Source organism: Haematobia irritans, chromosome 5 (assembly GCF_050003625.1).
Source record: "Haematobia irritans isolate KBUSLIRL chromosome 5, ASM5000362v1, whole genome shotgun sequence".
NCBI classification, from domain to species: Eukaryota; Metazoa; Arthropoda; class Insecta; order Diptera; family Muscidae; genus Haematobia; species Haematobia irritans.
The window spans coordinates 166,311,207-166,595,019 of NC_134401.1; the positions used below are offsets into that span (position 1 = coordinate 166,311,207).

At 32.4% G+C, this 283,813-nt stretch overlaps 2 protein-coding genes across 2 annotated transcripts; one reads left to right on the top strand and one right to left on the bottom strand.

Annotated features, from left to right (window-relative positions):
• Positions 1–1,602: 1,602 nt before the first annotated feature.
• Act57B (Actin 57B) lies at positions 1,603–5,011 on the top strand. The gene is made up of 2 exons (XM_075312795.1): positions 1,603–1,762; positions 3,376–5,011. Exons 1-2 carry the CDS (start codon positions 1,723–1,725, stop codon positions 4,464–4,466), a joined length of 1,131 nt encoding a protein of 376 aa, XP_075168910.1. The 5' UTR covers positions 1,603–1,722; the 3' UTR covers positions 4,467–5,011.
• A 16,367-nt stretch (positions 5,012–21,378) lies between these two features.
• Positions 21,379–126,388, bottom strand: Rx (Retinal homeobox domain-containing protein Rx). Its single transcript, XM_075313166.1, has 6 exons — positions 126,099–126,388; positions 115,890–116,009; positions 90,105–91,652; positions 85,217–85,383; positions 24,306–24,471; positions 21,379–24,238 (listed from the first exon to the last, which is right to left on the bottom strand). The coding sequence occupies exons 1-6, from the start codon at positions 126,358–126,360 to the stop codon at positions 23,469–23,471; spliced, it is 3,033 nt and encodes a 1,010-aa protein (XP_075169281.1). The 5' UTR covers positions 126,361–126,388; the 3' UTR covers positions 21,379–23,468.
• Between the last annotated feature and the right edge of the window lie 157,425 nt (positions 126,389–283,813).

The following is a 283,813-nucleotide window of genomic DNA, read 5'->3' on the forward strand; positions in this document are numbered from 1 at the left end:
TAAAATACCATTTCTATTTGACTTCTTTACCCTAAAAAGATTTTTACTAAAGCTAATAATAGCATTTCTTTTTGAATGTGATTTTATTTGAAATTTTTGAATAATAAAAAAAAAACTAAAAATGTCATAAGCTTAAATAATATTAACCGATAAAATACGACAATAGTTTACATAATATTTTCTTATATAAATTTTATTACATCAAATATTATTTTGGTAATGCCAACAAAATGGTATGCCATGTCCAATGAAACGTTGTGATGATAATACAGATCGATTGCCAATGGTGCAATAATCTTTTGCACTATTTTGAGAAATAGAATGAGATATTACGAAATCAAGAAATAACAAATGTTGAAAGAAAAAATCATTAATAAAAATGTGTAAACATTTATTTGTTGTTTTTTGAAAATTTTCTATTAACAAAAACAAAAAAACTAGAACGACCTAATTTTATGAACTTTTATTCCCAAGGTTCTCTCTTCTCTCTATGTCTCTTTCTTTGGTTTAGAGATAGAGAGGTGGAAAATAATTTTCATCCACAAAATTAACATATATTTTCCTTATTTTATTCTTTGGCCAAAGAAAATTTTTCACACCATAAAATGCAGGCGTTGCCATATACGGTACTTTTTTTGGACGGACCCCATTCATTGCCTTTGATTTTTTTTTTTAATTTGCTTAGCAATACTCTAAGATTTTTTTTGGGAGAGTAATGGTAGGAAGAGTGAAGATAAGAAAAATTCTTAATAACAAGAAAACAAGCTCATACAAATAACCGAAATGTTACTCTCTTCATTGAAATTTCTCTCCATTTGATTTTTGCAAAAGAAAAATTCTCCATCAAAAAACAGTCATTATGCTTCCTTTACCCCTACCTACCCCCCACTCACAATATCACTAGCAAGTGTTTTGCCGTTCTTTTCAAACACCCACAACCCCCCACACTCTCTCAGCTCGACCATCCAGCAATAAAACAACCTGAGCGTATAAGCAATGAAAATAGGCAAATAAACGATGCTCTAGTGATGGGTGTTGGATCGGTTATTTTTAGTCAACGATGATTATGACGAAGTCTCTTTTTTTTGAGAGAGATGATGCTGGGGGATGTTGTTTTCTATTGCATGCAGTGGTATTGGTGGTCGATGTGTTTATGAATACTGCTTGGCCGTTTGGTGTGTTGAAATGTTTAAAGGAATTTTTTTTGGATATTTCTTCGTCTAGCAGCACACACTAGCACATATCCACACATATGCGCCAAACAATCACACGCACACGTACTTTTAGCCTCCCACTTGGTTTATTTTCTTGGGCCTAGCCAGTCAACCAGCCAGCAACATGGATATGTATGAAGATGATCATAATGATGTTGATGACTACAAAAACGATCGATCTGTATGTAGTATTTGGCTTTGGTTGTGCCAGAGGTGGGAGTGGGGGAGGAGGTGTGGGTGTATGAGTATATTAATTTTCTATGAGTTTTTCTCAATTTCGTATTTACCAATTTTATTTTTATCTTTTTGGTGTTGGTGTATTCCTGTGTGATTTTTGTGATCGGTTTTTTGCCTGTGATTTCCGTGATTTTGTTTTATCACTTTTTTCGCGGTATAAAATCTGGTATCCGGTGCTCTGTATCTTCAGTCAGTCATTTGTGTTCCAAAGCGTACACACCGTATTCATTCTTTCTTTCTTTGCCGTTAACCAAAAACAAAAAAACTCAACATGTGTGACGATGATGTTGCTGCTTTGGTCGTTGATAATGGTGCGTTTGGATAAAAATTCAATCAACAAGAAAAAATAAAGTGGATTAAAACGGATACCTCACCGCATAACTCCACATCCTAACCAGCGAAAAGCCTATGGATTTAAAGTGTTTTGTGGATATTTAAACCAAAAAATCCTTTGAAGGATATAACCCTTAAAAGAAAAAAGTGCTAATGTGAAGAATATTTTTCTGAAATTATGCAAAAACAATTTTAGTGATAAAAATGGCGTGCATATACAAAAAATTGGACAATAGAAAAAATTAAATGTAAAAGTAAAAAAAAAAATATTTAAAAAAAAATATAGTATTGCAAAAACTATAATTTTTTTTTAACTTTTAAAAGTCACAGTTATTTGATAAATATTAAATTATAATAATTGGCTTATAACTTTTACAACAAAATTTTATTTTTTTGTAATATTTAAAAGAAAAAAAATATTCAAAGAATTATAGTTGGTCAATTCAAAACTTTTGTGGAAAATATTAAATTAAATTTCTATTTTTATAAAGTTCTTAAAATTCGATTTTTTTTCGAAGACGACAATTAATGTCAAATTATATTTATTGTGAAAATAAGTCCATTTCTACGTCATTTTTATGCAAAATAATTTCAATGAAAAAAAATCTTCAAAAGCACATACAAATTATACTCAATACCTGCGGCCAATCAGGAAAAATATGAATCCAAAAAATACTAAATACGGGTTGGATTCCTCGCGTTTTTTGTTCATTTTCAAAATTGCCTTACGTTAACAACATTTGCGCCATAAATGTATTTCCATATCCCCTATGGATTTTACGTTTCAAAAATTTCATAACGATGGTCTGTGACCAGCAAAAATTACGTCACTTTTGCTTGGCCAAATTGCGTATTGAAAACGTTATATAATATTTTGAAGAAAAAATAACGAATTATTTATGAAAATATTTTGGAACGATTCCAAAATATGAAGCAAAATACTTGGCATCACAAAAACGTCGCTCATTTGCAATGGCAATGGGAATATAAATAGGAGAGGATTTCAAGATCTCTGCTGGAGAAGAAACGAGAAAATATGATTTAAGGAGAAAACGCCACATTCTCCTCAGAAAATCGTTTTATTTTCAATTTTATTAAATTATACGTCGAAGATTTTCTATAAATTCTCTTAAGTTTTCAATGTTGTTGTTTCGGTAATTTCAAATTTTCAAATTTCGCCCAATTTTTGCTTTCCCAAAAAATTGGTTCTCAAATTTATTTAATCGTTTTAAGCTCGCGCTTAAATTTAAAAGAGAATTATTCTCTTATTCTTTAATTCTCAGAGAGAGATTTTTTTATAAAGAAACATTTAGGGCAGAGTATCTTTGCCAACTTATTCCTTAATTCTCAGAAAGAGATACATTTTTCTTCATGACTCTCAACCAATTTATTATTCGTTATTTCTCGGAAAGAGAAATTTTTGCTCATAGAGATAAAAAACAAATGAGAATGGACTTTTTTGCCGTTATTCTCTCTAAAAATCCCAACACTTTAAATCGTTGAGCTGAAACGCTAATGTAATCACACCGAAAATGTCGTTATACTTATGGTGCGTTTCTCTCTTCCTTGTTTCCTTAAAAAAACAATATAGGCTCCGGCATGTGCAAGGCTGGTTTCGCCGGTGATGATGCTCCCCGTGCCGTCTTCCCCTCCATTGTAGGTCGTCCCCGCCATCAAGGTGTCATGGTCGGTATGGGCCAAAAGGATTCCTATGTCGGTGATGAAGCCCAATCCAAGAGAGGTATCTTGACCCTCAAGTACCCCATTGAACACGGTATCATCACCAACTGGGATGATATGGAAAAGATCTGGCATCACACTTTCTACAATGAATTGCGTGTCGCCCCCGAGGAACACCCCGTCTTGTTGACTGAAGCTCCCTTGAACCCCAAGGCTAACCGTGAGAAGATGACCCAAATCATGTTCGAAACCTTCAACTCCCCCGCCATGTATGTTGCCATCCAAGCTGTCCTCTCCTTGTACGCTTCCGGTCGTACCACCGGTATCGTTTTGGATTCTGGTGATGGTGTCTCCCACACCGTTCCCATCTATGAAGGTTATGCCTTGCCCCATGCCATCCTCCGTTTGGATTTGGCTGGTCGCGATTTGACCGACTACTTGATGAAGATCTTGACTGAACGTGGCTACTCTTTCACCACCACCGCTGAACGTGAAATCGTTCGTGACATCAAGGAAAAATTGTGCTATGTTGCCTTGGACTTCGAACAAGAAATGGCCACCGCTGCTGCCTCCACCTCCTTGGAGAAGTCTTATGAACTTCCCGACGGTCAAGTCATCACCATCGGTAATGAACGTTTCCGTTGCCCAGAATCCCTCTTCCAACCCTCATTCTTGGGTATGGAATCTTGCGGTATCCACGAAACCGTCTACAACTCCATCATGAAGTGCGACGTCGATATCCGTAAGGACTTGTACGCCAACATTGTCATGTCTGGTGGTACCACCATGTACCCCGGTATTGCCGATCGTATGCAAAAGGAAATCACCGCCTTGGCCCCATCCACCATCAAGATCAAGATCATCGCTCCCCCAGAACGCAAATACTCCGTCTGGATCGGTGGTTCCATCTTGGCTTCCCTCTCCACTTTCCAACAGATGTGGATCTCCAAGGAAGAATACGACGAATCCGGCCCCGGCATTGTCCACCGCAAGTGCTTCTAAATTATTATTGTTGTTGTTTCTTACCATTCACCACCTCCACCATCACTACAACAATCAACCAAACAACATCTACAACAACACCATATCTCTACAGCTGCTATACTTGCGCTCAGTTGTCTGTTATCTCTGTGCTTGTATGGCTCTTCTCAGTCATACTATCACTAGGACAACTCTCAACTGTTAATTGCTGCTGCTGTTGCTGAGCATCTACCATCATATGCTCAGACTCGAAAGAGTACAAGAGAGAGAGATGCCCATCGTATTTGGTTCCAGATTATTTTTTTTACTGTATGACTGAATTTCTTACTTTAAATCCCCACCTGGTACATCGATCGACCTGATGCTATGCACTCTGTAGCAGCAGATACCTCTAACACCATCCGACATCCTGTAATAGTTTTCGTGTGTCCTTAATGTCTCATTTTGTGTCTTAACAAAAATTATTATTGTTATTGTTGTTCTGTCTGTCTCTGTGTATAGCGACATTATAATAAAAAATTCTATTAATTTTTTTTATAAGGGGTTTATTGCCACATGTAAAATAATCTAATGTTTTCTTATGTAATTTTTTTTAATCTAATGAAAAAAAACAAAACACAAAAAATACCAAACAAAAGAAGATTTTTTCTTTCTTATAATTATCACTGCACTCACACCAAACAAACAAAAAAAAACACAAATGCAACACACCACATACATACAACAATTAGCAATTTACTTAATTTTTAAAGTAATAATAATAAATTAATAGTTACAATTAATATTTTTTCTAAATAATAATCTTGGTAATCTATTCGTTGTGATCGATATTGATGATCCATAGTTCCTTGATTATCATAAGAGAGAAAGATAAGAGATAGAAAGAGAACAATAGGTAAAAACAATTGTATATGAGAAAAGGTGTATGAATGGTGAATATTGCTATAGACTCTAAATGTGAAGCTTAGAAAGAGAATTTTGGAGACAGAGAAAAAAAAGAATTTTAGGGGATTTTCATCAAAGAGGTTTAAGAGACTTTCTTGGGTTGAATAGTGTCTATTAATGTAGACTATACATGTGAAGATCATAAAGAGAATTTTAGGAGGGATAAAGAGCCATTTAGGGGATATCATCAAATAGGACTAGAAATTTATATAGAGACTTTCGTTGGGATCTCATCAATTCCTTAAACAAACTATATAAAAATAGAGAGAGAGAGAGAGAAAGAGCATATAAATTTCTTCTCATATGAATAAGAGATTAAGAGAATGTGAGATAGATATTAAATAGGCAGCAAATGTTGTAGCTAAATGACTTTACTCCCCATATTGGAAACCCACTAAACTATTTCCTTCATAGATCTCTTTGAATTGCTAGATTCGATTAATGATTGTTCAATATCCCATGCAAGATATTTTATCATACTATATGATAAAAATATTTTTTTTTAGATGAGTCATCCCCTACTCAGGATTCATTGACTCACTCACCTCTTGCTTATTTATGTTCTACGATCATATTGATGCTCTCAACAAATTTAAATTTCAACCACATGCATTTATTCTTACCACTCAATGAATGTGAATGTGTAGAGATTTTTCATATAGGAAAATGTGGAATGATGTTGAAATATTTTTCTGTTTGCTGGTCTATATTTATAGCATATTTAGTGGATGGAAAATCATTGTGGGAGATTTTATGGTCTATATGATCTCCTACCGTATATGGTCACGGGATTTGTGGCATGTAGCTAAACAATTTTGTGTGTACACAAAATTCTTTATTACGTTACCTCATTCAATTTACTTAACGTTTGGAATTTTGATGAAAATCTCTGACGTCAATCTATTCAATAGAATTGTGGGCAGTGAGGTGTAATATTAAATGATTTTTGTTTTTTTTTTTATTTATTTTTGTCAAGAATTTTAAAACATATTGCATGTGTATATTGAAATATTAAAGTGTCTTGACTTTATCTAGTTGGAAGAGAAAAATTCAAAATTTTTTAGATTTAAAAGTTGGAGTCCTTATATATAAGATCTTCAAACCCCACCACTGTGGATATTTGGATGGACCATGAGAAAAAGTGGGAACATTTTTGGAATAAATCTGACAGCTTACAAATTTATTTAAGTGACCGATCATATTATTGTTTACATGTTTACAAAAGCATTTTGATCTTTTGCACTCTGAATGGTTGGATTACTTTATATTTAGCTAGAAAACTACTAGAGGCTATCGCTAAAGCCCTCCAGCATATAAATGTGAATATTTTGTTTGTTTTTAGTATCAATGCTCGGTGTCGCGATATTGGCAGTTTTGCATTGCGTCCGAAAAGTGGACGAAAAAAACAGAAACAGCGCCAGAAAATTATCCTTAAAATTAAGGCTTAATTTGATCGATATCCACTCCGCAGCCGACTGGTAGAAAACTTCCTCGTGAGCTGAACATACCACGAGAACAAAGTTTGCAACATACATTGAAAAATCAGTTTGACCTAGGCAAATTAAATTCCAAAAATGTGTAAAAACTCACTGATACCTCAAAGAAAGAGCCAAAGAGTTGCCTCGCTTGCATGAAATTGGCCAGTTAACAAATTTGTTTTTCTCCGATAGAAGCCTTTACACATTGAGCAGTTTGTGAAAACCCAAAATGGTCGTTTTTACCTGCCAAAGAGGGAGTCACCGTGGTGCAATGGTTAGCATGCCCGCCTTGCATACACAAGTTCATGGATGCGATTCCCGTTTCGACCGTACTCCAAAAAGTTTTTCAGCGGTGGATTATCCCACCTCAATAATGCTGGTTACATTTCTGAGTGTTTCAAAGCTTCTCTAAGTGGTTGCACTGCAATGTGGAATGCCGTTCGGACTCTGCTATAAAAAGTAGGTCCCTTGTCATTGAGCTTAACATGGAATCGGACAGGACTCAGTGATAAGTGAGAGGTTCATCACTGTGGTATCACAATGGACTGAATAGATTAAGTGAGCCTGATACATTAGGCTGCCACCTAACCTACCTAGCTGCCAAAGAGATCACATGAATATTTCCTGCTTCGATAGACAATCAAAACTCAAGCCCTGCCAATGGTAGTGGTGTGCGATGCCGTTACGGCAGATGGTCACTCCCCGCTCGCATTCTAAAACATTTACATTGTGGTCAAATCAATGCGGATTGTTATGAGGCAAATGTCCTAAAGACAAACATTTCGGCCACAGAACATGGACATTCCAATAGGACCCAATAGCATCACCGCACCAGAGCTCAAGCGCTGCCAATGGTAATAGCATGGGCTTCCGTAACGGCTGATAGTCGCTCCAATGACAACCTTGGGGTCAAAATAAATGACGAATATTATAGGAAAATTGTCGTCGAAACAGTATTAAGACCCTGGGTAGGCAAAAATTTCGACCATAGACAATGAACTTCTGAACAGATTCAATGTACACAGCACGCTTCATTTCTGGTACACAATGGCTACCAAAATCTTTTGCACTCAATCCGTCGGCCTTTTGCGGCTGTCATAGAACGGATGTCCACCATTTCAACAGCCGTTGCAATGAATTTGTATCACTTTCTTTTGGTGTGATCCGAATTCAGGGTTTGGGATGTGAAATAAAAATTTTGGTGATATGTATGTTTTTATACCCTCCACCATAGGATGGGGGGCATATTAACTTTGTCATTCCGTTTGTAACACATCGAAATATTGTTCTAAGACCCCATAAAGTGTATATATTCTGGGTCGTGGTGAAATTCTGAGTCGATCTGAGCATGTCCGTCCGTCCATACTTTCGTAAAAGTTTCTACATTCTTTCGTAGAAGTTTCAACGCAATCCATGGTGGAGGGCACATAAGATTCGGCCTGGCCGAACTTACGGCCGTATATACTTGTTTTTTTTTATGATTTTTAATGCATTCTAACGCTTGTCGGAAACATTTCGTCTTAAATATTTTCAAAAATTCGAAACTTTTTTAAAATGGATTTAGCATTTTTTCGACAAAATTTTAATAATTTATATCGTTTTATTAAGTCCCAGCAAAAAAAGAGATTCAAAAAAAGTAGTTTGGGTCCCCAATTTCTGATCCGGCAGTAAAGCAAACTTGGTTCATCTCTAATGAATCTTACATGTGCATGTTAGAAGCACTCCATTTTTGGATCCTTTGCATTGCTTTAGAAGTTGTGCCTTGGAAGTTCATTTGGATGAAGAAATAAAAAAAAACTAAAAAACAATTTTTTTCCCTTCTTTCACTTTTTATTATACCCTGTGTCACACTGTGGAACAAGGTATTATAAGTTAGTGCATATGTTTGCAACACCCAGAAGGAGATGAGATAGACACATGGTGTCTTTGGCAAAAATGCTCAGGGTGGGCTCCTGAGTCGATATAGTCATGTCCGTCTGTCCGTGAACACATTTTTGTAATCAAAGTCTAGGTCGCAGTTTTAGTCCAATTGACTTCAAATTTGGCACAAGTATGTGTTTTGGCTCCGAATAGAACCCTATTGATTTTGGAAGAAATCGGTTCCGATTTAGATATAGCTCCCATATATATCTTTCGCCCGATATGGACTAATACGGTCCCAGAAGCCAGAGTTTTACCCCAATTTGGTTGAAATTTTGCACAGGGAGTAGAATTAGCATTGTAGCTATGCTTGCAAATTTTATTGAAATCGGTTCAGATTTAAAGGGTGATTTGTTAAGAGCTTGATAACTTTTTTTTAAAAAAAAAACGCCTAAAATTTGCAAAATCTCATCGGTTATTTATTTGAAACGTTAGATTGGTCCATGACATTTACTTTTTGAAGATAATTTCATTTAAATGTTGACCGCGGCTGCGTCTTAGGTGGTCCATTCGGAAAGTCCAATTTTGGGCAACTTTTTCGAGCATTTCGGCCGGAATAGCCCGAATTTCTTCGGAAATGTTGTCTTCCAAAGCTGGAATAGTTGCTGGCTTATTTCTGTAGACTTTAGACTTGACGTAGCCCCACAAAAAATAGTCTAAAGGCGTCAAATCGCATGATCTTGGTGGCCAACTTACCGGTCCATTTCTTGAGATGAATTGTTCTCCGAAGTTTTCCCTCAAAATGGCCATAGAATCGCGAGCTGTGTGGCATGTAGCGCCATCTTGTTGAAACCACATGTCAACCAAGTTCAGTTCTTCCATTTTTGGCAACAAAAAGTTTGTTAGCATCGAACGATAGCGATCGCCATTCACCGTAACGTTGCGTCCAACAGCATCTTTGAAAAAATACGGTCCAATGATTCCACCAGCGTACAAACCACACCAAACAGTGCATTTTTCGGGATGCATGGGCAGTTCTTGAACGGCTTCTGGTTGCTCTTCACTCCAAATGCGGCAATTTTGCTTATTTACGTAGCCATTCAACCAGAAATGAGCCTCATCGCTGAACAAAATTTGTCGATAAAAAAGCGGATTTTCTGCCAACTTTTCTAGGGCCCATTCACTGAAAATTCGACGTTGTGGCAGATCGTTCGGCTATTCATGATGAAATGTCAAAGCATACTGAGCATCTTTCTCTTTGACACCATGTCTGAAATCCCACGTGATCTGTCAAATACTAATGCATGAAAATCCTAACCTCAAAAGAATCACCCTTTAATTACACCATGTACCAAATTTCAGCCGGATCGGATGAAGTTTGCTTCCCTTAGAGGCTCCGCAAGCCAAATCTGGGGATCGGTTTATATGGTGGCTATATAAAGGGTGATTCTTTTGAGGCTACGTAAATAAGCAAAATTGCCGCATTTGGAGTGAAGAGCAACCAGAAGCCGTTCAAGAACAGCCCATGCATCCCGAAAAATGCACTGTTTGGTGTGGTTTGTACGCTGGTGGAATCATTGGACCGTATTTTTTCAAAGATGCTGTTGGACGCAACGTTACGGTGAATGGCGATCGCTATCGTTCGATGCTAACAAACTTTTTGTTGCCAAAAATGGAAGAACTGAACTTGGTTGACATGTGGTTTCAACAAGATGGCGCTACATGCCACACAGCTCGCGATTCTATGGCCATTTTGAGGGAAAACTTCGGAGAACAATTCATCTCAAGAAATGGACCGGTAAGTTGGCCACCAAGATCATGCGATTTGACGCCTTTAGACTATTTTTTGTGGGGCTACGTCAAGTCTAAAGTCTACAGAAATAAGCCAGCAACTATTCCAGCTTTGGAAGACAACATTTCCGAAGAAATTCGGGCTATTCCGGCCGAAATGCTCGAAAAAGTTGCCCAAAATTGGACTTTCCGAATGGACCACCTAAGACGCAGCCGCGGTCAACATTTAAATGAAATTATCTTCAAAAAGTAAATGTCATGGACCAATCTAACGTTTCAAATAAAGAACCGATGAGATTTTGCAAATTTTAGGCGTTTTTTTTTAAAAAAAAGTTATCAAGCTCTTAACAAATCACCCTTTACAATTATGGACCGATGTGGACCAATTTTTGCATGATTGTTAGAGACCATATACTAACACCATGTACCAAATTTCAGCCGGATCAGATGAAATTTGCTACTCTTAGAGGATTCGCAAGCCAAATTTGGCTTGCGAAAAAAAGTGGACCGATATGGCCCATTTGCAATACCATCCGACCTACATCAATAAAAACTACTTGTGCCAAGTTTCAAGTCGATAGCTTGTTCCGTTCGGAAGTTAGCGTGATTTCAACAGAAGGACGGACATGCTCAGATCGATTCAGAATTTCACCACGACCCAGAATATGTATGCTTTATGGGGTCATAGAGCAATATTTCGATGTGTTACAAACGGAATGACAAAGTTAATATACCCCCCATCCTATGGTGGAGGGTATAAAAAAAGTAGTTTGGGTCCCCAATTTCTGATCCGGAAGTAGTGCAAACTTGGATCATCTCCAAAGAATTTTACATGGGCATGTTGGAAGTACTCCATTTTTGGATCCTTTGCATTGCTTTAGAAGTTGTGCCTTGGAAGTTCATTTGGATGAAGAAATTAAAAAAAAAAACTAAAAAACAAAATTTTTTTTACAATTTCACTTTTTATTTTTATCAATATTTTTTGTTACACTTGTATTTTCTTATTATCTAATTTCTACAAATTGGGAAACTTCTTCGCTTCAACCGGGGATTGAACCTGGGTCTGTTGGCACTATAACACTATTCTTTTTTGCCAAATTTAATTGTCTAAAACTTAAAATTTCACTTAAAACGGCCTATTTCCGTTTTTTTCTAGGACTTGTTCAAAAGGACTGCATTGAAAGTGAAAAAAACAATCGATAGGGGATCCCGGGATGTTTGTGGACTTGTACAAAACGACTGCTTTAAAAGAATGCGCTTTAAAAGAAATGTTTGTGGAACAACTTCTAATTTTTCTGCTGGGGCCTTACTTAAAAAAAAAATCAAATTTTCTTTTAAATATATGAAAAAATGCGAGTTATAAAAACTGAATAAAAGGCACATCTTTCGGAGGACATTTGTGGAAGTGCTTTTAAAGGTTTCTTACCTATGCAATTAAGTTAAAATTTTCAATTTCAATATTTTTATAATGAAACTGATATTATTATTCCTTGTAAAAATGGCTACATCTTTTTATTTTTTTCAAATCAGTTGGTCCTGCGGTTGTTAGCTGAACAACTGCTGAGTTTAACTACTAGCAGCAAGATGTCGCTATTTCCTATTAATCGAGGACACAAACCGGTAGATACAATCTGCGCAGAATATAGATAAGCGCTCTAGATAAAAATCATGTCTAAAGTAGATGATTTATTCCATTATATATAAAGTCTTGGGTATAAATTATCTGATATGATTTGACAAATCCAAAGAGAATACCATTGAGTTTAATTTAAGAGAAACTACCCCACAGATAAAGTACATAGAGAAATTGTAAAGAGTGTTGTTATCTCACGAATACATGAGAATATGAGTTGATGCATTAGTAAAGGCTCTCACAACCTTTTACATGAATGCTGCATGTGTGACAAAGGACGTATACAAAACTTTTAGGGACACCCATTGTTAGGGGATATCGCAAGAATCGAATTTAGCAAAACCCAACAAAAGGGATGATAAAGCCACTCGCTGATTTCCTTTTGTATGAGATTGCAATGAAATTAAACTTTCATGTAAAAGGCATATTTGTTGTCTATAATTTTCACAGTTGGTGGTTGGCACACTGATTGAGTGGCTGACTCATGGGACTAGCTGGTTCATGGGCTAAAAGCATGCTGCCAATATGCCCAAATGACAAAATCACACATTCCGTAAATATTATGAAGACCAAGGATAACAACAACAATTGCAGTAGTGGCAGCAAATGTATCACAAACTAATCATCTCACTCCTCTACATGTTTTTGAAGTTACCCCTTAATATAATAAACGGATTCGTTATTTCTCACTGTGAGAACAGATTTCTGGTCTACGATAAGAGATAATTGCTCTTCAATTATGCGAAAGTACATTATTTTACATTTGTCATTGCCAAGTAGGGTGGCAGGGAGAACGAAGAGGTATATTCAAAAATTCCTGGATATTTTTTATAACGGTCGAGTGTTACCATAAGTAAGAGAACCCAAAATATAGAGTGTCTGCAATTATAGCTCAAGACAATTTGATAGAGAACACAGGTATAGGGAGATTTGAATAGGGTGATAAAGAGGTGGAAAATTTTTGTTTTATTTCATATGCTTTCATCATTCACTCTTCCCATTTATAATTAGAGCTGTAATCAATTTGTTGCAACTGGAGACATTCTTCAATAAAAGCCTCTAACACCTCTATCTCTTGTTTCTATTTTATTGACATAGTACTATTTAATTAGTTAGCATTTTAAAAATTGAATTAGTATTGAATTCATTTGTTTTTTCATTCTTTATCGAAGAAAGAATCAGATAATAATTAACCACGATTTATGTGATAGTATTTATAGGAGGGTTATCTTTTATACTTTGAGATTGGGCAATCCTAATGTTACAATCTGCTATCTGACAGGTCTATTGTCAAATTTTGAGAAAATTTTCTATAGAATTAAAATTTTGACACAATTTTCTATGGAAACAAAAAATTTTTTTTTTTGATTTCAGCTTAAAACCATGTATTGACTAAACTACAAGTGTAGCTTAACCAACAGAGGAAAAGAATGTTTGTCAAATTTATTTGGGCAAAGCCCTATAGACTGCAAGATGGTTGGATGGACGCACTTTTCGGAATAACCACATTCCGGCTATCATGTAAAACTTTTTTCGGAAGGTTCAAGTATGGTTCATTGTTGGGTTTAATGAACTGCCTGAATTTATTCTGATAATTGGTTGATAGTTTTGCTGCAAGTAGAGGATGCTGACGAGGAATGTGGTAATTCCGAAACGTGCGTCCATCCAACCATCTTGCAGTCTATAGGGCTTTGCCCAAATAAATTTGACAAACATTATTTTCCTCTGTTGGTTAAGCTACACTGTAGTTTAGTCAATGCAAGGTTTTAAGCTGAAATCAAAAAAACAACAACAATGATTAAAGAACAAAACCAACAATAACAAAACAAAACGAATGAAAAAAATAAAATTTTGACAAAATTTTTTATAGAAATAAAATTTTGGCAAAATTTTCTACGGAAATAAAATTTTGTAAAAATTTTCTACGGAAATAAAATTTTGTAAAAATTTTCTATAGAAATAATATTTTGAAAAAAAATTTCTATAGAAACAAAATTGTGGAAAAATTTTCTATGGAAATAAAATTTTGACAAAATTTTTTATGGAAATAAAATTTTGACAAAATTTTCTATAGAAATAAAATTTTGACAAAATTTTCTATGGAAATAATATTTTGACAAAATTTTCTATAGGGATTATATTTTGACAAAATTTTCTATAGAAATAAAATTTTGACAAATTTTGTTTTAGAAATAAAATTTTGGCAAAATTTTCTATAGAAATAAAATTTTGTAAAAAAAGTCTATAGAAATAAAATTTTGACAAAATTTTCTATAGAAATAAAATTTTGACAAAATTTTCTATAGAAATAAAATTTTGATGAAATTTTCTATAGAAATAAAATTTTGACAAAATTTTCTATAGAAATAATATTTTGACAAAATTTTCTATAGGGATTATATTTTGACAAAATTTTCTATAGGGATTATATTTTGACAAAATTTTCTATTGAAATAAAATTTTGACAAATTTTGTTTTAGAAATAAAATTTTGGCAAAATTTTCTATAGAAATAAAATTTTGTAAAAAAAGTCTATAGAAATAAAATTTTGACAAATTTTTCTATAGAAATAAAATTTTGACAAAATTTTCTATAGAAATAAAATTTTTACAAAATTTTCTATAGAAATTAAATTTGGCAAAATAGTGTGGAGAAATTTAATTTTAACAACATTCTCTACAGCAGAGCTTCCCAACCCAATTTGCTTCGAAATGTTCGAATGGTACTCGTATGTTCTTTTGTAGTATATTATTGTTGTTTTTGTTGAACTTAACAAATTGTTTTGTTTTAACAAATTTAATGATAAAAAACTTGCTCAACGAAAAATGACGCTGCGCCCCCCCCCCCCCCCCCATGTGGGAAGCTCTGCTCTACAGAAATTAAATTTTGACAAAATTTTCTATATAAAATACAATTTTGACAAAATTTTTTATTTTTTTTTTAGAAAATAATCGATACAATAAAATTTTCTATAGAAATACAATTTTGACAAAATTTTCTATATAAGTAACATATTGAAAACTAATTTTTTTTTTCTGTTTGGTAGATTGGTAGAATTTTTGATGCTTTGGTAGATTTTGTCAAATATTCCTCTCCAACTAAGAGGAGATACTACACAAATTTTTTATAGAACTAAAATTTTGACAATTTTTTTATATAAGTAAAATTTTGACAAAATTTTCAATGGACATAAAATTTTGAGAATGCAAGTTTTGGAGATAGCTCAATCAGAGTGGCAAAAGTTCTACGACATTTGGTTCAAACGCATGAAAAAGTCTTAATGGGGAATATTTTGATGTTTAAATATTTTCCAATGGTTACAAATTGTTTTTGTTCTCCAATTTCGAAATATAAAAGGCAATCCTCGTAATAGGCTCTAATACATGATATGCACCGAAAAAATATTGTAGAGAGAACAAAGATTTCTTATCCTTAAAATACGAATAGAATTTCTCAGATACAAAGTTTTTCTTTCCAGTGCGGATAATATGCTGCACGCAGAGAAGGAATATGATCACCTCAAACATGTTTCAAGAGTAAAATGTTATTTTTGTATGGTGACCATGTAACATGTTTGTCACTAAAATGTTATTTTCTCGTCAAATATAACCTGCTTGCCGAAATCAGATACATGATTTCCGAGGAAATAACATGATTGCGAAAACCATGTTACATGGTCACCACCCAAAAATAACATTTTGCTCTTAAAACATGTTTGAGGTGATCATATTCCTTCTCTGGGTGTGGACCTAATGATGCTCGATATTACGTCTGTTTTCTTTTAGTTTTCTAGGCATCTTTTGTATGAGCTATCCAGAACATCGTTTCACTGGTGTTATATCCATAACATCTTCTTAGTGCATTTCGCATCGGTGTTGCCAGATTGCATTTTGATAAAGCAGCGTTTTTTCGATTCACAATAGCAATTTATTGTGACTTATTTGTCGAATAACATGAAATTCGAAGTGCTGCAATGTCATAAATAATCACAGCATTAAATATTTGTTACTATATGAGCATTTCATATATTAAAAATGTAAGATTTCACTTTTTCTGTGATTCTTTTCAAACAGCTGATGACAATTTAAACTGCGAGTTGTACACGAAATCATTCGAATATGTGACAGTTGTGAAAGTATTGCTCCTTCATTAATTGGGTTTATAGGTGATTGCTACAACTTCGAACGTATGCCAATGTATTTCAGTTATATACATTTCCCATTCAATTTATATTATCTCTTCCTTGATCTTCTCTCAATTGTATTATTACAATTTAATTACTATTTATTGTTTAATTCCAAGTCGAAGAGTGATTTGTTTTAGTCATGAACATAATACAATTTCCCAATCTGCCTCCCCACTCACATATAATTCGGATATTACGTTGTAGAGACATTTGTGGTTAATGCTATGGATGACAGATAGCAGACAGGTCCTTTGCTTTGTTTACGAAGCATTTAATTGTTATAATTGTTCATTGGTTGATTTTAATTGTAGGTTGTCAACACTTTTCATTGTACTCCATTTGTATAGGCAAGGGTAAAATTTGGCTGGTGGTGAAGAGACAATGGGGTTGGAGGTAGCATGACAAGGAAAATCAAATAATAATTTAATATACATATGGGAGAAGAACAAAGCGTTGTAGGTTTTCGTATCAAATTAATTTTTTTCTATTTTTCTTGAAAAAAAAAAAAAATAGTTTACCCCCCAAAATATCTGTACTATGGGTTCAGTGCTGCGGTGAGTTGAAAGCTTTGCTAACTGTCTTCCATTCTCGCTCTCTTTCTCTTCGGGATCCACTGTCAATACAGTCTTCTCTTGTTGTTGATCACACAGTTGCGATAACAATGTAATTGATTAGTACATTAGGGCTGTCTTTCGACAAAAAGGATATTTATTGATGACGAAGTTGCTGTTTCAGAATAATTGTTATGATATTTAATTATTTCTCCTTACTTATTACATTATTATAATAATTATTCTTACTTATTAAAGAAAATACCAATAAGAAATAGCTTAATTTAAGTGCTACGGATAACGGATATAAACAAGTTTAAAAAAGCCACATCCTGTTTTCGTTTAGGCAATTGTTGATTATAAGAGAAAAGTTTCTTATAAGCAAATATCCATTAGTGAACACAGATGTGGGGAGCTTTCTAATTGGACGTCAACGGTGTTGCTTGTTGTGGGAAATAGTGGAGATGAGAGTGGGTATTGTTTGTCGGGACTTCCTCTACGGAGAGCTAGTGGAATGATATTTGCTTTCAACCTATTAGTTCTCTCCAAGAATGAGAAACATTGAGAACAAAAGACATTTGAATAAAACATGTGTTTTATTCAAAAAAAAAGGGATGCCCAAAAATTGCTTCGCTTACACGAAAGCGTTACCGAGTTTAGTTTTCCCCCGATGAGATTCGAAACTGAGAAGTTTGTGAACAAACAAAATAATCGGGCCAAAGAGGTGAGCTGAAAATTTACAGCTTCGATTGGCCACCAGAACTCAAGCGCCCTCGATGAGAATACGTGAGCCAGCGTAAGTGCTCACGTAAAGATTGGCTTAGAAAGGCAGTTCTTTGCTTTATTTCATTGAAGAAAATTTTACAAAAAAACTTATTTTGCAAATTTGTAAAATATTGTCAAAATGTTATTTCTATAGAAAATTTTGTTAAAATTTTGTTCTTATAGAAAATTTGGGTAAAATTTTATTTCTATAGAAAATTTGGTCAAAATTTTATTTCTATAGAAAATTTTGTCAACATTTTATTTCTATGGAAAATGTTGTCAAACTTTTAATTTTAAAGAAAATTTTGTCAAAAATTTATTTCAACAGAAAATTTTGTCAAATTTTTATTCCAATAGAATAAAATTTTGACGGTGGCAAAGAGATATATTTGTACGAATTTATTTCGGCATAAGCCGGCTATCATGTGAAACCTTTTTTCGGAAGGTTCAAGTGTGGTTCACTTTTGGGTTTAGTGAACTGCCTGATAATTGGTTGATAGTTTTGCTGCAAGTAGAGGATGCTGATGAAGAATGTGGAAATTCCGAAACGTGCGTCTGTCCAACCATCTTTCAGTCTATAGGGCTTTGCCCAAATAAATTTGACAAACTTTCTATTCCTCTGTTGGTTAAGTTACACTTGTAGTTTAGTCAATGCAAGGTTTTAGGCTGAAATAAAAAACGACAACAAAATTTTAAAATTTTGTCACAAATTTATTTCTACAGAAAATTTGGCCAAAATTTGATTTCTATAGAAAATTTTGTCAAAATTTTATTTACATCAAAAATTTAATCAAAATTTTATTTCTATAGAAACTTTTGTTAACATGTTATTTCTATAAAAAAAAATTGTCAAAATTTTATTTCTATAGAAAATTTTATTTCTATAGAAAATTTTGGTAAAATTTTATTTCTATAGAAAAATTTTTAAAAATTTTATTTCTATAGAAAATTTGGTCAAAATTTTATTTCTATAGAAAATTTTGTCAATATTTTATTTATATAGAAAATTTTGTCAAAATGTTATTTCTATAAAAAATTTTGTCAAAATTTTATTCTTATAGAAAATTTGGTCAAAATTGTATTTCTATAGAAAATTTGGCCAAAATTTTATTTCTATAGAAAATTTGGTCAATATTTTATTTATATAGAAAATTTTGTCTAAATTTTATTTCTATAGAAAATTTTGTTAAAATGTTATTCTTATAGAAAATTTGGGTAAAATTTGATTTCTATAGAAAATTTTGTCAAAATTTAATTTCTGTAGAAAATGTGGGTAAAATTTTATTCCCATCAAAAATTTGGTCAAAATTTTATTTCTTTAAAAAATTTTGTTAAAATTTTATTTCTATAGAAAATTTTGTCAATATTTTATTTATATAGAAAATTTTGTCAAAATGTTATTTCTATAGAAAATTTTATCAAAATTTTATTTCTATGGAAAATTTTGTCAAAATTTTATTTCTATAGAAAATTTGGTCAATATTTTATTTCTATTGAAAATTTTTTAAAAATTTTATTTCTATAGAAAATTTTGTCAAAATTTTATTTCTATAGAAAAGTTTGCCAAAATTTTATTTCTATAGAAAATTTGGTCAAAATTTTATTTCTTTAGAAAATGTGGTCAACATTTTATTTTTTTAGTCAAAATTGTCATAATTTTATTTCTATAGAAAATTTTTCTAAAATTTTATTCCTATAGACAATTTTGTCAAATTTTTTTTTTTCAATAGAAAATATTTGTATTTCTATAGAAAATTTTGTCAAAATTTTGGTAAAGTTTTATTATTCTATAGAAAAATTTGTAAAAAAGAAAATTTAGTCGAATTTTATTTCCATCAAAAATTTGGTCAAAATTTTATTTCTATAGAAAATCTTGTCAAAATTTTATTTCTATGGAAAATGTTGTCAAAATTTTATTTCTATAGAAAATTTGGTCAATATTTTATTTCTATAGAAAATTTTGTAAAAATTTTATTTCTATAGAAAATTTTGTCAAAATTTTATTTCTATAGAAATTTTTGTCAAAATTTTACTTCTTTAGAAAATGTGGTCAACATTTTATTTCTTTAGTCAAAATTGTCATAATTTTATTTCTATAGAAAATTTTGTCAAAATGTTATTTCTATAGAACATTTAGTCAAAATTTTATTTCTATAGAACATTTTGTCAAAATTTTATTTCTATGGAAAATTTTGTCAAAATTTTATTTCTATGGAAAATTTGATCAATATTTTATTTCTGTAGAAAATATTGTCAATATTTTATTTCTGCAGAAAATTTTGTCAACATTTTGTTTCTATAGAAAATTTTGTCAACATTTTATTTCTGTGGAAAATTTTGTCAAAATTTTATTTCTATAGAACATTTTGTCAAAATATTATTTCTATAGAAATTTTATCAACATTTTATTTCTATAGAAAATTTTATCAAAATTTAATTTCTATACAAAATTTTGTCAAAATTTTATTTCTAAAGAAAATTTTGTCAAAATTTTATTTCTATGGAAAATTTTGTCAAAATTTTATTTCTATGGAAAATTTGGTCAAAATTTTATTTCTATAGAAAATTTGGTCAAAATTTCATTTCCATAGAAAATTTGGTCAATGTTTTTTATATCTATAGAAAATTTTGTCAATATTTTTTATATCTATAGAACATTTTGTTAAAATTTTATTTCTTTAGAAAATGTTATCAAAATTTTATTTCTGTAGAAAATTTTGTTAAAATTTTATTCCTATAGACAATTTTGTCAAAATTTTATTTCTATAGAAAATGTTGTCAAAATTTTATTTCTATAGAAAATTTTGTCACAATTTTATTTCTATTGAAAATTCTGTCAAAATTTTATTTCTATAGAGGATTTTGTCAAAATTTTATTTCTATAGAGAACTTTGTCAAAGTTTTATTTCTATAGAAAATTTTTTAAAATTTTATATCTTTAGAAAATGTTGTAAAAATTGTATTTCTATAGATTGGTTTGTCAAAATTTTATTTCTATAGAAAATTTTGTCAAAATTTTTGACAAAAGTTGTGGAGTGTAATGTTGGCTCTAAAAAAATATCAAAGTGTCTATAATCTCAAGACGGCGCTTTGTTGGGAATGGGGAAAATTGCGAAGAGACACTATCGTGCAGCGTCTGAAGACTTTGTCGGTCGTTTAAAGGCTAATATTTAGTCAATAGGGTGGCTAATTCGAACGAATCTTTACTGATTCCAAAATTTGATGTTGTTACCGACCTTTTTTGCTTTTGAACAATAAGGTTAAAACCCAAAAATATAACGCTCTACTTTGTTGCATAACCTACACAGGAAAAAAAATTGTCGTGAGGCCAAAGATTTCTTGTCCGTAAAATACTATACTTCTCTTATAAAGAGTTTTTTCTTTGTTCAAATGTTGATAAACTTTTCGATGTAAACATAAAACTAATAATAATAAAACTATATAAAATAGAAAATATAAACTGAGTGGACCCCTAACAAGTAAAGAAACCCCCATGAAAAACTCTTCGAAATTGAATTTAAAAGTGAACTTTTATTGGTGTCTAATTCATATTCATATTCTCTTAAAATTGTATTATACATTAAAAACTACAAATTATTTCATAATATCGTATAACTACAAAAGTACATTAAATATTATAGGAATTTTAGAATACAGAAAAAAAAACAAAAATATTTGATCCCCAAATAAAATCGTGAATGATCGAAGGACCAAAAAAAATCAAACTATATTTTTAAAATAAGTAGCTGTAGTGATGAACTCTTTATTATCTATAAAATATTTTGATTTTTGATTGTTGATTACAAACTAATGGAATTACACATTACAAATAACTCTAGATATGTATGTATGATTGAGTCAAGTTCGGTCCATCCGTCTGTGCGTTTTTCAAAACCTCGATTTTTGTTCACAACTAAATTTTTCTTACATTCATACAAATGAGTTATTTTACCTTTATGCTAGGGGAGGGCTAAAATCTATTTGACTAAATTAATTTTTCTTGTTTTTTTAGAGGCTTAGGGAAATTCTATATATTTCTTTTTGTTATGTGGAATACTTATCTCTAATGCTTGTGGCAGGGGTGTGTGTGTAAGAAAGTGAGTGAGTGAGTGAGTAAGTTGGAGAGGGAGATCTTATATGATGGAGAGAATATGCTAAAGAGAATGTGTTTGATTTCGGAGAGGAATGTGGTGACATTCAAGCATAATACACAGAAAAAATACTTTCCTTTGGAATGAAAATTTAGGCGAATTATATTTTTTACCAAGTATTTCTTTTAGTTTGATTTATTTTCTTTTAAAGAAACTTTTTTACGGGCGAAACAGTGTTGCCAATTGGTTCTTTCTCGCTAGATCTAAAGCCTTTTAGGGGGGAAATCATTCCATGACCTTTTTTGCCGTTTTTATTTTCGCCATGATTCTATATGGAGAAACTTGTTGCCCGAATAACTTTGATCACATATTTCAAAGCTCAATCCAAACATTAACTTTTGCTATACCATATTTTTCTGACTTTTTGTAGGTGGTTTAGCTGTTTTTTGGGGGAAAACCTTATGGTTTTTAATGAAACAATGAAAGCTTTGCCTGCCTAAAATTTCTTTTCCGAGAAAAGAACTTTCTTATTTTAGTTTAATTGAGTCAATGTCATCGGATGGAATAAAAAAAATACTACAAAAGGCTCTCTTATTAAAAAGTGAATAATACATCTAACACTTCTCAGAATATTTCCGAAGATTGTATGCTCTTTGTTCTAATTTGGGATACTAGTATTAATAAGGATTATATAGGCTTCGATATCAAATTTTCCACTTGTGGTTAAAGGATGCTTTTTTTTTTGTAATGGGTAAATTGCCCCGACATATTGGCATACTTTTAGGCGTAAATTATGGTATAAAAATATTTAGCGTTTTTCAGGCTATTTTAGTCTTTTATTGGGGAAAAATGTTGCTTGTCTAAAATTTCTTTCCCGAGAAGAGAAGTCTTATTATTAGCCAATGATAGAATACAAAAAAAAAAAACAATAACAAAAAATACCACAAAGGGGAGACGCCCTTATTAAAAAATGAACAATGAATCTAACACTTCTCAGAATTATTGTATGCTCTTCGTTCTAATTTGGGATACTGGTATTAATAAGGCTTTGGTTGACTTCGGAATAATATTTCCCACATGTCGTTAAAGGATGTTTTTTTGTAATTAAGTAAATCTAAATTCCCACTTCAAAAAAGTTTCCCCGACATATTTGCATACTTTTAGGCGGTTCATGGAATTACAAAAGTATACAACTTGGTCTGGAAAAATGTTCTTGAACTTGTTCCATTAGCCAAAAAACACGTCTATTTTTGGAGTCTCGAATCGCAAATGAATGAAAAGTGTTAGAAAAAATGGAAAAATTGTGGCATTGAATGGCAAAGTAGAAAACTACCAAAAATGTGAAAAAAGTTATTGGATGGAGAATTTTACTATAAACACATACAGTGAAACCTCTCAAACTTGGACCATCTAAAAACCGGACCACTCACAAAAGTGGACAATTTTTGTGAGACGTTTGCTATATTATCACATTAACAGTGGAAACCTCCCAAGCGTGGACAACATTTAGGCGAACGTGAGTGTCCACTTCTGAGAGGTTATAGTGAAAACGTGTTTCTCACAACTATTTTTCTCTTTAACCAAGGATATTATTATAGGGAAAAATATCATGATTGTAGAAAAAATAATTTTTCTATTTTCGTCTATAAAAATGCCTCTTTCTCCTTATGTCTAATGTCTAGGGATGGAGTGAGTGTTCAAGTATTGCTCTGTATGCCTTAGCTTAGACCATAGTTAAACTCTTATTGATATTCTCCAAATGTTCCTTGGCTTTTATGCGTAATGTTGCTATTGAATTCGATCGAATATCGGTCGATTGTGGCTGGCTGGGAGAGCACGATGATGGTGAAACTGAGGTTGCCGCCGATGTTGTGGACGATGTTGAATTTGATGTTGTGCTATTGGAATTCGTTCCATTTGCCCCCGATGCTCCACTTGTTCCTGTGGCATTTGTCCCACTCGTATTTGTTGTTATCGATGGTATGGGACTATCACGACCCACATCGACCACCTCAATATTCACATTGGCCGATGTTGAACATTTGCTGGCATTCGTTTCCGTATCGCCATTTGTGGTGAGATTTTGTGGTGATATTGCTGACTGTGTTGCCCCACTTAATGTTGGTGGTGGTGGCAGCGAGGTCAGTGGCGAGTTTGTGGCCGAAGCAGATGAAGAGGTGGATGTTGAGGACATAGAGTTGGCCACAGTTATCTGTGGCTGCATTGAGGCCAATGTTTGTGGTGACATGCGTGACAAGTGTGGCGATAAGTGAGCTAAAGACATATGCGGATGACCAGTGTGCGAATTACTAGAACCCATTGGAGGTAAACCATGAGCTTGATGGCTACTGGGCGGAGGTGGGGGAGGACCATGCATACTGGGGCCATGATGACCCATGGCAGCTAAACTGCTCATGGCCAAATTTGAAGGAGCTAAGCTAAGAGGCGGCGTTAGATAACTGGGGTAGACATTTTGCGGATGTGAAAGAAATCCTGTAGAAGAAAATGATGAAATTAGCATGTGATAGTGAAAAATTGAGATTTTTGAGAAAATACTAACCTGGCAATGCTGAAAGCAATGGTGGCGATAACCAAGGATCTACAGGCAGTCCGGATGGTCCACAACCCAAACGATGTGGCAGCTGGGTAAAGTGTGTTAGGCCCAAGCGTAGACTTTCAGATTTTTCTTGACGTCTCCATTTGGCCCGGCGATTTTGAAACCATACCTGTAAAAAATAAAAACAAATTAAATTTAATTAAGATTGAAACAATTAAGTTTAATTAAGATTACTGTTGTTTGAGTCTTATGTTATATCTAAGTTGATTAAGATTTGCAAAAATGACTAAATGCATTGCAGACTGTTTATTTATTAAAATCTCAATGGTTATTTCATATTATGAAAAAAAAAAAAACAAATAAATAAATTTATTATGTTTCATTGAATTTAAATTAAACTTAAATAAAGTTAAATTAAATTAATGAAGTTTGAACTTTATTAAATTAAATAATTTAATTAAAATTTAATAATATCGAAATTAAAATAATTAAATTAAATTAATGAATTAAATTAAAAAATAAAATTAAAATACAAGTAAATTTTGAATTTAATAATATTTAAATTAAAATAAAATTTTAATTTATACAAATTTAATTTAATAGAAGTTGTAAATTATATACGAAAGAAATATATACTTTTTTAATAAAATAAATTAAACTTCGAGTTAAGTTAAATGAATTAATAGTGAGGTCCTCGGGTATAAAAAAACTATAAATTTAAGTAAATACTATCATTTAAATAAATTTTATAATTTATATAATTTATTTATATAAGGTTTAAGAAAAGAAAAATAAAACTAAATTAATGCAGTTTGACCTTAATTAAATAAAATTAAAATGAATTAATTTAAATTTAATCATTTTTATATTAAATTATTTATATTAAATTTATCACACTAATAAAATAAAATGAGTTAAAAGTAAATTTTGAATTTAAAAATATTTAAATTAAATTGAAATAAAATAAATTTAAACTTGATTAAATTAAATTATAAAATGGTGTAAAATTTTCTATATTTCTATTTATAAATATTTACACTTTTTTAATTAGTATACAATCTTTGGGTTTTAAATAATATATATTGAATTACGAGTTTGGTGAAATGAATTAATATTGAAGTCCATGGGTATAAGAAATTATAAATTTTATTAAATAATATATTAGGAAAAAAAACAAATAAATTAAATTAATCATTTCATTAAAATGTTTGTAATTAAATTTAAATTAATATAAAGTAAAATTAAATAAATGAAGTTTGAACTGAACTAAATAAACTAATTTAAATAAAACTAAAATTAATTAATTTAAATTTAATAATAGGGAAATTAAATTCAATCAAATTAAAAAATTAAATAAAATTTAAATTATTTAGATTTAAATCTAATTAAAAAATTAATATGTATTCTTTATTTTAAATAAAATAAATTAAATTTCGAGTTAAGTTAAATGGATGGATATTGAATTTTCCGGGGATAAAAAATTATAAACTTAGTTAAATAATATATCTCATAAAAAAATTAATAATTTTATTAAATTTTATTGCATTAAATATAAATTAATCTAAAGGAAAGTGAAACTAAAATATAAAATAATATGGAAATTACATCAAATAGTTGAATAAAATTAAAATGTAATTAAATTACAATTTTTCTTAATTTATATTCTTTTTTTTCAAATAAAATAAATTATTGAATTAAGTTAAATGAATGAATATTGAAGTCCGCTGTTACAAAAACATATAAATTTAATTAAATAATATAATTTAAAAAATTTTAGTAATTTCAATTAAATTATATGCAAATAAATAGTATAATTTAATTACATTAAGTTTAAGTGGATTAATTTACTTCAAATCGTAAATAGAGACTCCTCGATGAGGTTATAAATTAACTGTCCTACACTGACTGACTGATTCTCATTAGTTCTCAATTTTAAATAATTAAATCTCCATTTTGCTCTACCCACCAATTTTATTTCCCTAATCATTCCTAATAAATTTATACAAATTGCGTTTAATTAGTCTCAAGCGAGGCAACTGACAGTTATAAACCAAAATATGTAACTTACACAGCAACACTTTTAATACATCCAGATAAAGTAAATTTGGATTAGACACACATACTTATGCTCTCCCATATTCTCTCAAGGTTTTGTCATACTGCCAATATTTATCGTTTATCTATTTGTGTTCATACATTTCCCTTGTATTTAGCTTAATTAGTAACTCATTTAGTCTGACTGTCTTTACTCCTCATGCTGACGCTTTTCCCTGCTCTCACACTCTTTCCCACAACCTTATTTAATCACATCGTATAACTGTCATGGTTATTTGAGGCCAACTGCGTAGTGATAGATAGAGCAAATTTCTCCTATTCGTGATGGGAGCTTAATACTCTTAATTTGGCATTTTTATTTTCTTACTCATTCTCTGGCGCACAGCCCTTTTTCCGCTTTTTCTCTTCTCTCCCTTTGCTCTTTATAATATTTGTTAAGATAATTCTAATTACAGCTTGTTTGACTTAATTGAATTCTATCTTGTCCCTTGGCGGGATTCCCGTACTTTCCCTATTCCTCTGTCAGTTCTTTTAATCTCTTTCAATTTGTCTTTAGTGATGGCAATTGCTTGTTACTGCTGTGCTGTTCTTTCATTAGTCTATTATATTTGAATCAAAGAGAGGGAGAGTGGGAGGCCAAAGTGGAGAGCTTATAACTGTTACCTACATGTGAAAGGAAGGAAAATTGTGGGAGAATGGGTGGGGGTGTCTAACCGCCATTTTGTTTTTGGCTACCATTTATATACACTTCCTCTCAACTTCCTTTACTCTCTCGTGTTCCCCATAGACATATACACGCACAGAACTGTTCTATACCCATGCCACATTAACAAATGTATTTAGTGTGATAATTAAGCTCATTCATTTGCAATTATTTTTTATGGTTTTTCTATGTTAGCATACTTAGTGCAGGAGACAACCAGGAAGGGCAAAAAAAGTTTTGATTTCTAGTATGACTGGAAAACGTAAGACTTTAGTGTGCTCATTTCTTTTTCTTTCACTTCTTCTTTGTAGGATAACAATTTTGCTTGTTCTTATCACTGTCATGTTAATGACATTTAACTTAATGCCATTTAAGAATATTCACTATTCATATTCGTCACTGTGGTAACAGTTTTACTCTGAGTCTGTTTTTGTGGGAGAGCAAAAGGTAATACGATTATGCCTGGGTGTATGTGTGTGCGTGGGTGTGTAATTGCTTGTATATATAAGTAATTGCTTATTATACGTTGTACTTGTTTCTGTGTGTATGTTGGCTTCTGTCTTCATCTGCCGCTGTCGCCGTTGTTGCAAGTTTAATTAATTTTTTCGTTCGTTACACTAATTGTTGCTCCAGGTTATAATCGGTAAAGCAGTAAATGTCAAAAGCTCTCAATTGGAAATCATAATTAGTTTAGTGGCAATTCGCTGTTATTTAATTCTCAATAAAGTTCAATTTGCAGATTATCTTAATGAGTATTTACATAGATAACTACAACGATCTTTACAATTAATATTTGAATTGGGGATTTTATATGCAAATGAGTGAATACATAGATGAAGAAATTAAAGAAGATGGAGATTGGAAATCGATAATGTCATATAGAAATAATCAGAATTATTTTTATTGATAGGTCTAATTTTATTGCGAACTCAAAATTGTGTGATTGAAATTCCTTACTTATATGTAGAGATGCATTAATTTTGCTATATTTCTTAGTGATTAAGCCAAAAATAGAGTCTTTACGAGCATTCGTATTTGGAGAGCATGATCAGAGAATAAAGAATCTAATCATGTGAGAGAATACTTTATATATACTCCTATTATTGTCATTATTTTAACTAACTCTCTTTCTGACAGTCTCTTTAAAACTATGCTCTCATAAGCAAAGCCCAGATGTAAAGGAAACATAGGCCGATAGGTTTAGGTGCTAGTACTTAATGTTGATTTTGTTTATTTTTATTTAAATGTAATTATAATAAATCTGTAAATAAATAAATAAAATAAAGAACACAAAAACCAACCGTTTTTATTGCAAGTTGTATATATTAAAATATTATTATTGCCTTTGCTTTATCCCACTCTCTTGTTCTCACACTTACTCTCAATTTAGACAATCTGGATTGAAGTCAAATAAAAACGAATCGAAATGTTAAATCACAATTTTAATAAGCAATATTAAATAAATAAATTGAATATGCCTATTTTCTGATCATATTTAAAAACCTCTCTAATGATTTAAATTAAACAGACTCGGATAAGTAGGTTGGAAGTTGTATATAAAATTGGGATAAGTGCATTTTTATCTATATCCATTTTTACATAAAGCTATAAGTAATCGAAGGGAACCAATTTCTCTGTCCAATCCTAGTTTATTACATCATTCATCAAATCTAGCCCAAAACACTTCCTTTTTTGCATTTCCATTATTTGTTAAAATCTCTAACGAAATCGTAATAAAAAAATATTTCCACACATATTTCCGTATCCGTGTTTTTTTCTCCATACATATGCAAGTTCATTGAATTGTGTATATATATATATACGTGTGAGTATGAGTGTTTATGTTAAAAGTCAATTTTCCAATTTGCAAACTGTCAGAAACATACTCGAAAGTAATTTGGTGCCATACTTTTTTTGTGTGTTATTCTTAACCTCTTCCACTTTAATTCATCTAGTCCTGCTCAGCATCTGTAACATTTTCCCAGCAAACAGAGCTCCCCCCAAAGGATAGTAATAGCAAACATTGTGTACGGCATGTGGTATTAAGAAGAGGGAGTTGATGACATAAAATGCTGCCCACCAATATGCTCTCACAGTTGCACAAAGAGAAAATATGTATTGGCGTGAATGTAACAAGATGGTTTGAAAACACAATACATACACAGCCATACACCCACAACAATGTTTTTTTGATGGAGCGAGGAATACCTATACAAGAACATATAGGGTTACCATGTCAGAAATTTAAGGGTTTATGGGTAATTTTAATTTGTTTGGAAAATTGAAAAATTAAGCCCAATATGATTAATTCTTATTTTCCTATGAATTCAAAGAAAGTATGGACGCTGAGTACATTGAATTTGCTACCTTAGTGGCTACTATAAAAAGTTAATTTAAGGAGTTTCAATATGGTGGCATGTACCGATTGCCTAGTATCTTGTGTTATCAGGCAATTGGTGGAATAAGCAAGAGGTAGTTAAGACAGCTGAAATTTGTAATATTTGTGTTGGCCGTTGTCTTCATCAAATTTCGGCCGTGAGAAAGCTGTCGGAACGATAGTTAGGTTAGATATAGTGGCAGACTATTCAGTCCATTTTGATACAAGTGGTGAACTGCTCTCTTATCAATGAGTGATATCCGTATTTATGTTAAGATCAATAAGAAGTGACCTGGGCTGCGAAATACTCAGAAATGTCACCACCATTACTGAAAGGGGAAAATCCACCGCTGAAAAACCTTTTTGGCATTTGGTCGAATGTAAGATTGAACCAATGACCCTTTGTATGCAAGACGAGCATGCCAACTATTGCACCACTGTGGCACGATGAGTGCTGAGATTGCCACTGCAGACAAGAAGCAGAACCGTGAGACCATATTAGAACAATATTGGACACTGATAAACGCAATTCGGGAATGTTTCCGCGACGAACCATGGATTATCATGGATTACCATGGAGACCAAAGACTGCCCGTTGAACGTATTCCGAGACCTGAAAGTTCACGGTTGCCGGTAAATAAATTAAAATGCTTAATAAGCCAAATAATTGCGTCGATTCGACTCCGAATTGAAGAAAACACACTCACATGGAGAAGAAATAAAGTTAAAAACTAAATCACCACTGTTTTTGTAGATATGTAAGTGAGTAAAATTTTATTTAAAATCCCCAAAACGGGGTAAGTTGTAATGCCTGGTAACTGTAGTGCTATATTGGAGTGTATGTTTGTGTGTGTGTTCTTTTGATTGCCCAATTGCTACCAGTTGAAGATGTTTAAGGCAAAAGAAAGTTTTCCAATAAAATTGCCATCATGATGTTTTCAAGTTGAACCCAAAGACCAATTTAGCATCCTCCTTGCTCTCTTCTCCCCCTTCCCCCTACTCGAAAACAATCATGAAAGTCTACTTCATTTTTGTCAGCATCTCCACCCACACAATTCACACTCACCTCCCCCCCAGAAAAGTTAAATTGTATAGAGTACAGTTAATATAACAATGTTTACTCACAGCAATGTTGTATAACGGACTGTATTGTTTCATATCAGCTAACGAAGAGAGTGAGGTAGGTAATGTAGTAGAGTGAGAATACAAGAGAATTTAATTCTCTGTGTGTGCGTGTGTATAAAGAGAGGTGTGGGTGGCAAAAGTTTATGAAAGAGATTAAAGATGAAAAGTGGTTGATGGCACTAACGAATATAAACTTTCTTTTGTATACACAACCCATTCCAATCTCAATAGTAAGGAGGAGGGAGTGAATGGAGATGGGAAATGTGATGGATATAAGGGTATATGAACAAAATGGTGATTCTTTGGTATATGGGGAAAGGTCGGTTGAATGATTTTTTTCTATTATCGTGGGGAAGGGAGGTTTGTGCATGGGTTGGATACAGCTTCATATATACAAACGCACACACAAATTGTATGTTTTCCACCCGGATCTAACAAGAAAGCTTAATTTGGAAAGCTTTTTTTTTTTGAGCCCACAAATGGGAGGCAAAGAATCGTATAAATTTTCCCCATTAGTGATTTTTTGCCCATCTCAACTTTGTATCACAAAGTTGGTGTTTGTGTTGTAGAGCTGAGATGTGGTTGGGTGTAAATAAATTGTACGATGGGATTTAGTGTGTATTTGTGTATGTCTATCCCGGTATGAGAAATTTAGTATGGAGTTTGTGTACTTGTGTTGGTTTTACTCTAGTTTGTGTGTGTTGTTTATTTTCATTATGGCGCGCCATGAATGGAAATTACAAAATTGATTTTTGATGATTTAATTAAAATGAAGAAGCACATTCTCTTCCTTCTTCTGCTTCTTCCGTCGCTAACATACATGCGAGGATAGGAAAGGAATATTTAATTAAAACCATCATCACACAAACGATAGCAGCATCATCATCACCACTAAAACATGGCAACCAACTTTGTTTAACAGTGTCAATTAACCATGGGCAAAGAGAATGGAATATTGATGCTTATTTAGTGACACTGAATTATTTAATTAAGAGATAATTTGAAAACATGAAGAGTTGTAGTAATATACCTATAGCTTGTAAAATATTAATATTTCATTACGTAGATTAAAAAGCATATAAGATCACAATTAAAGGCATAATATCGATAAGACTAAAAGTGTGAAGTAAAGAATACTCATACTCTTTGAGAGATTTATTTCCCTCTCTGGTGAGAGTCTCTTCTGACTCTCTTTTATTTCTATAGAAAATTTTGTCAACATTTTATTTTTATAGAAAATTTTGTTAAAATTTAATTTTTTGTGGAAAATTTTGTCAAAATTTTATTTCTAGAGAAAATTTTGTTAAAATTTTATTTTCTATAGAAAATTTTGTCAAAATTTTATTTATGTAGAAAATCGTATCAAAATTTTATTTCTATAGAAAATTTTGTTAAAAATTTTATTTCTATAGAAAATTTTGTTAAAAATGTTATTTCTATAGAAAATTTTGTCAAAATTGTATTTCTATGGAAAATTTTGTCAAAAATTTTATTTCTATAGAAAATTTTGTTAAAAATTTTATTTCTATAGAAAATTTTGTTAAAAATTTTATTTCTATAGAAAATTTTGTAAAAATTTTATTTTCAATAGAAAATTTTGTCAAAATTTTATTTTCAATAGAAAATTTTGTCAAAATTTTATTTTCTACAGAAAATTTTGTCAAAATTTTATTTATGTAGAAAATTTTGTCAAAATTTTATTTCTATAGAAAATTTATGAAGTACCTCTTTGCAAAATCTACCAAACATCAAGAATTCTATCAAACAATAACTTGTGAAAACTTTCTCAACGAGGCGACTGAACTGTTCACTAGTCATGAGTAAAAGAAAAGAACTGGAAAGGGGAGGGGTTTGCAATGCCGGGAACTTTTAAATTCACACTGTGTATGTGTAAAGGATGGAGCTTATAGACAAAGTCTCATTGCGGAATGTTGGCGTTGGATCGCACACAATTTGTCAATCGTTTAGAAAAGTCTCGTGTCAAACACATGCAAAAGTCTATAGATCCTAATGAGGAATATTTTAAAAACCAATAAAGCAATTTTCAATGAATAATATTTGTTTTTCTCTAGTCCCGAAATATAAAAGGCAACCCTCGTACACGATATTAAATTTCTCGCACTTTACCATTACATCAGGGCGGCTAAATATTTATCGGACCTTTCTGGTATTTAACTAACAAAATTCTCAGAGTACAGTTTTCGAACTTAAAAAAATTCTCAAACTTCAATTCTCTCAATTCACATATAGTCTACCACGTCTCATATTAATGTAATACCCTTAAATTCCCATCCAACAAATGTGAGACAATGATTTTTTTTATATCGAATCTCAAGTTAATACTTATCACGTGTCATGGCTCAATTCCACTTAACTTCATTAGCAGCAGTAAAGCATCTTCAACAGAGGCAATAAACACGACAACAACAACGCTAAACTAAACTTCGAAATGAGCAATATTTTGCTCAGAGTGAGGCAGTGAGAGGGAGAGAGAGTCTGTGAGAGTTCTAAGCTAATATGTGAGATATTTTAATGGACTCATATTACTTATTAAATATCTATACTGTGAAAATATATCTCCACAAGGAAAGGAGGAAGAGGAGTATACAAAGCTAAGAGAGAGAAAGGGCCTCAAAAGACCATAGGTAAATTGCCGTTTAGTATACCATTAAATTGCGTAGGGTTATTTCATTCATCCACAATTTCCAGCCTACATGAAATTGGATGCCGTTCATTGTCCTTTAATGAAGCCGACATTTAAATCAGCCCAACACAAAGCGAAATAATTGTCAGATAATGCCGCCTTCACTAACAACTACAAAATATATATGTTAAGTACACCAAATATCTTCAAATATTACGCGTTAAAGACATTTTGGAGCATTATCAACATACCAACGAGGTGGAGGGGATTTTTTTTCAGAGCTATATTCTCTTATTCTCCTTATCCTACACAGCATTTTTTTACAAATTAATTAATTAAGACACTTTACCTGGAAATTCTTTTCAATGCTGCTAATACAATTGACTTGAGGATCAAAGGAATTAAAATTGAAGAGAAAAAAAGTTCTTTGAGGATACAATTTACCGCCTAAGTAAAGCGGTGATATGAAAGCTTTCAAAACAATGGTCATCAACAAAACAAGAACATTGTTTGGCATGATCGATTACCAGGACATGGAGATAATGGAAAGATTGACCCAAAATTACTTTTGATTGTGTACAGGATTATAATCAGTGAGATATAAATAGAAATGGGAAAATTATGGTAATAAATACAAGAATGGAAATTCTGTAAATGATATCTATATCCTAATTAGAATTTTATAGAGTCTGGATTTAAAACTAAATAGCTCCCAAAAAAAGCATCATTGGTTCGGCATTAATACTAAAATCATTAAGGGAAGGTAAAAAATTTTTGGATTCAAATATTTTTTTTTTTTGAGTGTACACTAAAAAAATAATGACGTAATATGAAAGGCTATGAAACTCAAATTTAAGTACACGCAATCTACAAACATTAAGAACAAATTTCTTAAAAAAAATTAATAGAATGTTAATTTTTAAAAAAGGTTTTCTTTAAATTTGCCTGGATGGCTCTCTGAAATAAAGTAATAAAATATTTGAAAAATATTTTAAAGCAGCAGTATTTTTGGTTTGGAGTCAACGCCAAAATCCCAAGGGGAAAATCGAAATCTTTGGATTCAACCGAATTTTTGCTTTGAGTGTGCTTGCGCAAAACTGGCCTTCATCTTCACGATCATATTGTACTATAAATTGATATCCAATAATATATTTTATAAAATAAAGTTGCAAAATTAAATTAATCACTGATAAAATATTTTTGAAAATATTCAACAAATATCCTTTAAATCCAACTATCCTTTAAGACGTAATACAATTCAAACCCTTACGCTCACTATATCCACACTAGAAATAATTTACCCGCAATTCTTGTATGAAAATCAATATCCTTGTCGGCGTTTTAACTAATTAAAATATTTCCTTTTATTGTCAGCGATTTTATAGTCTTCAAAAGGAATTCCTCAACGGCAATTACGACGATGACGAATACAAATAAAACAGGATGCCAAGAGACATGAATCAACATCCCATAAACGGAACGACAAACAATTCGTATATAAGCAAAGTCTGAATGATGTGAATCCCATAAAAAAAGGACGAAATCAAGGCGAGTTCATGAAAAAAACACAAAGGCGGAACTAAAAAATTAACCTTCAAATCAAATCATACCTCTATTTTTTTGCCATGGATTTCATTCAAACAAAACATGTCATAATTTTTTAGATTCAATAAAACCGGAGACTTTTGTTGTCTGCATATTTGTTTGGTTTTTAATGAATATAGCAAAATGAAAAAAATTAAATTGGGAAGAGAATAAAATTAAAAATTTATGAAATTTGAGGAGCTACACATGTCACATAAAACTCGAAGGACAAATGATGAGCAAAGTTAATCAACTTAAACACAAAAAACAAAGTGATATAGTGTAGAGTATTGACCTAATGTGAAAGATTGTGCAACCTAAATTTTAAGACAAGTTAGACACTATATTAAGGACAAATTTCTTTAAAATTTAAATTTTATTTTTAAATTTGTTTTGAAATAAAGTCCACAATAGTTGCTATACAATTTTAAATTTAGGAAATGAATCTTTAAAAATGTACATCTCTCCATTAAAGCCGTATTTCTTTGTAGTAGCTTCTCTGTTGATGTATTCAGAATGTGCAACATCTCCAGTGTTAATCTCTTGTCGTAATTACTCTCGCACTTTAACACACGCTCTCTCTCTCTCCAAATCTGGGTGATGATGTTCTGCTGCACAGTGGGTTGATAATGTTGTTACAGTGTGAGAGTACTTATAACAAGAGACTAACGCTGGAGATGTTTCACATTTTCAATACACAAACAGATAAGCGAATATAAGACAAACACTGACAATTTGGCGTAAAGCTACAGAAATCTCATTAGAAAAAGCAAAGCCTAGCCAAATAAAAGTTGGTAATGCAACAGACACCGAGTCGTTAGCTATTTACTTTACAGTTGGTGTATTATTTTTGTTCTTTTCGTGAGTGTTTTTAATGTAACATGCAATTTGTACGTATTTATGTTAAATGTATTGTGTATATATTTTCTTTTCTCTTTGTATACACAGAAAAATATTCCCGATGAAGTCTTTCAATGAAAAGACGAAATATTGAATAAATAAAAATTAAAAACAAAGACCTCGAGCTCGTTTTTATTAACAATTATCAATTGGAAAAGTCTAAATACAGGTCGAATATAATAAAAACATCCATAATATAATAAAGACAAATTTTTATTAAGAAATAATTTTCAAATTAACAGAGATACAGAGTTTACGGCTTTAAATTTTGTGTCCCGCCTTTGTAGTAAGACTAGTGTTTCCTAATAAACGGATTTTTTTTTGTAAGAAATAATTTTAAAATTAACAGGGTACAGAGTTTGTGGTATTAAGAAAAATATATACATAAGACTTAATTGGAGGATTTCATATCTTTGGTTTTAAGATGTTTTCGGAAATAAAAAAACTAGATATTTTATTCAGGTTATAGAAACAGGATCTTTGGCTCTGAATCAATACAAAAGTTCTTCATATGAAGTCCAAGCCCTAATTCTTTTCCTTGAGTGTAGTCAAGTTAGGAAAACTTGACATAGTGTGGAATATTATTTAGCAGGACAATACTCTCAACCATTATAATCCATTAACCAGCAACCTTTGAAATTTCAAAAAAGTCTTTTTCAATCATAATCATAGTTTGAGTAATTAGCATCATATTGTTTATGATTTTTTGGGTATACATTTAATTGTAACAACAGGGAGTCCTTATTTTAAATCCTACTTTTATGGTAGGTTGCATATATCATTCTCATTTCATATTTTCATAGTGATTCCCTAAGCTAAGTTTTTATGTCGTTTTTTATTTGGTCCTGTGGTTGCATTCACCATCTTTATCCTTGCCACTGAGAAGCATATGCAATTTTCGCACCGGATATTTGTTTTGTCTGCAGTTTTTTTTTATTTCTTATGAAAGGGGTTCATATTAGGCGCCGCATATCAATTTCAGATTTTTGAGATGCATATTGTATTCATAGGGTTTTCGTTTTTTCAATGAGAGTAAACGCCTTGCAATGACCACCCGAGGCGTTGATAATATGGGATTTCATTTTTTTTTGTTAATATTAATTATAGTTATTGGCCATATATATATTTATAAATCCGCTCGAAAAAATTATCTGGATATGGAATAATAATAATTAGGTTTCCATTGACATAACTGATTGTACTGGAATAAGGCCACGAGACTCATTACAAAAATAATATCTACTGCAACAAGAATATTATATATCGGAGAGTTTTGTTTTTATAAATACTTTTCCATGGGAATTATCCGATTGCGCGATATGGCATCCCTATTTATTAGTCTAAATTATGTTAACGCTGATACATTCACAATTATCACTAAAAGTGTCATTTTAATAAAGAGAAGAGAGAGAGAGAGAGAGAGAGAGAGAGAATGTGATACACCAAAGTTTTCATTTAAATAAAGAGAAGAAAGTCAAAAGAGAAAAGAGAAGCACAGGAAACATAGACAAATTAGAAGAAAACGCAGTCTTGTCATAGCAAAACTGAAGCACCAAAGGACTCTGCCAACAAAATATCATGAAGTTTGCGTCGACGTGTCTCTAAAATGTATTTCCGTTTGCGTCGGAAGATATCACAACATTTGTGTTTTTCATAAATTTCTGAATTAAAAACTTCAAAAGCAATACCAGAACGATTATAGAAAATTAAAATAAAACGTATGTGTATGTATTCGCGTTAATATTTATTGTGGTTTTATGTGAATAAAGGGTGATACGGTCAAAATTTGGTCAATATAAACTTGACGTATTTCATTCAATGTTGCCCTCATTTTGAAGGTGTGTGTGTGTAGAATGTTGCTTCTATTTTGATTTTGGAATTCACTCTTCAGTTGTCAAAAATGCCGTCCAAGCAAGAAGAGCAGCGTATCAAAATTTTGCTCGCGCATCGCGAAAATCCGAGCTACTCGCACCCAAAGCTGGCAAAATCGCTAAAAGTTGCCAAATCAACCGTTACAAATGTAATTAAAGTGTTTAGGGAACGTTTGTCGACAGCCAGGAAGTCTGGATCGGGGGGAAATCGAAAACCGGAAGCCGCTGAGACGACAAAGAGAGTTGCCGGTAGTTTCAAGCGAAACCCTAACCTCTCTCTCCGAGATGCCGCAGATAAGCTGGGTGTATCGTCTACAACCGTGCATCGAGCCAAAAAACGAGCAGGACTATCGACTTACAAGAAGGTAGTGACTCCAAATCGCGATGATAAACAAAATACGACGGCCAAAGCGTGATCCCGGAGGCTGTACACGACGATGCTGACGAAGTTTGACTCCGTGGTAATGGACGCCGAAACCTACGTCCAAGCCGACTACAAGCAGCTTCCGGGATAGGAGTTTTATACGGCAAAAGGAAGGGGAAAGGTAGCAGATATTTTCAAGCACATAAAACTGTCAAAGTTCGCAAAGAAATATCTGGTTTGGCAAGCCATCTGTACCTGTGGCTTGAAAAGCAGCATTTTCATAGCTTCCGGGACTGTCAACCAAGAAATTTACGTGAAAGAGTGTTTGAATAAACGTCTGCTGCCTTTCCTGAAGAAACATGGTTGTTCCGTACTGTTTTGGCCGGATTTGGCATCTTGCCATTACGGTAAAAAGGCCATGGAGTGGTACGCCGCCAACAACGTGCAGTTGGTTCTCAAGGACAAGAACCCTCCCAACACGCCAGAGCTCCGCCCAATTGAGAAATACTGGGCTATTGTCAAGCGGAACCTAAAGAAGACCAAAAAAACTGCTACGGACGAGCAGCAGTTCAAGGCAAACTGGCTTTCTGCGGCGAAGAAGGTGGACAAGGTGGCTGTACAAAATCTGATGGCAGGTGTCAAGCATGAGGCCCGGCAATTCGGATTTGGAAAACCGAAAGCCTAACTGAATATTTTTCCTGAATTTTATACTAATTGAACTTGAAAAAGAAGTTTAATTTGATTTTTTAAGTAAACGATTTCACCGATTTACACGCATTTTCCCTTGACCAAATTTTGACCGTACCACCCTTTATTACTGTTTTCAATTATTTCTGGGCAGAGCTGTCTTGGAAAACATTGAGAATTTTTTTCTCATTGCCCTCTACACCTTTGTTTTCTCTTCCCAGCAAAAAATACTTCAGCAGTAAGAGTTTACTTGCTCTTTTTGGTATACAATAAAGTAGGCAATGCATCCATAGTGCATGTATCAATGGCAATAATGTATGCTAAACGAGTAATCAAACTAGTTTATGATCATTCGTTTACGTTGTTGCACCAAATTCCTGCATTATAGATGTATTAAAGACAGTGCTGTTTTCCTTCATACCAACAATGCTATAGAATAGGAAAATCACTTCTGAGCAATATTTCTATTAAAAAGAACAATTATATCAGCGCTATGTAGAAGCTGCTCTAAATCGGGACATCGCCCACAAAAATCAGCGCTGATTCGGTTGTTTTGTAAGCAGTTGGTACTGCCTCTCTCCCTTACAATCCTGCTGAAATAGTGCTCCATTATTTGTCGGGTTTATAAGAGCACAAGGCTTAATTTTATTATACTCAATTATCTTTGTAGGAAGTGGCACCAGGGTTGCCAGTATTTTTCGGGCTCTTGTCCCCAAAATAAGACGCTTTCATCCCCAAAAAGACCCAATTTAATTTAAAATTCCCTACAAAAATACAGTTTTTGGCAAGATTTTTGCAAAAAAGGAATAGGCTCTGCTGTAAAAAATCCGTCATAATCTAAAAATTGTAAAACTATGTTGTACCAGTTTGCGAGTTACAATAATATTAAGATTTCAAAATCCAAAAAATGAGACGGGTGCTCAAAATATTTTCTGATACAATCCCTCATCAGAATTAATTATTGATATGAAGAGTCATCGAATTTGTGACTTATGCAAATCATCATGCTCGAGAAATACAAATAGGAGTTCAACATTTATGAATCAAAACCTGGTTCTGAATAGCTAAGAAATAAAATTGGGTAATCGTTCAAAAGGCGTTGTTGCCCTGATATGAACTCTATTATATATGTTTGATGAGAGGTCAACACTTCGACCCAAGTCCTTACGAAATAATTTCACAATAGTAAACAATTTCTAAAGAAACAAAGTAAATTGTAAAGTATCTCTTGGAATAGATTTTTTTTCATATTTTGAATATTCTCTGTACTTCTTTAAGCTCCTTTTTAAGCATGTAGAAGAATTTCATATAAATCATAACTCAAAACCTGATTTGTTATACTGACCAGAATTCCCCACAAAAATCCCCGAATTTGTGGAAATCCCCCACCAAATCCCCACGAAAAAGTATCCCCGATTTGGGGAAAAATTCCCAATACTGGCAACACTGAGTGCCACACCAAAACGTTTTTCACTAGTAGTTTATCCCCTCTCCGTAATGCTGGTGATATTTCTGACTATTTCAAAGCATTTCTAAGTGGTTTCACCATAATGTTCAGTTCATTGCTTCCAATATTGGATACTGAACTAAACAAAATTTTGTCTCATGTCGATCCTTGGGAATGTACACCTGGTTGTTAAATTGAGGAAAAAACAGCAAAACTAATTGTTATCGATTTTTATTGAAGATCTTCAAGACCCATGGCCACATTAATTGCTTTGACACTTCATTTTTGATGATGCAAAACCATTTCATAATAAAGTGAAACAACGTTTATTAATTTTATGGCTTTACGGTAGATTATTATATAAATAATTATTTTTGTTGAAGTACAAAACAGGACCCTCGTAAACCACCCTTAAAAGAGTCATCTTAGTAAGCAAATAAATGTTGCAAATTACTATGTAATATCTGTGAAACAGAAAATCATTTCTCATCTCATGAGGTCTATGAAAATAAAACAAGGATGTGATGGAAAAAATTAGTTTTGGTTGATATCGCAAAAGGACGCCATTGCATTTACATGCTAAAGTGTGTCATTATTAAATGTTGACACTAAAACTAATCACAAGGCTGATAAAAGTGGTAGTAGGCACGTGGCTGAATCGATGTCTGACTCTGAGTATTTTGGTATTCTCCCCCTCTCAATTTGTCTCTTTCTCTTTAAAAGCTTGATAGTGCTACTGTGTGACATCATAATAACAGTCTTTATTTCACATGAAAATCATAATGTAATGCAATACGAAACATGTGACCACCGAACGTTCACCTCTCCTCATCGTTGTTGGAAATCTTTGTTGAAAACCAAAAATATTCTCAAAAATAAACGCCTAAGCCTTATGCCCATTGACACTGAGCTAATATCCATGCCATCCATGGTGAATGGTTACTTTTCATTTTGTGTCTGTTTGTCAAATGTCACATTAGCAGTTGAGAGCTTAGATGAAATCTCTGGTATTTACTTTTTTGGAAGTCACGTGCCTTCGTACATTTAATTAGTCTCCTTAGCCAACAACCATACAAGCTAAACATAGTCATCTCACCATCCAGCTATTGGATATTTCCTTACATCTTTTCATAAAAAAAAAGAGATTGCATATATGCAAGTGTATGTGTGTGTGTGCATGATTGTTCCTACAACAAAAGCCTTGTGTTAATGTCACACGGTGGATTTTCTGGTGGGGTGGATAATTGGGCGTTTTGTTGTTGCTGGTGTTTTTGTATCGACGGTTACTCTTCATTGTTGTCTTTGTTCATTCTTTCATTCTTGTGTTTGGCCAAAAGTTGTTTATGCGTATTTAATAAACAGTTAAATTGTAATTTTCTTTTTCTTCTCTCTGTTCTCTGTTCAACCTCCCAAACATGCCTCTCTGTGTGTGTATGGTCCTAGCCGGAAGGCAGCCAAAATAAACAATCCAGGGAATCTATAGCTTAGCTCCTTTGTCACAAATAAGCCAAAATGTAAATATTGCCCTAAAGGGGGTCTCATCACAAAAGAAATGAATGTTTCGTATTATGACTAAAATTGTATTGGATTTTTTCCAAGTGAGTGATTTCTTAGGGGAAAACCAAGAGAGTGAGAGAGAAAAAGAGAATAAATGATACATAACCACCATAAGGGTTTAGGAAGGTGTGAATAAATGTAAAAAACTTTAAATTATAAAATAAACCATTTAAAATTTTTTCGTTTAAAATTTAAAACATTAAACTTAAAAATTTTGAAATAAAAAAAGTAAAAAAATTTGAATTTAAAAAATTACAGTGAAAAAAGAGAAAACCCCAGGGCACTAAAGCCAATTTAAGTCTATTTTAATTCATGAAAATTATTATGTTTTGAGAAAGCTACTTAGAATTTAATATTAAACATTTAAAAAAATTAAATTTGTATTTCCCAGAAAATAGTTCAAATTTTTTTTAACATTTTAAGTTTGACCAAAATTGGGACAATCTTGGTCTTCATACGGCGCTTGGTCTCCAAACTTCGAAATTTCCCTCAACAAGAAAAAAAACTATTTTTGTTTTTGAATTTGTCGAATAATGAAAGTCCCAGGAATACTGAATGAAAGTAAAGGTTGAGTTACATATCATGCGTTAATCCGTGCGTTGATGGAAGGGTTGATATTTTTCTGTTTGAAGCACTCTAACAAAACTGTTGCTTTATAAGAGAGAATTCAACACTTCAATAAACGGTCGCATTAACGCATGGTATGTAACTCAACCTTAAGAAAGCGATCTGCAGCGCCGTGAGAATTCTGTCAGGTATATTGCCGGAATTTGAAAGAAGATCTGTTGAGAATACAATGGAGTACAAGGTACAGGTCTCGATAGTCCGGAAGTGGAACGGAACCTAATTACAAGAAGGATTGGAAGAATCAAAGGGTGTAAGCGGATGGAATAGAATTATACAAATAGAGTTTGGAAACTTTAGATGCAAGGGTCTCATTGGTGCATTTTTCCCAATTTTGTATCCCTAGGAATGCCACAAGACAACCCCAGTGAGGAAACGTTCACATATCGGTTCTTTAATATAGGATCACAATCGCGACATAAGTGAGCTTTTCGAAACCTTGAATCCTTTTAGTCCTCAGCACCTGGTGCAATTAGCAGTAACTGGCAGAATAATCCATTGGAAATTTGCGATATTTACGTTAGGTTAGGTATACTGAGAGTCCGTTATTGCAGGCTCCATAACGGGGTTTCACGAATGCGTTTCACATTGCAGTGAAAGCACTTAGAGGAGGTTTGTAACACTCAGTAAAGTCATCATATTTTTGGTATTTAGTCGAAACTGGGAGTGAACTAGAGGTGTGCACGTGACACGAAATTGTCGTGACTCACGAAAATTTTCGTGATTCGTGCGTGAGTCGTGAATCACGCTCATGACAACAGCGTGAGTGAGCGTGATTAACAAACCAAAATGTCGTGCGTGAGCGTGAGTTACGAAAATAATATCTTCGTGAGTGTGCATGAGTAACGAATTACACTCACGAAAATATTCCTGCTCACCAACATAAAACGCTTAAGAGTTAAATTCAATTACAATTTTAGTGACACCTGGAATGTTAAGAGTTTAATAACACTCTCGATTTTAATAATGCTCATGTTTTCAGACACTTCGGTAAGGTAAATTAATCATAAAATTATTCGTGAGTCACGATATTTTTCGTGAGTCACGGTATTTTTCGTGAGTCACGACGTTTTCGTGAGTACAAATGTTCTTTTCGTGAGTGTGCGTAAGCGTGAGTCCTACCAAAAAATATCGTGCGTGAGTATGATTTTTCAGTCGTGAGTGTGCGTGAGCGTGAGTAAACTATTACTCACTTGCACACCTCTAGAGTGAACCCATAAACCTTTGTATGCAAGGCGGGCATGCTAACCATAGCTTCCTGTCGATTTTCGCCTTTAATTAAATATTTTTTCTGTAATTGTCTTTGTCAACGAAGAGTTCCGCATTTTGTACGACGTACACTGAAAATAATATTGACTTAATATGAAAGACTATGCAACCTACATTTCAAGATACACAATATTAAAGATAAAATTCTTTGAAATAAGAAAATTTTAATTAAAAGAAAATTCATAATCTTAGCTTTAAGAATTGTTTTCCTTAAATTTAGGAGACGAATCTTTGAAATTTACATCCCTCAGTTAAAGTTGTATGACTTTGAAGTTAGGAAAAATTCCTTTAAATTAAAGAAAGAAATTTTTGATTTAAAGAAATGAGAATTAAATTAACTGCGATAGTTGGCTCCCTAAAAAATCTTTTTGTTTTTTAAGCACCAACATCTTTGGCTCCGAATCAATACCAAAATCCTTGGGAGAAGGTCAAAATCTTTGAATTCAAGTAAACTTTTTTTTTTAGTATAATTGTAGCCTATTGTGACGGATAGTTGCGAAGCCTTCCATGAGCTCAGGTTTTGTAGTAACCTTTCAATTTCAACGTAAGCATAAGATGTAGGGAACCACCGTGGTGCAATGGTTAGCATGCCCGCCTTGCATACACAAGGTCGTGGGTTCGATTCCTGCTTCGACCGAACACCAAAAAGTTTTTCAGCGGTGGATTATCCCACCTCAGTAATGCTGGTGACATTTCTGAGGGTTTTCAAAGCTTCTCTAAGTGGTTTCACTGCAATGTGGAACGCCGTTCGGACTCGGCTATAAAAAGGAGGTCCCTGGTCATTGAGCTTAACATGGAATGGGGCAGCACTCAGTGATAAGAGAGAAGTTCAGCAATGTGGTATCACAATGGACTGAATAGTCTAAGTGAGCCTGATACATCGGGCTACCACCTAACCTAACCTAAGATGTAGTGACAGCTTAAGGTTAAATTATATACCCGATGGTCTCACTTGCTGAATTTTAAGTTCGAAGGTCCCATTAGTTGAATTGCGATCCCAGCAGTAATCCACTTTTATGAGTTTTCCTAGAGGCAGCTACACAAATCCGTGTGGAAACCAGTCAACTCCCAATCAAGTGCTCATCAACTCCCAATCGCATCTCCGCGAATATCCAAATTTGATATCATCTATAATTTGGACAATTCTTTAGTTTGCAAATTTTTGCTTCCCTTAGGCCCTCACCACATTTTATAATTTCATGAAAATAATATGGACTTACAACAGTGATCGTGGTGGTCATTAGGTGATATTACTTTTCATTATTAACGGCATACATTTGCATTTAAAATGAAATAAACAGCCCATCGATTATTAAAAAAAAATACATTTTCTTTCAATAGCAAAATAACACCACTTATTGAAATACTCTTGATATAACTCAAATAGTTCTCATCAATAAAAGATCCTAATCGGTATTTCTCTTAAAAGGGACTTTTCTCTCTCTCTCTCTCCCTACCTCTCTTGTGTTTCTATTTAGGCAGAATTAGTGGGTTCATGCGGGAAAATTACTTTAGTCCACGCAAAAATACATTACAATACGTAAACGACTATTCCATTATAAATCTCTCGACATTTATATGAAAAGCTTTTTACTCGTAATTTTACATTTGCATACATATGTATATCGTTTAATTTATTGTGTGTTTCTATTTTCCAAAATAGAAAAAAAACCAACGAAAATAATCCATGATACTCGCCTACTAGCAAACAAACTCTCCCCCATTGGATTGATATGACCAACATTTAGTTCATAGAGGGTGTGGAACAATTAACACATTATTAGCCTCCTTTTATTTATAAACAATATTTACCAAAGGGATTCAAAGGCCTTTCATGGTAGCCAAGCATGAGAGGACAATTTCCATCCAAACCGGTGGGAAAAGAAAGAGAAGTCAAAACACTTGAAAATACACAATAGGCAAACATTAAGGACCTCCATTCACAAAAAAAACTGCTTCAAGTCATTCATACCCCTAAAAGAGGTCTTTAGTTTTTTTTTTCACTACCGTTGAAAGGTTGTCAGGGTAATTGTGCAATAATTTATGTGTGGTCTCATTTTATACAAAAAACAACAACAACAATAAAAGACTGATCACTCACATGAATACCTTGCTAACTCTTCTAAGAGAGGGAGGTTTATGGTAAAATTAACTAACAAGAAAAACAAATGAGTCTATAAAGGATTTTAATTTAGAGTAGTTTGAAGCTTTTTTTTGCTGCGTTCACCAGAGGTTTTAGTACGTATGTGTGTGTGTGTGGTTTGTAACATCGGAGGGTGTAGGAGTAAAACAACGTAGGTCTGCTTGGTCGTCTGTAATAAACATCTGCTCAGAAATGATTTTCTATTTATTTTTTGTGTTGTTGTTTATTTGGTTCTTCATACAAGAACGGAACATGAGCATAAATTTGTTCCTTTTGAATATGAAGCATATTTTTGATATGGTTAATAAATGTCAATGTCGTAAAAAGGTAAAATATGAGCTCAAACAAAGGCATTATGTGAGCAAATAAATTAAATGCAATGCCTTTGGGTGGGTGGATTAGGTTGGTTTCGTTTGGTTTGGTGTCATGCGTTAGTGATTTACCACCTTTCATCAAAGGGGGATTTCAATCAAATTTTTGATATTTTGATAAAGTGAAATATAAACGTTGTATGATAAAATTTTTAAATCAGAATTTCACTTCATTTCATTTTTCTAGATAAAACAAAAATTTAACGTGGACAAAATTAAATGAAGTTAAGTTAAATATCTCAAATTTATAATTTCACAAAAATATTTAATTAACAAAATTAATCAATTTGTTAATTTTTCAAATAATTTGATAATAAAAACAAGAATTAATTCCACATTTGATATTGTGTAATCCTTAAATCTGCTTAGTCGTATTTGTAATATTTTTTCGAATTGAAATAAATTTATTTTTAATAATTATAAAACTTGACTAATCAATTTAATCACCGTTTGGTTTTTTTCACTGTCAAATTCGGAAAGTCAACTTTGAACTTCAAAATCGCCTCATATAGGGATTGATCTTATGTCGCATATCTACCTTCAATGAAAGATCAGGGATGATAAATGATGTTGACGAAAAAGTACTATAAATGTATTAACAATGTACTTTTCGAAGCCAAAAGGTGTTAAAATTACATAATATCAAATTTCAAGACTACGTGTACTTTTACATACGTATATTTAAATCTAGACCGATTTGGACAATTTTCATATTTTCTAAAAGTAATTTTATTTTGCGAAATTATATTTCTATAAAAATTTTGTCAAAATTCTATTTCTATTGCAAATTTTTTGAAAATTTTATTTCTATAGAAAATTTTTTGAAAATTTTATTTTATAGAAAATTTTTTGAAAATTTTATTTCTATAGAAAATTTTGTCAACAATTTATTTCTATAGGAAATTTTGTCAAAATTTTATTCCCATAGAAAATTTTGTCAAAATTTTATTTCCGTAGAAAATTTTGTCAAAATTTTATTTCCATAGAAAATTTAGTCAAAATTTTATTTCCATAGGAAATTTTGTAAAAATTTTATTTCCATTGAAAATTTTGTCAAAACTTTATTACCATAGACAATTTTGTCAAAATTTTATTTCCATAGAAAATTTTGTCAAAATTTTATTTCCATACAAAAATTTTGTCAAAATTTTATTTCCATAGAAAATTTTGTCAAAATTTTATTTCCATACAAAAATTTTGTCAAAATTTTATTTCCATAGAAAATTTTGTAAAAAAATTATTTCCATAAAAAATTTTGTCCCATTTTTATTCTATAGGAAATTTTGTCAAAATTTTGTTTCTATGGGAAAAATTTTATTCTTATAGACAATTTTATCAACAATTTATTTTTATACAAAATTTTAGAAGATTTTGTCAAATTTTTGCTGCTAATGAAAGTTTTGTCAAAATTTTATTTCTACAGAAAATGTTATTTCTATAGAAAATTTTATTTCTATAGAAAATTTTGTCAAAATTTTATTTTGTCAACAATTTATTTCTATAGAAAATTTTTTGAAATTTTTATTTCTATAGAAAATTTTGTCAAAAAATTATTTCAATAGAAAACTTTGTCCAATTTTTATTCTATAGGAAAAATTTTATTCTTATAGAAAAATTTGTCAACAATTTATTTGTATAAAACTTTTGTCAAAATTTTATTACTATAGAAAATTTTGTCAAAATTTTATTTCTATAGAATATTGTGTCAAATTTGTATTTTTAAAGAAAATTTTGTCAAAATTTGATTTCCATAGAAGATTTTGTCTAAAAATTTTTTAGCTCCTGTAATAAAAACTAAAATATCCTCATTTTACATTTTATTTCTATAGAAAATTCCGTCAACAATTTATTTTTATAGAAAATTTTTGGAAATTTTTATTTCTATAGAAAATTTTGTCAAATTTTTGTTTCTATAGGAAAAATTGTATTCTTATAGAAAATTTTTTGAACAATTTATTTCTATACAAAATTTTGTTAAAATTTTATTTCCATAGAAGATTTTGTCAAAACTTTTTTTAGATCCTGCAATAAAATCTAAAACATCCTCATGGCTCGCGGTCGTGCCACGGTGCTTTTGGAAATCGAAATGTATCGAAAGAAGCACAAAAGTGTCCACTTTATCAACGGTGTGAGAGATAGAGATAGTGTTGATCGAAATCTTTTTTACCGCCGTCAAATTCAGCAAGACAACTTTGAACTTTAAAATATAACTTTAAAATATTTCCAATTAAAAAGTTGTTTGAAGTTGAACATTTTTTCAATTAATAAATTTATTGATACAATTAACTTTTTAATCATGATAGAAACATTAAGTTAATTAAGTCAGTGGTTGAAAATTTTAAAATTTTCAATTAAAAAATTAATTGATGCAATTAACTTTTTAATCAAATTCGGAAGACTAATTCAGTTAAAAAAGTGTAGATTTTTTTTTAAATTTTTACTTAAAAATGTATTTCAAACAATCATTTGTTAATCCAAATAAAAAGTCTAAGCCAATTCAGAAAGTAATTAAAACTAGTTTTGCAATCAACATCAATTAAATTTTTAATTGAATCAATTAAAAAATTAAATGAATATTGCTAAAAAATCAATTAATTTTTTCATCAAGAATTTTTCTATGTTCAATTAAAACTGTGATTGATACTATCATTTTCGTGATTGAAGACACTTCAATTAAAAAATTAATTGGATCAATTAATTTGGTGATTGAATGAAAAAAAAAAAAATTTTTTTGTGTGTATGGAAATGAGTGTAGAGTTGATCTTCTTATGTAGCATATCTCCCTACACAGAAAAAAATTTCACGAAAATTTTTCCAATTAAAATCTTAATTGAGTTTTAAAAAATATTCAATTAAAAATTTAATTGATTCAACAAATTTTTTAATTGAAATAAAAATCAATCACACAAATTAATAGTATCAATTAAATATTTAATTGGCTGTCAATTATTTTTTTAATTGATACTATCATTTCTGTGATTGAAGACATTTCAATTAAAAAATTAATTGGATCAATTAATTTCGTGATTGAATCAGAAAAAAAAATTTTTGTGTGTACGTAAGGAGAGTGAAAAAATAAAAAAAAATTGTATTTAAAAAATTCTCTTACTCCCATCTGCTTATGATTTTTATGATTCAAAAAAAGGAATCGTGTGGGTAACATACGAGGTGATCCCTTAAGTATTTAGCTTGATTGATTGAAGTATAGAGTTCGAGTAATTTACTTTGGTATTCACACACACCAAAATGTTTAATTGGATCTTTGATATAAAAAAATAATTTGAGGAAGCTATTAAAGTTAAACTCGATGTTGGCCGTTTTCTGGTCAAAAACTCTATTATTCTGAATTCCTCAGACTCATATATTTTATCGAGACAACAGACTTCCCATTAGTAACCCCTAAACTGAATTTCAAATTTCAATCATTTGCTATTTTAAATTGACCTTTCATTCCTACGTTTTTTTTTAACCTAGTAAAAGTCAATAAATTGCCAAAATGGCTACATCTACTTAACTCTAATATCAAAAGTCAAGTGTAGGTATGCCTCTAATCGTTTCTCATGTAGAAATCTAAAAAATCCAAAATAAACCTCTTGATAAGTGAATTAGGAGTAAATTGTTCATCAAATCAAAATACAATCACAAGGGGTGATACAACGTTTTTTTTTGGGAATGTGTTAGGGGTTCCATCCTTCTCTTTTTTTCTATGGAAAATAGATTTTGTTTTGTATACCCATCACATTATCTGAATATTATTATTGTAAATTTTTTTTCATTTTTACTTTTATGAAATTTTCTTTACGAGTTTGATTCAATTTGATCGCTTAAATGCTTTTTAATGAGTTGCACATCTGTTCACCTAAAAATTATATTCCATATTCAGGGTTCTATGGTGTGGCCGGAGATCTCTTGGCCTCATATGCTTGTCATGCCATAAGCTAAGGCAACCACCAAGTGTTGAATGCTTCAATTATTCACTGGCTCACACTCGAAGTGCCACTCAGTTCAGCCTTTGCTAAATGTGCCTTCCTGCCTATATGACTATCCAGAAAACACAACAACAACAACCACCCGCTTTTGCTATTTTCCACTGGCTTTCACTACCACCGCCCAAATGTAAATATTATGAAGTGTGCCATAAGTCACAAAAAATTGTTTTGTTTGGCAACAAATAAAACATAATTTCGTCCTTTCGTTGTTGGATGAGGGGGGTTTTTTGCCCTTTTCCTCTTCTTGCTTTTTGAAAGTAAATTTCATTATTATAATAGTCGATGATTTGCTTAGTTGTTGTATGAGTTTAGCTTCTTGCTTGTAATGCTGCTGTTGTTGTTGTCCTTCCTATAGAGAAGAGCTTTTTTTTCCAGAGAAGAGCAAAACTTTTTGTGTCAGATGTCAAGTGGTTTCATTTTTCTGGGTGAGATGAAGTAAATCGTTTTCACAATGAGGCCAGGGTGAATTGCATGTATGCGAGAGAATGAATGTGTGTGTGCGTTTGTGTGTGGGTGGGTTTGTGCGTAACTTTGTTTTTGTTGCTAAAGATGGCAATTTTATCTAAGAGTAAATGCCTTGGCGAGTGTCGTTGTGTTTTAAGAGTCGAAGATAAGGGACCAAATCTTATTTCATGTTTAAATGGCTACGAAATTGTTGCGCTGTTTTGAAGTCTTTGGATGATATTGAAAAAGGTTTTTATATAATAGAATTATATAATTTGAAACAAATTTCAGATTACAACAAGTTCCTAACTCCCACTTTCGCCCTCTCCTTTCCTCTATTAACAATTTGCTATTTATGTTGTTCGTGCTTTTTGTAGTTGGACCATTATTTCATTAGTGTTGAATCACTTTTTAATGGAGTTGAGATTTTATTTTGCTATTGGAACATAAATATTCTTAAGCTTGTTTAAAATAATGTGAGAACAATAAAAGTCATTATTATGGTAACCACTAAAACAGCATAGAGTTTGGGAGGACTTCATATCAGCTCCACCATTAATTTGGCAGAAAAAATTTACTGCTACAATTAACTTTTGAACCAAATTTAACCAGTTAAGATCATGAGTGAAAATTTTTAACATTTTGTTTTTAAAAAATTTCTTATTAAAAATATAATTAAAAATTTTTGTTTGGAAATACATAATTTGTTTCTTTAGACACACTATTCATTCGTTCATTTTAACTTAAATCCAACAATTACCTCAAACCTATTTGTAATCTCCATAAAATTCATAACAAATGTTTCTTTGTGGTTTTATGACTATAGTAAATTTCTTTGGTCTTTTCACTAGTTCTGGAAATTACTCAGAGTGTTTTTATTCATTTTTTGTAACGACAATAAATTAATTTTGATTAAGTGCTAATTAATCACTTCCAGGACGAAAATTGTTTCCAAAGGTTATGAAAAATATGAATAAAAAGGTATTTATATTAATTTTCTCCTTAGTTTCTCGTCATAATTTATTTATTCTTTCATAATTGGCATTTGTTTGGTATGCATAATGAGGTGATTTTCTTGTTGTCCCATGAAATTATAATTAAGTTGTAATAAGGTCTTCTTGGTCGAGGTTCTGCTTATTATTGTCGCCCCCCCCCCCTGCCATTTCTTTCGTTCACCTTCCATTATAGTAACCAAAACAGCCATTCACGCAAATTCTAATTAAGTTATCAAACTAAAAATGTCAAAATCAAAGGTAACAAGAAATTAATAAAGACCTCCACAATCTTGAAAAGCAAAAAACATAACCCCTTTCCTGTTTAGGGAATTTTCGTTTTTTTTACAACAAAGACTCTACAACCCTTGAGTCTTACGTTCTATATATTAACAGAAAATATTTTGAGGAAATTGTTATAATTTATGGAGAAAATATGTAAATATTGTTCTAATCAAAAGTCACAAGAAATTAAAGCGATAAATTATAAACAAAATGCATAAAATAAAGATTTGTTGAACAACCAAAAAAGGAGAAAGGCTTTAAGAAGACTTTTATTAACCCTTTCACTACACACAAAAAAAATTTCACGAAAATTTTTCCAATTAAAATTTTAATTGAGTTTTAAAAAATATTCAATTAAAAATTTAATTGATTCAAAAAATTTTTTAATTGAAACAAAAATCTATCACAAAAATAATAGTATCAATTAATTTTTTAATTGGATCAATTAACTTTTTAATTGACCTTCAATTAATTTTTTAATTGATACTATCATTTCTGTGATTGAAGACATTTCAATTAAAAATTAATTGGATCAACTAATTTCGTGACTGAATCAGAAAAAAATTTTTTGTGTGTACTGAATTTTTCATCTAACTCAATTATTAAAAATCTGCACACAATTTTTTTTTTTTTGATTCACGAATCACGAAATTAATTAATCCAATTAAGTTTTTGATTGAAATGTCTTCAATCACAAAAATGATAGTATCAATTAATAAATTAATTGAAAGTCATTTAAAAAATTAATTGAAAGTCAATTAAAAAATTAATTGATACTATTAATTTTTGCGATTGATTTTTGTTTCAATTAAACAATTTGTTGAATCAATTAAATTTTTTTAAATTGAAAAAGTTTTTATGAAATTTTTTTTCGGTGTATATGATTTTGTTGTGAAAACTTGAAAATGCTATTTGGCCTATAATATCTTTCAGAATGTGAAGAAAATATACAAAATGTTTGAAATGATCTCAGCTATAGTTTTTGTATGAACGTTCATTTACTAGAGACGTACAGTAGAAAAATGGTCTTAAAATTGCGTATTTTTCTATCATTGTTAAAGAAGTTTATAAAAATGCATTTTAGTGTCCACCAAAAAGGAAAATAATATAGAGAATGAAATTGTCCATTAATAATATGAAAGGTTTCTTTAATTAATAGAAAAATCGTAACATTTACGAAAAATTTCATTGTATTTATGAAATCGTTTCTTTAGCTCATTTTTAAGGAAAAATTTCGTTAATATAACGAAGATTTTTCTACCAGTGTAGATTATTTAAGACCCTGAAGTTCGCCTGTATTATTTTGATAACTTAAGACTTGTAAATACACTGAAAATAATATTGTCGTTAGGCCAAAGGTTTAATGTCCCTAAAATACAAAAATGCGAATTTTGTTTAGAATAGAAGACTCATTTCTCTCATATGAAGTTTGTTTCCATGTTGAAAAGTCACAAAAAAAAAATTGAAACCACAATGAAAGAAAAATTAGATTTATTGTAGAAAATGTAAACTAAAAGAGTATTCTAATTGTAGCATGTTAAATAAATAAGTTAATACTTTTTGTCAAATTGAAGAAATCTTTTATATATAAGAAAATTTCTTATGTTGAAGGAAAAAATTTGATTTAAAAATGATTAAATTTCTTTAGCGCTATATGAAGTTCAAGACAGGTACAATTTTAGTAAAATTTACTCAATTGAGAGACTCAATTTATACAAACTTTTGCAATTTTAGGAAAATTTTATTTCCATTGAAATTTTTTTCACAATTTTATTTCTATAGCAAATTTTCTCAAAAGTTTATTTCTATAGAAAATTTTCTTAAAATGTATTTCTATAGAATATTTTTTTTTCAAAATTTTATTTCTATAGAAAATTTTGTCAAAATTTTATTTCTATAGACAGTTTTGTCAAATTTTTATTTCTAGACAAAATTTTTTCAATATTTTATTTCAATTGAAAAATTTTGTCAAAATTTTGTTGCCGTAGAAAATTTTTTCAAAACTTTATTTCTACAGAAAATTTTGTCAAAATTTAATTTCTCTAAAAATTTTTGTCAAAATTTAATTTCTCTACAATTGTTTGTCAAAATTTCATTTCTATATAAAATTTTCTTAAAATTTATTTCACAGAAAAGTTTTCCAAAATTTTATTTCTATAGAAAAATTTTGTCAAAATTGTATTTCTATAAACGGTTTTATCAAATTTTTATTTCTATAGAAAATTTTTTCAAAATTTTATTTCTATAGAAAAATGCTGTTAAAATTTTATTGCTGTAGAAAATTTTTTCAAAATTTTATTTCTACAGAAAATTTTGTCAAAATTTAATTTCTTTAAAAATTTTTGTCAAAATTTCATTTTTATAAAAATTTTCTTAAAATTTATTTCACAGAAAAGTTTTTCAAAATTTTGTTTCTATAGAAAAATTTGTCAAAATTTTTTTCTATTGAAAATGTTCTGAACAACAATTTTTTGGAGAGGAATATTTTATAAAATCTACCACAACATCAAGAATTCTACCAAACAGTAAAATAATACCATTTTTGCTAGAATTCTACCATCTGTGGCAACCGTGTTCACAATACGAAATTTGCTAATACAACAGAAAAATTATTGGTTTTAACGAATTTTTTGTCAAAATTTCATTTCTATAGAAAATTTTGTCAAAATTTCATTTCTATAGAAAATTTTGTCAAAGTTTTATATCTATAGAAAATTTTCTCAAAATTTCATTTATATAGAAAATTTTCTCAAAATTTTGTCAAAATTGTATTTCTATAGACAATTTTGTCAAAATTTTATTTCTAAAAAAATTTGCCAAAAAAATTTCACTATACGAAATTTGCTTATACAACAGAACAATTATTGGTTTTAATAAATTTTCTTCATTTTTTTATTTCTGTACAAAATTTCGTCAAAATTTTATTTCTAGAAAAATTTATTTCAAAATTTTATTCCTATAGAAAATTTTGCCAACATTTCATTTCTACAGAAAAATTTTGTCAAAATTTTATTTCTATAGAAAAATTTTGTCAAAATGTTATTGCTCTAGAAAATTTTTCAAAATTTTATTTCTATAGAAAAATTTTGTCAAAATTTTATTTCTTTTGAAAATGTTCTGAACAAAAATTTTTTGGAGAGGAATAGTTTACAAAATCTACCACAGGATCAAGAATTCTACCAAACAGTAAAAAAATTGCTATTTTTGCTAGAATTCTACCATCTGTGACAACCGTGCTCACAATATGAAATTTGCTTATACAACAGAAAAATTATTGGTTTTAACGAATTTTTTGTCAAAATTTCATTTCTATCGAAATTTTGTCAAAATTTCATTTCTAGAAAATTTTGTCAAAGTTTTATTTTTATAGAAATTTTTCTCAAAATTTAATTTATATAGAAAATTTTCTCAAAATTTTGTCAAAATTGTATTTCTATAGACAATTTTGTCAAAATTTTATTTCTAAACAAAATTTGCCAAAAAAAAATTCACTATATGAAATTTGCTTATATAACAGAAAAATTATTGGTTTTAATCAATTTCCTTCAATTTTTTATTTCTGTGCATAAAATATAAAATTTTCTTAAAATTTATTTCATAGAAAAGTTTTTCAAAATTTTACTTCTATAGAAAAATTTTGTCAAAATTTTATTTCTATTGAAAATGTTCTGAAAAAAATTGTTTGGAGAGGAATATTTTACAAAATACACCACAACATCAAGAATTCTACCCAATAGTAAAAAAATTACCATTTTTGCTAGAATTCTACCATCTGTGGCAACCGTGTTCACAATACGAAATTTGCTTATACAACAGAAAAATTATTGGTTTTAACGAATGTTCTTCATTTTTTATTTCTATAAAAAAATTTGTCAAAATTTCATTTCTATAGAAAATTTTGTCAAAATTTTATTTCTATAGAAATTTTGTCAAAATTTTATTTCGATAGAAAATTTTCTCAAAAATTTATTTCTATAAAAAATTTTGTCAAAATTGTATTTCTACAGAAAGTTTTGTCAAAATTTCTAAAAAAAAATTTCACTATACGAAATTTGCTTATACAACAAAAAAATTATTGGTTTTAATGAATTTTCTTCAATTTTTTATTTCTATAGAAAATTTTGTCAAAATTTTATTTCTAGAAAAATTTATTTCAAAATTTTATTTCTATAGAAAATTTTGTCAAAATTGTATTTCTATAGAACATTTTTCCAAAATTTTTTTCTCATAGAAAATTTTAATTCTAGAGAAAAATTCGTAAAAATCTTATTTCTAGAAATTTTTGTTTCAAAATTTTATTTCTATAGAAAATTTATGAAGTAGCTCTTAGTTGGAGAGGAATATTTTTTTTCCTCCGTTGGTTAAGCTACACTTGTAGTTTAGTCAATTCATGGTTTTAAACTGAAATCAAAACAACAACAAAATTGTATTTCTATAGAAAATTTTGTCAAAATTTTATTGCTGTAGGCATTTTTGTCAAAATTTTATTTATATGGAAAATGTTGTCAAAATTGTATTTCTATAGAAAATTTTGCCAAAATTGTATTTCTATTGAAAATTTTGTCATTTTTGTTCTAGAAAAATTTATTTCAAAATTTTATTTCTAGAAAAATTTATTTAAAAATGTTATTTCTATAGAAAATGTTGTCAAAATTTTATTTCAAAAAAATATGTTGTCAAAATTTTATTTCTAGAAAAATTTATTTCAAAATTTTATTTCTATAGAAAATGTTGTCAAAATTTTATTTCTCTAGAAAATTTTGTCAAAATTTTATTTCTATAGAAAATGTTGTCAAAATTTTATTTCTAGAAAAATTTATTTCAACATTTTATTTTTAGAAAAAATTATTTCAAAATTTTATTTCTATAGAAAATGTTGTCAAAATTGTATTTCTATTGAAAATTTTGTCACTTTTGTTCTAAAAAATTTATTTCAAAATTTTATTTCTATAGAAAATGTTGTCAAAATTTTATTTCTAGAAAAATTTTGTCAAATTTTATTTCTAGAAAAATTTTGTCAAATTTTATTTCTAGAAAAATTTATTTCAAAATTTTATTTCTAAAGAAAATGTTGTCAAAATTTCATTTCTATAGAAAATTGTGTCAAAATTTTATTGCTGTAGAAATTTTTGTCAAAATTTTATTTCTATGGAAAATTTTGTCAAAATTTTATTTCTTTGAAAATTTTGCCAAAATTGTATTTCTATAGAACATTTTTCCAAATGTTTTTTTTTTCTCATAGAAAATTTTAGTTCTGGAGAAGAATTTGTCAAAAAAAAAAATTTTATTTCAAAATTTTATTTCTATAGAAAATTTATGAAGTAGCTCTTTGTTGGAGAGGAATATTTTGCAAAATCAAGAATTCTACCAATCTACTTTGGCTCGGAATCAATGTTTGTAACGGGACATGCTTTTTTCAGTGTAACATCCAATTAACATTTCGTTAATCATTTATTATTCCTCTTCCTTGTGGGCGACTGTTAAACATTTTTTTAATTTTATTTTTATTTTCGCATATGCAATCCTATGTCAAGAAATTTTACTAAGCGGCTTACTTACATGAAACTTATATCGAAATTAAGTATAGCTTAAAGGCAAAAGCATATACATAAATATTTTTTATTATTTTTTTTTGCATTTCCATAAGGGCTATTAAATGTATTCTGAGAATTATAATAATGATACAGGAAATCTTTCGAATTTGCTTATAACAAGTGACAGGTTATTTATAAAAAAATTCAGAAGAAGAAGAGAAAAACAAAATACTAAGCTTCCCTTATAAGTAACACATATCAAATCAATTTTGATATATGATATGGAATTTCTTTTTTTTAACATGGAAGTGTTTTTTTTTTTGGAAAGAAGCTTTGATTTTGGCATGTAAATTTAATACAGGACACGTGTCCTTAAGACATATGTGTTCTTATCTTTAACATATGGTCTTTTCTAACCCCCATAACAAGTTTTTTCTAAATACCTTAGACCCTTAGATACCCCCTCTACTCAGTTAACAAATCCTATTACTCGATTCATGGTTGTGGGTCAATAAAAACTTCTGGTCCCCTGGGCGAATTGTGAAAATTCCCCAAGTCCTGGAATTCCATCAGCTTAATAGAATTTTGTTAACAATAACAAAAAAATTACCTAAGTGAGCAATTTGAAAGAAAGCAAAAAAATAAAACAATTTTTGAATATAAATCATCAACCTAATCATTTACTAAATTGTGTGTTTCCATAAATTGGTCTATGTATAGAATTCTATAGAAAAAATATAACAAAAAAAAAAATATTATTAATATCTATCCAATGTTGTCAACAATGATAATCGTCACTGGCTGTCACTTGTTAGCTACAAATGACATCTCTGGGGATTAATTTGACAAACAGGGTTGTTAATACATCAGGTAACATTTTCCTATTGTTATTTCCAATTCTCTGGCTCTAGTATTCCCCTTCAGCCATTTAGTTTTTGGTCAATTTATGAAATATTTTTTTTCTGTATTAAATTAAATTGAAGGGATCAAAATTATTTTTTGTTTTAGTTTTTGGTCAATTTATGAAATATATTTTTTTCTGTATTAAATTAAATTGAAGGCATCAACATTATGGCTTACTCTTTGTACGAGTTTTTTTTTGTTACTCTGGGGAGTTTATAGTAAAATAAAAATTTATTTATATCTAATTTATGGTTTGTATAAATTCACATAAATTTAATTTCATTTTAGGAAGTGCTTATCACTTCAATTTCTATTATACTGATGTAGTTATAGAAAAACAAAATTATATAAATAAATATTAAATAAATTGATATAATTTTGATTCAATAACATAATGAATAATGAACAAATCAGTTTTTCGTTAATTTTGTTTGTACAGAATAGCTTCAGAAGAGGGAGCCATAAAGTAGACGACAATGCACCCACAAAAAAGGCGGTATTAAAGCCAAATAAAATATATGTTAGTTCATGGGATTTATTAAGTTTAAGTTAAAATAAGCCCATTATGAAAAAGTTTGCGTCACTTGAATAATTTTGTGGTTACTAAAAAAAGAGAAAAATTCGGAAAAAAATCAAAGGCCTAGAGGCGTGGAAGCCACCGTGGTACAATGGTTAGCATGCCCGCCTTGCATACACAAGGTCGTGGGTTCGATTCCTGCTTCGACCGAACACCAAAAAGTTTTTCAGCGGTGGATTATCCCACCTCAGTAATGCTGGTGACATTTCTGAGTGTTTCAAAGCTTCTCTAAAGGGTGATACGGTCAAAATTTGGTCAATATAAACTTGGCCACTTCGCGGAACTTTGAAATGCCTTCAATATTACTGATAAGAATATTGGAACACCCAAATCCAACCAAAACTAGAACAAACCCCCATTATCCTTTATAAGGAGGAGGTATGTAAACCATGGCCCCACAATTCTTCTCTTCCTTCCTTTCCTTTTTCCTTCCATTTTTTTACTAATTCAATTATTTTGCTGTCACGTTTCTGTCATCCCTCCAAGCCATAGTAAAAGAAAACAACATTAATCTTGAAATTATGCGGTGGATTATCATAATCCTCGTCTCAAAACAATTTGACACTTGGCAAATTACATGCCGCAATGACATAAATGCTACTACAAAAAACAAAAACCCCATTATAGCCACGACATTGCAGAAACATTCAACACCAAACCGGGCAAAAACAAAGAAATATCCTTAACTTAATTTGGTGTCAGACAAAGAATTACGATCATGTGAACGGAACCATATGTTTCCCAGAAAGGAGATTCCCATTCGTTTGTGTGGGGTTAAATTTTTTAGTAGTGAAAATAGTATCGTAGATTTTATGATATGGAGTTTATGAAAAAAAAAACAACACTGGCAACAATGTGGTAATAAATGACAATTATTTTATTGAGATTAAATTCACTAAAAAAGAGGTAGAGAATTTTTGTTAGGAAAAAGGAAAATAATTGTAGGAAAACTCCCTTTATGATGGAAGATCCCGAAAGACAAGGGTTAATAGGAAAAAATTGTGAAAATCTTGAAAAAATATCCAAGCCGGTTATAGCATTAAACACAAAAATTGTGCATTTGCTACCAATTTCATTTATTTTGCTAACAAGTGGAAAGAAGGCCATTTTTTTAGTGGGGTAATGGCAACACTCAGAAAAAATCAGATTACAGAAATTCAGATTTGGAAAAAATTATCAAAAAATGTATACCTCGAAATATGAAATGAAACACTTTTATAACACCATAAAACTTGGTTCTAAAATAAAATTTGGAGAAAAAATCCTACCCACCACAAAAAAAAAAATACTTTCTCCTAAACGAAATACTCCTTTACTTTGAGAGTAGGTAGGTTAGGTTGCAGTGCGATGTATCAGCCTCACTGTGGTGAACTTCTCTCTTATCACTGAGTGCTGCCCGGATTCCATTTTAAGTTCAATGACAAGGGACCACCTATTAATAGCCAAGTCCGAATGGCATTCTACATTGCAGTGAAACCACTTGGAGAAGCTTTGAAACATTCAAAAATGTCGCCAGCATTACTGAGGTGGGATAATCCACCGCTGAAAAACTTTTTGGTGTTCGCTCGAAGCAGGAATCGAACCCACGACCTTGTGTATGCAAGGCGGGCATGCTAACCATTGTACCACGGTGGCTCCCACTTTGAGAGTAAATAATTCCGTAATTGTTAATAGCACCTTTCGCTTAAAATTTTATTGTGGATAAAACCAACAATATCAATTTGATTAGGGAAAATCCCTTAAGACTGCAAGACGGATTTCCACTAAACTCATCAGTGTCCACCACTTGTAGCGACACTATTAACCTATCATCTATATAAATTTGAATAACTCAGTAAACCCATTGAGAACACAATACGAGTCTCCCGAAAAAGTATTTTTTTAATTGTGGCCTACATCAATCTTCACGAACATTTCTTCAATTTGAATGCAACTGTTAGCTCGCCCAATAGCGTAATCCTGGCCGAGCAGAAACCATGCTGATGTTCTGCCAACATTAAATTTTCTACGAAGCGAGGCAGCAAAATAGCTTCCTCAACCTTAATTTCAGTTTATAGTAATTGGCCGATACTATCTCTATGATGTGCCTGTTTTCCTGGTTTCAGAAACAGAGTAAACTTCCTTATTTTTCAGATCTGTTACTTCAAGTGTACTGAAGCAAAAATTTAATATTTTGGTCAAAAATATATCCCTATTCTCTCCAATGTGCTTCACCATCCTCATAACCAAACTGTCTGGCCCATTTCGATCACATGACGGCCCTTATTGTTCGTTATCACAATGAACTAAATAGTCTAAGTGAACCTGAAACTGCCACTTAAACCTAACCTAACCGTTTGCACTCCGTACTGGTGATCATAGAAGACTGTTTGGTCTGCGGGCGTGGAAGACTCGCTTCTGCCTTCTGCTTGCACAATCTCCAGTTTGGGGGCTCGAATCGTCTGCCGAAGGCATTAACCGTACTGGTATAATTCTTCGGAGTTTGACACACTAACGAAATGAAGATGGAGACAATATTCTGCGTGGAATTTCATCGGATGAAGTTCGCACTCCTGACTGGTGAACATAGGAGGCTGTTTGGTCTGAGGATTGGTTAGGTTAGGTTAGGTATAGTGGCAGCCCGATGTATCAGACTCACTTAGACTATTCAGTCCATTGTGATACCACATTGGTGAACTTCTCTCTTATCACTGAGTGCTGCCCGATTCCATGTTTAGCTCAATGACAAGGGACCTACTTTTTATAGTCGAGTCCGAACGGCGTTCCACATTGCCGTGAAACCACTTAGAGAAGCTTTGAAACCCTCAGAAATGTCACCAGCATTACTGAGGTGGGATAATCCACCGCTGAAAAATATTTTGGTGTTCGGTCGTAGCAGGAATCGAACCCACGACATTGTGTATGCAAGGCGGGCATACTAACCATTGCACCACGGTGGCTCCCCACAGTGGTCTGAGGATGTGAAAGACTCGCCTCTGTCTTCTTCTTGCACCATCTCCAGTTTGAGTGCTCGACAATTATCTGCCGAAGGCATTAACCATACTGTTATAATACTTGGGAGTTTGACACACTAACGAAATGAAGATGGACAACATTCTGCGTGAAATTTGAAACTATCTGGGCGAATAAGATCTCTTGGCGGTCTTTTTCATCTGAAGTTCACAATCCTGACTGATGATCGTAGGAGGCTGTTTGGCCTGAGGGCTCGGAAGACTCGTCTTTGCCTTCTGCTTGCACGATTTGTAGTCTCGGACTACTCGGCATATAATAAGTCGAAGGCATTTACTGTTCTGGTATAACCCTGCAGAGTTCCTTTGGGGCGATTCCGAATTGGGGAAATTCCGCTTTGAGCCGAGATCGAATTCTTCCAGATGCTTACGCCCCCTTTTTCTCTTACAAATGGCGATAAGCTTGTGGATCTCCTTGACGAGTTTTAGAATCTAAGATCGCCAGGATTTTCTCTCTAGATCTCATGACAAAAATAAATTCTGACGGATGTTTGGAATCAACACACCCCTAAGACACCCCTGAATATCTGTTCATTAATCTTCTGCTTGCACGATATTTAGTCTGACAGAAATCTGCAGAAGACATTCCACACGCCTGTTGTCACCATACGGCGCTGATGTTGTAATCTTTCCATGTGGAGTTTGAGAAATTCCAAACGAGAAATTCCACATTTCTCGTTTATGAGTGGCTACAAACTGCTTGGTGATACTTAGAATCTAGGATCGCCTGAATTTTCCTCCTAAAGGGTGATACGGTCAAAATTTGGTCAACATAAACTTGACGTATTTCTTTCAATTTTGCATTTAAAAAACCTGAACACCCCTCATTTTGAAGGGGTGTGTGTGTGTAGAATGTTACTCTTATTTTGATTTTGGAATTCACTCTTCAGTTGTCAAAATGCCGTCCAAGCAAGAAGAGCAGCGTATCAAAATTTTGCTCGCGCATCGCGAAAATCCGAGCTACTCGCACGCAAAGCTGGCAAAATCGCTAAAAGTTGCCAAATCAACCGTTACAAATGTAATTAAAGTGTTTGGGGAACGCTTGTCGACAGCCAGGAAGTCTGGATCGGGGGGAAATCGAAAACCGGAAGCCGCTGAGACGACAAAGAGAGTTGCCGGTAGTTTCAAGCGAAACCCTAACCTCTCTCTCCTAGATGCCGCAAATAAGCTGGGTGTATCGTCTACAACCGTGCATCGAGCCAAAAAACGAGCCGGACTATCGACTTACAAGAAGGTAGTGACTCCAAATCGAGATGATAAACAAAATACGACGGCCAAAGCGCGATCCCAGAGGCTGTACACGACGATGCTGACGAAGTTTGACTGCGTGGTAATGGACGACGAAACCTACGTAAAAGCCGACTACAAGCAGCTTCCGGGACAGGAGTTTTATACGGCAAAAGGAAGGGGAAAGGTAGCAGATATTTTGAAGCACATAAAACTGTCAAAGTTCGCACAGAATATCTGGTTTGGCAAGCCATCTGTACCTGTGGCTTGAAAAGCAGCATTTTCATAGCTTCCGGGACTGTCAACCAAGAAATTTACGTGAAAGAGTGTCTGCTGCCTTTCCTGAAGAAACACGGTAGTTCCGTACTGTTTTGGCCGGATTTGACATCTTGCCATTACGGTAAAAAGGCCATGGAGTGGTACGCCGCCAACAACGTGCAGGTGGTTCCCAAGGACAAGAACCCTCCCAACACGCCAGAGCTCCGCCCAATTGAGAAATACTGGGCTATTGTCAAGCGGAACCTAAAGAAGACCAAAAATACTGCTAAGCACGAGCAGCAGTTCAAGGCAAACTGGCTTTCTGCGGCGAAGAAGGTGGACAAGGTGGCTGTACAAAATCTGATGACAGGTGTCAAGCGTGAGGCCCGGCAATTCGGATTTGGAAACGCGAAAGCCTAACTGAATATTTTTTTCCTGAATTTTATACTAATTGAACTTGAAAAAGAAATTTAATTTGATTTTTTAAATAAACGATTTCACCGATTTACACGCGTTTTCCCTTGACCAAATTTTGACCGTATCAGCCTTTAGATCCCAAGCCATCTTTGATGCCTGCAAAGAGAAATTCTGACGGACGTCAGGAATCCAAACCAATACATCATATGAGCGCTTTTCTTTAAGACTCCCAAGAATATCTAGCAAACTAAATTGAGAGAGATATGTTCTTTTCTGGATTGGGGATGGATATAACTAATCGTGGCAATTATCTCGGTTATTTCCATGTGGGAGTCGGTCGTGGTCAGTGGCTTGGGCTCTTATTTCACCGAGTCCAGGAAAACGAAGGCTATCCCCGGAGTTTCGTTCTCTGCTCTGCCTTATTTAGAACAGAGTGGTACGACTGTTTCTGTTGGATTTCTGTAATTTACGTTGCCAAATTTCTTTATATAAAACCAACAAAACTCTGTGCCGGATATGCTATTAAATTTCGACGGTCTCGGAATCTTGGATGATGTCACCTCCCGAGAGTGCTGGCGGGATACCTGCAGTGTAATCTTCAACCTTCTTCAGTCCGGAGCAACGCGAGTATACCAGAGAGTAACCTCTGCGTTTAATTGGCCGCGAACAGGCTGCTCACACGTACTTCGCTGGTTCTGGCATAAAGGAGAAGGATTCTGAGCATACTTTCAGGCAGACGCGACCCAGGAAGAAATCGGGATGGACTTGGTGCCAATGCGGAGGGAAAATGCGGTAGGATTAAAATACGAACATTTGTATGGACTCGGGATGTTGGGTGATGTCACTTACCGAAGGTTCTGGCGGGACACTTATAGTATAATCTTCAACCTTCTTCAGTCCGAAGCATCGCAAGTATACCTCTTTGTTTAACTGGTCGAAAAATGACTGGACACATGTACTTCTATGATAAAGGGGAAGGATTTTGAGCAGACTGACCGACAACCTCGGCCCAGGGAGAAAGCGAAAGGATTAAGGTCCAACAGTATCCCGTGATGTTGTTACAGTCCTTGAACAAAGATAGATTCCTTGTATCGACCCGGGGTGTAAGGTCGACTGCAGTGATGAATATGGATCATCTATCTAACCTCCTTCAAGTCTAACGTGTGAGGTTGTTACAGTCCTTGCACAAAGATAGACTCCTTGTATCGACCCCGGGTGTAAGGTCGACGAATATGGATCGTCTATCTAACCGCCTTCAAGTCTAACGCGTTGTGCTCTAAGCAAACATATTATTTCTTCAGCAATGTACGTGAACTCACAAGAACATTTAATTTTCAAAGTGTATAGAAAACAAGCATAGAGCAACTACTACCAAGAATCCACATCCATCCATTCATCCAATAAACCAATGATTCTATAAAGTGTTGGAAAAATACCTAATCATATGGTGGATTAAGCACAATCATGGAAGAAAATTGCAATTACTGAACAGAAGAAAGAAAGAAAAAAAAAAACAGGACCCAGCACACAATCATCAAAGATCAACCATGAATTGTTAAGGTTGACTCTGAAAACATGAACACCAGGAGATTTTCTCAAGTGTTTCTATGGAAAGGATACAAGAGGAAAAAATAAAACAGGGATGATGAGGATATTGAGTGTGGTGAGTGTGTGTGTTAGTATTAGTCTGAATTATTTCAAAGGGCTTTTTTTCTCCTATAGACTTTGTTATAAAATAATCGTCTGGGAGTGTCCGTGTGGCCAAAGCTTAACTGTAGACAACCTAGGATGGATGGATGGAAGGTTGATGATGACGGTGGTTTGTTTATAGTAAAAAGGGTTAATTAAAATGTAATTTAGTGTAAAAGCATAGTAAATTGCTGAGAAAACTACAAAAGCAAAACACATTAACGACACAGCCTTAGCTAAGCTGAGCAGCCTTCGTCTGCTGTATTTGATGGAGGTACTTGAAGAAACTGTCTAATAAAAATTGATTAAGTTAAACGAATTTTTGATTGATTTGTATGAGGTTTTTTTTTGTTTTTTTTTCAGACGCCCTGAGGAAGTATAAAGGATAAATGTAGAAATTGGGGAAAAAGGGTTTAATTAATAATTTTATTGGGAAAGAGTTTGTGGAGATTAAATTTGAACAAGTGTGGACAATGTCCATTACTATAGCTATCTCAACAAAAGGAGACCTAATTCCTCTAGCAGAGCTGGACAAAAGGTGTGTCATATAATCCAGTTTTGGCACCGAGATTTCATATATAAAGTCTATCGTTTCTTTTCCAACACACCGAAATATAGTTTTCCAATCATATGCAGTTTATGTATTCTTCATCAGGATGGAATTCTACGACCATCTAGCGATGTCCGTCCGTGTGTCTGTTGTAATCACGCCTCAGACTGAAGTCTTAGATGATATAGTGTTGAAATATAGCATAGATCCGTTGTTATACACACCACCATAGGATGGGAGTATAATAAGGAGTTAATGCTCTTCAGTAGGGGAAGAAAAGCCATCGGGTACGAGGACCTACAGTTACAAGGAAAGAGATTGAGTATTTCAAAATCTACTAAGTACATGGGAGTTGTCTTAGACTCCAGACTTAACTGGCAAGAAAATACGACTGTTCTTCTACAGAAGAACTAAGCGGCTTTGTATGCGTGCCAAAAGTTGAGGTTGAGGTACGTGCGTGAATGAATTCCTTCCTCTTCAACTGGCTGTTTACAGCAGTTATAAGACTAGTAGCTACCTATGGAGGCCACGTCTGGTGGACCAATACTAATCATCAGAATAATATACAGAAATTCAACAGAATAAATAGGAGAGCTATTATTTATATGACTGGTGTAATGAGAACAACCGTAGTTTTGGAGTGGAGTCTGTCCACTTGATCTGCATATCAGGAAAACAGCTGAGGTGATACTCTTGAGACTGAAGAGCCAGGACTCGCTTGGAAGCGCGAATTGCAGGCACAGAGAACTCGTGATTCACATAACAGGTTGGCTGATAAGTCCCCGGTCTAACAAAGAAAAACACATTTTTTGTCAAAATTCGTTTGTATTATTCAACATAGTTCCCTTCAAGAGCGATACAACGATTATAACGACCTTCCAATTTTTTGATACCATTTTGGTACTACTCCTTCGGTTTTGTCTCAAACTAGGCCTCAGTTTCGGCGATCACCTCTTCATTGCAGCCAATGTTTTCCCTGCGAGCATCCTTTTGAGGTCTGAGAACAAGAAAAAGTCGCTGGGGGCCAGATCTGGAGAAGACGGTGGGTGGGGAAGCAATTCGAAGCCCAATTCATGAATTTTTGCCATCGCTCTCAATGATTTGTGGCACGGTGCGTTGTCTTGGTGGAACAAAACTTTTTTCTTCTTCATATGGGGCCGTTTTGCCGCAATTTCGACCTTCAAACGCTCCAATAACGCCATATAATACTCACTGTTGATGGTTTTTCCCTTCTCAAGATAATCGATAAAAATTATTCCATGCGCATCCCAAAAAACAGAGGTCCTTACTTTGCCAGCGGACTTTTGAGTCTTTCCACGCTTCGGAGACGGTTCACCGGTCGCTGTCCACGCAGCCGACTGGCGATTGGACTCAGGAGTGTAGTGATGGAGCCATGTTTCATCCATTGTCCCATATCGACGGAAAAACTAGGGTGTATTACGAGTTAACAGCTGCAAACACCGCTCAGAATCATCAACACGTTGTTGTTTTTGGTCAAATGTGGGCTCGCGCGGCACCCATTTTGCACAGAGCTTCCGCATATCCAAATATTGATGAATGATATGACCAACACGTTCCTTTGATATCTTTAAGGCATCTACTATCTCGATCAACTTCATTTTACGGTCATTCAAAATCATTTTGTGAATTTGTTTGATGTTTTCGTCGGTAACCACCTCTTTTGGGCTTCCACTGCGTTCACCGTCCTCCGGGCTCATTTCACCACGCTTGAATTTTGCATACCAATCAATTATTGTTGATTTCCCTGGGGCAGAGTCCGGAAACTCATTATCAAGCCAAGTTTTTGCTTCCACCGTATTTTTGCCCTTCAGAAAACAGTATTTTATCAAAACACGAAATTCCTTTTTTTCCATTTTTTTTTTCACAATAACAAAAGTTGCTTCACAAAAGACGCTCTATCTCACAAACTAATTGACTTACAGACGTCAAATTTTGACACGAATCATTTGAAGGCTGGTACTATATAAAAATAATATGCATTTAATACTAGCGACGCCATCTATGTGTCAGACCGGGGACTTATCAGCCAAACTGTTAGGAAAACGGTGAGGACATACAATATAGCGACTCGGCATGTATATGAGGAAAAGTTTAAAAGGATTATCCCATGTATAGAGGATTGGGAAGAAAGGCGTATAAATTTTGAGGATTTGAACATTTATACGGATGGATTGAAAATGTTTGAAGGTATCGGTGTTTACTGCGAAGAGTTGGGGATTAGCGAGTCATATAAGATGGCGCTGTCCATCTGTAGCATGTTTTCAGACGGAGGTATTTGTCATTGCAAAAGCTGCAGAACTACTGTTAATGAGGTCGATATTCAGAAGCGATTATGAGCTTATTCATCGAGAGTCGAGCAGCAATAAAGGATAATGCAAAAATAACGCCGCTGTTGTATAGAGCTTAGAACTCTTACTGAACATCATAATATTACTCGGTGCTGGGTACCTGGATATTGTGCAATGGAAGGAGGAGGCGGAAGTGTTGGCTAAAGAAGACGCACGCGGCATGTATAACATCGTTACGGATGTTTTTTCCCATCTCTCTTTATATATTTACAGAGTCAATGTCAAATACCAAGATTTCTGCAAAGGACCTTGGACTTCCTGTGGGAGCTACGAGCAAACTCTGGATTTCTAAAGGCGATTCATAGAGAGGATTTGAGACCATTAATATGCAGCGTCATAACAGGGAATAAAACACTCGGTAAACACATGGTACGGATTGGCTTAATGACTGATGATATATGTAAATGGTGTTTGGCCCGAAAGACCAGATTCCTACCCTGTTTCTGAAGAAACAAGATACTGGATTCTGGGTACCGATTGGTGAAATTGTAGTCTGAGGGGTATACGCGCATTCATCATAGCTTCTGGATGAAGGACCTAGGCAAACTTGAGGGGATGTTACACAAATATGATACGATTTACTTGGACTGGAATTAAACATTCATGAAGAGGAAGTGAAAAGGAGATTGAGAAACCGTAATGGACGAAAATACGAATCCAAGGATCTTCCACGAATCTTCCATAACCTAGCCTGTGGTTATACAGTGCACCTTGATAGGAAGACTGTGTCTGTATAAAAATTATCTAATTTTCGGAAATACAAGAATTTTACCAACTGTGACAGCCGGATAAAGTTTTTATGTATTCCTTCAATTCCTATTGCGAACCCCAAAAAAAAACAATTAGCCATATATGTTTTATATCGGTCCATGTTTCTATATAGCCCGTGTATAAACCAATGTCTGGATTTGTGTACAAAGAAATCGTTATTTCAATTTAAAATTGGGCTGAGATTTCATTATTTGTCCGCAAAAGGATGTACTAAATGTTATGATTTTTATACCCTCCACCATAGGATGGGGGGTATATTAACTTTGTCATTCCGTTTGTAACACATCGAAATATTGATCTAAGACCTCATAAAGTATATATATTCTGGGTCGTGGTGAAATTCTGAGTCGATCTGAGCATGTCCGTCCATCCGTCCGTCTGTTGAAATTACGCTAACTTCCGAACGAAACAAGCTATCGACTTGAAACTTGGCACAAGTAGTTGTTATTGATGTAGGTCAGATGGTATTGCAAATGGGCCATATCGGTCCACGTTTACGTATAGACCCCATATAAACGGACCCCCAAATTTGGATTGCGAAACCTCTAAGAGAAGCAAATTTCATCCGATCCGGCTGAAATTTGGTACATGGTGTTAGTATATGGTCTCTAACAACCATGCAAAAATTGGTCCACATCGGTCCATAATTATATATAGCCCCCATATAAACCGATCCCCAGATTTGGCTTGCGGAGCCTCTAAGAGAAGAAAATTTCATCCGATCCGGCTGAAATTTGGTACATTGGGTTAGTATATGGTCTCTCACAACTATGCAAAAATTGGTCTACATCGGTCAATAATTATATATAGCCCCCATATAAACCGATCTCTCTATTTGGCTTGCGGAGCCTCTAAGAGAAGCAAATTTCATCCGATCCGGCTAAAATTTGGTACATGGTGTTAATATATGGTCTCTAACAACAATGCAGAAATTGGTCCACATCGGTTCATAATTATATATAGCCCCCATATAAACCGATCTGGCTTTCGGAGCCTCTAAGAGAAGCAAATTTCATCCGATCCGGCTGAAATTTGGTACATTGTGTTAGTATATGGTCTTTAACAACCATGCAAAAATTGGTCCATATCGGTCCATAATTATATATAGCCCCCATATAAACCGATCCCCAGATTTGGCTTGCGGAGCCTCTAAGAGAAGCAAATTTAATCCTATCCGGCAGAAATTTGGTACATGGTGTTAGTATATGGTTTCTAATGACCATGCAAAAATTGGTCCATATCGGTGCATAATCATACATAGAGCCATATAAACCGATCGCCAGATTTGACCTCCGGAGCCCCTTGGAAGAGCAAAATTCATCGGATTCGGTTGAAATTTGGTACGTGATGTTGGTATATGGTATCCAACAACCATGCATGAATAGGTTCATATCAGTCCATAATTTTATATAGCCCCCATATAAAGCGATCACCAGATTTGACCTCCGGTGCCTTGTGGAGAAGCAAAATTCATCCGATCTGGTTGAAATTTGGTACAATTCTGGCTTCCTACGTACCGTGCAAAAGTCCATATCGATTCGTAATTATTTGTAGACTTACATACCTTTTTGTCTAATATATACCACGTGTGGACTAACTCACAATTTAGAAAACGATTTAAAATACCACAACCCAAGTAATTCGATTGTGTATAACAGTCTTTCGTAGAAGTTTCTACGCAATCCATGGTGGAGGGTACATAAGATTCGGTCTTGCCGAAATTACGGCCGTTTATACTTATTGTTTTTAATTATAGCATATCGCCTGATTTCAATCTAGTGCGCATTCTAGTAAATAAGTTAAATGGTCTAAGTAGATTTATACCGGATCTTAATATAGATCTCAATGCATGTGAAAGTTGAGAAATTTAAGATTCCTCTGAAAATGCTAAAAAAATTTTCATTATTTTGTTCGATATTTTAGAGTACCTTTCGATTGATATTTGTAATAGTCTCTGGTTTTTGCCTTTGAATGGAGTAATAAAAAATATTTATCTGCAATTTATTGTTATTTGATTTGAGTTTTTTTGTTTTGTTGATACAAATATTAAATGTTAACTTAAATTTGTATGTTTTATTTAATTTATGTGTACGCAAATATACAAATATCCTACTGAACATGACATAATAATATCACATAAACTTGAATTATTTGAAATATTTGCTGCCATTTTTATTTTCTATATGCAGATTGATGAATTTATTTAATTTCATAAAACCACAGACCTATATAAATAATAATGCATAATAAATTGTTAGTTTTTTCTCCAATAAAAATGAGAATTATTTATCCCACATATGGAATGTTCATACAAACATTCACACATGCACTCACACACACACACATTCACATAAATGCTCGATTTTTATGTAGGAATATAATTTATTTATTTGCTTTATAAACAATCATTTATTGTTTTCTTTATTACAAATTAATGGATAAAAATCAACAAAGAAATAATATATAGGGACAACAAAAGTAAAAAATTACAAAAACCAAAAAAAAAATGGCATACAGGTTGGGTTCTATGGAAATCTATACTCGTATAATACAAACATGTATATATGCCTCTCTTTATTAGCCAATTTACTCAACCATATTTACTCTTAATTGATATTCATATGAGCTAGAATATGTTGGAGTATGTTGCATGGTGCGTGTGTGTGTGAATGCTACTCATTCATATACATATCCATAAATAATAGATTTATCATAGCTCTCCCATTCCCCTTGGCAGTGGAGAGAGAGAGAGAGTGCAAGCGAATGAGTAATAAAATAACGGTTAATGGGAAATAAATTCCTTCCTATACAAAAACAATTCAAATTAAAAGTACTGATTAAATAAAGTTAAACTGTCAAACAATAATTTACGATAACAAATAATCATCATCATAGTTAAAGTCGTTATTTTCGTCGTTGTCGTCGTCGTCAAAAACAAAATGCAAACGATATAGGCAAAAGAAAACCAATACAAATGCTAATGATTACAGTTCCATTTAAATGGTAGAGAAACAGGAAGGATATTCTCCATGAAATTCCCTCTTATTACCCAATAACAGGGTTTTTTTGGTGGTGTGAGATATCGATAAACTTTGTTAGTATATTGAACTAAAATAAATATTCAGAGAATTCATGTTGGAGAACAGAAAGAAAAACAAAAGCAAAATACAGGTCTTTGAAACTAAAAAAAAAAACTAACATTAAACTAACAAATAAAATAGATTTTTATTAGTAGGCAATAGACATTCATTCGATTTGGTCGGCGGGAGGGGGGGTTCATTTTATTGGTTTCTCTGTATATGAATTCATTTCACCCTCAGGTGCCTGGTGTCAAAGGCCCAAAACACATACACACTCATATGAATTTCCTCCTACACACATATGAGAGTAGTGTGTAACACTTAACAAAGTTGTGCAGATAGTTGTCGTGTCAAAAACACCTAAATTCTATTCATTCAGTTGGTCTTATTCTCCTTGCCACACTGACTAAGGCATTATTTTATCCTGCTGCCAGTATGTTTGGCGATGGCTAAGTTCCCTTTCTTTCGATTCACCTGCTCATTTGAATTGCTTGGTTTATTTGTTTTCATTTAGTTTTTATTATATTATTTAGATTGGTTTTTATTCGTTATTTTCAATCGAGTTTGTGTATCCTCACAATTGTGTGTGTTTTTTTCCTTTCTCTCCTCGATCTCTATATAGATTTCTTGGGTCTCTTTGAGGATATGGATTGAGGGCAAGAGACTTTATTGAAATCCTATATAAATTGTCTATTCAAGTGGATTGTTTCGTATAAGAAATATCATGGTCTAACAATGATATGATTATGTCAAATGATAAACAATTGTCTCATTTTAAGTAATCCAATACCCTTGGGGGAGGCTAATATTAACATGGTTTATATCCTTCATTTGAGTTGAGAATAAATTATGAGAAAACCTTGTATTTATAATTTTTAATTTGTTTTATTATAACATTGACTTATTGAAATAACAATCATAAATCAATCATTAGAAATTGAAAGATGAGTGAATCGCAGAATTCAAATGGGAATACTTAATAAAGTAAAAAAATTATATGTTAACAGAAGAAAATTGAATAAAAATGCGGCTTCTAGATAGCCAAGATCTAAACATGAAATCTGGCAGCACACAGTGATAGGAGATAAGTTCACCACTGTAGCTTTACAATCGACTGCATGGTGAGCCTGAAATAATGGCCTGCCACTTTACCCAACTTAACCTAACCTAGCCCTATGGCTATCGGTATATTTATGATAATGTAACCAGTACTAAAGCTGGGAGTATAATAGGTGAATTTGTAATACATTCAGATAGTCAAGAAATATGATAAATCATACTCAAGAAGTCGCACCAGGTCTTTTTTAGAAAGCTATGACAATTAAGTAGCTTTGCTGGGCAGAGGTTTATACACCCTCTACATTTTGGTTCTTATTCTAGAATAATTTGATAAAATCAGGAAACCGGCCTATGCGAGGATTGCCTTTTATATTTCGGAATTAGAGAACTAAAGCAAATATTAAGCATCGAAAATCGCTTTATTGTTTATTAAAATATTCCCCACTAAGATCTATAATCTTTTGCAAGAGTTTGAACCAATTGTCGAAGCACTTTTGCCACTCTGATTGAGGTATCTCGAAAACATGCATTCTGAACGCATTAAACGCTTGTGGAGGTGTCGAAAGACGCTGATTTCTCATTTTATTTTTTACATACGAGAATAAAAAGAAGTCATTCGGTGTCTAGACTACACGGCGGATGAGCCATCACTGGCCCTTGACAAAGTTTCATCTCCAAAAATTTAATTAAGTTTAGCTACTTCGAAAATTATAAAAAATATAAATGGAAATATTCACGATTTAATTCCATTTTTGGGCGAAATTGTTGAATATTTTTTTTTTAATTTTATCAAAACTAAAAAGCTATCGGATATAATATCAAATATTAAAATCAGTTTAGATTCGTTCGTTTGGCTATTTTTGATACGAATTATGGCCTGCAAGCGGCCGACAAAGCCGTCACATGCTGCAAGAAAGTGGCTATGCGGTATTTTAGTCTATTTCCGTCTCATTCTTGATTGATACGTGCTGAGTGTAGCATAATGGTGCTGAGTTTTGTTGGAATGTCCATGGGCCAGAAGCCCTGGGAAGCTGATCTCTTTGGCAAATAAATGCGATAAATATTTATATAGAAAATTTTCCTCAAAATTTTATTTCTATAGAAAATATTGTTTTCAATATTTTATTTCTATAGAAAATTTTGTCAAAGTTTTATTTCTATAGAAAATTTTCTCAAAATTTTATTTTTATAGAAATTTTTTTTTTTAATTTTATTTCTATAGAAACTTTGTTAAAATTTTATTTCTATAGAAAATGTTTTTCAAAATTTCATTTCTATAGAAATTTTGTTAAAATTTTATTTCCATAGAAAATTTTCTCAAAATTCAATTTCAATAGAAATTTTTCTCAAAATTTTATTTGTCTAGAAAATTTTGTCAACATTTTATTTAAAATGTTATTTATATAGAAAATTTTGGCAAAATTTGTTTCAATAGAATATTTTGTAAAAATTTTATTTCTCTAGAAAATATTGTCAAAATTTTATTATTGTAGAAATTTTTGTCAAAATTTTATTTCTATAGAAAATTTTATAAAAATTTTATTTCTATAGAAAGTTTTGTGGAAGTTATATTTTTAATAAAATTTTTGTCAAAATTTTATTCCTGTAGAAAATTTTGTACAATTTTATTTCCAACGAAAATTTTGTCGAAATTTTATTTCTATAGAAAATTTTGTCAAAATTTTATTTCTATAGAAAATTTTTACAAAATGTTATTTCTATAGAAAATTTTGTCAAAAATTTTATTTCTATAGAAAATTTTCCTCAACATTGTATTTTTATAGAAAATTTTTACAAAATGTTATTTCTATAGAAAATTTTGTTAAAATTTTATTTTCTCAAAATTTTATTTCTAGAGAAAGTTTTTCGCAAAATTGTATTTCTATAGGAAATTTTGTCAAAATTGTATTTCTATAAAACCTTTTGTCGAAATTTTATTTCCATAGAAAATTTTGACAAAATGTTATTTCTATAGAAAATGTTGTTAAAATTCTATTTCTACAGAAAATTTTGTCAAAATTTTATTTCTTTGGAAAAATTTTCCTCAACATTGTATTTTTAAGAAAATTTTGGCAAAATTTTATTTCCATAGAAAATTTTGACAAAATGTTATTTTTATAGAAAATTTTGTTAAAATTTTATTTCTATAGAATATTTTGTCAAAATTGTATTTCTATATAATATTTTCTCAATATTTTATTTCTATAGCAAATTTTGTCAAAATTGTAATTTTATAGAAAATTTTGTCAAAATGTTATTTTTATAGAAAATTTTGTCAAAATTTTATTTCTATAGAAAAATATGTCAAATTTGTATGTTTATAGAAAATTTTTCTCAAAATTTTATTTCTAAGAATTTTTTTTCAAAATTTGTTTCTATAGAAAATTTTTCTCAAAATTTTATTTCTATAGAAAATTTTGTCAAAATTTTATTTCTATAAAAAAATTTTCTCTTGATTTTTATAGAAAATTTTGTCAACATTTTATTTCTATAGTAAATTTTGTCGAAATTTTATTTCAAAGATTATGTCTTTGTAGTAAAGTTATTGATTCTGAATATTTTGGAATGTATTCGTTTTTTTTCGTGGTTTTTCGTCATGTACCATCAAAGTCCTTTAAGAAGATCTTAACAACAACCTCGATTTCCAAATTAACTCTCGACTTCAAGTAGAAAGTTTTTAATAAAGTGTAGCTATCTCCTGTTTTGAATGCTTCTTATCTTTGTAGTGAAGACAAAAAACATCACCATCTTTGGTCCCAGGAAAATATTTTTTTTTTCAGTGCACTATCACACTTGAATTCCATCATGAATAATTTTATTTCTAAATGCAATAGATGAAAGTGTTTTAGTAAACTCATAAAAAAAAAATAATGAACTGTCACTGGAATAAAAAGGTGCCAGACGATAGATTTAGAAATAAGAACAACCTGAAGTTGGTTAAAAAACATATCAGCCTTGTTATAATAATGCATTGTGGCCTTCTCAAATAAATGCAATTTAGTTCAATTTTCTTAGAAGGTATTTAAATTTTCTCGGAAAACAATTTCCATTTTTCTGTGTATTTGGGGATCAATTTCATTTTTATGAAATATACATTTTATTATACCTCAAAAGAGCTGTTGTTACTGGTAACATAACAATTTCAATATTTAATAACGTTTTTCTAAGAATAAAATATATATAAAGAGATTTTTAAACAATTTTAAAGCAACAACATAAATTGAACTAAACTGAAAATTTCGTATTATTTTTTATTTTAAGAGTTAGCTTTTGCTATTGTCTACTAGCTACTCTTATTTATTACATGCTAATATTTTAAAATAATTGCCAATTATATACAAATAAATTCTCTTTTGTTAAAACTAACTAACTTTGGTAAATTATTACAAAAATATTAAAAAAATTGTTATAAAAAATCCTTCCATTCCTTTTAGAAATTCTATTAAAATGTAATTTTATTTGCCATTGTAGTTCTTTTAACAATAAAATTTTTTATTGCTCAATCTCACAATAAGCCCAAGTAAAACCAATCAAAACTTTTTAAACAAACATTTAACAAATCTATTTTATTGAAAGAGAAAAAGAGAACACAAAAAAAAACCAAAAACATAAATGTTCTATGGTAAAGGAAATAAAATAAAATATCTACAGTACAGAGTGATATTACTACAATTGAATAGAGAATAAGATAAAAAAATGAAACAAATCAATAAATACAACAAAACTATACGAAATTCGCATAAAAACAAATTAAAAAAAGGCATTTGTGGGCCCATGAGGAGGTTGAATACAATTTGCAGGAAAAAATTTTTGCCATTAGGTCTTTCTTTGCCTCGTTTTCGATATTTCCAAACCTCATCCCATACAAAATTTCCTTTATTTTGCTGCAAAACTTCCACATTATTTTGAATTTAGCGTCAATTTGACAAAGTGACATTTAAGAGCTGCACCCTTGTAATATTTTCTATATAAAATATAATGTAAACAAAAATTGCTCCAACTAAACTGAGAAAGAAATACGACGACAATAAAAAAAAAGAATAAATTTGTTAATATTCGGTTACAAGTGAAATAAAAACATTTTAAACATTTATGTGTAAATCTCGATATGTAACATAACAAAATTTTGATAAAAAATCATATTTTGATAAAATTTTCTATAGAAATACTATTTTGACAAAATTCTATAAAAATACAATTTTGATAAAATTTTCTATAGAAATACAATTTTCTCAACATTTTCTATATATAACCAAATTTTGACAACATTATCTATAGAAATAAAATTTTGACAAAATTTTCTATAGAAATAAAATTTTCACAAAACTTTCTATAGAAATAAAATTTTGACAAAATTTTCTATAGAAATAAAATTTTGACAAAATTGTCTATAAAAAAAAATTGACAAAATTTTCTATAGAAATAAAATGTTGACAAAATTTTCTATAGAAAATAAAATTTACAAAATTTTTTATAGAAAAAAATTTACAAAATTTTCTATAGAAAATAAAATTTACAAAATTTTCTATATAAATAAAAATTTGACAGATCTTTCTGACTAAATAAAAATTTGACAAATCTTTCTGACTAAATAAAATTTTGACAACATTTTCTATAGAAATAAAATTTTTCCAAAAAATTCTATAGAAAAAAATTGACAAAATTTTCTATAGAAATAAAGTTTTATAAAATTTTGAAAAACTGTTCTATGGAAATAAAATTTTGAAAAAATTTTCTGTGGAAATAAAATTTGGAAAAAATTTTCTATGGAAATAAAATTTTGAAAAAATTTTCTATGGAAATAAAATTTTGAAAAAATTTTCTATGCAAAATATATTGAAAAAATTCTATAGAAAAAAATTTAAAAAATTTTCTATAGAAATAAAATTTTGTCAAAAAAACAACATTTTCTATAGAAATAAAATTAAAAAAAAAATTATAGAAATAAAATTTTCATAAAACTTTCTATAGAAATAAAATTATGACAAAATTTTCTATAGAAATAAATTTTTGAAAAAATTTTATATTGAAAATAAAATTTACAAAATTTTCTATAGAAAAAAAATTTACAAAATTTTCTATAGAAAATAAAATTTACAAAAATTTCCATTGAAATAAACGTTTGACAAATCTTTCTGACTAAATAAAATGTTGACAAAATTTTCTATAGAAATAAAATTTTGCCAAAAAATTCTATAGAAAACCAAGTATATACGGCCGTAAGTTCGGCCAGGCCGAATCTTATGTACCCTCCACCATGGATTGCGTAGAAACTTCAACGGAAGACTGTCATCCACAATCGAATTACTTGGGTTGTGGTATCTTAAAACTTCTTAACATCGTTTTCTAAATTGTGAGTTAGTCCATACGTGGTATATATTATACAAAAAAGTTATGTATAGGTAAGTCTACAAATAGTTAAGATTTCAACCAGATCGGATGAATTTTGCTTCTCCAAAAGGCACAGGAGATCAAATCTGGGGACCTGTTTATATATAATTATGGACTGATATGAACTCATTCCTGCATGGTTGGTGGACCCAAATACTAACACCACGTACCAAATATCAACTGAATCAGATGAATTTTGGTCTTCCAAGAGGCTCCGGAGGTCAAATCTGGTGATCGGTTTATATGGGGGCTATATATAATTATGGACTGATGTGAACCAATTTTTGCGTGGTTGTTAGAGATCATAGACTAACACCATGTACCAAATTTCAGCCGGATCGGATGCAATTTACTTCTCTTAGAGCAATCGCAAGCCAAATTTGGGGTCCATTTATATGGGAGCTATACGTAAAAGTGGACCGATATAGCCCATTTGTAACACCATCCGACCTACATCAATAACAACTACTTGTGCCAAGTTTCAAGTCGATAGCTTGTTTCGTTCGGAAGTTAGCGTGATTTCAACAGACGGACGGACGGACATGCTCAGATCGACTCAGAATTTCATCACGACCCAGAACATATATACTTTATGGGGTCTTAGAGCAATATTTCGATGTGTTACAAACGGAATGACAAAGTTAATATACCCCCATCCTATGGTGGAGGGTATAAAAAAATTGACAACATTTTCTATAGCAACAAAATTGTATAAAATTTTGAAAAACTGTTCTATGGAAATAAAATTAAAAAAAAAATTTCTATGGAAATAAAATTTTGAAAAAAATTTTCTGTGGAAATAAAATTTTGAAAAAATTTTGTATGGATACAAAATTTTGCCAAAATTTTCTATGAAAAATATATTGAAAAATTTCTATAGAAAAAAAATTTAAAAAATTTTCTACAGAAATAAAATTTTGTCAAAAAACAACATTTTCTATAGAAATAAAATTTTGAAAAAATTTTTTATAGAAATAAAATTTTCACAAAACTTGCTATAGAAATAAAATTATGACAAAATTTTTTATAGAAATAAAATTTTGACAAAAATTTCTATAGAAAAAAATTTACAAAATTTTCTTTAGAAATAAAATTTTGACACAATTTTCTATAGAAAATAAAATTTACAAAATTTTCTATTGAAAATAAAATTTACAAAATTTACTATAGAAAATAAAATTTACAAAATTTTCTATAGAAAAAAAGTTTGACAAATCTTTCTGGCTACATAAAATTTTGACAAAATGTTCTATAGAAATAACATTTTGCCAAAAAATTCTATAGAAAAAAATTGACATAATTTTCTTTAGAAATAAAATTTTATAAAATTTTGAAAAACTGTTCTATGGAAATAAAATTTAAAAAAATTTTCTATGGAAATAAAATTTTGAAAAAATAGTCTATGGAAATAAAATTTTGAAAAAATTTTCTATCGATATAAAATTTTGCTAAAATTTTCTATACTTCACAAAATGTTGTCAAAATTTTCTATAGGAATAAAATTTGGTCAAAATTTTCTACAGAAATAAAATTTTGTCAAAATTTTCTATAGAAATAAAATTGTGACAAAATATTCTGTAGAAACAAAGTTTTGACAAAGTTTCCTATAGAAATAAATTTTTGTCAAAATTTTCTATAGGAATAAAATTTGGTCAAAATTTTCTACAGAAATAAAATTTTGTCAAAATTTTCTATAGAAATAAAATTGTGACAAAATTTTCTGTAGAAACCAAGTTTTGACAAAATTGTCTATAGAAATAAAATTTTGCCAATATTTTCTATAGAAATAAAATTTTGACAAAATTTTCTATAGAAATAAAATTTTGACAAAATTTTCTATAGAAATAAAATTTTAACAAAATTTTCTATAGAAATAAAATTTTGACAAAATTTTCAATAGAAATAAAATGTTAACAAAATTTTCCATAGAAATAAAGTTTTGACATTTTTTTTTTGTATAGAAATAAAATTTTGACGAAATTGTCTATAGAAATAAAATTTTGCAAAATTGGATTGTTTTTTGGTTGATAGGGTTTTGTTGGACTATTTTTGGCTCTAGTGGCATCCGTGGATATATGCCTGATCCGATACAGGAAGAGAGTATATTTTGTCTTAGAAAAGTTTTTTTGAACATTTTGTGAGTGGAATGCGTCGAAGATGAATAGGTATAGTACGTTTTTTTGTGCCTCTTCGACAGAGCCAACGCCAGAGTATATAACATATAGAACGTTGATGATCCTGATACGAACCACGAGTAACTTTAGTTTCTTCGATTCCGACAGCCGTGAGGCCCACGAATTTATTACCAAACAATTGGATTGCTTTTTTTACACCTAATGCTTAGTACTAAGTTCATTTCTGCGAAAAACGAATATATTCATCTATCTCCGTAAATAGGGTCTTAAACCCAGGGATGTTAACTTATTTCTGCGAAATAATATACCTGCTTATTTTTTCGTGCGAAAAATCCAGGAAAGGCTCAAAACAAAGATTTCGCATTTATTCCGCACTAACGTTTTTTATATGATGTACAACAGTTTTTCGTGTGAAAACGTGATCTTAGTACTAGGCTTAATATATATAATCTCCTATTTTCAGTCAAGCAATGATATATACTTAAAATTATAACAAGTTCATTTTTTTTTCTGAGTGTATAATGAAATTTCTATAACTCCTTTCTCCCCTTGCTGGGCCATCACAAAATATTTGCTATTTTTTTTTATTCTGCAGACAATAAAATGTAATATTCTGTGGCATTTAACCTCCCCCCCCCCCACACACACACACAGCATACAAATTTATTGTCATTGTATTTTGCCGGTAAAGCTTCAGGCTCCATGCATTCACTACTTGTCCAAAAAGGGTGGTTGTGGGTTGTATAGTAAAAAAAAATACAGAAAGGTTGAGCAAATCATTGCTAGCGAATATGGTATCCCCGTAGTTTTTGGTATTTTTTCCTATGCGAGGAGTATGGTATTGCATTGCCGTTTCTTTGGCATGATAATAATGTTTAGTCAATAAAAATGATTTGTCAAATCACGAAATTTGATCCAACAAAAACCGCGAAAACAAATTACGCCAGCACCACAGCACCGGGTATTGGTAAAAACAGTGAATGGTGCACCGTAAACAGTGATGGGCAATGGTAATGTAGTCATATATGAACACTCTCTAACTCTCTCTCTCACTCTCACTCTCACTCTCAGCCATCATCTCTCATGTAGCAATAAATGGCAAATTGGAGTTGAAGTGAAGTTGGAGTGAAGTGAAATTTAAAATTGAAATTGCAAGGGAGTATGAGTACAGATGATTGGGTATTGAATGAGCTATGGATGTGGGCATATGTGTGGGTATGAATCATTTCAGTTTGAGAGGAAATAAGATGGACTCTTTTGCTCTATTTGCTTTGTTATATGGTTGTGATAATTTACCCAAATTATATTCAAAGGTTTAAGTTTATATCAATTATTAAATATTTAATTCAATTTAAAATTATTACCATTTAACTTTATTTAATTGAATTGAATTACATTTAATTTCATTAATTATCAGATGTAGTAAAAAGAAATTTCGTTAGCTTAATGTGTAAAGGTGCTAAGTCAACCTTTTACAAAAAAAAAATGGATTAAGATGCAGATCGACAGATAAATCAAAAATACATAACAGGTTGGCTGATAAGTCCCCGGTCTAACAAAGAAAAACACATTTTTTTTGTCAAAATTCGTTTTTATTATTCAACATAGTTCCCTTCAAGAGCGATACAACGATTATAACGACCTTCCAATTTTTTGATACCATTTTGGTAGTACTCCTTCGGTTTTTCCTCAAAATAGGCCTCAGTTTCGGCGATCACCTCTTCAATGCAGCCGATTTTTTTCCCTGCGAGCATCCTTTTGAGGTCTGAGAACAAGAAAAAGTCGCTGGGGCCAGATCTGGAGAATACGGTGGGTGGGGAAGCAATTCGAAGCCCAATTCATGAATTTTTGCCATCGTTCTTAATGACTTGTGGCACGGTGCGTTGTCTTGGTGGAACAACACTTTTTTCTTCTTCATATGGGGCCGTTTTGCCGCGATTTCGACCTTAAAACGCTCCAATAACGCCATATAATAGTCACTGTTGATGGTTTTTCCCTTCTCAAGATAATCGATAAAAATTATTCCATGCGCATCCCAAAAAACAGAGGCCATTCCTTTGCCAGCGGACTTTTGAGTCTTTCCACGCTTCGGAGACGGTTCACCGGTCGCTGTCCACTCGGCCGACTGTCGATTGGACTCAGGAGTGTAGTGAAGGAGCCATTTTTCATCAATTGTCACATATCGACGGAAAAACTCGGGTGTATTACGAGTTAACAGCTGCAAACACCGCTCAGAATCATCAACACGTTGTTGTTTTTGGTCAAATGTGAGCTCGCGCGGCACCCATTTTGCACAGAGCTTCCGCATATCCAAATATTGATGAATGATATGACCAGCACGATCCTTTGATATCTTTAAGGCCTCTGCTATCCCGACCAACTTCATTTTACGGTCATTCAAAATCATTTTGTGGATTTTTTTGATGTTTTCGTTGGTAACCACCTCTTTCGGGCGTCCACTGCGTTCACCGTCCTCCGTGCTCATTTCACCACGCTTGAATTTTGCATACCAATCAATTATTGTTGATTTCCCTGGGACAGAGTCCGGAAACTCATTATCAAGCCAAGTTTTTGCTTCCACCGTATTTTTGCCCTTCAGAAAACAGTATTTTATCAAAACACGAAATTCCTTTTTTCCATTTTTTTTTCACAATAACAAAAGTTGCTTCACAAAAGACGCTCTATCGCACAAACTAATTGACTTACAGACGTCAAATTTTGACACGAATCATTTGAAGGTTGGTACTATATAAAAATAATATGCATTAACGACGACATCTATGTGTCAGACCAGGGACTTATCAGCCAACCTATTAGTTTACCATAAAAACTATATATTAAATATCTGCTTTTATCTCTGTTAAATAGCTGATGGCCTTAGCAGCCAATGCTACTTTCCCTTTTCTTTTTTATCATACATTTACTGTATGATTAAAATAAACAATAAATAAATAAATATCTCTGTTAAAATACATGTGCTACATCGAATTTTAGGTTGAGTAGGCTTTGCTACAAAAATTTTAATAGCAATTGTTTGTGTGCGATTTTGCGAAAAGTATACTGTTTGTATTGAAAGCATTTATGGTAACTACATTTACAATTTTTCGAAAATAGTTTTTTTTTCACAATTTATTAAGTTTTTGTCTCTCCTGTAAAATTTAAAAAAAAAATTGGCTTAGCACTTTTACACATTAAGCTAACGATCTGTTATTTTTGCATGAATTTAAAGGCTTTCAATATCATACACAGAAAAAATTATAAAAATAAAATTTTTTATTTATTTAAAATTTTTAACCCCAATTTTTTTTGTTGGTACAAAATGTTTATTATCAAAGTCAACTATGTTTATATCAAACTCTATATTTTATAACTCTAAGGAAAATATGCCTAACTTCAAAGACATGGATCTTTGTAGGGTATATTTTTAGAAACAATAAAGCTATTTTCGTTGATTAATGTTTGTTTTTTTTTTTCGCTAATCCCGAATTATAAAAGACAATCGTCGTATTTTAGTGGATTTAACTGATTTATGCTCGTTAGTTCTCCTTAAAATTTGATGTTGTTTACTATTGTCATGTCTTATTTAACATTTTTTACCTTTTCTCTAAATAAATAAATAAAAAAAACTTCCCCGTATAATAATTTTTAGTTTCATGCAAAATTTCTGCCTTAACAATTTATGAAGTTTTATCAGAAATTTGCCACTTTTTAAACCAAAACCTCCCCGCCAAAGGAAATACATAAATTTCCCAAAACATTCAAGCAAAATTTATGAAATCAAAAAATTTTTTTGTTTGCTAGAGTGTTTTTAAGGGTAGAAGTTTTTTTTTGTTGCGTACAAAACTTCCCTGCGGAAAATCAAGTTTCCAAAAGAAGGAAATGTGCTCACCATGAATGCTTCACTAAATTGAGACATAAATTTTGTGTGTAGCATATTTTTTTTTTTTTGGGGAATTTTCAACAGGAGAATGGGATGGAAAAGTTTGACAAAAACAAATTTCATAAATCATATAAACTTATTATGGTTGAAAATATTCGATGGAATTTTAAGTAAGCGTATAAATATTAAATCAGAAAATATGTAGGAAAATGTAAACAGGTTAAAAATACAAAAGACGACAGTTTACTTGCCGATTTTCTTTTGCCAAAAAGAATTCAGCGCATTCGTCGAAAACTCCAGAAAAAGAACTAAAAAAAAAACATTTTGCTTGTTTTTTTGTAGGAAACTAAATTTTAATGGTGTTTACGATGTCTAACTCCTTCTTCCAAAATAGAAATGTATTTATGCATTTATTCAACACCTAATTTAAACTGATTGAACTTAATTCCTTTGCGATAATAAATTGTTAACGGAAATTACTTCATTTCCTTGATGTTTTATTTCCCCTCACGGAATTTTTTTTTTCGCACAAAAGCATAGAAATTTACAAGACCACAATTTATGTAGTCTTTTTTTTCTTCAAACGGACATTACTCAATATAGGCATGGTTGAAATTGTTGTATGTGAAACTTACCTGTACTCGAACTTCTGGTAAATTTACTTTCATTGCTAATTCTTCTCTGGAATAGACATCGGGATAGTGGGATTTTTCAAAGGCTCTTTCCAATTCATGCAGTTGATATGTTGTAAAAGTAGTACGATTGCGACGATGTTTTTTCTTTGAACAATTATCATCTTGACCTGCAATGAGGAATGAGGAAGAGTTAAAGTATTATAAAAATATGTAACAACTATAAATCTTTTCTTTACAGTTTTCAAATATGCTTAAGGATATTTTCCCATCAAAGTCCAACAAAGTAAACCTGTTCAATTGCTCGTAGTTTAGTTGTTATCCTTGCCAGGGTTCTACGATTTCGTAAAATTGGAAGTTTCTCGCAGAAGTGTAGGTTAGGTTAGGTTAAAGTGGCAGCCCGATTAAGATTCAGGCTCACTTAGACTATTCAGTCCATTGTGATACCACATTAACTAAAAGTACAGAAGTGTAGCGTCCAACCGTTATGCTTGCACAGTTGGACGATGAATAGACATAGGATTTGGAAAAATCAGAAAATCGGAAGTCTGATTTAGTAGTTCTTGTACAGTCTACGGCTTTCGGTCCAAGCGACTGATAAACAAGGGTCTATCACCAGTAAATTGAAAATGATTAGCGGAACCCTAAACCTGTGAGGAAAGTGTACCCTTAACTTGTGAGGAACGTCAAGCTTCATACTGTGAAGAAAGCATACACCATTAATGAAGAATGTACTTATCTTTGTATAATATGCCGTTTGGAGAGTCTTAGAGGTGAACTAAGGTTCGTCAAGACACCGAATGTTTTGCAATAATAATGTACTTAGGTTCATGAATAACCAGTGCTTGTGAAACTTAGGTTCCAATAAATAAAAGAAGTTAGAGTTAGGAACTCTAGCAAATACCCCAAGTTGCTTCGACGATATACTCCCGACAATCCAAATTGAAACAGAGGTGATTTGTATCATTTACATTTTTTATGGTTGAGAGAAGTGATCGGTCTGACAGTCAAGCGGCAAGAAGAAAGAGGTTTCCTGTTTTACATGACAGGAACCTTCTCATAAAGTAAGAGCGGATTAAAAAGTATCAAGTATATACGGCCGTAAGTTCGGCCAGGCCGAATCTTATGTACCCTCCACCATGGATTACGTAGAAACTTCTACTACAGACTGTCATCCACAACCGAATTACTTGGGTTGCGGTAACACTTGCCGGTGGTAAGGAATCTTAAAACTTCGTAATACCGTCTTCTCAATTTTGCTCCTCCAAGAGCTCCGGTGGACAAATCTGGGGATCGGTTTAAATGGGGGCTATATATAATTATATACCGATGTGGACCACATACCAACACCATGTACCAAATTTCAGCCGGATCTGATGAAATTTGCTTCTCTTTGAGGCTCCGTAAGCCAAATCTGGGGATCGGTTTAAATGGGGGATATATATAATTATGGACCAATGTGGACCAATTTTTGCATGGTTGTTAGAGACCATATACCAACACCATGTACCAAATTTAAGACGGATCGGATGAAATTTGCTTCTGTTAGAGGCTCCACAAGCCAAATCTGTGGATCGGTTTATATTTTGGGGCTATATATAATTATGGACCGATGTTGACCAATGTTTGCATGGTTGTTAGATACCATATACCAACATCATGTACCAAATTTCAGTCGGATCTGATGAAATTTGCTTCTCTTTGAGGCTCCGCAAGCCAAATCTTGGGATCGGTTTATATGGGGGCTATATAATTATGGACCTATGTTGACCAATGTTTGCATGGTTGTTAGAGACCATATACCAACACCATGTACCAAATTTCAGCCCGATCGGATGAAATATGCTTCTGTTAGAGGCTCCACAAGTCAAATCTGAGGGTCCCTTTATATGGGGGCTATACGTAAAAGTGGACCGATATGGCCCATTTGCAATACTATCCGACCTACATCAATAACAACTACTTGTGCCAAGTTTCAAGTCGATAGCTTGTTTCGTTCGGAAGTTAGCGTGATTTCAACAGACGGACGGACGGGCATGCTTAGATCGACTCAGAATTTCACCACGACCCAGAATATATACACTTTATGGGGTCTTCGAGCAATATTTCGATGTGTTACAAACGGAATGACAAAGTTAATATACCACCATCCTATGGTGGAGGGTATAAAAAGGAAGTGCCACTCGTCATTACAAAAATCTTAATTCCGTGTTGTATTGTTCTTAATTCTTTGCTTTACAAACTATAATTAATTTTTATAGAAATATACAATTTCAGTTCAACACATTTCAATTCAACTCAAAACGATTCTATTCAATATATTTCAATTCGATACAACTCAGTGAAAAGTTTAATGTAATTGCGGTTCAAGATACATGAAGACCAAACTGCGTTCAACAATTAATTTGCGAAGAAGTTGTTCTGTGAATTCATGAGGAAAGTGTTCGCTAAACTTTCAAAGAACCTGTACAATCAATTTTTAATTGAAGTGCACTCTCTACCTCAGAGGAAAGTGTATATGAACTTAAGCGGACATACCCCATTTTATGGGGAAAGCATAACATCTAAGTATAGCCTCAAGAGCAAATTGCACCGTCAACTTGTGAGGAAAGCACTTCCTGAAGTTGTGGGGCAAGCGCACATAGAACTTGTAAGGAAAGTGAACCCTAAACATGTGAGGAACATAGTCCACAACTTGATGGGAATAGTTTTGTCAACTTCTATGGAAAGGATATACGCAACGTGAAAGGTATACACTATTAAAGCAACTTGAAACCAGTTCCGGTGTCCTCAGCTTGTAGAGAAAGTGTCTTCTTAACTTTTGAGGAACGTCAACCTTCGAATTGCGCGGAAATCACAAGAAATTGTACACTGAATTCGGTAGGAAAATGTTAATCTTCCGAAGAAACATGCGAGCAATTTGTGATTAAAGTGTCCCCTCAATCTGAGAGGAAAGTGTTTGTCAACATAGCCCATCTTATGATGAAAGCATAACATATTTGTGAAGAAAGCGTAGCCTGAACTTATGACAAAATTGCACCATCAACTTGTGAAGATAGAATAGCCTGAACTTGAGAGGTAAGCACATCTAAAACTTGTCTGCAAGTTCTGGGTTTCTCTCCACCCGTAAACCCAGAACTTGCAGACAAGTTCTGGGTTTACGGGTGAAAGTGTTCCTCAACTTGAGAGGAATGATTTTCCTCAAGTTCTAAGGAAAGTCTACCATCAACATGTATGGTATGCTTCCCTCACATTGTGAGGAAGACATACCGTCTACTTGTAAAAAATGTACCGTAAACTTATGAGGATTGCATACCAAGAACTTGTCAGCAAAGTATATCTTCTATTGGTGAGAAAATGTATCCTAAATTGAAGGAGAATATTCATCAACTTGAGAGGAATGTTTTCCCACAACTTCTGAGGAAAGTATATTCTGACTGAAGTTCCCCCAAGTTTGAGGAAAGGATTTCCTCAAAGTTGGAAAGAATGCGTGCCGTGTACTTGTGAGAAAGTGTACCCAAAACTTGTGAGGAAATTTTAGGAAAATAAGGAAAGCCTGAAGGAAAAGAAGGAAAGTCTGCTTGTGCGGAAACGTTTTAACAACGTATATCTACAGTTTCGGATGAATGTACCCTCAACTTGTGGGGAAACTCTGTCCTAAACTTGCGGCGAAAATGTTCCTCCAATTGTGAGGAATGTTTCCCGTATACTTGTGACGAATGTCTACCCTTAATTAGTAAGGAAAGTGTACCCTTAATTTTTGAAAAAAGTCTCAGAGAGGTCCTCGAATGGTGAGGTAAGCTTACACAGAACTTGTGAGCAAAACAGACTAGAGTTTGGTAGTTCTGTATGACACTAGTTCATTGAAACGAATCACTTTAAGAAACGTGCGGAATTGGCAAGGATAACGAATATGAAAAAAGGAGCTGCAGAACTGGGAAAAGGATCTATATCTTATTGAGGAATGGAACTAAAAGAAGATATTACCTAAAGTAATTTCTAACTTTTGAGCATACCTCTATTTCTGAGACAATTGAACCCTGAACTTTTAAGGAAAGAATACATTAAATTTGTGAGGAAAATGTCTTGCGAGGAAAGTACCTTCTCAACTTGTGAGGACGGTTACACCCTTTCGTTGCGAGGAAAGTACACGTCCAATTTGTGAGAAATACAAATTTTATAGGAAAGTGAGGTGTATTAAAAATGCTTCTTTTTAACTCAATACAATTGGCCCAGCGATGTTCTAGCATATTAAACCCGCCCGTAATATAAGAGTTCTCGAGGTAAGAAAAATTTGCTTGCGTTGTCGTAACTTGTTTAAGTCTGAAAACGAAAAAAGTAGAACAAGCCGGATGTAGGATGTAGGTTAGGTATAGTATCAATCCGATATTTCAGGCTCACTTAGACAATTCAGTCCATTGTTATTCCACAGTGGTGAACTTCTCTCTTATCATTTAGTGCTGTCCAATTCTATGTTTATCTCAATGAAAAGGGACGTCCCTTTTTATAGCTGAGGCCGAACGGAATTCTACATTGCGGTGAAACCACTTAGATAAACTTTAAAAATCTCAGGAATGTCATCAGCATTACTCAGAGGTGATAATCCACCGCAGAGAAACTTATTCGCTACTCAGATATCAAATGATTCTCGTTCAATATGAGTGATATGGGACTGTTTTCTTACAGTCACATTCAAATAAAGGACCATACTATATTTGGAATCACCTGCAGAGACGTTTTACAAGGTAGAAGTATTAAGAAATTTGGCCTGTATTGCAAGCAGAGAAAATGATTCTCTGTTTTATGAAACACTAGGAGTGTCAGTTTTTACACTTCGTTGCCTGGCAAAAATCTATAAAGAACATCTTCATCCAAACTCTTCTCTACTCACCTTCATCATCACTTCCCGATGTGATCTTCTCTCCTTGCTCACTAGAGTTCGTCTGATTGAGATCCTCACTTGAGGCACAACTACCATTCATTAAACTATCGTTGTCATTCAGCCTATCCGTTTGATCTCCATTTGTGCCATTAATACTCCCTGGCATATTTCCACTTGCTGGACCCATACGACCATAATCATCCATATGTTTCTGTTGTTGATGGTGTTGCTGTGATGTCATATGCGTTGATCCACTGGAATGTTGATCACCACCGTTATTGCCATTTATTCCAAAACTTTGCATATCTTCCAAAGATCGAGGTCGTACCACACCATCAAATTGAGATTTCATGGAATAGTTATCTCGACCCGTCGTTCCACCATCACAATTGCCATTCATCAGCGATGACTTGGAGAAATTATCATTATCATTGGTGCTGCTGTTGTTGTTGTTGTTGTTATTGTTGCTCAATGAGTTCATATCATCACAGTAGTTGGCTATCGAAGATTTTCTCTTCAATCCTGAACCATTGCCAAATGTATGCAACGCAAGATGTGAGGACTGAGGCGGGGAGGAGGTGACATCAATGTTATGACTATCATTGGGATCTTGTTGCTCCTCGTCATCCGTAATATCGGCATCAATTTCTCCACCATTCGATAATGAAGACATCGAACGTTCATCGTAATCATGAAGGGTCTGAGAGAGATGCGAAACAATGCCGCCATTGCCATTAGCACTGTAAAATGTGGAGGCTGCCGCCGCCGACATTTGATTAGCCATTGTTGAGGCAACCATTACAGCGGCTGCTGCTGTCGCGGAATTAACCGCAGCCGTCACCGCTGCCGATGCTCCAGATGATGACGACGATGATTTGGCAAATTTATGATCATGTTGGGCCTGGGCATGTGCCGCCAAAGCGGCCAAATGTTGTTGATGACTGTGGTGTGGTGTTGGATATAGGCCCGATGTCGAGCCTAATGATGGAGGCGTTGGTGGTGTTGTCTGTGGTGGCGTCATGGCATGCGAATTCAGATCACCCGGCTGTAATTGTGTCAAATTATTAGCTTCGACCATTTGATGCATGGAATTCAGATAGTCATTGCTAGACGATATAGAGGGACTAATGCGATTGCTTCCACCACTTGCAATGCCATTGAATTCATCTCTGGCCTCAGAGGGAGAACTATTGTGGTAGGAATTGCCGCCGACCAAAGCATGATGTGTATGATGATTGCCTGTAGCTGGAAAGTGTGACTGATGTTGGAAATTCATAAGACTATTGTGATAGCCAAGATGATGATGAGGATGTGAATGCATTGCAGCAGCATTATGATGTGGGTGATGTGGTGGGGGAGGACCCAAATGTAGGGTGGATGTTGAATTTTGATGTTGCCCATTTGGGCCACCATTAGGAGAGGGCAGGGAAAAGTTGTTACTGTTGTTATTACGTTGATGATGTTGTTGCATTAAGGTGGCCATATGATTGTCCATGCTACGCAATTGAGCCAATGCTTTATTGGTGCAACGTAAATCGGTGGCATCATCGGAATCGTCTGGAATAAAGGATAATAGTATGGAATTAGTATTGACATTTGAAGAAAGTGAAGCTACATAAGGAAGTATTCATCAAAAAGATACCATCCTTCACATACACAATTGAACTTGGTTGATATGGTTTTGTGATATTCTATTTTCTATATGCAATTTGAACACATAAGTGTCTGATTTTTAACATTTGGAATACAGTTCGGCGACTGACGCATTGGTCCAAGGTATCATCGTACCATAACACCCCCTACATAAACTATCTTCCGCTGTTTGAATTTGGCACAGATGTTCTCTTAACTGTAGGAGTTCTTCAAACCGGTCGATCGCTTAGACTTCTTACTGAAGTTAAATCCCTGAGTTTTGGGTTTGTAGTTCAAGAACTGATATCTCGATATACAGTCCAACATCTAAGATATAATTTAAGTACAGAGATTTCGAGTGGCAATTCAGTCATTAAGACATCGGTCTTCAGTTCGGTGACATAGAATCCGCATCATTGAGAGTTCGTTTTGCTGCTCAAGAACTGAAATTTTTGATCAGGTTTGGTCTACAGTTCAATTACTTAGACTCAACCATTACGATTTTCGCTTTACAATTTAATCACCAAAACATTCCGATAACAATTAAATCATCGCTACTTAGGTTTCTAAACATTGTGACCTTCCATTTATTGAGACTTTTCTGTGCAATTCAACCAATGCACCATAGGTTTCACTCAACCTCTGAGAATTCTGTCAGCGATTTCACTACAGAGATTTCGGGCTGTATGACAATCACATACAAATACATGCCTACACTGAGTTTAAAGGTAGTAATACAAGCATTGAAACTTCGATCTTCGCTTCGACCACTGCCACTTCACTCTATAGTTCAATCACTGAGACTTCAACTTGCATTTTGCTCTCTGAGACTTCAGAATGTATTGCAATCATTAAGATTTCGATCAGCATTTCAGCCATTGAAGACCAACATGACAAGGGCTCGAATTTAGGTAGGTATTTTAACCCGTTCACGCTGGGTACTTCCTTCAAATACTTCAATCACTGAGACCTCGGTTATCAGTTCAACTATTGAAACTATAGATCGTAGTTACTGAGGCTTTGGTTAGAAACTCCATCACTGGGACTTTAGCCTACAATCTTTGAGACTTCGGTCAGTAAATCAACCGATGGAACTTTGAAGTTCACTTACTAATAAACAGGCTACAATTTTAATGACTGAGATTTGGATCCGAACTTCAATCACTGAGATTTCAGTTTACAGTGGAACCACTGCGCCTTCATTAAGATTTCGAGTACAGTACAACGTCGGAGACCTCGATCTATACCTCAATCATTAACGGCAAGGGACCAAATTCAGTATCAGCTAGACATATTAACCAGTGCACTTCTTTTAACCCTTTTAAGGTTCAATCATTGAGACTTCGGTCATCAGTTGAACCACTGAATTTTAGCGATTGAAACTATAGAGCTTACACTTATAGAAAAATTGCGTTCCACAATCGTGAACGGACGGTGACAAAATGAAACAGAAACTTTTTAAAAAACTCGATTTCGTCCACGGGCGTTCACGATTTCATGAACGGCCTTCGTTTTTCTTTGGCCATACAAAGTCTTAAAATAATCGTTGCGGAGATCTTTTTTAGTTTTGTTTATAAATTCATAACCATAACGTTTTCAGATAATGAACGCTGGTTGTTGTCTTGACAACGCATGGTGTCATTTTAACATTGTCAGATTGACCCCGTCTGTTCTCAGTTTGACAACACATGTGTGTTGATGCACTTTCATGAACGAATCGTTTTGAAATAACCACGCCGTTCATGTTTTTTTTTCTACACCCATAGAAAAAATCATGAACGGCGTGGTCATTTTGAAACGATCTGTTCATGAAAGTAAATCAACACACATGTGTTGTCAAACTGAGAACAGATGGGGACAATCTGACAACGTAAAAATTACATCATACGTTTTCAAAACAACAACCAGCGTTCATGATCTGAAAACGTAATGGTTATGAATTTATAAACAAAATTAAAAAAAGATTTCCCCTACCGTGACTCGAACCTGTGTTGCCTGCACGATACACGTTAACAGTCGCCTTAGCATATTGCTCCAACGGCGGAGTTGCCATAACAACGTCTAACGATTATTTTAAGACTTTTCATGACCAAAGAAAAACGAATGCCGTTCATGAAATCGTGAACGCCCGTGGACGAAATCGTGAACATTCCGTTTTGATTTTTTGTGAACGTTTCCGTTTCATTTTGACAACGTCCGTTCACGATTGTGAAACGCAATTTTTTCTATTAGTGTATGGATGTAATCACTGAGACTTGGGTTAAAACCTCCACCACTGAGACTTCGATATATAGTTCAATCATTGAGACCTCGGTCAGTAAACCAACCGATGGAAGTCTGGACTTCACTTACTAAGAAATCGGTTGCAATCTGTATCCGAGCTTAAATCTCTGAGACTTTGATCTACAGTAATACCAGCCTGCGCCTTCATTAAGATTTCGATCTGTAATTCAACCATTGAAGACCAACATGAGCAGGGCTCGAATTCAATTCGACTTCGGCATATTAACCAATTCTTGCTGGGCACTTCCTTCAAATCAAATTCATACAATCACTGAGACTTCGGTTATCAATTCATCCAATGAAGAAACTATAGACCTTAGTTAGAAGATCTACCACTGAGACTACGATCTACGGCTCAATCATTTAGACCTCTGTCAGTAATTCAACCAATGGAACGTTGGACTTCAATAACTTAGAAATTGGTCGTTGTTAAAGTCACTAAGATTTCGATCCGAACTTCAATCACTTAGACTTCGGTCATCAGTTGAACCAATGAATTCCAACTATTGAAACTTTAGAGCTTAATTTCTGAAACTTGGGTTAAAACCTCTATCACTGAGACTTCGATATACAGTTCAGTCATTGTGACCTCGTTCAGCAAATCAGCGGTCAATGATTGGAGGTCAATCTTACTGAGAAATTGGTTGCAATCTAAACCATGGATCCGAATTTCAATCTCTGAGACTTCGGTCTGCAGTAGTACCAGTCTGCACCTTCATGAAGATTTCGATCTGTAATTCAACCAGGGAGACTTCAACCCTTGAAGACCTATATGAGCAGGGCTCGAATTAAATTTGAGTTTGGCATATTAATTAATTCTCTTCTGGGAACTTCTTTCAAATCAAATTCCTACTGAGACTTCAGCTATCAATTCAACCAGTGAAGTTCAACTATTGAAACTAGAGACCTTAGTTACTGAGGTTTCGGTTGGAAGATCTACCACTAAGACTACGATCTACGGTTCAATCATTGAGACCTTTGTCAGCAATTCAACCAATGAAACGTTGGACTTCAATAACTGAGAAATTGGACCTTAGTTACTGAGGTTTCGGTTAGCAGATCTACCACTGAGACTACGATCTACGGTTCAATCATTTAGACCTCTGTCAGTAATTCAACCAATGGAATGTTGGACTTCAATAACTGAGAAATTGGACCTTAGTTACTGAGGTTTCGGTTAGCAGATCTACCACTGAGACTACGATCTACGGTTCAATCATTGAGACCTCTGTCAGTAATTCAACCAATGGAACGTTGGACTTCAATAACTGAGAAATTGGTCGGAATTAAAGTCACTAAGATTTCGATCCGAACTTCGGTTTGAGGTACTACCAAAACACCTTCATGAAGATTTCGATCAGCAATTCAATCATGGAGAACTCGGTCTAGACTTCAATCATTGACGAGTAACATTGCGAGGACTGGAATTTAATTTCAGTAAACATCTTTATAGCTTTTAAAAGTTCAAGCCCTGAGACTTCAACTATCAGTTCAACCAATGGAGTTCATCAATTCAAACTTAATGACTGAGACTTCGATTAGAACATCTATCACTGAGACTTCGAGTTCAACGGTTCAATCATTGGGACTTCGCTAAGTAATCAATGGAACCTCTGAAATGTCGGTCCTAGCTAAGACTTCGGCCTATAGTATCATCAATGTGCATTCGCTTACAATTGAAATACTCTGAAATTTAATTGGCCATCAAAAATACTACAAATTACCATCTTGTTGTCTTAATGGCCGCCATATTTCCTTTCTCCTATCATCCCCCCTAAATCAATTTAGAACCTTTCCAACGTAATGTATAATTTGAAATCAATATGATTTCAATTAATTTCTCACCATTAGAACAATTATTTTTGCTTATGCAATGCGATCAACCTGTAATTCTCGTCTCCTTGTCATTCGACCACAAACATCCAAAAGTTGAACACCCACCCGTCAACCTTGCACCAGCCTTAAATTCAAGCAACAATATCATCATCAAAATGCAATTACTCAACACAACATAATTATAGGTTGTCTCAAAACTATTAATTGGATTCGAAGTTAAACAATGTAATTGCATACATGAGCTTAAAATGGATTGAAAGGAAGTAGAGGCCATAGCCAAACAGGCAGTCAAATCAAATGATTGGTGCTACAACACCAAATCCTAATGGGACTCAACCAAAGAGGATGATTGGAGAGGAAGAACTTACCTCACACAAATTGATTACAACTGGAAAAGTCAATTTGTTGTCGAGCTTAAACACCTAGAAGTGTTTTTTTGTTTTTGTTATTCGGTTGAAAACCTCATCCCACTCAAATAGGCTAACTACGAGAATAAACTTATCCATGGGAGATCATTAACACTGCCCAAACAACCCACAATGCTAGGGTCACCAATACCGCCACCGCAACCACCAACGCCATCGATTCTCCTCCCCCTGCTCTGGGTCTAGTCTTTTAACGCTTCTGCATAATTTGTAATTCTGACATTCGATTTGAACGAAGTCTAATGACTTTCTTGCATGTCACATGATACCTTCTCGAATCGGCCACAATGGGTCCTAGGATATGAGTCCTTGGCAAATAATAAAAGGCTTACCACACATTTCTACAACTCGAAGCAGCTCAATAACGTGAAATATATTTTCTCTGTGATTTTCTGGGTTGAGTAATTTTGGGTTTTTTGGTATTTGTGGCTTGTTTCGTCTAGGCTTTGGGCTTTCTCTTTCCCAGGCTCATTTTGTTTTATTGGCATTTTTTGTTTGTTGATAGTTGCAGTTAAGTTAATTTGTTATTTGGAGTAGAGTTTAAATTTCATTGAGGCAGGCGTTTTGAAAATTTTTATTATGCCACATTGTAAATATAAAACGGCGTCTAATTGAAAGTCATTTAGTTATTGGCTCTCAAGCGGGGAAAATAATTATAGATTGGGTTGGGTGAAGGAACATGAACACTACGATAATAATTCCTCTGAACGTCTGCTAAGGACAAGGAGGAGTTAGTACCAACTTTGTTCGTTTAATGATTGCACTTCGATTGAATTTTAATCTCAGCAATAATGAACCTCCTTCTTACTGCCGAGTCCGAACGGCATATAATGTTAGACACTACTTACAGAGAAGTTTTCAAAAATTCCAAATACTTTTCCCCCATAGAGGTTTAAGCTCACTCCAACGGAGTTTCGATGCAGTGGATCATGCACTTGGATACCTTGTTTGCCAGGAAAGGTGAAGATTATCATTTTATGGGGGAGCCACCGTGGTGCAATGGTTAGCATGCCCGCCTTGCATACACAAAGTCGTGGGTTCGATTCCTGCTTCCACCGAACACCTACAAGTTTGTCAGCGGTGGATTATCCCTCCTCAGAAATGCTGGTGACATTTCTGAGGGTTTGAAAACTACTCTAAGTGGTTTCACTGCAATGTGGAACGCCGTTCGGACTCGGCTATAAAAAGGAGGTCCCTTGTCATTGAGCTTAACATGGAATCGGGCAGCACTCAGTGATAAGAGAGAAGTTCACCAATGTGGTATCACAATGAACTGAATAGTCTAAGTGAGCCTGATACATCGGGATGCCACCTAACCTAACCTAACCTATCATTTTATGGGATTCATTTGGGCTATCCGGGTCAGGTTACGTTAGGTTGAAGAAAAGAGGATTCAGGTTACTCTGTCTCATGTCGGCTGGCATGCACTTCGTTGTGCGCTCTAATTTCTTCTTTCCTCGTACCCTTCCAAGAACTCTAAAGAATTCCCTAAATCTGGACCAGATTCCGTATCGCCTCTTCACCGTTAAGGTTAAATCTTTGTGTAGTAAAGGCAGGGCAGTGACAGAGGTAGCGTTCCAATATCTCATCATCCTAAAACTACGCCCTAACAAGTTGGCTGATAAGTCCCCGGTCTGACACATAGATGGCGTCGCTAGTATTCAATGCATATTATTTTATATAGTATTAGTTTATATAGTACCAACCTTCAAGTGATTCGTGTCAAAATTTGACGTCTTTAAGTCAATTAGTTTGTGAGATAGAGAGAAAAAAAAGGAGTTTCGTGTTTTGATAAAATACTGTTTTCTGAAGGGAAAAAATACGGTGGAAGCAAAAACTTGGCTTGATAATGAGTTTCCGGACTCTGCCCCAGGGAAATCAACAATAATTGATTGGTATGCAAAAGTCAAGCGTGGTGAAATGAGCACGGAGGACGGTGAACGCAGTGGACGCCCGAAAGAGGTGGTTACCGACGAAAGCATAAAAAAAATCCACAAAATGATTTTGAATGACCGTAAAATGAAGTTGATCGAGATAGCAGAGGCCTTAAAGATATCAAAGGAACGTGTTGGTCATATCATTCATCAATATTTGAATATGCGGAAGCTCTGTGCAAAATGGGTGCCACGCGAGCTCACATTTGACCACAAACAACAACGTGTTGATGATTCTGAGCGGTGTTTGCAGCTGTTAACTCGTAATACACCCGAGTTTTTCCGTCGATATGTGACAATGGATGAAACATGGCTCCATCACTACACTTCTGAGTCCAATCGACAGTCGGCTGAGTGGACAGCGACCGGTGAACCGTCTCCGAAGCGTGGAAAGACTCAAAAGTCCGCTGGCAAAGTAATGGCCTCTGTTTTTTGGGATGCGCATGGAATAATTTCTATCGATTATCTTGATATAGCGTTATTGGAGCGTTTGAAGGCCCCATATGAAGAAGAAAAAAGTTTTGTTCCACCAAGACAACGCACCGTGCCACAAGTCATTGAGAACGATGGCAAAAATTCATGAATTGCTTCCCCACCCACCGTATTCTCCAGATCTGGTCCCCAGCGACTTTTTCTTGTTCTCAAACCTCAAAAGGATGCTTGCAGGGAAAAAATTTGGCTGTAATGAAGAGGTGATCGCCGAAACTGAGGCCTATTTTGAGGCAAAACCGAAGCAGTACTACCAAAATGGTATCAAAAAATTGGAAGGTCGTTATAATCGTTGTATCGCTCTTGAAGGGAACTATGTTGAATAATAAAAACGAATTTTGATAAAAAATTTGTTTTTTTTTTGTTAGACCGGGAATTATCAGCCAAGCTGTTACATGTACCATCGTCTGCTGGTGCTATTCGGCACAGATGTACTTTCAATTCTAGGTTACCGGTCAATTTTTTTCCTGACTGTAGTCCTATTGTCCTTGGTTGTTTTCTTGTTTGGGTCACCCCCATAGTATTTTCGTCACCCTGTCGCTTTATACGTCTCCCCATGCGATTTCAATCATTGATACTCGGTCATTAACGCAATGAATGGAACTTTCAAGTTCAATTACTGATTATTTTAGACAACCGAGATTTCGATCCGAACTTCAATCTCTGAGACTTAGGTCTGCAGTACTACTATTGCGTCTTCTTTGAGACTTTGATCTGCATTTCAACCACGGAGACCTCGGTCGGACCTCAATCTCTGAGACTTAGGTCTGCAGTACTACTACTGCGTCTTCTTTGAGATTTTGATCTGCATTTCAACTACGGAGACCTCGGTCTAGACCTCAATTATTGATGACCAATATGACAAGAGCTTGAATTCAATTTCAGGCATATTAACTTGTGCACTTTTTTAAAACTTTTTAAAGTGTAATCTCTTAGTTTGGTCTGTAATTTAATCAATGGAACCGCAGAGACGTTTGTCCTAACTTCAATTACTGAGACTTTGGTCTGCAGTACAATCACTTTGACTTCGTTTACAGTTGATATGCTAAGACTTCGGTCTAAAGCTTAATTTACTTTGCCTAGTAAAACCAGGACCGTGGTAAGGTAGCGTTCCAAGGTCTCATCATCCCCAAAATACGCCCTACATGCACCATTTTCTGCTGCTTTCATTCGATATAGATTTACTATCAATCCTACATCCCCAGTCATTATTCCCACGGCTCTCCGGATTGTCGTCCCAAGTCGCGGCGCATGGCCTCTTTGGCTTTGCCTTTTCTAAGTTCACTTCCCTGTGTGATCTAGCTTTTACCGCCAGTTCATAGGTCTTTACGTTTCCTCTAATTCTGGCATGTCCCGGCACTCGTATAATGCGGATCCCCCCATATTCTGAGTATTCGTTGATCATGTATTGGAATTCGAATACTTTTTGCGGTCGAATCGCAAACTCTGATATTACCTTTATTGCCCTCTGGCAATCTGTGAACATGTTCACGTTTTGTGGACTCGTGTTATTTTAAAGCCATTGAACTCATTCCGTTAGGACAAACACGTCTGCTTGCAAGATTGTGCTCTGGACTGATATTGAGAATAGATTCTCGGTGTCTGGGACCTGCATATGTGCGCCAACTCCCACCCGCATATCTTCGATCCATCGGTGTAGCAGTTATTTCCCTCTGGTATCGGTTATGGGGTCCCATTCTACCATGACCTTCTCACTGTCGTGAATATGTCACATACGGCACACATGAATTGTTGTGGCATCTGCCATTAAAGGGTGATACGGTCAAAATTTGGTCAATATAAATTTGACGTATTTCTTTCAATTTTGCATTTAAAAAAACCTGAACACCCCTCTTTTTGAAGGTGTGTGTGTGTAGACTGTTTCTCCTATTTTGAATTTGGAATTCACTCTTCAGTTGTCAAAATGCCGTCCAAGCAAGAAGAGCAGCGTATCAAAATTTTGCTCGCGCATCGCGAAAATCCGAGCTACTCGCACGCAAAGCTGGCAAAATCGCTAAAAGTTGCCAAATCAACCGTTACAAATGTAATTAAAGTGTTTGGGGAACGTTTGTCGACAGCCAGGAAGTCTGGATCGAGGGGAAATCGAAAACCGGAGGCCGCTGAGACGACAAAGGGAGTTGCCGGTAGTTTCAAGCGAAACCCTAACCTCTCTCTCCGAGATGCCGCAAATAAGCTGGGTGTATCGTCTACAACCGTGCATCGAGCCAAAAAACGAGCCGGACTATCGACTTACAAGGAGGTAGTGACTCCAAATCGCGATGATAAACAAAATACGACGGCCAAAGCGCGATCCCGGAGGCTGTACACGACGATGGTGACGAAGTTTGACTGCGTGGTAATGGACGACGAAACCTACGTGAAAACCGACTACAAGCAGCTTCCGGGACAGGAGTTTTATACGGCAAAAGGAAGGGGAAAGGTAGCAGATATTTTGAAGCACATAAAACTGTCAAAGTTCGCAACGAAATATCTGGTTTGGCAAGCCATCTGTACCTGTGGATTGAAAAGCAGCATTTTCATAGCTTCCGGGACTGTCAACCAAGAAATTTACGTGAAAGAGTGTTTGAGTAAACGTCTGCTGCCTTTCCTGAAGAAACACGGTTGTTCCGTACTGTTTTGGCCGGATTTGGCATCTTGCCATTACGGTAAAAAGGCCATGGAGTGGTACGCCGCCAACAACGTGCAGGTGGTTCCCAAGGACAAGAACCCTCCCAACACGCCAGAGCTCCGCCCAATTGAGAAATGCTGGGCTATTGTCAAGCGGAACCTAAATAAGACCAAAAAACTGCTAAGGACGAGCAGCAGTTCAAGGCAAACTGGCTTTCTGCGGCGAAGAATGTGGACAAGGTGGTGGCTGTACAGAATCTGATGGCAGGTGTCAAGCGTGAGGCCCGGCAATTCGGATTTGGAAAAGCGAAAGTCTAACTGGATATTTTTCCTGAATTTTATACAAATTGAACTTGAAAAAGAAATTTAATTTGATTTTTTCAATAAACGATTTCACCGATTTACACGCGTTTTCCCTTGACCAAATTTTGACCGTATCACCCTTTACATCCACTGTCTTTCCTATTATCCTTTGATGGTTCGTCATTTCTAGTGACTCTGTCCATTCTCCCAACATTTCAATCTCATCGCAGCTATGGCGGCTTAGCTTTTTATCTGGAAATCTATAGGTCTTATGTCCAATATCGATCACACCGTTTTCTGTTCCACATTGTTTTATTGTTTCGATGTCGACCAATCCCGTCCTCTCACCCATCTTCGACACATTGGTGTAGCAGCTATTTCCCTTTCGTATCTGGCGTTAGATTATCACACTCGGCTATATACCCACCGTCTCTCCTGTTATGCTTTGATGGTTCATTTCCCGTCATTCTCGTGCTTCAGTCCATTCTCCCAAGATCTCAATTTCATCGAAGCTACGGCTTTTGATCTGAGCATTAAAGGCGTCAATTTCCATATCACCACCCAATACATATACTTGTGCCAAATTTAAAGACGATTTGATTTTGAGGGTGCATTTCCTGGGGTTCATTTTCATATCACCACCCAAAACACATACTTGTGCCAAATTAGAAGTCGATTGGATCCTGGTTTATTTGAGTTTTTGGGCCAAATTTGAATGGCATCCGCCATTACATCGACTGTCTTTCTTATTATCCTTTGATGGTTCCATTTAATGTATTTCCATCCATCCTGCTAAAATCTTCAATCTCATGGCAGCCTTGGCGGCTTTGGCTATGATATGAACCTCTATATGTGTGTAAGTCCAATATCAAGACTCTGGTTAACGTAGAAGGGTTAATCGATCAAAATTTTGGGCATTATTCATTTGATCTACATAAATATCCCATTTTGTTTTGCGATTTACTTCACACAATACTTTCTCCATTTGAGGTTTCCTCAAATTCAATGATTCATTCAATGTCCATTAATCTATCTCTTTAAACATGTTTTCATTTAGTTGTTTTTTATTTTATTATTAATGAATAAATAAACTTCAATTGGAATCATATAAACAGACTATCAGCACTCCGATAAAAAAACAACAACACAAGTGATTTGAACACCAGCTGATCTAAATAAATGGTCGCTGAACTCATGTGTGGGCTACTTTTGGCTTTGGTGATGGAGGATAATTCGTTACGCCTACTTGTCTGGAGCTTCCAGGTGAGCTACTTAATTTGTTTTACGCGATTTTTTATTATTATTTTTTTTTTTTTTTAATTTTTAACTGGCCAAGATTTCTTATTAGTTACGCTTGTGTAGAGTCTTGGGTCGAATGTTGTTTTGTTAAGAGAGCATCTTCAATTTTTTTTTATTTCTTTTAATTTCATTATTAACAAATTTGCTACTCACATTTCTAATCATAACATGCTGAGTTCAAAACAATAAAATAACGGATACACTTAGCAGTTGAAGAAGAAGCTAATAATCGATATCGAAACATTATCATTATATGAATGGTGCAAAAAAATTATTGTTCTTGTCTATTCTGGTTTATTTTATTATTTGGCTGCTCATAAGATGTGGAAAGAAGTAAACGTGCGAAAAATGAACTAAATTGTACTCCGCTATTAAAGATGTCTACAATGCTTTGCTAAGACAAGGAAAATGTAACGATCATTGGCTTTTATTAATACGTTTAGTTCATAAGGAAAATTATACTCTGACCCGAAATGGCGCTATGAATATGGGCACCATGGAAATGAGCCCCAAAACCTAAATGAAATAGGACCCCCAAAAATTATAGGGAAAACAACAACACCAAATTTTTATGTTTTTCATTATATCTTTGGGGCTCGTATGCATTAGGTAAATAAGCCCCAATATTAAAAAATAACCCCAATTTTCTTCTCTGGATTATCCCCAATTTTCTTCTCTGGATTTTTCATTGGGGCCTATTTTTCCTTGGTGGTAAATATAGAGGTATTCATTGTTCCGATTAGCATTGTATTTCATAAGATTTTTCTTTTGCAGTTTTCCTGCGGGGATTCAGTTTTTCTCCTATGGCGTCCAATGTGGGCTATCGAAAATGTAAAATGATGCCGATGTCGAGGTGTGAAACTTTTTCCTATGGATCGACCCAAAATATCTTTGGGTTATATCTTTGGGGCTCGTATGCATTAGGAAAATAAGCCCCAATATTATAAAAAAATATCCAATTTTCTTCTCTGGATTATCCCAAATTTTCTTCTCTGGATTTTTCATTGGGGCCTATTTTTCCTTGGTGGTAAATATAGAGGTATTCATTGTTCCGATTAGCATAGTATTTCATCAGATTTTTCTTTTGCAGTTTTCCTGTGGGGATTCAGATTTTCTCCTATGGCGTCCAATGTGGGCTATCGCAAATGTCAAATGATGCGGATATTGAGGTGTGAAACTTTTTCCTATGGATCGACCCAAAGTAGGCTAATGTCAACTCTAAACAATGAGGGTGAATGACCCTTAGCCGAATTTTAAAATTTTTTCCTATTAACAGTGTCCAAAGTCGACTATCACGATTGCTCTTATAGACAGAGTCTATAATAAGCTAACGCGAATCCAAAGTAACCGGTCTTCGTACGGAGTATACGACTTTCGCCTACGGAAAGAGTCCAAAGTGGTTTCGAAATGATATAAGCTGCCGTCGGCCTGGTTTTGAGATTTTTTCCTATGGGCAGAATCCAAAAGGAAGCGTTGCCCCACATTTAGGGTCCTACACACAAAAAAAAAAAATTCTGATTCAATCACGAAATTAATTGATCCAATTAATTTTTAATTGAAATGTCTTCAATCACAGAAATGATAGTATCAATTAAAAAATTAATTGAAGGTCAATTAAAAAGTTAATTGATCCAATTAAAAAATTAATTGATACTATTATTTTTGTGATTGATTTTTGTTTCAATTAAAAAATTTTTTGAATCAATTAAATTTTTATTTGTATATTTTTTAAAACTCTATTAAAATTTTAATTGGAAAAATTTTCGTGAAATTTTTTTGTGTGTTTGGTTAACTTTCATACCTCCACCCAAAGCACCTCTTGTGCCAAATTTGCCATTTGAGTTTTGGGCCATATATCATGGGGTCCATTTTCATACCTCCAGCCAAAACTCATACTTGTACCATATGTGAAGTCATTGGGCCCTGTTTCATTTGAGTTTGGGGTACATTTCCTGGGGTAAATTTTCAGTTGAGTTTTGGTGCGCATTTATTTGATTACAAAAATGAGCTCTCAGACAGCTGGTCCCCACAATTGGGGCCCTGTTTCATTTGAGTTTTGGGGCTTATTTTCTGGGGTCCATTTTCACACCACCAGCCAACATACATATTTGTGCCAAATTTAAAACGAATGGGGCCCAGATTCATTTGAGTTTTGTGGTACATTTCTTGGGGTCAATTTTCAGTTGAGTTTTGGTGCGCATTTATTTGAGTCAATTTTCATACCGCCACCCAATATACAGTGATCAAAAAGAAAGTTATACACCTATGTGACATAAATTGTGAAACGATATGGAAACTATGAAGTAAATATTTATTTATTATACCTTAAATTAAAGCTCGGATCTCAAGCCTTTTTGCTCACTATATAGTGGGTGGTGGTATGAAAATTGATTCAAATAAATGCGCCCCAAAACTCAACGGAAAATTGACCCCAGGAAATGTACCACACAACTCAAATGAATCTGGGTCCCATTGATTTCAAATTTGGCACAATTTTTTTGTGTGTTGGCTGGTGGTGTGAAAATCGACCCAAGGAAATAAGCCCCAAAACTCAAATGACACAGGGCCCCAGTTGCGCGGACCACTGTATATACTTGTGCCAAATTTCAAGCCGATGGGGCTGAGTTTCATTTGAGTTTTGGGATGTATTTCTTTGGTCATTTTTATTTGAGTTTTGGGGGCGAATTGCCAGGGGTTAATTTTAATACCACCACCCAAAAATACACATTTGTACCAAATTTGATTAAAAAATGTGTTCCCACACAGCAGGCCCCCACATTTCGGGGCCCCATTTCATTTGTGTTTTAGAGTTCATTTCCTGTGGCCCTTTTTCATACCCTTACCCAAAACACAAGGACGTGTTTTGCCAAATTTGAAGTCGACTGGGACCATGTTTCATTTGAGTTTTGGGACTCATTTTCTGAGTTTTGGGACTCATTTTCATATGGCCATCCAAAACACATACTTGTACTAAATTTGAAGTCGATTGGGGCTCTCTTTCATTTGAGTTATGGGGCTCATTTCCTCAAGCCTCCATTTTCGTACCTCCACCCAAAATATGAAGTCGATTGGTACCCTATTTTTTTGAGTTTTTTGCGCCCAATTCGATTTGATTAAAACCACAATTTAGACTTTGATTACAAAAATGGAGGATATCGCTAAATCGACTGAGGACATAGACCTGAGTACCATTGTAAAAGACACCATGAGTCTATCTCTGGGTCTTCTTGTGGGTTTTGCTCTAATTTGTAATGCCCTGTTGCTCGCACTGATTAACAGGTTCCGAATTTCCTAAAAATGAGTAAAATTTACAAAATAAATTATTTTGTTTAAAATTTTTGTTTTTTTAATCCTTTTTTGTATCTAATAGAAATCTATTACATTTGTTTTTCTTCAAAATACGAAATTCTTTTTAAACAAGAGAAAAACTTATATTTACTAAATTTTCTTAAATATATTGAAAAATGTTTTTATTTTTATCATATCGGCGTTTGTAGACTATTAATTAAATATTTCTAAAATTAACCCCCTTTATCTTCCTTGATGAGATTATCTTTTTAATGGATCTAGGTTAAATTAAGATATCCTCCGAAATGGGTTGGGTTTTTCGAAGTGGATTCTATGTCCGATTACATTGTTTATGTCGTAACCACATAATAACTCCACACTTTATAAAACATACAAATATCCCCCCCTGTATTTTAGGAGGATTTATCTCTTCTCTGACATCGATGCCAATGATGAAAGGAAATCTTCCGATAAATATCAATGGACATATGGTGTACGAAGAAATGCTCTATAATTTTCATGTCAAATCTTTAACTAACATTTTGTCTGATAGTCTCTCGTAGTTTCACAATTAGACCTCTTTGGATAATCAAACACTGTTGTTGTTGTGAAATGTTAACAACATTGTTTTCTCAAACGCCTTTTAATTTGACATTAATCGTGTCAAAATGATGATTTGACATAATCTTAAGATGCTCATTTCTCTCACCCCATTCCCAAAATACACTCTCTAAACAATTACAACAGCAAAAAGGCCAAAGAAACAAGTTGTTTCAGTTGTTTCAATATTCTCTATTTTCGTTTTTCTTTTATTTCCATTGTTAAAAAGTGACAGTAATCCTGATATCGGTCGTTCGGTTCGCTTTAGTCCCTGTGTTGCATTATCATTAGCCATAAGAAAAAAAAGGCTACAAATTCCCTACACTTTAAATGGTGTTGGTAAGATGTATGCATAGAGAGTGAGAGAGAGGCTAAGCCACCATCCATTGTTGTTGCACAAAAAAAACGGACTGTAAAAGTAAAGAAGGCGACCGGCTGGCAGCATTAATGGCGTTGGCGGCACACTTAATTGAAATGTTATTAGTTGGTACTACTTGATGGACCACAAAAAGGCCAAAGCCCCAATTTACAAAACATCTTCTTTTCAAGTCACTCTATAGAGTAGAGGATATGGGACAGATAGAGACGACGCTGAGATGAGATGATTGAAAATATGTTTAATCATGCTTTTATTAATGGTCCATATAATCATTGTGTACCATAATAGTCTTTATCCCTTGGAAATTCCATATCACAGTACTCTCATTCCGTTTTAAGCAATAACAACATTTTGACAGCTTCGGCTATTCCATTTGATATTCGAGATTGATTGGGCGTTGGATTGTAGCATTAGGCCTCTAAAGAAAATCATATTTAATTAAGGCATTTAGCCTTTTTGTTTATTGTCTTTAATCGTTATTCTCTTACATAGATTTTTGTCACTTTGAGACATTTGTCGGCCGTTTCTTTTTGAGAAATTTGTGACAGGTGTATATGTGAGTGTGTGAGTGGGTAGATGGTGAATTTAGTTGAGCTGATTTTAATGTACTTTTGAGCAAAATGTAAATTAGTGTTTTTCCTTATAAAAATTCATTCATAAAATTTTACAAAATTTATAAATTGAATAGAATAAAGGTATAAAAATCGTAATTTTAAATATTTTCGATTTAAAAATATAATATTTGTATGTTCGATTTCGAAAATCAAATTTTGATCTTTTGCCAAATAGATTCCAATCGAATTAACAGGAAAGCCAATATAAGCTAATCGGCTTGTTAGGCAGGTTAAATTCGAACGATTGACGATTTTATCAAAATTTCACTTCTATAGAACATCTTGTCAACATTCTCTTTTTATAGAAGATTTTGTCAAAATTTTATTCCTATAGAAAATTTTGCCAACATTTTAATTGTATAGAAAATTTTGCCAAAATTTCACTTCTATAGAAAATTCTGTCAAAATGTTATTTCTATAGAAAATTTTGCCAAAATTTTATTTCTATAGCAAATTTTGTCAAAATTTGACTTTTATAGATATTTCTTGTCACAACTTTTACTGCTATAGAAAATGTTGTCAAAATATTATTTTTATAGAAAATTTTGTCAAAATGTTATGTTTATAGAAAAATTTTTTCAAAACTTTATTTCTATAGAAAATTTTGTTAAAATTTTATTTCTATAGAAAGTTTTGTCAAAATTTTATTTCTATAGAAAATTTTGTCAAAATTTTATTTCTATGGAAATTTTGTCAAAATATTATTTTTATGGAAATTTTGTCAAAATTTTATTTCTATAGAAAATTTGGTCAATATTTTAATTCTATAGAAAATTTTGTCAAAATTTTATTTCTATAGAAAATTTTGCCAAAATTTTATTTCTATAGAAAATTTTATTTCTAAAGAAAATGTTGTGAAAATTTTATTTCTATAGAAGATTTTGTCAAAATTTTACTTGTATAGAACATGTAAAAATTTTATTTCTATAGAAAATTTTGTCAAAATTTTATTTACATAGAAGATTTTGTCAAAAGTTTATTTCTATACAAAATTTTGTTAAAATTTTATTTCTATAGAAAATGTCATGGAAATTTTATTTTTATTTTGTCACAATTTTATTTACATAGAAGATTTTGTCAAAATTTTATTTCTATAAAAAATTTTATTTCTATAGAAAATGTTGTGAAAATTATATTTCTATAGAAGATTTTGTCAAAAGTTTATTTCTATACAAAATTTTGTTAAAATTTTATTTATATACAAAATGTGAAAATTTTATTTCTATAAAAGATTTTATCAAAATTTTACTTGTATAGAAAATTTTGTTAAAATTTTACTTGTATAGAAAATTTTGCCAACATTTTATTTCTATAGAAAATTTCGTCAAAAATTTATTTCTTTAGAAAATGTTGTCAAAATGTTGTACAAACTTTCTGAAGTACCTCTTAGTTATAGGGAAATATTTTGCAAAATCTACCAAAACCTCAAGAATTCTATGGAAAATTTTGTCAACATTTCATTTCTATAGAAAATTCTGTGATAATGTTATTTCTATAGAAAAATTTCTCAAAATTGTATTTATATAGCAATTTGTCTTCAAAATTTTATTTTTAAAGATAATTTTCTCAAAATTTTATTTCTACAGGAAATTTAAGTACCTCTTAGTTGAATCCCATCACCAGTGAAAATCACCATTCTGGCCGATGTCTGGCTCCCATAATGTCAACAGCTTTCCTTGTTTAAATATTCAAAAATTGTATACTTTTGTCAGCCTAATTTTGACAGCAGCCGTTTTCATGATACTAAAAAATTAACCTACACTGAAAAAAATATTGTCGTGAGGTCAAAGATTTCATGTCTTTAAAATACGAATGCAAATTTAGCTTAGCATAGAAGACGCATTTCTCTAACATAATTTTTTGTCCCTTGTCCAGTCGATAAACTTTTCAATGAAGTCGTATTGTCCTTATAGTTAAGTGATTTCACTTGGAAATGGGTATCATAACATGAAAGAAAAAATTTTTGGGCTAAGGTCAACTTGTCTTTAGTAATTCAGAAAAATTCTTTAAATTTAATGAAATTGTCTTTAAATTTGTTGTCTTTTTGCGTCTTGACTACAAAGCAAAAATCGTTCAAATATAGGACATGTTTTTCAACAATTTATTTTAAAGACGTTTTTTACTGGAAACATAGCATAATTTCTACTGGAATTCGAGTCGGAATTTGGAAAAAAGTTGTCGTTAACTCGTTTTTAAAGGACTTTGATAGCGTATGAAGAAAAAAGCTGAAAAAACGAAAAATTAAAAGTTGCTTCCCAGAAGCAAGTAAACAAAACCCAAATTTAAAAGAGAATTGTATTATCCGCTTCTTTGGCTCGTAATCAATGCCAAAATTTTTAAAGTAAAGACAAAATCTTTGGAACCGGGCATGCTTTTCTTTCAGTGTACGTTTTCTTTCCGGGGGTTTCAGTTTGTTTTTTTTTTTCGAGCGTACAAGCTAAATTATCCACTTCCTAGAGACTTATTAATTACTTTGCTTTCTAGGTTTAATGGTGCAAATTGTATTCTCTCTCTTTCTCTTTTATTTTCTCAAATGGAAGTATAATCCCTGTAAAAAACTACGCCTCTGGTCAATGTTCAATTAATCTGCATTAATAACCACTTAAAACTTATTAAGTGCTTACAAATGTATGGATATTTAATAATATCAGAAAGGCAAACAAGCCTTATTAAACTGTCAATCAAATCGCTCGCTCATAAGGAAAGCAAAACAACAAAACATATTCGAATATTCTCTCTACTCTGCCCCTGATGATTTTTTTTGCTGTTTTCTTAGAGATCATTCACTCTCTGAATAAGACGAGTCAAATCATTCAATGAATCAGTTTCAATAATATTCCCCCTCTCCATCACCTTCATAACATTCAGTCAATGTTAAACCAAACGGAGAGTGAATGTAAAGCACACATTCATACTTACATATACTTTACATATAACCAACATTGAGCGAGTGTATTGAGTATTGAAACCAATTAGTAGAGCTCTGTTGTAGGCTTTAATGTTGTTTGGATGTTAATGCCCGTAATGAGTAAGAGAAATTCAGTGATATACTCACGCATACATATATACAAGCATGTTCCTATCTGAGATTTGTGTAAAAATGCATTTATCATGATGTTAACAATGCGTTAAGAACTGGCAACCGGTCGATCTGTCGGTCAATCAATCGAAAAAAAGACCCGATTTAGATGACCAAGGCAAATTCTTTGTCTCTCTGTGATATGTTGTGAACGATATTTTGTGAACGTCTTCGTTCAGAGACTACTTTGCAGATGATTCTAACAATGACTGGTGAGTGCCTACTACTAATGGACTCGTGGCTAGCAACCAACCTTAAGCTGTCAGTTTTGATCAAAAATACATTTTGACAGTCAATAAACCACAACAATGTCGATTTGTATGATGAGTGTGTTGTTAAACACCTATGCCCGTATAATAATGGATCGAACGAATCGAATTGTTGGTCGAATGAAAGGAAGTTCGATATGGAAGTGCCCATGTAGGTAAGTGAGTGTGTGTGCGTTTGGCTGACATTATGCGTCTGGTGCTATTTAATGACTTTTAATGAATTGGCAACATTTAAATGTTTTAGTGTTTTGTAAATTGATTGATAATATTTTTAATAAAGCACAAATAATTCAATTAAAATTATTATCATTGCTATTCAAATAATGAATTATAATTGCACGAAAAATCAATATTTGTGACATGCTTTTTATTTTAGATTATTTTAGGATTGAGAAAGTTTTAATACGTTTCTTTTACATTTAGAATTTTAATAAAAATTAAAAAAATATATGTTTTCTAAGCGCTTTTTCAAACTTTTTGCCATTCAAATAATGAATTATAATTGCTCGAAAAATCAATATTTGTGGCATGCTTCTTATTTTAGATTATTTTGGGATTGAGAAAGTTTTAATACGTTTCTTTTACATTTAAAAAAAAATATGTTTTCTAAGTGCTTTTTCAAACTTTATTTTCAAATGAGAGTCCTATGTTTTTCCAATCTATGCTCGAAAAAATCATAGAACTTTCATTTGAAAAATTAAAAAAGAGAAATATTTTGGACGAAAAACAATCCAAAATATTTCATCTAAAATCAAGAAAGAAATTTGCTATATAAACCCAGGCCATTGACAGTAAATCCTCTTTCAACTTTCTCGTCTTCAGTATTCGCAAATTTTGCAAAATCAAATTAATTTTCGACGCGTCAAAACTCATAAAGCACTTTTCGTAAACACCTTCGTTTATCAAATATTGTGAAGGCGTTTCGTAAAATAATCATTTTCAAAATCAAATCAAACTTTACCACAAAAACTCTTGCCAATGGCATTTTGGTTGAAGTTCTTCTATTTTCTTAGAAATTTCCTTTGAAACTCTCTTACTCCTTTGAAGTAAAAAAAAAACATAAAATCGAAGTCGTTAAGTTAAAAAAAGGGCTGACGTGACATCTCTCTATGGCACCAGACATATTTCTCTTCTCATTTTCTAAACAAGGCAAACAAATTTTGATTTTGTCTTCGTTTTTTTTGTTTGTTTCTCATGATAATTCGGTTAAACAATCATTTCATACCACCACCAGAAATAACTTAAATTGCAAATAAAATCCATAAAAACGCCCATTTCAAACACTTTTATATCGGCTTTTGTGATAAAGAAGGAGGTTTGGTTGTTATAGACACACAACCACCAAAATATAAACCACAAATGGAATCAATGGAAATGGATAATCCTAAGCTGATGTGGGATTTAGGCAAATTTGAAGGTAAATACATAAGCAGGTGTTTTGAAGCGAGCTTATCTTTTGGAATTTATCTTTGGGCCAAGCAAATGAATTTTTTCAAGTTTATTTTCTTTTTCACCAAAACACCTGTTTTAGCTTTCTTTCACCGAGCAAAGAAAATTTCTACTTAGAAATTTTATTTTAGCACCTTTATGTACATGTTGGCCATTCATAATTGTATGACCTTCGTTACTGTTGATTCCTTCGAAAAGAAAAAAAGTAGGAGGAATTCTCTTTGGCGCTAACTTGTTATTTTTTTCACCCGCTATTTCCAATTGCCATAGGACTTGTGGTTTTTTGCAACAACCCATATTTAAATTGTATTTTCCCTTATCGAATTTACAATCGTTGTAGCAAAAGACATGAACCTTATACGATTATGATTACGTGACATTTGTGATTTCGTTCACTTTCCTGTTTGTTCGATTTAGAGCAAGGGGAGACCTTTGATTTCCTTTGACTATCCAAGCAATTTAGTGAGCTTATTTTCACAAAAAAAAAAACAAAAAAAAATATGTAAGAAATTCCTTGTTGGACCCTTGTATATGCCTATAAAAATTCTATTCCATGTCGTTTGAATCCTTGTTTGTTTGGCATTTGTCATCGTTGAATTTATGGTGTAATGTCGAAATAATGATTTCTAATGAAAGGTTACAAAATGATTAAATCGTTGTAGTGTTTTCTTTTTTTTTTTTTTGTTAAATCAAGATATATTTTCGGTAAAAGTGATGGATTCAGTAAACAAGTCCAACTACAGTGTAATGCCTTTGTAGAATAATAAACTTAATTTCTAGACTTTATTCTAGCATTAAGTTTGTAAATAGCAAAAAACAAAAAAATCCATATAAAAAAATGTGGCTTTGGCAAACGTCAAATCCTTACACTAAAGGAGAGCTGCCTCTCTAGTCATGAGTATCCTTGATCCTCTGTCCTTGATTTTGAGGAGAGTGGGCTTTATAGTATTCAGTTTTCTTTGAAACGATTCACAGCCACGGTCACCACAGTTAGCAGAATTCTACCAAAAATTTTTAATTCTACCAAAAATTTTGACAAAATTTTCTATAAAAATAACATTTTGACAAAATTTTCTGTAGACTAAAATATTGACAAAATATTCCCTAAAAATAAAATTTTGAAAAAATTTTCTATAGAAATAAAATTTTGAGAAAATTTTCTATAGAAATAAAATGTTGATAATTTTTTCCGTAGAAATAAAATTTTGGCAAAATTCGTTATAGAATTAAATTTTGACAAATTTTTTTATAGTAATAAAATTTTGACAAATTTTTCTATAGAAATAAAATTTTGACAACATTTTCTATAGAAATAAAATTTTCTACAAAAATAAAATTTTGACAAAATTTTCTATACAAATAAAATTTTGGCAAAATTTTCTCTATAGAAATAAAAAATATTTGACAAAATTTTCTATAGAAGATTTATTTGTTTGGTAGAATGTTCTCCAAATTTTAGGTGAATATTTTTGACTCGAGTGGCAACCCTGTTCACTACCACTTACACTGATGTTAAGGGGTTTGTCCACTCATGAAATAAAATTTTGAAAAAAATTTCTATAGAAATACAAATTTAACAACATTTTCTATAGAAATAAAATTTTGACAAACTTTTCTATAGAAGCTTTAGTTGTTTGGTAGAATTTGGGTTCAAAATTTTGGTTGAATACTTTTGACTCGAATGGCAACCGTGTTCACAACCAGTTCACCTCCTTACCACCAGTGTAAGAGACTTTTGATTCTGCCTCTAACCACCCATGAGTCTTTTGATTCTGTCTCTAAAAAACCAAGAGTTTGCAGCGATTTTCCTCAACGATTACTCGATGCCTTTTGTAAAAATCCCCTCTTCTATATGATACTTTGTTCACTACAGGAAACCCTGCCGCAGATCCTGTCTTATATAAAAGACCATGTCAAATATAAAATACGCTGTCTTATACAAGAAACCCTGTCGTATATTAGCGACCCTGTCTTATATAAGAGACCCTGTCTTATATAAGCGACCCTGCCTTATATAAGCGTCCCTGTCGTATATAAGAGACCCTGTATTATATAAGAGACTTTGTCTTATATAAGAGACCCTGTTTTGTACAAGAGACCCTGTTTTATACAAGAGACCTTGTCTTATATAAGAGATCCTGTCTTATATAAGAGACCCTGTCTTATATAAGAGACCCTGTCTTATATAACAGACCCTGTCTTATATAAGAGACCCTGTCTTATATAACAGACCCTGTCTTATATAAGAGACCTTGTCTTATATAAGAGACCCTGTCTTATATAAGAGACCCTGTCTTATAAAGGGTGGCTAAATTGTAAGGGCCGATGTTGAATGTGAACCACACCTAAACGCCAAGTTTTTTTTCCGAATTTTATTTGACATTTCTCTATTTCAGACCTATTCAATTTGAACCATGGACGTCGTGAATGGGCAGAATGGTTCCAAGAAATGGCAACAGTGGATGATCAATTTTCGAAGAAAATCATCTTCAGTGATGAGGCACATTTTCACCTCAGTGGATTCGTCAATAAACAGAATTGCCGCATTTGGGCGAATCAGAATCCAAGAGTGATTGTCGAAAAACCAATGCACCCACAAAGAGTGACTGTTTGGTGCGGTTTATGGGCTGGCGGCATCATCGGGCCGTATTTTTTCCAAAATGAGGCCGGTCAGGCAGTTACTGTGAATGGTGTTCGCTATCGTGAGATGATAACGAACTTTTTATATCCCGAATTGGAAGATATGGATGTGGACGATATGTGGTTTCAGCAGGACGGTGCCACTTGCCACACAGCTAACGAAACAATGGCTCTTTTGGCAACAAATTCAATTCTAACGTAATGGCGATGTCAATTGGCAGCCAAGATCATGTGATTTGACACCGTTGGACTTTTTTCTTTGGGGTTATTTGAAAGAAAAGGTGTACGTCGATAAGCCAGCAACAATTCAAGAGCTAAAGGATGAGATAATTCGGCACATTAACGGCATAGAACCTCCATTATGCCTCGCCGTCATCGAAAATTTGGACCATCGGATGAAGGTGTGCCACCGAGGTCGCGGCGCCCATTTGGCCGATATTTTATTCCATACATATTTGAGTAATAGCAATATATCGTAATAAAATAAAATTTCAATAATATCCTAAATAGTTTGTGTTTTATTCAAAATCAACATCGGCCCCTGAAATTTTAACCACCCTTTATAAGAGACCCTGTCTTATATAAGAGACCCTGTCTTATATGGATATGAGTTCAAAAGGAAATGTTTCTTATGTAAAGGTACTTACTCTCACCGATATGTTGACGATTCTTTAAACCCAAGATGGCATCTATGGTATGACGAGGCGTTAGTGTCTGATTTGTGTTTCCATATTTACGGACGCTTTCTTTGTGGGATATATCGTCATCTGTTTAATAAAGGAAAAAAAATTCAATTATTATCTACGATAACAAAATATATAATTTATATATAAATTTATCAATTTATTATTAATTAATGTATAAAAAAAAACATATTTTATTTTTACTTAAAAACACAGTGTTAATACTAAGCATAAAATGATCACACCCAACATGGGAAAGATCTGGGAGAACATATTTTTCTTGTTTTTAATGCCCTAAGTAAATCTAGCTGAAAACAATGAAAGCGCTTTATAATAATTCATAATATTTCGTAAAATTGTTCTATTTTTTTTCTTTATGGTCATTTTAGTTCACTCAATTATTTGGGTCAACATCATCACGTGAGTTTTGTCGTCGAATAGAAAAATTAAAAATTATAATCACGTCTAGTCTTTGTAAGCAATAGTGCATAGTGCATTAAATATCATTTTAATTTGATGATTAGAATGGCAAAGGACATGCAAATCTCTGCTACTAGGCCAGTAGCAACAATGTAAACAAACTAACCACCTAAATTGGTTATAATGACCAAAAAGGACATTTCCATTAATGGTGCTACATAAGCTCTATAATTTTATAAAATGGTAGAATTTGTTAAAAAATTAAACTTTTATTTTGTAACAGTGAAAGAGGGGGGAGGGGGAGGTGGCTACAACGAACTATAATGCCCTCGTTTTTGAATGGAACACAAATGCACGATTTGTGACATGTAGTTTGCGTTTTTTATATACTCTACTATAGGTAGGGGCAGGGGGGTATACACTAACACTGTCACTGTGGGAAAAATGTGAACTTTTTTAATTTTTTGAAAAGTTGACTCATACAAAAAACAAAAATACAACATAATTTTTTATAGAAATGAAATTTTTACAAAATTAAAACTAAAATTTTGACAAAATTTTTCTTGGAAATGAAATTTTGGCAAAAGTTTCAATAGAAATAATATTTTTCTATAGAAAAAAATGTTGACAAAATGTTGTATAGAAATAACGTTTTAACAAAATTTTCTATAGAAATACAATTTTGACAACATATTCTATAGAAATGAAATCTTTACAAAATTTTCTATAGAAATGAAATTTTTACAAAATTTTCTATGGAACTAAAATTTTGACAACATTTTTCTTGGAAATGAAATTTTGACAAAATTTTTATTGGAAATGAAATTTTGACAAAATTTTCAAAAGAAATAAAATTTTTCTATAGAAAAAAATGTTGACAAAATTTTTTATAGAAATAGCGTTTCGACAAAATTTTCTATAGAAATAAAATTTTGACAAAATTTTCTATGGAATTAAAATTTTGACAAAATTTTTTATAGAAGTAAAATTTTCACAAAGAATATCTATAGAAATAAAATCTTGACGAAATTTTCTATAGAAATAAAATTTTGACAAAGATTTTCTTTATAAATGAAATTTTGACAATATTTTGTAAAAAAAATAAATTTTTGACAAAATTTTGTAAAGAAATAAAATTTTGACAAAATTTTCTATAGAAATAAAATTTGGACAAAATTTTCTATAGAAATAAAATTTTTATAGAAATGAAATTTTTACAAAACTAAAACTAAAATTTTTACAAAATTTTTCTTGGAAATGAAATTTTGACAAAATTTTCAATAGAAATAATATTTTTCTATAGAAAAAAATGTTGACAAAATTTTTTATAGAAATACAATTTTGACAAAATTTTCTATAGAAATGAAATTTTTGCAAAAATTTCTATGGAACTAAAATGTAGACATTTTTTATTGGAAATGAAATTTTGACAAAATTTTCAATAGAAATAAAATTTTTCTATAGAAAAAAAATGTTGACAAAATTTTTTATAGAAATAGCGCTTTGACAAGATTTTCTACAGAAGTAAAATTTTCACAAAGAATTTCTATAGAAATAAAATTTTGACGAAATTTCCTATAGAACTAAAATTTTGACAAAATTTTCTATAGAAGTAAAATTTTCACAAAAAATTTCTATAGAACTAAAATTTTGACAAAAAATTCTATAGATATAAGCTTTTGCCAAAATTTTCTATAAAAATAAAATTTTTACAAAATTTTCTTTGGAATAATATTTTGACAAATTTTTTTAAAGAAATAAAATTTTGTCAAAATTTTCTATAGAACAAAAATTTTGACGAAATTTTCTATAGAAATAAAATTTTGACAGAAATTTTCTTTACAAATAAAATTTTAACAAGATTTTCTATATAAATAAAATTTTGACAAAATTTTTTATAGAAATACAATTTTGAAAAAATTTTTTATACAACTTTTGACAAAATTTTCTATAGAAAATTTTATATTTGATAGAAAATTTTATATTTTATAGAAAATTTTATAGAAATTTTATAGAAATAAAATTTCAATATTCTATATAGAAATTTTATTTATAGAAAAAAAATTTTCTATATAGAAATAAAATTTTGACAAAATTTTCTATAAAAATGAAATTTTTACAAAATTTTCTATAGAACTAAAATTTTGACAAAATTTTTCTTGGAAATAAAATTTTGACAAAAATTTCAATAGAAATAAAATTTTTCTATAGAAAAAGATGTTGACAAATTTTTCTATAGAAATAACGTTTTTACAAAATTTTCTATAGAAATAAAATTTTGACAAAATTTTCTATGGAACTAAAATTTTCACAAAAAATTCTATAGAACTAAAATTTTGACAAAGTTTCCTATAGATATAAACTTTTGACAAAATTTTTTATAAAAATAAAATGTTTACAAAATTTTCTATAATAATAATATTTTGACAAAATTTTCTATAGAAATAATATTTTGACAAATTTTCTATAGAAATAAAGTTTTGACAAAATTTTGTAAAAAAATAATATGTTGACAAAATTTTCAATAGAAATAATAGTTTGACAAAATTTTCTATGGAACTAAAATTTTGACTAAATTTTCTATAGAACTAAAATTTTGACAAAATTTTCTGTAGATATAAAATTTTGACAAAATTTTCTATAAAAATAAATTTTTGAAAAAATTTTCTATAGAACTAAAATTTTGACAAAATTTTTTATAGAACTAAAATGTTGACAAAATTTTCTATAGAAATAAATTTTTTACAAAATTTTCTATAAAACTATAATTTTGACAAAATTTTCGATAGAACTAAAATTTTGACAAAATTTTTCTTGGAAATAAAATTTTGACAAAAATTTCAATAGAAATAAAATTTTTCTATAGAAAAAGATGTTGACAAATTTTTCTATAGAAATAACGTTTTTACAAAATTTTCTATAGAAATAAAATTTTGACAAAATTTTCTATGGAACTAAAATTTTGACAAAATTTTCTATAGAACTAAAATTTTGGCAAAATTTTCTATAGAAGTACAATTTTCACAAAAAATTTCTATAGAATTAAACTTTTGACAAAATTTTCTATAAAAATAAAATTGTTACAAATTTTTTTAAAGAAACAAAATTTTGACAAAATTTTCTATAGAAATGAAATTTTTACAAAATTTTCTATAAAACTAAAATTTTAACAACATTTTCTATAGAACTAAAATTTTGACAAAATTTTTCTTGGAAATGAAATTTTGACAAAATTTTCAATAGAAATAAAATTTTTCTATAGAAAAAAATGTAGACAAAATTTTCTATAGAAATAACGTTTTGACAAAATTTTCTATGAAATAACGTTTTAACAAAATTTTCTATAGAAATACAATTTTGACAAAATTTTCTATAGAAATGAAATTTTTACAAAATTTTCTATGGAACTAATTTTTTGACAAAATTTTTCTTGGAAATTTTGACAAAATTTTCAATATAAATAAATTTTTTCTATAGAAAAAAATGTTGACAAAATTTTCTATAGAAATAACGTTTTGAAAAAATTTTCTATAGAAATAAAATTTTGACAAAATTTTCTATAAAAATAAAATTTTTACAAAAATTTCTATAGAAATAAAATTTTGACGAAATTTTTTATAGAAATAAAATTTTGACAAAAATTTTCTTTATAAATGAAATTTTGACAAGATTTTCTATATAAATAAAATTTTGACAAAATTTTCTATAGAAATAAAATTTTGAAAAAATTTTCTATAGAAATAAAATTTTGACAAAATTTTCTATAGAAATAACGTTTTCAAAAAATTTTCTATAGAAATAAAATTTTGACAAAATTTTCTATAAAAATAAAATTTTTACAAAAATTTCTATAGAAATAAAATTTTGACAAAATTTTCTATAGAATAAAAAATTTTGACAAAATTTTCTATAGAAATAAAATTTCTACACAATTTTCTTTAGAAATAAAATTTTCCTTACAAATGAAATGTTGACAAAATTTTCTATATAAATAAAATGTTGACAAAATTTTCTATAGAAATAAAATTTTGAAAAAATTTTCTATAGAAATAAAATTTTGAAAAAATTTTCTATAGAAATAAAATTTTTACAAAATTTTCTAAAGAAATATTTGACAAAATTTTGTAAAAAAATAAATTTTTGACAAAATTTTGTAAAGAAATAAATTTTTGACAAAATTTTGTAAAAAAATAAATTTTTGACAAAATTTTGTAAAGAAATAAATTTGCCTACCGTGTTTACAATCCTTGGTGGAGTGTATATAAGATTCGGCCATTTGCATTTGTTTAATTTCAAATTTATTTACATTCTATAAGCAAAGTGCTACCCCATAGTATTTTTGGCATTTTGCAAATATTCATGTAGATTTTTAACGTTTTGTGTTGTTGCTGTTGCTGATGTTGTTGTAGCTATATGAAAATTACTCTATAATTACTTTTAATTTTCAAATGATTGCATTGTAAAATAATTTCTTTTACTAATTGTTCCAAAGGATATGTTTGGAAGTTGGCAAGGAAGTAATCAGCTATTTTGCATTCCTAGGGCTCTCTGTTATTAAACAATGTTGACAACATGTAAATGTATGCACGTGTTGCTTGTTTTACTCTGCCACAGGAAGAATATCGTTTGTGCTCAGTTACAGAGTCCTGGCCAGAGCAGTTTCTCTTGTTAGTCATTTCGTAGGGGTTTTGAAATTTAAATGCGTGTTTATATGCCATTTCACTTAATTAAATCACTTTAGAAATACTCTGTCAAAGGATATGAATGATAGCTTCTGGTGGTGGTCATTCACATGACCATTTGCTTTTAGACGACTTTTTGTAGAATTTTACAAAGATTTGCAGGATTCAGTTTTCTGTGGTGAATTTTTTTTTCCGGCAACTTTAATTTGATGTGATTAGCGTTAAAATGCATGGGCATGTAAAGTAGTCGCACTAATTGCTGCATGTTGCTTGACATGCAATTCTAATGTTCTATAAACAAATTAATAGAGGTTTTCTTTTTTTTTGCATTTTGTATGATCCGATAACTTGTATGGCTGGCTAAGTAATAATTATAAAAGCATTTTATAATGTTGATTTAAAAATGGTTAATTGCTAATACCTTTTTTAATGTTTAATTAATTTTATTAGAAAATATTATTAGCCTAATAGTGTAGCATGTTCGTAAGTAGCACAACCAAGAAACAAAGTGGTTTGATAATTTATAATATCTGATATACATATTTGGAAATGTCTGTCATTTCTGTTGAATATATAACCAGTTAGGTCATTGGTAAATGGAAAAATTATAATTTTATATAATATATATTATATACACATAAAATTATTTTAATATAAAAATTGCTTATAAATAAAAAAAATGTGTAAAGCTCAGGAACGTCCCATTTAAAACATCCTAGAAAAACTATTTAATTTGGAGCTCTCCATTTGTTAATACTTGAAATAATTTATAAATCCTAATTTTATCCTTAAATGCACAAGATCACCTATTCCTCCGAAAAATATATAATAAGAAAAATGGTAAAAAAGATAATTTGCGTACCACATTTAAAAAAAGAAAATTTGTTGGTTTTTTTTTTGAAAAAAAAAAAAATATTTAAAAAATCTTAAAAAGAATATCTAAGTTTTTATTTACAAATAAACAATTTGATTTGAGTAGAGAATAGAGATATTTTTACACTACACAGTTTTTCCCCAAAATTACTTTCATCGCTGGTAAATATTATATAACTTCCAATTTGTAGTTTTTTTTAATTTTTTGGACGATTTTCAGTTTTGACTGCAAATTACTCAGAAGTACTAAAAATTTGCAGGAAAAACATATTTTTAGAAATAGCGTTATAATGTTCTAAGTGCAAGAAACTTAATTTCATAGAATTTGTTCAAATGTTTAAGAAGTAGCCATTTTTGTCTGGTTGTGTCTTAAAATATACAGTGCGCATTTATGGGTTAATTTATTATCTCGACTTAATCTGGTTTTTGTTTAGTTTTTTGTTTAGTTTAATTTTGACCTACTTTTTTTACAAAGGCCTTGTAACATCTCACAACCAGTGATGCCAAGTTTTGGAAGATTTTCACAGTTGGATGAATTTTTAGGGGCTACATTTAATTGAAAGGATTTTAGGGGTAATAAATTATTTTAATATTTTAAGTAGAAAAATAAATAAATTCCTTTGGAATTTTTTTTTTTTATTTTCTTATGATTTTGGTATTGATTATGGGTTATACATTATAGCTTGTCATAAGCTCGAGTTATCTTTTATATGCACTGAAAAAATATTGTCGTGATACCAAAGAGTTCTTGTCCTTAAACTCCCAGCAAAAAAATTTGGAAGTTCTTCCAAAGGCACTACTTTAAAAGCACTTCCAGAAGATACACTCCCAATGATGTTCTTTATTTTAACTACCCAGGAAGTTCTTTTAATTCAATATTTTTTATCTTGGTTTTTCATACTTTTAATGGGTAATTTTAACTTTTTTTGTTTCAAATAGTTTAAAAACAGAGTAAGAATTCATAAAATGGTACAAATCATTTAAATTTTATTGAAAAAAAATGCTAAATCCAATCTGAAAAAATTGTGAATTTTTGAAAATATTTGAGGTCAAACGTTTCCCACAAGCGTTAGAACCATTAAAAATTTTAAAAAATTATAAAAATAATTTTTTGACAAAATATCACAGACTTTTTTAATTTACATCCAAAACATTGAATTCGGATCACACCTAAAGAAGTGATGCAAATTAAGTGCAACGGCTGTTGAAATGGAGGACTTCCATCCTATGACAAGCCCATGTTAAATTCATCGCTTCTGCGCCACTTCCGGATCCAAAAAGAACATTTTCATTACTTTTTTGGCGACGCTTTTTTTGCTGGGATGCAAATTCGAATTTTCCTTAGCATAGAAGATGCATTTCTCTGGTATTTTGCATGTCCAAACATCGATATTCTTTTCATTTTGTCCTCAGAGTTAGGTAATTCGTTTTAAAAATGTGGCCGCTATGAATATGACACCCATGAAAATTAACCCCAAAATCTAAATGAAGTAAGACCATAAAAATTAATATAGAAAAGAACAACACCAAATTTTTATGGTTTTTGGGGAGTAATTTCATTTTATTTTTGGGGACCCGTTTGTATTATGAAAATAAACTCCAATATTTCAAATGAAAATAAAACCCAAAATTTGGGATTGGGCTTCGTTTTCAAGTGGGGCCTATTTTTGCATTCTGGGATTGGAAACAGACCGTTTGAAGTCTTTTAAATCAAAAAATAAAATAAGCCAAAATTGTATTCTGAGTTCGATTTTCATGATTCATTTGCATTTTGTTGAGTCTCAAATTCATTATGAAGCGCAGTTATACTTCTATGGTCCTATTTAATTGGGGTTTTGGGGCTCATTTTCTTGGGACCCATTTTCATAACACCATGCATTTTCATAACATTCGCATGCAAGAAAATTTTCTTTGACTAAAGTGAACTTGGCTTCAATATTTTTAAAGAAATTCTTTAAAATTAATGAAATCGCCTTTAAATTTGTTGGATTTAGTATTTTGCTAAAAAGGCTTCAGAAATAGAAGATGTCTTTCAAGGCGCTATGAATACGGGCTTCATGAAAATTTGGCTGACGTCCTAAAAGAGTAGACACCAAAAAAATTTTTTTTTGTAAAATATTTTCGTTTTTGGTGTGTAACTTCATTTTATTTTGGGAGCCCGTTTACATTATGAAAATAACCCCCAACATTTCAAGAGACAATTAACCTAAATGTCCTTGGAAATGATAAGGGTGGAAGGCCCTTGGTGCACCCTAAAAAAAAAACATATACCCCAAACAAATTGTGTTTCAAGCATACATATTTTCAGGATGGGTCCAACAAAATATTGTTCGTATTGTTCAAACACATTATGTTTCATCTTAGGGCATACACAGGTAGAAAAAAATTTTAATGAAATTTTCTTTGTGTGGATATATGTTTAAGGCGCCAATTGGTTACTTCCACTATTTTACTTGCAGCATACTCTATAGGTCTCTCTTTCTAAACACATATATGTTTATAGGCTATTTCCAAATTAATATATGTTTGTATCTAAGAATATTATATTTACAAACATTTTATGTCCCAAACATAATATGTTCTAACATATTAACATATATGTCCCAAACATGTTATGCTAGTTTATGAGTATTGTATACTTGCACTCAAAAATATTGTTTTAAAAAATTTGAGTTCCAAACATAAAATTTTTACACCCAAACATATGAAAAACAGTCTTTTTCGTCCGTGTATGTATATGAGCTCCATGAAAATTTGCCTGACTTCCTAAAACAGAAGGACTCCAATAAATTTTTTGGAAAAAAATCCTAAAATATTTGCGTTTTTTGGAGTGTAACTTTATTTTAGTTTTGGGCTACGTTAACACTATGAAAATAACCCCCAACATTTCATATGAAAATTAACCTAAATGTCCTTTTTGATCGAACCAAAGTGGGCTAACGTGAACTTGAAATGATAAGGGTGGACGGCCCTTGGTGGAGTTTCATGGTTTTGCAAGTCCAAAGTAGACTAACATGATTGCAAATTAAGACTTTTGATTAATACTTTTTCCTAAGATCAGAGTTCAATGTGGGCTATCGCAAATCCAAGGTGATAAAGTGGCGGGAGTTCGACCGGGCTTTAAGACTTTCTTCCATGGACGGAATCCCAAGTAAGCTAACGTGATTTTAAAGTGGAATAAGTGGACGGCTTTAGGTGGGGGTTTAAGAATTTATTCTGTAGACAGAATCGAAGGAGTTAACTGCTAGTATCAATTGTTCCAAAACTCAAACTTAAAAGAGAAAGAAATAGAAAAATTATGGATCCTATATTCTCCGAAACGTAGTGGGCCTTAGGTTAGGTTAGGTGACAGCCTGATCAATCAGGCTCACTTAGACTATTCAGTCCATTGTGATACCACATTGGTGAACTTCTCTCCTATCACTGAGTGCTGCTCGATTCCATGTTAAGCTCAATGACGAGGGACCTCCTTTTTATAGCCGAGTCCGAACGGCGTTCCACATTGCAGTGAAACCACTTAGAGAAGCTTTGAAACCCTCAGAAATGTCACCAGCATTACTGAGGTGGGATAATCCACCGCTGAAAAATTTTTTTGTGTTCGGTCGAAGCAGGAATCGAACCCACGACCTTGTGTATGCAAGGCGGGCATGCTAACCATTGCTCCACGGTGGGCCTTACTTTCCAGATATTATGACACATTCGTTTGTATCAAATTTGTAATTGGCGTCCTCTGATTGGGTCCAAATTATTCAATGTAAAACCTTGGCCATTTTGGTTATGATTTCTATATAACTCCCATTTAGCAAATATATTAATACTAAGCTCATTAAATATTTTTAAAATATTTGTCTTTTGCTTAAATTTTTGGTCGTGTGCTACGCGAACAAACAAAAACAAAAAAAAAATAAGACCAAAATAAGATAGTTCCCGACGAGCTTTTTAGACTATAAGAAAATTTATGCAATTGTTTTCAAGTAATTTTTTACTGCAAAAATTTGGTTTTCCAAAATTCCCTTTCGGAAAAATCAATCTATGCATGTAAACATTTTGTTTATGTTCTGTTATTTCACCAACATTTTAATACACATAGAAAAAAATGAGTGATTTGATTAGTATTACACCCAACAAAACAAAAATCCGACGGCTTTACCAATCGTCAGTGTCATTTCCTTTTCCTTTCTCAAAATTATCCATTTACCTTCAATTACGACAGCATTTTTATTTCCATTTTGCAAAGCATGACTATCCAAATGTTCAAGATTTTTGAATTTCTCCACAATCATTTGAAGATTTTTCGGATCACGGACATTTTGCAAAAGATTACGAAAATATTCATATTGCTTGGGTGGAACCTTGGCAGAGCCGCCGCTATTGACAACCAATTTTTCGAAAATATGTTGAAAAGTTTGTTTCTGAACATCGCTTAAACCGCTTATGGAAGCAGCGACGGCCGAGGCCATTGGTGAAGGAGGTGTAGTGGGAGGTGAAGAAACACCAGGGACATTGTTGGCCGGTGCCGAAGCGGTTTGATTCGGTGGAGGAGTGGTTTTAATGTCCATTTTTATTTAGATTTTGTGTTAAAGATTAAAGAAAAATATTTTTTTTATTTTCTTTTTAAATTAATTTAATTTTTTTGAGATGATTTTAATTTTGTTTCATTTTTTTTTTAATATTTTTGAAAAAAAATATCACTAAACTTTTTTTTATAATTTCTTGGTTTTTTTCCACTAAAAGCTTTTTTAAGGTTGTTTTTTATTTTTTTCTTATAATTGGTATTTCCTTTTTATGGTATTGCTGTTGTTGTTAATTGTAATTAGTTAATCCACTTGTCATCTCAAGTTTTGCCAAATTTTAATAAATTAATCCAAGTCATATAAGGTCTACAACTACCGTAAGTTATTTCTTCGTTTCTGTTTTTTTTTGCTTTGCTTAGCTTAATAAATTGGCGATTAATTATTTGATTGTGCACACACAGAGACACACACTCACACGAACACTCTACACTGATCACAAGGAAAGGGAAATCCACAAACTTTCCACACCAAAAAAGTTCAAGCGCGTCGTTAAAAACCGTTTTCAAATCTAAGCGAAGCGCCAAAAAAAGCTACGTTACGTTCTGTCTTAAAGCAAAGGTAGCAATAAACACGGAACCCCATAAATTGTGGCACAGAAGCAACTTCAACATTCACTCTGGCCATAGGATGGACGGACATCTATCTACAGAGACGGTGTATTCAATGACTGAGTTTACAAAGTGGTTGTTGCTGCCTTTGCTGTTGGCTGATTTCCTTGCTGTTCATAATCATTCATATATATGGGCTCAAAGTAGGGGAAATTCAAATTGGAAACAAGTTTACCATGGTGGTTGTTGTTATTTTGGTGAGGTCAACAACAAAGAACTCTCACTCTCTCAATCTCTGTTTGAAAAATAAGGCGGAGTTTCGATTGATATCTCAATTCTAAAATCTCGATTGGGATTATGAAAAAAATCCTTTGTAATCAAATTCTTAGCAAGGGAGAGAGAGAGAGACTCAAATACAATGAACAAAGAGAGACATAAACAATGAGAACCAGAGTGAGAGAGAACCACAAAAATCCCATTTCCAATTGATGTCAACATCCCTAGGTGGTGGTAACGGACTGCTGTTTATCCAAAGAGCGCGTGCTGTAGCATTTGTTTGTCATCCATCCATCCATTATAGCTTGAATTGTATCCTTAGAGAGACTCTTGTGTTAAGCTGTTTTTATTTTCATCCTACCGAAAATTTGCGAAATAGTGTGAAAACCTTTTGGTTCTACAAGGCTTTGTGGTTTAATTCTCTTTATGTAGATGTGATAGTGATGTCATTAAAAAAAAGAGAGTCTTTTGTGAGTGAGTACATGCATGTGTGTGTGTTCATATGTTTACTGGCATTAATTCTACTTGACTTGCAGCCTCCATTGTTGTAATGGTAGCGGTAATAGACAAACAGATTACGGAGATTTGGATTGTGTTAACACACATTTCAACATCGTATATCGTTCTACATATCTGGGTTTTATCAACTATCTTAGTGGTTAATTGAGTTTTTGTTCAGCATCTTGTTCTAAAGAGCCGACATTAGGGAATTTGTTCGTTTCCAAAGGGGATGAGTACTAGGACTATGTCATTCTTTATTCTCACATTAGATAATTGAACTTACCAGAGTAGCGGCAAATCCAGGATCTAATTTTGAAGTGTCATCTGCCATGAAGTAAACAATTCGAGTTCACAGCTTTGCTGTAAAGGAAAATATTACAAGTTAATGGAGATCATTTGAGACGACAAAATGGATAATAGTTAGATAGAAGAAACTGTGAAAATTAATAACATTGGTATATATTAAGCCGAAATTTGTCTCATTAAATCTTCAGTAATCACACAAAAAAAAAAATTTAACCAATGGACTTTCGATTTTTCGAAAGTCGATGTTTTCACACTATGAGTTTTTATATGACACACTCACAAAAGGTTTATTTCAATTCAAAGATGTTGACCTTCCATTAAGAATTTTAGTATTGATTCCGAGTCAAAGAAGCTGCTTCTTAAAAACAAAGACATTTTTTGGGAAACCATAAATCGGTGAAATCGTTTATTTAAAAAATCAAATTAAATTTCTTTTTCAAGTTCAATTAGTATAAAATTCAGGAAAAATATTCACTTAGGCTTTCGCTTTTCCAAATCCGAATTGCCGGGCCTCACGCTTGACACCTGCCATCAGATTTTGTACAGCCACCTTGTCCACCTTCTTCGCCGCAGAAAGCCAGTTTGCCTTGAACTGCTGCTCGCCCTTAGCAGTTTTTTTGGTCTTCTTTAGGTTCCGCTTGACAATAGCCCAGTATTTCTCAATTGGGCGGAGCTCTGGCGTGTTGGTAGGGTTCTTGTCCATGGGAACCACATGCACGTTGTTGGCGGCGTACCACTCCATGGCCTTTTTACCGTAATGGCAAGATGCCAAATCTGGTTGACAGTCCCGGAAGCTATGAAAATGGTGCTTTTCAAGCCACAGGTACAGATGGTTTGCCAAACCAGATATTTCTTTGCGAACTTTGACAGTTTTATGTGCTTGAAAATATCTGCCACCTTTCCCCTTCCTTTTGTCGTATAAAACTCCTGTCCCGGAAGCTGCTGGTAGTCGGCTTTGACGTCCATTACCACGCAGTCAAACTTCGTCAGCATCTTCGTTTACAGCCTCCGGGATCGCGCTTTGGCCGTCGTATTTTGTTTATCATCTCGATTTGGAGTCACTACCTTCTTGTAAGTCGATAGTCCGGCTTGTGGTATCTTAAAACTTCTTAACATCGTTTTCTAAATTGTTAGTTAGTCTATACGTTGTATATATTAGACAAAAAAGGTATGTATACGTAAGTCTACAAATAATTACGAATCCATATGGACTTTTGCACGGTACGTAGAGAGCCAGAATTGAAATATGGGGGTGGCTTTTATGTGGGCTATATACAATTATGAACTGATATGGACCAATTTTTGTATGATTAGGGATCGATTTATCTGAGGGCTATATATAATTATACACCGATATGGACCTAGTTAGACATGGTTGTTAACGGCCATATAGTAGCACAATGTACCAAATTTCAACTGACTCGGATGAAATTTGCTCCTCCAAGTGGCTCCAAAACAAAATCTCGGAATCGGTTTATATGGGGGCTATATATGATTATGGACTGATATGGACCACTTTCGGCATGGTTGTTAAATATCATATACTACCACTATGTACCAAATTTCAACCAGATCGGATGAATTTTGCTTCTCCGAAAGGCACCGAAGGTAAAATCTGGGGATCGGTTTATATGGGGGCTATATATAATTATGGACTGATATGAACCAATTCCTGCATGGTTGTTGGATACCATATTCTAACATCACGTACCAAATTTCAACCGAATCGGATGAATTTTGCTCTTCCAAGGGGCTCCGGAGGTCAAATCGGGGATTGGTTTATATGGGGGCTATATATAATTATGGACCGATTTCGACCAATTTTTGCATTAGTTGTTGAGGCCATATATTAACACCATGTACCAAATTTCAGCCCGATCGGATGAAATTTGCTTCTCTTAGAGGCTCCGCAAGCCAAATCTGGGGATCGGTTTATATGGCTGCTATATATAATTATGGACCGATGTGGACCAATTTTTGCATGGTTGTTAGAGACCATATACCAACACCATGTACCAAATTTTAGCCGGATCGGATGAAATTTGCTTTTCTTAGGGGCTCCACAAGCCAAATCGGGGGATCGGTTTATATGGGGGCTATATATAATTATGAACCGATGTGGACCAATTTTTGCATGGTTGTTAGAGATCATATGCTGACACCATGTACCAAATTTCAACCAGATCGGATGAAATTTGCTTCTCTTAGAGGCTCCGTAAGCCAAATCTGGGGATCGGTTTATATGGCGGCTATATATAATTATGGACCGATATGGACCAATTTTTGCATAGTTGTTAGAGACCATATACCAACATCATGTACCAAATTTTAGCCAGATCGGATGAAATTTGCTTTTCTTAGAGGCCTCGCAAGCCAAATTTGGGGGTCCGTTTATATGGGGGCTATACGTAAAAGTGGACCGATTTGGCCCATTTGCAATGCCATCCGACCTACATCAATAACAACTATTTGTGCAAAGTTTCAAGTCGATAGCTTGTTTCGTTCGGAAGTTAGCGTGATTTAAACAGACGGACGGACGGACATGCTCAGATCGACTCAGAATTTCGCCACGACCCAGAATATATATACTTTATGGGGTCTTAGAGCAATATTTCGATGTGTTATAAACGGAATGACAAAGTTAATATACCCCCATCCTATGGTGGAGGATATAAAAATCTTGAAGCTCTACCAATTTCACTGTGTTGCTTTCACCAGATACACGCAAAAAGGAATATGATCACCCCAAATATGTTTCAAGAACATAATGTTACTTTTTCACGAGAAAAATTTAACACATTTCTTGCAACCATGTTATTTTCTCGCAAATTATGTTTGACATAAAAAGAATATTTTTGCGATAAAAATGTGAAATGTTTTTCGTAAAAAAGTAACAAAATGTGATCACATTTCTTCTCTGGGGGTTTACATGCCGCACAAATGTTATACGCCATGGATTAGGCTCAAAAAAGAATAGAAGGGTTGTGACAAATTATAAGAATTTCTTACGGTACTTTTAATATGGTCCGGCGAAATTTAGTTTTTATTCTGTTCTTTTTGTTATATCCCAGTAAAACAAGTGTCACCAAAAAATAACAGTGGAAATAGTATTTTAGGATCAGGAAGCGGTACTAGATTGGATCAGAGGCATCTTTCCTGGCCTTGTCATAGGGCAGAAGTCCTCTGTTTAAGCATTGATATTGATTATTAGTTTTTCAGTTGCGAAGCTATTTAATTTCAACAAATAAGAAACATCTTTAAAACGTTCATTATTTTTCTCGATTTCTACTAGCAAATATATTTTATAGCAACCTCTTGGCGGATGTGGAATTTTCAAATGTCAAATATTTAAACATTTTCTGGATTGTATGTGTACTAAAAAATATTGACCTAATATAAAAGATAATGCAACCTATTAGAACCAGTGATTATAATGAGGTCTGCACGCAAAAAAATAATTCTTTCCTCCCAAACGAAATTTTAGACAAACAAAGTTCGTTTCTCATTTGCTTTTCATTGAAAGGAAGTGTATTTGGAAGAAAAGTATATACTTTTTGTGATAAACGTTTATTCTTTTCCAGGATGTAAAAACAATTTCATAAAGACTAACTCAAAAAATTTTTTTTCTGGCTAATTGCATTTTCCCTCACATCTTTCTCACTTCCACGAAGTTTTTTAGTTCTTAGCACCTTTTTCTGTAATACCAACAATGTAGAAGAAATTATACGATTTTATAAATTTTTTAAAATTTTTTTACCTTTCGCCTGGACGGAGAATCGAACCGCGGACCATGCACTTTGTAAGCCAACACACTAACCACTGAGCTATGTACCTGTTATGGTCATCAATAGATAAATATCCATATAAGTTATATTTATATAGCATAGCTTGCGGCGCCCACGAACCGAATAAACAAAGTTTATTTAACAGAAACAAACATTTAGTTTGGCACCGTGGAGCAGTGGTAGCTACGTCCGACTCTCATGCCAAGGGTCGTGGGTTCGATCCCTGCTTCGGCCAAAGTTTTTTTTTTTGCTTTTGTTTTTTTTTACATATATTCCAGATATTTTCGGAAGATTCCGAAAAAATGTTCAACATTACATTGTAGTATATTAAATTTTGAACTGTAAACTGTGTCTTATTAAAGACCTAAAGTCGGAAAAGAACAGTGTTTGATATAAACGAAATGGACTGTGTTGTTGTTTCAAAAATAACTTTTTTTATTGAAAAAATAAAAATTTTGTAACAAACGAATTTTTTTGGTGATAAAAGTTTAAAATTTTCGAAGCAATTCAAAAAACTCTAACAAAAGAAAAACGTTTTCGGTACACGTTTTCCAAACGTTTTTTTTCTTTGCGTGTGGTTCCTAGTTTAATTTTAAAGTAACAGCATCTTTGGCTCGGATTCAATACAAAAATCCTTAAAGGAATGTGAAAATCTTTGGTTCCAAATAATTTTTTTTAGTGTGAGCTCGCTATTTTTATTTTCTGTGTAATGCGAACAATTTTAATTTATTACAATAATAATGCAAAACAAACGACACCAAATATTACCTCAAAAGAAATTCTTTAGAATTGCAAATTAAGCCTCTCTCTATCTCTAGAAGAAGATTGTTTGACTAGGTTTTAGAAGTTCATCATCAACCTACTCAGTGTTTTCTTTAAGTGTATGAAATCAGATTCAGCTTTCATAATTAATATGAGTTGTTATAATTTTGCATATCCTTTTTGATTCATTACCCACATCACCATTATTAAATAAACCGAAATGTCATTAAAAAGAGGCAAAAATCCTTTAAGCTCAAATAAAATCTAATCACTTGAAGAGAAGTTGCGTATACTAGCAGTATGAAAGAAGAGAGTAAAACCTGTCTCTTCTCTCTCTCTTAGCGCATATAAAAAGCTGGCTATTATTTTATAATAAGATACACCAATGCACTCATACTTAAATATTTGAAAGAAACACAAATACCGTTAGAGAACTAGTCCCCGTATGTGTTTGTATGAGTTAAAGTGTTCTCCAAGTGAGAATGTAGGAAGGAAGGTATATCTAATACGGATGATGGTGATGATGAGTATGATAGAGAGGCGTACCTTTATACCACTATACAACTATGTATAAATTGAGAGATATTAGAGTAAGAGTGTATGTTTGTGAGTATGGGCAATGACAGTTCAAAAGACACTTAATTTAGTTATTGTGCAATAAAGTCCAGGACAGCAGCAGAAGCAAGAATGGGGAAGGCAACATACAGAGAGAGCTAACAATTTACAAAGAACGGCTGCTCTGTTTGCATATGCATTCTGAGATTTGAGTGTGTCTCTATGTGTGTGTACAATCACATATGTTAAAATGATAATTGAGATATTTGCACACCGTTTAGATGCATATAAAAAAAAAGTTGCCACACATTTATATTAAAGGTGTCCTTTGTTTTTTTCCTTCTGTTCTCTTTTATTTTGTTTTGTATTCTTTTTTTTAAGGCTATCTCGCTAATGGATCTTCATTTAAAAAATAACACAGTCGTTTTGCTATATAGCAACGAGAAGGATACAATCACCCATCCATTTATCCATAGACATAAGGGAGGTGAGATTATGTGGTCTTTTTGTTTGTAAATGAGCAGAACTTAATAAACTCCTTTGCTATTATATTTAGATGATCTCCTCAAAAAAAGGGGTTGTTGATTTTCAATTTGTAAAGAATTTTTTTCTCTTCTTGTTTTTGTTTTCTTTTTTTCAATATCCTGGTGTTAGTGTTTCCTTCCCTTTGCGTATCTGTTACTGTTGCGGTCTGTTGTTTTATTATTTGATTGAAAAATTAAAACGCAATTCCAAAATGAAAAAAAAAACGAATCTCATCTCTTCATTTGCTTCCCTCCAAAGCTGACATCCTTATTCTCTTTGCCCATTGGATGAGTGTATATCTCTCGGTGTTTGTCTGTATGTGGGCTTGTAAAATGGTTTCCTTTTGATAAGCAGCCATATTGGTATTTTCCGGTATACGTATCCACAAAATATGATTTTGTATTTGTTTTTTCTGCTTTTTTCTCTAGGCTACAGCAAAAGTGTATAAGAAATTCAAGAAAAAAATTTAAGGAAATATCTATAGCTTCAAGTTAGTCGGAAGAGGATATTACTTAATAACAAATAAATAAGAAGGAATATAGAGGAAATCTAAGAAAAAAGTTCAAGGTCTTGTCGGAATAATTTTGTTTTTATTTGTGGGAAATATTTCTTTTATACTTAAGGCCTAACCATAGTTTTTCTATTAATGTAATAATACGCATTAAAAGAGATAATGTTAGCTAAGAGCTAAGTTCATTGTGGACGAAGCTCATCAAACACTTCAACAAGAATTTAATAGACTTTAGTGGTAACGGAAAAGTATAAATAATAAAAAATTTGAAGAGTTAGGTTATGGGTCTAAAACATGACCCATTTCATGAGCCTCAAATAAAAAGGGAAAATAAGGCCCAAAATGGCTCAACTAATTTTGGTGTTCTATTTCAAGTTTTGGGGAATAATTAATAAAAGGTTAATGTCAGGAAATAGATTTTTCGATACGAATTCAAAAAGTCTATTTTTCTAAATTCTTAAAAAGTTGAAATATAGAAAAAAGCGCTATGAATACAATCCCCATGAAATTTTGCCCCAATATATATTTTTTTAGACATATCAAATTAGATTTTTTCAATTTTTACACGAGAAGTTTCATTTTTAATGATGTCTACCAAATTGTTGTATATTTATTCACTACATAGAAAAAATTTTTGTCTAATGCAATCACTAAATTAATTGATCAAATTAATTGTTTAATTGAAATCAAACTTCAATCACGAAAATGATATTATCAATGACAAAATTAATTAGAAACAAAAAATATACTTGACTGAAAAATTAATTAATTGCTTCGGACTATTTCCATTAGGCTTAAATTTTGTATTTTTGTCAATTCAGACATTCAATTATTTATTGTTTATTTATTTATAATTATTTTTCCTTTAGATGAAATAATGTTCTGGTCATTAATTTCGTGTGAGTTTTCCGATTTAGAAATTGTATGAATCACTGAACAGTATATGATAAAAGTAATTATTCGGAATAAAATATTTTTTATTTCGAAATATTTTATTTAACTAAAATTTCAATAATTAATAAATATTTTAATTAAAATTTTAAAAATTATTTTTTTTTTTCATTGACTTCATTTTTTATTTGATTAACAAGTTAATTGTATAAATTGAATTGACTTTAATCCACTTTTTAATTGGAAATATTTTGGTGCTATATTTTTCTGTGTAGGTTTTATTTAGGGTATCAATCAGTCGGTTACATTTTCATATTAGCTCTCTTCTCATTTGATTTTATATTAAAGCGCCCACATTAAAGATTCACTTCACATAATGAGTTCTTAATGTTTTTTTACAATACATCCCTCGTAATTAGTTTTTTGATACATGCGTATGGCCATGTCGGCGATATATAATTAAATGTTTTTGGCCACATTAAGTGGATGACTTCAAATAGACTTAAGGCCAAAATAAATAACATACATTTGACCACATGTATGTAAGTATATAAGCAAATAGCTTGGGGAAAAAAACTAGAGTTTCATCCTCATTATAGGGAAAAAGATATATACAAATGTATTAATTAGGGCCTGTAAAAAGGAAAAGGAAGTCAGACATGGATGTACAGATAAGTCATTATATAATACAAAAAAAACATATTTTTGTGCAATTATAACATAAAAAAATATGTATTAAAAAATCTGAACATGTTTAAACTAATTTGCTTTAATTCACCTTGTGATGATCTACAGAAATTTTGAAAAAAATTTACCAAAACACTACCAAACAAAACAATTTTCTTTCAATAGAAAATGTTGTCAAAATTTTATTTCTTTAGAAGATTTTGTCAACATTTTAGTTCTATAGAAATTTTTGTTAAAATTTTATTTCTATAGACAATTTTGTCAAATTTTTATTTCTATAGAAAATTTTGTCAAAATTTTATTTCTATAGAAAATTTTGCGTCAAAATTTTATTTTTATTGAAAATTTTGTCAAAATTTTGTTTCTATAGAAAATTTTGTCAAACTTGTATTTCTATACCAAATTTTATCAAAATTTTATTTCTATAGAAATTTTTGTCAAAATTTTATTTCTATAGAAAATTTCGCCAAAAATTTATTTCTATAGAAAATGTTGTCAAAATTTTATATCTATAGAACATTTTGTGAAAAATTTATTTCTATAGAAAATTTTGTCAAAATAGTATTAAAGACTATTTTTGAGATTTTATCTATAAGATATTGCAACAAATAAATACTATATTTAAATTTTTGCTAACTTATTTAATATATTATACATTTACTGAATTAAATTAGATTTTGTAAGCAAAAGTGGGAAAACCCTTTATTTAAATTACAGAGAAGTGTTCAAGAATTAGCGTAAGATAAATTATTTTGAAAAGAAAAACAATTTATTATATATGATGTAGAAAAATGTTGTTAAAATTTTATTTCTATAGAAAATTTTGTCAAAATTCTATTTCTTAAAAGATTTTGCCAAAATTTTATTTCTATCGAAAATTTTTTCTAAATTGTATTTCTATACCAAATTTTATCAAAATTGTATTTCTATACCAAATTTTATCAAAATTTTATTTCTATAGAAAATTTTAAGTCAAAATTTTATTTCTATAGAAAATTTTAAGTCAAAATTTTATTTGTATAGAAAATTTTGCCAAAATTGTATTTCTATAATGCTTATTGTTTCTACAATTTTATTCTATAGAAATTTTTATTTCTATAGAAAATTTTGTCAAAATTTTATTTCTATAGAAAATTTTGCGTCAAAATTTTATTTCTATAAAAAAATTTGATCAAAATTGTATTTCTATATAAAACTGTTGTCAAAATCTTATTTTTATAGAAAATTTTGTCAAAATTCTATTTCTTTAGAAAATTTTGCCATTATTTCTATCAAAAATTTTTTCTAAATTGTATTTCTATACCAAATTTTATCAAAATTGTATTTCTATACCAAATTTTATCAAAATTTTATTTCTATAGAAAATTTTGAGTCAAAATTTTATTTGTATAGAAAATTTTGTCAAAATTTTATTTCTATTGAAAATTGCGACAAAATTTTATTTCTATAGAAAATTTTGTCAAAATTTTATTTCTATAGAGAATTTTGCGTCAAAATTTTATTTCTATCGAAAATTTTGTCAAAATTTTATTTCTATAGAAAAGTTTGCGTCAAAATTTTATTTCTATAGAAAATTTTGTCAAAATTGTATTTCTATAGAAAATTTTGTCAAAATTCTATTTCTTTAGAAAATTATGCCAAAATTTTATTTCTATCGAAATTTTTTTCTAAATTGTATTTCTATACCAAATTTTATCAAAATTGTATTTTTATACCTAATTTTATCAAAATTTTTTTTCTATAGAAAATTTTGAGTCAAAATTTTATTTGTTTAGAAAATTTCTGTATTTCTATAGAAAATTTTGTCAAAATTTTATTTCCATAGAAAATTTTGTCAAATTATATTTCTATAGAAAATTTTGTCAAAATTCTATTTCTTTAGAAAATTTTGCAAAAATTTTATTTCTATCGAAATTTTTTCTAAATAGTATTTCTATACCAAATGTTATCAAAATTGTATTTCTATACCAAATTTTATCAAAATGTTATTTCTATAGAAAATTTTGAGTCAAAATTTTATTTGTATAGAAAATTTTGTCAAAATTTTATTTCTATAGCAATTTTAATTAAAATTTTATTTCTATTGAAAGTTGCGACAAAATTTTATTTCTATAGCAATTTTATTAAAATGTTATTTCTATTGAAAATTGCGACAACTTTTTATTTCTATAGAAAATTTTGTCAAAATTTTATTTCTATGGAAAATTTTGTCAAAATTGTATTTCTGTAGAAAACTGTTGTCAAAATTTTATTTTTATAGAAAATTTTGTCAAAATTTTATTTCTATAGAAAATTTTGTCAAAATTTTATTTCTATAGAAAATTTTGTCAAAGTTTTATTTCTATAGAAAATTTTGTCAAAATTTTATTTCTATAGAAAATTTTGTCAAAATTTTATTTCTATAGAAAATTTTGTCAAAATTTCATTTCTATAGCAATTTTTATTAAAATTTTATTTCTATTGAAAATTGCGACAAAATTTTATTTCTATAGAAAATTCTAAAATTCTGAGTCGTTCTGAGTATGTCCGTCCGTCTGTTGAAATCACGCTAACTTCCGAACGAAACAAGCTATCGACTTGAAACTTGGCACAAGTAGTTGTTATTGATGTAGGCCGGATGGTATTGCAAATGGACCATATCGGTCTAAATTTGGCTTGCGATTGCTCTAAGAGAAGCAAATCCGATTCGGCCGAAATTTGGTATCCAACAGTCATGCAGGAATTGGTTCATATCAGTCCATAATTATATATAGCCCCTATATATACCGATCCCCAGGTTTGACCTCTGGTGCCTTTTGGAGAAGCAAAATTCATCCGATCTGGTTGAAATTTGGTACGTGGTGGCAGTATATGATATTTAACAACCATGCCAAAAGTGGTCCATATCAGTCCATAATCATATACAGCCCCCATATAAACCGATCCCGAGATTTGGTTTTGGAGCCTCTTGGAGGAGCAAATTTCATCCGAATCAGTTGAAATTTGGTACATTGTGCTACTATATGGCCGTTAACAACCATGTCTAACTAGGTCCATATCGGTCTATAGTTATATATAGCCCTCAGATAAATCGACCCCTAATCACACAAAAATTATTTGTAGACTTAACTATACATAACTTTTTTGTCTAATATATACCACGTATGGACTAACTAACAATTTAGAAAACGATGTTAAGAAGTTTTAAGATACCACAACCCAAGTAATTCGATTGTGGATGACAGTCTTTCGTAGAAGTTTCTACGCAATCCATGGTGGATGGTACATAAGATTCGGCCTGGCCGAACTTACGGCCGTATATACTTGTTTTAATTTTATCTCGTCACGTATTATTAAAAAGCTTCCAGGTTGACTAAATGCCCAATATTTCCCTTACAACGATAACCAATTTTTCATCAAATTCCATAAAAAATCGCAAAATCCTCAAAATAATTCTTAGCTTATATTTAAATTATTTTTTTAATTAATTTAAAAATGTTATTACTTTATGGAAAAGTTTCCTTAGTTAAAGGTCTTAAATTTAATGGAAAAAATTTTAAAGCAAAGATTATGAATTTTGTTTTAATTAAAATTTCATTATTTTAAAGAAATTTGTCCTTCATATAATAAGTCAATATTTTTTTTGGTAAAAAAATTAAAAATTTTCAAATACAGAAAGTCACCTCTTATTTTATTTTTAGTTTTGAAGAAAGTTCTCAATAAAACTGAAAATGTATAACAAATTTTAGAGGACAAATTGACCTTTTTATTTAAAGATACCAAATTTAAAGTCGATTCTCCTAACACTAGAGACCAGACGCAAACTTTATTATCTTACGGTAAAGTAAAAAGCTTTGTATGAGAGAAATTAATTTTTTATGCTAAGCAAAATACGAATTCGTATTTTAAGGAGAACTCATGGTTTTCCACACAAACAATGACAAGCCCAAACACATCTCCTGGTTATCTTCTCGTTTTTTTTTTAATAAATTTAACATTTCAAATAAATTTTAAAAAAATCATAACATTTATGAACGATTAATTTAAAAAAATATATATTAATTTTTTTTCTTCAAAATCCTTACATGAAAAAAATGACTTTCCATTTGTTTCAATAAAAATTCTTTGGATTTATGTTACTTACGATTACCGGACATTTTCCCAGTGTATTTATATGGATGCTTACTGAGTCGTTTATTGTAGCATATAATTATGTTTAAATTAATTTGTATTTAATTACGCCCATTATGTCCATCATGGTGCTTTGGGAGTTTTAATGATTATAGGACATAACTCAACTCAAGTAATGCAAGCTTCAGTAACAAATGTCATTAAAAACAATATCCAAAGTTGGTTAGTACAAACACAAATGGCAATGCCATTTACTCACCAATTACCTATAGAGTTTCCTGTCCACGAGTGGCCACATCAAACCAACCCAAGAGGGTTGTTTTCGGGGTATAGGGGTAGGGGGAAGAATTTATTTATTTATCTGACATTATGAAAAGTAATGGTATTGATTGATTTTTGATTATCACTGCTTTGGTCGGACCAATCTTATGGCACATTGACATTTGACGGACATTTTACTGGACATGCGACATGAACTGCCATAAACCTCCATCCCCTCCTCCTCCTCCTACGAAGAAACGTTGCATCGATCATGGGAAAAGTGTATGAAAATTCAATTGTGGCTATTTTAGGTGACATTTCTCATTTCCCTGTAGGAGACAAATGACTATCATTTTTGTGGGCGGCTGGACGGTATATCATAGTGGAATTAAAGCAACAGATTGATTTGTATGGTCCGTTTGTGGAGTTCTTACTCCCACTCACTTAGGCACTTGGCTTTGCGTACAATTGCTGCTGCTGCTGCTATTGCCTTGTCTTGTCTCTGTCGTCGGCCTTTACACGGAAAATGGATAATTGAAATTTAAACTTTGGGGTTAAAGTTATAATGAAATTACCTTCGAATTCTTGTGAGCAAAGTGTATGGGAAATTTCCCTTTATTCCCTAATGCCAGAAACCAACAAAAACACACAACATTTTTTATTGCACACACATTAACATAAAATCACAAACGCACAATATTTCCCCTTCACAAAAGCTTAGACTCGCTCACTCACGCATTATGGGGAGGAGTTAAAACGAGTCTCTAAAAAATGTAGTTGGGATCCATGTTTTATGGGTTTGGGGGGTTTGTCAGTGTAGTTTACTGAGAGAGAGAATGAGCAGAGTCAAATAACAAAGGGAGTTTGCGTATTAATTTCTTGCAACTCTCTTGTATTTAACTGGCTTTTATGTTTACTTAGCTGTTGTTGGCAAATTTACTGTTCTCTACCATGTGTGTGCGGGTGTGTGCGTTCTACTTCTCTCTGTTTTTCTCCATGTATATAGGTGAGTGCTTATCAATATTGTTGGTGTGGTCATCACCACACTTTTTCATTAAAGTTAATGCTCTCTCTTTACAGCTTTATTGGTTTTTAATGAGTATTTGAGTTGATGAAGAATTTAATTTATGATGTCCCACAGACCCAATCCAATCACATCGTCATGGCTGTACCATCATCACATATACTGAAACAGCCACCCACCCACTTACAACCCCCTTCTCTTGTTTTGCCCTTTACTATGACTCTCGTTTCCATTATCCACTCACTTACATTAACCCCAAGCACTTTAGTCATTGCAGCTGCAATGCATATCGTATGGATGGGAGGTTGGTTGGATGGATGGAAGGTTAGTTGGCTGGCTGGCTGGCTGGCTGGCTGGTCAGTCAATGCCAGTTGACCATGTTAAGGATGTGTTCAGCTTTTATTCAATTTTCAATGCAAAAAGGGAATGTTGGACATCGATAATGTATGCAGTGCTGACTCGATTGCATACAGCAATGATGTTGGTGGATATGATGCAACTTGCCCGGAAGCAGAGTCGGATTAGGGTTATGGGAGAATGTAGTAATAAAATGAACGAAGGCATTGGTGATGAAAATCAATTTTTTTGAATCATGCATTTTTGGCAACTAAAAATAGATGATCATATTACGCTAGAGTTTGAAACTACACACGCAGTGATGGTATATGAGGTGATAAAACGTGTTTCAGGAGCATAATGTCATTTTTTGGCTGACGAGCATATAACATGTTTGTCGCAACTCTATTCTCTCGGATGAGAAAACAATATTTTTGCAACAAAAATGTACCATTTTTCCCATGTAAATATACAATAATACTTATGAAACATGTATGAGGTGATTGTATTCCTTCTCTACATGTAGGGCATTTAATGTCATCGCTTTTTCTGTATGAATGAGGAGTTCATGAGTGGATCAACAATCGGAGAGACAAGAATGTTAACTAACAGAAATGGAGCAATGAAGAGAAAATGAGCATATCACCAGTGATGCAATGTCTGCACAGTGATACGGAGAAATGATACTGTAATAGAAATATAAGAAAATCGTTACAATGAGGTTGGAAAGTTCCTTCTAATTCGAAGTTTGTCGAAGTAGTCGAAATAATTTCAATGGAAGAAGAGAGAAAGGTCATATGTTGTTCAAAATTTCTATAGAAGTTTTTTTTAAGTTTATTTCTATAGAAAATTTTGTAAAAATTTTATGTCCATAGAAAAAAATTTTGTCGAAATTTTATTTCTATAGAAAATTTTGTCGAAGATTTACTCCTATAGACAATATTGTCAAAATTTTATTTTCTATAGAAATTCTACTTTATAGTAAATTTTGTCAAAATTTTATTTTCATAGAAAATTTTGTCAAAATTTTATTTCGATAGAAAATTTTGTTAAAATTTTATTTCTATGGAAAATTTTGTCAAAATTTATGTTTTTTACAAAACTTAGTTAACATTTTATTTCTACAAAAAATTTTGTCAAAATTTTGTTTCTATAGAAAATTTTGTCAAAATTTTTTGTTTATAAAAATTTTGTCAAAATGTTATTTTTATAGAAAATTTTTCAAAATTTTATTTTTATAGAAAATTTTGTCAAAATGTTATTTCTATAGAAAATTTTGTCAAAAAATTATTTCTATAGAAAATGTTGTTAATATTTTATTCCTATAGAAAATTTTGTCAACATTTTATTTCTATAGAGAAATTTGTCAAAACTTTATTTCCATAGAAAATTTTGTCAAAATTTTTCTTCTATACAAAATTTTGTCGAAATTTTATTTCTATAGAAAATTTTGTCGAAATTTTATTTCTATAGAAATTTTGTCAAAATTTTATTTCTACAGAAAATTTTGTCAAAATTTTGTTTCTATAGAAAATTTTGTAAAAATTTTATGTTTATAAAAATTTTGTCAAAATTTTATTTTTATAGAAAATTTTGTCAAAATTTGATTTTTATAGAAAATTTTGTCAAAATGTTATTTCTGTAGAAAATTTTGTCAAAACTTTATTTCTATAGAAAAGTTCTTCAAATTTTTATTTCTATAGTAAATTTTGTTAAATTTTATTTCTATAGAAAATTTTGTCAAAATTTTATGTCTATGGAAAACTTTGTCAACATTTTTCTTCTATAGAAAATTTTGTCGAAATTTTATTTCTATAGAAAATTTTGTCAAAATTTTATTTTTATAGAAAATTTTGTCAATTTTTTTTCTATAGAAAATTGTGTCAAAATTTTATGTCTATAGAAAATTTTGTCAAAATTTTATGTCTATAGAAAATTTTGTCAAAATTTTATTTCTATAGAAAATTTTGTCAAAATTTTATTTCTATAGAAATTTTGTCAAAATTTTATTTCTACAGAAAATTTTGTCAAAATTTTATGTTTATAAAAATTTTGTCAAAATTTTATTTTTTTAGAAAATTTTGTCAAAATTTTATTTTTATAGAAAATTTTGTCAAAATGTTATTTCTATAGAAAATTTTGTCAAAACTTTATTTCTATAGAAAAGTTCTTCAAATTTTTATTTCTAGAGAAAATTTTGTTAAATTTTGTTTCTACAGAAAATTTTGTCAAAATTTTATTTCTATAGAAAATTTTGTCAAAATTTTATGTCTATGGAAAACTTTGTCAACATTTGTCTTCTATAGAAAATTTTGTCGAAATTTTATTTCTATAGAAAATTTTGTCAAAATTTTATTTTCATAGAAAATTTTGTCAAAATTTTATGTCTATAGAAAATTTTGTCAAAATTTTATGTCTATAGAAAATTTTGTCAAAATTTTATGTCTATAGAAAATTTTGTCAAAATTTTATTTCTATAGAAAATTTTGTCAAAATTTTATTTTCATAGAAAATTTTGTCAAAATTTTATTTCGATAGAAAAATTTGTTAAAATTTTATTTCTATGGAAAATTTTGTAAACATTTTATGTCTACAGAAAATTTTGTCAAAATTTTATGTTTATAAAAATGTTGTCAAAATTTTATTTGTATAGAAAATTTTGTCAAAATATTATTTTTATAGAAAATTTTGCCAAATTTTATTTTTATAGAAAATTTTGTCAAAATGTTATTTCTATAGATAATTTTGTCGAAATTTTATTTCTATAGAAAATTTTGTCAAAATTTTATGTTTATAGAAAATTTTGTCAAAATGTTACTTCTATCGAAATTTTGTCAAAATTTTATTTGTATAGAAAATTTTGTCGAAATTTTATTTGTATAGAAAATGTTGTCAAAACTTTATTTCTATAGACAATTTTGTGGAAATTTTATTTCTATAGAAAATTTTGTTAAAATTTTATTTCTATAGAAAATTTTGTTAAAATTTTATTTCTATAGAAAATTTTGTTAAAATTTTATTTCTATAGAAAATTTTGTCTGAATTTTATTTCCATAGAAAATGTTGTCAAAATTTTATTTCTATGGAAAACATTGTCAAAAATTTTCTTCTACAGAAAATTTTCTCAAAATTTAATTTCTATAGAAAATTTTTTTAAAATTTAATGTTTATAAAAAATTTTGTCAAAATTTTATCTTTATAGGAAAATAAAATTCAGACAGAATTTTCTATAAACATAAAATTTTGTCAAAATTTTCTATAGAAATACAATTTTGACAAAATTTAAGATAGAAATAAAATTTTGTCAAAATTGTATTTCTATAGAAAATTTTGTCAAAATTTTATTTTTATAGGAAATTTTGTCTGAATTTTATTTCCATAGAAAATGTTGTCAAAATTTTATTTCTATAGAAATTTTGTCAAAATTTTATTTCTATAGAAAATTTTGTCAAAATTTTATTTCTATAGAAAATTGAAGTTCGTCATAGCTGGAGAGAAATATTTTGAAAAATCTACCAAAGCATCAAGAATTTTACCAAGCTACACTGAAAAAACAGTGAACCCACCAGGAAGAAAACTTTCGGATAATTTTAGAAAATTTTGAATATTTGTAGAAAATTTTAACTAAACAGTATTACAAACGTTGGCATCGCGCCGATGTCATAAAAATAAGTAAATATTTTTCGACAAATTCAAGAAAATTTATTAGACATAACTAAGTTTTTTCACTTGTTAAAAAAAATTTTGTAGTTTGAAGGAAAAACTTGGAGTTCAAAATTGCAAAAATGTCTTTAGTGACATACGAAGTTCATGATGGACGCATTTTTGGTAAAATTTACAAATTTAAAGAAATTCTGATCTATTTTGTGGAGGACACGAATTTAGTTAATCTTTATGCATCATTTGAGTATAGTTTCTTCCTCCGTTTTAGTTGATTTAACTAACGTACACAAAAAATTATTAGAGTAAAGGAAACTTTCTCCAAACATAATAATTCCATGAACTAAAATAAAGTTAAATTGGCTTCAGTGAAATAGAGAGTTCACTTTTTTTTGAGTGTACCAAACAATAAAAAATCTACCAATTTTGGTAGAATTCTACCAACCATGGCAACCGTGGTCAAGTGCCCTGTTGTACACCCTTCTCATTTGTATACCCTATATAACCATTTTTGATTAGAAAATTTGTATTATAAGTGTGACAAACTCTTTGTAAGGGGCCCTCTATTACGAAGGCCTTTGATGGATCCTTTTCGAAAATTTCCGTCACCCATTTTTGCCCCATATTAGTAGTCAATTTGCTGTGCTGTTGGAAGAACAAAAAAACTGGAAGAGAAGATCTTAATAAATTTGTACATAACTATTAAGAGGTGATTGTGCATGTGTATCCAAGATTTTTGGGAGGAAGGAAGAAATGAAAAATGAAAAAAACTCCATGGGATCTCTGGCAAGTGTACCAAAAATTGATTGTTAACTGCAGACTTCAAGCAGAATGGGAGATGGGGGAAGAGAAACAATACTGTAGTGCTCTGCAGATAAATATTCGAATCATCTTTCAGACCCAGTAATTATTCAGTCCATTCCATGCCATTCGTCATTTGACGCCCAATTGCCTCCCAGCCATTTTCCAGACTACCACCCACTTGTCAGAGAAAAAAAAAATAGCAAACTCTCCCACTTGGTAGCATCAGAACCATTTGCCTTTGGTCGCCACTTTCACCGACCGCTGCAGTCGTGTTTTGATGATTTAATTTTCTGGTCTTCTAATTTAATTTTATTATAGAAATACTCTCTATTAAGGATGTGTGCTGTGTGGTAGTAGTGGTGGTGGCAAAATCATCATCGTAAGGATGGACATGGACGTTTTTCTGGCTCCTCCCGTTACCTTTCCAATCTTCCTCTGATTTCCATTCTCAGCTAAATGTTGTGTGTTTTTCTGTCTGTCCCTTTGGTGATGTGCTATTTGTCTGTATGTCTGCTGAGTGAGTGAGTGAATGAATGAATGATGGTCTAACGTCATATCTTTTTGGTCCTGCGGACTTTTTACTGGCACATATGCAAATTCGTTTAATGGAAAATGGTGGTATTTAATTGGAAAAGGAAACGTGTTAAGGTGTTTTTATAAATGGAAATGGCACAAGCACACACACACACACAAATAAATACAACCAGAATAACAAGAGGAACAAGGCAGGTGAAATGGTAGATTGGTTTGTGTGTGTGAGGCGATGGATATGGATGTTGATTAAATTTTTGTAATGCCAAAGAGCGTTGTTTTTTTGTGGGGTCCTTTCTTATTTGGGTTTGTTTCATCCTTGTTAATTAATTTCCAAATTGAGGTGACTTTATTTGGTACCGGTGTATGTGTGTGTGTGTGGCTTGAAGAAATGGTCAGCTCTAAATTGAAATGAAAAATTGGTTTGGCAATGCAAATTGAAATAGCGTTGCTAAGGGGGGTATCTCTGTATTTCTTCTTTTGTATTGGAAATGTGAACATAATAAATGAATAATGAAATTTGTAAACAATTTATTTGTATTTCTAGTTTACAACTAAACTTCCATAAAAATATTTTTCTTGTATTGATTGATGGACTAAATAAAAATTTTGGGAAACAATTGAATTTTAGGATTTTTTTAAATTAAAGTCAAATAATGAAACATTCGTAAAATCAAACGGCGTTCATGATCTGAAAACGTAATGGTTACGAATTTATAAAAAAAAGTAAGTAAAGTCTTAAGTCGGGCGGGGCCGACTATATTATACCCTGCACCACTTTGTAGATCTAAATTTTCGATACCATATCACATCCGTCAAATGTGTTGGGGGCTATATATAAAGGTTTGTCCCAAATACATACATTTAAATATCACTCGATCTGGACAGAATTTGATAGACTTCTACAAAATCTATAGACTCAAAATTTAAGTCGGCTAATGCGCTAGGGTGGAACACAATGTTAGTAAAAAACAAGTAAGTAAAGTCTAAAGTCGGGCGAGGCCGACTATATTATACCCTTCACCACCATGTAGGCCAACATTTGTGTTACCATCTCAACTACTTCAAATTTGCTGGGAGCTATATAAAGGTTTGCATTACCAGATACAAATACTTATAATGGAGACAATTTTTTCTACTTCTACAAAATCTCCATAATTAAAATTGAAATCGGCTAACGCCCTGGTATGAAACACAATGTTAGTAAAAAATATGGGAAATATGAAGCGAGAGAAATTTTAATGCAATTGTACAAAGGCGCATTTATGATTTATCAGGTGATACATATGTATTCGAGATATAGGACAATTTTAGTAATATTTACAATTTTTGCTACTTATCAGTGGCGATTTTACAAGGATATTGGTTAGTTCTCGCCAAGATATGTGGTCAAGTGTGGGTTGTGATATATTATTTGGTCAAGTCGCCTTATTTAAAACTCAACCATTCTGTGGAAATTCTGGCATTACAGTGTGTGACTAAGATATGGGGAAATCATCACAGAATTTTGTGTAAAGTGTGGGAATTTGGCCATATTTGTATAAACCAGAAGAACGAATATATGGAGGATTTATCTAAAACTGAACCAAATTAGAACAAAATTGACACACTTAAATACACTTAAAATATTAAATATATTCTCTGTGTAAACTATCTAGTCAATTGGAGGAAAATCCCATTGAAAATGGGTCTAAAATATGAAACAGTCTACCATATTTCCCCAACTCTGGTGTACGTATATATGGGAGCTATATATAATCTGAACCGATTTTGACTAAATTTGAACTGCATAGTTAGTATAATAATTCTGCAATCTCTGCTAAATTTCACGTAAATGGGAGTATAACTTTAGCCCCCGTGGTCATATGAGTGTAAATCGGGCGAAAGATATATACTTACCGATACTGTTAAACGTACTCCTTGTGCAAAATTTGAACTAAATCACGGCAAAACGCTGGCTTTTGTGGACATAAAAGTTCAAATCGGTCGAAAGATATATATGGGAGCTTTATCTAAATTTGAACCGATTTCAACCAAATTTGGTACACTTACCCATACTATTAAACGGGCTCTTTGTGCAAAATTTGAACTAAATCACGGCAAAACTCTGGCTTTTGAGGCCATATAAGTGCAAATCGGACGAAAGATATATATGGGAGCTATATCTAAATGTGAACCGATATCAACCAAATTTAGTACACTTAGCGATACTGTTAAACGTACTCCTTGTGCAAAATTTGAACCAATTCACGGCAAAACTCTAGCTTTTGAGGCCATGTAAGTTCAAATCTGACGAAAGATATATATGGGAGCTATATTTAAATTTGAACCGATTTCAATCAAATTTACCAAGCATTGGTAGAATGTCAATTCAACTCCCTGTGCAAAATTTCACGTAAATCGGTAGTAAACTTTGGCCTCTGTTGCCATATGAGTCTAAATCGGACTAAAGATATATATGGGAGCTATATCTAAATCTGAACCGATTTGGCTGATATTTTGCAAGTTTTTCGAGACTCATAAAATATTCGGATGTACGGAATTTGAAGAACATCGGTTAATAAACACGCCAATTATGACCAGATCGAGGATAAATATATATGACAGCTATATCTAAATCTGAACCGATTTTTTCCAAAATCAAAAGCGATTGTCTTTGTTCCAAAAAACGACCCTATGCCAAATTTGAGGACGATCGGACTTAAACTGCGACCTGTACTTTGCGCACAAAAATACATGAACAGACAGACAGACGGACATCGCTAAATCGACTCAGAATTTAATACTAAGACGATCGGTATACTAAACGATGGGTCTCAGACTTCTCCTTCTTTGCGTTACATACAAATGCACAAACTTATTATAAAGGGTGATACGGTCAAAATTTGGTCAAGGGAAAACGCGTGTAAATCGGTGAAATCGTTTATTTAAAAAATCAAATTGAATTTATTTTTCAAGTTCAATTAGTATTAAATTCAGGAAAAATATTCAGTTATGCTTTCGCTTTTCCAAATCCGAATTGCCGGGCCTCACGCTTGACATCTGCCATCAGATTTTGTACAGACACCTTGTCCACTTTCTTCGCCGGAGAAAGCCATTTTGCCTTGAACTGCTGCTCGTCCTTAGCAGTTTTTTTGGTCTTCTTTAGGTTCCGCTTGACAATAGCCCAGTATTTCTCAATTGGGCGGAGCTCTGGAGTGTTGGGAGGGTTCTTGTCCTTGGGAACCACCTGCACGTTGTTGGCGGCGTACCACTCCATGGCCTTTTTACCGTAATGGCAAGATGCCAAATCCGGCCAAAACAGTACGGAACAACCGTGTTTCTTCAGGAAAGGCAGCAGACGTTTATTCAAACACTCTTTCACGTAAATTTCTTGGTTGACAGTCCCGGAAGCTATGAAAATGCTGCTTTTCAAGCCACAGGTACAGATGGCTTGCCAAACCAGATATTTCTTTGCGAACTTTGACAGTTTTATGTGCTTGAAAATATCTGCTACCTTTCCCCTTCCTTTTGCCGTATAAAACTCTTGTCCCGGAAGCTGCTTGTAATCGGCTTTGACGTAGGTTTCGTCGTCCATTACCACGCAGTCAAACTTCGTCAGCATCGTCGTGTACAGCCTCCGGGATCGCGCTTTGGCCGTCGTATTTTGTTTATCATCTCGATTTGGAGTCACTACCTTCTTGTAAGTCGATAGTCCGGCTCCGGTGCGGGCATCTTGATAATATATATAGGATTTAAGGGGGTTTGATGACAGATATTCTACCAAGCAGATCAATTCAACCAGTACACTTCCCGAAGATAAATTTAAAGATTCCACCTTGAATACTAGATCAGATTCTGGATTTATAAGAACCAATTTTGTTTGAATTTTAGAGAAATCATTAACATATCGTGTAAATGATGAAAAAAGCCTTGATTTGAAATCTTAAATTCGTAGATTTTTACCGCCATTATTTAATGATAACGAGGAGTAAAATCTGGAAATTTTACTTTTAGTTTCTAGCAATTTATATCATCAGTGCTCCTGCTATATCTTCAAGATGTGAAATCCGTCGATTGATCAATGTCTTACTTAATGGACCGGTAGAAATAAATGCAATACACATTTTTTAGGGTCTAAAATACCAAAAAAATGTAAATTTTCATTTTCAGGCAATGTGGATAAAAACTACAGATTCTAGCAGCCTAAGAAATAAATCCGGGAGGTAGGTCTATATGGGGGATATACCAAAACATGGACCAATACCCAAAATGTTCGACTCAAATACCTGTAGAATTCCAATTTCAGACAAATTGGGTAAAAACTACGAAATCTAAAATCGGGCGCTATAAGGGGGCTATACCAAAACATGGACCGATACGGACCATTTTAGACATACCTCTTTATGGTTCTAACATACCTCTAGATTAATAATTTCTGGCAAATTGGATAAAAACTACGGATTCTATAAGTCCAAGAAGTAAATTTGGGAAATCGGTCTATTGGGGGCTACAACGAAACATGGACCGATACACCCCAATTTCTGCACACCCATTTATGGTCCTAAAATACATCTCGATTTCCAATTGTAGGCAAATCGAATAAAAACTACGGTTTCTAGAAGCTCAAGTTCCCAAATCGGGTGATCGGTTTATATGGGAGATATATCAAAACTTCGACTGATACTTCCCATTCCTCGACACACCTATTTGTGGTCTTAAAATACCTCTAGATTTTCAATTTCAGGGCAAATCCGATAGAAAATACAGTTTCTAGACGCCCAAGAAATAATATCGGGAGATCGGTCTATATGTGGGCTATACCAAAACATGGACGGATACATCCCATTTTCGGCACACCTATTTCTGATCATAAAATACCTCTAGATTTCAAATTTCAGGCAAATCGGATAGTAAATACAGTTTCTAGAAGGCCAAGAAATAAAATCTGGAGATCGGTCTATATGGGGGCTGTATGAAAACATGGATCGATACGAACCATTTTCGATACACTCTTTATAGTCCTAAAATACATCTAGATTTCCAATTTCAGGCAAATTGTATAAAAAAAACAGTTTCTGGACGCCCAGCAAAACAAAATCCGGAAATCGGTCTGTATGGAAGCTATACCAAAACATGGACCGATAGGCACAATTTTCTACACACTCTTTGATGGTCCTAAAACTCCTCCAGATTTCCAATTTCAGGCTAATTGAATAAAAACTACGGGGTTTAAAAGCCCAAGACCCCAAATCGGGAGGTCGGTTTATATGGGGCCTATATCAAAACTTGGACCGATACTCACAATTTTTGGCACACGTATTTGTGGTCCTACAATACCTCTAGATTTCCAATTTCAGGTAAATTGAATAAAAACTGCGGTTTCTATAAGCCCAAGAAGTAAAATCGGGAGATCGGTCTATATGGGGCCTATACCAAAACATGGACCGATACTCACCATTTTTGGCACACGTATTTGTGGTCCTACAATAACTCTAGATTTCCAATTTCAGGTAAATTGAATAAAAACTGCGGTTTCTATAAGCCCAAGAAGTAAAATCGGGAGATCGGTCTATATGGGGGCTATACCAAAACATGGACCGATACTCACCATTTTCGGCACACCTCTTTATGATCCTAAAATACCTCTAGATTTCAAATTTCAGGCAAATTGGATAAAAACTACGATTTCTATAAGCCCAAGACCCCAAATCGGGAGGTCGGTTTATAAGGGGACTATATAAAAACCTGGACCGATATAGCCCATCTTCGAACTTGACCTGCCTGCAGATAAAAGACGAGTTTGTGCAAAATTTCAGCACGATTGCTTCATTATTGAAGACTGTAGCGTGATTACAACAGACAGACGGACGGACAGACGGACATCGTTATATCGTCTTAGAATTTCTCCCTGATCAAGAATATATATACTTTATATAGTCGGAAATCGATATTTCGATGTGTTACAAACGGAATGACAAACTTATTACACCCCCGTCACCATTCTATGGTGGTGGGTATAAAAATGGTAGACAAACCAAATGAAGAATGTTATTATCAAACAAATTATTAAATTCAAATGTAATTGAGAAAACTATAATTAAAACGATAATTATATCATAACACCATTCTCGACCACTAACCTATACGTGTATGTATTTGCAATACGAGTATGTGGCACTTTCATAGCTTTGGTTGATTTTATTTTTTTTATGTTTTTGTGCTTAACCCAATAATATCCGGTAATTGCTAACATTGCCATTTTTTAAATGAATGTCAGAATGTCATGAGCAAGCACACTGAGTTTCGCAGCCATTTTTAAATTTGTCATAATGAGTTAATTAATTTAATGACAAACGCTGCTTGCTCACAAAAACTCATACTACATTCGTGTTATAATTACACACACACACACAGACAGACACAAACACATACACACTCACTAATTACACACACACACATATTCATGGAACAAAGGATGTGTTTATTAACAACCATAGAAGCAATTTACATGATCACATATTCAAACACACAACAACAACTCATCCACACATATTTACATTTACACATACGAGTATGTATGTATATATACACACAAACACATACCTAGTGCAGATTTTGTATGTATGTGTATGCGTGGAGCTTGTGTATACACAATTATATTTTAATTAAAAATCATTCTGCTCGTGTATACACGTAGTGTGTGTGTGTGTGAATGCATGTTAATGTATGCGTAGACATCTATCTAGGGATCTGTCACTGACGGTCTATTGTTCCAGGCTTAATTGAAAAATAAGTAAATAATCATTTGGTTGATTATTAAAATACACTCATTTCATTAACCAGTTTTTGGATTATTTTTTATGGAAGAGGTTTTTGCGTGTGTGTATGTGTATTTGCCAATAATTGTATGTGTGTGTTTGTGGTGGGCGTTTTTTTTTTTTTTGTTATGAAATTAATTGCTTTAATTAGCAGAAATTATTCAATAATAAATTACATTATATACTCATGGACAAAAACAAAAGCCTGAATATAGAAATATTTATTACTATGGAAAACCACAAATCATTGACTTGCCCACACATTCTGATGGTCATTTATGGGTGTATTTGTACACACACACATTATGATAATGATAGAATAATTGAATAACCATTAAAGAAGTGTTCATTTGCATATTCCAAAATTCTCCGCGAAAAAAATGACCACAGTTAAATTAATATTAAATTTAACTTATTTTTATGAAAAAAAAAAAAAAATATTTTTTAGTGCAATTCTTAAAGTTTTAAGTATGTCTCAATAATTTTATGCTTAAGTAGGTCGCAATAATTTTATGATATTAAAATGGTTTTAAAAATCGACATTTTCAGTTTAAGAGCAAGTTTTAATCACACAAAAAGTAAGCAATTTTATGGGAAAAACTAACTACTAAATTGTATTAATTTTTAAAGACCTCCGCAATATGGTCCGACATACATATATTTCACACTCAAAGTATCCTCAAGGATTTTGTTCGATGTGTTTCAAACGGAATGACAAACTTACTATACCCCCGTCACAATTCTATGGTGGTGGGTATAAAAACGAATAAATTAAAATTTGCTACTTAGAATCAAGTATGCAAAACTTTTATTTAAAAGACAATTTTGTCTTAAAAGTACCCTTGCTTCATACTTTTAAGACAAAATTGTCTTTTAAATTTAAGTTTTGCATACTTGATTCTAAGTAACAAATTTTAATTTATTCGTTTTTATACCCACCACCATAGAATTGTGACGGGGGTATAATAAGTTTGTCATTCCGTTTGAAACACATCGAAATATCGATTTCCGACTATATAAAGTATATATATTCTTGATCAAGGAGAAATTCTAAGACGAAACAAGTATATACGGCCGTAAGTTCGGCCAGGCCGAAGCTTATGTACCCTCCATCATGGATTGCGTAGAAACTTCTTCTAAACACTGCCATCCACAATCGAATTATTAAGTTGCGGTAACGCTTGCCGATGGCAACGTATCTTAAAACCTCCTAACACCATCTTCTAAATTGTATGTAAGTCCATACGTGGTATGTATTAAATCAAAAAAGATCGATCCAATACGTATATAATTCAGTTTGACAAAGTAGACATAAAATTTTGACAAAATTTTCTACAGAAATAAAATTTTAACAAAATTTTCTATAGAAATAAAATTTTCACAAAATTTTCTATAGAAAGAAAATTTTGACAAAAATTTCTACAGAAATAAAATTTTAACAAAATTTTCTATAGAAATAAACTTTTGACAAAATTTTCTATAGAAATAAAATCTTGGTAGATTATTTGTGGCTCGAGTGGCAACCATGATTATGAACCGATATGGACCAATTTTTGTGTGATTGGACCAATTTTGGTATGGTTGTTAGCGACCATATACTAATACCACGTTCCTAATTTGAACCGGATCGGATGAATTTTGCTCCTCCAAGAGGCTCCGGAGGTCAAATCTGGAGAACGTTTTATATGGGGGCTATATATAATTATGGACCGATATGGACCAAATCTGGCACGGTTGTTAAAGATCATATACTAACACCATGTTCCAAATTACAACCGGCTTGGATGAAATTCGCTTCTCTTGGAGACTTCGCAAGCCAAATCTGGGGATCGGTTTATATGGGGGCTATATATAATTATGAAGCGATGTGGGCCAATTTTTGCATGGTTGTTAGAGACCATATACCAACACCATGTACAAAATTTCAGCCGGATCGGATGAAATTTTCTTCTCTTTGAGGCTCCGCAAGCCAAATCTGGGGATCGGTTTATATGGGGGCTATATATAATTATAGACCGATGTGGACCAATTTTTGCACGGTTGTTAGAGAACATATACCAACACCATGTACCAAATTTCAGCCGGATCGGATGAAATATGCTTCTGTTAGAGGCTCCACAAGCCAAATCTGAGGGTCCCTTTATATGGGGGCTATACGTAAAAGTGGACCGATATGGCCCATTTTCAATACCATCCGACCTACATCGATAACAACTACTTGTGCCAAGTTCCAAGTCGATAGCTTGTTTCGTTCGGAAGTTAGCGTGATTTCAACAGACGGACGGACGGACGGACGGACGGACATGCTTAGATCGACTCAGAATTTCACCACGACCCAGAATATATATACTTTATGGGGTCTTAGAGCAATATTTCGATGTGTTACAAACGGAATGACAAAGTTAATATACCCCCATCCTATGATGGAGGGTATAATAACGATGTCCGTCTGTCTGTCTGTCTGTTGTAATCACGCTACAGTCTTCAATAATGAAGCAATCGTGCTGAAATTTTGCACAGACTCATCTTTTGTCTGCAGGCAGGTCAAGTTCGAAGATGGGCTATATCGGTCCAGGTTTTGATATAGTCCCCATATAAACCGACCTCCCGATTTGGGGTCTTGGGTTTATAGAAATTGAAGTTTTAATCCAACTTGCCTGAAATTTGAAATCTAGAGGTATTTTATGACCATAAAGAGGTGTGCCAAAAATTGTGAATATCGGTCCATATTTTGGTATAGCCCCCATATAGACCGGTCACCCGATTTTACTTCTGGGGCTTATAGAAAACGCAGTTTTTATTCAATTTACCTGAAATTGGAAATCTAGAGGTATTGTAGGACCACAAATACGTGTGCCAATAATTGTGAATATCGGTCCATATATTGGTATAGCCCCCATATAGACCGATCTCCCGATTTTATTCTTGGGCTTATAGAAACCGCATTTTTTAGTCAATTTACCTGAAATTGGAAATCTACAGGTATTGTAGAACCACAAATACGTGTGCCAAAAATTGTGAGTATCGGTCCATGTTTTGGTATAGCCCCCATATAGACCGATCTCCCGATTTTACTTCTTGGGCTTATAGAAACCGTAGTTTTTATCCAATTTGTCTGAAATTGGAAATCTAGAGGTATTGTAGGACCACAAATACGTGTGCCAAAAATTGTGAATATCGGTCCATATTTTGGTATAGCTCCCATATAGACCGATTTCCCGATTTTGCTTCTTGGGCTTATAGAAACCGCAGTTTTTATTCAATTTACCTGAAATTGGAAATCTAGAGGTATTTTCAGTGTGCCGAAAACGGTGAGTATTGGTCCATATTTTAGTATAGCCCCCATAAGAACGATCTCCCGATTTAACTCCTTGGGTTTCTAGAAACCGTAGTTTTTATCTGATTTGCCTGAAATTGTAAATATTCTAGTATTTTAGGCTCACAAAAACGTGTATCGGATTAAGTTTTTATCGGTCCACTTGGTAATGCCTCCATATAGACCGACTTCACTTCTTGAGGGTATAGAAGGCGCACTGATCATGAAACTAGCTTGAAACTCAATGTAAAATTTCCAGATTTTACTTCTACAGATTTAAGATTTCAAATCAAGACGTTATTTTATAATTTTCTTGCACACTTACAAGAGCTGTTAATGATTCCTCTAAAACTCAAACAAAAATGGTTCTTATAAATCCAGAATCTGATATAGTCCTCATAGGTGAAATCTTTAAATTTATCTTCGGGAAGTGTCCTCAAGCCCTTCTGAAATTCCAAAGGAAACCCCACCCAGAGAAGGAATGTGATCACCTCAAACATGTTTTAAGAGCAAAATGTTATTTGTGGGTGGTGACCATGGTTTTCGCAACCATGTTATTTTCTCGGAAATCATGTATCTGATTTCGGCAAGCAGGTTATATTTGACGAGAAAATAACATTTTAGTGACAAACATGTTACATGGTCACCATACAAAAATAACATTTTGCTCTTGAAACATGTTTGAGGTGATCATATTCCTTCTCTGCGTGCCTAATATTTGGTTGATGGTGGTTGGTATTTAAGATTCGGCCCGGCCGAACTTAGTCCTGTATATACTCGTTTCTATTTTTTTTTTCTTCATATGCAATTAAAGTCCTTTAAAAACATGTTAACCACATCTTACATTTTCAAATTCAGACTCGATTTCAAGTAGAAATTATGCAGTGTTTCAAGTAAATATCGTCTTTAAGATCAGGTGTTGAAAAACATGTCCTATTTTGTAACGCTTTTTTGTTTTGTTATCAAGATGCAAAAAAGACAACAAATTAAAAAATTTTATGAATTTTTCACAATTATTAAAGACAAGTTGACCTTAGCCAAACCAAATTTTCTTTCATTTTAAGATACCCATTTTCAAGTCCACTTAATTATAAGGAAAAAGCGACTTTATAGAAAAGTTTATCGTTTTTTGGACAAGGGAAAAAACTTTATACAGGAGAAATGCGTCTTCTAAGCTAAATGCATTCGTATTTTAAGGACATGAAATCTTTGACCTCCCGACAATATTTTTTTCAATTTAAATTTCAAAATTGTACAAAACCATTCGTCCATCTAGACTTTATCATGGCCCTAAAGACTTTATAGAAATTTCGGGCTCCAAATTTCTATAATAAAAAAAATGAATTAAGTCCTATAAATTTTATTGAATTTGACGAAAACTTTTTACTTAGTTTTCTTATATTATCGTTAGTTTAGCTAAAAAATTCTCAAATTAGCCATTATGTTATTTTCTTTTCTGACTTTTTCTCACTTATTTTGTGAGTGTAGCTTTGTGCTCTGGAAAACCCCAGTGTTCATCTCATTGACTATGAATACACTTGTAACTAAATCAAAATTCAGTATAAAAGACATTCACTTAATTTCATCATTCGCTCATTTTGTCAATTATTCAATTGAAATGAAATTCAATTTTCTATTCAAGACACCGCCAGCATATCGTAGAACTAACCAAGGAAGTTAACCATAAATACACTCACACACATACACACACGCATCCAAGCAAAGACAGAGATCTAGAAACGTCAGCAATAAAGAGAATATGTACCACACACTCAAGCATTCAATCCTGAACTGAGATGTAAGCCTTGTCTGTAAGTAAAACGAGAATAACTCTGAGACCATAGATAGACATTAGCAAGAAATGACTTCTATAGCCAGTGTTGCCAGTGATTTTCTTGGCTCTAGTCCGCAATTTAAATTAAAATTCTCCACAAAAATCCCCAAAACATTTTGATCAAATTTCAAAATACGGTTGCCACAGTTGATAGAATTTGATAGATTGGTAGAATTCTTGATGTTTTGGTACATTTTGCAAAATATTCCTACCCTACTAAGAAGTACTTCACAAATATCCTCAATACACCCAGAGAAGGAATATGATCACCTCAAACATGATTTAAGAGCAAAATGTTATTTTTGGGTGGTGACCATGTAACATGGTTTTCGCAACCATGTTATTTGCTCGGAAATCATGTATCTGATTTCGGCAAGCAGGTTATATTTGACGAGAAAATAACATTTTAGTGACAAACATGTTACATGGTCACCATACAAAAATAACATTTTGCTCTTGAAACATGTTTGAGGTGATCATATTCCTTCTCTGCGTGTAAATAAAATGTTGACAAAATTTTCTTTAGAAATAAAATTTAGGCAAAAATTTCTAAGAAATAAATGTTTGACGCAAATTTTTCTATGGAAATAAAATTTTGACAAAATTTTCTATGGAAATAAAATGTTTACAAACTTTTTTATAGAAATAAAATTTTTACAAAATTTTCTATAGAAATAAAATTTTGACAAGATTTTCTATAAAAATAAAATTTTGACACAATTTTCTACAGAAATAAAATTTCGACAACATTTTCTACAGCTATAAAATTTTAATAAAATTATCTTTAAAAATGAAATTTTGACAAAATTTTCTGTAGAAATAAAATTTTGCGAAAATTTTTTTTGGAAATAAAACCTTGAGAAAATTTCCTATAGAAATAAAATGTTGACAAAATTTTTTATAGAAATAATATTTTCACACGATTTTCTATAGAAATAAATGTTTGACAAAGTTTTCTATAAAAATAAAGTTTTGACAAAATTTTCTATAGATAATAAAATAATCTTTAGAAATAAATTTTTGACAACATTTTCTGTAGAAATAAATTTTAAACAAAATTTTATATGCAAATAAATTTTCAACAAAATTTTCTATAGAAATAAAATTCTGACAAAATTTTCTATGGAAAAAAAGCTTTGACTAATTTTTCTATAGAGATTAAATTTTGGCAAAATTTTCAATAGAAATAAAATTTTGCCAAAAATTTCTATCGAATTTTAATTTTGGCAAAATTTTCTACAAAAATAATATTTTTAAAAAATGTTCTGCAAAAATAAAATTTTGACAAAATTTTCTCTAGACATACAATTTTTAAAAATTTTTCTATAGAAATAAAATTGGGACAAAATTTTCTATAGAAACAAAATTTGAAAAATTTTTTTTATAGAAATAAAATTTTAGCAAAAATTTCTATAAAAATAAAAGTGTTACAAAATTTTCTATGGAAATAATATTTTTGCTAAATTTTCTATAGAAATAAAATTTTTATAAAATTTTCTATAGAAATAAAATTTTGACAACATTTTCTGTAGAAATAAAATTTAGACAACATTTTCTATGGAAATAAAATTTCAACAAAATTATCTATAGAAATAAAATTCTGACAATATTTTGTATGGAAATAAAATTTTGACAAATTTTTCTATAGAAATAAAATTTAACAAAAATTTCTATAGAAATAAAATTTTTACAAAATTTTCTATGGAAATAATATTGTTGCAAAATATTCTATAAAAATTAAATGTTTACAAAATTATAACAAATAATATTTTTGCAAAATTTTATATAGAAATAAAATTTTGACAAAATTTTCTATGAAAATAATATTTTTTCAAATTTTCTATTGAAATAAAATGTTTACAAAATTTTTTATAGAAATAAAATTTTTACAAAATTTTCTATATAAATAAACATTTGACAACATTTTCTGTAGAAATAAAATTTAGACAAAATTTCCTATGGAAATAAAATTTCAACTCAATTTTCTATAAAAATAAAATTTTGAGAAAATTTTCTATAGAAATAAAATAAAAAAAAAATTATAGAAATAAAATTTTGGCAAAATTTTCTATAGAAATAAAATTTTAACAAAAATTTTAGTAGAAATAAAATTTTTACAGAATTTTCTATAGAAATAAAATTTTGAGAAATTTTTTTATAGAAATAAAATTTTGAGAAATTTTTTTATAGAAATAAAATTTTGACAAAAATGTCTATAGATATAAAATTTTAACTAAATTATGTTTAGAAATACAGTTTTGACAAAATTTTTCATAGAAATGCAATTTTGATAAAATTTTCCATAGAAATGAAATTTTTACAAAATTTTCTATAGAAATTTTGAAATTTGAAATTTTCTATAGAAAATTTTTTCTATAGAAATAAAATTTTCGGGAGGTTCAAGTGTAGTTGACTTTGGGTTGAGTGAATTACCCGAATTTATTCTGATAATTGGTTGATAGTTTTGCTGCAAGTAGAGGATGCTGATGAGGAATGTGGTAATTCCGAAACGTGCGTCCATCCAACCATCTTGCAGTCTATAGGGCTTTGCCCAAATAAATTTGACAAACATTCTTTTCCTCTGTTGGTTAAGCTACACTTGTAGTTTAGTCAATGCATGGCTTTACGCTGAGATCAAAAACAACAATAACGATTGAAGAGAAGCCAACAATAACAAACAAAACGAATTTTGAGAAAATTTATACAAAAATTAAATTTTGAGAAAATTTTCTATAGAAATAAAATTTTGGCAAAATTCTCTATAGAAATAAAATTTTAACAAAAATTTCTATAGAAATAAAATTTTTACAGAATTTTCAATAGAAATTAAATTTTGAGAAATTTTTTATAGAAATAAAATTTTGAGAATTTTTTTTATAGGAATAAAATTTTGACAAAATTATCTATAGATATAAAATTTTAATTAAATTACCTTTACAAATACAATGTTGACAAAATTTTCTACAAAAATAAAATTTGGAGAAAGTTTTCTATAGAAATAAAATTTTCACAAAAATTTTCGATAGAAATAACATTTTGACAAAATTTTCTATAGAAATACAATTTTGACAAAAGTGTCTTTAAATATATACCCAGGAACCAAGGAATTAGTCCTCCAAATGATCGAGAAATGAAAATGGGAGTTCGGTCAGCATATATATATGAACGAAACTTTACTTAAAAATTCTCAAGTAATAAAATTGGATGGTCCTTGATAAGCTGAGTAAAATTATAAATTAACACTTGAGCCTCCAAAATAAAATCCTCCGTCCATTCCTAATCCAAAAGGCCCATTTGCACCCTTTTGTATGTCGTGGAATACAGAAGGGCAAAGTTTAATTCTTGTTTTTGTTTTTACGATTCAAAAATGTACCACCAAATTCCCAATTCCAATTCACGAAAAAATATCCCCAATTTTGGGGCAAAATCCCCAGTACTGGCAATACTGTCTACAGTTAAGGCAGCGATTAAATGAAATTTTTGTTCAAGAAGAAAATTCCCAACTCAAAAATTTCGTCGCAATTCACGAAAAAATATCCCCAAATTTGGGGTAAAATCCCCAGTACTGACAACACTGTCTACAGTTAAGGCAGCAATTAAATGAAAGAAAATGTGTGTGAGAGTATAGATAGAGTTTGTCGTAAACTTTATTGAAAAGACTGCTGATGAACACTCCCACAAAGCTTCCTTGAAAAGGAGTAATTGTGTGTGTGTGAATATGTGTGTATCGTTAGTGCATGAGTTGGAATCTATTGTCATTGAAAGTTTTTGCGGTTAGATTAGTTAATTAATTTAGCAATTATTTCCTTTTGATGACACAATCCACCTGCATCAGACGACTTAACTAACTACAGTTGAATTTATTCACAGTCATAGCATAGTTTACAAAATTCTGCATCTGTTTTCAATGGGGGGGTGGGAATGTTGGTTTTTGTTTTGTTGGAAATTCCTTTATTATTTATTTATTGTTTTAATAATTTAAATATTTGTAGAAGCTTTTATTCGATTAGGCAATCATAACAACTATGCAATGGGGAATATAAAAATTTTAATTAAATTATATCAAATAATTATGTATGCAATTTATACAAATATTCAAATTTGTTGTGAATGTTATGAATTAACGATTTATTTGTTTTCTAGTATATATAGAGAGAAAATATGTGCGGTAGGGAAGCTATCTCACCAAACGTGTTTTTAGTCGCCCTATGTGAATAGGGTGGGTGATCAAAAGGACAGTTTTTTTACCTTTACTTTGAATGTTACTATATAAATCATCTTCGAAATATCAATGTTTGTTTCTAGAAGAACAACATAATCCAGTTTTTTGTTAAATTATTTAATTTGTCATTCAGACCACTGATATTTGGTCCTAACTCAATGAAGAGTAACAGGATGTACGAGAGCATACTTATGCCAATCCTTACATATGTGTCGATAGTCCGGTAGAAATAAAATTTTGACAAAATCTTCTATACAAATAAGATTTTAACACAATTTTTTATAGAAATAAAATTTAAAATTTTGTACAAAAATGCAGTTTTTACAAAATTTTCGATAAAAATAAAATCTTGACAAAATTTTCTTCAAAAAAAAAAAAAAAATATATAAAATCTTCTATAGAAATAAAATTTTAAAAAAATTTTCTATTGAAATAAAATTTTGACAAAATTTTTTATAGAAATAAAATTTTAACACAATTTTCTATAGAAATAAAATTTTTACAAAATTTTCTACAAAAATAAAAAATGCAGTTTTTACAAAATTTTCTAAAAAAAAAAAAATTATAAAATCTTCCATAGAAATAAAATTTTCAAAAAAATTTTGTATAAAAATAAAATGCTGGCAAAATTTTCTATAGAAATAAAATTTTAACAACATTTTCTATAGAAATAAAATGTTGAAAAATTTTCTATTGAAATAAAATTTTGACAAAATTTTCTATAGAAATAAAATTTTAGCACAGTTTTCTATAGAAATAAAAATTTTACAAAATTTCTATAGAAATACAATTTTGACAAAATTTTCTACAAAAATAAAATGTTTACAAAAGTTTCTATAGAAATAAAATGTTGACAAAATTTTCTATAGAAATACAATTTTGACAAAATGTTCTACAAAAATAAAATGATGACAGAATTTTCTATAGAAATAAAATGTTGACAAAATTTTCCATAGGAAAACATTTTGACAAAATTTTCCATAGAAATAATATTTTGACAAAATTTTCTGTAGAAATAAAATTTTGACAAAATTTTCTATAGAAATAAAATTTTGACAAAATTTTCTGTAGAAATAAAATTTTGGCAAAATTTTCTATAGATATAAAATCTTCTATAGAAATAAAATTTTGACAAAATATTCTATAGAAATAAAATATTGACAAAATTTTCCATAGAAATAAAATATTGACAAAATTTTCCATAAAAATAAAATTTTGATAAAATTTTCTATAGAAATAAAATGTTGACAAAATTTTCTATAGAATTAAACTATGACAAAATTTTCTATAGAAATAAAATTTTGACAAAATTTGAAAACTGATATTTGGTCCTAACTCAATGAAGAGTAACAGGATGTACGAGAGCATACTTATGCCAATCCTTACATATGTGTCGATAGTCCGGTAGAAATAAAATTTTGACAAAATCTTCTATAGAAATAAAATTTTTATACAAAAAAAAAATATAAAATCTTCTATAGAAATAAAATGTTGACAAAATTTTCTATAGAAATAAAATGTTGACAAAATTTTCCATAGAAATAAAATGTTGACAAAATTTTCCATAGAAATAAAATTTTGACAAAATATTCTACAAAAATACAATTTTTACAAAATTTGCGATAGAAATAAAAAATGCAGTTTTTACAAAATTTTCGATAAAAAAAAATTGACAAAATTTTCTACAAAAAAAATTATAAAATCTTCCATAGAAATAAAATTTGGAAAAATTTTGTATAGAAATAAAATGTTGACAAAATTTTCTATAGAAATAAAATTTCAACACAATTTTCTATAGAAATAAAATTTTTACAAAATTTTCTATAGAAATAAAATTTTGACAAAATTTTCTACAAAAATAAAATGTTTACAAAATTTTCTATAGAAATTAAATGTTGACAAAATTTTCTACAGAAATACAATTTTGACAATATGTTCTACAAAAATAAAATGATGGCAAAATTTTCTATAGAAATAAAATGTTGACAAAATTTTCTATAGAAATAAAATGTTGACAAAATTTTCCATAGAAATAAAATTTTGACAAAATATTCTACAAAAATACAATTTTTACAAAATTTGCGATAGAAACAAAAAATGCAGTTTTTACAAAATTTTCGATAAAAAAAAAATGACAAAATTTTCTACAAAAAAAATTATAAAATCTTCCATAGAAATAAAATTTTGAAAAAATTTTGTATAGAAATAAAATGTTGGCAAAATTTTCTATAGAAATAAAATTTTAACAAAATTTTCTATAGAAATAAAATGTTGAAAAAATTTTCTATTGAAATAAAATTTTGACAAAATTTTCCATAGAAATAAAATTTTGACAAAATTTTCTATAGAAATAACATTTTGACAAAATTTTCTATAGAAATAAAATTTTGACAAAATTTTCTGTAGAAATAAAATTTTGACAGAATTTTCTATAGAAATACAATTTTGACAAAATTTTCTATAGAAATAAAATTTTGACAAAATTTTCTACAAAAATAAAATGTTTACAAAATTTTCTATAGAAATAAAATGTTGACAAAATTTTCTACAGAAATACAATTTTGACAAAATGTTCTACAAAAATAAAATGATGACAAAATTTTCTATAGAAATAAAATGTTGACAAAATTTTCCATAGAAATAAAATTTTGACAAAATTTTCCATAGAAATAAAATTTGGACAAAATTTTCTGTAGAAATAAAATTTTGACAAAATTTTCTATAGAAATAAAATTTTGACAAAATTTTCTATAGAAATAAAATTTTGACAGAATTTTCTATAGAAATAACATTTTGACAAAATTTTCTATAGAAATAAAATTTTTACAAAATTTTCTATAGAAATAAAATTTTGACAAAATTTTCTATAGAAATAAAATTTTGACAAAATTTTCTATAGAAATAACATTTTTACAAAATCTTCTATAGAAATAAACTTTTGACAAAATTTTCTATAGAAATAAAATTTTGACCACATTTTCTGTAAATTCAATATTTAATAATTTTAATTTTCGTTGTTGGTCATACTATCAAAGTCCATTGTGAGTAATTTCTCCATTTTTAGGAGAAGTAACTTTCCCTTCTTGGTTCAAGCCAAAATCGTTAAAACATTTACTTTAAAACATTTAATTTAATTTAGTATTCGACACATTTACATTTCAAGGGATCTGTATACACCTAAAAAATTGTCGCTGATAGGAGAGACCATAATATATAGTTGCAATATTATACGGAAATAACTTTAAAAAATAAAATGAAAAAACATTTCTATCGAAGAAAAAACATTTCGTTTCAGAAAAACTAAAATAAAATTCACCAAAAATAAAATTGGGCTCTTGCAACATGTTTGAGGGTATCATATTTCTTCCCTGGGTGTATTCATAGATAAACGGAGCCATATTGAAATGCAAAAGTTTGACCAAATATTTCTTAGAATACGCCAGATTTTACCTGGACTTACCGTGATAAGAAGAAATGAACTGGCTCAAAGGTAAGTAAACTTAGGGAGAGCAAGACCCAAAGAGGTTATGTATGCGAAGAAGGCACAACACATATGATAGGGCCCCTAAATTTGAGGACAAATGTCTGTAGAATAGAAGAAATGGAAGATAGCGTATAAAGCATGTGTTTTGGGTCTAAAGAGAATTTGAAGTACTACCTAGTAAATCCAAAAACCATTGTGAAATTTCATAATTTTGCCTATTTTTTGTTTTATTTTTTTTTTGCTTATTCCGTAACCAGCTCAGATTTACTCCTTCAATTTGAACAGTTTCCTGATATTATAATGTACCATTCAAATTCTTGCAAATTTTCTTCTCTATACATTCCACACAAATTTGGTTAAAATAATTATTCCCCTTCTCCCTTTTGTACTTCCTTCTCACATCCTATGCGTACATTTAATGTTGGATGAAATTTGTTCAACTAACCACATGGAAAATCGTTGCAAATTATGTTATAATTAAACAATTTGAGAATTAATTAAAAACAAAACCCAACTAAACGCTGTCAGAAACTCTAATACATTCTCAAACAACCTCGCACACCCACACAAATACATGCTCTGTTAAGCTCGTTAAGAGAATATGCCACAGACATAACACATCCGTAGGGGACATAACAAGGACTAAAGAATTAGAAATGGTTGGGAAGTGGAGAGGTGGGAGGTGGGATAGGAATGGAAGACATAATTTAAATAAAATTACCAACACTCACAGCATAATAATGAAAAATTCATCTAAACACTCAGAAAATTGTGAAAACCCATAGATACGGTGAAATATTGCCATAATGCTCGGCAAATAAGAGGAAATGGATTAAGTCGTTTTTTAGGTGATAGCTTTTAGCCTAAACGAAACAATTTTCTAAGAAAAAAAAACATTTTTTCCTGGACTTTTGGACAAGGAAAAAAAACTTTGCATCAGAGAAATGTATCTTCTTTGCTAAGCAAAATTTGCATTAGTTTTTTTAAGGGCATGGAATCTTTGGCCTCACGATAATATTTTTTCAGTGTAGAATTCGCATTCTCCTGCAGGGATAAGCCTCAACGAAATAATTTTCTAAGAAAAAAAAAACATTTTTGACTTTTGGACAAGGAAAAAAACTTTGCATCAGAGAAATGCGACTTCTTTGCTAAGCAAAATTTGTATTCGTTTTTTTAATGGCATGAAATCTTTGGCCTCACGATACAATTTTTTTCAGTATAGAATTCTCATTCTCCTGCAGGGATAAGAAAAAAAAGTTGACTTTAAAATTTCCAACAGTTTAGAAAAATTGATTTAATCGATTCATTTAAAAGATCGATTTTTCGCCCATATTCCGACTTTTCCAAATTTCAAAAAGTTGATTTTTAAAATTTTAACTTGTTTATTTTTTTTTATTTAAATATTAAGAAAGTCGTTATTCCACTTTTGTGATTATTTAAAAGTCAACTTTTTACTTCGCGATTTTCGACCTTTTATTTCAGGACTTCTCAAATCTTTTCGGCCGAATATGGGATTGACTATTAACAACGTCATTTGGCTGAACTTTCCTCTTGTTGAACTCTAAACAAGAAATTATTTGGACCCAAAAATTTTGACCTTCATTTAAGGATTTTGGTAAAGGGTGATACGGTCAAAATTTGGTCAAGGGAAAACGCATGTAAATCGGTGAAATCGTTTATTTAAAAAATCAAATTAAATTTCTTTTTCAAGTTCAATTAGTATAAAATTCAGGAAAAATATTCAGTTAGGCTTTCGCTTTTCCAAATCCGAATTGCCGGGCCTCACGCTTGACACCTGCCATCAGATTTTGTACAGCCACCTTGTCCACCTTCTTCGCCGCAGAAAGCCAGTTTGCCTTGAACTGCTGCTCGTCCGTAGCAGTTTTTTTGGTCTTCTTCAGGTTCCGCTTGACAATAACCCAGTATTTCTCAATTGGGCGGAGCTCTGGCGTGTTGGGAGGGTTCTTGTCCTTGGGAACCACCTGCACGTTGTTGGCGACGTACCACTCCATGGCCTTTTTACCGTAATGGCAAGATGCCAAATCCGGCCAAAACAGTACGGAACAACCGTGTTTCTTCAGGAAAGGCAGCAGACGTTTATTCAAACACTCTTTCACGTAAATTTCTTGGTTGACAGTCCCGGAAGCTGTGAAAATGCTGCTTTTCAAGCCACAGCTACAGATGGCTTGCCAAACCAGATATTTCTTTGCGAACTTTGACAGTTTTATGTGCTTGAAAATATCTGCTACCTTTCTCCTTCCTTTTGCCGTATAAAACTCTTGTCCCGGAAGCTGCTTGTAGTCGGCTTTGACGTAAGTTTCGTCGTCCATTACCACGCAGTCAAACTTCGTCAGCATCGTCGTGTATAGCCTCCGGGATCGCGCTTTGGCCGTCGTATTTTGTTTATCATCGCGATTTGGAGTCACTACCTTCTTGTAAGTCGATAGTCCGGCTCGTTTTTTGGCTCGATGCACGGTTGTAGACGATACACCCAGCTTATTTGCGGCATCTCGGAGAGAGAGGTTAGGATTTCGCTTGAAACTACCGGCAACTCTCTTTGTCGTCTCAGCGGCTTCCGCATTTCGATTTCCCCCCGATCCAGACTTCCTGGCTGTCGACAAACGTTCCCCAAACACTTTAATTACATTTGTAACGGTTGATTTGGCAACTTTTAGCGATTTTGCCAGCTTTGCGTGCGAGTACCTCGGATTTTCGCGATGCGCGAGAAAAATTTTGACTCTTCAGTTGTCAAAATGCCGTCCAAGCAAGAAGAGCTTGGACGGCATTTTGACAACTGAAGAGTGAATTCCAAAATCAAAATAGGAGCAACATTCTACACACACACCTTCAAAATGAGGGGTGTTCAGGTTTTTTATATGCAAAATTGAAAGAAATACGTCAAGTTTATATTGACCAAATTTTGACCGTATCACCCTTTAGTGATTCCAAAGACGCGGCTATTTTTAAGAAAATCACTAACACTTTAGCCTAGACTCTATAAAATTGAAATAGGGAAACCTATACCTCATTTACTGACTTTTATATTTACTTTCTACGGTATACAGGGTGGCTGATATATAAAACGCAATAAAGTAAAGTGCTATAGTTTAGCATTATTATTATGGCCTTCAAATAACCGACAAAGCCATCTAACACGGCACGTAATGCTGATGACATTTCTGAGGGTTTCAAAGCTTCTCTAAGTGGTTTCACTGGAATGTGGAACGCCGTTCGGACTCGGCTATAAAAAGGAGGTCCCTTGTCATTGAGCTTAACATGGAAACGGGCAGCACTCAGTGATAAGAGAGAAGTTCACCACTGTGGTATCACAATGGACTAAATAGTCTAAGTGAGCCTGATACATCGGGCTTCCACATAACCTAACCTAACCTAACACTGCACGAAAGTGACCCTCGGTATTTTGGCCCATTCCCGAGGAAACGCCGTTTTGAGTTGATTGACGATTTTGTATTTTCCACCTTACTCTCCAAAATACCCGAGGATTGAGATCGGCAGATTTTGGTGACCATTGAACATTAAGAAATGACGCCAGGGACCTCAGTTTTAAACCATTCTTGGTTGATGCGTGCTGGGCCCTTTTAGTATGTCCACGTTCTGCGGCCGAATGTTTATCTGTTCAGGGCTTCCATTACTTCTTTAGGCTATGTTCCCGAAATTATTCGAGATTTATTTTGATTCCACTGTCAAGGAATATTAGCGGGAAGCGACCCTCTGTCGTTACGGTGGTCCATACTATAGCTATCGGGGGTACTTGAGTTTTGGTGGCCAATTGAAGGTTTTAAGCTGACCTCTTTGGCAACTAAACCCAATCATTTTATTTCGCAGCAAAAAAAAAAAACATCGTCTCCAAAAAGTAGTGAAATTGTTCTTTGTGGATCCGGAAGTGGGCGCAGATGCCATGAATTTAACATTAGCTTGCCATAGGATGGATTTCCACCATTTCAATAGCCGTTGCACTGAATTTTATATCGCTTCCTAAGGTGTGGACCTAATTCAGTGTTTTGGACGTAAATTAAAAACAAAATTGTATTATTTTGACAAATAAATAATTTTTTATAATTTCTTATAATTTTTAAGGCATTTTAACGTTTGTCTTAAGAATTTAATTGTTGTCGATTGTAAAACTCAATTAATTTTCTTTATTAAAAACGTAACTATTTTCAATTACTTTCTTAACTGACTTACGGCCATTTTCATGAAGCTACGTTAGCTAACGAACTTCTAAACCGTGCAGTTAAGTTTGTAACTGGCATATGGAATATAAAGGGTGGTTAAATTGTAAGGGCCGAGTTTGAATGTGAACCACACCTAAACGTCAAGTTTTTTTTTCGAATTTTATTTGACATTTCTCTATTTCAGACTTACTCAGTTTGAACCATGGAGAGATACACAATCAAACAACGTGTTAAATGGTTCCAAGAAATGGCAACGGTGGATGATCAATTTTCGAAGAAAATCATCTTCAGTTATGAGGCACATTTTCACCTCAGTGGATTCGTCAATAAACAGAGGGATTGTCGATAAACCAATGCACCCACAAAGAGTGACTGTTTGGTGCGGTTTATGGGATGGCGGCATCATCGGGCCGTATTTTTTCCAAAATGAGGCCGGTCAGGCAGTTACTGTGAATGGTGTTCGCTATCGTGAGATAATAACGAACTTTTTATATCCCGAATTGGAAGATATGGATGTGGACGATATGTGGTTTAAGCAGGACGGTGCCACTTGCCACACAGCTAACGAAACAATGGCTCTTTTGCGCAACAAATTCAATGGCCGTGTTATCTCACGTAATGGCGATGTCAATTGGCAGCCAAGATCATGTGATTTGACACCTTTGGACTTTTTTTCTTTGGGGTTATTTGAAAGAAAAGGTGTACGTCGATAAGCCAGCAAAAATTCAAGAGCTAAAGAATGAGATAATTCGGCACATTAACGGCATAGAACCTCCATTATGCCTCAGCGTCATCGCAAAATATGGACCATCGGATGAAGGTGTGCCACCGAGGTCGCTGCGCCCATTTGGCCGATATTTTGTTTCATACATAATTGAGTAATACCAATATATCATAATAAAACAAGTGTGGAAAGTCTAAAGTCGGGCGGGGCCGACTATACTATACCCTGCACCACTTTGTAGATCTAAATTTTCGATACCATATCACATCCGTCAAATGTGTTGGGTGCTATATACAAAGGTTTGTCCCAAATACATACATTTAAATATCATTCGATATGGACAGAATTTGATAGACTTCTACAAAATCTATAGACTAAAAATTGAGGTCGGCTAATGCACTAGGATGGAACACAATGTTAGAAACATTATTATCTGAAGCAATTTTAAGGAAACTTCGCAAAAGTTTATTCATGATTTATCGCTCGATATATATGTATTAGAAGTTTAGGAAAATCAGAGTCATTTTTACAACTTTTCGACTAAGCAGTGGCGATTTAACAAGGAAAATGTTGGTATTTTGACCATTTTTGTCGAAATCAGAAAAACATATATATGGGAGCTATATCTAAATTTGAACCGATTTCAATCAAATTTGGCACACATGACTATATTACAAATTTTACTCCTAGTGCAAAATTTCAACCAAATTCGGCCAAAAATCTGGCTTCTGGGGCCATATAAGTCCATATCGGGCGAAAAATATATATGGAAGCTATATCTAAATCTGAACCGATTTCAATCAAATTGTGACACATGACTATACTACCAATTGTACTCCTTGTGCAAAATTTCAAGCTAATCGGGATAAAACTCTGGCTTCTGGGTCCATATAAGTGCATGTCGGGCGAAAGAAATATATGGGAGCTATATCTAAATCTGAATCGATGTCAACCAAATTTGGCACGCCTAGCTACAATGCTAAATATACTCCCTGTGCAAAATTTCAACCAAATTGGGCCAAAACTCTGGCTTTTAGGACCATATTAGTCCATATCGGGCGAAAGATATATATGGGAGCTATATCTAAATCTGAAACGATTTCAATCAAATTTTGCACACTTGACTATACTACTAATTGTACTCCTTGTGCAAAATTTCAACCAAATTCGGCCAAAAAATCTGGCTTCTGGGGCCATATAAGTCCATATCGGGCGAAAGATATATATGGGAGCTATATCTAAATTTAAACCGATTTCAATCAAATTTTGCACACTTGACTATACGACTAAGTGTTATGTTTGTACAAAATTTCACGCAATTCGGTATAAAACTCCGGCTGCTGGGTCCATATTAGTGCATATCGGGCGAAAGATATATTTGGGAGCTATATCGAAATCTGAACCGATTTCTTCCAAAATCAATAGGTTTCTATTCTGACCCAAATTAGGAACATGTGCCCAATTTGAAGGCGATTGGACTTAAATTGCGACCTACACTTTGATCACAAAAATGTGTTCACAGACAGACGGACGGACGGACAGACGGACATGGTTATATCGACTCAGGGACCCACCCTGAGCATTATTGCCAAAGACACCATGTGTCTATCTCGTCTCCTTGTGGGTGTTACAAACATATGCACTAACTTATAATACCCTGTTCCACAGTGTGGCGCAGGGTATAGGCTCTTTCCAGCCAATTTTTTTCTGCACATTTTTTTTTAGCTATAATGGCTTTAACCCAAGCTCATTTTTCCATTGAATCCATTCTTGCGATATGTTCAGCTCACGAGAAAGTTTTCTACCATTGCGCCGTTGATTTCGATCAACTCTGGCCTTCACTTTTCAGGTCACTTTTCACAATAAAAATTAGGTCACTTCTCACAATAAATCTGACAGCTATCACATGAGCAGTTTAGTAATAACTGGATTTTGATCATTAAAGACTTAATACACTTGACCTTGTTAACGGTATTACTCAATAGAATATAGCTTCAAATATTAAATGAACAATTTCCAATGATGAGCATATACTCTCTAGAGAAATATCTAACATGGAAATACATATGGGGAGAATTGAGCTACATCGCTAACAAATACACACCCATATACACACATGCACACATATACTCAAGAGAATAGAGGTAAATAAATTTTCCGACATATTTGAATAGATGGAATGATTAAAAATGATTTTCATTTAATTAAAATTTGCACATTTCAATAAAAATTTGCAAATGTTCACAACAGCCGAAAATATATAGAAAACGTGAAGAGGATAATCAAATGTTGTTTGGTTATGTGACAATAATCGAGGATCTCATCACATGCCGATGACAGAATTTTGATGGTATTTCCAAATAGAAATTCATATCCTCCATTGCAATATAAAGCAAAAACAGATTTCAAATAAAATTTCCATGTTTAATGAGTTTTAAATATAATAACGGCTATAATTTAATTAAAACAAAAAAAAAAACTCCAAGAAGATGATGTGGATGATGAAAGCATGGCAGCAAACCTCATGACAGCAAGGACATTTCACCCTCATGAGAACATGAGATTTTTACAACATTATGTTTTTTTCCTATTTTTATTCCATCGAATTTGTTGCATTACAATGAATTTAACTTTATCCTCAGATGGGGGAGAGTTTGATTATACCAGCAACAACTGTGATTACTAACTACTAACAGCTAAAGCAAAGCCAACAGCCCAACGTCTGTTAGAGAACCTGCTGGCTTTATATGACCCAAGGCCAAAAATGTTTACACCTTCCATAAATATGTTGCATTTCCATGAGCTTAATGGCTTTGTTATCCTTGTTTGTCAAGGCAGGTCCTTTAAAAGTCATTAAAAATCATAATTCGGTTAGATATGAACTTCAACCCTCAACCTCATGCCCTTCACAATGGCTTTGACAGATTGGATGTGAGTGAATTTGTTTTGGTGTTTCAGAGTGGAAATCGCTTATGACCAGGTTTTCGGTCTATTATCCTTAAGTATCCCTTAAGCATACACTCACTCACATACGACAAAAATAAATCATGGAGAAAATATTTCAATCAAAAACAAACCCATAATTAAATAAAAATGTTACAAATGCAAACATTGTATATGAATCAAATGTATGGATTTGATTATATGGGTCACTCCATGGGATATATTTCTGTTAATAGTTATATTTTAAAATATATAATCTTAAATATTTTATATGGTAAATTCCAACTACACTGTATAAAATATTGATCCAATATTGAAGATTATGCCATCCGATTTTTAAGATACTAAATTTATACAATCTTTAAATAAAGAATTTTAAATTAAGAGAAAGTTTATAATCTTTATTAAAATTTTTGATTAAAGTTAGGGCACCCATCTTTGAAATTTGCGCCCCCATTAGAATCGTATGTCTTTGACGGAGTGTCAATTGTTTTCATTATAAGAAAACCATATTGCTCCTTTCGTTCTAGGACGCACTGTTAAGGAAATATTTGAGCAAAGAATTTTTTCATATAAAAATTTCGATTTTTTAGAATTTGTGTACAATTTTAAAATTTCTAGGGATGATGACGAAATTTTTTCATATAAAAATTTCGATTTTTTAGAATTTGGGTACAATTTTAAAATTTCTAGGGATGATGACGAATTTTGCTCCTTTTCGCTTTCGGAAGTTTAGGATATATGAGCTATAGAAGTTTTGTATAAAAAAATTTCGAAATTTTCTTGACTTGGGTGGAATTGTGGATTTTCTAGGGATTATTACGAATTGAGCTCCTTTTTGCTGTAGAACGCATATTGCAATCCAATTCAATTCATTATAGCATACAAAGCGTTATGGGTTCAATCCCAGTTTCGATCAAATACGATCGGTGGATTCTCCCCTCTCAGTAACGCTGGTGGCATTTCTGAGTGTTTCTCTGATCTAAACTGATTTTAAAATTTGATGATGATAAAATTTTTGGTCTATATCTTCCATCCTGTATATCCTGGAAAGTCGGTAAATGAAATATGTTCCCTAATTTGGAATTTATAGAGCCTAGGTTTACAATTGAACCGTGTTCTTAAATATGTCCTTATTGTAAAGAAGCCGTGTCTTTGGAATCCATAAGTGGAGGTAAACATTTTTGGGTCCAAGTAACTGCCCAGCAAAAAAGCGTCGCCAAAAAAGTAATGGATCCGGAAGTTGTGCAAAATTGACGCAGAAGCGATGAATTTAACATGGGCTTGTCATAGGACAGAAGTCCTCCATTTCAACAGCCGGTGCAAAGAATTTGCAACACTTCTTTAGATGTGATCCGAATTCAATGTTTTGGATGTAAATTAAAAAATTCTGTGATATTTTGTCAAATAAATAATTTTTTGGATTCTAACGCTTGTCTGAAACGTTTGACCTCAAATATTTTCAAAAATTCACAATTTTTTCAGATTGGATTTAGCATTTTTTTTTTTGACAAAATTTAAATAATTTGTAACATTTTATGAATTCTTAAACTGTTTTTAACTAATTTGAAAAACAAAAAGTTAAAATTACCCATTAAAAATATGAAACAAGTATATACAGCAGTAAGTTCGGCCGGGCCGAATCTTAAATACCCACCACCATGAACCAAATATTAGGGGTTCCTTTGAAATTTCAGGAGGGCTTGAGGACTTGAGGACACTTCCCGAAGATAAATTTAAAGATTTCACCTATGAGGACTCTATCAGATTCTCGATTTATAAGAACCATTTTTGTTTGAGTTTTAGAGGAATCATTAACATCTCTTGTAAGTGTGCAAGAAAATTATAAAATAACGTTTTGATTTGAAATCTTAAATCTGTAGAAGTAAAATCTGGAAATTTTACATTGAGTTTCAAGCAATTTTCATGGTAAGTGCGCTTTCTACACCCTCAAGAAGTGAAGTCGGTCTATATGGAGGCATTACCAAATGGACCGATAAAAACTTAATCCGATACACTTTTTTGTGAGCCTAAAATACCAGAATATTTACAATTTAAGGAAAATCAGATAAAAACTACGGTTTCCAGAAACCCAAGGAGTTAAATCGGGAGATTGTTCTTATGGGGGCTATACTAAAATATGGACCGATACTCACCGTTTTCGGCATACCTCTTTATGACCCGAAAATACCTCTAGATTTCCAATTTCAGGCAAATAGGATAAAAAACTTCGGATTCTAGAAGCCCAAGAAGTAAAATCGGGAAATCGGTCTATATGGAGGCTATACGAAAATATGGACCGATACTCACCATTTTCGGCACACCTCTTTATGGTCCTAAAATACCTCTAGATTTCCAATTTCAGACAAATTGGATAAAAACTACGGTTTCTATAAACCCAAGACCCCAAAACGGGAGGTCGTTTTATATGAGGACCATACCAAAACATGGACCGATACTCACAATTTTTGGCGCACGTATTTGTGGTCCTACAATACCTCTAAATTTCCGCTTTCAGGTAAATTGAATAAAAACTAGATTTCCGATTTCAGGCAAATAGGATAAAAACTTCGGATTCTAGAAGCCCAAGAAGTAAAATCGGGAAATCGGTCTATGTGGAGGCTATACGAAAATATGGACCGATACTCACCATTTTCGGCACACCTCTTTATGGTCCTAAAATACCTCTAGATTTCCAATTTCAGACAAATTGGATAAAAACTACGGTTTCTATAAACCCAAGACCCCAAATCGGGAGGTCGTTTTATATGAGGACCATACCAAAACATGGACCGATACTCACAATTTTTGGCGCACGTATTTGTGGTCCTACAATACCTCTAGAATTCCAATTTCAGGTAAATTGAATAAAAACTGTGGTTTCTATAAGCCCAAGAGTAAAATCGGGAGATCGGTCTATATGGGGGCTATACCAAAATATGGACCGATACTCACAATTTTTGGCACACATAATTGTGGTCCTACAATACCTCTAGATTTCCAATTTCAGGCAAATAAGATAAAAACTTCGGATTCTAGAAGCCCAAGAAGTAAAATCGGGAAATCGGTCTATATGGGGGCTATACCAAAATATTGACCGATACTCACCATTTTCGGCACACCTCTTTATGGTCCTAAAATACCTCTAGATTTCCAATTTCAGACAAATTGGATAAAAACTACGGTTTCTATAAGCCCAAACCCCAAATCGGGAGGCCGTTTTATATGGGGACCATACCAAAACATGGACCGATACTCACAATTTTTGACACACGTATTTGTGGTCCTACAATACCTCTAGATTTCCAATTTCAGGTAAATTGAATAAAAACTGCGGTTTCTATAAGCCCAAGAAGTAAAATCGGGAGATCGGTCTATATGGGGGCTATACCAAAACATGAACCGATACTCACTATTTTTGGCACACCTCTTTATGGTCATAAAATACCTCTAGATTTCAAATTTCAGGCAAATTGGATAAAAACTACGATTTCTATAAGCCCAAGACCCCAAATCAGGAGGTCGGTTTATATGGGGACTATATCAAAACCTGGACCGATATAGCCCATCTTCGAACTTGACCTGCCTGCAGACAAAAGACGAGTTTGTGCAAAATTACACCACGATTGCTTCATTATTGAAGACTGTAGCGTGATTACAACAGACAGACAGACAGACAGACAGACAGACAGACAGACAGACGGACATCGTTATATCGTCTTAGAATTTCTCCCTGATCAAGAATATATATACTTTATATAGTCGGAAATCGATATTTCGATATGTTACAAACGGAATGACAAACTTATTATACCCCCGTCACCATTCTATGGTGGTGGGTATAAAAAGCATGTTATGAAAAATTGAATAAAAAAAAACTTTCTGTGTAGTTAAAATAAAGATCATCATTACACGCAAAGAAAAAAAAAACGTTTGGAAAACGTGTACCGAAAACGTTTTTCTTTTGTTAGAGTTTTTTGAATTGCTTCGAAAATTTTTAACTTTTATCACCAAAAAAATTCGTTTGTTACAAAATTTTTTATTTTTTCAATAAAAAACGTTATTTTTGAAACAATAACACAGTCCATTTCGTTTATATCAAAAACTGTTCTTTAATAAGACACATTTTACATTTCAAAATTTAATATACTACAATGTAATGTTGAAAATTTTTTCGGAATCTTCCGAACATATCTGGAATATTACATATATTAAAAAAAAAAAAACTTTGGTCGAAGCAGGGATCGAACCCACCACCCTTGGCATGCAAGTCGGACGTAGCAACCACTGCTCCACGGTGCCAAACTAAATGTTTGTTTCTGTTAAATAAACTTTGTTTATTCGGTTCGTGGGCGCCGCAAGCTATGCTATATAAATATAACTTATATGGATATTTAGCTACACAGAAAAAAAAGTGTCTCGTAAATTTAAGAAGATTTTTACAATAGTTTATTACAAGAATTTTCCAGAATTTTAGTTCATTTTTCGTATCTTCACCGAAAATTAACTACTCGAAAGGAAATTTTACAAATTTTAAGTAGCAATCGTTTAGTTCATAGCCTACAAAATACGATGGAAATTTCCTTAAAAATTTTCTTAACTGGTAGTTAATAATTCTTTCGTCATACTATAAAACTACTTATGAAATGTAAAATACTTTCTAAGTAATAAGTGTAATTTACTATAAAGAGTTTTTGTATGAGAAAATATTTTTTTACGAAAATTGAACTTGAAAGCGGATAGCAATTTCTTACTGACAATTCCTATAGTTAATAATTGTTGGTAAAAAATTTCCCAATGAAATATTTTTAGTTCACATGTAATTAAATTTATAGACATTTTCGTCAAAAATGGGTAGATATCATTTCATGAAGTTTTTGCTAATTTTAAGTTAAACGTTTCATCGTTCTTATACTGATATGCATTTAAGAGTATTGTTTTTAGAGTAAATTGTGGACAGATGCGATGAACTAATGCATAGTACAGAGATCTTTCTCGACAAAGTGGAATATGTTTAATGTAAAGATGATGTTACTTGAAATTTTTTTTTGAGAGTGAGAGCATTCAATGCAATAATGAGAAATGGTAGCGAGTGATGGGGATGTTGTGTATATCTGAGCGTGGGGTTGTTTTTATTTTTGTTGTTTCAGGGGTTTGTGTGTGTGTGTTTATTATTCGCGAATGGTTTATTTGTCTGGATGAGGTGTTGTTTTCAATGAAGGCACATGTGTTTTTGTTGTTGTAGGAATGTTTTGGTTTTGCTTGGTTTTGTTTGGGATGCTTCAGTTGTATAGTTGGCGTTGGCGTGGGCTGTTGCACCCTTTTAGCAAGTATGTAACAAGGGAATATAAAGGTATGGACTATTTTGGTTTATTGAGACATATATTGGTGTTTGTTTATTAAAACTTTTAAATGAAAGTTATTAATATTTTAGCGATGAGGTGTACAATGGCGAAGTGATGATCGGTAGCTTAGAAAAAAGTTATTAAGAATGTTCAATATTTAGGAAAAAATGCTGAAATGGAAAGTATATTGAAATTGTTTTATCTAATTTAATTTTTATTATTCAATGTAAAAAATAAATATTCAATTTCAGAGTAACTCCAGATGAATTTGGAAAATTGTTTGTTACACCTCAGCGTATAGTTTAATCATAAATAGGTAAGTGTTCTTTTTTCAATGTGGTTTTCTTTTAAAAAATAATATTCTTTATGTATATTATTATTTGCTAATTATTATTATTATTTTTTTTTTACCAGTTTCATTTTTTTCTTTGTTGTAAAAAATATTTAATTTAAGAGCACCCCAGATGGATTCGGGCAAATTTTTATATTTCTCCTCAGCGTATAATTTAATAGAGAAGTGGTAAGTTTTCTTTTAAAAATTTGCTTTCTTTTCACTAGAATATTTACGTTTTTATGACCTTTTTATTATCAAAATTACAGGTTTTTAATACCTTATTTTATTATTACTTTTCTCATATTTTTTTTGAAACCAATTTAATATTTTTAATGTAAAAAAACAAATATTTAATTTCAGAATAACAATTTGGAAACATTTTTATGAATTGGTAAGCTTTCTTTAACATTCTTTTAACCAGAATATTTACTTTTTTATGCATATGATTTCTTTAATTAGATCTTTTGGAAACCAATTTAATGTTTTTTATTTAATGTAAAAAATATTTAATTTCAGAGTAACCCCAAATGAATTTAATAGAGAATTGGTAAGTTTTATACTAAAACTTTGGCTTTCTTTTAACAGGAATATTTATTGTATTATATCCTTCACATGGATAACAATACAATTTTATGAGTTAATATATTACTTTATTCATTATTTCTCTAATTGTTTCAGGTACAAACTGTATGAGGTACGTTCATCTTGAATTCCTTACTCCATTTAATAAAATGCCCCCAAATATGGTAAGTTACAAGCTAATTTAAAGAGCTAAAAAATTATATTTCATTACATGTTAATTTTTAACAATTTTCATTATTCCTTCCATTTTTTCCAGCAAGATATGTGAAAAATATACTTACGATGAATAAAAAATTAAGGAAAAGTCAAAATGTCCAAAAAGCGAGTTAAAATAAACTACTTTCTTGTTCCACGTGGTCATCATTTTTATTCACATAAACATTGTATTAAGAACGTTCACCATAAGTTTTTATAATACTTTTTAAGTACTTTTGCTTAAAGAAAGTTTAATTTTAATGTATGGAAATTTTCATAATAGTAAAACGTTTTGTTGTTCCTTTAATTATTTAATTTCTCTGTACTGTGGAATGATTGATTTAAAAATAGTTTAGTCGTCGACATTTTAAAGAGACTGTTAACCAATTGTTATTATCGGGTTTGCCAAAAAATAAGCAAGTAAACCAAAATAATACTGACTTTTTAACTTGGTAGGGGTATATAAATCTTATGGTGTTGTAAAAATGAACTAAAATACAATGTTATGGATTAACTAAAATTTAAGAGAATTATAAACTAGACAAGTTGAAAAAAATCTTAAGGGCTAAATCATGGTCAATATTACTACAGTTTAGTTCATTTTGCAATGGAAAAGGGTTCACTGTTTTTTCAGTGTATTGATGACCATAACAGGTACATAGCTCAGTGGTTAGTGTGTTAGCTTACAAAGTGCATGGTCCGCGGTTCGATTCTCCGTCCAGGCGAAAGGTAAAAAAAAATTTAAAAATTTATAAAATCGTATAATTTCTTCTACATTGTTGGTATTACAGGAAAAGGTGTTAAGAACTAAAAAAACCTCGTGGATGTGAGAAAGATGTGAGGGAAAATGCAATTAGCACGAAAACAATGTTTTACTTTTTTTTTTGAGTTTGTCTTTATGAAATTGTTTTTACATCCTGGAAAAGAATAAACGTTTATCACAAAAAGTATATACTTTTCTTCCAAATACTCTTCCTTACAACGAAAAGCAATTGAGAAACGAACTTTGTTTGTCTAAAATTTCCTTTGGGAGGAAAGAATTATTTTTTTGCGTGTGGGAGTGCATCTTCTGGAAGTGCTTTTAAAGTTGTGCCTTTGCACTTCCAAATTTTTTACTGGGTGTTTTGTTAGTTCACTACAAAGAAAAGATCCAGCCAAATGCAAATACAGTCAATCCCAATTTCTACAAAAAAAATTTCAGCAAAACTTCCTTTACTCTAATAATTTTTTGCGTACGTTAGTTAAATGAACTAAAAATCCTCAAAACAAGCCTTAGCCTATATTTTTATACCCTCCACCACACAGAAATAAAATTCACGAAAATTTTTCCAATTAAAATCTTAATTGAGTTTTAAAAAATATTCAATTAAAAATTTAATTGAATCAACAAATTTTTTAATTGAAATAAAAATCAATCACACAAATTAATAGTATCAATTAATTTTTTAATTGGATCAATTAATTTTTTAATTGACTGTCAATTAATTTTTTAATTGATACTATCATTTCTGTGATTGAAGACATTTCAATAAAAAAATTAATTGGATCAATTAATTTCGTGATTGAATCAGAAAAAAATTTTTTTGTGTGCATAGGATGGGGGGTATATTAACTTTGTCATTCCGTTTGTAACACATCGAAATATTGCTCTAAGACCCCATAAAGTATATATATTCTGGGTCGTGGTGAAATTCTGAGTCGATCTGAGCACGTCTGTCCGTCCGTCTGTTGAAATCACGCTAACTTCCGAACGAAACAAGCTATCGACTTGAAACTTGGCACAAGTAGTTGTTATTGATGTAGGTCGGATGGTATTGCAAATGGGCTGAAATTTGGTACATGATGTTAGTATATGGTATCTAACAACCATGCAAAAATTGGTCCACATCGGTCCATAATTATATATAGCCCCCATATAAACCGATCCCCCGATTTGGCTTGCGAGGCCTCTAAGAGAAGCAAATTTCATCCGATCCGGCTGAAATTTGGTACATGGTGTTAATATATGGTCTCTAACAACCATGCAAAAATTGGGCCACATCGGTCCATAATTATATATAGGCCCCATATAAACCGATCACCAGATTTGACCTCCAGAGTCCCTTGGAAGAGTAAAATTATTCCCATTCGGTTGAAATTTGGTACGTGATGTTAGTATATGATATCCAATAACCATGCAGGAATTGGTTCCTATCAGTCCATAATTATATATAGCTCCCATATAAACCGATTCCCAGATATGACCTCCGGTGCCTTTTGGAGAAGCAAAATTCATCGGATCTACTTGAAACTTGGTACGTGGTGGTAGTATATGATATTTCACAACCATGCCAAAAGTGGTCCATATCAGTCCATAGTCACATATAACCCCATATAAACCGATCCCGAGGTTTGGTTTTGGAGCCTCTTGGAGGAGCAAATTTCATCTGATTCAGTTGAAATTTGGAACGTGGTGTTAATATATGGCCTCAAACTCCCATGCGAAAATTGGTCGGTATCGGTCCATAATTATATATAGGCCCCATATAAACCGATCCCCAGATTTGACCTCCAGAGTCCCTTGGAAGAGTAAAATTATTCCCATTCGGTTGAAATTTGGTACGTGATGTTAGTATATGATATCCAACAACCATGCAGGAATTGGTTCCTATCAGTCCATAATTATATATAGCTGCCATATAAACCGATCCCCAGATATGACCTTCGGTGCCTTTTGGAGAAGCAAAATTCATCCGATCTGCTTGAAATTTGGTACGTAGTGGTAGTATATGGTATTTAACAACCATGCCAAAAGTGGTCCATATCAGTCCATAATCACATATAGCCCCATATAAACCGATCCCGAGGTTTGGTTTTGGAGCCTCTTGGAGGAGCAAATTTCATCCGAGTGAGTTGAAATTTGGTACATTACGCTAGTATATGGTCGTTAACAACCATGTCCATATCGGTCTATAGGTATATATGGCCCTCAAATAAATCGATCCCCAATCACACAAAAATTGGTCCACATCAAGTTCATAATTGTATATAGCCCCCATATAAGCGACCCCCATATTTTAACTCTGGCTCTCTACGTACCGTGCAAAAAGTCCATATGGATTCGTAGTTATTTGTAAACTTAACTATACATAACTTTTTTGTCTAATATATACCACGTATGGACTAACTCGCAATTTACAAAAGGATGTTAAGAAGTTTAAAGATACCACAACCCAAGTAATTCGATTGTGGATGACAGTAGAAGTTTCTACGCAATCCATGGTGGAGGGTACATAAGATTCGGCCTGGCCGAACTTACGACCGTATATACTTGTTGGCTTTTATTTTGATCGTAAATCTAAATATTCAAGATATCAGTTAATTTAAAGAAGATTTTTTAAATCAAAAATGTTTTTCTTTACTTTAAGGAAATCATTTCCTTAGTTCGAAGACATGCGACTTTAACGGAGGGTGACAACTTTCCGATATACATTTTTTTCTACATTTTCCTACATTTAATGAAACAATTTTTTGAAGTTATCATTGTAACCGTTGTTTCTACTAAAATTTCATTTATTTAAAGAAATTTGAGACCTTAACATTGTGTAAATTCCATATCCTAAAATTTATATTTCATAATCTTTCATATTAGGTTAATATTTTTTCAGTGTCGTATGGATTACCCCATATGCTGTTCCATAAAATGACAGATGTCGGTCATGTAGTGTCTGCGTTCAATGTAATCCAAGAACAGCGGGATAAATAGAAACTTTGTGTATTATTTTGGGGAATTTGGTTAAAGTCCTCTGCTGTTGCCCAACAAAAGTGTGCCGCACACACAAAATAATGTCTGTAACAGTTTCCGTTTCCGTTTTGGGAAGTCAACTGAATTTAACTAAATGCTTATTCAACTCTCACTCTCCCTCTCTTTGCTCTATAGTCTCTTACACAAATTGGCTAAATAACCCCGCTGTGAGACCTGATAAAGACATCATCATAGAAATGATATAGCTCATAGCTAATAGGTAGACTCAGCCATTGTTTGTTTCTCTCTAAAAGTAACATGTTGAGTTGTTGTAATTCTCGATTAAATTATCAGCTTATCATCATCATAACTAGAAGAGAATGGCTAAGAAGGGCTTCAATGAAATTCATTTCTAATTAAAATTAATTGCAAGGAAAACGATTGGTCAAATTGAGCGGAATATTCTGGTGAAAAAAAAAAACACTTGTGTTTTAAGAAATTTTATTTATTTTTAATTTCCGTTGACGTTACAGGAAAATAGCAACTTCAATTATTTTTTTTGAGCATAAGAAATGAACAAACAACAACAGCACCAAATAATATCCTGTTTAATCCTTTTGCTAAAATGCATTCGAACCCTTTTGCCTCATTTTTAATTCCATTGGGCCAAAAGTAATCATCAGCGACAATTAATTTTCCACGTAAAATTGCCAAAGTTCTTCGAGTTTTCCCATCATAAATAAATAATTAGTTTTCTAAATTAGGAAATCTTCTTGGGGCCAAATTCAAGAAAGGACACAATTTTTACGTTAGCTTCAAAAAGGATATAGCATTGCAAAGGAAATGCAAACCCTTTGGGATGTTAGTTTGTTAGTTGTTTTCCACACCATTATAACTTAATCAGAAATGTTTGCCAAAAAACGGAGATTTTTCGTTGATAATTTGCATAAATGGAAATTTGTTTTCACCGTCCAAAGACATTCCAATATCCTGGGGACAAATCTTCACTTCATCATCGTTGAGGAATTTGATTTGGAAAAAAGCTTAAAAAGCATTACCACTCCTGGCATTTTGCGAAGACAATGTTTGTTTATTGGATTTTATCAGAAAGGATATGAATTTCCTTCATTGTTGAATTTATTGAATTTCATTATTGGTTTTTTATGTGGTATGGGCTGGTAAGGAATAATCTTCCTCGTTGCTGGTATATCTATCACCAATGTGGTATCACAATGGACTGAATAGTCTAAGTGAGGCTGATACATCAGGCTGCCACCTAACTTCACCTAACCTTTGGTATTTTATGCCAATAGTCTTCGATTTCGTTTTTTGCATGTAAGTATAAAGAGGGCGTTTGCCAGGTATTGCCTAGGGGTCTTGTTGTAGTAAAGGGAGGGATATCCACCAAAATACTATGGGAGAGGGAGGATTTCCATATTTTGGCATAGCTTTTCAAGGCTAAAATTACACCTGAAAATCACATATATGTAAATGTACGTCTATCCACATTGAGGGAAATTGTGAAATAATAGTCTGATATTACACTAAATGGATTTTACCGTAAGCAAAAAAAGAAAAAAAAACACAAAAACATGAAAAAGATACAAATATTTCAGACAAGAACCAAAGCTTCCCTAAGTAGTTTCACTGCAACGTGGAACGCCGTTCGGATTCGGCTATAAAAAGGAGGTCCCTTCATTGAGCTTAACATGGAATCGGTCAGCACTCAGTGATAAGAGTGAAATTCACCACTTTGGTATCACAATGGACTGAATAGTCTAAATGAGCCTGATACATCGGGCTGCCACCTAACCTAAGCCTAACCTTTTGTTTATGTAGTTTCTTTCGGGTCAATAAAGGTCTTTGGGGGACGAACTATAAAAACAATAAATTTATTTGCATTTAAAGAAACAACTTTTTCGAAGAAAAAAATTATTTCTTGAGTGCAGTCAATCTCCTCGAAATAAATTTCGACTAAAATCGCCACGCTCTTTGGCGTCAATTAAAACGGGCTTGTCTCTTTAAACATGAGCTTGAACATAACCCCACACAAATAGTCTAGAGGTGTTAAATCGCACGATCTTGGCGGCAAATTGACCGGTCCCAACAGTGAAATAAAATGTTCACCGAGCTCGCCTCTCAATAACTCCATTGTTACACGTGCTGTGTGGCATGTGACACCGTGTCGCTAGGTTAGGTATAGTGGCAGGCCGGTATTTCAGGCTCACTTATACAATTCAGTTCATTGTGTTACCACAAAGGAAAACTTCTCTCTCCGTCTTGTTGAAACCACATGTCATACAAGTCAACCTTTAATAATTTGGACAAAAAAGTTGGATATAATCTCACGGATATCATTCACAGTTAAGTTATGAAATTGATGGATAAAGAAGTTTGATCCAATAATGCCACCAGCCAATAAACCGCAAAAAATTGTAAAAAATTGTACATTTTTTTGCATTGAAAAAAATATTTACATGATATTAAAGATTACGCAACCTAAATTTTAGGATGCGAAATTTAATTAAGGACAAATTTCTTTAAAATAATGAAATTTTAATCAAAATAAAGTTTATAATCTTTGCTTCAAAAATGTTTTTCATTAAATTTAGGACACAATTTTTGTAAATTTGCGTCCCTCCGTTAAAGACGCATGTCTTTGAACTAAGGCTAATTTTCCTTTGAGTAAAGAAACACATTTTTCATTTAAAGAAATTGTCCTTAAATTGACTGAAACATTAAGACTTTAGATTTAAGATAAAAACGCTTCAAATATGGGCTAAGACTTATTTTGAGGATTTAACGTCTTTGGTTTAAAGATTTTTTTGGAATTAAGCAAACATTTTTTACTTTGAAGTATCCGTTATAATTTGGATTTTTAAACTGACATTTGTTTGTACGTGAGTACCTTTATTAATAAACCGTGAAAAGAGAATGACAATTTGATAAATGTGATCTGTATCCTAATTTTAATTTTATTGGTCCTAGATATAAAGCCAGATAGGTCGCTAAAAAATTTCTTTATTTTAAAGAAGCCCTATCTTTGGCTCGGAATCAATACCAAAATCCTTAAAGGAAGGTCAAAATCATTGAATCCACGTAAACTTTTTTGAGTGTGGATGCATTGGTTAGGTTAGGTGGCAGCCCGATGTATCAGGCTCACTTAGACTATTCAGTCCATTGTGATACCACATTGGTGAACTTCTCTCTTATCACTGAGTGCTGCCCGATTCTATGTTAAGCTCAATGACAAGGGACCTCCGTTTTATAGCGGAGTCCGAACGGCGTTCCACATTGCAGTGAAACCACTTAGAGAAGCTTTGTAACCCTCACTAGCATTACTGAGGTAGGATAATCCACCGCTGAAAAACTTTTGGTGTTCGGTCGAAGCAGGAATCGAACCCACGACCTTGTGTATGTAAGGCGGGCATGCTAACCATTGCACCACGGTGGTGGATGCATTGGTAGCTTTTGCAATACTTCTGGCTGACCTTCACATAATTCATAATTCTGCTTATTTATTCTGCCAAAAAAGGACATCGTCGATTTTTCGATAAAAAAGTCGACCTTCGGCCAACTTTTCCAGAGGCGCATTTTGTTAAAAAAATTCAATATTTTGCAAATCTTTGACAGTAAAACAAAACACAAAACGTACATCAGCTGTTTAAACCAGCGTTGTCAAAAAGAAAATAGCCAAAAAGATTTGCACACAATTATTGTTTCCTCATCAATCCTTTTCTCCTCGCAACAGTTATGTTAAAATGATAACATTCAGTATAAACTAAAAAATATTGCAATTTTTACTTTATCAATTTGTTTACAAATCAAAGCAGCTTTTAAATCCACAAATTCACGAAATCTCAATTTTTTTCAGTATGAGCACTTGAGATTTGCAAAGAGATGTCGGTGCATAAATCGAGATTTCGTGCCTAGTATGAATGTAGTATTACCCACTAAACACAAGGATAAGGGTTTTTATATAGAACACGATATCAATTTGAGGATGTATCCCTTCATCACCACATAGTCAACTATTGCTTGCCTTCAACAGAATTCTCTAATATGTTTGAAAGAAATTGTTGCTAATGTATAGAAAAGTTGCTGCTAATGTCTTGAATTCTACTGTTGACGGTAATGTCTGTTTTATGTTGAGAATGCTATTTTCCAACTAGAATTTGAGCCTAATCCTTTGACAAAAAGTGTTTAAAAGATTGTCGAATATAAAAATTTCTCCAGTGCTTGTGTTTATTGGGTAATGTAATTGAATATGCTGAGGACTTTTCTCTCTTCTTACAGATGCGCCAAAGTTTTCTCTTTAATTCTATTACCTATAGTTAATATCTACAATTTAATTTCATTTTGACCACAGCATGATATCCGGTGATTTTCACACATTCACATGAGTGTTTTAGAGAATATCTACCAAAATCTCACATTATCTCAACACTTTTTCCCCTAATATCATTTTATAAAGAGTATATGAGAATGGGACTATGGGACCCAATAGAGGATTATTAAGAGCAGAAGCTCAATTAATAGATCATTTACTAAAGATCACCCGCTGAGTGAACACCCGCTCTTTAACACACTAATACCCACTAACAATGAAGGTAAGTAATCCTCTTAAAAGGTTTGCAATGTATTTGTGAAACGCAAAAAACCAAAAATATTTCACAATGCCAAATACACTCAGCAGAGAAATGTGAGAAACAGTGAGCAGTGTATGTGTGCAAATTGTAAGAGTAAATATGCAGTACTTGTGTATGAGGATTAAATGAACAACAGAGATTTTGTGGTTAGCTATCAGCTAACCGCATGGAGAGAAAGAAGAAATATTCTCTCAATCTCTCCCAGTTTTTGTAGATTGGTCTATTTTGAATACATCATCATCATTGACATATGGTTGTATGGTCGGCTTTGTGTCACCATTTGTGTATATGCTCGATTTTAAAGTAGTGTAACAAGATCTTTATCACCGCATGTGTCCTTTGTGTTAAGAATGTTTTTAGTTTTGAGGTTTTGTTACACTTCTCTTCCTTTGTTGTTGTGGCTTTATTGTTGTTTTTTGGTTTTTGTTTGTTCTATGTTTCTATGGCCTTACATGATTATTAGCGGCTTAAAGGCGTTACTTGTTGTTTTAAATATCCTTTTTGAGGTTCTGCCTTTGCAGCTTTCTTTTATTCTAAAGGATCATTATAAAGAATTTTTTTTAAGGATCTTTCTTTTTCTTATGGTTATATAGGAAACAAACGTATCACTCGTAAATGATTGGCGGTATAAATAGGAAAATAAAACGCCTCCTTTTCTTGAAGGAGAATGGCAAATACTTCAAGATGTTGTATCAATTTCATATAGATATTTTGCGATAATAAGCCCAAGGGAGACTACTGCAATGTAATTGTAATACGTAATTTGACGATTTCGTGTACAGTATAGTGTGTCAGCCAATAAAAAACTATTGAAGATTTTAGACCGATTTAAGATTTCAGACCGATTTAAGAATCCCACCATCATTTGTTATTACCTAATTGAATTATACATAATTTAAATTTATTTAATTATCATTAATAAATTTAAGGCCATAGTTGTACCAAATGGGTACTAACACGAATCTTTTGTACATGGTTTTATTTGCACAAAAAAAATTATTTGACGCTATTCAATATAGCCGTACGCACATTTTTGATAATCCACGTGTCCAGGCTACCATATATATAATTGAGAATCCAAAGAGAAGGAGACATTTTTACCAAGTTTACAATCTGAGTGTTTCAAGAAGTTTCACGTATACAGTAATTCCCTTGGGTTGTGCCTATTATAAGAACATCCATATCATTGGGCTAAACGAAGATTCAAGCATGATTCATTGGACTTTTTACTCAAAGAGTGTCCATATATAGCTTGTTTGATTATGTATAATGCTATAGGCAAAAGCAACTTCTAATAAACGCCAAATTAAGTCTTTTAATAATTTGTCTCTTCTCATTTATACCCTCCACCATAGGATGGGGGTATATTAACTTTGTCATTCCGTTTGTAACACATCGAAATATTGCTCTAAGACCCCATAAAGTATATATATTCTGGGTCGTGGTGAAATTCTGAGTCGATCTAAGTATGTCCGTCCGTCTGTTGAAATCACGCTAACTTCCGAACGAAACAAGCTATCGACTTGAAACTTGGCACAAGTAGTTGTTATTGATGTAGGTCGGACGGAATTACAAATGGGTCATATCGGTCCACTTTTACGTATAGCCCCCATATAAACGGACCCCCAGATTTGGCTTGCTGAGCCTCTAAGAGTAGCAAATTTCATCCGATGGTATTAGTATATGGCCTCTAACAACAATGCAAAAATTGATTCATATCGGTCCATAATTATATATAGCCCCCATATAAACCGATCCCCAGGTTTGACCTCCGGAGTCTCTTGCAGGAGTCCGATTCGCTTGAAATTTGGTACGTGGTATTAGTATATGGTTTCTAACAACCATGCAAAAATTGGTCCATATCGGTCCATAATTATATATAGCCCCCATATAAACCGTTCCCCAGATTCGATCTCCGGAGCCTCTTGGAGAAGCAAAATTCATCCGATCCGGTTGAAATTTGGAACGTGGTTGTAGTATATGGCCGCTAATAACCATGCCAAAAATTGGTCCATATCGGTCTATAGTTATATATAGTCGATCCCCAATCACACACAAATTGGTCCATATCGGCTCATAATCATGGTTGCCACTCGAATAATCTACCAACATTTTATTTCTATAGAAAATTTTGTAAAAATTTTATTTCTATAGAAAATGATGTCAAAATTTTATTTCTATAAAACTTTTTGGCAAAATTTTATTTCTATAAAACTTTTTGGCAAAATTTTATTTCTATAGAAAATGTTGTCGAAATTTTAATTCTATAGAGAATGTTGTCAACATTTTAATTCTATTAAAAATTATGTCAAAATTTTATTTCTATACAAAATTTTCTCAAAATTTTATTTCTATAGAAAATTTTCTCAAAATTTTATTTCTATAGAAAATTTTCTCAAAATTTTATTTCCATAGAAAATTTTGTCAAAATTTTATTTCTATAGAAAATTTTGTCAAAATTTTATTTCTATAGAAAATTTTGTAAAAATTTTATTTCTATTGAAAATTATGTCAAAATTTTATTTCTATAGAAGATTTTGTCAAAATTTTATTTCTATAGAAGATTTTGTCAAAATTTTATTTCTATAGAAAATTTTGTCAAAATTTTATTTCTATAGAAAATTTTGTCAAAATTTTATTTCTATAGAAAATTTTGTCCAAATTTTATTTCTATAGAAAATTTTGTCCAACTTTTATTTCGATAGAAAATTTTGTCAAAATTTTATTTCTATAGAAAATTTTGTCAGAATTTTATTTCTATAGAAAATTTTGTCAAAATTTTATTTCTATAGAAAATTTTGTCAAAATTTTATTTTTATAGAAAAATTTGTCAAAATTTTATTTCTATAGAAAATTTTGTCAAAATTTTATTTTTATAGAAAATTTTGCCAAAATTTTATTTTTATAGAAAATTTTGTCAAAATTTTATTTTTATACAAAATTTTGTCAAAATTTTATTTTTATACAAAATTTTGTCAAAATTTTATTTCTATAAAAAATTTTGTCAAAATTTTATTTCTATAGAAAATTTTGTCAAAGTTAATTATATACGTATTTAATCGGCCTTTTTATACCCTTCACCACTACTGTGGTACAGGGTATAATAAGTTTGTGCATTTGTATGTAACGCCAACAAGGAAAAGTCTGAGACCCATCGTTTAGTATACCGATCGTCTTAGAATTAAATTCTGAGTCGATTTAGCTATGTCCGTCTGTCTGTCTGTCTGTCTGTCTGTCTGTCTGTCTGTCTGTCTTTTGGTGTATTTTTGTGTGCAAAGTACAGCTCTCAGTTTTAGTCCGATTGTCCTGAAATTTGGTATAGGGTCCTGTTTCGGCTCAAAGACTACTCCTATTGATTTTGGAAAAAATCGGTTCCGATTTAGATATAACTGCCATATATACTTTTCACCGACCTTGTCATAATTGGCGTGTATATCAACCGATCTTCCTCAAATTCAGTACATCTGAATATTTTATGAGTCTCTGCAAAATATCAGCCAAATCAGTTTAGATTTAGATACAGCTCCCATATATAGCTTTCGCCCGATTTACACTCAAATGACCACAGAGGCCAATTTTTAACTCCGATTTAGTTGAAATTTTGCACAGGGAGTAGAATTAGCATTTTAGCTATGTGTGCCAAATTTAGTTGAAATCGGTTCAGATTTAGATATAGCTCCCATATATAGCTTTCGCCCGATTTACACCCATATGACCACAGAGGCCAATTAGTTGCTCCGATTTAATTGAAATTTTGCACAGGGAGTAGAATTAGCATTGTAGCTATGCATGCCAAATTTGGTTGAAATCGGTTCAGATTTTGATATATCTCCCATATATAGCTTTCGCCCGATTTACACTCATATGACCACGGAGGCCAATTTTTAACTCCGATTTAGTTGAAATTTTGCACAGGAAGTAGAATTAGCATTGTAGCTATGCGTGCCAAATTTGGTTCACATCGGTTCAGATTTAGATATAGCTCCCATATGTATGTTTTTCTGATTTCGATAAAAATTGTCAAAATACCAACATTTTCCTTGTAAAATCGCCTCTGCTTAGTCGAAAAGATTTAAAAATGAATCTAATTATCCTAAACTTCTAATACATATATATCGAGCGATAAATCATAAATAAACTTTTGCGAAGTTTCCTTAAAATTGCTTCAGATTTAAATGTTTCCCATATTTTTTTACTAAAATTGTGTTCCACCCTAGTGCATTAGCCGACTTAAATTTTGAGTCTATAGATTTTGTAGAAGTCTATCAAATTCTGTCCAGATCGAGTGATATTTAAATGTATGTATTTGGGACAAACCTTTATATATAGCCCCAAACACATTTGACGGATATAACATCCGTAGCGAAAATTTAGATCTACAAAGTGGTGCAGGGTATAATATAGTCGGTCCCGCCCGACTTTAGACTTTCCTTACTTGTTTAGTTTAATATATACCACGTATGGACTACCTTGCAATTTAGAAGACGGTGTTAGGAAGTTTTAAGAAACCTCGCCATCGGCAAGTGTTACCGCTACCCAAGTGATTCGATTGTGGATGACAGTCTTCAGTAGAAGTTTCTACGCAATTCATGGTGGAGGGTACATTAGCTTCGGCCTGACCGAACTTAAGGCCGTATATACTTGTTTTGACTTCATATCAGTAAATAACCTTAAATGAACTCCATCTAACGTAAATCCCAGGTTCCTGTTAGGAAATATCTCAACATTTGGAAGTTTTGTAACATTTGTCCATGGTTAACTCCCACTTTGGTTTGATTTCAGGATTTTTGTTTTTTCGTTGTTTGTGTTAGGATTTTGCCAAAAGCCTCTAAGGGGACATTCAATCTAAGATAATTATTGTGTCATAACTTTATGCTTTGATACAACAAAGGCGGCCATTATCGCCATTTAGTCATCAAGGCTTCCATTTGGCACCCCTGTATGCTTCGTTGGTTAGGGTGAAGATGGGCGATTGGGAAAATCGATCATATTTCTATGCTAATTCAAAGCCTTAAGGTTGGACAATAGTGGTTATTGTACTTGATTGAGATTGTTGAGGATAAGCAAATTTTCGTAATTGGACAATTTGATTTTGTTTGGAAAATTGTGGTTTAGCTTGTAAACATAAAACCGGTAAAGTAAACAAGATATTTTTACAGTAGAATTGTATTGAATAAGGAAATTAGGGTTTCAATGGGAGGAGTTCCAAATATTTTCATAAATTTAGTATTTATTAATTTTGCATACAGGCCAAATTCTTCTAAAACTTTAACGAATTGTTAAGGAACCCATGGAAGATATCCGAATCTAATACCAATTGAAAATAAAAAATATATTATTTTTTCTGTTATCACCCTAAACTAATTATTCTCACCAAGTTTCTGGCGGTTGGTAGGTGTTGGGTAATACTTTACGAATTTAAGTCCAATATTCTATAGTTATCCAATGGCCGTCCATGTCTGGTGGCCCTTGTTTCCAACTATTGATGAGCAAAAATAGGTTGATCAACCAAAATGTATAACAGAAAATATCTACATGTAAAAAAAAAGGTAAATACAATTTATTTAATCTCGAATTATCATAATTAATTTAATTATTTTTTTTAAATAATAAATTTTTTAAAATAATAATAAATAAATACTTTGTAATTTAAATAAAATTTATTTAATTTAGAATATATAATATCAACAAAATATTTCCAATTTAAAAAGTTGATTAAAGTGAAAAGGTAGACAATTAAAAAATTAAGTGCACTGAAAAAAAAAAATTTTACGTGATATTAAAGATTACGCAACCTCAATATTGGATTGCTCACTTTACACACTATTAGGTTAGGTTAGGTTAAGTGGCAGCCCGATATGTCAGGCTCACTTAGACTATTCAGTCCATTGTGATACCACATTGGTGAACTTCTCTCTTATCATTGAGTGCTGCCCGATTCCATGTTAAGCTCAATGACAAGGGACCTCCTTTTTATAGCCGAGTCCGAACGGCGTTCCACATTGCAGTGAAACCACTTAGAGTTTTGAGGCCCTCAGAACTGTCACCAGCATTACAGAGGTGGGATAATCCACCGCTGAAAAACTTTTTGGTGTTCGGTCGAAGCAGGAATCGAACCCACGACCTTGTGTATGCAAGGCGGGCATGCTAACCATTGCAACACGGTGGCTCCCAGTGGCACACTATTAAGGACACATTTCTTTAAAATAATGAAAGTTTAATTAAAAGTAAGTTTATAATCTTTGCTTAAAAATTTTTTTTCATTAAATTTAGGACACACATTTTTAAAATTTGCGCCCCTTCGTTAAAGTTGCATGTGTTTAAACTAAAGCACATTTTCCTTAAAGTAAAGACACACAATTTTGATGAAATCGTCCTTAAATTAACTGAAATATTGAATCTTTAGATTTATGATAAAAACGCTTCAAATATAGGCTAAGACTTATTTTGAGGATTTAGCATCTTTGGTTTAAAGTTTTTTTTGGAATTAAGAAAATATTTTTTACTTCCAAGTGTCCGTCATAATTTGGATTTTTAAACTGGCATTTGTTTGTACGTGAATAGCTTTATTAATATACCGGAAAAATAAAATAAAAATTCGATAAATCAGATCTGTATCCTAATTTAAATTTTATAAATCCTAGATTTAAACCCAGATAGGTCGCAAAAAAATTTCCTTATTTTAAAGAACCCGCATCTTTGGCTCGGAATCAATACCAAAATCCTTAAAGGAAGGTCAAAATCTTTGGATCCAAGTAAACTTTTTTTTGAGTGTGATTTAATTCCTTTTTTAAATAATAAATTTTTTTAAATAATAATAAATGCATAAGAGAGCATAAACTCTTATAAAATTACCAGAAAATTGTTTAATCAAAAGGTAATATAAATAAATAAAAATTCAACAAAAAAATCGATTGCCCCAATTAAAAAAAAAATAATTGAAATCCAATTGGACCAATTAAAAAATTAATTGAAAGTGTCGAAGAAATCAATTAATTTTTAATAAAATATATTTTTAATTTCTAATTAATTCTGTGATTCTTATTATCACTTTTCTGATACAAGGAAATTCAATAAAAATTGTATCAATTAATTTCGTCATTAAATCAGAAAAATTTTTAACAGTGCAGATGAAATAAAACTAGATTCATTGCAATTCATTCCACACACAAACAAAAAATCTGATTCAATCATGAATCAATAATTGATCCAATTAATTTTTTAATTGAAATGTCTTCCTTCAATCACAGAAATCAATTAAAAAAAATAATTGAAAAATCAATTAATAAATTAATTGATACTATTAATTTTTGTGATTGATTTTTGTTTCAATTAAAAATTTGATAAATCTATTAAATTTTTAAATGAATATATTTTAAAATTCAATTAAAATTTTAATTGGAAAAATTTTCGTGAAATATTTTTCTGTGATAGAAGTGAATACTGGGTGACGCTGACAAAATGACAGAGAATCTTTCCTCATGAATGCCATCTACTGACGCAGTTTTATTTCACAGATAAGTTCCGTTGTATTTTCCTACTCCCTGGCTTAGCTGTTGCTGAAATTTTTGTGTTACAAACCAATGACATTACATTCAATAAACTCAAAATACAACACCGCACGACGGAATCCAATGTTTGACGAAGCTTCGAAACTTCCTCTTTTCTATTCGAACTTGATGCAATTTCTTTCTATATATAAACTCTTTGCTGTAAATACGGTTTGCAGGAGTGGTGAAATATCAAAGACACAAACCCGTGCGAGTGTTGTTCAACATCAGTTTTAAATACTACTTGCTTTCAAACTAGAAAACAATTTGAAAACTGATTGAATTCATACATTCAAATAATAACAAGAGTAATTGATATATAATTTGAATCCTATGGTGGACGAATCTCCGAAACTTCCAATTTTCTATTCGAACTTGATGCAATTTCTTTCTATATATAAACTCTTTGGTGTAAGTACGGCTTGCATGGGTGGTGACATATCAAAGACGCAAACCCGTAAGCGTGTGCTTCATCATCAGTTTTAAATACTACTTGCTTTCGAACTAGAAAACAATTTGAAAACTGATTGAATTCAAACATTCAAATAATAACAAAAGTAATTGATATATGATTTGAAAATTCAACTATTAAAAAAAACTTCCGATGAAGTCCTTGTGGGCAAGTATTAGAAAGAACGCAATCAGGCTTTTTTAAGTGCAAATTGTAGACAATTAAATTTTACAAAAAAAAAAAAGAAAATTAATAAAAAAGTTAAAAATAATAATAAAAAAAATAGATTTAATCCCCGATGGGATTTGAACCTGTGCCGTTTGACGTTTTCGCTGCTATGGAAGTTCGTTTGAGAAGGTTTTGCACATTACGAGATTTTTTTTTTAATTTTATGGAAAAAATATATTTATTCGAAAATATATGCCGAAAAAAAACAAAAAATAAAAACGATGCATGAAATAAAAAAATAATTTTTTAGAAAAATATTTGATAAAAAATTGCCGCTGGTGAGATTTGATCCTGCGTTTCTTATTTTTTCGTTCATAATAATAAAGAACATCTCGAGAAGCAATTAGAATGCTTTTCCTTGGTGTCGTATTACGATCATATCACAAACATTTGAATTCACCTTTCGACGCTTTATGTTCAATGGCGTTTATGGCTGAGTGTGCTAAGGTGTTCTGTTATGGTGCCAGCAAACACAGGTTCAACCCCTGGTAGGAGCGAAACAGTTTTTCAAATTGTAAAAATTAGATAACAGGAAAATAATTGTGCAATAAAAACATATGGATGAAAAAAAGTGAAATTGGTTGAAAAAATTTTTTTTCGCTTTTTAAATTTCTTCATTCAAATTAACTTCCAAGGTACAACTTCTAAAGCAATGTAAAGGATCAAAAAAGGGAGTACTTCCGTCCTATGACAAGCCCATGTGAAATTCGTTGGAGATGATCCAGGTTTGCACTACTTCCGATAGATTGGGGATCCAAACTACTTTTTTAGAAGCTCTTTTTTTTGCTGGGATTGGTAATGTGAGATATTTTCTTGTATAAAAATTAATTTTAAAATTGAGGAAATGTCTTTTTAGTGGCAAAAATAATAATAAACAAGTATATACGGACGTAAGTTCGGCCAGGCCGAATCTTATGTACCCTCCACCATGGATTGCGTAGAAACTTCTACGAAAGACTGTCATCCACAAATTTCAACTCACATCGTTGTTAAATATCATATACTATCACCACGTACCAAATTTCAACCAGATCGGATGAATTTTGCTTCTTCAAAAGGAGGTCAAATCTGGCGATCGGTTTATATGGGAGCTATATATTATTATGGACTGATAGGAACCAATTCCTGCATGGTGGTTGGATACCCTATACTAACATCACGTACCAAATTTCAACCGAATGGGAAGAATTTTGCTCTTCCAATGTGCTCCGGAGGTCAAATCTGGGGATCGGTTTATATGGGACCTAAATATAATTATGGACCGATATCGACCAATTTTTGCACGGGTGTTTGAGGCCATATATTAACATCACGTACCAAATTTCAACTGAATCAGATAAATTTTGGTCTTCCAAGAGGCTCCGGAGGTCAAATCTGGGGATCGGTTTATATGGGGGCTATATATAATTATGGACCGATATGGACCAATTTTTGCATGTTTGTTAGATACCATATACTAACACCATGTACCAAATTTCAGCCGGATCGGATGAAATTTGCTTCTCTTAGAGGCTCCGCAAGCCAAATCGGGGGATCGGTTTATATGGGAGCTATATATAATTATGGACCGATGTGAACCAACTTTTGCATGGTTGTTAGAGACCATATAATAACACCATGTACCAAATTTCAGCCAGATCGGATGAAATTTGTTTCTCTTAGAGACTCCGCAAGCCAAATCGGGGGATCGGTTTATATGAGGGCTATATATAATTATGGACCCATATGAACCAATTTTTGCATGATTGTTAGAGACCATATACTAACACCATGTACCAAATTTCAGCCGGATCGGATGAAATTTGCTTCTTTTAGAGGCTCCGCAAGCCAAATCGGGGGATCGGTTTATATGGGAGCTGTATATAATTATGGACCGATGTGAACCAACTTTTGCATGGTTGTTAGAGACCATATAATAACACCATGTACCAAATTTCAGCCGGATCGGATGAAATTTGCTTCTCTTAGAGACTCCGCAAGCCAAATCGGGGGATCGGTTTATATGAGGGCTATATATAATTATGGACCGATATGGACCAATTTTTGCATGGTTGTTAGAGACCATATACTAACACCATGTACCAAATTTCAGCCAGATCGGATGAAATTTGTTTCTCTTCGAGACTCCGCAAGCCAAATCGGGGGATCGGTTTATATGAGGGCTATATATAATTATGGACCGATATGGACCAATTTTTGCATGATTGTTAGAGACCATATACTAACACCATGTACCAAATTTCAGCCGGATCGGATGAAATTTGCTTCTTTTAGAGGCTCCGCAAGCCAAATCGGGGGATCGGTTTATATGGTGGCTATATATAATTATGAACCGAAGTGAACCAATTTTTACATGGTTGTTAGAGATCATATACTAACACCAAGTACCAAATTTCAGCCGAATCGGATGAAATTTGCTTTTCTTAGAGGCCTCGCAAGCCAAATTTGGGGGTCCGTTTATATGGGGGCTATACGTAAAAGTGGACCGATATGGCCCATTTGCAATACCATCCGACCTACATCAATAACAACTACTTGTGCCAAGTTTCAAGTCGATATCCTGTTTCGTTCGAAGTTAGCGTGATTTCAACAGACGGACGGACGGACGGACATGCTCAGATCGACTCAGAATTTCACCACGACCCAGAATATATATACTTTGTGGGGTCTTAGAGCAATATTTCGATGTGTTACAAACGGAATGACAAAGTTAATATACCCCCCATCCTATGGTGGAGGGTATAAAAAACATTAAAATATGATGATTAAAATACACAGTCTTCCAAATATATATTTACAAGGCCCACCTCGAGTGATTAGATTTGAATTCGCTTATATTGAATCTCAGGCTTATTGGTCTCCTTGCAATGTGGTTATTATTGGTCATGAAGATTTTGCTAATTGATAAATATCACACTTCAACTATCATTTTATCAAAGAATATCTGTTTCAAATCTCAATAATGAAGGTATTTTTCCTTCTAAGTTCGATGAGTTCTAAGTTAGATGAGTTGTCAAAAAAATTTTTGTTTGTTTGATTGAAAAGTCTTTTATGGTTTTGTCAATGAGATTGTGGAGAGCTCTATTTAACACTTGCATTGTTCCAATATTGTTTTTTTGTTTGTGGATAACCATAGAATGGGCGACCATATGAGTTACGAAATTCCAAAAACAAAATCAAACTAAAGCAAATGTTTGGATGATTTTATAATGGAAAATTTTTCAACGTTCACATAAACTGGCGAAAATCGTGACAATGATATGGTGGATTTGCGTGGATCAATTCAACCCAAAATCAAAAGAAATAAAAAAACAAACACGTATTAAAAAAAAAATGTCGATGTTTTCGTATGTTTTGAAAGACATACAAAACCTTTCGCTTGCGGTTAACTGTTTGCTTTTGTTTCTTTTGTGGTGTTTCCGTTGACGAGAAAAAAAAACACACACACAAAGTTGCTTCTGGTGGCTTGTGAAGATGAACGAATATTGTATCGAAGTCACACATAAATCACTTAAGTTAAATGCGCCAGGATATTATCCAGTGACATCCTGGAACCAAATACATAATCGTACTCATCATCATGCATTGAATATCAACAAGCAAGCAATTGCTAGAAGCTTACGTCTCCTTTGTAAAGAGGATGAGCTATGTGTGGGTGCGTTCGTGTGAGAGTGTGTGGTTCTTCTGAATATTCGGAAAGGATTTATTATTGCCATCAATAAACGATAGGACTGTTGAGAGACATAATTTAGTGTAGGGAAATTTTTCAAAATTTTATAAATTCGTGGGGAATATAGTTGTGTTAACACCATAGAAATGAGTCAAAAATCTTTTCTGGCTAACGCATCGGTACTTGCTTTTTTACCCGTCGCTATACATAGAAAAAAGTATGTTGTGAAACAGATGCTAAAATTAGTTTTTTACTGCATTTTTTTACTTTATTTTTTAAACATTGTTAAGACAATTTCCCAATTTTTTCTTTATTTCAAGTATATCTCAAAATTTTTATTAATTAAACATGGTGCAATGGTTAGCATGCGCGCCTTGCATACACAAGGTCGTGGGTTCGATTCCTGCTTCGACCGAACACCAAAAAGTTTTTCAACGGTGGATTATCCCACCTCAATAATGCTGGTGACATTTCTGAGAGTTTCAAAGCTTCTCTAAGTGGTTTCTCTGCAATGTGGAACGCCGTTCGGACTCAGCTATAAAAAGGAGGTCCCTTGTCATTGAGCTTAAGATGGAATCGGGCAGCACTCAGTGATAAGAGAGAAGTTCACCAATGTGGTATCACAATGGACTGAAGAGTCTAAGTGAGCCTGATACAAGCTAACCTAACCAGGGGTATACATTTCAATGACCCTAGAAATATGTTCAATGTTAAATAAAGCTGAAGATAATTTTGGTACACTTCTCAAACATAAGGCAATACGTTGAGTATGGTATTTTGTCTACTTTTAGTTAATTTTTTGCTATAATGAAAAAGAAGAATTTCGTAAATGTTAGTCAGTTTTTTCTTGCTTTTGCTTAAAATGGGGACAATTTCGTCCCAATTGAATTCCCAATTGAAATTAATTCTTTACAAAAATCCTTACTAAATTTTTGATAAGTTTTTATGCAAAAAAAAAAAATAATAATAATAATAAAAAATAAATAAAGCAATACGCTTTTGAGGTCTGAGAACAAGAAAAAATCGTTGGGGGCCAGATCTGGAGAATACGGTGGGTGGGGAAGCAATTCAAAGCCCAATTCATGAATTTTTGCCATCGTTCTCAATGACTTGTGGCACGGTGCGTTGTCTTGGTGGAACAACACTCTTTTCTTCTTCATATGGGGCCGTTTTGCCGCGATTTCGACCTTCAAACGCTCCAATAACGCCATATAATAGTCACTATTGATGGTTTTTCCCTTCTCAAGATAATCGATAAAAATTCTTCCATGCGCATCCCAAAAAACAGAGGCCATTACTTTGCCAGCGGAATTTTGAGCCTTTCCACGCTTCGGAGACGGTTCACCGGTCGCTGTCCACTCAGCCGACTATCGATTGGACTCAGGAGTGTAGTGATAGAGCCATGTTTCATCCATTGTCACATATCGACGGAAAAACTCGGGTGTATTACGAGTTAACAGCTGCAAACACCGCTCAGAATCATCAACACGTTGTTGTTTTTGGTAAAATGTGAGCTCGCGTGGCGCCCATTTTGCACAGAGCTTCCGCATATCCAAATATTGATGAATGATATGACCAACACGTTCCTTTGATATCTTTAAGGCATCTGCTATCTCGATCAACTTCATTTTACGGTTATTCAAAATCATTTTGTGGATTTTTTTAATGTTTTCGTCGGTAACCACCTCTTTCGGGCGTCCACTGCGTTCACCGTCCTCCGTGCTCATTTCACCACGCTTGAATTTTGCATACCAATCAATTATTGTTGATTTCCCTGGGGCAGAGTCCGGAAACTCATTATCAAGCCAAGTTTTTGCTTCAGAAAACAGTATTTTATCAAAACACGAAATTCCTTTTTTCCATTTTTTTTCACAATAACAAAAGTTGCTTCACAAAAGACGCTCTATCTCACTTACAGACGTCATATTTTGACACGAATCATTTGAAGTTTGGTACTATATAAAAATAATATGCATTTAATACTAGCGACGCCATTTATGTGTCAGACCGGGGACTTATCAGCCAACCTGTTACAGTTGTAAACCACTATTTTGAAGACCTTGAGGAAAACTATTTTAATCAAGGCATAGAATTGCTAGAAAAGTGTTGGGCTAAGTGTATTGAAGTTTCAGGAGTTTATATTGAAAAATAGAAATATTTTTGAAAAACTAACTATTCTCTTTCATAGATATGCTAAGAAGTTTCCGAACCGCCCTCGTAATTCATGGTTATAACGAATCATCGAATCATTTTTATCTTATGCAAATCGTCTTCTAAATGCTCGAAAAATAAAATTCGGAGTACTGCCAGCATATATTTATGAACCACAATTTGTTTCGTTGTTAAGAATGAGCCGATATATTTATGGGATATATTGTCCAAATAATTGGTGTACGGGGCAACATTTCTACCCGAGTGATTTATTATACTGAACAGAAAATCCCAAAATGTCAGGAAACTCCCCACAAAATTGCAATACCTTAACTCATAAAAAAAATTCCCAATTTTTTAACTACAATCGGTGGCAACTTTGTATCAACAAAATCCCAAGGGCAACCGAACAAGTACCGACGCCGTATCATTAGTCAATAACATCCGTGTCTGATTTCGGCAAGCATTTTAAGTTTGGCGATAAAACAAAATTTTTGTGGCAATGTTCCATGTTCCTCGTCCAAAAATAAAATTTTGATCTTTAAACATCGATTGACCACTAGAACTAAGGTGCCGCTTATGGTAGTTGTGTGGGCCGTCGTAATGACCGACGATCGCTCCCAGTTCGTGAAGCCAAAACTAATGCCGAATATTATCGGACAAGCAAGGGATCTATAGTACAAGACAATAATCGATTTTTCGACTTTTCGATTGTTGACTTTTAATCAAAAATCGATTTTCGATTATTTTTACCGAATATTCGATTTTTCATATTTGAATTTCATTGAAATAATGTTGAAACATTCGATTTTATGAAATCCATTTGTCTTTTTGTGGGTGTTATCAACAATAGATGGTAAGAAATGCCAAAAATTAGTGTTTAATATATTTTTAAAATGTTCAATATAAAAATGTTTAATATGTACGAATCATTTATTATTATTTCCCCAAATAATTACCCGTATAAATTCAAGGAAATTGAAAACAAAAAAGATTCATTTCGACCAATTTGATATTTTAATCAAATCCGAATTTTTAATCTTATTGGTAATAGAATTCTATAAATAGAAATTTAGAAATATGTGCTCGTTTCCTTACATCTAGGTACATTTCAATTTAATTGAAAATTAAATTGGATTTTTGGTACACTGAAAAGAAAGCATGTTCTGTTCCAAAGATTTTGTCTTTATTTTCACAATTTTGGTATTGATTTCGAGCACAAGAAGCGGTGAATACAGGTAAGGATACTTTTAAGACAAAATTCTCTTTTAAATTTGGGTTTTGTGTACTTGCTTCTAGGAAGCAAATTTTAATTTTTTGTTTTTTTTTTCAACTTTTTTTCTTCATAAGCCATCAAAGTCCCTTAAAAACGATTTAAAAACAACTTTATTTTCTAAATTTCGACTCGACTTCCAGTAGAATTTTTGCTATGTTTCAAGTAAAAACGTCTTTAAAATAAAGTGTTGAAAAACATGTCCTATTTTTTAACGATTGTAGTCAAGATGCAAAAAGACAACAAATTTAAAGACAATTTCATTAATATTAAAGATTTTTTCAGAATTATTAAAGTCAAGTCGACCTTACCCCAAAAAAGTTTTTCTTTCTTGTTATGATACCCATTTTCAAGGGAAATCACTTAATTATAAGGACAATACGACTTCATTGAAAAGTTTATCGACTTTTGGACAAGGAAATAAACTTTATAATAGAGAAATGCATCTTCTATGACATTATTGAATGTCAGAATTCGAAATGGAACAAAATTTGGAACAAAAATTGAATAATAAAATTTTGTAGTTTACAAAATATCGACATTGACTTTTCTTAACAAAAACAAAAAAAAAAAAAAAACAAGTATATACGTAAGTTCGGCCAGGCCGAAGCTTATGTACCCTCCACCATGGATTGAGTAGAAACTTCTACTGAAGACTGTCATCCACAATCCAAATACTTGGGTTGCGGTAACACTTGCCGATGGCAAGGTATCTTAAAACTTCCTAACACCGTCTTCTAAATTACAAGGTAGTCCATATTTAGTATATATTAAACTAAAAAAGGCCGATTAAATACGTATATGATTAAGTTTAAAGTTTCTATAGAAATAAAATTTTGACAACATTTTCTATAGAAGTAAAATTTGGAAAAAATTTTCTATAGAAATAAAATTTGAAAAAAAATTTCTGTAGAAATAAAATTGAATGTGAATTCAAATCGATGATTTGACAGTGGCATAGGAAAAGAGATATGTTTGTTTCGAATTTATTTCGGCATAAGCCGGCTATCAATGTAAAACCTTTTTTCGGAGGGTTCAAGTGTGGTTTTTGTTGGTTTTAATAAACTGCCTGAATTTATTCTGATAATTGGTTGATAGTTTTGCTGCAAGTGGAGGATGCTGATGAGGAATGTGGTAATTCCGAAACGTGCGTCCATCCAACCATCTTGCAGTCTATAGGGCTTTGCCCAAATAAATTTGACAAACATTCTTTTCCTCTGTTGGTTAAGCTACACTTGTAGTTTAGTCAATGTATGGTTTTAAGCTGCAATAAAAAACAACAACAAATAAAATTTTGACAAAATTTTCTATAGAAATAAAATGTTGACAAAATTTTCTATAGAATTAAAATTTTTACAAAATTTTCTATAGAAATAACATTTTGACAATGTTTTCCATAAAAAAAAAATTTTGGTAGATTATTTTTGGCTCGAATGGCAACCATGAATATGAACCGATATGGACCAATTTTTGTGTGATTGGGACTCGGTTATATATAACTATAGACCGATATAGACCAATTTTGGCATGGATATTAGCGGCCTTATACTAACACCACGTTGCAAATTTTTTAGAGTTTTTTAGAGACCACATTCGAACACCATGTTCCAAATTTCAACCGGATCGGATGAATTTTGCTCCTCCAAGAGGCTCCGGAGGACAAATCTTGGAATCGATTTATATGGGGGCTATATATAATTATGGACCGATATGGACCAATTTCTGCATGGTCATTAGAGAACATATACCAAAACCATGTCCCAAATTTCAGCCGGATCGGATGAAATTTTCGTTTCTTAAAGGCTCCGCAAGCCAAATCGGGGGATCGGTTTATATGGGGGCTATATATAATTATGGACCGATGTGGACCAATTTTTGCATGGTCATTAGAGAACATATACCAATACCATGTACCAAATTTCAGCCGGATCGGATGAAATGTGCTTCTCTTAGAGGCTCCGCAAGCCAAATCGGGGGATCGGTTTATATGGGGGCTATATATAATTATGGACCGATGTGGACCAATTTTTGCATGGTTATTAGAGACCATATACTAACACCATGTACCAAATTTCAGCCGGATCGGATGTTATTATGTGACCATATAATATGTTTGGAAGCATTTTGCACCCAAAAATATTATATGCTTAAAAAAAAATCTCCCAAACAATATTGTGCTCAAAATTTTATTTATTTATTTATATATTTACAATCATAATGAATTATGAAAATAAACAGGTAATATAGGTGCTAACAACATAGGTTTTCGACTTGATTGCTCAAAATTTTGTTTCTGACCAATTGTATATTCCCCGACATCTTTCTCACTTCCACGAGATGTTTTAGTTCTTAGCACCTTTTTCTGTAATACAAACATTGTAGAAGAAATTACTCAATTTTATGATTTTTTATTTTATTTTAATTTTACCTTTTGCCGGACGGGGATTCGAACAGCGGACCACACAGTTTGTAAGGATCAAAGAAGTAGCTGATCAATTGCCCAAGGAAAAATAAAATGTTAATTTTGTAATAACAAGCAACAACCACCAACTTAATTCAATATCGCTCCCTGTTAAATAGCGCTCCAAGCTACTAAACACATATATGTTTATAGGCTATTTCTAAATTAATATATGTTTGCATTCAAGCATATTATATTTACAAACATTTTATGTCCCAAACATAATATGTTCTAACATATTAACATATATGTCCCAAACATGTTATGCTAGTTTATGAACATTACATGCTTGCACTCAAAAATATTGTGTTTAAAAATTTGTGTTCCAAACATATAATGTTTATAGCCAAACATATGAAAAACAGTCTTTTTCAACCGTGTATAAAATTAAAAAAATAAGCATTAAATATCAGTGAACCTGTATCATCCAATTACTGAATCTTGATGTAAACTGTCCCGAGTTTTACGAGGAAAAATGTTATATTTTATCCATGGTAGTGGGAGTTTATGATTCGGGCTGACCGGATTAACGACTTTATATAGTTGCTTGTTTTTGATTACCCAAAATTCCAAACAAAATTCCCAGCCGAAAGTATTCGACGAGATATATAATATAGAAGATTCGGCTTGGCCGAACTTTTATATAATAATTTAAAAAGTCTAAGTCACTACTTTTCTCAGTGTATATACTCCCCTGTCGGGGGAAATGGAATGGAAAAATTTAGTTTTTCACAATTCGAAAAGTGTCTGCTTCTGGAGGTTTTCCAAAGATGGCAAGTTTTCAATTTTACAATTATATTGCTAAAATTTGATTAGTAGATATTATTAAATGCCAAAAGTCAATTAGTCGATTTTGGCCGACAACCAAAATTGAATTGAGCCGATTTTCAAGAAAATCAAAAATTGAATATTTAAATTTGGAAGATTACTAAATATCAACATCGACGTTTCTTAATAAAATATGTTAGTTGATATAAAATTCAACATAGAATTCCACTAAATTTTTCCAAATCATTGTTATTAAATTTATAATAATTCGAAAAAATTTATTCTCTCTCAGTAACTGTGGTGTGAATACAAACAAAACCCCATACCACCCTATTCACCAATAGGACTCAATATGGATGAACAAATCTACGAAAATCCATGCGTTTTGCTCAAGTACGTGTCTGTCGCCAACAATGTGAAATGTTCGAAAATCGTGATGTGTCGAATCCTTAAAGGGAATTATTGTGATCTCAATGTTTAAGGGGATAACAATGATGGGACACCAAGAAAATACCAAAAAACCGAACCAGAAACAGACATAAATCAAAGAGCTAAGATATTTTGTCTTAGCAAAGTTAAGCAGGATTTCGAAAATTTAAACATTTTGAATGCTTACCCATGAAAGTCTTATGGAAAAGGATCTTCATACTCAGTATTTTGACTGGGTATTAACTTTCATGCTTTCTAAGTTTGGTGCAGTGTCAGTGCTAGAAGATTTACTTTTGAATTTCGTTGTTAGCTTTTTCTTTTGTTGGATGCTAAAGACGGGGTTGGTCAGGCGTATTATTTTGAAAAGAAAATAGTGCCCATCAATGTCATGTTGTGCATTTTTAAGTGTGTAGGTAGGTGTGTATGTGTTTGTGGTGCGGAAATAATGGCTAAATAAGAGAATTCAAGTCGGTTTTGTGTGATTCGAGTATGATAAGCTTTTAGGATAGCATTTCTTTGTTGGTGTATACAAGGTGGCTGATATGTAATGCAAAAAAGGAAATAACATCCAATTTTTGAATCAGAGCCCAAAGATTTTAATGGGGGAACAGTTGGCCCGAAGTTCTCTGTGGTGGAACACTTTGCCCGAAGGTCTATGTAGGTGAACAGTAGGTCCGAAGGTCTCTGTGGGGAAACAGTAGACTCGAAGATCTCTGTTGTAGAAGAGTAGGCCCGAAGGTTACTGTGGTGGAACAGTAGGCCGAAGATCTCTGTGGTGGGAACAGTTGGCCAAGAGGTTTATGTGGTGGAACAGTAGGCCCGAAGATCTATGTGGAGAAACTGTAGACCCGAAGGTCTCTGCAAGGGAATAGTAGGCGCGAAGATCCCTGTGTTGGAACTGTAGGCCTGAAGGTCTCTATGGGGAAATAGTAGGCCGAAAAATCTTTGTGGTGGAAAAGTTAACCCGACGCTCTCTGTGGTAGAACAGTTCGTCCGAAGGTCTCTGTGGGGAAACAGTAGACCCGAAGGTCTCTGTGTTGCAGGAGCAGGCGCGAAGGTCTCTGTGGAGGAATAGTAGGTCCGAAAGTATCTGTGGGGAAGCAGTAGACCCGAAGGTCCCTGTGGTGGAATAGCAAATCCGAAGGTTTCTGTGGTGAAAGAGTAGGCCTGAAAGTCTCTGTGGTTCAACAGTAGACCGGAAGGTCTCTTGGGTGGAACACTTTGCCCGAAGGTCTATGTAGGTAAACAGTAGGCCCGAAGGTCTCTGTGGGGAAACAGTAGACTCGAAGATCTCTGTAGTAGAAGAGTAGGCCCGAATGTCTCTGGGGGAACAGTAGGCCCGAAGGTTTCTGTGGTGGAACAGTAGGCCGAAGATCTCTGTGGTGGGAACAGTTGGCCAAGAGGTTTATGGAGATGAAGATCTCTGCGTTGGAACTGCAGGCCCGAAGGTCTCTGTGGAGAAGCTGTAGACCCGAAGGTCTCAGTGAGGGAATAGTAGGCCCGAAGATCTCTGTGTTGGAACTGCAGGCCGAAACATCTTTGTGGTGGAAGAGTTAACCCGACGCTCTCTGTGGTAGAACAGTTCGTCCGAAGGTCTCTGTGGGGAAACAGTAGACCCGAAGGTCTCTGTAATGCAACAGCAGGCCCGAAGGTATCTGTGGAGGAATAGTAGGCCCGAAAGAATCTGTGGGGAAACAGTAGACCCGAAGGTCCTTGTGGTGGAATAGCAAATCCGAAGGTTTCTGGGGTGAAACAATAGGCCTGAAAGTCTCTCTTGGGTGGAAAATTTGGCCTGAAGGTCCTGTAGTTGAGCAGTTTGTCTGAAGGCCTCTGCGAGGAAACAGTAGACCAGAAGGTCTCTGTGTTGGAACTGCAGGCCCTAAGGTGTCCGCGGTGGAACAGTTGACCTGAAGGTGTTTGTGGTGGAATAGTAGGCTCCGAGGTCTATGTGGTGGAAAAGTTGATCCGAAGATCTCTGTGGTAGAATAGTTTGTCCCAACGTCTCTGTGTTGCAGCAGCAGGCCCGAATAGGAGGAATAGTATGCCCGAAAGTCTCTGTTGGGAAACAGTAGACCTGAAGGTCTCTGTGGTGGAATAGCAAACCCGAAGGTCTCTGTGATGGAACAGTAGGCCGTTAGGTTTCTGTGGTGGAACAGTAGCCCCGATGGTCTCTGGGGTGGAACATTTGGCCTGAAGGTCTCGTAGTGGAACATTTTGTCTGAAGGCCTCTGCGAGGAAACAGTAGACCAGAAGGTCTCGGTGTTGGAATAGTAGGCTCGAAGGTCTATGTGGTGGAACAGTAGGCCCAAACATCTTTGTTGTGGAAAAGTTAACCCGAAACTCTCTGTGATAGAATAGTTTGTCCGAAGGTTTCTGTGTTGCAGCAGCAGGCCCGAAAATATCTGTGGGGGAACAGTAGACCCGAAGGTCCCTGTGGTGGAATAGCAAACTCGAAGGTGTCTGTAATGAAACAGCAGGCCCCAATGTCTCTTTGGTGGAAAAGTTGCCCTGAAGGTATCTGTGGTGGAACAGTAGGACTGAAGGTCTCTGTGGTGGAACAGTAGGCCCGAAAGTCTCTATGGTGGAGAAGTTTGCCCGAATGTGTCTATGGAGGAACAGTAGACCCGGTGGTATCCGGGGTGGAACAGTCAGCCCGAAGGTGTCTGTGTCTGGATATAGTAATTTCTTGGTATTGTTAATGTCTCAGTCAGTCGCCAATCCGAGTCTGTCTTTGGTTGGCAAAGGTCCACAATCCATGCTGAAAACTGATTGAGACTTGGTTTCTCCTGCATGCATTGATTTTCGTCACCAGAAATGATCCCTATACAGCAACCCACAGCCACTGTTCAACATAATTATGACTTGGCCATATGAAGTCAATTTTTGTCTCAATGAGCTGCTCTTTCCTCAGTAAGTAGATCATCTGTAAACCGAGCGGTTTAGAAGCCTGAATTTGGTTGCAATACATATCAGCCCCAGTGTAAATGTATTTGTCACAGACTAGAGGAATGTGAAATCTTGAATTTGAGTTTGACATCTATGCTTTTGTCCTTTCAGATGCATGGGCTTTCATTCATTCACTCACTCGCTCATTCACTTGGTGAGACCTTCATCACTGAACATCACCGAATATGGGCAAACCAGGCTGCCTGTTTGGTTGGCTGGCTGGCATTCAGGCTCTGGCATCTGTTGGCTGTTAAATAAGAATAATGCGATACACGAAAGTGCACTATAAATTCCAAATTCGTCCTGTATTTGAAGCCATGTATTTGTATTTGAGTAGATGTGTATGTGTGTGTGTTACGTGTCCTTTGCTCTCATTTTAACTTCTATGCTCGATGGTGATGTTGTTTGCTAGCATTTATTCCATTGTTTTCTTTGTTTTTTTTTCCAAAAGCTTGGTTAAAATAATGGCAGAATATGTTTTATTTAAACAAATATTTTTGTTTTTTTTGCTTCTTTTCTTCGACACATTTCCCCGTGAATTTTTATTACCATGGAATTTTTCTAACTAGAATAGTAGCTAGTGTGGTATTTGTTGCCTCTACAAACAGTATCAGCAGTTAAATGGAAAAATGTACTTTCGTTGTCATGATGATACAATACTCACAGCAACAACATATATTCGGTTTTTATTTCATTCTCTTTTGTCAACTTAACAAAAACAAAAAAAATGCACTATGATGATCCACCACCGCAGAAAAACGAGCCAACAAAAATCACAAAAAGTCTCTGGAAAAAATTGCTAACTCAAGAAATAGACAAATTACCAGTGAGAGTCCATCAAGAGTTTTGTCATTGTGTTGTGATGGACCAGCACAGTGGAAGACAGATTTTGAACTAAAAAAAAACAAAATACTTAGTAAAGGCCTTAAGTGGGTTTAATTCTCCATTAAGAGTTAGCACAAAGGACCCAAATTGTATTATCTTTCTCAGCCAGAACTGTACTAAAGACTGTGGAAAAGTTCAATCGCATGTACAGTCAGGCGTGTACAGATTTGTATTTGGCGTTTTATATGCAATGACTCTGTTGATCAAAGTTCCTTAATCTTCTTTGTCCATAAAGAATAAAATTATTTGTTTATACTAAAAAATTTTATCAAAACAACCGCGAAAAAATCCAAGGCGAAAACCAAACAGAGTTCTCTGACCTGCGGTTTATCCACTAGCGATTGACTAAAAATGAGCACTTTTTCTTTGCCAAGTGGGCCATATTTTTTTCAACTCAGCATTTAATCCCAGTAATAGTTCGACATACTAAAACCATGTAATCATATTATCTTTCTCCAGTTAGTTGGATAACAACTTACGAGTCTCAGAAATGTATATACGGCCGTAAATTCGGCCAGGCCGAACCTTATTTACCCTCCACCATGGATTGCGTAGAAACTTCTACAAATGAATATCATCCACAATCGAATTACTTGGGTTGTGGTATCTTAAAACTTCTTAACTTCGTTTTCTAAATTGTGAATTAGTCCATACGTGGTTTATATTAGACAAAAAAGTTATGTATAGGTAAGTACAATGAACCAAATTTCAACTGACTCGGATGAAATTTGCTCCTCCAAGAGGCTCCAAAACCAAATCTCTGGATCGGTTTATGTGGGGGCTATATATGATTATGGGCTGATATGGACCACTTTTGGCATGGTTGTTAAATATCATATACTACCACCACGTACCAAATTTCAACCAGAACGGATGAATTTTGCTTTTCCATAAGGTACCGGAGCTCAAATCTGGGGATCGGTTTATATGGGGGCTATTATAATTATGGACTAATATGAACCAATTCCCGCATTGTTGTTGGATACAACATACTAACATCACGTACCAAATTTCAACCGAATCGGATGAATTTTGCTATTCCAAGGGGCTCCGGAGGTCAAATCTGAGGATCGGTTTATATGGGGTCTATATATAATTATGGAGCGATTTCGACCAATTTTTGCATGGGTGTTTGAGGCCATATATTAACATCACGTACCAAATTTGAACTGAATCAGATGCATTTTGGTCTTCCAAGAGGCTCCGGAGGTCAAATCTGGTGATCGGTTTATATGGCGGCTATATATAATTATGGACCGATGTTGACCAATTTTTGCATGGTCATTGGAGACCATATACTTACACCATGTACCAAATTTCAGCTTCTCTTAGAGGCTCCGCAAGCCAAATCGGGGGATCGGTTTATATGGGGGCTATATATAATTATTGACCGATGTGGACCAATTTTTGCATGGTTGTTAGAGACCATATACTACCACTATGTACCAAATTTCAGCCTGATCAGATGAAATTTGCTTCTCTTAGAGGATTCGCAATCCAAATTTGGGGGTCCGTTTATATGGGGTCTATACGTAAAAGTGCACCGATATGGCCCATTTGCAATACCATCCGACCTACATCAATAACAACTACTTGTGCCAAGTTTCAAGTCGATAGCTTGTTTCGTTCGGAAGTTAGCGTGATTTCAACAGACGGACGGACGGACATGCTCAGATCGACTCAGAATTTCACCGCGACCCAGAATATATATACTTTATGGGGTCTTAGAGCAATATTTCGATGTGTTACAAACGGAATGACAAAGTTAATATACCCCCCATCCTATGGTGGAGGGTATAAAAATAGGGCCCGATGACGTAGTCTTCATCTTTAGGGTAGGTACTTGAGATGAAGAACAACTTACAAAGATCAGGATTTCATACCTCCAGCATTACCATGTGTTTGGGGAAAATGACTTACCAGGTTTACCGGTTTCGGTTACCATACATCCACCTTCTTTGGAGTACGTTCGCCAGTAACAACTGGGTAAGGGGGTGAGGTGAAAAGGGCCAATAGAATTTATCTGCAGCGTTACCATATTTTTGGGAAATATGACTTACCGATACCATTTCGGTTAACATTTGAGATGACTTCCTTTACTCCTCCACTTCATCGCCCACCTCATCCAGCTCCAGTCCGAGATTAAGTTGACTTGGACTCCCACACACAGCAGCAACTTATCAATGTTGAACTACGTTACCTCCATGATTAATCCAAAGTAGACTTTGCAAATTTCGAAAAAAGTCGAATTTTTGCTTTAGCGATGCCAAAAGTGGCTAGGCAGCTCGTTTTTACCCACAACAGTTAGGGAAAAGTATATAGAGCCATAAACGGAGTAGTTGGACAAAATACTGGACAGTTGGTTGGCGATCGCCAAGGTGGTAAGACCGTGTAAAACTCAGCCTCAATTAAAATTTGCTTAACCTCTGCACAAAGAGAAGGAATATGATCATCCCAAACATGTTTCAAGAACAAGATGTTTTTTTTGGGACGGTGAACATGGAACATTCTTGTCGAAAAAATGTTATTTTCTCGGCAAACATATACATGGTTACCGAAATCAGATACATAATTTTCGAGAAAATAACATTTTTTCGACAAACATGCTACATGTTCCCCGTCAAAAAATAAAATTTTGCTCTTTAATCATGTTTCAGGTGGTCATATTTCTTCTCTGGGTGTGAAGAGTATAGTTTCAAACTCCTTCTCAGGGGTAGTTTGTCCAACTCCTGGACAAAGTCCTTTGCCTGCGAATTATAATCTTCGTGGGACAAAATACTCTACCCACTTTTGACTGTAAAGTATAACCTTCGTGAAGCAAACTCCCTCCCCCGCGCCAGCGAAGTATAATCTTCGTCAAACTCTTTCCTTTGCACCTTCGAAGTAAAATCGTTATAACACCCAAAGAAGGAATATGATCACCTCAAACCTGTTTTAAGAGCAAAATGTTATTTTTGGATGGCGACCATGTAACATGGTTTTCGCAACCATGTTATTTTCTCGGAAATCATGTATCTGATTTCGGCAAGCATGTTACATGGTCACCATACAAAAATAACATTTTGCTCTTGAAACATGTTTGAGGTGATCATATTCCTTCTCTGCGTGCAGACGAAGTCCTTCCCTCCCTTCTCTGCGAAGTCCGTCGTTCCTATGCACGATCTCCGGTATCCTCCTTGTCACCAACAGTAGAGACGTACCTGAGTCTAGAAAACTGAACTGTTAATTGTATTTACCATTAATTGTGTGATTGTGTAAATAAACCATTAGTGTTTCTCTCCCTCTCTCTCTCTCTCTGAAGGTCTAAGAAATCTAAATGGTTTGTAACGATTCTGGGATCAGTTGAGTCTTTCCCGGCTTATAGTGCCGAACACATTTTTTGGAAATTATCATTATAATCCTCACTTCTTCCAAACTGATTTCCACCAGAATATCAAAAAATAATTGATCTTAAATGTATTCTGGGCCTATTTTATGTAAGAGCGAAGTTTTCTTGTCATTCAAATACGAATGCGAGTTTGACTTAGCGTAGCAGACAAATTTCTCTGACACAAAATATTTTTCATAAGCCAAACGTCATAACATTGGTATACCTCTTAATTATTTATTATCAAATATCATATTTTGCATTAAACCACAAAATCACCCACTGTGTCAAGCACATTCAAGCTCACTATCAAGGCAAACCATCTTTATCACCAGCCACTCATAGGGCAAAAATACTGTCATTTGCCTGTCCTCTTTTTAGACAAATGACTTGGAAAACACACAACACAGTTTGATGAAGAAAAAATAAAAGAAATGTAAGAAAAGATGTGAAAAATTACTTCATGCGAGCCTTGTTGGGACTTGAATTTTATTTCGGAATAGAAGGCTTAACAGAGTAACCTCCTTATTGGCTTCTGTTTTAAATGATACGGAGAGGGAACCCTGTCCTTAAACTACCACTTCACACAAAAAAAAAAAAAAAAACAAAGAAAATCTCTCAAATTATGACAAATTTTTAAAAATTTACCATTTTGGATACCCTTGTGGGCAGTTGCTAATCGACAGACACACACAACCAGTCCATCAAATTGGCAGACTATAAAGAATCATTTCCTTGGCATTAACTAATCAAGGATGGGTACCCACTTAGACCAACTGAAATGTATAACATTGGACAACTCATCATTTCATAGAATTCTGCTTATATGTATATGGTTGTATCCTTTAATGTGTGTGCGTGTGTATTTTGTTTGGGTGTTGAGAATATTACCCTTGCTGTTGTGTTCTCCCGCCTTTTCTCGTTTCTCTTGTATTTTGGGCATCAAAGCTCAATTAAGAGCATTCGTTATTATCAGATTTTGTGTTTGTGTCATAAATTTTGACTGATTATACGCATAAATCTATTTGTGATTTCATTTCTCATAATTCTCCCCTTTATCCATTATTCAGCCAATCTACATACACACACCAATGTGTTTCGATAACCACCCATATTTGCAAAAATGGGCGTTCGGTGATATTTTGTGAAAATTATTTAAGGCATTTTGAAATTAATGCATAAAACTAAGGCAACTACGATAAAAAGTGGGTCTAAATTCAGTTGATTTCTATAGATTAAAAATTAATAAAAATGTTTCAAATCACCGAAATAAAATGTTAAGCCAACATTAGAGGGCGAAAGAATCGAAGATCAACTTTTAGTATAATGGACTTTTTCAAATAAGTTTAAAAATCGAAATTTTTATGACATTCAAATTTGACTAAGAGACTTTAAAATGTTTGGAGAAAATTTGATCAAAAAACTATCCAACAAAAAATGTTATTTTGCAAAATCTTATTTCTATAGAAAATTTTATTTGTATAAAAAATTTTGTCCAAATTTTAGTACTATAGAAATTTTTTTTCCAAAATTTATATCTATAGAAAATTTTGCCAAAATTTTATTTCTATAAAAAATTTTGTCAAAATATTATTTCTATAGAAAATTTTGTCAAAATATTACTCTATGGAAAATTTTGTCAAAATTTTACTCTATAGAAAATTTTGTCACAATATTATTTCTATAGAAAATTTTGTCAAAATTTTATTTCTATAGAAATTTTTGTCAAAAATGTCTATAAAAAATTTTGTCAAAATTTTATTTCTATAGAAAATTTTGTCAAATGTTATTTCTATAGAAAATTTCGCCAAAATGTTATTTCTATAAAAATTTTGTCGAAATTTTATTTCTATGGAAAACATTGTCAAAAATTTTCTTCTATAGAAAATTTTCTCGAAATTTTATTTCTATTGAAAATTTTGTCAAAATTTTATTTCTTAGAAAATTTTGTCAAAATTTTATTTCTATAGAAAATTTTGTCATAATTTTATTTCTATAGAAAATTTTGTCAAAATTTTATTTCTATAAAAATTTTGTCAAAATTTTATTTCTATAAAAATTTTGTCAAAAAATTATTTCTATAAAAAATGTTGTCAAAAAATTATTTCTTTAAAAAATGTTGTCAACATTTTATTTCTATAGAGAATTTTGTGAAATTTTTATAGAAAAGTTTGTCAAATTTTTTTAGAAATTTTTGTCAAAATTTTATTTCTTTAGAAAATTTTGTCAAATTTTTGTTTGTATAGAAAATTTGGCAACATTTTATTTCTATAGAAGATTTTGTCAAATTTGTATTTCTATAGAAAATACTGTCAAAATTTTATTTCTATAGAAAATTTTGTCAAATTTGCATTTCTGTAGAATATTTTGTCAAAATTTTACTCTATAGAAAATGTTGTCACAATATTATTTCTATAGAAAATTTTGTCAAAATTTTATTTATATAGAAATTTTTGTCAAAATTGTATTTCTATAAAAAATTTTGTCAAAATTTTATTTCTATAGAAAATTTTGTCAAATGTTATTTCTATAGAAAATTTTGTCAAAATTTTATTTCTATAAAAATTTTGTCGAAATTTTATTTCTGTGGAAAACATTGTCAACAATTTTCTTCTATAGAAAATTTTCTCAAAATTTTATTTCTATTGAAAATTTTCTCAAAATTTTATTTCTATAGAAAATTTTGTCAAAATTTTATTTCTATAAAAAATTTTGTCAAAATTTTATTTCTATAGAAAATTTTGTCAAAATTTTATTTCTATAGAAATTTTTGTCAAAAATGTCTATAAAAAATTTTGTCAAAATTTTATTTCTATAGAAAAATTTGTCAAATGTTATTTCTATAGAAAATTTCGCCAAAATGTTATTTCTATAAAAATTTTGTCGAAATTTTATTTCTATGGAAAACATTGTCAAAAATTTTCTTCTATAGAAAATTTTCTCGAAATTTTATTTCTATTGAAAATTTTGTCAAAATTTTATTTCTATAGAAAATTTTGTCAAAATTTTATTTCTATAGAAAATTTTGTCAAAATTTTATTTCTATAGAAAATTTTGTCAAAATTTTATTTCTATAAAAATTTTGTCAAAATTTTATTTCTATAAAAATTTTGTCAAAAAATTATTTCTATAAAAAATGTTGTCAACGTTTTATTTCTATAGAGAATTTTGTGAAATTTTCATAGAAAAGTTTGCCAAATTTTTGTAGAAATTTTTGTCAAAATTTTATTTCTTTAGAAAATTTTGTCAAATTTTTGATTCTATAGAAATTTTTGTCAAAATTTTATTTCTATAGAAAATTTTGTCACATTTGTATTTCTATAGAAAATTTTGTCAAAATTTTATTTCTATAGAAAATTTTGTCAAATTTGCATTTCTGTAAAAAATTTTGTCAAAATTTTATTTCTATAGAAGATTTTGTCAAAATTTTATTTCTATAGAAAATTTTGTCAAAATTTTAGTTCTATAAAAAATTTTGTCAAAATTTTATTACTATAGAAAATTTTATCAACATTTTTTTATAGCTAATTTTATTTCTATATCAATGTTTTGCAAAATTTTATTTCTATAGAGAAATTTGTCAAAATTTTATTTCTTTAGAAAATTTTGTCAAAATTTTATTTCGTTATTGTTGGTTTTATTCTTTAATTATTGTTTCCGAAAATAAATTCGTACAAATTGTTGGTTTTATTCTTTAATTATTGTTTCCGAAAATAAATTCGTACAAATTGTTGGTTTTATTCTTTAATTATTGTTTCCGAAAATAAATTCGTACAAATAAATTCGGCATAAGCCGGCTATCAATGTAAAACCTTTTTTCGGAAGGTTCAAGTGTGGTTCATTGTTGGGTTTAAGGAACTGCCTGAATTTATTCTGATAATTTATTGATAGTTTTGCTTCAAGTAGAGGATGCTGATGAGGAATGTGGTAATTCCGAAACGTGAGTCCATCCAACCATCTTGCAGTCTATAGGGCTTTGCCCAAATAAATTTGACAAACATTATTTTGCTCTGTTGGTTAATATACACTTGTAGTTTAGTCAATGTATGGTTTTAAGCTGAAATCAAAAAAAAACAACAAAATTTTATTTGCATAGAAAATTTTGTCAAAATTTTATTTCTATAGAAAATTTTGTCCACGTTTTATTTCTATAGAAAATTTTGTCAAAATTTTATTTTTATAGAAAATTTTGTCAACATTTTATTTCTATAGATAATTTTATCAAAATTTTATTTCTATAGAAATTTTATCAAAATTTTATATCTATAGAAAATTTTGTCAAGATTTTATTTCTACAATAAAAAAATGTCAAAGTTTTATTTCTATAGAAATTTTAGTCAAAATTTTAGTTATATAGAAAGTTTTGTTAAAATTTTATTTCTATAGAAAATTCTGTAAAAATTTTATTAATATGGAAAATTCTGTCAAAATTTTATTTCTATAGAAAATTTTGTCAAAATTTTATTTCTATAGAAAATTTTGTCAAAATTTTATTTCTATAGAAAATTTTGTCAAATTTTTATTAATATAGAAAATTCTGTCAAAATTTAATTCTACAGAAAATTGTGTCAACATTATATCTATAGAAAACTTTGTCACAATTTTATTCCGACATTTTTGTCAAAATTTTATTTCTGTAGAAAATTTTGTCAAAATTTTATTTCTATAGGAAATTTTGTCAAGATTTTATTTCTATAGAACATTATAAAAAATTTTATTTTTATAGAAAATTTTGTCAAAATTTTATTTCTATAGATAATTTTATCAAAATTGGATTTCTATAGAAAATTTTATCAACATTTTATATCTATAGAAAATTTTGTCAAGATTTTATTTCTACAAAAAAAAAAAATTTCAAATTTTTTTTCTATAGAAATTTTTGTCAAAATTTTAGTTCTATAGAAAATTTGTATTTCTAAAAAATTTTTTTTTTCTGTAAAATATGTTGTCAATATTTTTCATCTATAGAATATTTTGTCAAAATTGTATTTCTATAGAAACTGTTGTCAAAATTTTACTTCTATAGAAAAATTGCGAAGTACCTCTTAGTTGAAGAAGAATATTTTGAAATATCTACCAAAGCATCCAGAATTCTACCAAACACTAAAATCTACCATTTGCAGTAGAATGCTACCAACTGTGACAACCTTGATTCGGATTTGGCTATAAAAAGGTGTTCCCTTGTCAGTGATCTAAACATGAAATCGGGCACAACTCATTGACAAGAGAGAACTTTACCACCTATGGTACCCCCTATGATCTGAATAGCCTCAGTGAGTTAATAATATTTAAAGCATTTTGTTATTAACTTTTTTTTCTTTAAATAAAGGACACGAATATTTGAAATTTGTCCCCTTCTCTAAAGTCTTGAGGTATGGAGAATTTTCCTTAAAGTAAAGAAACACATTTTTATTTAAAGAAAATATCTTTAAGTTTACTGAGATAGTGAATTTAAGATAATTACTTCGAATATAAGCTAAAATTTATTTTTAGTATTTAGAATCGATGTTTTTTTTAACAAAGAAAAAATGTTGTAGTTTGAAGTATATTTTAATAATTTGAATTTTTTACCTGGCATTTATTTGTACATGAATAGCTTTGCTAATATATCGCAGGTTTAAACCCATCCTTTTTGAGTTTTCTAGCCCTTCCATCCTGAAGCCTTGATGAAGTCAAGTATACACCCACAGAAGGAATATGATCATCTCAAACATGTTTCAAGAGCACCGTGTTACTTTTTCACAGCGACCATGTAGCATTTATGTCGCAAAAATATTCTTTTCTTGTCAAACATTACATGCTTTCCGAAATCATATACATAATCTCCGAGAAAAGAACATGGTTTCCACAAACATGCTACATGTTTTCCGTGAAAAAGTAACATTTTGCTCTTGGAACGTGGTTGGGGTGACCATATTCCTTCTCTGCGTGTATTCTTCAGATTCAAGTCCCGTACATTTGTAGTATCCTGAAAGAAAAAGGGAGCCCAGTATATTTTAAAGAAGCCGCATCATTGACTCAGAATCAATACCAAAATCACTAGGGAAAAGTTAAAACCTTTGGATCCAAGAAGACTTTTTTTTTACTTTTTTGGTGTATAGAAATTATTTTCTTTAAACATTTTTAATATCATATCTCTGGTCCAGTGGACTAAAAATTTCTTTTGATTTTTTTTGTGTAAAACACCCTTATGCTCATAGCAATGGTCCTGCTACAAGGATATCACTTTACTCGACCAAAACTTTTCTTTAGCTATCCTCAGCGGATGCTTCTGATTTGCAATTCCCCCAACCTCGAAAGTCGAAAACTCATTCCCATCCATTTGACCAATGTGGGTAATATGACAAAACCCCCAATCATCCATCATTTAATTAAAGAAAATATCAACTTTCGGCGAAGTATATCTTGGCTTCTTTGTGACAAATGTGTAATTAAGATATGGTCAGGTCAACTCGTTTAAGGCATTCACTCGTTATCATAGGACAAATGAAAAAAATCAACAAAATGGAAGTGGTGAAAAGAAAAAGACCCACAAAAGAGAGATGCTTAAAAGAAGTGAAACTGTATTGTAAACAAAACTAAAGCGTCTTTAAAATGAATTTTTAATTTGTATAAGAGTTTTTCATGATTTCTCAAGTAAATGCAATATTAACGTATTTTATATTCGGTTGTACCAAATGCAGTTCTCGAAAATAAACCAAGTAAGGTAGACCGATTTATTTATGCATGTATGTCCTGAGAGAAGTTATTCGACTTTTTTATTGGAAGTTATTATTTGTAATGTACATCCAAAAAACCTCCTCGTTTTTTTACTCAGTTTTGGAAATAAATTTAAATTTTCTGAATGAAAACACCGTATGAACAAATAAAATAATGGACATTTCCAAAAAAATATTTGAAAATTATTTCTGACATATTTCTCGGCAGATATGCAATATTCGATGAAATATTTGCTAGTATTATTCAAAACTTTGGGTTTCTCCTACGAGAAGCCATTTCAAAATTTCCGGATTATTTGCCCAAGAGGTCAGCTGAAAATGAACAACTTCGATTGGCCAACTGAAATTAACCGCCGCGCCGTAACTTGCAATTTTCGGCCAAAGTCAAAGCATTTTAAAATTATATTGAAAAGTTTCGGATGAGAGGAGATTTTAGCCCCGACCATATATTGGAAACGGAAGTCTCAATTTGTGGTCGTAAGACCAGTTTCTAATTTCGAGTATTGCGACCATGGTTGCCACAGTTGGTAGAATTCTACCAAAATTGGTAAATTTTTTACTGTTTGGTAGATTGGTAGAATTCTTGATATTTTACAAAATATTCCTCTCCACTTAAGAGGTACTTCATAAATTTCCTATAAAAATAAAATGTTGACAAAATGTTGCCATTTTCGGTCAAAGTCAAAGCTTTCTAAAAATATATTGAAAAGTTTCGGATGAGAGGAGATTTTAGCCCCGACCACATATTGGAAATGGAAGTCTCAATTTGTGGTCGTAAAACCAGTTTCTAATTTCGAGTATTGCGACCACGGTTGCCACAGTTGGTAGAATTCTACCAAAAATGGTAAATTTTTACTGTTTGGAAGATTGGTAGAACCCTTTATATTTTTCAAAATATTCCTCTCCACTTAAGAGGTATTTCATAAATTTTCTATAAAAATAAAATGTTGACAAAATTTTCTATAGAAATAAAATTTTGACAAAATTTTCTATAGAAATAAAATTTTGACAAAATTTTCTATAGAAATAAAAGTTTGACAAAATTTTCTATAGAAATAAAATTTTGAAAAAAAATTTCTATAGGAATAACATTTAACAAAATTTTCTATAGAAATAAAATTTTGACAAAATTTTCTATAGAAATAAAAGTTTGACAAAATTTTCTATAGAAATAAAATTTTGACAAAATTTTCTATAGAAATAAAATTTTGAAAAAATTTTCTATAGGAATAACATTTAGACAAAATTTTCTATAAAAATAAAATTTTTTATAGAAATAAAAGTTTGACAAAATTATCTATAGGAATAAAATATTGACAAAATTTTCTATCGAAATACAAATTTTACAAAATTTTCTATCGAAATACAAATTTGACAAAATTTTCTATAAAAATAAAATTTTGACAAAATTTTCTATAAAAATAAAATTTTGACAAAATTTTCTATAAAAATAAAATTTTGACAAAATTTTCTATAGAAAGAAAATGTTCAATCTGAAATCGGATCAAATTTAGATATAGCTCCCATATATATGTATCGCCCGATTTCGAAAAATGGGGTCACGTTGCGCGTTTTTTCAAACGGATCGTCACCAAATTTGGCAAAAGGTAATATTTTCCATTGCCCTTCAAGTCTGCAAAATATAGCTTTCAGCTTTCATATATATGTATCGCCCGATTTTCCCAAATTTGGCCACAAAACCTTTATTTATCAACCGATCTTACTCAAAGTTGGCTAAATATAATCTTCTATAGTACTAACTATATGTGCAAAAAATCATCGAAATCGATTCAGATTTAGCTATAGCTCTCATATATATGTACCGCCCGATTTTTCTAAATTTGGCCATAAAACCCTTATTTATCAACCGATCTTCTATTCTATAGAAATAAAATTTTGACAAAATTTTCTATAGAAATAAAATTTTGAAAAAATTTTCTATAGGAATAATATTTAGACAAAATTTTCTATAAAAATAAAATTTTGACAAAATTTTTTATAGAAATAAAAGTTTGACAAAATTATCTATAGGAATAAAATATTGACAAAATTTTCTATCGAAATACAAATTTGACAAAATTTTCTATCGAAATACAAATTTGACAAAATTTTCTAAAGAAATAAAATTTTGACAAAATTTTCTAAAGAAATAAAATTTTGACAAAATTTTCTATAAAAATAAAATTTTGACAAAATTTTCTATAGAAAGAAAATGTTGACAAAATTTTCTATAGAAATAAAATTTTGACAAAATTTTCTATCGAAATACAAATTTGACAAAATTTTCTAAAGAAATAAAATTTTGACAAAATTTTCTATAAAAATAAAATTTTGACAAAATTTTCTATAGAAATAAAATTTTGACAAAATTTTCTATATAAATAAAATTTTGACAAAATTTTCTATATAAATAAAATTTTGACAAAATTTTCTATAGGAATAACATTTAGACAAAATTTTCTATAAAAATAAAATTTTGACAAAATTTTTTATAGAAATAAAAGTTTGACAAAATTATCTATAGGAATAAAATATTGACAAAATTTTCTATCGAAATACAAATTAGACAAAATTTTCTATCGAAATACAAATTTGACAAAATTTTCTAAAGAAATAAAATTTTGACAAAATTTTCTATAAAAATAAAATTTTGACAAAATTTTCTATAAAAATAAAATTTTGACAAAATTTTCTATAGAAAGAAAATGGTGACAAAATTTTCTATAAAAATAAAATTTTGACAAAATTTTTTATAGAAATAAAAGTTTGACAAAATTATCTATAAGAATAAAATATTGACAAAATTTTCTATAGAAATACAAATTTGACAAAATTTTCTATCGAAATACAAATTTGACAAAATTTTCTAAAGAAATAAAATTTTGACAAAATTTTCTATAAAAATAAGATTTTGACAAAATTTTCTATAGAAATAAGATGTTGACAAAATTTTCTATAGAAATAAAATTTTGACAAAATTTTCTATATAAATAAAATTTTGACAAAATTTTCTATAGAAATAAAGTTTTGACAAAAATTTCTATATAAAAGAAGTTTTGACCAAATTTTCTATAGAAATAAAAGTTTGACATAAAATTTCTATAGAAATAAAAATTTGACAAAATTTTTTATAGAAACAAAATTTTGACAAAATTTTCTATAGAAATAAAATTTTGAAAAAATTTTTTCTAAAAATAAAATGTTAATGAAATTTAAAATGAATAAACAAAAATTATTTAGAAAACGATTTTTTTTAAGAATTTTCCATAAAAATAAAATTTTTACTATATTTTCTATAGTCATTTCATCATTGCTTTTGAAGAAAAAAATTTTTTTTTCATAATAATCAGGAAATGTTTATAAAAAAAATTAAAAAAAAATTTTCGTATTTTGGTAAAATGTTCTTAAAATTTTGATAGAATATTTTGGATCGAATAGAAACCGTGATTGCGACCCAATATCGAAATATGAGCTACCCTATTCTGTACCATATGAGCTACCCTATTCTGTACCTTAACGTTCCCATTGAAAGGGTTTTTTGTAAATCGGATTTTCTCGGTTTTAAAAATAAAATTTTGGCTATATTTTCATTTCATCATTTTTTTTTCAAAAGAAACATTTGTTTCCTAATAATCACAAACATTTTATAAAAAAACTGAATATTTTTGGCGCGAATGGCATCCGTGATTACGACTCAATATCGTAAGATGGGTTTTTTGAAAGTCGGATTTTCTCGATTTTAAAGCACGTGACAATGCCGGTGGGTATTGTTTTTTGATACAAATAAAATCTAATTCTATTGTCACAAAAATTCAACGGAAAACTAATTGGATAATTTATTAAGACACATTTTTCTAATATAAGTGAACCTTGCATTTACTTAAAAGTGTTTCCATTATAATTTATTAAAATACCCAGAAGTATTTGTCCAAATATGATGTTAAATTTGCAATTTAACAATGAAAATATAGAAACCGAATCCGGTTGTTTAAGCCTTGAAAACACCGGTTCCGCCGGTCCACCGGAAATGTGACTTTCACGAAAGCCGACAATCAGTGTAAAGCTGAGTACTATGTTAAGTTTTCAAGCTGAAGACCAGCTTGTTTTCACGATTACTTTTTTAATTAATTAATTTAGAAATATAAAATTATTTGCAATCAATTCCTTGGATCTTTTCCATCCATTATTTGATAAGACTTGAGCAAAATATAAATGTCTTCACAAATATATTTGTACTTTTAATTTAGTGTTTTGTGAAAAACCCGAACATAGTACTCACCTTAAGAAGATAAATCAGCCCGCTGGTTTCGATCACTCTAGTTCCCATAACATTTCAAATGAAAAAATAATATAAGGTTTTTGGTATACCTAAATATATGTCGGGCAAAGTGGGTTATTGTATTTGGAGGATGTCCTCAAAGTCTATCGAGGTATGGGGCCATTAGCAGCACCATTTGAAAAAATTGAAGTATTCTACCTTTACCACATGACTTTTCTATAGATTACTTGTGAATTTCAAGAAAATCAAGAAAGTTGAATTTTAAGGTCCTCTTTAATTAATTCCAGACTGGGAGCGAGAGAATATCTAAAAATTAAAAATAGAAAAAATTCAGTTAATTTAGACTTCAAAGGAGAGGAACTTGACGCCATATAAACCAATGAGACACAACACAAATGGTGAGGATATACACAGAGAAAAATTTCACGAAATGTTTTCAAATTAAAGTCTTAATTCCTAGCTGATGGCCTTAGCAGCCAATGCTACTTTTCCCTTTTCTTTTTTATCATACATTTACTGGATGATTAAAATAAACAATAAATAAATAAAGTCTTAATTGAGTTTTAAAAAATATTCAATTAAAAATTGAATTGATTCAAAAAATTTTTTAATTGAAATAAAAATCAATCACAAAAATTAATAGTACAATTAATTTTTTAATTGGCTTTCAATTATTTTTTTAATTGATACTATCATTTCTGTGATTGAAGACATTTCAATTAAAAATTAATTGGTTCAATTAATTGCGTGATTGAAAAAAATATTTTTTTTGTGTGTAACGTGAACATTAAACCCAAAAAAAATGTAAACTCAACATGAAAGAAAATTTAGGTTTATTGTAGAAATTTTTAACTAAAATAGTTTTCTAATTGCAACATGTTACAAATAAGTTAATACTTTTTGAAGAAAATTTATTAAAAATAATGTTTGTTTTCTGCTGTTTAAGAACATTTCATATGCTGAAGGAAAACATTGGATTTAAAAATTGTTAAAATGTCTTTAGCGCTATACGAAGTTCAAGACAATTTTAAGTAAAATTTACTCATTCGAGAGACTTATCAACTCAATTTAAGCAAACTTCTACCATTTTAGGAAAATATGAACTGTTTTATGTTTTAGTAAAGTTGTGTACTATATTTGTATACAATTTTTTTTTTTAGTTCACGTCATTGAATTTTAGTTCATGTCATTGAAGTTAGCAAAAAATTATTAAAATAAGGAATATTTGCTCACATTGGGCAAAATTTAACTAAAATTAACTAATTTCCATTATCTCAATGGACTAAATAGTCTAAGTGAGCCTGGAACTAAATCAGGCTGCCACTTTAACCTTTGAACTACAATAAAGTTAAGTTTTCATTAGGGCCCCCGTTTTTGAGTGTACTTTTGAAGGTTCATTACCATTTTTATCTATTTATGTTTTTCGTTACACCCCATTATTACCTTTACTGCACAGCAAAATATTTCAACAAATATTATGGGAATTTTATAAAAAAAATACCATAAAGGCAAAGACATATTTCTTTGGCCAACTTCGTGGCAATCATGGAATATATTTCATGGTCTTTTACTAGGAATTTCAATATGAGGAAAATATCATACCAATGGCAACAGCAATAACCCACAGTCATAAGGAGAGATATAAAAGATATCTTTATTGTTTTAATAAAAAATGATTTAAAAGAAACACGAAAATAATATCACTCAGATATTTTCAAAGGCACGCGTTACGCCCAGACAAAGCTAGCATCATTTATTTGGCTACCATAACCACCTTAAAACGAATGTACCACCTATCTGCAAAGTATTTGTGGAAGGTTGTCAAGGTGATCACGTCCCAAAAAGTAAAGGGAGCAAATCAAGAGAAAAACTGGAATTAAAAAAAAAGGACTTGACAAACGGCAAAGAACAAACTCTCGCATTTCTGTTGAAAAACCAAAATACCGGATGTGCATCGCAATAACATACAGGGCTTATGGAACAGGGCAATTTTGATACACGCGCCAATATGACACAGACATTGGTGCCTCTTCAATAAGCTTGGAAGGTGGGTTATGAAGAAGTGCTTGTACCAAAAACCATTTCAACCTCACCTGTTGTAATGTGGTGGTTTTTTTTTCTCGTAAGTTGAGTGTGCCAGTGAAATTGCAAACTGCCTTCGAAGCAATGGCATATGGAGTACGAGTATGATCCTACCTGGCTTGTTTGTCCGTCTGTCTGTCTGTCTGTCGTTGTTAGCTTAATTTTGGTATCCTTCGTGATTGTTTTCATTTCATCCTTTATCTATGGCATTGAATCGTTACCAAATATCTTTTTGACCCATAGTCGAGTGGTTGCACGCTTATCTGCATTCATGAAAATTTTAATAACGACAACATTTCCACCATATCAATAAACACAAAAACTCATAAATGAAGAATCTAAGCAAACAGCCAACAAAAACTATTGTCAAGTTAATTTAGCTGACTGTTTAATTAAACTTAAGTAGATAGCTGTGGGAAATTATAATACGGCTACGATTAGTACTAAACCTCACCATCTAAACTCTGATTCTAGAAATATCGAAAAGATCAATATCCATATATTACCTGTTTTTGTATTTTGGGATAAAAATCGCTTAGCGAATTCCAAGAGCGAAACAAAAAATTTTTTTTCAAAAAAAAAATGGAAAAGTCGAATTAGACTTATCTTTAATAAGAAAATTAATACCAAAGTAGCAAAATCGCAAGATGACTTTTCCAAAATTTGAAAAATACGAAAAGTCCACATTTTTTATTCTGATATTAGTCTCTAATCAGAATAAAAATTTATCAAACTTTGTCAAACTCATAAATCGACTTTTAAATCGGCTAATTGACATTTGAAAAGTCCATTTTGAATTGAAGGAGGAATGAAATGCGCATGCTAGGTATAGTGAGGGAGCCACCGTGGTGCAATGGTTAGCATGCCCGCCTTGCATACACAAGGTCGTGGGTTCGATTCCCGCTTCGACCGAACACCAAAAGTTTTTCAGCGGTGGATTATCCTACCTCAGTATTGCTGTTGACATTTCTGAGGGTTACAAAGCTTCTCTAAGTGGTTTCACTGCAATGTGGAACGCCGTTCGGACTCGGCTATAAAAAAGTCTGATATATCGAGCTGCCACTATACCTAGGTTAGGTTAGGTTAGGTGGCAGCCCGATGTATCAGGCTCACTTAGACTATTCAGTCCATTGTGATACCACATTGGTGAACTTCTCTCTTATCACTGAGTGCTGCCCGATTCTATGTTAAGCTCAATGGCAAGGGACCTCCTTTGCAGAGAAACCGCGTAGAGAAGCTTTTGAAACCCTCAGAAATATCACCAGCATTACTGAGGTGGGATAATCAACCGCTGAAAAAATTTTTGGTGTTTGGTCGAAACTGGGTTTGAGCCCACGACCCTGTGTATGCAAGGCGGACATGCTAACCATTGCACCAAGGTGGCTCCATAAGGTCGACATATCGTATTTGAGAAAATGAAAACATCGATTTTGAACAAGTATATACGACCGTAAGTTCGGCCAGGCCGAATCTTATGTACCCTCCACCATGGATTGCGTAGAAACTTCTACTGAAGACTGTCATCCACAATCGATTTACTTGGGTTGTGTTAATACTTATGTATAGCAGGGTATCTTAAAACTTCTTAACATCGCCTTCTACATTTTAAGTTAGTCCATACATGGTATATTTTAGATAAAAAAGGCAGATTAAATACATATATAATTCAATTCGACAAAATTTTTAGAAATAAAATTTTGACAAAATTTTCTATAGAAATAAAATTTTGACAACATTTTCTATAGAAATAAAATTTTGACAAAATTTTCTATAGAAATAAAATTTTGGTAGATTAGTTTTGGCGATATAGACCAATTTTTGTGTGATTGGCCATTGGCTATTTATAATTATAGACCTATATGGACCAATTTTTGCATAGCTGTTAGCGGCCATATACTAGCGCAATGTACCAAATTTAAACCGAATCGGATGAATTTTGCACCTCCAAGAGGTTCCGGAGGTCAAATCTGGGGATCGATTTATATGTGGGCTATATATTATTATGGACCAGTTTTTGCATGGTTGTTAAATACCATATACTAACACAACGTTCTAAATTTTAATCGGATCGGATGAATTGTGCTCCTCTAAGGGGCTCCGGAGGTCAAATCTGGGGATCGGTTTATATGGGGGCTATATATAATTATGGACCTATAAGGACCAATTTGTGCTTGGTTGTTAGAGACCATATACTGACACTACATACCAAATTTCAACTGGATCGGATGAATTTTGCTCCTCTAAGAGGCTCCGGAGGTCAAATCTGGGGATCGGTTTATATGGGGGCTATATATAATTATGGACCGATATGGACCAATTTTTGCATAGTTGTTATAGACCATATTCTAATACCACATACCAAATTTCAACCGGATCGGATAATATTTGCTCCTCCAAGAGGCTCCGGAGATCAAATCTGGGGATCGGTTTATATGGGGGCTATATATAATTATGGACCGATATGGACCAATTGCATGGTTGTTATAGACCATAACTAATACCACATACCAATTTGAACAGGATCGGATGATTTGTGCTCCTCCAAGAGGCTCTGCAAGCCAAATCTGGGGGTCGTTTTATATGGGGGCTATACGTAAAAGTGGTCCGATATGGCCCATGCCAAGTTTCAAGTCGATACTTTGTTTCGTTGTTAGCGTGATTTCAACAGACGGACGGACGGGCGGACATGTTCAGGTCCGATATGGCCCATTTGCAATACCATTCGACCTACATCAATAACAACTACTTATGCCAAGTTTCAAGTCGATAGCTTGTTTCGTGCGGAAGTTAGCGTGATTTCAACAGACGGACGGACGGACGGACATGCTCCGATCGACTCAGAATTTTACCACGACCCAGAATATATATATTTAATGGGCTCTTAACAGCAATATTTCGATGTGACCCCCATCCTATGGTGGAGGGTATAAAAAGGCTGATTAAATACGTATATAATTTAGTTCTTGATCGGTATATATGTAGGGAAGGTCAAATCTGTGGATCGGTTTATATGGGGGCTATATATAATTATGGACTTATATGGACTAATTTTGCATGGCTGTTAGTATCCATATACTAACACAAAACAGAAAATTTCAACTGAATCGGATGAAATTTGCTATTCCAAAACCAAATCTGGGAATCGGTTTATATGGGCGCTATATATGATAATGGACCGATATAGACCAAAGTTAGCGTGATTTCAACAGACGGACGGATGTGGCTAGATCGAATATGAATTTGACCACGACCCAGAAAATATAGTTTATGGGGTCTTAACAGCAATATTTCGATGTGGAATGAATGACAAAGTTAATGTAACCCCCATCCTATGATAGAGGGTATGTTAGGTGAGGTTAGGTTATGTGGCAGCCCGATGTATCAGGCTCACTTAGACTATTCAGTCCATTGTGATACCACAGTGGAGAACTTCTCTCTTATCACTGAGTGCTGCCCGATTCCATGTTAAGCTCAATAACAAGGGACCTCCTTTTTATAGCCGAGTCCGAACGGGTATAAAAATACTTTCTAAGATTTTGAGAAAAAAAACTTTTTTCATTCAGTCTCGTTCTCAATCCATACAATGCAAAAACCCACACTTAATATTAAGTGTGGGTTTTAAACCCCACCATCTTGGACATAGTTTCAGAGATGTCGTGCTTCTAGTTTCTTCTATATTGTACCGTTTTAACCTTTGATGGTTCCGCATGTTGCCAAAAATGGTAGCATTTTTACTATTTAGTAGACTTGTAGAATTCTTGTTGTTTTGGTAGATTTTGCAAAATAAGATTTACTTCAATTTTCTATAGAAACAAAATTTTCTATAGAAATACATTTTTGACAAAAATGTTCTATAAATTCTATATTTTTAAAAATTGTGCCAACCGTGGTCATATTTCCTCTCTAGATGATGTGCCCGACATTTGTTGGACCCCTTATGTTACTTGTTTTTTACGCCCGGGCCCACATACGCATAATTATTCTACGCACTTTCACCATTGCCGTGACCATCTGCAGAACTACACATGTTTTCCAGAACAAAATTTAAAATTTCCCCCTAACATGATCAATTTAAGCAAAATTGACACCTTCATGTTTTTATACATAGAAAAAAATTTTTCCAATTAAAGTCTTAATTGAGTTTTAAAAAATATTCAATTACAAATTTAATTGATTCAACAAAATTTTTAATTGAAACAAAAATCAATCATCAAAATTAAAATTATCAATTAATTTTTTAATTGTCTTTCAATTAATTTTTTTAGTTGATACTATCATTTCTGTGATTGAAGATATTTCAATTAAACACTAGGTGGATATATTAATTTCGTTATTGAACACAAAAAGAATTTTTTTTTTGTGTGCATGATTATTATACCCACCACCATAGAATGGTGACGGGGGTATAATAAGTTTGTCATTCCGTTTGTAACACATCGAAATATCGATTTCCGACTATATAAAGTATATATATATTCTTGATCAGGGAGAAATTCTAAGACGATATAACGATGTCCGTCCGTCCGTCTGTCTGTCTGTTGTAATCACGCTACAGTCTTCAATAATGAAGCAATCGTGCTGAAATTTTGCACAAAGTCGTCTTTTGTCTGCAGGCAGGTCAAGTTCGAAGATGGGCTATACCGGTCCCGGTTTTGATATAGTCCCCATATAAACCGACCTCCCGATTTGGGGTCTTGGGCTTATAGAAATCGTAGTTTTTATCCAATTTGCCTGAAATTTGAAATCTAGGGGTATTTTATGACCATAAAGAGGTGTGCCAAAAATTGTGAGTATCGGTCCATGTTTTGGTATAGCCCCCATCAGTAGCGTAGCTAGACAAATTTCCTAGGGGGGGCTATAGCCCCCTAGCTAAAAATTTATAGACTGAACTTATAGGTTCAATTAATGTTTTATTTCATAAAATTGAATAAAAAAGTAGACATCAAAATAACTCGATAATTAATTTATAATAAAGCAACTAAAAGTAGTTCCACACTTTTCCCAGCAAAAAAAAATGTGAGTTGTTCTAAAGTACTTCCAAAAATGTCCTCAATTATTTTAACTACACAGGAAGTTTTTTACTTCATTTTTTCATATTTTAATGTGTAATTTTTTGTTTTCTTTTTTTCAAATAGTTTAAAAAAAGAGTAAGAATAAATAAATTGGTACAAATTATTCAAATTTTGCCATAAAACTGCTAAATCCATTATAGAAAAATCGATCATTTTGGAAATTATTCGAGGAAAAACGTTTCAAACAAGCGTCAGAATGCATTAAAAATCATAAAAACAATAAAAAAATTATTTATTTGGGAAAATATCACAAAATTTTTTAATTCACATTCAAAACACTGAATTCGGATCTCACCTTAAGAAGTGATGCAAATTCATTGCAACGACTGTTGAAACGGTGGACATATTTATTTATTTATTAGGTTTGCATTCACACACTACAAGATTAAATCTTTTAGTTATCGTATCGTACCTATGACAAGCTCATATTACATATAAAACGACCTCCCGATTTGGGGTCTTGGGCTTATAGAAACCGTAGTTTTTATCCAATTTTTCTGAAATTGGAAATCTAGAGGTATTTTAGGACCATAAAGAGGTGTGCCGAAAATGGTGAGTATCGGTCCATATTTGGGTATAGCCCCCATATAGACCGATTTCCCGATTTTACTTCTTGGGCTTCTAGAATCCGAAGTTTTTATCCTATTTGCCTGAAATTGGAAATTTAGAGGTATGGTGGGTATTTAGGGTTCGGCCCGGCCGAACACTTGTATACACTTGTTTTTTAATTATTCCACGCACTTTTACCTTTCTAAAACGTTGGCGTGAGTTTTTGCAGAAATCAAATATTCTTTTTTTTTAATTTCTACAAAATTTTAAAGTTTCCCTAAAATGGTCAATAACGAAATTAGTTAATCTTTTAATTTAATCATTTCTACGTTCAATTAAAATTTTATTGAAAAATATAGTTTATTTTATTTCTGTGAATAGTAATATGTATTTCGGACATATTCGATTTTCGCAGGAAAACTTCGAAGAAAAAGTGAAAAAAGTAGTTGAGAAAAAAAAAAAACATTTTCACACTAACTATATTTACTATTATTTTGAAAATAGTTGCTTCTTTGACAAAAAGTTATCAGGTGGCATTACTGCATTTCCTGTAGGAACAGTAGTCCTTAATAGGTATTTTACGTTTACACCTTTGTTTCTGTTTTAATTGTAAACTCTGTGTATCCTCACTTCCCCACAAGGGCGCCACATGCACATGAACCAATAAAAGCATTCACAATGACGCTACGCTGATTATTATGAAACTACAAAACAAAACCTCATAAAATATTCGTTGACAACTCACAATAACTAGCATAAACCAGCAGGTGTATATACGAAACAATAGAGCAGTCATTCACAATAGTGAAAACTGGTTGAGACTAAAAAAAGAGAGAATACTATTTGCTCTCATCCACAAACAATGCTAAACCACGCCTTTCCTTAAGTAGAGTGAGTAAACAGCATCATTAATAATCCATGCGACAGAGAGTGACAACACACAGAGACTAAGATGGCCATAATCACACATACACACATACCCAAGTTAAACAACCTGCTGCTGCCATAGTTGCAGGTGGCCGAATGGTGATGATGGTGTATGATGTCAACTAAATTTGAGATAAAGTCAAAACAAGCAGAACCCCACCTCTTGGGTTAAAGCCATCTTTGGCGAAATTCTATGGAGTTCAAATGTGAATGTGATATTCTGTCTTTTTCCTTCTCATTGTCTAAGGCGTTCTCATTGCAAGACGACAGACAACAAAGATTAGTGATGGGTGGGAGGAGGCCAATATCATTTAGACAGGACTCAGCAACAACAGCAAGTGCTGCAGTATCAAGTGTAAACAACAACAACAACAAAAGGGTATTGTTTCATTCTTTTTGTTGTTGCTCGGTTTGATGCCGATACTGTTGGCGAGCTGCTTATCCAAAAGCCATAAAAAGATTATTTTCGCGTATTTCCGATTACCCAGAGATGCGATGATGCCAGCCACCAGCCAACCAACCAACCATTTAGCCCACAATGAGAAAAATGGGGTGGGTTTATCAATGGAGTATTCGGACATACGGAATGAGTGGCTATGGGATTTTGAGGGGTTGCAAAAACGATTGACTTTACTGGCGCGGGCGGGATGACGAGGGGGGTTAGCTTCTGCCTCTGCCACCAAGAGACTCTATTTTTATTGAAGGGACATAATAGCATATAGCCTTATTGTTTCGATATCTTTTCGAAGGCTTCACTGTCAAATGCGAATTGTCTGCATAGCGAGTAGAACGCGCGGTATTCACGCACAACGGACGTTAACTTCTACGCAATTTTTTTAGCAGTCACACACACAAACTCTATTAAGGGATTCCATTGGAAGGGCAATGCAATTAAAAAAATGAAAAGAACACCCAAACCGGAAACGGATGTTAGCATTAATAACAAGAGAAACTATAACTATGAAATTATTGGAAGTCCCCAGGGTAGGGCAGAATGAGCCGCCAAAATAAACAAATGAAAAGTTAACAAAGTTTTTGGGAAACAACTTGCAAAGTCATGCCAAATAAAAAATTGGAATTAAAAATTAATGGAAATTAACAAAAATATTGTGAATAATTAAATTTTGGAAAAAAAAATTAAAATAAAAACAAACATCTTAAGCTAAAAAATCATAAGGGTTTTTGTAAAAAAAATCTTTTGAGTCCCTAATTATTAATATGTTGTGTTTAAAAATTAACTGTTATTGTGAATCTTTGAGTTGTTCCATACACAAGTGAGACGAGAGAATGAGCGAGTGTGTATAACATTTAAAAACACCCAATTAAAAAAAAAGTACGAACACCTTCACAATAACACTCACTACCTTTGGTATCCACCAACAAAACTTAGTGGGTATAAATGCATTGAAGTCTATCCTTAAAACGAGAAGGTGTTTATGTGTGTGTGTGTGTTCATATAACAAAATGACTCAATGAAGTCCTTGGCTAGCATTTTATTGCCACACTAAACTACCATTGACCCAAGTGCAAGAAATAAGATGTGTATGCCAGTGTTTACTTAAAAGGGCCTATAATCAGACAGACTGGTGTACATGTGTCTGCGTCTATTTGTGTGTGTGTGTGTGCGTAGTCTACAATTTCTTATTATTAGCCTTGTCCGTGTGAATTGGAAAAGTGTTTTCATTTCTGGACTTTAATGTCCCTTTATGGACTTTGAATTGGTCTTTGGGCCATAAAAATGGAACATTTGATTTAATTAAATCTTCGTCTTGTGTCGGCACTTTTCCAAAACTGCCTGCCTGCCTGCCTGCCTACCACAACTTTAGCTTTTGCTCTGTACCAGAAGAGACCATCGGGAGAACTTGGTAGCTGCTGCAGCAAATGTCCACTATTAATGTTTACTTTGTCTATTATTTTTTATGGATTTTCTTCAATATGGCTTAATCGTTGCTCATCGATGCCAAGGTAAGTTTTAATGACCTTCGAATTTTTTTTGGGGGGGAATTTAACCATAAACTTGGTTAATGTCGGATAAATATTCGATGGTAGTATATTTGCCGACGGAAGTTATTTATTTTGTTTTTTATTATTTATTATTTTGCTCTTAACTTTGAAAGTTTAATGATCAGATATTTTTTTTTTATAATTTTATAAGTAAATTACTTGATTTAATTAATTAATTTTTTTAAGTTGAAATTTCTTCAATCACTAAAATGATGGTAGCTATCACAGAAATAATTAAACATAACAAGTATATACGGCCGTAAGTTCGGCCAGGCCGAAGCTTATGTACCCTCCACCATGGATTGCGTAGAAACTTCTACTGAAGACTGTCATCCACAATCGAATTACTTGGGTTGCGGTAACACTTGCCGATGGCAAGGTATCTTAAAACTTCCTAACACCGTAATATATACCACATAGTCCATACGTGGTATATATTAAACTAAAAAGGCCGATTAAATACGTATATAATTAAGTTTAAAGTTTCTTTAGAAATAAAATTTTGACCAAATTTTCTATAGAAATAAAATTTTGACCAAATTTTCTATAGAAATAAAATTTTGACCAAATTTTCTATAGAAATAAAATTTTGACCAAATTTTCTATAGAAATAAAATTTTGACCAAATTTTCTATAGAAATAAAATTTTGACCAAATTTTCTATAGAAATAAAATTTTGGTAGATTATTTTTGGCTCGAGTGACAATCATGATTATGAACCGATATGGACCAATTTTTGTGTGATTGGGAATCGGCTATATATAATTATAGACCGATATTGACCAATTCATGCATGGTTGTTAGAGACCATATACTAACACCATGTACCAAATTTCAACCGGATCGGATGAATTTTGCTCCTCTAAGAGGCTCCGGAGGTCAAATCTGGGGATCGGTTTATATGGGGGCTATATATAATTATGTGTCGATGTGGACCAATCTTTGCATGGTCATTATAGAACATATACCAACATCATGTACCAAATTTCAGCCGGATCGGATGAAATTTGGTTCTCGTAGAGGCTCCGCAAGTCAAATCAGGGGATCGGTTTATATGGGGGCTATTGTAATTATGGACCGATATGGACCAATTTCTGCATGGTTGTTAGATGTACCAAATTTCAGCCGTATCGGATGAAATTTGCTTCTCTTAGAGCAATCGCAAGCCAAATTTGGGGGTCCGTTTATATGGGGGCTATACGAAAAATTGGACCGATATGGACCAATTTTTGCACGGTTGTTAGAGACCATATACTAACACCATATCCCAAATTTCAACCGGATCGGATGAAATTTGCTTCTCTTAGAGCAATCGCAAGCCAAATTTGGGGGTCCGTTTATATGGGGGCTATACGTAAAAGTGGACCGATATGGCCCATTTGCAATACCATCCGACATACATCAATAACAACTACTTGTGCCAAGTTTCAAGTCGATAGCTTGTTTCGTTCGGAAGTTAGCGTGATTTCAACAGACGGACGGACGGACATGCTCAGATCGACTCAGAATTTCACCACGACCCAGAATATATATATACTTTATGGGGTCTTAGAGCAATATTTCGATGTGTTACAAACGGAATGACAAAGTTAATATAGCCCCATCCTATGGTGGAGGGTATAAAAAAGTATAATCATTTGTTTTTCGATTTCTTTGACACTATACATTATTTATTTGTTTTATTACAGAATCAGTGTTGTATACTGGAACTTTTGTTTTACTTATACCCTTAAACTAGAGAGTATTTCAAACAAAAAACCATTGATTTTGGTTTCTCTATGTCGAAAGGCAAGCCACTTCACTTGTCACTTGTCGATTAGCAAACCTACATATACAACAAGTGTCAAGAAAAAAGTAAAAATAATTTGAATGAATTCTCAGGCCAAATATTTGAAAATATTCATTTTTGATAGTCAATGCATTCTCATGCGAATGATAGGAACAGTCGACAAGGTTTTCGTTCGACATATAGAAACAGGGAATTATTTTGACACTTCAATTAATTTTTAATTGATTAAATTAAAAATGTAATTGAGTTTAATTGGGACTTTTTTTTAATTTTTTCATTGATTCAAATAATAATATTTCTTCGTGTACTAAATGAAACATATAATTAATAGAAGTATATAAACTAATTATTTCCGAGTAAAATTTTCAATTATATTTTTTTATTTAAATTTAAATCTTAATTGGTATTATTAATATTTTTATTAGCATCCCAGCAAAAAAATTTGGAAGTTGTTCCAACGACACAACTTTAAAAGCACTTCCAGAGGATGCACTCCCAATGATGTTCTTTATTTTAACTACCCAGGAAGTTCTTTTCATTCAATTTTTTATAACATGCTTTTTTCATACATTTATGGCCATTTTCTTGTAGCTCCGTTAGGCTTTAACTGCCAGTTAACAAAAAATAAATTTCAATTATCTTTTCTCATGTTAACTTTAACTGAAAAATTTTCTGTAGTTAAGTTCCTAATTGGCATCCCAGCAAAAACAGCGTCGCCAAAAAAGTAATGAAAATGTTCTTTTTGGATCCGGAAGTGGTGCAAAATTGACACAGAAGCGATGAATTTAACATGGGCTTGTCATAGGACGGAAGTCCCCCATTTCAATAGCCGGTGCACTGAATTTGCATCACTTCTTTAGATGTGATCTGAATTCAATGTGTTGGGAGTGAATTAAAAAAATCTGTGATATTTTGTCAAATAAATAATTTTTATAATTTTTTATAATTTTCAATAGATTTTAACGCTTGTCGGAAACGTGTGACCTCAAACATTTTCAAAAATTCACAATTCTTTCAGATTGAATTTAGCATTTTTTTCGACAAAATTTAAATAATTTGTACCTTTTTATGAATTCTTAAACTGTTTTTAACCAATTTGAAACAAAAAAGTTAAAATTACCCATTAAAAACATGAAAAAAGCATGTTATAAAAATTGAATGAAAAGAACTTCCTGTGTAAATAAAATAAAGAACATCATTGGAAGTAAAGGGTGATACGGTCAAAATTTGGTCAATATATACTTGACGTATTTCTTTCAATTTTGCATTTAAAAAACCTGAACACCCCTCATTTTGAAGGTGTGTGTGTGTGTAGAATGTTGCTCCTATTTTGATTTTGGAATTCACTCTTCAGTTGTCAAAATGCCGTCCAAGCAAGAAGAGCAGCGTGTCAAAATGTTGCTCGCTCATCGCGAAAATCCGAGCTACTCGCACGCAAAGCTGGCAAAATCGCTAAAAGTTACCAAATCAACCGTTACAAATGTAATTAAAGTGTTTGGGGAACGTTTGTCGACAACCAGGAAGTCTGGATCGGGGGAAATCGAAAACCGGAAGCCGCTGAGACGACAAAGAGAGTTGCCGGTAGTTTCAAGCGAAACCCTAACCTCTCTCTCCGAGATGCCGCAAATAAGCTGGGTGTATCGTCTACAACCGTGCATCGAGCCAAAAAACGAGCCGGACTATCGACTTACAAGAAGGTAGTGACTCCAAATCGCGATGATAAAGAAAATACGACGGCCAAAGCGCGATCCCGGAGTCTGTACACGACGATGCTGACGAAGTTTGACTGCGTGGTAATGGACAACGAAACCTACGTCAAAGCCGACTACAAGCAGCTTCCGGGACAGGAGTTTTATACCGCAAAAGGAAGGGAAAAGGTAGCAGATATTTTCAAGCACATAAAACTGTCAAAGTTCGCAAAGAAATATCTGGTTTGGCAAGCCATCTGTAGCTGTGGCTTGAAAAGCAGCATCTTCATAGCTTCCGGGACTGTCAACCAAGAAATTTACGCGAAAGAGTGTTTGAATAAACGTCTGCTGCCTTTCCTGAAGAAACACGGTTGTTCCGTACTGTTTTGGCCGGATTTGGGATCATGCCATTACGGTAAAAAGGCCATGGAGTGGTACGCCGCCAACAACGTGCAGGTGGTTCCCAAGTACAAGAACCCTCCCAACACGCCAGAGCTTCGCCCAATTGAGAAATACTGGGCTATTGTCAAGCAGAACCTAAAGAAGACCAAAAAAACTGCTAAGGACGAGCAGCAGTTCAAGGCAAACTGGCTTTCTGCGGCGAAGAAGGTGGACAAGGTGGCTGTACAAAATCTGATGGCAGGTGTCAAGCGTGAGGCCCGGCAATTCGGATTTGGAAAAGCGAAAGCCTAACTGAATATTTTTCCTGAATTTTATACTAATTGAACTTGAAAAAGAAATTTAATTTCATTTTTTAAATAAACGATTTCACCGATTTACACGCGTTTTCCCTTGACCAAATTTTGACCGTATCACCCTTTAAGATAATTAAGCCAACAATTGCCGATTACGATTTTCCACCCATATGGGATGCAATTACAACATTAAGCTTAAGTTCTATGTTTGGGTATAAAAAAAAATTACTTAAAAAATTTCAATTTAAATTTTAATTGAAGTTAAAAGAAATATTCAATTAAAAAATTAATTGATCCAATTATTTTTCTAATCAAATTAAAATTTAAACACTGAGATTAATTGGATCAATTAATTTTTTAAACGGATCAATTACTTTTTGAATTGACGGTAGTGGTTGATATCATAATTTTCTTGATTGAAGCAGTTTCACATTAATTGGATGAATTCATGATTAAAATGAAAAAAAAAAATATTATTTTCGGTGTATTTTTAATTTCTAGATCTTTAAAAAAATTAATATAAAAATGTTCATTCATTGAAACACAAACGTATGCTAATAGAAATAATTATTATAGTATTACTTTTCTTTACAGGTTGATGTTTCCACCAACCCGAAAATTATTGCCGCTATATAAAATGACTTTGTAAAAACAAAATTAAAACCCAAAATTTCCATACTGTGATACAAAGATATACGATTTTTCTCTCCCATAAACTGTTTTCTCGGCGAAAGTAAAACTTTTTCGCCATTGAGAAGGCATCTACGTCCAAATCCTCTCGAAGAAGTAAAATAGAAACAAAAACAAACTGTCGACTCTATCGATAAGAAATTTTTCGGCAAACATGCTGAACAATCTGGGAGCCAATGTTTTGGGTAAGTAAGCAGAATAGGATTTTTGTTTTTCTTTTTACAATGTTTGCTACAGTATTTTGAGTAATTATAACAACTAAGTAAATTAATGTTAATCGTTAAATAAGTTTATTTTTTCCCCCAATCATCACCTGGAGATGGGCTCTCAATTTCCAGCTAAACAAATATGTCCATAATTAAACTAATTTCTTAAATATACTTCCGATTTGCAATTAGAGTTAATCATTTCAAATAAGACATTTACTCCCTCCTATAAGCAAAGTAGCAAGGGGACAATAGAAAATCAATTGGCCAGGTTGGGATTGTTGTGATCCATTATCAGCGTTTATCCACCAATATAGGCGACAATCAATGCTAAATGCTTTTGGGGATATGATCTTAGTGATAATTATCTGTGGGAGTCAATGGGTAAATAGAGAATTATTTCATCTAACTTACGCTCTCCCGTTCTTTCTTTCTCTCTCTCTTTTGTTTGTATTCTGCCAATATCCAAATGAAAGTGAAATTGGAAAATATGATTAACAGTAAGAGCGTAAAATAAATGAACAAATAAAACAATAACAAAACCATAATAATTATTACATATTTGTCTGTACATTTTTGTTTTTAGCAATAATTATCTCTTGATTAACCATAATTACCAATGAAAATACCAATAGCAATGGTTGTTGGGTGTACTACACCCACAGTAAATGTACAAAGGTATTCTTCAATAATGACACAAAGAGAGAGAGGTGATAGAGTGCATCATGAGTGAGATGTGGTTCATTTTCAATTGCTCATACAGCTTGCAGTCTACAGAGTTGGGTGCGTAGCATGGCGGCATTACTAAAGTGTGCCATTCAAGTGCAATAGTATGTAGTGATAATTATTATAATTGCTCTTTTAAATAAAAGTAATGATAATAATTTCAATAATTTCTGTTACTTGCATTCAGTAGGTATGCGAATCAGTCTTTTTTTTATTACTGCAGTAAGCAAATGCATTAATTCGTGTGGGAAAAATGGGTAACAGTGGTTTATGTGATTCAAGGGAATGTCAAAAATAAGTGAGAAAGAGGTAAAATAGTACGAATTTGACTTGTAGTATTAATGGATCTTGACAGGCAGATTCTATAAGCATATGCCATGAGATTATGTAATGAGGGAAATTTTTTGCGTCAATTTCCAATACTTGCAGAATCGAATCTAAAAATTTTTTATTATTCATTAATTTGTATAATCCCGCTATGGAATTTGCGAGATTTTGAGAAGGATGTGGGAAGGGAAATGTGTTATTTGTTAAAATTTTTTGGAGTATACGTACAGAAAAATTTTCCGTATTATTTGAAAGGGTGGTCCATGACAATAGAACTTGGTACTTCATCAATAGAACTTGGGATAAGGAAAGGACTTCGATTTTTTATACCCTGCGCCACACTGTGGAACAGGGTATTATAAGTTAGTGCATATGTTTGCAACACCCAGAAGGAGACGAGATAGACACATGGTGTCTTTGGCAAAAATGCTCAGGGTGGGCTCCTGAGTCGATATAGCCATGTCCGTCTGTCCGTCTGTCGGTCTGCCCGTGAACACATTTTTGTAATCAAAGTCTAGGTCGCAGTGTTAGTCCAATAGACTTCAACTTTGGCACAAATATGTATTTTGGCTCAGAATAGAACCCTATTGATTTTGGAAGAAATCGCTTCAGATTTAGATATAGCTCCCATATACACCCTCACAAAAAATCGCTTCTGTAACATATACTCCCAAACATATTTTGCTTCAAGCATATACATTTTTGGGTATTGCCCACACATTTATATGTTTGATCTCTACCAATATATAATATGTTTGAAAGCATATTGGTCTAAACAATATATGTTTGGGTAGTCTAAGTTCCAAACATTTTGTATTTTTGCATCCAAATTCAATAATGTTATCTTCCAAAAAACAATATGTTATTATGTGACCATATAATATGTTTGGAAGCATTTTGCACCTAAAAATATTATATGCTTAAAAAAAATTCTCCCAAACAATATTGTGCTCAAAATTTTATTTATTTATTTATATATTTACAATCATAATGAATTATGAAAATAAACAGGTAATATAGGTGCTAACAACATAGGTTTTCGACCTGAATGCTCAAAATTTTGTTTCTGACCAATTGTATATTCCCCCACATCTTTCTCACTTCCACGAGATTTTTTAGTTCTTAGCACCTTTTTCTGTAATACAAACATTGTAGAAGAAATTATTCAATTTTATGATTTTTTATTTTATTTTAATTTTACCTTTTGCCGGACGGGGATTCGAACAGCGGACCACACAATTTGTAAGGATCAAAGAAGTAGCTGATCAATTGCCCAAGGAAAAATAAAATGTTAATTTTGTAATAACAAGCAACAACCACCAACTTAATTCAATATCGCTCCCTGTTAAATAGCGCTCCAAGCTACTAAACACATATATGTTTATAGGCTATTTCTAAATTAATATATGTTTGCATTCAAGCATATTATATTTACAAACATTTTATGTCCCAAACATAATATGTTCTAACATATTAACATATATGTCCCAAACATGTTATGCTAGTTTATGAACATTATATGCTTGCACTCAAAAATATTGTGTTTAAAAATTTGTGTTCCAAACATATAATGTTTATAGCCAAACATATGAAAAACAGTCTTTTTCAACCGTGTATATATTTCGCCCGATATGGACTTATATGGCCCCAGAAGCCAGAGTTTTAGCCTAATTTGCTTAAAATTTTGCACAAGAAGAACAATTAGTACTATAGTCAAGTGTGACAAATTTTATTGAAATCAGTTCAGATTTAGATATAGCTCCCATATATATCTTTCACCCGATATGGACTAATACGGTACCAGAAGCCAGAGTTTTACCCCACTTTGGTTGAAATTTTGCACTAAGAGTACAATTAGTAGTGTAGTCAAGTGTGTTAAATTTTATTGAAATCGGATCAGATTTAGATATAGCTCCCATATATATCGTTCGCCCAATTTACACTCATATGACCACAGTGGCCAATGTTTTACTCCGATATCATTGAAATTTTGCACAAATAGTAGAATTAGCATTGTAGCTATGTGTGCCAAATTTGGTTGAAATCGGTTCAGATTTAGATATAGCTGCCATATATAGCTTTCGCCCGATTTACACTCATATGACCACAGAGGCCAATTTTTAACTCCGATTTAGTTGAAATTTCGCACAGGGAGTAGAATTTGCATTGTAGCTATGCGTGCCAAATTTGGTTGAAATTTTACACTAAGAGTACAATTAGTAGTGTAGTCAAGTGTGCCAACTTTTATTGAAATCGGATCAGATTTAGATATAGCTCCCATATATATCGTAGAGAGTAGAATTAGCATTGTAGCTATGCGTGCCAAATTTGGTTGAAATCGGTTCAGATTTAGATATAGCTCCCATATATAGCTTTCGCCCGATTTACACTCATATGACCACAGAGGCCAATTTTTTGTTCCGATTTAGTTGACAATTTGCACAGGGAGTAGAATTAACATTGTAGCTATGCGTGGCAAATTTGGTTGAAATCGGTTCAGATTTAGATATAGCTCCCATATATAGCTTTCGTCCGATTTACACTCATATGACCACAGAGGCCAATTTTTTGCTCCGATTTAGTTGAAATTTTGCACAGGGAGTAGAATTAGCATTGTAGCTATGCGTGGCAAATTTGGTTGAAATCGGTTCAGATTTAGATACAGCTCCCATATATAGCTTTCGCCCGATTTACACTCATATGACCCCAGAGGCCAATTTTTTGCTCCGATTTAGTTGAAAATTTGCACAGGGAGCTATGCGTGCCAAATTTGGTTGAAATCGGTTCAGATTTAGATATAGCTCCAATATATAGCTTTCGGCCGATTTACACTTATATGACCACGGAGGCCAATCTTTTACTCCGATATCATTGAAATTTTGCACAGAAAGTAGAATTATCATTGTAGCTATGCGTGCCAAATTTGGTTGAAATCGGTTCAGATTTAGATATAGCTCCCATACATATGTTTTTCTGATTTCGACAAAAATAGTCAAAATACCAACATTTTCCTTGTAAAATCGCCACTGCTTAGTCGAAAAGTTGTAAAAATGACTCTAATTTTCCTAAACTTCTAATACATATATATCGAGCGATAAATCATAAATAAACTTTTGCAAAGTTTCCTTAAAATTTCTTCAGATTTAAATGTTTCCCATATTTTTTTACTAACATTGTGTTCCACTCTAGCGCATTAGCCGACATAAATTTTGAGACTATAGATTTTGTTTGTATTTGGGACAAACTTTTATATATAGCACCCAACACATTTGACTGATGTGATATGGTATCGAAAATTTAGATCTACAAGGTGGTGTAGGGTATAATATAGTCGGCCCCGCCCGACTTTAGACTTTCCTTACTTGTTTAATTTAAATTTTGATTTTATCCATACGATAAAAAGGAGCATATTTGTATATGATATAGCTACCACGTTTAATCTTTTGATATTTGAATTGGGAGAATGGAGTGCTCCGTGCCTGCATAAGACCTTCAAACGGCCGACAAAGTCATCACACTCTGCACCAAAGTGAGTGGTTTAAAAATGATAACCTGAAGATGGTTGCAATACATATCAGTCACCCTTTGGGAGGGAGAAAATCCGGTGAACATTTTCATAGGACATACAAAGTGGTAATACGATATTTAGACTAGAATCGAATCTTCCATTTCATTTTTAGATGTTCTCTAAGCAAACAACGATAGATGGGCAGCCAGAAGTAGAACGGCAGAAATGTTGGTTCTTATTCTAGCACAGATAATTCTTCCATAAACATTTTCATGTATAGCATGAAACTACTGTTCCGTACTAATATACTTGGAATCCCAGCTTACAATTGGCCAAATTTCAAGAAAATTTTTGCAGCGTTACTAACAAATGCTTTCCATAATATTCATTTTTCCGTTTTTTTTTTCATTTAAAATGCACTGAAAAATTTTTCCCAAATTTGTTCGAATGTTTTTTGGTCTTCTGCATTTAGTTTTACGAGAATTTATAGCTTCGCTGTTAACGTAACGCAGTAAGTGCATTTGCCATACATCATCATTGATTGTCCTTTGGCAAACAAATTTACACCATTGGCATTTATGAGTTATGACTATTGTGCATTGTGCGATCAGCGGAAATACGAATTGGAAAATTTTCATTGAATATTCCTTTGCCATGTGGTGTTTACCATGGTCATAGCCTTGCTGTTATAGACATTTTGTAATTAATTATTTTAATTTAATCGTTTATTAATTTATGGCAATATTTCACACTTTTTCCCAACACAGCACTATCGAAAGTAGGTAGAGGAGAGAAAACAAAAAAAAAAAACGAATAGTAAAATTGCTATGATTGCAATCCGTTTTTTTACAAGAGATATTCAATTTTATTGATTTATTTTTAGTGTTTTTTTATTATTTAATTTCGTGTGAAAAATTAATGAAAATTATAAAGTGCATGGAAAATGTTTTTTTTTTTTATTTCTTTTTAATTAACTCTGAGAAAAAAAATTAACTTTCAAGTATTGTGATAATGAGTGAAAAAATTGAATTTTTTCCTTCTTCGTTGGTGGAGGGAGTGTATATAAAATCCTTGTCTTAAAACTTGTAGCACGTCAAAATTGTATAGCTATGAAATCATATAACCTTCTAATGACAATGATATAGTCAGCGTCAGTGTTGCCAGAAATAGGGGAAATTCCCTACATTTAGCGTCTTATAGGGATGTTGGGGCAAAATGTAGGGATTTTTAAACTCAACACACACTGAAAAAAAAGCATACCCGGTTCCAAAGATTTTGTGTTTACTTTAAAAAATTTGGTACTGATTCCGAGCCAAAGAAGCGGAGAATACAAGTAAGGATACTTTTAAGACACAATTCTCTTTTAAATTCGGGTTTTGTGTACTTGCTTCTAGGAAGCAAATTTTAATTTTTCGCTTTTTCATCTATTTTTCTTCATATGCTATCAAAGTCCTTTAAAAACGAGTTAACGACAACTTTATTTTCCAAATTAAGACTCGACTTCCAATAGTAATTATGCTGTGTTTCAAGTAAAAAACGTCTTTAAAATAAAGTGTTGAAAAACATGTCCTATATTTGAACGATTTTTTGCTTTGTAGTCAGATGCAAAAAGACAACATATTTAAAGACAATTTCATGAAATTTAACGAATTTTTCTGGATTATTAAAGTCAAGTTGACCTTAGCCCAAACATTTTTTCTTTCAAGATATGATACCCATTTTTAAGTGAAATTACTTAATTATAAGGACAATACGACTTCGTTGAAAAGTTTTTCGACTTTTGGACAAGGAAAAAAAAATTATATTAGAGAAATGCGTCTTCTATGCTAAGAAAAATTTTCATTCGTATTTTAAAGACATGAAATCTTTGACCTGACGACAATATTGTTTGCAGTGCAAGTTTTAATAATTTTTACATCTTGGTGGCTCTAAACAAATAAATCTATAGAAAATTTTGTCAAAATTTTATTCCTGTAGAAGATTTTAACAAAACTTTATACCTATAGAAACATTTTATAGAATTTTTTTTTTTAAATTTTATTTCTATAGATTTTTTTTCAAAATTTATTTCTATAGATTTTTTTTTCAAAATTTTATTTCTATTGAAAATTTTCTCAAAATTGTATTTTCTCAAAATTTTATTTCTATAGAATTTTTATTTCTATAGAAATATTTCCACTCTTCTCAAAAAAAATCTACCACAAATTTGAAGAAAATCTTACCACAAATCTACCAAACAAATATTTCTGTAGAAAATTTTGTCAAAATTTTATTTTTAATGAAATTTTATTCAAAATTTTATTGCTATAGATTTTTTTCAAAATTTTATTTCTATAGAAAATTTTCTAATTTTTTTAGAATATCTTCTCCAAATTTAATTTCTATAGAATTTTTGATTTTTTTTTAACTTTATTTCTAAAGATTTTTTTTTTTCAAAAGTGTATTTCTATAGAAAAATTTCTCAATTTTTTTTATATAAACTTTTTCGAAAATTTTATTTCTACACTAGTAGAAAAAATTACGTTCCACAGTCATGAACGGACGGTGACAAAATGAAACGGAAACGTTCACAAAAAATCAAAACGGAATGTTCGTCACGATTTCATGAACGGCATTCGTTTTTCTTTGGCCATAAAAAGTCTTAAAATAATCGTTAGAAGTTATTATGGCAACTCCCTCGGTGATACAATGTGCTAAGGCGACTGTTAACGCGTATGGTGCAGAAAACACAGGTTCGAGTGACGCTAGCAGAAATCTTTTTTAATTTTGTTTATAAAGTCGTAACCATAACGTTTTCAGATCATGATCGCTGGTTGTTGTTTTAAAAACGCATGGTGTCATTTTATCCTTGTCAGATTGACACCGCCTGTTCTCAGTTTGACACCACATGTGTGTTGATTCACTTTCAAAAACGAATTGTTTTGAAATGAGCACGCTGTGCATGATTTTTTCTATGAGTGTATAGAGATTTGAGCTAACAAAACATTAAGAATTTTACCAATCTAGCAAACAGAAAAAAATGTACTATTTTTGGTAGAATTCTACCAACTATGGGAACCGTGGTGGTAATACAAATTTTTTTTTTACATGTTTTAAGAAAATCAAGCACATAGAACCATTTTTGTTTTGTAAATTTTGTTTAAATTTAACGAAAAATATTGTAGGTGAAATTGTAGGGAAAATTTTTTTGAGAAAGTAGGGAACTGTTTTTGGCCTTTTAGGGTAAACTGAAAATTTTCCCTGGCAATACGGGTCAGTGTTACCGTTGAGAATTTTTAAAAAGTGGCCCAAAAGGTATCACTTGCAAAAAAAGGTGGCTTAAAAATTTTAATAAAGTGGTGGCTTTTTTTAAATTATATCTAAGTAAACTCAAGTCGTTTATCTCAATTTCATCGAAAATTAATCCATGAAATTAACAGTTCATGGGAGAACCTGGTTTACCAAGAACAGACAATTATCTTTGCATATTTTCAAGCGTCACATTTGGCCGCTTGATGACACTATGGGTTGAGGGGGAAAACTGCTCAAAATTATAATCCAATATTGTTGTTGTTTTTGATTTCAGCTTAAAACAATGCATTGACTAAACTACAAGTGTAGCTTAACCAACAGAGGAAAAGAATGTTTGCAAAATTTATTTGGGCAAAACCCTATAGACTGCAAGGGACCTCTGTTTTATAGCCGAGTCCGAACGGCGTTCCACTTTGCAGTGAAACCACTTAGAGAAGCTTTGTAACCCTCGGAAATGTCACCAGCATTACTGAGGTAGGATAATCCACCACTGAAAAACTTTTGGTGTTCTGTCGAAGCAGGAATCGAACCCACGACCTTGTGTATGTAAGGCGGGCATGCTAACCATTGCACCACGGTGGCTCCCAAGCCGGCTTATGCCGAAATAAAACATATCTCTTTTCCTTTTCCACCGTCAAATCATCGATTTGAGTGCAGTTGTCTGGGTTTATTATGAGCGTGCTTCCTCTTTTTCCCATTCGTTTTGTTTTGTTATTGTTGGTTTTTTCCCCTTTGTTGTTGTTTTTGATTTCAGCTTAAAACCATGCATTGTCGATAGTACAAGTGTAGCTTAATCAACAGAGGAAAAGTATCCAATATTATTATATGTTAAGGCACCGATTTAATTTTAAAAATAACCGGGTTAAAAAATTTCAAAAGCTATTGCACTAAAAAAGAAATTAATTAAAAGTGACACAACATTACAGGCATAGAGATGTTGGAAAAGTGTAAAATTTAGTGGCACAAATGTGTGACAAATTTGCCATTAAGTGACGCAGGATAGAACTGATTTTGCCTTACTAAACCAGTAATATTACAAAAGAAATACAAACCAAATGGGATTTAAGTAATTTTATCCAATATTGAAATCACATGGATCTCCTGAAATTGCTTGGCGAGAAATGCATCTATAGACTGACGGAGATATATGAGGGCTATATTTACTTACCCAGCAGAATGCAAGGAGAAAAAAGTGGATTTTATTTGCAGAGAAGTGCAATTCTCCCACTCGAGTTAAACGAATTTAAATCCACAAAAGCTTATCATCCTACTGCCTCTAGACTTTGGTGAGTCTGAAAAATATATGCATTTATTCAAGATTGCTCTCAAAATGGCCACAAATCTTATCAGGGCTGGGAACCAGAGAACTGCAACCTGTGGCTTTTTTTCGTATTGCAATCTTTCCCACAAAATGTCGATGGCAGTGAGTAAGACACTAACTACCATGCGATCTTTTACATTGATACAAATGCGAGAATAAAAACACCATTAGTACTCGTATATCACAATGTTCGTATGCAGTGTCTTGCAATCTTAAACCAATCGTGATCGTAACAACGCTCGGTAAACAAAAAACGAGTGTGGCACGTAAGTGTGATTGCACTCAACAACAACAATTACCAGCAGTATTCATTAGCTCAAGAGAATTGAGAGAAATAAGAGAATACCAAATTGCTGAGATATGGTAACCAATTTGTGTGATTGCTTTACTACGGTGTTTTCAGAGACCAACACTCATACTAACAAACACCGACAGTCGTCGGTTGCATTGGATATTGGTGGTTGAAGTTTTTTTTTTTACCAATTGGTGTTTTAAGATTGCAAATATTGGTGTTTACTAAATACACTGGTCGTTTGCGGTAGATCGCAGCCGTTCTCTGCTGGGAATCACAGTGATGCAATTATTAGCAGGTGCGCTTTGCATAAAAAGGACCAATCCCAGTTTCGACTGAACATCAAAAATTTTTTTTATACTCTCTCTCAGTTATGCTGGTCAGCGTTACCGTTGAGAATTTTTAAAAAGTGGCACAAAAAGTTTCACTCGTAATAAAAAAGTGTCACAATCATTAAAAAAAAATTAAACAACTATTGATGTAGGTCGGATGGTATTGCAAATGGGCCATATCGGTCCACTTTTACGTATAGACCCCATATAAACGGACCCCCAAATTTGACTTGCGAGGCCTCTAAGAGAAGCAAATTTCATCCGATCCGGCTGAAATTTGGTACATGGTGTTAGTATATGGTCTCTACCAACCATGCAAAAATTGGTCCACATCGGCCCATAATTATATATAGCCCCCATATAAACTGATCCCCCGATTTGGATTGCGAGGCCTCTAAGAGAAGCAAATTTCATCCGATCCGGCTGAAATTTGGTACATGGTGTTAGTATATGGTCTCTAACAACCATACAAAAATTGGTCCACATCGGCCCATAATTATATATAGCCCCCCTATAAACCGATAACCCGATTTGGCTTGCAAGGCCTCTAAGAGAAGCAAATTTCATCCGATCCGGCTGAAATTTGGTACATGGTGTTAGTATATGGTCTCTAACAACCATGCAAAAATTGGTCCACATCGGTCCATAATTATATATAGCCCCCATATAAACCGATCACCAGATTTGACCTCCGGAGCCTCTTGGAAGACCAAAATTCATCTGATTCAGTTGAAATTTGGTACGTGGTGTTAATATATGGCCTCAAACTCCCATCCAAAAATTGGTCCACATCGGTCCATAATTATATATAGGCCCCATATAAACCGATCCCCAGATTTGACCTCCAGAGCCCCTTGGAAGAGCAAAATTCTTCCCATTCGGTTGAAATTTGGTAAGTGATGTTAGTATATGATATCCAACAACCATGCAGGAATTGGTTCCTATCAGCCCATAATTATATATAGCTCCCATATAAACCGATCCCTAGATTTGACCTCCGGTACCTTTTGGAGAAGCAAAATTCATCCGATCTGCTTGAAATTTGGTACGCGGTGATCGTATATGATATTTAACAACCATGCCAGAAGTGGTCCATATAAGTCCATAATCATATATAGCCTCATATAAACCGATCCCGAGATTTGGTTTTGGAGCATCTTGAAGGAGCAAATTTCATCCGAGTGAGTTGAAATTTGGTACATTGTGCTAGTATATGGTCGTTAACAACCATGCCTAACTAGGTCCATATCGGTCTATAGTTATATATATCCCTCAGATAAATCGATTTCCAATCACACACAAATTGATCCATATCAAGTTCATAATTGTATATAGCCCCCATATAAGTGACCCCCATATTTCAATTCTGGCTCTCTACGTACCGTGCAAAAAGTCCATATCGATTCGTAATTATTTGTAGACTTAACTATACATAACTTTTTTGTCTAATATATACCACGTATGGACTAACTCACAATTTAGAAAACGATGTTAAGAAGTTTTAAGATACCACAACCCAAGTATTTCGATTGTGGATGACAGTCTTTCATAGAAGTTTCTACGCAATCCATGGTGGAGGGTACATAAGATTCGGCTTGGCCGAACTTACGGCCGTATATACTTGTTCAAATTAAATTTAAATCATTCTAACAATTATTCAGGGAATGTCATCATTTACATACTGTAGACAACTTGCGTTGCATAATTTTAGGCGCTATATTTATACTCTTAAAAACATTGGTAAGCGAAGGGCAACGTGGCCAAAAGTATACCATTGGTAGCGCAAAATTAAATTAAATTACAAAAATTAATTATAACAAAATAATTTCTTTGCAATAAAAATAAGTTAATTTTAGCATCAGTTTAACGACGACATTTTTTATTCTTTGTATATTTATTTTTCCCATGAATAATTTAAAATACCACACGTGAATCCATATCATTGTAATTTGGTTAAAAAGGTCCCTTGCAATTATAAAAATACTTCAAAGCATGGTGGTGATATGTCATTCTCTGGTGATTCCGTTAAATGGATTTTAATGAAATTTTCAAATTCTTAGAATTACCAAAGAAAAACCCCACACATTGTGAATCACAAAATTAAACAGAGACAAATATTTTCCAAATATAATCATAGCTCTAAAAAAGTGTTTCCTGTAAATGAATTTTTGTTTTTGGTGGTATTCAATGGTGTACCCCCTCCCCACATAAAAGACTCTCCTGCATTAAAAGAAACTCATATAGATTTTATTTCAAACCGCAAAGCGGTAAAAATAATAAATTTCCTAATCCTTTTGTCACAAACTCGTTTGTTTGCAAAACAGGCAACGCAAAATGAAAACCACAACAAGTGAATTTGCATTTTTCCAACATTATTTTTAATTCAAAATGGTAGCAATGTAATGCGCACAGGATTTCGACTGGTGACACAATACACCAAGAAGGTGAGTGTCAGTGTATGCCAATGGGGTAGGGGGATTTCCCCCGTTTATTCTGCAAGGCAATTATCAAACAATTTACATCATTTTTACAGGAAAAATTGCCAAAATATTACAAATTCAAATTCACTTCAGAACAAACAAACTATCGCATAGGACAACAATAATAGCGAAAAGGACCAGCTCCATATAAAATGATGGTAAATGTGTAGTTTTTGTATATGGGCAAAAATATATGAATTTTTGTTTTACCCTTCTAGCCCCTTCTATTCATCGCAAGTAAAACCATTTTTAAATAAATTTTGTGCGTGGTGGGCTTAACAAAGTTTTTTGTCTGCCAGCATTTGTGGCTGACTTGCTGGCCAACTGTAACTCCAACGTAATGGTTGTTCTTCTCTTTTTGCTGTAAGGATTAATTAAATTAATTTAACGATTGCATTTGTAATTTAATGCCACTGTATATTTTCAAAGTACAAACAGCCATTAACAACTTAAAAATTCTGCCACACATTTACAAGTATTCAAACAATAGGGTGAACCGCTAATTGATAAAATTAGCGAAAATTATGCGAAATATTTTGTAAAGGCTTTAGGTAAGTCTGAAAGGACATAACTACACAGAAAAAAAGTAAACTGCATTATGGGAAAAATGAACTATCTCGTGCGAAAATTGAACTAAATTGTATTCCAATTTTTGAGATTCATTAAATGTAACGAAAATTTTCCGACATTTTTGGATTTTTTATTACCATTTACGAAATTCATCTTTCTCGAAAAGAAAACAAGTATATACGGCCGTAAGTTCGGCCAGGCCGAATCTTATGTACCCTCCACCATGGATTGCGTAGGAACTTCTACTAAAGGCTGTCATCCACAATCGAATTACTTGGGTTGCGATAACACTTGCCGATGGCAAGGTATCGTAAAACTTTTTAACACTGTCTTCTAAATTGTAAGTTAGTCCATAAGGGGTATATATTAAACAAAAAAAAAAAGGCCGATTAAATACGTATATAATTCAGTTTGACAAAATTTTCTATAGAAATAAAATTTTGACAAATTTTTCTATAGAAATAAAAACTTGTCAAAATTTTCTATAGAAATAAAATGTTGACAAAATTTTCTATGGAAGTAAAATGTTGACAAAATTTTCTATAGCAATAAAATTTTGACAACATTTTCTATACAAATAAAATGTTGACAAAATTTTCTATAGAAATAAAATGTAGACAAAATGTTCTATAGAAATAAAATGTTGACAAAATTGTCTGTAGAAATAAAATGTTGACAAAATTTTCTACAGAAATAAATTTTTTACAAAATTTTCTATAGAAATAAAATTTTGACAAAATTTTCTATGGAAATAAAATGTTGACAAACATTGCTATAGAAATAAACTTTTTACAAAACTTTCTATAGAAATGAAATTTTGACAAAACTTTCTATAGTAATAAAATTTGACAATTTTTACATGGCTGTTAGAGGCCATATACTAACGAAATGTACCAAATTTCAACCGCATCGGATGACTTTTGCTCCTCCAAGAGGCTCCGGAGGTCAAATCTGGGGATCGGTTTATATGGGAGCTATATATAATTATGGACCGATATGGACCAATTTTTGCATGGTTGTTAGAGACCATATACTAACACCACGTACTAAATTTCAATTGGATCGGATGAATTTTGCTCATCCAAGAGGCTCCAGAGTTCAAATCTGGGGATCGGTTTATATGGGAGCTATATATAATTATGGACCGATATGGACCAATTTTTGCATGCTTGTTAGAGACCGTATACTAACATCAGGTACCCAATTTCAAACGGATCGGATGAATTTTGCCCCTCCAAGAGGCTCCGGAGGTCAAATCTGGGGATCGGTTTATATGGGAGCTATATATATTTATGGACCGATATGGACCAATTTTTGCATGGTTGTTAGAGACCGTATACTAACATCAGGTACCAAATTTCAACCGGATCGGATGAATTTTGCCCCTCCAAGAGGCTCCGGAGGTCAAATCTGGGGATCGGTTTATATGGGGGCTATATATAATTATGGACCGATATGGACCAATTTTTGCATGGTTGTTAGAGACCGTATACTTAGACCACGTACCAAATTTCAACGGGATCGGATGAAATTTGCTGCTCCGGAAGGCTCCGCAAGCCAAATTTGGGGATCGGTTTATATGGGGGCTATACGTAAACGTGGGTCGATATGGCCCATTTTCAATACCATCCGACCTACATCAATAACAACTACTTGTGCCAAGTTTCAAGTCGATAGCTAGTTTCGTTCGGAAGTTAGCGTGATTTCCACAGACGGACGGACAGCCGGACAGCCGGACAGACGGACAGACGGACGGACGGACGGACGGACATGCTTAGATCGACTCAGAATTTCACCACGACCCAGAATATATATACTTTATGGGGTCTTAGAGCAATATTTCGATGTGTTACAAACGGAATGACAGAGTTAATATACCCCCATCCTATGGTGGAGGGTATAAAAATGAACTAAAAATAAAGAAAAAACCTAAAAAAAAATGAACTAAAAATAAAGAAAAAACCTTAGGGGCCACATCTTTCCTATTTTAACCACGCTGTAGTTCATTCTTACTATTTTTGAGAAGTGTACGAAAAACTTCTTCTGTTTTAGTTAGAATTGATCCAATTTTATGTCATTGAAATTTTACTGCCATTTAGTTCATAAAATTGTTGAGATCTACTTGGAATAAAGAAAAAATCGTTGAGCTGGGGAAAATTTCTTACAAAATTTTAAAAATAAACTAAAACAAAATAAAATTTTTGCAATAAATATTTGTGCATTTTGGTATGAGTTTTACAACAAAATTTTTTTCTGTGTAAGAGGTAACGCCAAAATTCGTCCTAGTGGAATGCAATATATCTCACACCATGTGGAGGCAGGGTTGCGCTGTGGCTACATCCCCACATAGGGTCAGTTTCAGATGGGCCCTAAAAAGTCTTTCAGTTGTGATTCGTGATTGTGATCACGCTTGTGCTGCCTGAAGATATGCAAAGAAAATTGTCTGTAGCAGGTACTCCGGGTTATCCCCTGATCTGTTAATTTCATTGATTAATTGTCAAGGTTTCGATCTAATTTGAAAGAATGCGCCTTAAAAATTTCTTAGAAAAAACTTAAAATGTTTTGTGTCACTTAGTGGCATATTTTCCAGTTTTTTGCAGCATTGACACTTTTGTGCCATAATGGCAAAGAAAATTGTCTGTAGTAGGTACACCGGGTTATCCCCTGATCTGTTAATTTCATTGATTAATTGTCAAGGTTTCGATCTAATTTGAAAGAATGCGCCTTAAAAAAACCTAAAATGTTTTGTTTCACTTAGTGGCATATTTTCCACTTTTTTGCAGCATTGACACTTTTGTGCCACCTTTTTTCCATGTTGTGCCACTTCTAATTAATACCATTTTTAGCGCAATAGTTTTTGTACAGTTTGGTCATTTAAAATTACGGATGTTTTCGTCCAATAAAAAATTAAGGATGTTAGCACAACGTTATCAAGCAGATGATTGTGACGCCTGAAGATATGCAAAAAAAATTGTCTGTAGTAGTAGGTTTCGATCTAATTTGAAAGAATGCGCCTTAAAAATTTCTTAGAAAAAACCTGAAATATTTTGTTTCACTTAGTGGCATATTTTCCACTTTTTTGCAGCATTGACACTTGTGCCACCTTTTTACCATGTTGTGCCACTTCTAATTAATACCATTTATAGCGCAATAGTTTTGTACAGTTTGACCATTTAAAATTACGGATGTATTCGTCCAATAAAAAATTACGGATGTTAGCACAACGTTATCAAGCAGATGATTGTGACGCCTGAAGATATGCAAAGAAAATTGTCTGTAGTAGGTATACCGAGTTAATCCCCGAACTTTTAATTTTCAAGATAAAAAAATTGTTGGGCTTATTTTGATTTAATTTGAAAAAAAGTTTACTTCAAAATTTCGTAGAAAAAAATGCGTTATTGTCACTTTTGTGCCACCTTTTTACCATGTTGCTCCAATTTTAATTAATGCAACTTTTAGTGCAATATTTTTTGTTTATTGTGATCCCAGATTCGTTTTAAATTACGTATGTATTCGTCCAATATAAAATTACGGATGTTAACACAATGTTATCAAGCGGATGATTGTGACGCCTGAAGATATGCAAAGAAAATTGTCTGTAGTAGGTATATCGAGTTATCCCCCGAACTTTTAATTTTCAAAATAAAAAAAAATGTTGGGCTTATTTTGATTTAATTTGAAAAAAAATTTACTTCGAAATTTCGTAGAAAAAAAATGCGTTTTTGTCACATTTGTGCCACCTTTTTACCATGTTGCTCCAATTTTATTTAATGCAATTTTTAGTGCAATATTTTTTGTGTATTTTGATCCCAGATTCGTTTTAAATTACGTATGTATTCGTCCAATATAAAATTACCGATTTTAAACGTTCTCATCATTGTTGCCAGGGAAATTTTTCGGTTTACCCTACAAAGAAAAAAAAGGTTCCCTACATTCCCAAAAAATTTCACCTACAATATTTTTCGTTCTATAGAAATACAATTTTGACAAAATGTTCTATAGGAATAAAATTTCAACAAAATTATCTATAAAAATAAAATTTCGACAAAATTTTCTATAGAAATAAAATTTTGAGAAAATTTTCTATAGAAATAAAGTTTTGACAAAAATTTCCATAGAAGTAAAATTTTGAGAAAATTTTCTATAGAATTAAAGTTTTAACAAATTTTTCTACAGGAATAAAATTTTGACAAAATTTTCTATAGAAATAAAGTTTTGACAAAAGTTTCTACAGGAAAAAATTTTTGAAAAAATTTTCTATATAAATAAAATTTTGACAAAATTTTCTATAGAAATATTTGTTTGGTAGATTTGTGGTAAAATTTTCTTCAAACTTTGGTATTTTATTTTTGGCACGAGTGGTAACTGTAACCGAGGTTACCACACATTGCTAAAGATCAAGCTATGCCGGCTTCTACATTCCTACTCTAGAGCCACCAAAAAAGTAAAAATTATTAAGTTGAGTGAAAGTTGAGTGAAAAAAACCCTACATTGTGTCCCTACATCCCTATAAGACGCTAAATATAAAAAAACTACATGTAGGGAATTTCCCCTAAATCTGGCAACACTGTTTCTCATACCACAGCGTTATCAAACGGTCGATTGTGACGCCTGAAGATAAGCAAAGAAATTTATCTGTAGTAGGTACAAGAGAACATGATTGTTGAGTTTATTTTGATCTAATTTGAAAAAATGTGACTTCAAAATTTCGTAAAAAAACATGTAAACATTTTTATTTCTCACTTTTTATTTATAAAAATGTTTGTCACTCTTGTTATGCGAGTGACACTTTTTGTGACTGTTTTTAGAAAGTCTCAACGATGATGCTGCCTCCCAGAAATACTGGCGACATATCATTGGGAGGTACAAGCCGATTAGTTATCATGACCATCGTGGTGTAATGGTTAGCATACCCGCCTTGCATATATAGGGGCGTGGGTTGAACTCCAGTTTCGACCGAACATCAAGAAGTTATTGATATTTCGATGTGTTACAAACGCAAATACCAACCCATTATACTCCCCTTCCCATGATGGAGGCTATAATATTAGGTATCTATGTTTCATGTACAATGATAGTGTCCGTGTTACAAGTATACGAGTACAAAGATAAATCCAACGAATATTTATAGCAGAATCCTTATACGGATGCAAATGTAATAATTTTAGGACTACGGGAGTAACACCGAACCACTTAAATATGCAACTCTGGAAATTCATTGCCATCGTATCCCAATTTATCATTTCGTACGCAAAACTATATTGAAATATGCGAGCAAATGGGCACGGAAGCTAACAAGTGCTAATGTCATATTGGCCACTACTATTTCGGCTCCATGGCATTTTGCATGATCAAAGACAGTCAATGGGGTGGTTTATGAAATTTTGTAGAAAACGAGCTAAACCGTCTTTGCGAACTTTGACAGTTTTATGTGCTTGAAAATATCTGCTACCTTTCCCCTTCCTTTTGCCGTATAAAACTCCTGTCCCGGATGCTGCTTGTAGTCGGCTTTGACGTAGGTTTCGTCGTCCATTACCACGCAGTCAAACTTCGTCAGCATCGTCATGTACAGCCTCCGGGATCGCGCTTTGGCCGTCGTATTTTGTTTATCATCTCGATTTGGAGTCACTACCTTCTTGTAAGTCGATAGTCCGGCTCGTTTTTTGGCTCGATGCACGGTTGTAGACGATACATCCAGCTTATTTGCGGCATCTCGGAGAGAGAGGTTAGGGTTTCGCTTGAAACTACTCTTTGTCGTCTCAGCGGCTTCCGGTTTTCGATTTATCCCCGATCCAGACTTCCTGGCTGTCGACAAACGTTGCCCAAACACTTAAATTACATTTGTAACGGTTGATTTGGCAACTTTTAGCGATTTTGCCAGCTTTGCGTGCGAGTAGCTCGGATTTTCGCGATGCTCGAGCAAAATTTTGATACGCTGCTCTTCTTGCTTGGACGGCATTTTGACAACTGAAGAGTGAATTCCAAAATCAAAATAGGAGCAACATTCTACACACACACACCTTCAAAATGAGTGGTGTTCAGGTTTTTTAAATGCAAAATTGAAAGAAATACGTCCAGTTTATATTGACCAAATTTTTACCGTATCACCCTTTAGTATATATAGTATCAATAAATTTATGTGCTTGCTTCAGTTAAAAATTTAAATGATTCAATCTATTTTTGTGATTGATCTCTTTATACTATTAAATATGAATTAATTTTTTAATTGAATATCTTTTTAAAAATCAAAAAATTTTTAATTAATTTTTTACTGAAAAAGTATGATGATATTTTTCTCCATTGACATGAAGGAAATATTATTACAATTTTTCCAATTACAATTTTAATTGAATTAGAAAACTATTAGATAAATTATTAAATGATGCAATTAATTTTTTAATTAAAATAAAAATCAAACACATAATGTCAATTGGGGTATTAATTGTTGTTGGGGATTCTCGCGGTGGCTTCAATTAAAAAACTAATTGCATCAATTAATTTTGTTCTTCACAATAATCCCTATTTATTTGCGTCCCTCTCTAATATTTTGAATATCATAAATTCTTCGATATTTGTGGCTATGTCCTATTGTTTTCATGGAAAAGAAAATTGCCTAAAATTGTGTGCTATAAATTTGCGTTTATGCGCAAATTTTAATTAATTAATCGTTGCATGTTTTTGTTATGCGTTTTTCAAATGGCCTCGCGAACATGGCAGGCAACTGCAACCAAGCCAACCAAAAATAGCATCAATGGCAACTACAGACAGCATCAGCAATTGTGGTAGCCTCGGTAAAAGCCTCAAATCACACAAACCTCCTATCAAACTAATCGGCAATATGTTATTTGTGGTTTTGTCTTTGCCATGCATTCACAGATATTTATGCGTTAAGGATTTGTGTGTGTGTGTATTTGGCCAAATGCAATATTCGTTGTATTCGTTTCTGGCAAAAATGCAATAACATTGCAATTGCATTTTGGTAACTGCAACAACTAAACTTGTGGCTTTAGTGGTTGACCACTCGATGTTTAGCCGCGAAAAATGCCTAATGTGTTTTGGCCTAACGAATAGGCGAATATGGTGGATACCATAAACGTATGCATGCATTTATATATCACCGCACACACACACAGGATATGTGTGTGTGTGTGAGTTGGTGCTTATTACCACAATTCCCTATAATCAAATGCATTTCTGTAGAGAAAATACGTTTAACATTTTTGAGGTTTTTGTTTTACTTTCTTTTGATTGGTCTACCAAACAAATTGGCCATAAAACAAATGTGCGGCAAAAGATTTTCATATTAGTGCAAGGATATAAATACGAATTATGTTTAATATGTGTGTGTGTGTGTGTTCGCAATTACTATCATTTTGTAAGGATTTTTTTTGTGTTGGTATTAATTTGTATATATGGAAACGGGTTATTTAAATAAAATAACAAGTATATAAAGCAGTAAATTCGGCCGGGCCGAATTTTAAATACCCACCACCATGAATCAAGTATAATAGTTTACTATGAAAATTCTTCGTCGTAGTGGTTTACTTGACAATATATAGAATTGTAGGGGGTTTGATGACAAATCTTCTCCCAAACGAGCCAGCTCCCGAAGATAAACCAGATAAGATTCTGGATTTATGAGAACCAATTTTGTTTGAGTTTTAAAGAAAATTTAAACATATCGTGTATATATTGAAATTACGCTTTGGTTTAAAATCTTAAATCTGTAGATTTTTCCGCATTTATTTAAATACTATGAGTAAAATCTGGAACTTTTACTTTCAGTTTGAAGCAATTTTCATGATCAGTGCGCCTGCTAGAAGTGTTTTCTTTTTTGAGAAACGTAATTTTAGACAAGCAAAGTTTTCTTTTGACACACATTTTAGAGACAATCGTTGAATAAACGAAAACACTTTATAAGAATAAGAAATTTCGTTTGTCTAAAATTTTATTATAGATTACTAATTTCCAGCAAATCGGATAAAAACTACGGATTCTAGAAGCCCAAGAAATAAAGCCGGGAGATCTGTGTATATGGGGGCTATACCAAAACATGGACCGATAGGCACCATTTGCTACTCACATATTTGTGATCTTAAAAAAACCTCCAGATTTTCAATTTCAAACAAATCGGCCAGAAAATATAGTCTCTAGACGCCCAATAAGTACAAATCGAGAGATCAGTCTATATGGGGGTTATGCCAAAAAATGGACCAATATACCTCAATTTCGGCACTCTTATTTGTGGTCTAAAAATACCTCTAGATATCGAATTTCAGGCAAATCATGTAATAAATACAGTTTATTGTAGCTCAAGAATTTCAGGCAATGCGGATGGTAAATATAGTTTCTAGAAGCCCAAGAAGCAAAAGGGGAGATCGGTCTATATGGGAGCTATACCAAAACATGGACCGATGGGCACCATTTTCGGCACACCTTTTTATGGTCCCAAAAGAACTCTAGATTTTCAATTTCAGGAAAATCAGATAGAAAATATAGTTTCTAGAAGCCCAAGAAGCAAAGTCGGGAAATCTGTCTTTATGGGGGCTATATCAAAACATGGGCCGATTAGCACCATTTTCAGCACACCTTTTTATGGTCCTCAAATACCTCTAGATTTCCAATTTCAGGCAAATCGGATGGTAAATATAGTTTCTAGAAGCCCTAAAAGCAAAATCGGGATATCGTTCTATATGGGGGCTATACCAAAACATGGACCGAGGAGCACCATTTTCGGCACATCTTTTTATGGTCCTCAAATACCTCTATATTTCCAATTTCAGGCAAATTGGATAAAAACTACGGTTTTTATAGGCCCATGACTCCAAATCGGAAGGTTGGTTTATATGGGGGCTATATCAAAACATGGACCGATGCGGACCATCTCGACACACCTCTTTATGGTCCCAAAATACCTTTAGATTTTCAATTTCATACAAATCGGATAAAAAATACTGTTTCTAGACGCGTAAGAAGCAAATTCGGGAGATCGGTCTATATGGGGGCTATACCAAAACATGGACCGATATGGACCATTTTCGACACACCTCTTTATAGTCCCCCAATACCTCTACATTTCCAATTTCAGGCAAATCGGATGGTAAATATAGTTTCTAGACGCCCAAGAAGCAAAATCGGGAGATCGGTCTATATGGGGGCTATATCAAAACATGGACCGATACGAACGATTTTTGACACACCTCCTTATGGTCCTAAAATACCTCTAGATTTTCAATTTCAGACAAATCGGATACAAAATACTGTTTCTAGACGCTTAGGAAGCAAAATCGGGAGATCGGTCTATATGGGGGCTATACTAAAACATGGACCGATACGGACCATTTTCGACATACCTCTTTATGGTCCCAAAATACCTCTAAATTTCCAATTTCAGGCAAATCTGATAAAAACTACGGTTTTTATAAGCCCAAAACCCCAACTCGGGAGGTCGGTTTATATGGGGACTATATCAAAACTTGGACCGATATAGCTCATCTTCGAACTTGACCTGTCTGCAAACAAAAAACTAATCTGTGCCAAATTTCGGGGCGATAGCGCCATTATTGAAGGCTGTAGCGTGATTAAAACAGACAGACAGACGGACATGCTTATATCGTCCTAGAATTTCTCCCTGATCAAGAATATATATACTTTATATAGTCGGAAATCGATATTTCGATGTGTTACAAACGGAATGACAAACTTATTATACCCCCGTCACCATTTTATGGTGGTGGGTATAAAAAGAAAACAAGTACTTAATGTCTAAAGTCGGATGAGTCCAACTATATTATACCCTTCTTCAATAGGTAAACCAAAATTTTTGCATACCATTTCAACTGCTTCAAATTTGTTGGAAACTATATAGAGGTTTATATTCCCATATACAAATTTTGATATCTGAATCGATTTGGACAACATTTTTTATACTTCTACAAAATCTCTAGTCTTAAAATTTAAGCCGGCTAACGTACTGAGATGCAACACAAGGTTAGTAAAAAATATGGGAAAATATAAAGAAATATCCATTTTTAATGCAATTGCACAAAAAGTTTATTTATGATTTATCGTGTGATACATATGTATTAGATATAAAGTGAAACCTCACAAACTTAGATGACCTGAAAAGTGAACAAAATTTAGGCGACCTTAGGTGTCCACCTTTCAGAGGTTTCACTGTATAGATAAATTTGAGGCATTGTTACAATTTGTGTTACTTAGCAGTGGCCTATACCTAACCATGTAAGGTCGTCAATTATGGGTTTTGGGACAGAAGTTGGCCAAATCGGGCGACACTTACACAAGTCGGAGCCTAACCTAAATCTTAAATGAGTCTGTCATTACAGTTACTTGGATATGACTACAGTATAGGAGATCATCACTAAAATTGTATGTAAAATGTGGGTACTCTGTCACATTTGCCTACACGCAAAAATATAATTCTTTCCTCCCAAACGAAATTTTAGAAAAACAAAGTTTGTTTCTCATTTGCTTTTCGCTGTAAGGAAATTTCTTTGGGGGAAAAGTATATACATTTTGTGATAAACGTTTATTCTTTGGCAGGATGTAAAAACAATTTCATAAAGGCCGTAAGTTCGGCCAGGCCGAAGCTTATGTACCCTCCACCATGGATTGCGTAGAAACTTCTACTGAAGCCGATGGCAAGGTATCTTAAAACTTCCTAACACCGTAATATATACCACACAGTCCATACGTGGTATACATTAAACTGATTAAATACGTATATAATTAAGTTTAACGTTTCTATAGAAATAAAATTTTGACAAAATAAAATTTTGACAACATTTTCTATAAAAGTAAAATTTGGAAAAAAATTTTTATAGAAATAAAATTGCGAAAAAATTTTCTATAGAAATAAAATTTTGACAAAATTTTCTATAGAAATAACATTTTGACAAAATTTTCTTTAGAAATAAAATTTTGAAAAAATTTTCTATAGATATAAAATGTTGACAAAATTTTCTATAGAAATAAAATTTTGACAAAATATTCTATAAAAATAAAATTTTGGTAGATTATTTTTGGCTCGAGTGGCAACCATGAATATGAACCGATATGGACCAATTTTTGTGTGATTGGGGATCGGCTATATATATAACTATAGACCGATATGGAACATTTTGACATGTATATTAGCGGCCTTATACTAACACCACGTTGCAAATTTCAACCGGATCGGATGAATTTTACTCCTCCAAGAGGCTCCGGAGGACAAATCTGGGAATCGATTTATATGGAGCTATATGTAATTATGGACCGATATGGACCAATTTCTGCATGGTTGTTAGAGACCATATACTAACACCATGTACCAAATTTCAGCCGGATCGGATTAAATTTTCGTTTCTTAGAGGCTCCGCAAGCCAAATCGGGGGATCGGTTTATATGGGGGCTATATATAATTATGGACCGATGTGTACCAATTTCTGCATGGTCATTAGAGAACATATACCAATACCATGTACCAAATTTCAGCCGGATCCGATGAAATTTGCTTCTCTTAGATGCTCCGCAAGCCAAATCGGGGAACCGTTTATATGGGGGCTATACGTAAAAGTGGACCGATATGGACCAATTTTTGCGTGGTTGTTAGAGACCATATAATAACACCATGTACCAAATTTCAGCCGGATCGGATGAAATTTGCTTCTCTTAGAGCAATCGCAAGCCAAATCGGGGAACCGTTTATATGGGGGCTATACGTAAAAGTGGATCGATATGGCCCATTTGCAATACCATCCGACCTACATCAATAACAACTACTTGTGCCAAGTTTCAAGTCGATAGCTTGTTTCGTTCGGAAGTTATCGTAATTTCAACAGACGGACGGACGGACGGACATGCTCAGATCGACTCTGATTTTCACCACGACCCCGAATATATATACTTTATGGGGTCTTAGAGCAATATTTCGATGTGTTACAAACGGAATGACAAAGTTAATATACCCCCATCCTATGGTGGAGGGTATAAAAACAATCTTTTCTGGTTAATTCCATTTTTCCTCACATTTTTCTCACTTCCACGAGGTTTTTTTCATTTCTTAGCACCTTTTTCTGTAATACAAACAATCTAGAAGAAATTATTCGATTTTATAAATTTTTTAAATTGTACCTTTCCCCTGGACGGTGAATCGAACCGCGGATTATGCACTTTGTAAGCCAGCACACTATCCACTGAGCTACGTATCTGTAATTGTCATCAATAGATAATTATCCATATAAGTTATATTAATATAGCATAGCTTGCGGCGCCCACGAGCCGATTAAACAAACTTTATTTAACAGAAACAAACATTTAACTATACTACCAGCACGTACCAAATTTCAACCAGATCGGATGAATTTTGCTTCTCCATAAGGCACCGCAGGTCAAATCTGGGGATCGGTTTATATGGGAGCTATATATAATTATGGACTGATATGAACCAATTCCTGCATGGTTGTTGGATACAATATACTAACATCACGTACCAAATTTCAAGCGAATGGGATGAATTGTGCTCTTCCAAGGGGCTCCGGAGGTCAAATTTGGGGATCGGTTTATATGGGGCCTATATATACCGATGTGAACCAATTTTTGCATGGTCATTAGAAACCATATACTTACATCATGTACCAAATTTCAGCCGGATCGGATGAAGTTTGCTTCTCTTAGAGGCTCCGCAAACCAAATCGGGGGATCGGTTTATATGGGGGCTATATATAATTGTGGACCGATGTGGACCAATTTTTGCATTGTTGTTAGAGACCATATACTAACACCATGTACCAAATTTCAGCCGGATCGGATGAAATTTGCTTCTCTTAGAGGCTCCGCAAGCCAAATTTGGGTATCGGTTTATATGGGGGCTATATATAATTATGGACAGATGTGGACCAATTTTTGCATGGTTGTTAGAGACCATATACTAGCACCATGTCCCAAATTTCAGCCGGATCGGATGAAACATCTCAGCAAAAAATATAGCACTATTTCAGCAGGATTGTAAGGGAGAGAGGACCAACTGCTCACAAAACAACCGAATCAGCGCTGATTTTTGTGGGTGATGTCCCGATTTGGAGCAGCTTCTACATAATGCTGATTTTAATAAAAATATATCTCAGAAGTGATATATAATCTTGAGTTTAGCATTGCTGCCGTGAAGGAAAACAGCGCTACCTTTCATGCATCTTTACTGCATGAATTGGTTGCAATAATGTAAACGAATGATCATAAACTAGTTTGATTACTCTTTTACGTTACTGCCACCGATTCATGCAGTGCGGATGCACTGCCTACTTTATTGTATACCAAAAAGCGCAACTAAACCCTTACTGCTGAAGTATTTTTTGCTGGGATGCTTCTCTTAGAGGCTCCGCAAGCCAAATCTGAGGTTCCGTTTATATGGGGGCTATACGTAAAAGTGGACCGATATGTCCCATTTGCAATACCATTCGAGCTACATCAATAACAACTACTTGTGCCAAGTTTCAAGTCGATAACTTGTTTCGTTCGGAATTTAGCGTGATTTCAACCGACGGACGGATGGACAGACATGCTTAGATCGACTCAGAATTTCACCACGACCCAGAATATATATACTTTATGGGGTCTTAGAGCAATATTTCGATGTGTTACAAACGGAATGACAAAGTTAATATACTCCCCATCCTATGGTGGAGGGTATAAAAATGCAACATGTCAAAATTTTGTCAAAATTTCATTTCTATAGCAAATTTTGTCAAAATTTAATTTCGATAGAAAATTTTGTCAAAATTTTGTTTCTACAGATTTTTTTTTTTTTTTTAATTTTGCTTCTAAAGGAAATTTTGTCAAAAATTTGCTTCTATAGGAAATTTTGTCAATATTTTGCTTCTATAGGAAATTTTGTCAAAATATTTTTTCTATAGGAAGTTTTGTCAAAATTTCATTTTTATATGACATTTTGTCAAAATTTCATTTTTAAAGAAAATTTTTGTGGAAATTTTATTTTTATAGAAAATTTTGCCAAATGTTATTTCTATAGAAATAATTTTTATTCATGTTAGTCTGATACCGATTTGAATTTACTCTTAAATATTATTCGAGGTTTATGGACAAAGAAGATTAAGGATCGACAGTCATTGAAAATATTTTTTTTCTATAGAAACTTTACTCAAAATTTTATTTCTATAGAAAATTTTGTCAAAATTGTATTTCTACACTGAAAAAACAGTGGATCCACCAGGAAGAAAACTTTTGATTAATTTTAGAAAATTTTGAATATTTTTAGAAATTTTTAACTAACCAGTATTACAAGCGCTGGCGTCACGCCGAAATCATAAAAATAAGTAAACGGTTTTCGACAAATTCAAGAAAATTTGTTAGGCATAAATAATTTTCTTCACTTGTTAAAGAAAATTTTGTAGTTTGAAGGAAAAAATTGGAGTTCATAATTGCAAGAATGTCATTAATGACATACCAAGTTCATGATGGACGCTTTAGTAAAATTTAGTAATTGTATTGTAACTGTAGTAAAATTTACAAACTTACAAACAAAAAGAAATAATGAACTATTTTATGAGAAATACGAATTTAGTAAATCTATATACTTAATTTGTGTACAATTTCTTCCCGTCTTTTAGTTCATTGAACTAACGTACGCAAAAAATTATTAGTGTAAATGAAACTTTCTGCAAATATAATAATTTCATGAACTAAAAGAAAATTAAATTGGCTTTAGTGAAATAGTGAGTTCTCTTTTTTTTTGAGTGTATATAAAATTTTCTTTAAATTTTATTTCTATAGAAAATTTTGTCAAAACTTTATTTCTATAAGAAATTGTGTCAAAATTTAATTTTGTCGACAAGAGGTCGAGTATTAGAAAACTCTATCTTAGATTTTAGTATCTCTGCTTACGCTTCGACTTCGTCCATTTTTACTTTCTTTGTTTTCAAAAAAAAAAAAAAAATCTACATCTCTTCTCTAAGAAATATTTCCTCCAGAATTAGAATTATTCTCATGTAAATATATATTTACTTTCATAACACGCTTTTGTCTAACATATGTTTACATGACAGAAATAAATTCTTCACAGTTCTATACTAAAATTCACAATTATTCAAAAATAAATATTACGCATTTCAAATATATATTTTTTTAATGTAGATCAAAGTTTTATATTAAGACTCATCTCAAATCATTGGAAAAAATTATTTTTTTTTTCGAATTTTGGAATATTCACATTTGGATTCGCTTGATTTACAAAAAAAAAAAAATCTGGCTGAATGGCGGTGGGAAAGATCCCGCCAAAAACAGCAATTTTATCACACCTAACACCGCACCTTAAATTTGTTAATCACGATTTCGTATAGCAACATCAGTAACAAAATAAATAAAATACCATAATACAATGCCATAGACATACATACAATGATAAGTATATGTATGTGAATAATATATCACGACTTTCAAGATGTGTGATAAAACCGGCAGTTATTTTTTTTTTAGTTTGGTAGAATTTACTTTACTTTATTAAACGCCGAAGAATTTATCACGGTGAAGTGTTCGTTGAATTGGAAACTCCATCCAGTGTGAACGAAAGTTACTACAATATGGTCCATGGCTCTTAGCTATGGCCACCATTGCAATCTCTTAGCACAAGGAAGTAAAATTAAGAATCTAAGAAACCCATATCATTAGGCGACCACTAGGCGCTAGGCCGTACCATATGAGGGCATTTTCCAAAACCGGATTTACCAGGGAACAATAATCGAGTTCAGATTTTCTAGATATATGTGTCTTCGTAACGCATGGATCTACTTTGTGACCAGCTAATAGATCGACTTATGGGATATATGTAATGTAAGATCTGAGATTAATATTACCGATAGGCACTTTATCATTCAGATCATCTTGATCACTTTAAATTTCAATTGGGATTATCTAAGGAACCGTGTATCCGGTTCCCTTTTAAATTGTCCAGATTCACTTAGTTTTCACAAAAGCAAGAGAAATGCTTTAGGAAAAAATACCATTTTCCCTCTTTTTGTATCTGTGACTGTGTGTCTGTCTGTGTATATAAACATTTACTCAATGCCTTAGTTTAAATGACATTCATTCTTTCCTCACTTCCAAGGCTTACAGGCGTTAGAATAGACGCGTCACAAAGGTGATTTAACACAGTTTTGTTTGTGTGTTAGTGAGTGTTAGAGTGTCCATGGCTTCATCCATCCCATCCATCCATCCGAAATGAGCGAATGACGAATGAAGTGCCATGCCATAAAAATCCACATTACTTATCATTTCTTCTTTATTTCTCTACCATAACCATTGAGTAAAAACGCTAATTAACAGTAGCTAAGCTTGGTGTATGTGTAAAAATTAGCACATGTCTGGCAACTTCAATTTATACAAAATCGTTCGTTTTTTTCTGTTATAGCTCCGTTTCTTTTGCACTCCGGTTTCTCCAGAGTTATCGTTCATAATGAACGAATATGGAATTGCGTCAAAACAATCTGATGTATGGGACCATACACGATGATGATGACATTGACGCCAAATGGATTTATGAATTTTAATCGATCCACTGTTACACTGAAAATGTTATTACAGAAAAAATTTTAATATTTTTTCTATTAAATATTTAATTAAATTTGCGAAAATATTAAATTAAAAAGTAATCGATTCGAGTAAATTTTTCATAGAACAAACAAGTGAGGAAAGTCTAAAGTCGGGCGGGGCCGACTATATTATACCCTGCACCACTTAGTACATCTAAATTTTCGATACCATATCACATTCGTCAAACGTGTTGGGGACTATATATAAAGGTTTGTCCCAAATACATACATTTAAATATCACTCGATCTGGACAGAATTTGATAGACTTCTACAAAATCTATAGACTCAAAATTTATGTCGGCTAATGCACTAGGGTGGAACACAATTTTAATAAAAACAAGTAAGGAAAGTATAAAGTCGGGCGGGGCCGACTATATTATACCCTGCACCACTTTGCAGATCTAAATTTTCGATACCATATCACATCCGTCAAATGTGTTGGGTGCTATATATAAAGGTTTGTCCCAAATACATACATTTAAATATCACTCGATTTGGACAGAATTTGATAGACTTTTACATAATCTATAGAGTCAAAATTTAAATTAGCTAATGCACTAGGGTGGAACATAATTTTATTAAAAAAATATGGGAAGCATTTAAATCTGAAGCAATTTTAAGGAAACTTCGCAAAAGTTTATTTATGATTTATCGCTCGATATATATGTATTAGAAGTTTAGGAAAATTAGAGTCATTTTTACAACTTTTCGACTAAGCAGTGGCTATTTATTAAGGAAAATGTTGGTATTTTGACCATTTTTGTCGAAATCAGAAAAACATATATATGGGAGCTATATCTAAATCTGAACCGATTTCAATCAAATTTGGCACACATAACTATATTACTAATTGTACTCTTAGTGCAAAATTCCAACCAAATTGGGCCAAAACTCTGGCTTCTGGGGCCATATAAGCCCATATCGGGTAAAAAATATATATGGAAGCTATATCTAAATCTGAACCGATTTCAATCAAATTTGGCACACATGACTATACTACCAATTGTACTCCTTGTGCAAAATTTCAAGCTAATCGGGATAAAACCCTGGCTTCTAGGTCCATATAAGTGCATATCGGGCGAAAGATATATATGGGAGCTATATCTAAATCTGAATCGATTTCAACCAAATTTGGCACGCATAGCTACAATGCTAAATATACTCCCTGTGCAAAATTTCAACCAAATTGAGCCAAAACTCTGGCTTCTAGGACCATATTAGTCCATATCGGGCGAAAGATATATATGGGAGCTATATCTAAATCTGAACCGATTTCAATCAAATTTTGCACACTTAACTATACGACTAAGTGTTATGTTTGTACAAAATTTCAAGCAAATCGGTATAAAACTCTGGTTGCTGGGTCCATATTAGTGCATATCGGGCGAAAGATATATATGGGAGCTATATCTAAATCTGAACCGATTTCTTCCAAAATCAATAGGGTTCTATTCTGACCCAAATTAGGAACATGTGCCAAATTTGAAGGCGATTGGACTTAAATTGCGACCTAGACTTTGATCACAAAAATGTGTTCACAGACAGACGGACGGACGGACGGACAGACGGACGGACGGACGGACAGACGGACAGACGGACATGGTTATATCGACTCAGGGACCCACCCTGAGCATTATTGCCGAAGACACTATGTGTCTATCTCGTCTCGTTCTGGGTGTTACAAACATATGCACTAACTTATAATACCCTGTTCCACAGTTTGGCGCAGGGTATAAAAATATGGGAAACATTTAAATCTGAAGAAATTTTAAGGAAACTTCGCAAAAGTTTGTTTATGATTTGTCGCTCGATATATATGTATTAGAAGTTTAGGAAAATTAGAGTAATTTTTACAACTTTTCGACTAAGCAGTGGCGATTTTACAAGGAAATGTTGGTATTTTGACCATTTTTGTCGAAATCAGAAAAACATATATATGGAAACTATATCTAAATCTTAACCGATTTCAACAAAATTTGGCACGCATAGCAACAATGCTAATTCTACTCCCTGTGCAAAATTTCAATTAAATCGGAGTAAAATATTGGCCACTGTGGTCATATGAGTGTAAATCGGGCGAACGATATATATGGGAGCTATATCTAAATCTGAACGGATTTCAACCAAATTTGGCACGCATAGCTACAATGCTAATTCTACTCCCTGTGCAAAATTTCAACTAAATCGGAGTAAAATATTGGCCACTGTGGTCATATGAGTGTAAATCGGGCGAACGATATATATGGGAGCTATATCTAAATCTGAACCGATTTCAATAAAATTTGGCACACTTGACTATAGTACTAATTGTTCTTCTTGTGCAAAATTTTAAGCAAATTAGGGTAAAAGTCTGGCTTCTGGGGCCATATAAGTCCATATCGGGCGAAATATATATATGAGAGCTATATCTAAATCTGAACCGATTTCTTCCAAAATCAATAGAGATCTATTCTGAGCCAAAACACATACTTGTGCCAAATTTGTAGTTGATTGGACTAAAACTGCGACCTAGACTTTGATTACAAAAATGTGTTCACCTACGACCTTGTGTATGCAAGGCGGGCATGCTAACCATTGCACCACGGTGGCTCCCAGTGTTGCCAGTATTTTTCTAGCTCTTGTCCCCATATACACAGAAAAACATATCACTAAATTTTTTCAATTAAAATTTTAATTGAATTTAAAAAACAAAAATCAATTAAAAATTTAATTGGTTCAACAACATTTTTATATGAAACAAAAATCAATCACCAAAAATAATTGTATCAATTAATTTTTTAATTGGAACACTTAATTGTTTAATTGACTTCTGTGACATTTTCGCGATGGAAGACAATTGAAAAATTAATTGTATCAATTAATTCCGTGATTGAAGACAAAAAATATTTGTTGTGTGTACTTTATACTTAGAAAAAAACTCTTAATTATTTAACATATCAACCTTATCAGCCAACCTGTATCCGCTACTAGCCGAAATATTCCATTTGTACCCAATTATATGCCGCGAAATAAGAAGAAGCGAAGTTTTCCTTTCTACAACTTAAACGTAAATATGATTCATGTAAATATGATTTTTTATCCAGAACCGATTTCTAAAAAAATCTCACTAAAATCCCCAAATTTATGGAAATTCCCCACTAATTCCCCATCCACGAAAAGCTGGTAATACCGGTCTCAAATATTTTTAGTGTCTTCATATTCTCCTATTTATGATGAGAGAATTCTCGAATGCGATTTCTCATTAACAGCCCAAATATAAGGCATATCCCCAGGTCAAATCTATTTTGAAGATTGTGGAAAAATGTTCTAGCCGGCATTGCAGCATGTATATTCAGACTTGTGTAGATTGGGGGTTTGTATTTTCTATAGTCTAAAATATTTTATACTGATTTATGAATATTAATTGCTTACCTAGCTGATATCCTAAGTAGTTAATGCTAAATTAGTCTCTATTATTTTTATATTTACTAGAAGTTTAATAAATAAATGCTTCAATTTGAAAATGTTTATATATACTTAAATTTTTTTTGCACCGTGTGATTGCATCTGTGTACTTATCAATCTATTGTAGGCCTATAGTTTGAATAGTAAATTATTTATAGAAATGTTGCCTTCACTGTTAGAACTTGGGCTGAGGTGTTAAAATGCAAACGTTACAGCAAATATTGAAAATCTGTACACAAATAGCGGACACGATATCCGATGGATATTACTAAGCATCTAAGCAAATACAAATACAAATTGAAATGGAAATATCAGCATCAGCATCATCATCTCAAAGACTTGTTAGATTTGGATTAACAGCTAAATAAGCACACTCTTCGATGACACTATCAACGGTAATGCAATGAATGTTGCAAGTACCTGTAATTTTTCAGTTACATGAGGTCATTTGAATTCACTTGGCAATATTTATACTCAACCAACCAATTCATTCCCTACGGTAGCTGACGTTGAAGATAAGTCTTATTATTCATTTTGTTTTTGCTTTAGATCATCGCATTGGAACAATAAATCTCATTGAATTCTTAACACTTTACCTTTTTTTGTGAAGATCAAATGGAAGTTCAAAGACTTGAGCCGCCACTTTCAAAAACACGTTCAATTTTCGGCTGGTCTCTGTTCTTTCGGCAATTCGGTAAGAACTCTGTAAATGGCTGTCATAAATGAGACAATTGACTCGTTTATGATGGCCTCCAATAAAACGGTAGTCAATATTTCATCGGCACCTTCACAGGACTGATGAGATTTGTGTATCATAAAATTACAAGTGGTAGATTTCATGGTGAAGCCTTTGATGTTTGGTGTGGGAAAATCCTGGGGAAAATGTTTATAAATCTAATTTTGAAAGACATATTATAGCGAAACCTCGCAGTATTGGATACACACAGTTGCTTCAATTTTCTCCACATTTGCGAGGTGTCTACTTATTAATGTGACAATATATCAAACGTCTTACGATAGTGGCCACTTTCAAGAGGTGTCCGCTTTTCAGATTGTCCAATTTTGAGAGGTCTCACTACATTACAATGACAAACGCCCTTATTGGATACAATATAGTACTAAATACGGACACTGCGATTCCATCTACAAAAATCCTATGTCATTAAGGATGGAAACTTTGCTCCGCTGTCTATCTTATAGGCTCGCTAATCCCCAACTCTTCGCAGTAAATCCCAAAGTCAGTGCCCTTTACCATTTTCAATCCAAGCCTACAAATATTCAGATCCTTGGAGTGATCGATTTCAACTTGCCCTCATATACATCGTTTGTCCTCATATTTTGCCCAACTGAAACAACGTGCCTGCAATCAGCGGTTCCAAACGAGTCCTTTTCAGTTTCATGAGTATCACGTCCTTTTTGTTTTGTCGACGTGGTATTCATAGGTCGCTACTGATCTTATAAACACCTAGTGGAAGATGGAGGGTTTCATTCCACGGTTGCCACAGTTGGTAGATTTCTACCGAAAATGGCTGATTTTTTTACTGTTTGGTAGCTTGGCAGAATTCTTGATGTTTTGCAGATTTTGCAAATTATTCCTATCTACATCAGTGGTAAATTTTTTTTTAATTTTGACAAAATTTTCTAACGAAATAAAATTTTGACAAAATGTTCTATCGAAATAAAATTTTGACAAAATTTTCTCTTGGAAAAAAAATTTGACAAAATTTTCTATCGAAATAAAATTTTGACAAAATTTTCTCTTGGAAAAAATGTTGACAAAATTTTCTCTTGGAAAAAAATTTTGACAAAATTTTGTAACGATATAAAATTTTGACAAAATTTTCTATCGAAATAACATTTTGACAAAATTTTCTCTTGGAAATAAAATTTTGACAAAATTTTCTAACGAAATAAAATTTTGACTAAATTTTCTATCGAAATAAAATTTTGACAAAATTTTCTATCGAAATAAAATTTTGACAAAATTCTCTATCGAAATAAAATTTTTAAAAAAATTTCCTAACGAAATAAAATTTTGACAAAATTTTCTCTAGGAAAAAATTTGGACAAAATTTTCTATCGAAATAAAATTTTTAAAAAAATTTCCTAACGAAATAAAATTTTGACAAAATTTTCTCTTGAAAAACAAATTTTGACAATATTTTCTATCGAAATAAAATTTTGACAAAATTTTCTAACGAAATAAAATTTTGACAAAATTTTCTCTTGGAAAAAAATTTGGACAAAATTTTCTATCGAAATAAAATTTTGAAAAAAATTTCCTAACGAAATAAAATTTTGACAAAATTTTCTACCGAAATAAAATTTTGACAACATTTTCTCTTGGAAAAAAATTTTGACAAAATTTTCTATCGAAATAACATGTTGACAAAATTTTCTAACGAAATAAAATTTTGACTAAATTTTCTATCGAAATAAAATTTTGACAAAATTTTCTGTCGAAATAAAATTTTGACAAAATTCTCTATCGAAATAAAATTTTTAAAAAAATTTCCTAACGAAATAAAATTTTGACAAAATTTACTAACGAAATAAATTTTTGACAAAATTTTCTCTAGGAAAAAAATTTGGACAAAATTTTCTATCGAAATAAAATTTTGAAAAATATTTCCTAACGAAATAAAATTTTGACAAAATTTTCTATCAAAATAAAATTTTGACAAAATTTTCTATCGAAATAAAATTTTGACAAAATTTTCTAACGAAATAAAATTTTGACAAAATTTTCAATCGAAATAAAATTTGGACAAAATTTTCTCTTGGAAAAAAATTTGGACAAAATTTTCTATCGAAATAAAATTTTGAAAAAATATCTAATTATACAATTATTTTTCGAGCTTTATGGACAGATATAGATTAAGGAACATGGTTAATAGAGCCATTGAAAAGAAAACGCCAGATACCAATCTATACACGCCTGGACTGTACATGTTTCGGTTCGGGCGAATGAACCTTTACCTTTCAATGGCTCTATTAACCATGTTCCTTAATCTATATCTGTCCATAAAGCTCGAAAAATAATTGTATAATTAGATATAATGCATTTGGACGTCAATTGCCTGTTTCGTTATCAGGCTAACATGAAATATAATAAGCAACGATGAGCCCGTCGTAAAACTAGGAAAAAACACGACTAATGTACGCGTTAGAATTGTTGTTGTATCCTGGAAACCAGTTTCTGTTAATCGTCATATGTTGTAGTTGACTGTAGAAACAATAAGCATTGTTCGACTGTTCACCACTTAGGTGAATTCTAACAAATTAGCTTTCTAAAAATAAATTTCGTGTTGTTGCATTACTATGTAACAAAACGAAATAAAAATAAGATTAAGGGACTTGTAAGTTATATGAAAAGATGATGTACAGTGGGAGAAAAGATGATTCAATTTGTAAGAGGAAATTTCCCAAATGTTTTCTCCATAAGGAGTTAGCATAAAGGGCCCAAAATTGAGTTATCTCTCCCAGCCAGATCTATACTAAAGGCTGTGGAAAGGTTCATTCGCCCGAACCGAAACATGTACAGTCCAGGCGTGTATAGATTGGTATCTGGCGTTTTCTTTTCAATGGCTCTATTAACCATGTTCCTTAATCTATATCTGTCCATAAAGCTCGAAAAATAATTGTATAATTAGATATAATGCATTTGGACGTCAATTGCCTGTTTCGTTATCAGGCTAACATGAAATATAATTTTGAAAAAAATTTCCTAACAAAATAAAATTTTGACAAAATTTTCTACTGAAATAAAATTTTGACAACATTTTCTCTTGGAAAAAAATTTTGACAACATTTTCTATCGAAATAAAATTTTGACAAACTTTTCTAACGAAATAAAATTTTGACAAAATTTTCTATCGAAATAAAATTTTTAAAAAAATTTCCTAACGAAATAAAATTTTGACAAAATTTTCTCTTGGAAAAAAATTTTGACAAAATTTTCTCTTGGAAAAAAATTTTGACACAATTTTCTATCGAAAAAAAAAAAATGTTGACAAAATTTTCTAACGAAAGAATATTTTCTCTTAAAAATTTTTTTCAAAATTTTCTCTACGAATATAATTTTGACAACATTTTCTCTACACACAAAAATTCTGATTCAATCACGAAATTAATTGATCCAATTAATTTTTTAATTGAAATGTCTTCAATCACGAAAATGATAGTATCAATCACAGTTTTAATTGGGCATAGAAAAAAATCTTGATTAAAAAATTAATTGATGTCATTACCAAATTTCAATTAATTTTTTAATTGATTCAATTAAAAATTTAATTGATGTTGATTGCAAAACTCAATTAATTTATTAATTAAAAAAAGGTAACTATTTTCAATTACCTTTTGAATTGGCTTAGAATTTTTATTTGGATTAACAATTGATTGTTTGAAAAAAAAAATTTAATTAAAAATTTAAAAAAAATGTTAATCACTTTTTTAACTGACTTAGTCTTCCGAATTTGATTAAAAGTTTATTGTATCAATTAAATTTTTAATTAAAAATTTTAAAATTTTGAATCATTGACTTAATTAACTTAACGTTTCTATCTTGATTAAAAAGTTAATTGTACCAATTAATTTATTAATTTAAAAAAATGTCAACTTCAATTAACTTTTTAATTGGAAATATTTTGGTGATATTTTTTTCTGTGTAGGAATAAAATGTTGGCAAAATTTTCTTTAGGTATAAAATTTTGACAAAATTTATACAAAAATAAAATGTTGACAAAGTTTTCTATCGAAATAAAATGTTCACAAAATTTAGGTATAATATTTCGACAAAATTTACATAAAAATAAAATTTTGACAAAGTTTTCTATAAAAATAATATTTGAATAAAATTTCCTATAGAAATAAAATTTTGACAAAATTTCCTATAGAAACAAAATTTTGACAAAATTTTCTCTACGAATAAAATTTTGACAAAATTTTCTATAGACAAAAAAATTGACAAAACTTTCTCATGGAAAAAAATTTTTGACAAAATTTTCTCTATGATTAAAATTTTGACAAACTATTCACTATGAATAAAATTTTGACAAAATTTTCTATAGAAACTAAATTTTGACAATATTCTATTGGAAAAGAAAATTTGACAAAATTTTTTCTAGGAATAAAATATTGGCAAAATTTTCTTGAAAAAAAATCTATAGGATTAAAATTTCGACAAAATTTTATATCAAAATAAATTTTTTGCAAATTTTTCTACAACAAACAAAGTTTTGACAAAACTTTCTATAGAACAAAATTTTCTTTAGGAGTACAATTTTGAGAAAATTGTCCAATGAAATAAAATGTTCTATCGAAATTTTCTCTTGGAAAAAATTTTGACAAAATTTTCTCTTGGAAAAAATTTTGACAAAATTTTCTCTTGGAAAAAATTTTGACAAAATTTTCTATAGAAAACAATTTTGACAAAATTTTCTATAGAAAACAATTTTGACAAAATTTTCTATAGAAAAACATTTTGACAAAATTGTCTATAGAAACAAAATTTTGACAAAAATTTTCTATAGAAACAAATTTTTGACAAAATTTTCCATTGAAATAAAAAATATTCTGTCGAAACAAAATATTGATAAAATTTTCTCTACGAATAAAATTTTGACAAAATTTATCTATAAAAATAATATTTGGACAAAATTTCCTATAGAAATAAAATTGTAACAAAATTTTCTATAGAAATAAAATTTTAACAAAATTTTCTATAGAAATAAAATGTTAAAATTTTCCAAGAAATCAAAACCTGCAAAATAAAATTTTTTATTTGGTAATATTTTGGTAAAATTTTCTTAACATTTTGGTAGATTATTTTTGGATCGAGTGGCAAACGTGTTTTATTCCCCTACTAGCGTTTGGCACGCATACAGTGCCATGTAGGTCTTATTTAGACAAACAGCCGTAGTTTCTAGCCAGTTTAGTCTGGAGTCTAAAACAACTGCCAGGTACTTAGACGATTTTGAGAGACTCAATCTCGTTCCTGGAAATTGTGGGTCCTTGTACTAATAAAGAGCACTAGCTGCGTTTTCTTTGGGTTAACAGTTAAACAGCATTACCTGGCCCAGTCGGATATAATTTGTAAAGCCGCATTCATTATAGCAGAGCGTGTCCAAAAATCAGCCTGACACCATTATAAACATATATATGCTATTTCATTCTAAATATTAGAAATTCCCAATAGCATACTGACATTTTACGAAAGTCATGAAGTTTTTTCGTGTTAAATTTTCAGATCCCCGTTCACCTCTTCATATTCTCCTAAAAACTCCTCATTTTCAATAAAATTGGGTTATTTCATAAAGAAGTTCCATGAAGTACCTTCCATATTGTGATGATATATTTACATGACTCATTATCATGGGCGCATATGGAAGCTACTGTTGAACTGCATATTTCATTTCTCAGGTCTTTGAGATTCCCACTAAGATGTCCCCCAAAAGAGAAGAAATGGGAGTTCAAGCATTTTGCACCTACACTCGCAAGTAAACAACATCAACATTGCATAAAAATTCATGAATAATGAATTTTCTTTGTAACAAAACTCAAAACTTCTCTTCAGGTTTAGAAACAAAAAAATCAAAGCAAACATTAAAGGGAAATATCGAAACGATCCTATAGACAGGCGACCTGAAGAAAGGGTTGTGAAACCTTTGACTCATAAGAGATTTTCTTCAAATCTCAAAAGCAACACAACTTTACGAGACCGTGTGTATGCCTTGAGAATCCAAAAACGTTGTCATATAGGCGTGAGTTCACAACTACTAGCGATGAGCAAATGTTTGATTTTGCTCACGACGAATTGTTATGCGAGTTGTTCGATTTGAATCCCGAAACGAACGGATTGAAAAGCAAATAAGAGTTTTGTTTTTGTGTGCTTCTTACACGATCTCAATGTTGGGTTTCTCTGCGTCGACTTCTTCAACATTGAAGATGAAATTTGTTTAGGTATCCGCTTACTGTCAGTTTCTCTATCGAACGGAATCATTCCTGTTTGTTAACTTGGGCATTTGTCGAACGAAATATCAGTAAATATCAGAATGCCAATCACATGTATGTGTGAAAATATTCTCCAAATGACTATCTTGGGTGCACAGTAGTTTAGATGCATTTGGATATGCAATTTTTATAACCTCTACTATACTGTGGAACAAAGCAATAGTAGTTAGTGCATATGTTTGCAACATCCAGAAGGAGACACGAGAGTCACATTGTGTATTTTGCAATATTGCTTTGACAGCAGGCCCCTTAGTTGATCTAGCTATGTCAGTCTGTCCGTCCGTCCGTGTGTTTGTGAACACATTTTTTGTACACAGAAAAAATATCACCAACATTTATGCAATTAAAAATTTTAATTGAATTTAAAAGAAATTAATTGATTCAACAATGTCATCCGATCCGGCTGAAATTTGATAGACGGTGTTAGTATATGGTCTCTAACAACCATGCAAAAATTGGTCCATGTCGGTCCACTTTTACGTATAGCCCCCAAATAAACGGACCCCCAAATTTGGCTTGCGATTGCTATAAGCGAAGCAAATTTCATCCGATCCGGCTGAAATTTGGTACATGGTGTTAGTATATGGTATCTAACAACCACGCAAGAATTGGTCCATATCGGTCCATAATTACATATAGCCCCCATATAAACCGATCCCCCGATTTGGCTTGCGAAGCCTCTAAGAGAACCAAAATTCATCCGATCCGGCTGAAATTTGGTGCATGATGTAAGTGTGTGGTCTCTAACAACCATGCAAAAATTGGTCCATATCGGTCCATAATTACATATAGCCCCCATACAAACCGATCCCCCGATTTGACTTGCGGAGCCTCTATTAGAACCAAATTTCATCCGATCCGGTTGAAATTTGGTACAAGGTGTTGGTATATGTTCTCTAATGACCATGCAAAAATTGGTCCACATCGGTCCATAATTACATATAGCCCCCATATAAACCGATCCCCAGATTTGACCTTCGGAGCCTCTTACACCCTCAAAAAAAATAGCTTCTCTAACATATGTTCCAAACATATTTTGCAGGAAGCACATATATTATTGGATACTGCCGAAACATTAATATGTTTGTTTTATGTGAGCATATTATATGTTTGGAAGCATTTTGAATCCAAAAATAGTATATGCTTGGAAGAATTCCTCAAAGAAGATTGTGCTCATTTCCTCAGATAATTTTCACTTCCACGAAATTTTTGAGTTCTTCGCATCTTTTTCTGTAATACAAATATGCTGTTTTTTTCAAATGTCTATTCTCTTGGTTCCGAATGCCTATTCTCTTTATTCCGAATACTCATTCTAATATTCAAATTAAATAATATTTAGACTTAAGCATATTACATTTTTGGCCTTATCATGAAACAGTTTTCCGAAACTACATACAAGCGGTTTCACAGAAATTGCTCTCATTTCATTCTCGCTGTGTTATGTTGATATCTTCTTATTCAACCCTCCTGGTTTACATCTCTATTTCTTTCTCTATACTAACTCTCTCTCTCTCTCTCTCTGTCGCTCTCTGAATAAAGTATCACAACATATATATGTTTACTCGAAATTTGTAAATTTATATATGTATACATTCACACATATTATTTTTATTAAACATTCATGCCCCAAACATAATATATTCTAACATATTAACATATGTGTCCCAAACATTTTGTGTTAGTTTAGGAACATTACATGTTTGCACTTAAATATATTGTGTTTAAAAATTGTGCCCGAAACACATTTTGTTTATATCGGAACATATGAAAAACATATTTTTCTAACAGTGTAGAGGAGCAAAAGTCATCCGATCCGATTCAAATTTGGTACGTGGTGTTAGTATATTGTCTCTAACAACCATATAAAAAGTGGTCCATATCGGTCAATAATTATATATAGCCCCCATATAAGCAGATCCCCAGATTTGACCTCCGGAGCCTCTTAGAGGAGCAAAATGCATCCGATCCGGTTGAAATTTGGTAAGTGGTGTTAGTATATGGTCTCTAACAACCATGCAAGAATTGGTCCATATCGGTCCATAATTATATATAGCCCCCCATATAAACCGTTCCCCAGATTTGATCACCGGAGCCTCTTGGAGGAGCAAAATTCATCCGATCCGGTTGAAATT

What these genes read in the sequence shown, in the direction of transcription:
- Act57B (XM_075312795.1), top strand. Translation starts at nt 1,723, where the DNA reads ATGTGTGACGATGATGTTGCTGCTTTGGTCGTTGATAATG. An exon ending in TGCTTTGGTCGTTGATAATG is followed by an intron (nt 1,763 to 3,375) that starts GTGCGTTTGGAT and finishes AAAACAATATAG; the next exon opens with GCTCCGGCATGTGCAAGGCT.
- Rx (XM_075313166.1), bottom strand. Translation starts at nt 126,360, where the DNA reads ATGGCCTCGGCCGTCGCTGCTTCCATAAGCGGTTTAAGCGATGTTCAG. An exon ending in TCGTCAACATATCGGTGAGA is followed by an intron (nt 91,653 to 115,889) that starts GTAAGTACCTTT and finishes CCTTTATTCCAG; the next exon opens with ACGATTCCGATGATGCCACC. An exon ending in ATCGGGAAGTGATGATGAAG is followed by an intron (nt 85,384 to 90,104) that starts GTGAGTAGAGAA and finishes TCCTCATTGCAG; the next exon opens with GTCAAGATGATAATTGTTCA.